Below are 280,955 nucleotides of genomic sequence, written 5' to 3' on the forward strand. Positions count from 1 at the left end.
ATAAAATTAATTGTTTTGGACTCTGTGATAGAGTCTTGCATTGTGAGTGCCCTTAGAGACAAGTATGAGACAACTTATTGTATAACTTAGCTCTAATCACTTAGCTTATAATCAAGCACTTGGCTCTATTATTGACCTTACTCTTAGCGCTTAGCTAGTTGGGTAAATCTTTTTTAATCTGTCTAGGTGACATCTGGTTATTTTGGCCCCTCCTAACAACTGAACTTTGTCCATGTATAGATACTATCTTTATACTATTTTTACACAGTCTTATTATTATATTTATAATAATTTATTCCGTGTAATTTATTAGATAAAGTGATGTAATTTAGGGATAACATAACTTTTATTTTATAGATTGCAAAATTATTTTAAAAAAAATAAATATTTCTATAGATCATAGATATCAGAAAAAATATGTTAATTATTCATAAATATCAAATATCATACACAACCCCCAAAAAAGCCCCTACCTGCCCTGCTCCCCTAGTCGCCCGAATCGTTTGAGCCGGTGCAAGCGCCCACACACCCACTGCCACACTACACTTGTCGCAGAGGATCCTAGGCAAGAAGGGCAACACACAGGCAATGGGGGCAGCGCCAAATCGCCGATGCGAGACATGGGGAGCATCGCCTTTGAGTTAGCCCAGTCTCAATGCATGTTTTATGAGAGTGTCATGCATATTAAATAGGGTGGCATATAAGCAAAATTACTGACTTAGCAGGGTCATTAAATGAAGGAGTTTCATCAGATGAGAGAGAAGTTTTATCTCCATGAAATTCTTGTGGCTCGGTTACCTTTATAGTCTTGATAACTGTACCATAAAACTATGCATTGAGACTGACCCGATCAAACTGCCAGCAAATTAGTTGTTACGCAGATGTTAAAACAATCACATGTCGTAACAATTCATCTTACTATTAAAACAAATAGCTAACAGGCAAAACACCTCCACGTTAACTCTCCCCAAACGTGCTAGAAAAAAAGATAAACCAAAGAAAATCTCACAAATTGGAGCCCCAACAGAGCCTTCACATTAAATTTCCCCAAACGTGGTAGAAAAAGAGATAAATCAAAGAAATTCTCACGATAATTAGAAAGATCTAGCCATCAATTTAATCACCATAAATTTAAATAGCCGTTAGATCTATTTTTCTACACAATTATCCACCTGCCATTATAAAAATCACCTACGTTAGTTTCAATAGCCATTTACATCTATTTGGTTTGTATACAAAACTACCGACCTGCCATTATGGAAATCACGCAAGTTAATTTTAATAGCCATTGGATCCATTTAGTTTTTCTAAATTTTGGTTGCCATTTTTCAACAAAAATGATTCACCTGCCATTATAAAAATCACGCATAATAAATTAATAATAGATCTAATTGGAAAGGAAAACATAAATTATATATTTATATTTTTTCGCAACCGGGGTTTGTGCCCGTTTTTCATTAAGAGGGAGAAAATTTTCATCCTATGTGACGTGGTATTAGCCAAGGCCTGTCGTCGCAGCTGCCCGCCATGACTATACAACTTCAGTCAATAAGAGGGATCAACCTTCCAATCTTACACTATGCTAGGTGTGAGGCTGCTTGGTTGCCAAATCCCTTTTTTTTATTACTTTATTAAAGGCTTGTTTGATTTGCAACCGAAAATTGCCGTGCCAAAGATTTGACAATCAAAACTTGGGCAAAAAAATGTTATCAAAGATTTGGCAAGCAAAATATGAGATGTTGGCAAGTTTTGGTAGTCAACCAAATACTAGATAAAGGCCTTGTTTAGTTCTCACCAAAATTCAAAAAGTTTTTAAGATTTCCCGTCATATCAAATCTTACGGCATATGCATGAAGCACTAAATATAGACGAAAACAAAAACTAATTACACAATTTGTCTGTAAATCGCGAGACGAATCTTTTGACCCTAGTTAGTATCTGATTGGATAATATTTACCACAAACAAACGAAAGTGCTACAGTAGCGAAATTCAAAAAGTTTTCACATCTAAACAAGGCCCATGACTTACCAAATCCTTGGTATAACAATGAAGTAAACCAAGCAGGCCCAAAAAACAGATTTTGTATTACTTTCCAACCAATGAGGAAATCATATTTGAATTCCACTGCCATTATGTTATTTAATGATATCCATGTACAATTCATAAACATGTCCCTAAGTATTATATTAGTATATAGGAACATAATTAAGTAAATCAAGTGAAATTTACAAATATAGTATATAACCATATGAAATATTTACATTGACCAAAAAGTTAATGGAGCCTCCACAATTATTCTCACTAGACGCATTACAAAACGATAAATTTTAGAAATTTTCATAATAATCAGAAATATATAGCCTTTCATTTGGACTCCAATTGTCATCGTCAATAGGATCTAATTATTTTAAAAAATATCCACACCTACCATCATGAGGAATGCATAAACTCTCTAATTTTGCTTCTAAATTACCCAGGTCTACGATTACCAAAAAAATATTAGTTAACTAAATTTTTTATCTAAATTACCCACTCCCTCTATTATGAAAGACAATTCAAAACAACTCTCTAACTTTGCGTCTCAACTATACACCTCTGTCATTAAAAAAAAGGTAATTTAAAATAACTATCTAATACTTTTTATAAACTATCCACATGTTGCATGCAAAGTAAACTATATTTTGCATTCAAACTACCCATATACACAGTTATAAAATAAAATATAAATTATCACACTTTTTTTGACAAAATGAGCTTTATTAATTAAAAATAGTTACATCTCTTAGTACAAACTCATAAATGAAACTAGGAGGCTCATCGTCCCAAATACAATCTTGCTTAGATTGCCTTGCTCTCCTTGCCAGCTCATGCGCTACACAATTAGCATCTCTACTGCAATGTTGTATCGAAATTTCCTGAAAGCCGCTCCATATAGTAATGCATTCATCATAGATGGCAGCCGCCGAGTTTGCCGAAAAACCTCCATCCTTCATTGTTTCCACCACCTCCAAACAGTCCGACTGAATGATAATTCTGTTTTCTCCAACATGTTGTGCTAGTAGAAGACCTTCCTTCAGTGCATATGCTTCAACCATAGTCGCATCAATTACATGTGGAGTAAAGCTATGTGCTGCTGCAATCACTCCTCCTAAGTGGTCTCGAATTACAACTCCTGTGCTTCCACACCCCTCGTCATCATCAAACGATGCATCCACATTAATCATAATCATTCCTTCTGGAGGCTTTTGCCACCCCTTATGCACCTTTGCTTCCTTCTTCATTGCCATTTTATAATTTCTAGTTAGAGCAGCAATGGATAGAGCCGACCTATGTGGTCTCTGAATCCTTTCTCCATGAACATACTGTCTGCGTTCCCACCAGATATACCATCCCCCAGTCAAAATAAGTTCTGCCAGCCCAACATCCATGGCCCTAACCTGGTCGCCCCTTCGTATTATTTCCTCCAAGACTATCGAACCAGACCGGTCCACCATCAGCAACCGAGTGATCGCTTCCCAGATGCCCAAAGCCCTCCACACTTCCTTTGCTCTATCACACTCAAAGATGATGTGTTTAATATCCTCTGCTCCATTCAAACAAACAGGATAGCCTCCAGAATTTCCTATATGGCGGTTTGCAAGAATTGCCTGTCCTAGAATAAAATTGTGGAGAGCTCGCCACCCAAAATTTTTTACCTTTCCAGGGATCTGCAGCTTCCATAGTTTCTTCCATAGCTGATTTTTGCCTACACCACAAGCTTGCAAAACATGCTGTCCTTGCCCATATACAGCTTCCCACTGGCAGTGGTATGCTGATCGAACTGTGAATAATCCATTTCTGTTATAATGTCAGGCCACATAATCTTCCCTTCCGCTAGTGATCGGAATTTGCAATATCCTAGCTGCATCAATTTCCCAAAAGATTGACTTGACCAAAGCCGCATCCCATGTTGCATCAATTGGGTTTATCAGCTCATCAACAGTTGTAATAATATAATTTCCTCTCGACGTTAAAATTTTTAAATTATGACTACCAAGAATCCAATGATCATCCCAAATATTTATTTGTGTACCATCACCCACTCTCCAGATATACCATTTCTTAAAGCATTGAAGTCCCACCATTACGCTCTGCCATGTATAAGAACTTCCACTCTTCAACCGAGCATTGAGCAGCCTGCCATCCAGATAGTATCTTGCTCTCAGTACTCTTGCACACAAAGAATCTGGGGCACTTAATAGTCTCTAGACCTGCTTTGCCAACATTGCTAGATTAAAAGAGTGAAGATCCCTGAAACCCATACCACCTTTGCACTTCGGCATACATAATTTCCACCACTCCTGCCAATGAATCCTCCTATGTTCACTGTCATCACCCCACCAATATTGAGAGATGGCCATCGTAATTCCTTTGCAGATTTTTTCGGAATTTTGAATACCATCACCGCATATACCGGTACAGCTTGAGCAATGGACTTTATCAATATTTCCTTTCCTCCCATGCTTAGCAATTTCTCCTTCCACCCATTGATTCTACATATGACCCTGTCTATCAAGTTCCGAAAGCAATCACTTCTGTCTGTTCCCATTAATGCTGGTAATCCTAAATATTTGTCGCTCAATGTTTCTGTCATAATATTCAGAGTTTGACACACCTCTAGCTTTACATCAACTTCTGTATTACTGGAAAAAATACACTAGACTTTGCTTCACTAATCTTCTGCCCCGAACTAGCAGAATAGCGCATTAATATATCTGCTAAACAGTCTGCATTTTTCTTGTCGGCCTGCATAAGGATTAGTGAATCATCTGCAAACAAAAGATGTGACACCATTGGAGCATCCCTACACACCTTCACTCCCTCCAATTCTCCTCTCGCCTCGGCCCCCCTTATCATACTAGATAGACCCTCAGCAACAAATAGGAAGAGGTATGGAGACAATGGATCTCCCTGCCTTAGTCCCCTTGTAGGTATAAAAGTATCTGTTTCTGTAGAATTGAGTCTAACAGTATATCGGACAGAATTCACACAGGCCATAATTAATTTAATCCATCTCTGATCAAAACCCAGCTTTGCCATAATTTTTTCTAGAAACCCCCACTCCACCCTGTCATAAGCTTTATTCATATCTAGCTACACCGCACAAAAGCCCTTCTTCCCATTTTTCTTTTTTAAAGTATGGATACACTCATAAGCAAGCAGAATGTTATTCGTTATTAATCTACCTGGGACAAAGGCACTTTGGTGATCGCTAATTATCTCTTCAAGAATTCCTTTCATTCTATTTGCCAACATCTTTGAAATCACCTTATAAACCACATTGCATAAGGAAATAGGGCGGAATTGAGCTACCTTGTCAGGATTTTCAACCTTTGGGATCATGACAATCATAGTATCATTCCACCCGCTTGGTATAGTAGCACTATTCACCGCCCCCAGCACCTGCACCACCAGATCATCACCCAACATATTCCAGAACCGCTTGTAGAAAATAGCATGAAGACCATCCTGTCCTGGGGCTTTAAGATCCCCAATACTAAATAACGCTTTCTGGACCTCCTCCCTTGAGAATGGAGCATTAAGGAGCGTATTCATTGCTGGAGTAACCCTTCTACTAACGTCACTTAGCACCCCATCATCAATAATTGGACTCTCCGATGTGAATAGGTTTGAGAAATAATCCTTCACCATATGATTCATTATCTCTTGATCTTCATGTCGTATTCCTTGATCATCGACTAACTGAAAGCCCAAGTTTGGTTTTGGTAATTAATGACACCAAGTTGCTAATGCCTTGTGTTTAAGTGACTTGAGTTAGGCATAGAAACACATGTGATGAAGGTGCATGGTGGCATGGAAAGGTGGCCACATGATCACAAAGGGATGAAGCATGAAGTGAAGATCATGGTGATAGACGAGGAGCAAAGCTATCAAGGCAAAGGTATAAACATAGGGTTTTACTTTTACCGGTCTAAGATGAGTAGAGAAGTGATTGACCGGGTTTAGGATAGATAGCCGACTATCAAGAGGGAAAATCACGGTCATCTCTCGAATCAAGTGCTACTAGGTCTACATCTTGAGCATATGCATTAGGATCTAGTAAAGTGCTAACTTAACTCCTTTGGTGAAAATGTTTGTGAAAAGCTAACACACATGCACCTTGGTGGTGGACACTTGTTGGTGTTAGCACATTTACAAAGGAGGTGGAATTCCTAGGGTTGAGAGGGGTGTGGGTTCAAGCTCGGCGGGATTCAGCGCTTTTGAGAAAATTAAGTGTATATTTTCTATTGCGCCAGTGGGAAACTTTGAGAAGTCGCGGGAGCGTTTTCTCTCTGAGAAACACTCACCGGACGCTGAGTGCAGAGGCACCGGATGCAATCTGAGAGCGTCCGGTGGTTAGCGTCTGGTGTGAGGGGTTTTTGCAACCCTCTCTGCGCACGAGTCCGGTGAGCACCGGACCGTCCGGTGAGGTCGCGAGTTTGACAAACTCTCTGCGCATGAGTCCGGTGTGCACCGGACGCGTCCGGTGAGGACTTGCAGAGCGTCTGGTGTGTTGCAAGTAGCCGTTAGAAACTGACATGCGAATTTTAGGACGGACACGTGGCCAACTCCAGTGCACCGGACGCAGGGGGTCGAGCGTCCGGTGCTCACTTAGTAGCGTCCGGTGCCCCTGTTTTCAGCCCAGTGAAAACAGCCAACGGCTAGTTTCTTTGACGGACTTATAAATAGAAGGTGGCCGGCTTTGGGAGACTCACTCTTGCACATTTGATTACTTGAGACATACATTGAGCTAGAGAATACTCCCTCCACTCATCTCCTTACTTGATTGCTAATCTTAGTGAGATTGAGTGAGATTCAAGTGCATTGCTTTGAGAGTTGCATTTAGTGGCACTTGATTCTTGAGTTTGCTGCGGATTTCTTGTTACTCTTGGGTGTTTCCCGATGCCCTAGACGGCTTGGAGCAGCGGTGGTGTTGAGATCGTGATTGGAGATTGTTTCGAGCCTCACCAAGTGATTTGTGAGGGGTTCTTGAGCCTTTCCCGCGGGAGATCGCAATTGGCTACTCTAGTGGATTGCTCGTGGCTTGGAGGATCCCCATCTTGTGAGTGGATGTGCGGCACCCGCTGAGGGTTTGGCTTTGGATTGCCAATTAGCTCGTGATCCATCAAGTGGGTGTATCGCCACAACGAGGAGTAGCTTGCCGGGAAGCAAGTGAACCTCGGTAAAAATCTTGTGTCATCTCTTGCCGAGGTTTCTCTTGTGTTTGTGCACATGATTGATTGGATATATTTCTACTCTACAATGTCGGTATAACAATCACTCCCCTCTCCTTTACCTTTGTGTATACCTTGCTAGTTGTATAGCTTGTTTAGCTTAGCTTTCTTGTTTAGGAGTGTAGCAAGCTTCTAGTTGTGCTTTCTTGTTGTAACTAGTGTTTAACTTTCTTGCTAGACTTGTGTAGGTGGCTTGCATAGCTTAGTTGTGCTAGTGCTAGATTAGCTTCGCCTTTTGTTTTACTAATCAACTTGTCTAGTTGAAGTTTGTAGAATTTTTAAATAGGCTATTCACCCCCCTCTAGCCATTTGGACCTTACACTAACCCCCTGACCAAATTTTTCTTTCTGCGGCTAGAAGCAAAGTGATGGAAAAAAGATGTGTTCCGATCACCATGCTTAAGCCAATTTGCTCTGGCTCTCTGAACCCAAAAAATCTCCTCCTGCTCTAGCAGAAACTCTAGCCAGAGTAGCACTTCTTTTTGTTGTGCAATAGTCTCATCTGTAATTGGTCCTCTTCTCAAATTTTCAAGCTCCTTCTTTAGCCTTTTAATTCGGTGGACTGGTTGCTTGAGAGTCTCCCGGTCCCACTTATGCAGATCATTGTGTACTTGATTTGCCTTCATCATAAAGGTAGGACCTTGATCGTGCGCCCGAGCTCGTGTCCACGCCGCCTGTACCACCTCCTCTACTGTTTCTTCTTTAAGCCACCTTGCCTCGAATCTCCTTGGTCCTCGATTACCTTGTATGTGGTCACGTAAATATTCAGTGTCCACAACGATCGGCCTATGATCAGATTTTAAAGTTTTAGCATTCACCAGCTGAGCATTTGGAAACATAAATCTCCACTGGACATGCGCTACACCTCGGTCCAGACGTTCTCTTATTTTTCCCCTTTGCCATGTGAACATATCTCCAATGTATCCTATATCCACTAGATCACATTCCTCCAAAATATCATGAAAAGCTTGCATTTGTCGTGGTGCTCTCATTCTACCCCCTTCTTTTTCATGATGGAAGAGAATTTCATTGAAGTCCCTTAATACCAACCAAGGGAGAGTTTCTCCATTATGCAGCGACCGCAAAGCATCCCATGTCCTCTCCTTATGATCCCAGCTCGGCTCACCATAAATCCCCGTCAGTCTCCACTCCTCCCCATCTTGGATCACAACATCAATATAATATTGTGAGATCCCCTTGCACTGGATTACCACCTCCTTCCTCCACATTAGCAACAATCCTCCACTACGACCATCACTCTCATGAATTATGTAATGATCGCATCCCAATCGCCGCTTCAATTTTTCTGCCTTTACTTTGCCAAATGTGTTTCAGACAAAAACAACACATCCAGTTTTTCACGCTTCTGGACTTCCAGGAGCGCATGAACTGCCCGGGGGCTTGACAACCCCCGGCAGTTCCACGCCAAGATCCTCATTGTGTCCGGTCACTCTCCTCAAAGGAGAGTGCCGATCTATTTATTATACTGTTCTTACCATCTTCTCCATCCCCGTTTCTCCTTGCCCTCTTTTTCTCCTGTTCCTTCACTGGACTAACCTCTGTATTTAGCGTTGGCGTGTTTTCTAGGAGGTTAACCTGTTGCGCTACTCGACCCCTTCCATCCACCTCAGTAACATCTCTTTTCTTTGCACCCATATCATCTACCTCATCATCTTCCCCAATAGAGGTTTCCATGTCCTCAGCATCATCCATCCACTCATCATGTTCACTAGATCGCCCTCTTCCTCTCCCTCGGCCACGACCTCTTCCTCCTCTAGAATCGTCTCTTCCCGCCATGGACATGAAGGGAACGCGTAACCAGTCACCCCATTCACAATGGATTTGCTATGGACTCCATCACCACACTCTATGACATCGTGCCCCATCATACCACAAAAAGAACAAAATCCTGGCAATTTCTCATACTGCACTAGGTGCATCACCCTCTCCTTGAGCATAATTGGGACTACTCGCACCAGTGGTTTATCAAAATAAAGCCATACCCTAGCTCTGAGATATGATGTAGCATTAATTTTTCCATCATTGATAGCCACTGTGATCAGTTGCCCCACCTTACTTGCAACCTTCTCAGCTAGTTCCTTTTTCTTCATCAACCCTTCAGGAACCCCTTGAATGCGAGTCCAAACTGGAATTCTATCGAGTTTGTATGTATTAACATTGGAGAATCCATCATACTCCTCCATCACTATCGCAGCACCTCTAACAACCATGGTCTGCCATCCATCACTCGCGTCCAATCGCCAAGGCAATTCAGTTGAACCAAAAACAGATTTGGTTCTAGTACTTTAAAGGTGACCTCCTTTGCTGCCGCCCATGCGTTCCTCATCGCACTGAACAAAGCTGCATGGCTGAACGGCTTTGTTGTATGAACCCTAAATAGGGCTAACAAACGAACATCCTTGATCAACTCCTCAAATTCCCCTGAGAAATCTAGATCTTCATCTTCCTCCCCTTGCAATTTCAACCCTCCTAATCTCTCTTCCAGAGTCGGGTCTGAAGCCCCTTCTGTCCCTCCATCCGCCTTCTCCTTACCCTTCAGAGACGCCATTACTTCACAGCAATGCCGCAGGGAGACACCGCTGGTTTCTGGACTAGAATTGCCTTCAATCTTGCCGATCGAAAGAAACTTAGTTGACTCCGTCGGCGGCGCCGTCGGAGGACAGAGAAACCCTAACTTGCGTCAGGGGACTCCAGCTGGAGCTTGTTTCTTGGCCTTTACGCTTTGGCTCGTGCATAAATTATCATACTTAATTTGTATCTAAGTTACCGACATCAGCCATCCTAAAAATAAATAAAAATACAAAAATATGTCTCAAATCTATATATAAATACTAAAATAAGCTGTTAAGAAAAATGATTTGATATCATAAAGTAATGTGATATAGATTCTAAATTACACACTTCTAAAATTATTAAATAAAAAATAAGCATAATTGTATGTTCCACCATGTCGACCACATAAACATTTACACATTAGGATTAGGAAAATTTTTTATTTTAATAGTTTATCAAGTGTGTAAAAATGGTTTACAAAAAGGTGTGTAGAAATGTTCCCTTAACAAACAATGTAGCAAAGACACTCATAATTAACTTTAAGTTATATTATCATAATATGCTCTATGACATATAATAAATTCCATAGGCTGTTGTTCTAAATAGCTATATAAATTTTGTCTAATATATAATGTCTTATCAATGTTGGTAATTTAGTTTGAAGCACTCTAGATTTTATAAAACCATGCTACTGCAAATAAAATTATGTGATAGTGCCACGGTGCAAGGTGAAACCACTATTTATACAATAATAATCGAGAGAGTAACCTAGGACCTACAATATTTTTTCAATAAAATAAAAGATGAGAATTGTGTACAGAATAAGCAATAGAAATTCAACTTAACATGTGGATAAAAAGAAGTGCAATATATAGATAAAAGTTGAATTTAAGGTATAGATTCATCATGGCACAAAAATGTATGGAATAATAGCACATATAACATAATATTAGGTTTGCACCAAAAAGGTATCATGGTACCTTTAAATTCTAAATAGATGTCTCCAATGGAGTCTCCATGTCAATCATTATGAAGCCGACTAGAAAAAAAACATAATGTGTAGAAAATCTCACAAAAATTAGAAGCATCTGGTCTCCAATTGTGTAGACTATAATCAACATCGTAATAATAACCATAGGGTCTTGCTATTTTCTAAATAATTACTGAATGTAAATCAGTGTATGGTAAACCATGAATGTTTATTTAAATTACCACTTATGCTATTAGATACATAATATATGCAACCACTTAAGTTTACATCTGAATTACCACTTTTGACCTTATTAAATCTACACCAAACTTATCAATACGTAGTATTGCAAAATAAATAAATAAATAACCATAAAGTATATTTATGTTTTTACATATCATTTATAATGGCAATAAATTAAATTTTGATTAAAGTCCTTGCACGTCACATACTTGTGCATACGTTTGTTATGTTTTAGCAATCATGTAAAAAGACTTCCTACACTAATGATACTAACAAATTATTTTAAATTATCAATAACCATGACATATAATTTACAAATTATTGCTTACATAATTCATACACTTTAACTAAAACATTTTACATATCTTAATTAATAGTATAATCATCACTACATAAATAACTCTTGGGCAATAAAAATCAAACATCTTGACAAGTTGGGGAGGATTGTAGATCTAATTGTATCTAAAATATAGTTGTGTGATTGTGTTATGTCTTAATAAAAAGTTTTGTTCTAGACATTTAATTCCTTGACTCGTAGAGAGTCTGTTAATTCCATGAAAATCCATTAATTGTTTTCTCTTTCTAAAAACAATGTCACGTCATATCAAAAACACACATTATTTTTTCTAGTTAAACACACATCATTATTGACAGGTCTAACAAGTTTGCTAAGCATCGAACATGGATTTAATTATATTGTATATACTTGAGAGATATGAAATTTTGTATCATTTGAAGTGTACCAATGGTTCAGTAATAAAGTCAAAACTGATGACATTACATATTGAGTTGAAATGAAAGCCAAAATGATATATTTTTGTGAAGTCAATAATAGTTCAACCAGAAGACAATAATGCACATGGAATTATTGAAATGCCTTATACTTTGTGGGATATATGAGACATAAGGTCTTACATATGGAATGGTCTCAACTAAAGAGCTTGCTCAGGGAAATCATCAATAATGATGAAGATGGTTTTCACTATATGGATTTCAATGTATGCCTAATTGTTGTGTGATTGTGTCATGTCTATCTAGATCGCATTATTTGTATTAAGTCAGTCTCAATGAGAAGTTTCATAACGTTGTTTTTAAGACTACCATGTTACATACAATGAAATAAAACACACATTGTTAATAAAAAGTTTTCTTCTAGACATTTAATTCCTTGACTCATAGAGAGTTTGTTAATTCCATGAAAATCCATTAATTTTTCTCTCTTTATATCACACGTCATATCGAAAATGGCTATGTGACAGCTATTAAATACAACTGAAACTAGCTCTCTGACAATGACAAAACATCGAAACGAGGTCACGGGAGTTAACAGTAACACTACACATGGTTAGATCGCATATTCGTGTTGTTTTAGCAGTATTCAAATTCCTGGTTGGATGCGGTATGTACAACTATCCGGGCAGACGTAGGTACCCCATCCTTGAGCCGCGTCACGAACGCATCGACGCCATCCTTGTCCTCCGGGAACGACGCGGACAGAACGGTGGACGGGGCCGTAACCCTGTCGTTCAACAGCAGCAGCAGCAGCAGCTCCAGGTTCACGGCGCGCTCCAGGACGAGCCTCAAGAACCTCGCGTGGTCGGCGGTGGTACCGCGGATCTTGACCGTGTGAAGATGGTGGTGTTCCAAGCTCTGATCCGACGATACGTCCTCCTCCCATTCCAAGCCTTGAGCGCCGGACCCTATGTCGACGTCGTGGCTCACCTGAAATCAGCATGAAATATATATAAGATCGTCACACATAAACAAACTAGCTATATACATGGGCGGATCTATATACACTGTAGTGGGTGTGTCCGCACCTACAAATATATCAAAAAACAGTGATTATAGTTAAATTTTCACCATATTTACACTCACATAGTAAAATCATACGCACCCACAAGGCAAGTGCACCCCATCGTATTTGCTCTAGCTCCGTCACTGGCTATATATATATATATATATATATATATATATATATATATATATATATATATATATATATATATATATATATATATATATATATATATATATATATATATATATATATATATATATGAGCTCGAGAAGAGGTGCAGCTTTTATAAGGAACATTGTCCATGAGATGCCGGCGTTAGGAGATATGTTAATTAATCACATAAAGCTTCTTCAGCTTGCTGAACGCTGCTCGTAGATTTCTCCGGTTCTCCGGTTGCACCCAAATCTTGTCAGCGTTGAAATCCAAGCAGAGGCATTCCACAGGGTTGGCGTTCTCCAGCTGGAGGTCGCTGAGCTTGAAGCTCATCTGGCCTGGCGCCCACCGGTTCGTGAGGGCAACGCACTTGAGCGCCGGCGCCGACGCCGGACCAAACGTGACCGGACAAGCCTGGGCGTGTAAAAAATAATCAGAGGCGGTGAAAGCACCAGGCCCTATCTTGGGTCCTTGATGAATGCGTGTTTCTCAATAGATAGAAAAACCCCATCCGTGGCACCATACATAAATAGACCTCTTGAAGATCATGCAGTATTGTTTACATGGACAATAATCAATGTGCTCCTATTCATACGTGACCACTCCTATTCATGGGTTAACACATGATCGAGTCTAACGCATCTGGTCGTAACACACATGCATACACACGATCTGGTCTATGTTGCCGAATGTTAAGGTTATCCTTTAACACTCCCCCTCAATCACAACTTTACCAGGTTGAGATTGTATTTGAAGTTCTCTAAGAGTCGAACTGACAGTGGCTTTGTAAAGCCATCAGCTACTTGATCACCAGAAGAGATAAATTCAATATCCAACAATTTCCGTGATACTCTTTCTCTGACGAAGTGATAATCAACTTCTATATGTTTAGTTCTGGCATGAAATACTGGATTAGCTGACAAGTACTTCGCTCCAATATTATCACACCATAACTTAGCTGCCCTTGGGCTGTTGATATGCAATTCTTGAAGAAGAGTTTGAATCCACATCACCTCAGCAGTTGCATCAGCTACAGCTTTGTACTCAGACTCAGTGCTGGATCTTGACACGGTGTGTTGTTTGCGAGCACACCAAGATACAAGATTAGAACCTAGAAAAATTGCGAAGCCTCCTGTAGATCTCCTATCATATGTGCTACCTGTCCAGTCTGCATCTGAAAAAGCACTCACCAGTGTAGAAGAAGACTTGTGAATCTTGAGACCCAGCTTGGTGCATTGTTTTAGGTATCTCAAAATTCTTTTCATTGCTGCCCAATGCACAGTAGTTGGAGCATGAAGAAATTGACACACCTTATTTACTGAATAGGCTATGTCAGGTCTAGTGAGTGTTAGATATTGTAATGCCCCAACAATACTTCTATAATGAGTAGCATGATTTGGGCCTAATAAGGATCCTTCATGCAACGATAATTTTTCACTTGTGCTTAGTGGAGCAGTTATAGGTTTGCATCCAGACATGCTTGCTTTCTTAAGAAGATCAGAGGCATACTTATCTTGCATTAGGACAATTCCATCACGTACCTTACACACCTCAATGCCTAAGAAATAGTGAAGCTGTCCAAGATCCTTTAGTGCAAACTCCTTTTGAAGGTCCTGAAGCAGGGCATCAATAGCCTTTCTTGTGGAACTAGCTACTATGATGTCATCAACGTACACAAGAACAAACATGGTTATGTCTCCTTTGTTGTAAAAGAATAGTGAAGTATCTGCTTTTGATGCATGAAAGCCAAGTGAGAGAAGTTTTCTACTTAGCCGAGAGTACCAAGCTCTAGGTGCCTGCTTTAGTCCATATAATGCTTTATCGAGTTTGCAAACATAGCCAAGTTTAGAGGTGTCTTCAAAACCTGGTGGTTGCTGCATGTAAACTTCTTCTTCAAGGTGACCATGGAGAAATGCATTTTGTACATCAAGTTGGCGAAGGCTCCACCCTCGAGAGACAGCGATGGACCGAACAATATGAATAGTAGCAGGTTTAACAACAGGACTAGAAGTGTCTTCATAATCAATTCCATACCTCTGTTTGAACCCTTTCGCCACTAAGCGAGCTTTATATCTATCTAGACTCCCGTCTGCCTTTCGTTTGATTTTGTAGACCCATTTGCACCCTATAACATTCCTTCCTTTTTTTGGTGGAACAAGATGTCAGGTCTTATTATTCATCAAGGCACTATATTCTGTCTCCATTGCGTGCTTCCAATTTATATCGGCTAGTGCATCATTAACACTGCACGGTTCACCAGTCGACGTTAGAAAATTATATTTAACAGTACCATCGGTGTATACCTTTTCTTTTCGGATGCCATTCTGTAGCCGAGTTCTTGGTCGAGCTAGCATTTGGGGTTCTTGACTTGCAGTACCTACTGCAACTTCTGTGACTGGCGGAGATAGTCTAGGAGACACTGGCGGAGGTGTAGAAGGCGGAGGAGACAATTGCGGTTGTTGCTCCCCACCTGTGGACTCGGTCTCTTCCCCTTGGCTCCTACCACACGGAGTGGATACCCTTGCATGCGAGTCATTGCATGGGAGTTGTTGTTGGTCTGCATGAGTTGGGATGTACGGGGCTTCCTGCTGATCTGCATGGGAGTAACCTCCGGTTCCTATTGACCGGAGCATATCTACCTCATGTCCAGCATCGCTGCATGGCTGCATATTTGTTGTATTCCCTGCGTCAATTGTTTCTAAATTTTCTTCAACAATTAAACCATTAGGATTAGTAGGAATATTAGCAAATTGATCAACTATATGTACGCCCCCAGGATTTATCAAAGTTGGATGAAGGAGATTGATTTCAGAACGAAGGCGTGCGTCTGCATTGGAGTGAAGTTCAGAAAAAGGAAAAACTTCTTCATCAAACACAACATCTCGAGATATATAAACACGCCTAGAAGCTATATCAAGACACTTGAATCCCTTATGGAGGTGACTGTATCCTAGGAAAACACAACGTTTGGATCTATATTCAAGTTTGTGAGAATTATATGGGCGCAAATTAGGCCAACAAGCACACCCGAAAACACGAAGTGTGTCGTAATCCGGTTTTTGTTGGAATAAGCGTTCTAGTGGAGTGGAGTTTTGGATAACAGGACTTGGCACACGGTTTATCAAGTAAGAGGCTGTGAGAAATGCTTCGTCCCAAAATTTTAGTGGAACAGAAGCATGAGATAATAAGGACAAGCCAACTTCTACAATGTGGCGATGGTTTCGCTCTGCCGCTCCATTTTGTTGATGTGCATGGGGACATGACACTAGATGGGTGATCCCTATTTTGGCAAAGAAGGAATTGAGTTTTTGATACTCTCCTCCCCAGTCGGTTTGCATTGCTAGAATTTTTCGATCAAAGAGTCTCTCAACAAGAGCCTAAAATTCTTGAAATTTATGGAAAACTTCAGACTTGTACTTTAAAAGATAGATCCAAGTGAATTTACTGTAATCATCAATAAAACTCACATAGTATTTTTTTTCTACCAACTGACTCTGGTGCAGGCCCCCAAACATCAGAGAACACAAGTTCTAAAGGAAAAGTAGACACACTTGAAGATCTCGAATAAGGCAACTGATGACTCTTAGCTTGCTGACATGCATTACAAACCGACTCACTAGATGATTCATCTAGGCAAGACAAATTATTTCTACTAACAACTTGTTTAAGAGTAGTTGAAGATGGATGACCTAAGCGACAATGCCATCGTGACAAGGGAATCTTGGCGGCACCACAAGCTTGTTTTATTGGAAATGAAGGAAGAGGATAAAGCCCGTTGTAACATTTCCCTCTAAGAATTGTATTCTTCGTTGCCTGATCCTTTATCAAAAAGAAGTTTGGATGAAATTCTAAAAATGCAGAATTATCAGAAGCTAATTTATGAACAGAAGCAAGATTCTTTGTTGCTTGGGGAACATAGAGAACATTTTTAAGATGAATATCACGATTAGGGGTACGAACAGTAGTATGACCAATATGACTAATATTCATACCTGCACCACTTGCTGTGTGGATCTGATCTCCTCCATTGTACTTGTTTCTGAAAGACAGCTTCTCCAGCTCACCTGTGATATGATCGGTGGCGCCGGTGTCGGTGTATCAATTGTTGTCAATGGCGTAGAAGTTCATTCCAGTTGCGACTAGCTTCGGATCTGGCACATAGTTCTCATTATACCTGTGCCAGCATCGATCCGTTGTGTGCCCGGACTTGAAGCACACTTGGCATAGAGGGCGTTCATCGCCATCAGATGGCGGTGCACGGTGGTGGTTGTTGTTGTAGCCACCGCGCCCGCCACCCCTTTGCGACGCGTTGTTGACGTTGCCGCGACCACGTGCCGAAGCACTGTCGCGCCCGCGGCCACGCTGATTGTTCTGGCCGCCATGTCCTCCTTGGTTGCGGCCTCCTCTTGCGAAACCACCACGTCCCCGACTGGCGGCGTTCGCGGATCCAGACCCTGGACTATTGCCTCCATAGGTCAGGCCCATACGAGTCTCAAAGTTAAGAAGTTGTGAGTACAACTCCCCAACTGTGATGGGCTCGACCCTAGCAGTTAGGGTTGTGACTAGAGAAGTGTAGTCTTCTCCTAGTCCGGTGAGTATATACTCTATCAGTTCTTCATCATCAAGCCGTCGTCCGGCTGCAGCCATCTCGTCGCCGAGCGCCTTCATCTTCGCGAAGTACTCGGCAGCGGTGGAATTTTCCTTCTTGGTGTTGGCGAGGGCGATGTGAATGTTCACCGTGCGTGCACGCGTTTGAGACGCATACATCTGCTCAATGGCATTCCAGACAGCCACCACAGTCTCACATGTAGAGACTTGGATTTTCACCTCCTTGGTGAGCGACGATAGAAGAAACCGTAGGACCTGTTGGTCCTTGGCTTCCCACTCCTCAAAAGCCGGGTTCGGCCTCTTTTCTACTTTTCCTTCAATGGTGGCGACGAGCTCTTCTTCGGGAGCCTTGGTGTCGCCGGTGATGTGCCCTTGAAGACGAGCGCCACGTATGGCTGAACGAACTTCGGCTTTCCACAGCGTATGATTCACCTTTTCCAATTTTTCTGAGACATCTATGCCAGAGAAAAACTTGGTTGATGAATTTGAGCTAGACATGGCGCTAGATTTGGTGGATTGGATTTTGTGGAGATTAGGCTCTGATACCATGTAAAGAATAATCAGAGGCGCAGATGGTGGAAGCACCAGGCCCTATCTTGGGTCCTTGGTGAATGCGTGTTTCTCAATGGATAGAAAAGCCCCATCCGTGGCACCATACATAAATAGACCTCTTGGAGATCATGCAGTATTGTTTACATGGACAATAATCAATGTGCTCCTATTCATACGTGACCACTCCTATTCATGGGTTAACACATGATCGAGTCTAACGCATCTGGTCGTAACACACATGCATACACACGATCTGGTCTATGTTGCTGAATGTTAAGGTTATCCTTTAACACGGCGGACCACCAGTCGCAGGCGAGGCGACGGAGTTGCGGGAGCCGGACCACGTGGACCCTCTCGACGCCGCACCGGGTGAGCTTGAGGTGCCGGAGCCGAGAACGCGGCGCGTCGATCCTGAGCGCGGGCGGCCAGGCGGCGAAGAACCAGCAGCCGTCGAGGTGCAGCGTCTTCAGCGCCTCGCACGCGTGCAGGACGAACTCCAGGTCGACAGGCGGTGGAAGCACAGGTCCCGCAGCACCAGCGCAGTGAGCGCGGACCCGACCACGGCGCCGCCGGGCACCGCCGCCGCGCGGAACAGGCTCATGAAGCGGCGCGCGTACCGCAGCCCGAACCCGAGCCTGGCCACGTCGTCGTCGTCGTCGTCATGCTGCTGCTGCTGCCGCCGCGGCCGTCGGTGTCGGCGTCGGCGTGGGCGGAGGCGGAGGCGGAAGCGAGGAGAGATGTCCTTGTCCTCCAGGGTGTGGGTGTCGACGATGATCGCCAAAGACTGGACCTCGCCGCGGCCGACGGCGCTGCTGAGCAACCGGCCGATCTCAAGAAACCGGCGGCGGTGCTTCGTTAGGTACAACTGTAGCGTGAGACGACGACGCTTCGTCAGTTCTCCTTGCTGGCCGTGGCCGGCGGCGGTGGGCGTGGTAGGGAAGAACCGCAGCGCGTCGATGAACTTGGACGTGGCCTCATGTAGGCATCGAATCGTGACCGTGCTGGACGTCGGTGGGAGAAAGGATCGGACGGCCAACTTGAGTCTAGATACCATCAGCGGGATGCTCCGCCACCGCTTTGACAGGACGCAAGTGCGCGCCAGCGGCCGCACGTCGTCGTCGTCGCCGCCGTCGCGGAGCCTCTCCAGCAAGAGCACGAGGATGTCATCAGGCAGATCGCTGAGCCTGTCCTCCAGCTCCAGCCGTGCTTGCGGTCCGCCGCCGTAGTTGTTACAATAATCCTCGTCGAGCGCCGCCATCATCTGATCGACTCAGATCCTTGATTTACACCACGAGAGAACAAGAACAATGATATATGGGCACCGCCGCGCCGCATATCTCCTACAACTAAAAAGAACAAAAGTAAGACTACCAAATGGTGTGACATTTTTTTGAGGTCGCCTCTCTGCTCCTCTCATGCGATTGCCCGCCCTGCAGTACGCACGCCGCACGCGGTCTCCCCCTCTTAGCGCCGAGGATCCTGGCGAAAGAAGGAAATCAATCGCCGAATCCTTTCCTTCCCTCGGTGCAGGAATCAGCTATGCCGACGCGCTGCCGCCTCCACGAAGTGCCCTTTCCCCGGTCCCTATTTTTCTCTCTCTCTCTCACGTGCTCGGCCTCAAATCACATCGCCGCCATGGTTTCATCATCCGCGCCTACACCGGCACCTCGCCAAGTCGGACACCGTCGGAGACCCCGACGCGCCACGACTGCCACATCGACATTGTTGCCCTCCCGTCGATGCGCCGCCCCTTCATCTCCCCCAGCTGATCAACGTTTGGGCGGTCGGATCAACACCGTCGCCTGTCAGATTCACCCGCTGTCGCCGCCTTCCCGTCATCTCGCCGCGCTAGATCTCGCAGCATCGCCACTGTCTCTTGTGACGTATCTGCCATCTCGTGGAGCTAGGGTTGGGAGAGGGAGGACAACGTGAAGTCTGGCCACAACGGGCACCCCCCTTCACGGTCGTGGTTGACCAGCCGCCACCCTCGCACCAGCCACCACCGCCTACAGAGAAGAGATCTCCAACTGCCCACCATCATCGCTAATGCCAGCGACCCCGCAGCCCGCATGAGGTAGGGTGGCGATACCCCGCCGCGCAAGGCAGCGAGAGGCGCGCGCGAATGGGAGTCTGAGATGCGTGCTTTTGTGCCTTGGCGGCTTGGCATTTAGGGTAATTAATAGAGATGGAGCAGAGGTACTGGGCACAAGCGTTGCTCTATCGCTCTCACCTCTTATCAATCCAAGACGGGGAGACGCCCTGGAGGTGCAGCCGTGCGGGTCCGGCGGCTCGCCTCCCGCGCTCTCCTAGCGGCCATGGGGCTGGTGGTGAGTGCTACCATGGGAAGCGGCTGAAGTTGCTGGACAACGGGACCAGGGATGGATGTCCCCCCGACGGCAAGCAAAGGTAGATCATTTGGTTAATTTTAGTTTCAGGGCTCCCAATTTCGTTGTTGTTGAATGATTTTATTCCTTCTCTGAATTCTTATTTCATTGTCTATGTTCTGTCAGTGTGGAAATGAGCAGTGGCGTTCTGATTTTGATATAAGTGTTTTGTGCAGGTTCTCCTCTTCTTTGTCTCATGCACAACATTTGGAATTAGGTGATCAGCAATCACGGAGATCTCTGCTGTGGCTAATGAAGAAAAATTCAGGTTTTCAGTTGAGGAACAGTGGAGGACTGACAAACTAGATTTACAATTTCAGGAAAATAGGTGCTCAAACATGACGCATCTGTACTTTTGTATATCCCATGCTAATCGCTACTATTGGTCTTTTAGCCAAATGTCACTGCTATTTGTTTAGTGCGATCTGTTCCACATGTGGTCTGTAGAGGTTGAGTTGGGCTGCTCAGTCACCGATGACGCCCATACAGAGGTTTCAACCAGCCTCCAACATGAGTGTCAATAGCCGCTGATGGGTGAAGTCACGCCACAACCATGAGTTCCTTATCAACATTTCTGTGCCTTGCCACCAGCAGCGACAAGATCCAGATTGGATTCGACGTCCTGGGGCCGCCGCGCCAACATCACCCCCGGATCTACTCTGATGGGTTTGCCAGTCATGTTCGGAAGCATCAAGGGCCGAGCAGCAAAGGATGGCTGAGCGGCTGGAGGCTCAAGAGCGCCAGCGAGAGGCCGACCAGCTTGCCCATCAGCAACAGATGGCAGATATGATAGCGTTCCTACAGTCGGTTGGGGCCCAAACGGGTGTAGCCCTGCCAGCTACGCTACTGGCTCCACGGCAACCCTCTCATGTATTTACTACTCCTATTAATACTCCTGTGAGGAAACTCAATGACACAAGTAAGTCCTAAACTAGTGTATATATAAACCCAGCGACTGGGAGCCAGGAGGGAACTTCTTGAGTTCGATTGCCTGTCTGCCGCACGCGGGACTCCAACCCGACTACAGCTCCGACTCCGAGCAAACATCTGTTTAGTTCCTTAAAAAACACAGTATATCATCAAATATTTGAACATATATACATAAAATATATTAAATATAAATTTAAAAATAACTAATAATTATATAGACTAGCAAAAGTGTTCGGGTGTTGCAACAAGAGAAGTTAATTAAGTAATCAATTACATCTGTAAATACTGCAGGCAAATAGAAAGGGTCAAGGACATACGTACTTCATCGTTTATTTCTCCTACAACTAAAAAGACTAAAGAGTGGATAACTTTTGGTACGACTTTTGCCTTCGTCCTGCCAACTTCTCCCCGTGCGAACATGACCGGTATTAGAAAACAGAAATTTAATCCTGCAATCCACTAGTAGAAAGAGGCTCAAAGCTGGCGCCCCCTTTTTATACCACAGGTGGTTCCAGTTACGACGCGCCTGTGGTATAAATCGGGTGGTGTCAGAGATTTTCGGCCGCCTGTGGAAAAGATTATCACAGGCGGTTGCAACCGCCTGTGTTATCTCTGTATAAATACACCTTCTTCCTCCCCGATTAGAACACAGTATCTCGCACCCACCTTCCATTGGGGCGATTTTGGAGTTCCAGATTTCTCAAAATACAAGGGGGAGGTTTTGATCTTCATTTCTAGGAAGGAGGTTACTAAAAGAGGTTAGTTTACGTCCCTATTGCCTCAATTTGCTCATTCTAGCTCAATTTGAGCCACTTTTTGGATCTAGGGTTTCACCATGAGTAAGAGAGAAGAATAGCTAGCTTTTTGTCTTGATTTGTTGATATGGTTAGATGGGGTTGTTTAATATGGTTGGATAATGTCTCTCAACATGTTTGCTTCTCAGTTTAGCTAGTTTTTACAAGATTAAACCAATGGTGTGTTCTTGTATATTTATGTAGAGAGATAATTGTTGATTTTTTTTAATTATATGATAGTTAGGTTTTTTATTGTCACCTTCCACATCATCTATCTATTTATAATGAATGTTGTATTTATATAGTTATGCTATACTTAGGTTTTCTAATTTATGTCTCTCTCTCTTTATAAATTTTTCAATTTATTTATCAACATGTATGTATGTTTTATGAGTGAGAGAGAATAATAGATAGCTTCTTGTCTTTATTTGTTGATATGGTTAGATGGGGTTGCTTAATATGGTTGGATAATGCCTCTCAACATGTTTGCTTCTCAATTTAGCTAGTTTTTACAAGATTAAACCAATGGTGTGTTCTTTGTATATTTATGTAGAGAGTGAATTGTGGATTTTTTTTAATTATATGGTTGTTAGATTTTTTATTACCACCTTCCACATCATCTATCTATTTATAATGAATAATGTATTTATATAGTTATGCTATACTTAGATTATTTTTTAATTATGTAACTTAGGTTTTTTCCTTTAATCTCAAGCTTAACCATAAACCCTAGCTAATAAACCCTAGATAAATCCTTTGTAAACCCTTAGATCATATGAATGGTGTTTTACAGGTAGTGATGGAGAGGTCATTTTGGATGTATAATTTATCAAGACTAGATTCATCATACATAACTGAGGTCCAGAGGTTTATTGATGTTGCTCAAAACCATGCTTCAAGAACAAGAAAGACACACATACATTGTCCATGCATGGATTGTAGAAATCTTGTTGTATCTGATGACATTCAACAAATCCTTACTCATCTGGTCCGTCGAGGATTTATGAAAGATTACTTGATTTGGACAAAGCATGAAGAGGGTAGCTCTGCGCCTTATACAACTGGAATTGTTGACGGGTTTGACTTCGTACACGAGACACAACAACCTAATACCGATGGTCTAACCACCGAACATGTTGTGCCAAATGTTCTTGATCATGGTTTTATTGGAGGAAATGAAGATGGCACCGAAACTAACATGGCTGCGGAAGATGGAGAATTTCAAGAGGCAATGTTGCGTCGTCATGCGGAAGATCCATCAGTGTTCTTCATGAAAGGTATGGAGGCCCTAATGAAGGCAGCAGAAGAGCCTTTGTATGATGAGTCCAAGGGTTGCACCAAAGAGTTCACGACGCTGCGGTCTGTGCTAAAATTGTTGGTGTGCAAAGCTAGATATGGTCTTTCTGATGCTGGCTTTGATGCGTTCTTAAGCATTATCGCAGACATGCTTCCTAAGGATAACAAAGTGCCTGCTAACACATATTATGCAAAGAAGCTAATCAGCCCACTCACAATGGGTGTTGAGAAGATCCACGCTTGTAGAAATCATTGTATCCTATATCGAGGCGATGATTATAGAGACTTGGACAGCTGTCCCAAGTGTGGTGCAAGTAGGTACAAGACAAATAAAGACTACATAGAGGAAGAGTGTGTTTCCTCTGTGCCTAAGGGCAAAAAATGAAAGAAGGCCCAACAAAAGACCCAGAAGAGTAGTTCAAAACCCACCGGCAAAGAAAAGGAAGAAGTAGACTATTTTGCGCAGAAAAAGATTCCTGCTTTGGTGATGTGGTACCTTCCTGTGATCGATCGATTGAGGTGCTTGTTTGCTAACCCAGAGGATGCCCAACTTATGAGCTGGCATGCTTCTGATGAGCACAAAGACGATGGGAAGCTTCGGCACCCAGCCGATGGCCAGCAGTGGAAAGATTTCAATGAAAACCACAAGGACTTTGCTAATGAACCAAGGAATGTTAGGTTCGCACTGAGTACTGACGGAATGAATTCATTTGCTGAGAGGAGCAGCAAGCACAGCACATGGCCAGTGATCCTCACCATCTACAACCTCCCTCAATGGTTGATGCAGAAGCAAAAGTACCTTTTACTAACCATCCTTATCTCTAGACCTACACAACCTGGAGTTGATATGGATGTTTTCTTGGAGCCCTTAATGCAGGACATGAAGATACTATGGACCTAAACATGTGTTCAAATATTCGACGAGTACCGCAAAGAATCATTCACACTGAGAGCAATTATCTTTGTTACGATCAATGACTACCCAGCTCTCTTTACATTATCAGGGCAGTTCAAGGGAAAGTTTGGTTGTGTGGTATGCATAGATGACACCACTTACGTGTCCCTAACTGCATCTAAGAAGATAGTGTACATGAGGCACAGACGCTTCTTATCCAAAGGACACAGGTACCGGCTGAAAAAGATGGATAAGTACTTTGACAATAATAGTGAACTACAGACTACTGCTCCATCAGGTAACAGTAAAGGCCAAAGAGTTTTCAGCATAGTCAACAAACTCAAATTTGTTTTTGGGAAGAAGACAAAAGATGGAAAACCAAGAAAGAATGTCAAGCCAGCTCCAGGGGCTACATTCAAGAAGAAGTCAATTTTCTTCGAGTATTTGGAATACTGGCCAGAGTTAGACGTACGCCACGCGATCGATGGTATGCACGTTCAGAAGAACGTGTTTGAAAGCGTAATTGGCACCTTGTTGGACATGAAGGGCAAGACAAAGGAAGGATTAAATTCACGTTTGGACATGGTACAGTTAGGCATAAAAAAAGAACTTCACCCTGTTAGGCTAGAAAATGGGAAGTACGACCTCCCGGCAGCAAGCTACAACCTCAACAATGAAGAGAAACATGAGATGTGTGTGTGGTTGAAGAAATTGAAAGTCCCATCTGGATTCTGCTCTAGCATACGGAGTATTGTGTCAATGAAAGACCTTACACTCACCAACTACAACTCACATGATTGTCATGTCATATTGACTACTTTTCTCCCTATTGCCATTAGGGCTATAAACCCAATGTGGATAAAGGTTGCAATTACACGGTTGTGCTACTTCTTCAACAGAATCTCACAAAAGGTGATTGAACGTGATGAGTTGGTGTCTCTTAAGGAATTCGCAGTGGAGACAGTTTCACAGTTTGAGATGTGTTTCCCCCCAGCATTCTTCGATGTGATGGTTCACCTTGTGGTGCACTTGGTTTCACAAATAGAGGCATTGGGTTCCATGTATTTGCATAAGATGTGGACGTATGAACGCTTCATGTCAATACTAAATGCCTATGTATCAACTCGTGCTCGTCTAGAGGCGTCTATGGTAGAGGGGTACTTAACCGAAGAGGCCATTGAGTCCGGAGGTCCATTCTGCAATAGGGTCCTAAAAGACCAGGTTGCAATAGGTTTGCCTCCATCACGACATGAGGGTAGGCTGAATGGAAGAGGTAGGATGGGAAAGAAATCATACGTCCCAAAAGATTACAATTCAGTCCTCGAAGCACATCACAGTGTCCTGCATCAGCTCTCGATAATGGAGCCTTTGATCAATCTACACATTGAAGAGCTTCAAAAACATAATCATGGGCACACAGATGAATGGATAATGAAGGAACATAAGAATCAGTTCACCTCATGGCTAAGGGAGCAGGACATTCCAGATGGGGAAACACTCGAGGATCGCACCATCAAGGTCTTGGCATCTGGGCCATCACGCCAGGTCACGACTTGGCAAACCTATGATATTAGTGGCTTCACGTTATGTGCCAAGTCCAAAGACCAAAAGAGCATGACACAAAATAGTGGTGTTCGATGCGACGCCTTAGACTCTGAAACTGGTGAGGAAACAACTTACTTTGGCTTCGTTGAGGACATATGGGAACTAGACTATGGTACATTTCAGATCCCTGTATTTCGGTGTTAATGGGTTGAAGACAAACATGTCACAGTGGACAACTATGGGATTAGAGTTCTAGATCTAAGCAAGGTAGGCTACAAAGATGATCCATGGATAATGGCTAACCGTGCTGCACAGGTCTTCTATGCTGAGCAGGTCCTCTCTCCTAACGATAAGAAGAAAATTATGGACCATCCAAAGCACATAGTTTTCTCTAGAAAGCAACAAGCCATCGGAGTTGATGGTGTATCTGACTTGGATGAATTTAACCAGTTCAGTGACATATCTCTCTTTGTAGACGACCATCCAGTAAAGATAAAGAATGTTGAGCGAAGCATTCCACAGAGCTCGTTGCTCTGGGTGCGTCACGATGGACAAGGAAGAACAGTAGCTGCCTAGATTTTATTTGTCATTTGCCACGTAATCTATTTATGATAAAATGTATACCTTATGCTACGTGCCCTTCTCTATTTCTACATGTAAGACCCTATACTTATTTCTACATCTAAGACTTACCATGTCGTAACACTTAGATATTGTATTGGTCTCAAACTTACTAAGGGTTACTAGTGCCATTGATGTTCAATCCACCAAGTTTGGGATTTTTCTGATGTTGTTTGTTACTTTATCCGGTTTAATTGAATTTCCGTGCGACGTCACCCACTAATTAGCGCTTGAACTAAGTCTACCCCTAAAATGACTCCAAATGGTGCCAAACTTCTCCACAGGGTCTTATATACCATAGGAAATAAAACTTCCTTGTGGTTGGTGGAAAAACCTAGTGGGATCTAGGTGTAGTCCACCATTTTTCATCTCATTTAGCACAAAGAAAAATGTAATAATAGCTTGCATGACCAGAAAATCCTAAGATCTTGTGTGGGGTTATCATTTGAGTGTAGAAGCTTGCCAAAAAAATTTCAAGACATTTGGAGATAGGCATAACATACATGCTTCACAAACGTATAAGAGTCATTCCACCGAACTATGCTCAAACATATGGGTTCCTCACATTTATATTGTCAACGATAAATTGCACAAAGGAATATATTTTTCATAGCATTTACACACTACAATAAAGCTAACAAAATTGGATTTACATTTTTCTAGTATTCCAAGAATTATTTATGTATTAAAGAAGATATGAGGCACATATTCAATTTAAATCATTTTAAATAAAGCTGCATATAAAAGTATCTCAAATATAAAATTTCATATTTTTAACATGTAGATCTACTTAATAGAAACACAATAAACTTTTTTCACTATATTTGGACCAATATTTGATAAGATATGAATTTTTGAAGTTTTTAAAATAATTCTGCAAAATAATTTAAAAACTATTTGAAAATCATTTCTACTGGCGGCTCTTCTAGCCAACCGCCTGTAGAAAAGCATTTCTAAAGGCGGTTCACATAGCCACCCGCCTGTAGAAATGCATTTCTACAGGCGGTTGGCATTGACCACCGCCTGTAGAAATGGTTTGTACAGGCGGTGGTCAATACCACCCACCAGTAGAAATGGCTGCGGTATATATTGAGGAGACTGAAATTTTCGTAAGTCACAAGGCGGGCCAGTTTTTCAAACAGAAGATACGCCGTCAGGCTGTCGGACGCTAGCTCTGCCCGCCGTTGCGACGCCTCGGAGCCCTTCGACGTCTTCGCGCGAGGTAAGCTTCTCTGCTCTAGGTGGCCAGCCAAGGAGATAAGTGAACGGGGGATAGAGGCGGCCGGCGGCGGTGCGAGGCGGGTGCGGCTGCGACGGTGCGGCTGCGGCGGCGGCGGCTGGTGCGAGGCGGGTGCGGGTGCGGGTGCGGCTACGGCAGCGGCAGGTGGCGGGTGCGGCTGCGGCACCGGCGAGTGCGGCTGCGGCGGCAAGTGCGGTGGGAGAGAGAGGGCCGGCTGAGGTAGGGGACGACCCGACCGTGGGTCCCACCTTGCAGAGCCGCCGTGGGCCGGCTCAAAGCCGGCCCAGTGAGGGAGAAGAGAGATTTGAGTTTTTATATATATATATTTAATAATTCATATATGTATGATATAATGAAATATGTGTATGTCTATTTAATAATATATGTATTCAATTATTTAATTATTTATATATGTCTTATATCTTTAATTCTTTATATATATATTTAATAATTCATATATGTATGATGTAATGAAATATGTCTTATATCTTTATAATATGTATTATGTCTTTAATCCTTTGTTGTATGGTAAAATTTTTTAAATTTTTGGTTGCAGTATAAATAAGTTATGGATTTAACTTGTATAGGGCTTGATAAATGGTTTATAATTATAAATAAAAATATAAAAATAAAAAATATTATTCCAGTACAATTCTATGATATTGTTGTATCAGTTTTATATATAATATGGTCATGTGTTTGAAAATGTAAAAATGATTTGTGCATTTATCTTGCTCTCACATGATTAATTGCAATGTTAATTTCTCTTTTTCATAGAGATTGCTATGTTTATTCAAATGCAATGAAATTTCTGTAGTAGACTATGGATAGTATGTAAAAGCTACTGTAATTTTTGTAGAATTTACTGTGCACTTTATGTGATTGAAGAATGTATGATTTGCGCATGTGATTGAATCAATAAATATTAGTGTTGACACCGTTTTTGGGCACGTGTCCATGATTGGTAAAGTGTAGGTCGGCAAGATAAGACGGCAGTGCTTGATCTACAGGGTGAGTTGCCGATGAAGATGGTTGCCGATGGAAGGATGGTTGAACGTGACCAAGTCCATAGGTGATGATGTGTTTGTGCCGATGGCTATGACAGAGGAGTCTGCCGATGACACAGAGGGAGAATCTGGAAGTTGCCGATCGGCTTATGGGGATGTCCTAGTTTGTCACGTGAGGATGGTTTTACGTTTTTCTTAGTTATTTAGATCGTTTTGTACACGAACTCTGTTTAAATTTGGAATTCGAATTCTAGTCGTGTCTGGTTGCAGCTCTTTGAGCAGGGTATAAATGTAGACCCTCGGGCCTTGTAACAGCAATCTATCAATCAATCAAACACAAGTTTTTACTCATATTTTAGCATCTACTTTTCGACGACTTCGTCATACTTTTTTTCCTTTTTATTACGAGTTCTTAGGAATTCGTCGACTTAAGCTCGGCGTATTCTCGAGTTCCACGTGAGTACCTCTTGGCCGTGACATCCGGGCGCATCGCTGTTGTCAGGACCAAAGTATTCGAGTTACCACCTTTGCCGATAGTAAGGTCAAATCGGCTGGCACGCCTTAACATTTGAATCGGGTATTAGCCCTTTGTGTTTGCAGATCAGCTTTTGCATCAACACATCTTTTGGCACGCCCAGTGGGACGAGATTTAAGATCAAGATCAACATGTCAATTGATCAAGAAAACGTCATCCCCGTGACGGAGGCCAATCTCAAGGATGAGCAGAAGCAAGCTATTGCCCAAGCTATGGAAGAGTTCAAGCTGCAATGCCTGAGGTCTTTCAGCATAAACAGGAGCGGCGAGGTGATCCAGAAAGATGCACTGCCGACACCACGGCAGGTTACTTTCGAAGCCAATCCGGGCAAGCTTCAAGATATGGTTGACAGTGCTATCAACCGGGCTTTGATCAACCAAGCTGGTGTACTGTCTAATACGGTTTTTAATGCCGTGGCAAGAAATTTTAAGGAAGGACAGATCCCACCAGATTATGTGGGCCCCTCTCATCATCAGCCAACGGCACCAGAGGTCACGGCTCCATCGGCTGCTTTGACGGCTGCAAGTGCACAATCTGTTGTCCCTCCAAATACATCGGGAGCTACCGATGCACCATCTGTGCCGATGACAACTAACCCGCAGACTTCAGGTGGGCAGAATAGGCTGACTACAGATATGTTGGCATCGGCAATGTCAGGGTTGACTCTTCCTCCTAACTGGTGGGGTTATGGTATGCCTCCAGAATTGACGCCAGGTACATCGCAGATAAACGACATGAGGGGCAAGACTCCTATGACATCGGCGCCTCCCAACGCGCCGTTGAATCAGAGTCCACGGTACACGACAACTACTACTGCAAGACCTCACCCTGGGAATCCTCAAGATTCGATGTTCCAGATGCCTAATGCATCGGTAGATGCAATGCTGATGCAACAGAGGTCTATGGCCCAGTCAGGATATGTCAATTCAATGATGGTACCTAATTACCAATCATCGGCAGCTCCTATGCCGATGAACGCTAATAATGGATGGCTTGGACAGCAAGTTTTTCCACAGAGTTACCAGGCTACAGGGTTCCAGCAAGGACAGGTCTATCCCGGATTCCCAAGTCAAGGGATTTCCAGCCAGCCAATGAATATTGGACAGCAACTCGGGGGGCAGCAAGTCGGTGGACAACAGTTTGGTGGTCCGCAAATTGGGGGCCAGAAGATCGACCCAATGTTCCGTGCAGATCATGCCCCAAACAGACACGTGGAGGCTCGCCACCAGGTGCTAGACCCGCAGCTGCCTCATCGGCAGGATGCCGATGCATATTGGGCCGATAAGATCGCTGAAGTAATGAGAGATCAATTTGGGATAAAACCCAAAGTCAATACTTACTCTTATCGGACACCGTATCCTCCCGCGTATGATTTGATCCCACTTCCACATCGGTACAAGGTACCAGACTTTACCAAATTTTCCGGGCAGGATGATACGTCGACTATGGAGCATGTCAACAGGTTCATCATTCAATGCGGAGAAGCCGGTAACAGGGACGAATTGAGGGTTCGGCTATTTTCATCATCATTATCTGGATCGGCCTTTACTTGGTTCATATCATTACCTCCCAACTCAGTGATTACTTGGGCCGATCTGGAGAAGCAATTCCACAAATACTTTTTCTCCGGGGTTCATGAGAAGAAGATCACCGATTTGGTCAGGTTAAGACAGCGCAATGATGAATCGGTTGAAGGTTTCGTGCAGAGGATACGGGAAGTTAAGAATAAATGCTACAGCCTGATTCTAGATGATCGGCAGCTAGCCGATTTGGCTTTCCAAGGTTTATTGCCACATGTCAGGGATAAGTATGCTTCTCAGGAATTTGAAAGCTTAAGTCATTTGGTGCAGAGGATTTCTGATCAAGACGCCAAACCTTTCGAGCCCAAAAGAGCATGGAACAAGAGAGTATCATTTGTTGATGAAGCGACGAGCTCCGATTCTGATGAGGAACCAGTCATCGGCTTGGCAGAGTGGGTGAAAAACAAGAAGCCGATGTCTTGCCCTTTTGGGCAGAAGGAACCAGAAAAGTTCGCTTTTGACACCGCTAAGGCCGATAGGATGTTTGATTTTCTGCTTCAGGAAGGTCAGATCAAGCTATCTCCTAATCACGTAATCCCATCAGCTGAGGAGTTAAAGAGGATGAAATATTGCAAGTGGCATAATGCAACTTCTCATGACACTAATGAATGCAAAGTTTTCAGACAGCAGCTGCAATCGGCAATAGAGTCTGGGAGGATTAAGTTTGACAGTTCCAAGACCCAGAAGCCGATGAAGATAGACCAACATCCTTTCCCAACAAACATGTTGGATGCCAAGGGGAAGGCCAAGGTCTTAACATCGGAAATAGCCGAGAAAAGTGCATCGGTAGATCCTCAACATCAAGTTACTACTGCCGATGCACAAAGTAAGGGCTTAGTCCAGACACGAACTAGTTCGGATAGACCCCCTCGGTCTGGTATCGTTATAACTCATAGAAGACCTCGAGAGAACTGGCAGCAACGGGAAAATCGGTATCGGCGCCAGCAAGAAGATTGTCGATGGGAGGAAGAAAGACGCCGACAGGAGTGGAATCGGCATAGAGATCCTTGGAACTGCCCGTTCTTCATCCATTGTTGGGAGGAAAATATTAAGCTTCCTACTGTCAGAGACTGCCCTGAGTGCAATGGTTATGATCGGTACGACAGGTCTGATCGGCGTTATCCTGATGACAATCGGCGATTTGATGGGCCGATCAGAGGAAGAGCATCGGTTCATGATCGGCTGGGTGGCAGGACTAACGTGCACGATAGGCTTGGTGATCGTGTCCAATATTTTCCTAGGAACCAGGAAGAGCTCGAAGAGATGGCTAATGCGCGAATTCCCGATGAGTTTATATTTTGCAGGGATGCTAACACATATCGTATGGAGTCAAGGGAGAACCGACGCCCGGCAGCAAGGCAAAAGCCACTCCCTCCATGGTGTCCTGCAGGGTTGACCAGGACACAGAAAAGGAGATTGCAGCGTGAAAGGCAAGAGGAGCTAAGCAAGGGCGAAAATTCTGGTCAGTCTGGGGATCAGCAGCAGTCAGATCCTAAGAAAGGAGGTCCATCGGCAGGAGTTAATATGGTCTTTATGTTGCCGATGGAGTTTCTTGCGCCATCCAGTGATGATGAGTTGGAATTTTCCGATCAGATAGCTCAGCTGGCTCTGGATCCGATGACGGCTATCTTTGAGAAACCTGCCGATGACGAGAGACAGCATCTCAAAGCTCTGTTTGTCAAAGGAAGGATTGATGGGCAGCCAATGACCAAGATCCTAGTTGATGGTGGAGCTGCTATTAATATTATGCCATATGCAGTATATCGGAAGCTTGGAAAAGGAGATCAGGACTTGACCAAGACCGATATGATGCTCAAGGATTTTGAAGGAAACGTGTCTCCAGTCAAAGGGGCAATATGTGTGGAGTTGACCATCGGCAGCAAAACCTTGCCGACAACTTTCTTCGTAATCAGTGGAAAGGGTGCTTATAACTTATTGTTGGGAAGAGATTGGATTCATGCCAATTGTTGCATCCCGTCTACCATGCACCAATGCCTGGTTCAGTGGGTAGGTGACAAGATTGAGATTGTCCCGGGGGATTCTTCTTATGTCATTGCATCGGCAGAGGCAGATACCTATGAGAGGACCAAGTGCATTTCAGGAGAAGTTTGGGAGAAAGATTTTCTCAAAGTTGCCGATTACGAAATTCCACCGATCCAAGCAGTCGGTTCTGACGATGGCTTTTAATGGATAGGTTCGCCGATGATGGAAAGTTAGGCCAGGGATTCACATCGGCCGATGGGGATTTGGTATGGAAGTTGATTTTGCCAGTCGGGACTAAAAGTTCGAAGTTTGGGAAGTGGTCTCCTAATTGGGAAGGTCCTTATCGGATAAGACACTCGGCTCCTGGTAACGCCTATATTCTAGAAACTCTCGAAGGACTTGAATTTCCCAGAGCATTAAATGGCAAATATTTAAAGAAGTACTACCCCAGCATATGGGTCGATGCATAAAAGTTTAAGTGCCGATAACACTCCTATCGGCTGGATTTAAATGTTTGGGGGCAGACTTAATGTTTCAAAAGATGCCGATAACAGTCTTATCGGCTAGACTAAAGGCTAAAAGCGGGAAAATAAAGGTGTGTTGCCAATGAAAGCTTCAGATGTTCAGCAGCGCTTGGATTACCGATATGGCGCGCAGCCGGATCTGGTTGGCTGTTTCTATCTCTTTGATATCATCATCGGCAGAACCTTCTATCGGCTTCAGCTTCCTCTTCAACTGCAGCGCTTTGCGACCGTGGACATTTCGTTCTTGTTCAAGGTGCTTGATGGTCTCCGGCAGTTGATTCTCTTCTTGCTGGGCTTGGGACAGAGCATCCTCTACTCGCTTGAGTTCGGCCAGTAGGGCTTCTCTTTTTGCCGATAGATCAGATATTTTCTGCTTCAGTACATCACCTGAGGACTTTAAGGTGCCGATGTTCCTATGTTTCTCATCGGCTAAGAGTTTTTCTTTCATCATCTCCTCAGAAAGCTGGATTTGAGCAGCTCTATCGGCAAGGCGTCGAGTGGCTCTCTGGTACTGTAGCTGGCGGCTTTCTAGGTGTGCAGCCTGGAAGAGGGTTTCTTCAGCATCGGCAGGAATTTGGCTTCTAAGGGTCTTGAACAGGGCCTTGGCTGGGTCAGAATCGTTGACCAGTTGAGCTGTGTCTTGATGAAATATGGCCGATAGCTCTTCCAGTTTAGCCCTGGTTTCTGCCGATACAGTCCCAACTGCCCGAGAGGAGCTTGCTTCCTCACCTTCTTCTTCGAAGATATCAATGGCGAAGGAGAATAAGCTGTCGGGAGAATCTTGTTCCTGAAAACGAGGATGAAATAAGTCATTTTTATGGTCAAAACTTCGGCAGACGATACTGGTGGAAAATTGGATGACTTACTTGCTTCAAGGCAATTTCTTGCCTTTGACTCAAGGATACCGATGGAGCTACAGGTTGATCGGCAAGTGTTGCCGATGGAACAACATCGACTGGAAAGAAGACAGAAAGAGTTATAAGGCTAAATGAGAATAAGTTTATCGGCGGAAGTGTTGTTGAAATATGTTACCTGGAGAAGGAACAACAGTTGTCTGAATTGGGGGAACTGCCGATGATATAATTGGACCTGCCGGGCCAGTTGTTTGTTCACCCACGTCAGCTGATGTACCTTCTGTTTGAGGTTCTTCCTGCTGGGGTTCTTCCATCGGTGGTGCTCCCTGCATTGGTTGGGGAGATGGTGCTTGCTGTGTCTGGACTTCTGGCGAAGAAGGGGAAGATTCCACCGGGATTGGAGACACCGGAGGAGGAGGGGGAGTTGCCACTTTCTGGCGCTTTGTTCCAGCCTTAGCACCTTGGGTGCCCTTCCTCTTTGGCTGGCTAGACTGGGGGGCATCGGTACCTTGGCGTTTGGCTTTTGCCGATGCACCAGTTTGCTGCAACAACAAAAAGGAGTTTATGAGCACAGATAGCCGATACAAAGATAGTCAGCATAAATGAAAAGGGTTTGACAAATTGCCTTGAAAGCTTGTGCCAGAGTGCACTACTACGGATGCGTTTACCAATGACGATCCCCTTTTGTCACTGAAGACCCCACATTCGTCACATGAATTTTTTTGTGACGACGTTGTGACGAAATCGTGTTCGTCATTGAATTGGCGTCACATTATGTGCACCGTGACGAAATGTCGATTTTCGTCACTGATTTGCACCCCTTCTATGACGAAACGACTGCCGTCATAGATATGTTTCTAATATATGACGATTTGTTTTCGTCATTGCTATACCCGTCGTTTTGTCAATACTTGCCGTTTGTCAGCCGTTGGGACACCGTTTGCCATGTTGACAGCTGACGTGGCACGCCCACGTGGCAGTTGACTTGTCGCTGACACGTGGCAAGTGACGTGGATCGTCACGTGGTAGATGACGTGGCACGCCACGTGACTGATGACGTGGCTCGCCACGTGGTTGCTGGCGTGGCTAGTGACATGGCTGCTCCGGTGGGCTGATGTGAGTGGTCCACGTGGCATGATATGATTGGATTTATTTTCGTCACAGTAGTAATTATAAAATCGTCACTGGAACAATTTGAAAATCGTCATATATTTATAAAAATTCTGCGCGGGTGCGCATGCTGCTTCATTACAAAATGCACATAATATTGAAATGACCAAATGCTTGCAGGTGCCATTCAACTTAGTGAACAGTACTAGTCTGGTCACATATAACTAACTTGACATCACATCTACTAGTTTCATCATGTTCACATCACATGAAATAAAAAGAAGTGTGCCACGACCACCAACACAAGTCCTTGCACACAAACAACACCAGCAGTGAGCAATAGGTACTAGGTGCGTTAACGGCACACAAAATCAAGATGCACATATCAGTATCTTAGAGTGATGCTCATGTCGAGGAACCACCGTTGATGGTCAACAGACGCTTGAGAAGTGCATTGTTCTCATCAATGGCCTTGTTGTTGATCTCTGTAATCTTCTTGTACTCCTCCAACTCCTGTTGTGTCCTCGCAAGCTTTTCCTCAGCTTCTTCACTTCTTTTCTTGAGTTCATCAAGTTCGCCTTGTACAGCAGCCGTAGCTTGAGCTGCTAGTTCTTCGCGAAGCGCTCTTTCACTTGTTGGTGAAGATTTGGAGGCAGCCACTGGTTTGATGCCAACACTCTTGAGGAAAATGTTGGAGCTGTTCTGGGACAGCACCTGAGACACAACCTGCACACTTGAAACTGTAGGCTCTCCTTCAGCAGCAGGCTGTGTCCTCAGCGCTTCCATGTTTTCCTGAAAGAACAAGGACGAATTAGTAGGATATAGTTATTGCATTAATTTGACAAGGAGATATCAGAAAAGATGTATTTTGAAATAAGAAACCTAATGTTGCATTGACAGAAGATTTTCCATATTTGATAGTTTAGTTAATACAAAAAGAGGGCAACAACAAACTAGAAATTGCACAGACAACTCCTTTAGTAAAACCAGTGAGTTTATTTGTGAAAATGATATAATTCCATAAGATTGATCTAAGTCTTTCACAAGTACTACTATACAGAATTGATGTATGTAGTCTATGAGTAAGAACTGATCTAAGATTCTAAGTGCTTTGACAAGTAGTAATACACAAAATTAACAGAGGCCACAGAATATATGGAGTATGCATTGTTGTAAGTGGTTTTACACAGGGCATAGAATTGATATATGGAGATCAAGTAGTAATGCAGAATTTACACAGGCACAGAATATATGGAGTGGAGTGCAGTAATTAGGTGTAAACAATTATTTTGTTAAATTATGTACTAATGTACAGAATTGATGTACAGAAACAATTAGTAAGATTTGATGTAAGTGTTTTGACAAAGGTGACAGCTTTTGGGATTGCATTTTCTGACAACCTTTGCTATTATACAAAAAGATCCATAGTACAGATAAAAGTTCTAAAAACAAAAGAAGTGCATACAAGTGTAAATTTTCACTTCTGCAACTGATTGTATCCAACTCTGGATCAAGTTAACACACAACATAGATCAAATCTTTTGAAGTCAACACTTGTGGATATTCTATAGCATAAAATTCCAATAAACACTAAATAGCACTAACAACCAGGTTAAGTGGGGACTTACAATAGCTTCTCTTGCTGGTTCAGTGAGGCCATGTTTGGAGCTGGTATGGCAGGCCTTGAATGCCTCCACCGCATCAAGTTCTTCATTTGCGTCTAAGCTTGGTTCAACATTGTTTGTCCTCTCCTTCTGTTTTGTAGATGGTGAATTACAGCAAATAATTGTGAGATCAAATGCAAAATAACTTGTTTAGTGGAAATATGTACAAGGTACATTTTACTTACATATGCATGTAAGTGTGCCACATAGCTACGAGAACCTGTAGCCTGATGATACTTAACCTTAAGGCGATTCTGCTTGTTCTTTTCACTTGATTCCTACAATTGAATGATCATTTGACACTTGATTCACTTGATTTGAATTGAAACTGAATGAGAAAGTAAAAGTGACAAGGTACCCATACCATGTTCTTTGGATCAGTCCAATTTGCCACTAGTGCCCTCCACTGCTGATCAGTCATGGATGGAACTGGAGAGGTTGTCCTAATCTGATCTGCGGGTACACCAATGAAGTACTTCTTCTTGAGGCGGTAACGCAACTGTCGCACCCCGGAGCGTAGCATATCAGTGCAAGCTTCCTCAGTTGCCTTGTCTTCTTGGTTGATGGCCAATCGGCCCTAGTCATCAGGCAATTGCATAATTAGTTAGTCAAATCATGTTATGCACACATGGAAATGAACCATATAAGCAAGAAAAGCACTTACAGATAGCTTTCCCACAAAGTTTTTGTAATACTGCTCATCTCTCTTGTAATGCTTCCAATGAGTTAGGACTGGAACCTTGTCTCTAATGATGACCCCAGCCTCAGATGCAAACTTTGCTGCTTGAACAGGTTCATGTGGCCTTCTTTTGCCTTCTGCAACAGCTATGGGCATCCTCCTTCCCATAGCTTTGGTCATCTTAGTAAGCTGTGATCCAAAAGTGGGTGGCCTGGGCCTCCTTGGGGCTCGCTCTGTCGGACCTACAAAACAGAAGTTGAATATAAAGAATTATGTTTCATGTAAGTGTGCAAAAGAGATGACATATTTGAGTTACAATGAAACTTTTACTTGCCTTCATTGTGATCTTGTTCTTGTTCATTGTCTTCATCAACACTTGTAGTGTCTTGAGCAGCACCTACACTTTCTTCCTCTGCAGCTGTTGTCTCCTGAGCAGGAGCTGCAATGCCTGATTCAGCAGGTGTACAAGACCTTCGTGTTGTTCCTTCTTCAGTCTGCCCTTGTGTTGCTAACAAATGAAGCCTTTTCGACGTTCTTGTCTGTGATTGAGGAGGTTGCACCTCTGATCCTTCAGCCCTGACTCTCTTGCTAGTCATTGATCCTGGAGCCATCTTGTCACCTGTCTTCTTCCTCTTTGAAGCTCGGCCTCTAGGACTAGGAGTAAACCCTGGAGGATACTGTGGAAAAAAACAAGTGTCATACAGATGAAAAATGAATTCATATTATGCAGATATGTGAAGTAGGAATTATTTGATTTTAAGGAACAAGAATTTGGTCATGCTCATGCCATATCACCTACAGAATAGCTCATTGGAAACACTTTTAATAAATCTAGGGAAAACTAACTTATGTATTTACCTTTGTTGCTAGGGGTTGTGGCTGATCATCAGATTCAGTGTCATCATCATCACTTTCTCCTTGATCATCACTGTCAAGGAGATACTCCGATGAATCCGAATCTTCACTACTTGATTTCTTGTTTGCTGATTTTTTCCCCTTTTTTGATGAAGATTGAGGTAAGGAGTTATTAAAATCATTTGCTAATTTTTTCAGACCCATTTCTTCCATCCTCTTTTCTACCGCCGCCACTTGTGCATCCCTCCTTCTCTCATAATCATTTTTTGGAGGTTCTTACAAGAAGAAGCAAATTGTGTGTATTAGAGAAAAAAAGGAGTGAACTAAGATTTAATACTACATGCTACAAAGATAAGTGGTACGAAGTAGTTCATATAGATTGTAGTTCTTTAGATTAATTACTTTGAACTATTACTACTTGCAGTTAGGATGAGTAGAATAGTAGGGAGAAGAGAGAGGAGAGTAGTAGAAGAGTAGAGAGGATAGTAGTAGAAGAGTACAGAGGGAGATTTGGCTACCATAGAGAGTACTAGCACAAGCAGAGTAGGGAGGAGAAGAGAGAAGAGAGGAGAAAATAGTGTTTCTGTACATTACTTTGAAGTACTACTACTAATAGTAGGGATGAGTATAAAGTAGAGATGATAAGAGAGAGTAGAGTAGTTGAAGAGTAAAGAGGAGAGCAGTACAAGAGTAGAGAGGGAAGAGTTGGTGGCCATAGAGAGTTGCAGCAGAAGTAGACTAGGGAGGAGAAGAGATAAGAGAGGAGGAAATAGTAGTTAAAGTAGTCCTAGTATTAGGAACATCCACTGCATAGTAGTAGTGTGGTAGTAGTAGTAAGTTAGTACCTGTCGTAAAGACAGTTTCACAAGATTATACACTAACAGGGAGCTGAAAACAATCAAAACTCCAAAATTAGACACTAAGTGACCTGGTGCTAAAAACAATCAAAACTCCTAAATTAGAGAAAATAGAACAATGGTGCACACTGCAAGCCATTAGCAGCCATTAGCAATGCAATTACCAGCCATTGTGGAATCTGCATAGACACTAACAGGGCTGTGAACAGCATTCTGGAAAACAAGCACCCACAGATTATTTGGTAACACTTATGCAACAACTAGGTGATGGATAATGAACTCAGAAATGTATATATCTAATGCTGACTTGACTGAGAAAGCAATGACAACAAACAATTTAATTTTAAATGCTTAACTCAAGCCAGAAATATATAAGTCCATACTCTTCTGGTTATGTGCCAGTAAGGTGAATCAGTGCTTCATATTGCTTAAGTACACTGATGTAATCTCATAAGTATTTTCAGATGCTACTTATATATTTTGCCATAGCAAGCAAGAAACAAGCAGCTTTGCAAATGTGTACGTTATGTGATACTAACCCATGTGAAGTGAAAATTAGATACTACCTCTGCTGGAAAGCAAGAAACAAAATTTCCAGAAATGTTATTGAAAGTAACTTTTACATCTTCTCAGAATATTGAAATTTAAAATCACATAAAAAATGGAAAAGCAGAGGTGGTTTGATAAGCAGGTGTTTGTCCTTTCCATCTAATTTTTGTTAACAATTCAATGATTTTATAATCCATTGATAAACATTCAGGCTAACATTCTTGCTACATCTGAAAACCAGCAGGTGGACGGGGATTGCCTTGTCCAAAAAATCAAGGCATTTGTATGAAACCCTAACAAATCTAACTATGACAGAGGCATTTGTATGAAACCCTAACAACTCAAACAAGTACGAATCGAGGCAAAGGATTCGGCTTACCTTGTTCTTGGTCTTGTTCTGCAGGTGTCCGACGAGCTTGCCGCCTTGTTGCCACCATCGCTCGTCGGCAGGTACGAGTTCCTCGGCGGAGAATGGATTGCGGCGGAGGCGGCGATTGATGGCGGGTCAGGGGGCGATTGATGTGAACCGTCCAGTAGCAGCTCGTCGATGGCGGCGGCGGCTAGGGTTGGAGAAATGGGGAGGGGGACAGAGGAGGAGAGTGGAGAGAGACGAGGGGTGCCCGAGGGGTGGAGGAGTTATTGGGTCAACTGGATAAAAATCTGAGTTGTTTTGGCGGTATTATTTTTAGGAGCAAAATGTTTTGGCGCGCTCCTATTCTGATGCGGGATCTTTGTTTAAGTAAGTTTAATGTCGAGACTATAACAAAATCCCTTGAATAGCGCAGTGGAAAGGCCCATCAGGTTTGAGCCTGTAGGCTTGGGTTCGAACCCTATGGTGACCAGTTTTTGTGATTTTTTTTTATTTTGATTTGTGTATGTTCATTATCATGGCCACATTTATGTGTTTGTTGTTTTTTTATTTGGTTTGTTATCTTTTATATGTACTTTTTGACAGATTTTTCATTAGTATAACTGTCCTACTACTATAATTTTTAATTATTTTTTGATGAAAGGTATATGTGAGGATGTGCATGACCATCTTATAATGAATTGAAACTATCTTTTCAGCATTAGACAACATCTTTGTTTTAGCCTCATTTATTTTAAAATTTGTTATTACATCTAGTGATAATCTCTCACTTAGTTACTATACATCTAGTGCAAGCATGAACAAAATTGTAATGATTATGATTAAAAAGGTACTATACTTCTAATGATAATCTCTCACTTAGTTAATATATGTACTATAGATGTATGCCTTTGATAGACGTGCAAAACTATGTAAAACATTTAATAGGATGTAAGATAATGAATGAGGTTATTAACCAATAATATACTATTAAAAATTGTGGTACAAAAAAAATAGACAAATAAAAAAATAGCACATGTTAAAATGTTGGAGAAAATCAAAAAAAATTGCTCTCGCTGGGATCGAACCCGGGAGCTGAGGGATAACTTCCCTGTGCCTTACCACTACACCATTGCACTATGTTCGGCAAAACAGGAGTATTTCATTACTTAAACATATCTTAAGCAGGATGACCATTTGACACGCCTGCCAGCGCCCAGCGACCGTGGCTGTACTGTTCGGCTGGCAACAGTAAAATAGAAATAATAGTTCACCACGTTGACAACAGACCAAACATATTCTTCTACATGAATAGAACAAATGATTCAAAAATATTAATAATAAATTATATGTGCAAGCACAGTTCAATTCCATCATAGGCATTTATATGACACACAGTTAAATACCACCATAGCCATATTCAAATGAAAATTGAGTTACTAAAAAATGTTGGGAAAACAAAAACAATAGTGCAGTCTACGGGAATATTACTAGTCCATACTAGAAATCTTCATCTTCATCGTCTAGGGACATGTCATCAATTTGATCATTGCCACCATCACTACAGTACTGTTCCACTGTCTCATCTTCCTCCTCATCCTCATCCTCACTATCATCATGAGTAATAGGTTGTTTTTTGCTTCTTATAAGTTCTTCTAAATTTCCGTCAATTGTAGTAGCTTCTCCACCTTGATTGTTCTGCCTGCCCTCATCATCAGCACCTTCTTGCACTACATGTTCATTATCAGAACAATAATCATCTTGATGCACCTCATGACTGGCCTCAGCATCTTTTTCAGACACATCATAAATATTCCTATGTTGAAATTTCTGTACAACTCGCCAGTCTTTACCTAAAGCTGTGTCTTGCAGGTAAAATATCTTTTTTGATTGAGTTGCTAATATGAAAGGATCAGTCTGGTACCAAAATGACTTCACATTGATGGATTTGAAATATCCATCATCTCGGAGGCCTACTGTCTTTCCATGTAGCTTGAACCAATCGCATCGAAATAGAACCACCGTCCGACGGACTTGAAAATTTGAGTTATATTCCAACTCAATTACCTCTTTTAGGACTCCATAAAAATCTATGTCATTCCCATCATGTGAACCGTCAGTCATGACGCCGCTATTTTGTGTGAGAAGGAACCGTTCACGATCCACAGTGCTATACCGCACTCCATTAACCTTGCACGCTGCACATGTTCTAACTCGCAGGTCTGGGCCACATGACAGTGCCCATAGTCCTTCGCTAACCGAACCTGGATTCTCCTTGCGTTTGTTCGCGATCTGTTACAACAAAAATATTCAGTTCACTTAATACATAAGGGTACTAATTAAACATAATAATAACCTATAAACACAATGTGTACTGACTTACATGGTGCTGAAACCACTTTGAAAATCCTTCTTCAACCATTCTATCAACTTGATGTTGTCGTGCACCTTGCTGTAGTAGACCATCCTTGTACAAGCTGCAGGTCAAAGTTGAAGTAGTCATTAAAAAATTGCAACTTATTTAAAATTAAAAACAAAAAACTAAAGGATACTTACTCCTTATATTCATCAACTTCGTCACAATTATTTAGCACATACCAAACTAACTTATTTAGGATTGCATCATCAATGTACTGCCTCCTATCTGATCCAACAAGAGTAACACCATGCTTAAAAACAGAGACGTCATCAGGCAATGGCCTATCTCCATCATTATCATCATCATTATTAAATCTAGTGTCTATGTCATCCATATACCTCGAACAAAAAGTCAAGGTGTCACTTGCCATATATGCATTTGCAATTGATCCTTCCGGCCTACCCATGTTGCTCACAAAGTTTTTCAAAGTGCCTAGCCGCCTTTCTATTGGGTACATCCATCCGTACTGAACAGGTCCCCTAAGCAATGCCTCATCAGGAAGATGGACAGCCAAGTGCACCATGACATCAAAGAAGGCAGGTGGAAAGATTCTCTCAAGCTTGCATAGGATCAATGGGATGTCTTGTTTTAGCCGTTTGACAACATCAATCCTTAAATTTCTGCTGCATAGTTCCCTGAAGAAGTTCCCAAGCTCTGCAATTGCTTGGTATACATCCTTCCTCACCAGGCCTCTAAGCCCAGCAGGTATGATTCTTTGCAGCAGTATGTGGCAAGAATGTGTTTTTAGCTTTCCAGTAACCTTTGAACCATCTTCACTTATGTATCTTGCTAGGTTAGCTGCGTATCCATCAGGAAACTTGATACCTCGGAGAAATTTACAGAACTCTTTTTTCTGTTCCTTCCCCAATACATACGGAGCATGTGGAGCAACAACTGAGTTGCCACGCTGCTGTAAGTGCAATTCTGGCCTTATCTTCATATCATACAAATCCAACCTAGCATTTGTTGTATCCTTGCTCTTGCCCGGTACATTGAGTAATGTGCCAAGAATATTTTCACAAATGTTTTTCTCTATGTGCATCACATCGAGATTATGTGGCAGTAACAAATGTTTCCAGTATGGCAACCTCCACAACCCAACTTTGTGGCTGTAGATCTTAGGACCCTCATTGCGCTTCCTTTTATTTCCAGTAATTTCAGGATGCTTCCCTGGTCTGACGTCTTTTACCTTCTCCAGCTCCTCTATGACCTTCTCTGAAGTGAACTTGCCTGGCTGATCTTTTTTTTCATGCTTACCATCGAAAGCTAAGCTTTTCCTCCATTTATGTTCCTTTGGAAGGAAACGACGATGTCCAATGTAACATAGCTTATTCCTAATAGCCCGAGACAACGGATCCTTGTCACAATAAATACATGCATAATACCCCTTTGTTGTTCGCCCTGATAACGTGCTCAACGCTGGAAAATCATGTATACACCACAGAACGGCAGCACGAAGGTCAAACTTCCGGCCAGTACATGCATCAAAGGTACTGACGCCCTTCCATAGCTCAAGCAAGTCCTCAATAAGGGGCTGAAGGAACAAATCAAAATCCTTTCCTGGGGATTTTGGACCTGGGATGAGTAAACACATAAAGCAGTTTGCTGGATTCACACACTCCCATGGTGGGAGATTCAGTGGAGTCAGAAGCACTGGCCACATACTGTACTGCGTACTCATGTTGCCAAATGGATTGAATCCATCGGTAGCTAAGGCAAGTCTGAGGTTCCTCGGATCAGATGCAAATGTGGGATACCTCCTGTCAAAGTGCTTCCATGCTTCCCCATCAGCTGGATGGCTCATTACATTGTCCACTGGCTTCCTCATATTCTTGTGCCATTGTGTTTCTTTAGAAGTTCTCTTTGAAGCAAAAATTCTTTGCAACCTTGGCAAAAGTGGAAAATACCTCAACACCTTGTGTGGAATCCGCTTCGCCCCAGTTCCATCTTTCCATCTAGACGCCTTGCATACTGGGCACACATCCTCCTTTTCATACTCCTTCCGAAACAACACACAATTATTCTCGCACACGTCAATGTTTTGAAATCCAAGGCCCAACTCTTTAAGATATTTCTTCGCCTCATCATATGATTTTGGCAAATCACTCTGAGGGTATCCTTCTGACAACAGCTTCATGATTACGGAAAATGCTCCATTGCCAATTCGATAACGAGACTTGATATACAGCATCCTCACCAGAAAAGAGAATTTAGAATGCCTAGATCCCGGGCTAAGAGACTTCTTCGCATCTTCAAGGACTCTAGCAAACCTTGGTTGTTCTCCCTGAGCCTCTGCAAAAGAATACAACTCTCCTATCATCTCTGGTACTCCGTGATCCTCATCATAGTCATCATCGGCCATATCCACATTTATCCCAAAGTCATAATCCCTTCCTTCGACCTCCTGCTGGTCCAAATTTTCAACTACTTCAACATCTGCCGACTCCCCATGCTCAATCCACCTGGTATATGTAGCTGACATTCCATAAATGTGTAGATGGTCGCTTACATCAGGCTGAGACCACAATTTTTGATTAAGACATCGCGTACATGGGCAAAGTATCTGGCTGTCTTTGGAATATCTTTCGCTCACAAATTTCATGAACTCTTCAACTCCTTTCACATATGTAGGTGTGAATGGTGCTCCAAAAATCCAGCTTCTATCCATCTGTTCTGATAATAGAATAAATGTTGTACGCAGTCCGTAAATTACAGTAATAAATTTAAAAAATATTCAAACGCACATCAAAGACATGCATACATGTAAAAAATGATAAATAAATGAAAGCTTCTACTCGGCATAAATTTAGCCATTTACGAAACAACAAAAAATATAAATGGTTCTTCCTATATACATGCATGTACAAAAGGTAAATGGGGTATGTATACTGTTCTTTTTTCTAACAATTACTATCAGCAAGTTTGAGAAGCTAATAAATTCTAATATCAGCTACAACCACATTCACTTTAAGATGTCATACGAAGAAGGAAAGATTCACTATTTAGTCAATTAATTTTAATGATTACATACATATATGTTCACTATTTACTTTTAGTCAATTAGATAGATATATATTCACTATTTAGTCAAATAATTTTAATGATTATGCAGATTTGAACTGCTTATTTAGAACGGACAAAGTCCAAAAAAAAACAGTACATACATTTGCCAAATAGTACTAAACTCAGGTCAGATCACGCACTCATGAAACTAATGCTGCTAAATCTGAATAATAATAATAACAAAAACGAGGAGAAAAGAAAAAGAAAAAAAAAGAAGGGCAAGAGGATCACCTGGGGACGCACGTCGATCACCTGGAAGACTCGCCGCCGATCAGCTAGCTTGGATGCACGGCGTCGATCCACGAGGACCTGGGGACGCGTCAATCACCGCGGAGGCACGACGTCGATCATCAGGCGATGCAAGGCTGCTACGTAGCCGGCCGCCACGATCGCCCTCGCGCGAGGGTTCTCTACACCTCGCGTCCTCGCGTCTGTCTTCTGCGTCGTCTCGTTGTTGGGCCTGCCTTGACGTCACAGCCCAACTCGTGGGTTCGATAACTAAACAAATAAAACAAAAAAATATACTACAACACAACCGACTGAGTGGTCTAGTGGTAACCTGCCTCTTCCTGCAGCAGCAAGTCGCCGGTTCGAAGCTCCCAGGGAGCAAGTTTTTTTGCCAAATAAAAATTAGAGAGCCCTCGCAGCAGCTTCGGCCCCGCATGGCCACGTCAGCGACGTGGGACCCGCTAGCAGGACCACGCCGGTGGGACGCAGTCGCCATGTCAACGGAGTGGGGCCCATGTCAGGACTGCTGGACCCACCGGTAGGACCATGTGCCACGTCACTACGGTGGGACCTTCTGGTGGGACCATAGTGCCACAGGTGGGACCATGGCACCATGTCATGAACATGGGGCCCACTGGTCGGACCCCAACCCCTCCGGTACACTGGCCAGACCATCTATGACGATTTAGTTTCACTGTTTAGTGACGTTGATTCTATTTTCCGTCACTGTTCTTCGTACCAAAGCTCCGTCCCTTATCAAACATGACGAAGCTACTAATTTCGTCATAGAATAAACTAGTTCTATGACGAAAATAGTTAGCGTCATTAGGTATTCGTCATTGATTAACACATTTCTAGTAGTGGTGGAAGCAGCTACCGTTGGCGATGTCTGAGTTTTCCTGGTGGTAACTTTCTTGAGGCGCACACCCCGATGCACGATGGAAGCCAGAGTGGGAGCATTGTGGCCGATTGAGGAGATCGGGCCTGATGGGAACAAGTCGATCGGCTTGCCACTCCTGCTAACCGATGGGGGGATGTTGTCAACCTGCAAAAGGAATACAGGGGTAAGTTACCGATGGAAATAGTATTGAAAAATGAGACATCGGTTTAAAATACTTACAGTGTCATCAGGGACTTCGTATTCGGGGTCGATCATGCCGCGGTATGAGAGGGCCGATCTGCAGAATAGATTCTCTTTCCATTCTGCCCACCATAGCTTGTATGCCTGAGTGATAAAGGCAGCTGGAACCCATTCTGACAGATCTACATCTGTATCGGCATTTGGTGGTAGCTGGGCTACTCGAGTCCACTCGAGAAGGTTGGTGATGGGTTCTCTGGGCTTTATCACATCGGCATAAGGAAGTGCAGTCGGCAACTGGCCGAAAGCTAGCTGGCGAGCTAATGCCGATGGATTGTAAAATTCATAGGTTTGGGGAGAGGTTTTTGTGCTACCAAAGAAATTCACTGGTATGGCTCTGGGAGTCACAATCGCTATCATCACCTCATTATCCCTGTCAAGAGCTTCATCAAATGGATTGAAGGTTAGAGGGAGCATGCTGTCTGGGTCATCATAAGCCAACCATGGTCGTTCATCTCTGGCCAATCCCTCATACAGAGTCTGGAAGAATCGGCCGATTTGGTCCGGATTACTCCCTAAACCAGGTAGAACTATGGCAGCTTCGCCAAAATTCAGGGGGGCACGTGTTGCCGATTCCTCTTCGCCCAACACATGATTTTCGGCTATATCTCTTGGGAAATGCTGTGTGAACAAGTTGAAGTCAAGGCGCTTATGCAAGTGCAGATTGAGCCACATGTTAATAAACCACCAGGGACCTCCCAAGTTGCCGATAGACTGACCAAGCAGGAGTTTTTGGGCTACCTGATGGAGAAGATGGTAAGCAGCGCCAAGCAAGTATCGGCCGAGAGGAAATTGGCCACCGTTAGCCAGTCTCTCTGCTGCCGATAGATAGACAGAAGTCGGTCCTGCCGATCGACCACAGAATACGAACTTGTCCAGCCACATATTCAGAAAGGTGGTTTGTTCCTTTGTGGTGACAGGCCCCTTCCCACGGTACTTCTGAATGTACCCCGACCAACCGCCGATAGCGCGAGTCTCCACTTTGGCACTAGGGGCGGTATCGAAGAAATGGGTGCTATCGGCAGAAGAAACGTCTAGACCAGTGAGCATAGCTACGTCGGCAAGAGTGGGAGAAACAGGACCGTGGCCAAAGATGAAAGCATTAAGGGTATCTGACCAAAAATAAGATGCAGCTATCAACAGCGACTCGTTCTTGTGCATATCGGCAATAGATAGCCTGATGCATTGGGCTAGCTTCCTTTCACCCCACTGGACTTCATTCGAATTACTGACTCTCAAGAACCAATCTTTCCACCCTACAATAGGGCTGGGCCAAGAGCGAAAGGTGTCTTTCCACAGATCTAAAGAAAAGTTTTCGGCTCTAAAGGGAATCATGTTGGTTTCTGCATTGATAAGGTCAGTTGGATCTGGATTCCCTAGAGGACCGAGACATTGGAGGTGTGGTTGATCGGTGGGGATGACGATTTTGTTGGACAACTCCTAGCGTTTTGGGGAATAAAAATACGAAGAAAAGAAAAAGGAAGATATTCAGTAAAATGAAATGCGGATGAACAGGAATGCGAGAAAAGGTACAGGAGATGAGATGGAGATCTGACCTCAGGAACGACGAAGTTAATGGCCATCTTGCAGCGAGGAGAGCGTTTGGGGGCACCGGAGTTGATGAGGAGGAGTGCTTGTCGGAGGTCTTGAAGATTTTCAATGGTACCGCCGCTGGAAAAGTAAGAGTTGGGATGGTGGAATGATGTGATGGAGAAGGAGTACCCGAGAAGGAACTATTTATAGGACGAAACGGGCAAGGGCAAATCTGACTTATCTCTTTGCCGCATCTGAGAAACCCGAGGGTGCTCAGGAAGATATGGTAACTGTTCGCACGATAATCAAGGGATTGTGCAGGTGATTTGATAGGAAGCGGTCATCATCCATAGATATTTCACTCTGCGAAATCTCCTGGTCGGTCCATCGGCAGCGTCCTGTAACGGTCATATTGCCGATGGGCAGGTAACAATGAGATAGCCGTTTGGGAGGATAAGATATGGACGTTCATCGGCAAGTCCCTGTAACGGTAATATTGCCGATGTGCGACTAAAGTGGAAATGTCCGTTTGGGGAAGTTGAGGATTTCGAGGAATCTGCAGAGGAATAGGATCAGAGTTGTTCAGATTAAGGTTGTCGGTTACCAAATTGGGAGCATTAATTGCGGGAAGGCATCATTACTGCAGAGAATTTCGGAGCATTAATGATTTCATTCTCCGAAATTGGGGGGCATGTGTTGACACCGTTTTTGGGCACGTGTCCATGATTGGTAAAGTGTAGGTCGGCAAGATAAGACGGCAGTGCTTGATCTACAGGGTGAGTTGCCGATGAAGATGGTTGCCGATGGAAGGATGGTTGAACGTGACCAAGTCCATAGGTGATGATGTGTTTGTGCCGATGGCTATGACAGAGGAGTCTGCCGATGACACAGAGGGAGAATCTGGAAGTTGCCGATCGGCTTATGGGGATGTCCTAGTTTGTCACGTGAGGATGGTTTTACGTTTTCCTTAGTTATTTAGATCGTTTTGTACACGAACTCTGTTTAAATTTGGAATTCGAATTCTAGTCGTGTCTGGTTGCAGCTCTTTGAGCAGGGTATAAATGTAGACCCTCGGGCCTTGTAACAGCAATCTATCAATCAATCAAACACAAGTTTTTACTCATATTTTAGCATCTACTTTTCGACGACTTCGTCATACTTTTTTTCCTTTTTATTACGAGTTCTTAGGAATTCGTCGACTTAAGCTCGGCGTATTCTCGAGTTCCGCGTGAGTACCTCTTGGCCGTGACATCCGGGCGCATCACTGTTGTCAGGACCAAAGTATTCGAGTTACCACCTTTGCCGATAGTAAGGTCAAATCGGCTGGCATGCCTTAACATTTGAATCGGGTATTAGCCCTTTGTGTTTGCAGATCAGCTTTTGCATCAACAATTAGTGTATGATATATTAGTGTATATACCCCAGGATACATAAATTTAATTTTATGTATAAATTACATAGATTTCTACGATGAGTTCTCCGCACAAGGACGAAGCACTGCAGTCCCAACCCACGGAGCAAGTAGAAGGGTCATCCGACCCTATGGAACAAGCTCGTGAGGTCACGAAACAAGTAGAAACGGGTGAAGCATCAGGTTCGTCCTATGAACAAGAAGCTAGCGACGACATGGAACCTCTAGAAGTGAGGAAGACTCGTCGTGAATTGGCACGTGACCCCGATTACAATTCAGAAGCCGATGAGGTAAATTAGAGACATTCACGATTTCATGTAATTAAATGATTTCTATTCATAGTTTCTACATATAAACACGCCCATGATTCACATGTCTATACTCAGGAGGCAATGTCTCAGTTTAGAGAGATGATGTCTCAGGAGGAAGTGGCACACGAAGACGCACCGGAACCGACGACCGCAACGACGAGCCCTGAGAGGCCATGTCAGTCTAGGAAAAGGAAGCGACAAGGTTTGAAACGAGGCGAGAGAGGGTTGAACCAATTTCCAGATGACACATATGCCATCACAGATGTGAGCCCTACCGGACAGCCCCTAGCTCCAGAGGAGGCCCTACCCAAATACAGGAACGCAATTGGTTTCTGTGTGAGGGACTTTCTTGATATCACAGTTAAGAACTGGGCCGGTGTGTCGAATAATCACAAGACCAAAATTTGGGATAAGATTAAGACCAGGTTCCAGTTTCCTAGGAATGTGCGAGAAGATTTAGTGAAGGCATATACAATGAAGCAATGTGCGGTTAGTTTCTGAAATTGGAGGTCGGAGATGAATGTCAAGTATGCAAAGACAGGGATGAATCCGACATCCAAATACAATATTACTAAAGGGCAGTGGGCTGTTTTTCTAGAGCAGAGGAATGACCCTAACTTCTTAGCTCGGAGTGAAGCCAACTCCCAGCTCGCAAAGAGGAACAAGTACCACCACCATCTAGGCACAGGTGGTTACCGGCACCAAGTTCCTAAATGGAGGCAAGAAGAGGCTGCGAAGAAGGCCGCAGGGTTGCCAGTGTTGTCCGAGCAAGTCGGTGAAAAGTCCACGAATTGGATCCGTGCTCGGAAACCAAAGGAAACCGAGACGGGTGTGTCCTTTGAAGACCCAATGCTTGATGAAGCAATGAAGAGCATCTTTGATGTGGCAGACATGCAGCAGGAAGGCAAGTTTACGCCACGAAGGGAGAGGGACATCCTTAGTGTTGGCCTCGGTAACCCCGAGCATCCTGGCCGTGTTCGAGGCATCTCATCCAAAGAAGGATGGAAGGATGGATTCGGCCCTCAATGGGCAAATGAGTATAAGAAACGTGATCGGTACAAGGATCAAATGGCAAATTATTTTCAGGAAGAGGCTAAGAAAGACTTCCAAGAGATGATGGGGAAGTTGCTAGAAAATCCTCCTCCTGAGTTGATGCAGAAACTAGCGAGTGCCATGTCAAATGCAGCTACCCAAATGAGCACTCAAGCTCCCCAAATGCAGCTAGTCCCAGTGGTGTCGCAACCGTTGGTGGCATCAAGTGAAACAATCATTCCAAGCAGTGTCGCATCTACGGCAAATAAGGATCACTATCCAGTTAATGACATTGTTACTTCTACACCTTGCTCCCTTGTCATAAGATATGGGATTAACAATCATCGTACAAGGGAAGTAGCCACGGGCAAAGCGATCCCAGGAGGACCTAAATACCATGGTGCTGACATCCCTAAAGACTACTACAGAGTAGAGGTATCAACCGTCGTCCAAGGATATGAGGACGAGATTCTAGACATCCCTGGTCCCGAGGACATTGTGAAACTGGGACAGGCGATAAACAATTTCATCCTATGGCCTCGGAGGGACGTGCAACTAAGGGAGCCACCACCACCCTCTCAAGAGATGCCACTAACCCAAGAGTCGTCAGCTCATGTCGATCCTCTTCCTAACCCACCGCCTTCACCTCCCCAGTCTCTTCCTGACCCACCAGAATCACCTCTCCATGTTTTCCCTATCCATCAACCATCTCCTCTCCATGATCTTTCTACCCCACAGTCAACACAATCTCCACCACCATTCAATTCCACCCCTTCCCCACAACTTAAAGATCCAGAACCAATAAGTGAGCCATCAAAGGTGCCAAAGAAGAAAGTATTTCCGATACCTAAGTTGATTTCACCATTCGAGCCAAAGAAAAAATCACCTGGGCAAGTGAGATTTTTGTCAGGCATTGCTTCGAAACGCACAATACAAGAGCATGAGATTTCTGAGCTAGAAAAGTCAGAGGTGCCGGCGCCTAAGGTCATAACTCCTGTCAATTTCAAGGTGCCAACTGCAGAAGACTACAAGACTATCCCCAAAAAGTACGTGTGGGGAAAGCCTCTACTCAGTCGGACCAAACTTATGAAGAAACCAAGTGGTATAAAAAGGTTTCATGACTGGTACATGAGTTCTGCTGGCATCGACACCATAAGCATGCGCATACCACAAATAGCATTTCTCAGCCAGAGTACTGACAAATGCATGCTTACATTTGATGACATGTGGGCACTGATGAACCACGAGATGCTAGATGTACAGATTGTAACGACATTTGCATTGTAAGTGTTACATAGTTACACACATTGTAGTTGCATCAATTTTTAATATCTGACATGCTTCTGTCTTGCAGAATGTTATATGATCAACAAGATATGTATTTTGGTTCGGACCTAAATTATTGTGCCGAAGAAAGGAATGCCTATCTCTGCCCAATAGATATAGCCGAAGATCGGCACACATTCCGGATCGGGAATGACAACACAGAGGTACAGCGTTTGGAAGGTGCAGAACGGGATGAGAAACTCCGAAAGTTGAAACTTGATTTTGAAGTTAAATACGCCTTCTACATTGGACATTCACTGATAAAGTTTCAAGACAAGAAAGCGGTGGTGGCCCCGTACCACTTTGGGTAAGTGTGAGTTTACAAATATCTATCTAAATTATTCCAATACATAAATGCATCATGGATTTAATTCGAGCAGGAGGCACTGGATATGCTTCATCATTTATCCCAAGGAGGGAAGGGTGTTGGTACTAGACTCCGTAGATTACCCGAAAGAAAGCTATGCTCCATTCATCAAACTGCTAGAGTTGTAAGTCAAGCTATGCATGCATACTTAAGCATAGTGAGAAATTGACAATAACATGGTGATTCTATTTGAGATCATAGGGCATACAGGTTCTATAAGATAAATCATGGAAAGTGCGAGTCCAAGAGACCAGGGCAACCATTGGAGGTTATACATAACTGGCCGGTACGTATAAAAATTTACTATTATGAATACAAATCATACACATACGACCACAGTTGCAACTATAATTAAATAACCACTCTCCTGTTATACAGTGCATGAAGCAACCACCGTTATCTGTCCTCTGTGGCTACTACGTGTGCGAGAACATGAGAGAAAACGGACGATATGCAAGGAACCCTAACAAGGTAATATAAGTAATAGTCTATTAAAGTTGGAAGTCATAAAATATATAATGTTTATAAACTTTCTTTGCAGGTATATAAGCAAGGGACGGCGGAGCGCATGGACGAACGTGTTTTAGACAACATAGTTGAGGACATCTGCTCGTTCATCATGAAGCATGTCATTCCACGTGAAGGCAAATATCATGATGATGAAAGCCAATTATCCAGGCCAGAGTTCCGAGTGCTAACAGAGATTAGTAAGCTCAAACTTACTAAAGAGGGTTATTAGAGGACAGAAACAAACTTTGATGTATATATATATGATGTGTGATGATGGATATACTCTTGTAATTAACTTTATGTCTTTGAGCACCAAACTTTGATGTATACAAATGTATGTATGAGATGAAGTATTTAAATTATATGTTGCTATGTTAGAAGACCAACCAATATCAATATATTTAAATAATAACAATAAAATAATAAATAGATAAATAGATAAATTAAAAAATAAATAAATAATATATATTTTAATAGGTTTACACAGGCGGCTCTTAGGAAACCGTCTGTGTAAATGAACGTTACACAGGCGGTTTTCTAAGAGAGCCGCCTGTGTAAAAGGTTTATACTGGCGGCTCTCAAGAGACCGCCTGTGGAAATGGACGATTTGTACTGGCCTCCAGCACATGCGGATCCGGAAAACGCCTGTAGAAATATGTTATCAACCGCCTGTATAGTATGCCAATATACCAGTGATCCTTGCAATCTCCTCGGTTCGTCGCTCTACCGCATGCTGTGATCCCCTCGTTCTCCCCCATCGCTCCCAGCACGAAGAAGGATAGAAATCATTCGTCCGGTGCTGCTGATCCCCTCGCCATCGCCACTCGCTCTCCCGTACGAAGATCACGGCTCAATCATCGATCCGTCTCCCCCGCGCCTCGCTCCAAGAAGGAAAGATCAATCCCTCTCCCCCGCGGTCCTCACCATGACCCTCACCCACACGGCAGTGCGCGTGCTCGTCGCACCTGCGTCGTCACCATCGTCGTCGTCGCTAGGGCGTGGTATGACATCGTTGAAGCACCACGTCCCTGACGCCAGGTATGTCGTGTCCTCGTGGCCTCCTCTCCTCGGCTCAGGCGAGCGTGCAGGAAGTGGATTATGGATGATGACAGGTCGGAGGAATAGAAGACAACATCAATGGAGGGCTGGTTGTTTGTTCTTACTCTTAGTGCTGGGTTAGAAGGTTACCATGTGAGCGTTGCATGTCACTTCGTTTCCTTACTGCACTTGTTTCTCTCCACTTCAGGCGATAAGAAATGTTGGGAATGCTTGTCAATTGTGACACTTTTTATTGTAGTTAGTTCAAATATTTAGTGATTCAGGACTGTTGAGTTTTACGGTGATTGGTCGACTTGATCAGTTAATTTATGTTTCTTGTGTCCCTTGCAGAGGTTTGTGCTGGAGGATGCTACAGGCCTGTCACTAAATTGGGACCTCGCTCTGCAATCAACCAGACTTCTTCAATATATGTTTGAATTTTCTGGCGGCAGAACGGCAGAAAAATGAAAAATGCTGCTAATACTAAAACTGCTTTTGATGGTTGGTATGTCACACTATACAATATCGCACTCCCAAAGGGCAAACTGTACTCCGAGATCCTATTAAACAGGTTGTCCATCAATTTGGAACCTACCGCCTTGGCTAGGTTAGATTCATATCTAAATCTATAGTTTTTACACTCATTATTTAAACAATTTGGCGATTGAACGCAAGATGAAACTTTGTGTTTCTCCTTCACTTGATTTTAGTTTACCTTCAGTTTTTTAACCTGCGATTTATCTTTGGTCACCTGGAAAATATGTGTGCCACACACCTCATAACGTGTCATGCCATTTTAATTTCTATCCTTGTTAATTGAACTATCAGCTTACCATTTCCACCAAATCATTCTCTGAGTTAAAATGTCATCACTACAGGGCTTAAAGTTTAACTGCTTTACTTTTTAGGTTCATTAAAAAATTTGGCACTCATCCTTTTCTCTTGGCTTTATGTTGTGATAAACCGAGCTTTTGGCTATTTGTATTTAGATCTGATCCAATTACAAGTGTATACAAGTATTACGGCTACTAACTTTGATCCCTTCCGAAAATTATCAATGTGCCACTCATGGTCTTGTCATACAACCAAAATAATTAGTTGTAGAATGATGAATTTGAGGTGGGTTAACCTAGCACATTTATATGTGCACATGTATTTAAACTAAGAATGCACCGGAGACGTTTCTTACTTCGAAATTTTATAAGATTAATATATCTTAGTTCTGAGTTTTTAATGTCCTAAGTTGATTGCTCGTAGCCTGGTACTAGCGACAAATTCACTAATAGCTGAACTGATTAAAAGCAGGCCAGAGCAGACGCTAGAGTTTGTCGATGACATCACCAGAGAGCCCCTGTTGTAGCGTCGCCGGCAAGGACGATCTTGGCTCCTCAACTTCCTGGTTAGAGTTGTTTCTAGGCTTCGTCGACACATCACTGAAGAGCTGGAGTCCCTGCCTCATCGGGACATGCCTAGCGATTAGGCATCGACGCCCATAGTGCTTGCTCGTTGCCCATCCCAAGTGCTACGCCCTACTGTAGTTGCTCATCTTCGAAGACAAAGGAATAAGTGCCCTGGCTGTCCCCTATAGGAGCACATGAGATCCTAACTGCAGTTACTCATCTTTTACATCCTAGCCATGGTGACAGGTGAGTCCCTATCTCCAAATCTTCTCCCTATAATTAATTTTTTTTTTGCTGACATTACATATCTTGCTGTTTTAGGATGTACTAGACAATAGGTCATCGTGGAATCATGTCACTATTCTTGGGATAGTTGGCACTGGTGGAGAAATCGTGAGTTTCGAATACAACAAGCGCTCTGGCCTCACCTGCTGACACTCTCCATATCGTATTTCTTGGAGCACAATTTGCATTCAACAATATGAGTTTGATCTTGTAAGTTTGTATCTCTCTTTTCTGTGAATCTTCAATCTATTTTATTTTATTTTATTTTATTTTTTGCTCATGGGTGGAGTGACCGCTACTAATTTCAGTGAAATGGTATTAAGTCCTATTTGTAATCAAGCCCATGATTTTCAAGGTGAGGTTCTTCTACAGTGATTCATTGATTTATGGTTACAAAGTCTATAAAGTAGAATTTGCGACACTCTCTGTGACTGTTAATTTCATAAACTTCATTTTTAGATTAAATATCACTTTAACATTCTCCATAGTTAATTTCACAAACTTTGTTTTTTAGGATTAAATGTCACTTTAATATTGGTATATTATTATTATTTTATTATGCGATCTGTGTGCTTTTAAGATAAATCATTAATTATCCCGTAGCAACGCACGGGCACGCTACCTAGTTTTATTATAATCGAGACATGGGCCAGCACAGACAAGACGGTCAACCTGCCATAAGATTACGTGTAGCCCACCAATCTGGCGTCCCACACAAGGTAATAAATTTAGCTTGCTGATCAAGGAAGATCTTGGTTTGTTAGAATAGAACGTTTTATCCTTGCTCGATATGGCATTTGTAAGCGACTAACATTAGTTTCTAGATATATAACCTTACCGCCCATGCTATATAAGATGGGCAGGGACAACCCCCCCCCCCCCGAAACATCTCATATCATACATAAATATAAACTAGACGCGGGACGTAGGTATTACGCTCAAACGACGGCAGAACCTGGATAAAACTCTTGTGTTCGTTTTGCGTCACCATTTAGTTCGTGGCCTCGCGCACCTCCACCTAATCTACTACCTTGAGCATACCCTAGGTAGACTGCCGACTATATTTTGTCGATAGTGGCGCGCCAGGTAGGAGGTGTGCGTGCAGCTTCCTAGGAGAGCCAGATGGTCATCATCTCCGACCTCATAGCCACGCCGACCAACCTAATCACCGTTGGTAAGATCACCTAGACTACCAACATCAACGACTTCTTCGCCTCGACCACGGAGGAAGGTTCAGCCTGCATCAACCATGACTTCACCAGCACCGGCATCAGCCTCGGACATGTCGACCTCTCACGTCGCATGCTCCCTCGCAACTAGGGAGACGGATCGACAACACGGACCTATTTGATTCCATCGACTAGATCGGCTCTAACCTCGCCGAAACCCTAGCCTTGGTAGATTCGATCTGAGATCGATCTACTAAGGATGGCTATGGTCCCAGCGTTACCACTAATCTCCCCAACCAGTTCGGGCTAGTTGTCATGCACGTCTAAAAACAAATCTAGTGGTCACTTTGACTTTGGAAGGGCGTGTCGTCCATCTTCGACCTGTTCCCGCAACTGTTCTGAGACTATCCATCTTTGACTTTGGAAGCCCTGACGGAGCAACGCAACGTAGTTCCTTACGGTTTGGCTAACACTGCCATCCGACAACCACTATCAACATGGTTAGGATTCAGGAAGTCTAGGAGGGCTCAATACATATAGTCCAAGAGGACGACAACTCTGACTCTGGTCTAGTACTAGGTCAACCCATCAATACCAAGCTCCAGAAGCCCGACCACGACGGCTCTGGCATCTGACCACCTGTTGTGTTGCTATGATGATCACCGCAAAGATCAACGATACGACAATCATGACCGTTGTCATGATGATAGGTCAGAAAGCTCGAGGGTTGGACAATTTCGTCACCACCGACCAGATTTCAGTTCAAAGATAAGTGCACTTCTAATATTTATACTTAATATATTTTTTGGCATGACGTTCTCCATAATGTCCTCAACATGATTATTCTCCAAACAACTTTTCTCCATGTATCCGTCTTCAAACAACTTTTTGATTAATGGTTAGCCGAACAGTTCTATCTCCTACTTGAGTTTCCTAGAGCTGACACTTTTTTCTGACTTCTCTCCACACATGCACGAGATCCACCCTCTGTGTTCCACGTGGTCAACAATAGCTCTCTAGCGAGGCTGACAATCCTACGCGTGCCTAGGCTCTATGCCTCACGCTCTGGATTATTGGTCAGACAAGATCCGGTGAAACTCTAGGATAAATTAAATGCTCGTGTTAGCTTTAATATAACAAAAAAGCTAAAAATAGAGTTTTTGCTTAAAGTTACGACTGTATATTACTAGTACTGATTTTTTCTCTAGGTGTTTATTTGTACACCATGTACTACCTATTCTCTATATTTATTTTTCAAGAGCTTGGTTCAGTCAATGAGCTATGCTCAGGGACTAGATCATCCAAGAAGGACCAGTTTTTTAAGGATACTACAGGAGGCATATAACCCATACACTTTTGTTGGTATTTGTTACGCACTACAGAAGAATCAAAGAGAAATAATCCACAAGCGCACGGATATATGAAGCACTTCACCCAGGAGAGATATCTCGAGTATCGTATTTGTTTATCCACAAGGAGAAAATGTGCGAAAACTAACCAAGGCTAATCTTAACCCCTGAGTGTTAAACAAGGGAACTAAAAGGATATAGAGAAGACTTCTAAGGGTTCTAGTTCTAACATGTGGTAAGTTATGCTAATAGAGGAATGTGTCCATTGGTATGATCAAGGACAAACCTTGCTTCACTAACGGATAGAGAAAGGAAAGTTCCTCCAAAGGTCATATCTAGGGATTTCACATAATCATTACTAAGATTGTGGCCATAATACATGGGTCATAGTAAGGTTAGGTCTGGATCAAAATTTATAAGGAGATTGAAACATTCCCATGATGTAAACAAAGATTCATTACCCTTCATGAAAGATAGGATCTTGGCTAAAGATTCATTACCTTCTATAAAAGATAGGACCTAGGCTCTACAAAAGGGTTGGTCTTGACCTATTGCAACCAAGCATGGGCGCAACATATAGCTAGGTGTCATGATCATAGGCTCTAGTGGCTCTAGGCTCGCGCTCATGGGTGCATCATATTGATAGATAGGAGTGGAACTTTAGTTATCCATAAGGATAGAAAAGAAAAAGAAAAGGTATAAAGATAAAAGTATATTACAAGTTTAATCTAGTCTTAAGTTATCTCAGCATACCATCTTTTTCTCCTCGGCAATGATGCTAGAAATGCTTATTGGTATTTGTTATGCACTACAGAAGAATCAAAGAGAAATAATCTGCAAGCGCACGAATATACCGATGTAGCACTTCACCCGGGAGAGATATCTCAAGTATCATATTTGTTTATCCGCAAGGAGAAAACGTGCGACAACTAACCAAGGCTAAACTAAACCCCTGAGTGTCAAACAAGGGAACTAAAGAGATATAGAGAAGACTTCTAAGGGTTCTAGTTCTAACCTATGGTAAGTTATGCTAATAGTGTTCTAGAGGGGACGAGCTAGGCCAGAGTACTGACAAAGAATACTCTAATCTAACACCCAAGTCGTACCAGTCCTTACAAGCATGACAGGAAATAGAAATTCATCGGGACAATCGGGTCACTTCCCGCGAACTATCCTTATCCGGCGAGCAGGAGGATATCTACGTGCAATTGAGTCTAGACACCTCGTCTACACATGACATGCAACTCCAATCCAAGAATGACCAAGAATCGAAGTACTCTAGAAGAGTCGCAAACCAAAGAAGATTAATAACAACAGACTTACTAGTATTAGAAGTTGACGCACCAAAGAATCTCAGAAGCAAACCCCATGAAGGAGATTGATCCCGCAGGTACAAGCCAAGGAAGGAGACACCGACAGGCCCAAAGCTTCCTCCACAACTCTTCCCTCCACTCTATCTCTCTCTAATTCTACAAGACTAACCCTAATCTCTCAAGAGAATACATGGCTAATCTACTCTTGAATGGCTTGGCTCTGATCCCAACTCGAGATAATGAATTAGGGTTTCAGGGATGCTTTGTTCCAGGGGCCACAGCCTTGCTTATATAGGCCGGTGGGATGAGCCGTAGCCCTTAGATCAAATCGACCTTAATGGACGATTAAAGTCGGTGGAGCCATAATCCGCGAGACTTGACCTGGTTGGCCACCAGGGGAGAGTGGGCGCCCTGGGTGTGGGCCCACTAGCCTTCTCCTTTGTTCTGGTGCCTTCTCGACCCTTAGTATTCTTTTTCATATGTTGTGTAGATATATCGTTTCTCTCTATGTAATCATGACATGTGGCCTCCTTTGGTTATTTTCTGATCACCCCTGTAGAAATAGATATTCACCGAAATTCGTAGAATTATATCAGTGTATCCCTAGTTCTATGTTGGTGATTGCTTTTACGCCCTTACTTCATTCTCTTGTTTATATAAAAATGATAGTTATCTACCGTCAATAACTTCACACTCACACCATACACACATGTGTGAATGTACGTACAAACCATGCCTCTCTACTCTGGTCACATCTTGTACGTCCAACAGCCCTGCATCTTGCAAGTCTTGCTCCGCTAGGAGCAGGAGCGATATTTAGTCCTCCAAATTAGCATCTCAACGTTTGATGTGAGGGACAAAGCTTTAGTCCTTGAATCCAAACACCTCAAATTACAGCCATGTTGATTTGATATGACCAGGCAGCAGGCATGAGTGAAATGAAATGGACATGAACCGTCAATTTCCTTTTTTTTGGGGGGGGGGGGGGGGGTGATAAAGCAAAGATTCTGCAAACACCAGCCGTCCAGGTGCCAATAATACTACACTCCACTACATTTGCAGTTTTCTTTTCCCCAAAGAATCAAAGATTAGCTAGGATGATCTAGACGTGTTTAGAATGCATGATTTGCTAATCCATGTTTAAACCACAAAAAAATTGCACGTTCAACCAGACGCCGCAGGCGGCAACCTACAGCATGCAATGCATCCTGACAAAACCTCTACTTGTAGTCGTCTGCTTTTACCTGCTAGCATAAAAAGCACAAAGTATGTATGGCGGAAAAGAAGGGATCCAAAGCGCGCAGCAACCACAAAACCTTTGCAACCAGGCGAAACAGACTGCACTCACAGTTCAATGAATTCAAAAGAGTGCGTGCTGCCACATACTGAAGGTCCTGTTTGAGAACATGCACAGATTCCTACAGAAAGCAACTAACCTGTTCTTATTTTATGAAATTCTTGGGCTTCAAACAGGCCACAAACTACAAGCACTACGGCAAACAACATATGAATAGCATCAATCAATTTATCCTCAAATGATTAAAGAGCCAGTAAACAAGCAGAAATCGTTCATGATCTAACCCAACAATAAGCTAGTACCGGTTGCATTAATCTGCTGCCACCGACAGGCCCGCGAGTAGTCAAGCACCGACGAGGGCCCTAGTCGCCACTTCATCATATGATGACCACCTAACCATATAGCATTGTATACATGGTGCCAAACTAGAGCAAGCAAAAGACAACACTCACATTGAACAAGAATCCAATTGAAAACGGGAATAGATAGTCATATAGCAACGTGCTCAGAAACTCTCTTCATCTAAGAGCAAAAGAATTCTCTATAGGAACAATCATATCTCGTAGGACAAACTTAGGAACAAATGATTTTTATTCTATTGTTTGATCAACTACTATCCCTGTGATAGATCAGTTTCAGTAGGTGGGTCTTAAGTCGGATCAAGGTTGAAGAGCCGGACAGTGCCCTATGGAGCATCAACCTAAAAAATATAAAACCCGATGAGTACAAATGAAGAGAACAAAGGAAAGCATTTTTTGAACCCAAATGACTTGTAAATACACAAAGAAGAGTATCATAGGACTTACCGTTAAAGAACCCCTTTTCAATCTTTTTAAGCATCCTAGGGAATCTTTCTCTTTTTCCATGACCATAAGCTTTCCTACCCTTGGCAACTTTCTTCAGTGGGTGATGAACTATAAATCATGAGCAAAAGAAACATTTTCAGTTATCTCATCACATATTATGCGATACCTCATTTAATATGATTAAACTCATACCAGTGATCGGCACTTCTGAATCCTCCTCATCAGAAACCAGCACTTCAGTGGAACACATGTCCAATTTCTTGCCATGGTCTGTTGTGGGCTGTTCTTTGTTTGCAAAAGGCATCCTTGGATGGATCCTATCCAATATTCAAGTTGAGCGTATTCACAACACAATACAGCTGATCAAATTTGTATTAGCATGACATCCAATATACATGTTGGGCATTCACAAATCACAACTACATTAGAAATAAGCGAAATTTGCATATGTGCACATAAATTAGTTACAATATGAAAGTTTCAAAGCTAAGTAAACCATATATTATGCCATGAATATATAGCCTACAAAAGCAGAGGCATTCCCCTAACTCAAATCTCAAATTTGTCGAGTTCTTATGGCTTAGTTTAATTGTTCAAACAGCAAAGCAATAGCATAGGAAACAAGAGCAGCCAGAATGATCCTTGAAGAAAAACTATAAAGTGGATTTTTTTAATCACAGCGCAAACTCCTAATGATTAATTGACGATGATGCAACCCAAGGTGCAACGTATCTGAACAAAATCATTTGCTCTCGTCTATACAGTTAATCTTCACATATATGCATGCACAGGTTCCAAAATCTTTTAATATGCTTTTTTCGTTTATATACTACATGATTGTTCACACAAACACTGATTGTTCACACAAACACTACACATTTTTAACAGTGTACTGAACACTTAACTGCAGGACAATGCTGCTAAACTAATTGTAGAAAATTTCAGCTTTCAGTAGGAACCACACGAATTCACAGGCAGCATGTCAAATATCACTGAATATATCCGGAGTTTGACCAGAATGTTGCAAACATCATACATAAATCACTTTTCTTCTAATCTCCTTGATTTATTCAGCACAATGTTCAATGAGAATTTGCAATGCACAATGACTAAGAATACCAATAGTGTTAAATACTGGACTTATTCATCATCATTCAAAGTTTGATGGAACTGGCAAAGTAATAACATGGAAATGGATCCTGGTTGTTCAATTCCTAGTCCTAGCACTCTGATAATCATGTGGGCTATTACTCTATTAGCAGGACATCCAATATTCAATGTTCATTCACAAATCACAAAACGTACCATACAACCGATGGAATTTGTATGATCAGGACAAGCACAAAACTGGTTCGATCTTACCTGGGGCGGGGTAGCTTTAGTTTCGGGAGGGGTTCTCGACTTGTACGAAGTCATCTGGAAAAGCTTCTTCACAAACTTCTTCGGCTGGCACGGCGACGGCTGAGTGTCCGAGCCCGTGCGTGCTCGGCGGAGGGGAGACCCCTTCCCCCCATCCCGTAGCACGCACACGGGCGCCCAGCCCCTGGGGCAGCTTGAGCATTTCTTCGCGATCATCAGTATGGGCACGCTCTTGGTCTTCGGAGTACTCGAGTGCCGACGCGGCGCGGCAGCCCCGCTGGCCGGCGTCCTTGGCGAGGCGGATCCGCCCCTGGCCGGTGTCCTGGGATCCTTGGCGGCGCCGCGGCTCGTTGGGGTCCTCGGCGAGGCCCCGCCGCTCCCAACTCCTGAGGCCGACTTCCTCCGCTGGCCCGCCTTCGGAGTGCACACGCCGGCGGCGACCGCCATCCCGATCCCCTGGTCAGGTGCGCGGCTAGGGTTAGGAAAGGCTGGCGTGAATTCACGATTCGATTCGAGAAGAGCGAGGTGTTACCTGAAGTCGACTCCTCCGAGGAAAGGGAAGCGGCGTCGAGACGTTGTGAGTGGGAGGAGAGGAGAAGGGTGAGGAGTCCCGAGACGGTGTTTTATAAGCTAAGGCCATCCTCAATGGGAGTTTCATGACACAGTTTCCAACACATCAATATTTTGGAAACAGTGCATAAAAGTTTCATGGGGATGAAACTCTCTCTACTCCCATGAAACTATTATCATCTCTCTCTTCATTAATATAGCGCCACATCAGCATATTTAATGTGTATAAAACTCTAATGAAACTCTCATTGAGACTGGCCTAAGTCTACTTGTCTAATTAATGCTAATAACCAGTTCCGCTTTTAATGGAACTACGTTAACCGATAATGTACACTCTGTGTCCGAAAATACAGGGATACAAATTTTAAAACTTTAGTGACAAATTGTAATATACTCCCTCCCTTCCTATAGGATTTAGAAGTCGTTACACGGTCTCCAAAATACAAATTTGACCTCTTAATTTTATAAAATACTTAGAAAAAATGATATATGTATATTTTTACGAAAGTATTTTTTTCAACACAAATCTATTCATATAATTTTCAGATTTTGATGAATTATATTCCTAATGTTTGACCTAAATTTTGTTCAAAACGACTTCTAAATCCTATAGGAGGGAGTATATTCTAGGTTACTCAGCCCCCATCTATACCTTTTAAACACTATCTTACCCAAAGTGACTCATGTATTCAATAGAATTCTATTAGAGTTTCATGCTGATATGATATTGTATTAATGACACAGAGATTATAAGAGTTTTATGGGAGTGGAGAGAGTTTCATCCCCATAAAACTTTTATGCACTATTTTTAAAATATAAATGTGTTGAAAATTGGGTCATAAAACTTCCACTAAGGATGGCCTTAGTAGCCGAATCAATGACATCCATGTCTCGCTTTTTAAACTATACTCTCTCCGTCCTATAGTGTATTCTAGCATTTAAAATTTGTCCTCAAATATAATACATTCTAGAGGATAAAAACCAATTTTACATTACGTACTTTCCATTTATCAACCAATCATCATCAATCACATTGAAGATATTGCCTAATCAGAAAATAAAATAAGGATACATGTGTCTTTTATATTCTCTCTTAATTTATTTTAAAATTTCTAGAATGTACTATATTATAGGATAGAAGGAGTATGTCTTACTAAAAAAATTAAACAAGTTAACAACCGAACTACTAATTAGTGAAGAGCAGGTTAGTCTTTTGCCAGACTCTTTATTTGATCCTAAAATTGTTCAGATACCCTGTATTTTAGGACGGCTCCCTCTGTCCTAAACTAAATGGAGTTGTCTTAAGTTACACTATTTTCAAAAAAAAGTATCATTAAAAAAGTTAAACTATTTTCAATTTGACTACTCCCTCCAGCTTCCTAAACAATATAGTTTTGAACGGCAACATGGTTACAAAAAAATAACTTTGACCATTCTTTTTTACTATAAAATAGTTATAAATATAGTCAATATATACTTTTATTTCGAGATGCATCTACTTACATCCTTTTTATATTTTCAAACTCAACCCAAAAGAATTTATTTATAGCCAAAATCTAAATTGTTTGACTTAAAACAACCTTAAAAAAAGACATTCTTTAGAAAACTGGAGGGAGTAAATTTATAGGAAAGTGTACCTATATTCATGACACCAAGTTAGTATCACTAGTTATATCATGAAATATATTTTCATAATATACTTATTTGATGTCATAGATATTGTTAACTTTTCCTATATCATTGACCAAACATAAGACAATTTGATTTAGTATGATTCTATGGAATTTATTTATCCCACTACAATGGTAGTACTCCCTTCATTCTAGTATACCCGGCGTACAAATACAAATACCAGATACTAAGGGCATCCCTAATTGTTCTCAAATAGCTAGTCTAGATAGAATTTTTTTAGCTGTTAAGGAGAGAGAATAAATAACTAAGAGCATCTCCAACAGTTATGCAATTGGACTATGCATTCTAGAAATTTGCCAAAAACCTTAAAAATTGCTCTCCAACAGTTATGCATTTGACTTATATATTTTGGCAAACTTGGCATTTGATGGACCAAACTTGGTATTTTTGCATAGGCACAATGGCTTGGCAATTTTGATATCCCGAGTTTCTTGGACTCCTTGTCGTGCGCGACCTCCCCATGTGTTGCGGTAGTTTCCCGCGAGGACTCCTCCTCCTTGCGCGAACACTTCTTTCCCCCGCGCCGCCGCCTCCTTTCTTACCGGTAGGAGCAGATCATACCGGCTTGGAGCAAGCAGCGACGTGGACTGGCCGGTGACCTCGAAGGCTTGGTGCGGAATGATGGGGAGAAGGCTGCGACGGACCTAGAGGCCACGCGCGACGTGAACTCTGCGACCTGTGACTTCGTGGTCTACTGGCGCGCGACGGAACTCTGGCAAACTGCGACTTCGTGGACTGGCGGACCGGGATGCCGCGATTCACAGAAACGGCGGTGACTTGCGACTTCGTGGACTGGCGGCGACGGGCCACGGAAATTCCCGCGCAGAGGAAAAATCTCACGCGAAGCGCACCAAACAAAAAAAGATCCCAAACAAAAATAGTTGGGTCCACTATTTTGGGAAATGTCATGTCAAAAATGCCAAACACTTAGAGATGGACTTATTTTTCCTTTGGCAAAACGTTTAGGGACTTGGCAAATTCCAACAAATGGTAAATTCCAATTGCATAACTGTTGAAGATGCTCTAACGAGTGTCAAATAGCTAGTCTAGCATAATCTCCCAGAAACAACTCTCTCACAACTCACATAACTTCCCATTGCAGTTAAGGATGGCAGCGGGACGGTTTCGGGTCGGATATTCGCGGGTTTCGGTTCTTGTGGGTTCGGGTTGAGGATGATTTTTTACCCAGGGTTTTCGGGTTTGGGGCCCTGAAACCTATCGGGTTCGGTTTTGGATTTGGTTTTCCACCCGTGGATATCCATTGGATATCCAAAATAAGTTATTAGAATTAATTTTTATACTTTATAATATGATAATAATAACTTGTTTACTTAGATTATGAAATTTATTTTAAGCTAACTCATGAAAATATTTATGTTTTATTGCCTCTTGTTTATACATGTAAATATGTGTATATATATTATGTATATATTTATAGAAAGTCATTATTGCTATTATTATGTTGACATAGAAAGCGGGTTTCGGGTATCCATTCGGGTTTTGGGTATTCGCGAGTTTGGTTTTGGGGAGGGAGTACCACTCGAATCGGTTTTCAGTTCGGTTTCGGGTTTTGATTTTGGGTTTCGGGTTCGGGTGTACATAGACTTCACCCGATCCGAACCCGCCCCGTTGCCATTCTCAATTGCAGTGTTCTTTTTTTATCATTTCTAAGACCCATCTGGCTAGCTATTTGTAAATTGCCATTAAGAGCGTCCCTAATGGCTAGCTATTATGACGTGAACGTTGAAAAAGTAGGAGAGAGTAGTCACTAGTGACGAACACATAGCTGATCTATTTCATGCAGTCTAAGAATATATGAGTTTAATAGTACATAAAAAATAAAAATATATAAAATAGTCTTTACTTTTGTCACGCACCTCCCCGTCATCTACCACTATTGCGGATGCCGTGAGAAGGCGCTTAGGTCAGTCTCAATAGAGTTTCATACACATTAAATATGCTGATATGTCATATGACACTGTATTAATAAAGAGAGATGATAAGAGTTTTATGAGGTAGAAAGAGTTTAATCCCTATAAAACTCTTCTATACTGTTTTTAAAATATAAACTTTTACATACTGTTTTTTAAAATATAAATGTATTGAAAACTAGAGGAAATGCCTACTGCAACTGCAAGGCTGTGGCCACCAAAACAATTTTGGCCCGTGTATGGGAGGATTGAAGCTAGAAGCGCTCCTCTGTACTAAACAGGCATAGGAACGCAAGTCAAGCCGATAGGATTCGCACCAATCAAGTTCCTTCTTCCCGGCTCTTTTTGTAACATAAGTTTGAATCTGCTTCCTTTCTCCCACATATTTGAATAATTCGTATCATTTATGTTTTAAATATTATTACACATTTACCTTTTATATAATTTCTCCAATCATTTTCATTTGAAACTCTTTAACCAGAGGATTTTTGGAGTGCGTAGACTTCACATGAGAAACATGGGGTACGCATATCTCAATGTTGCTCGTCCGGTGCACTTTGAGTTGATAACAATAGCAAGAGCAACCGATCGCTGAACCAGACCTTTGGCACTCATGTCCAAACCTAAAATGTCAACTATCTTATTAGGTGAGAGAGTAGCTATTTTGATTGGATTTATATGAACTTACATTGATCCTTTAAATCATCCTTCTACTAACCTCTGTTCACATGATGGCTCAAATAGCTAATATTTCAATGGTCATTCTGGTTTGCTTTTTGGAATGATATATTTTTTAACGGTGCACTATTCTGGATTGCTTTGTGGAATATTTGTTTAATGTAATTTTTTCTAATACCAGAAATTAGACCATCATTGAATATTTATATTTGTATAATAATAAAATAGAAGAGGTAGTTTTGGGCCAGCCCGTAGGAACATAGTAAAAACAATAGAAGTAGTTTTGGGCCAGTTTAGTTTGGGAACGTATCTAGTGGAAACCATAATCTTCATGAAAATCCATACAAACTACGGTAAAAAAGCCATCCAAATTCACAAGAAAATCACACATGTAGATAATATGATAATACATAAATTTGTAAAATATATTGTTCAAACTCGAACTCGTTTGTGAGATATAAAAATAATAAATTTCTAGCAAATCCTGTAGTCAACTTTCTTGCTTGAAATTTGTTATTTTTATATCTCTCAAACGGATTTGAGTTGGACAAGATATTTTATAAGGTTGTGTATCATCATATCATCTACATGTGTGATTTTTGGTGAATTTAAATGACCTTTTTACTATGGTTTGCACGACTTTTCACTAAAATTATGATTAACCGAATACGTGTTAGTTTAGCATTGAGCTTTTACCCTAGTCCACGTAAGAAAGTAAATCGAATTCAACCCTTTGCCATACGTCCACAGATTTTAAGTAAATTAGTTTCAACTCTTGCCATACGTCCACAGCCTTGCCGCACACACCGCCCCTCCTACCTTCTGTCTTCTTACTCCAACCAGCAAACCACCATGTCAAAGCTTCAGGAGAGGAAAAAAACCGTGCGCGCCACCTTCCCACACCAACCTTTGCTTGCGGCCTCCAACGCCGGCCTCCACTTGCGCTGCATGTACTGCTCCCGAGGAAGCAATGGCAAGGGTCCCTTGGCCGACGAGTGCAAAGGCGGCGGCACCGGTGCACCGGCGCGGGCGCTTGCTGTGGATGTCTGTCGACAGACCGATGTTAGTTTTGTGCTCGATATCTTATCTATATATATATATATAGTTGGTGTCTTTTTTTGTTATAAAATTTCATCGATTTGATATGTGACTCCGTTTTGAACTAGATGTAGAATCTGGATTGGTTTGGTTCGTTGCTGGGAATGTGTCGTGCCCGGGCTGGATACCAGATAGCCATGACCTTTAGCTTGTTGTGGCCTCGAATCAATTGGATATGTGGAAGAACTTGGTCTTCATCAGAGGATGCTTTCGGACTACGGACCGGGGATTAGTCAGGAGACCAGATGAAATTACGTCTAGACGAAAATTTTGGCTGAAATTTTGGCTCTTCAGTATTAAAGATAGAGGTATAGGTATATTCCCTCTGTTCCACTAAAAGTGTCGTTTTTGACTTTTCATTCTTCTTATTTGACCATTCGTCTTATTCAAAATTTTATAAATATTATTTATTTTGTCATGATTTGTTTCGTCAATAAAAATACTTTAATAATGATGTATTTATTTTACTATTTGCATAAAAAAATTAAATAAGATGAATGGTCAGACAAAAAACCTAAAATTAAAAAACGACATTTTTAATGGGATGGAGGGAGTACATTTTAATCAAAACCAATAATAACTCAAACGTCCCAACATGTTAGAGCTATTTTCCTAATACCAGTCTTAATAATAAAAGAAATTGTGAGAGTTTCATATATATTAAATAAGATGACATGGCATAATATAAAATGAAGAGAGAGATGATAAAAATTTTAGAGGATGAAATGAGTTTTATAAGAATAAAACTTATTTACACTGTTTTAAACACCTCAGAGTCTTGGAAACAGAAACATAAAACTTTCACTGGGACTGCTCTAATAAAAAGCCTGATAAAAAACTAAAAAAGAGCCTAAGGGTCCGAAACTCTGAACTCATTTTGAGGCGATTCTCCTATTCTATTTTTTTTAGGGAAATTCTTCTATTCTAATAATGAGAAAGAAGAAAGGGAAAAAAAAAGAGCGTCAGCTATTTGGACCAACGCAACTTGGGCCGGCCTTACGAGAGGCAACAAATGGCCTAAACACGTTTCAGAAAAAAAAATGGCCTAAACACCGAGCCCACAGCTTTTCAAAACCCTAGCCCAGCCCATTTGACTCACTAAAACCCTAACCCCCAAGAAGGAACAACCAGCGGCCTCATTCATTTTACCTGCCCGGCGGCGACTCTGCTCTAAGTTGCTGACGGCGAGCGGCGCGGACGACGAGCAGGCAGCCCGCGGCGTGTCACGGGAGCGCTAGGAGAGTCTGTTAGGGCATATAGCCGCAGCGGACCAGCGTGGCAGCGGCGCGCGACCGAGGAGGTTAGAGCGTTCGCCGCTATGGCGCCGCCGCGCGGCGACAGGAAGAAGGGGAAGGGCGCCGGCGGGAAGACCGATCTGCGCCCCGACCGGAAGCAGTTCAAAGGGCATCGCAAGGAGGTTGCAGCCGCTGAGCAGGGGGATGGCGACGGAGAGCGGCAGCAGTTGGCAGCGCCGGGTTCCGCTGCGCTCCTCGCCGCAGCTTCTGACGAAGCTGACTTCCCGAGAGGTAAGCGTCGAGCTGCGCAGTCCCGCAACACCCTCCTCCCTCGTCCCTGTCAATTTTGCTTTGCACTGATGTGGTGTTGTGCGTTTGGGTTGGGTGGTGCGCAGGGGGACGCAGCCTCCTGAGCAAGGATGAGATGGCGGAGGCTCGCGCGGAGGCGGAGCAGGATTTCGAGAGGGAGGGGAAGAAGGGTAAGGGGAAAAGGAAGAGGAGGGGCGGCGAGTCGTCTGGTTTTGGCCCGGACGACGACTTGGGGACACTCTTTGGTGGCGCCACCACTGGGAAGCTCCCACGCTATGCTAATCGCATCACAGTAAAGGTGACCTCCTAAATTCAGTTACTGTGTAGCAATGGGTAGACCTTCCAATTGAACTGCATCATAGGTCCTTAACCTTGAAATCCGCACATTTAGGATCTCTTAACTGCTCAGTTTAAGTCAAGAGTATTGTTTTATCTAGCGATTGGAAATGAGAAAATGCTATAGAGACCCTAAGTGTGATCCCCTGTTGTGCACTTCTCTCTAAACAGTCAGCCTGTTAAAGAGATTGGTTGTCAGGTTGTAATTGTATAACCTTACACGATAGAATTAAATCTTGTCCATCATAATGCTGCAATGCGTGATTCTCGTCGGTCGCTCTAAGCTCCAACCATCCTCGTATGCAGCCCTTCAACAAGTGCCGGATTGTGATTCCATGCACCATGTAAACAGTAGATTAGTTTTTATGAAGTTTTATAAAATCTCGGAAGGACCATTTAGTTGTGATATGCATTCATATTTATCTGGTAGCATGAAATGGGTTCATTAGAGTCAGAGGCAAGCTTTGACTGAAAAAATAACAAGAATCTGGATCACATATTCTTAAGATCATTTATGTGCTGTCCCAATTGGCACACTTGTCTGTTATATGATTTTCATATGTTTTTGTCTTAGCTACTATCCAAATTATTCAAGCATTTTAAATTTGGAGGGTAACTTGACTAAGGTGCACACACCATTTTGTTAGAAGTTGGAACCATGGTTATCGAGGTGGTAAGACAAGGCATGGCGACTGACTACTGCCTTACGCGTAAGCAGCTAAGGTGTGAGATGAGCCGAGGCGATGCCTTACCACTCGAAGTAAAATGCAAAATAGCAGGGTAGAGCCTCGGAGGATGGAGAAAAAGGAAAATAAGGAAAAAAAGTAAGGAGGAGGAGTAAAATGTGGGCTAGACCAACCCATGTGCCCCTCTCCTCGTGGTGTGAACCTGTAGATGAAGTCTCCAATTCCCTCTCTCCCAATCTTCAGTGCCGCAGTTGCACCTCTGCCCCTCTCACTCACTTTCCTCTCTCCAACTTTCTGCTGCTTCCCCTCCTTTACCAAACCACTCTGCGCCCCTCAGATCGAGTGCTGCTGACATCCCCATCCAAATCAAGGGATTGACAGGTGTGAGAAAGTGAAATCAAGATAGCGGCAGCAGAGCCAAGCAGGGCTAGAAGCAAAATTGAACGGGCCAGCAGCAGAATTGGGGGGGATAGGGTGGAATCGATGGGGTGAACGCATACGAGCAAGGCGAAGGTCCTCTGTGGCGATCCTAGACCGGTCTGACGCTTAAGCAACACTTGAACAATTTCTTAATAATAACCATGGTTATGACTAATTGTATATTTCTGTCCTCTTCCAAATAAACACAGAATTATTGGTACGTGGGGCTCTACCTCTCTTCTGCACCAAGCGCAGAGCAGCCGGGGCTTGACCCTGGCGCTCTGTCATCCTCGTTACAGGCTATACTCCCTGCCCATTCCAATTATTCAATGGCTTAAGGAGCTAGTCTTTTATTCTTATGTTGTCAATTTACACTGAACTTCTCTGGCATGTTTGGTCTAACGAGTAGCTGGTGAGAGCAAATATATTTGCCATTGCTATTCCTGGAAGCGTTTCAAATGGTTCAGATGACCATTCAAACCCTGCAGCACATATACGATGCACTTCCCATCCAACCTTTGTAATATTTTTGAACTAAATGCTCTCCATAAAAGGTTAATGGATTAGCCTGTTTTAGACAGTTGCAGTTGCAGGAATATTGTACAAGTTATTTACCTCAATGCTCATTAAGATTAAGGTGATGTAGCGCTACATACGGATCACTCATTGGTCATTGCATAGTTGAGGCTGACAGGGTTGCCATTTGGTCTTTTGAATGAGATGTCTAGGTTATATATCGCTATCTTGTATTGGGTGGTGTTAGTGTGATTATTCTTATTTGTTACCTTGAAATGTTTGGGTTTTGGAACATGTGATGACTGGCCTCAGGTTGGTAGTAAATGTCCTTATTTTAAGTCAGCTATGTGTATTATCTGTATCTATTTATTGAGAGCATGTTAACATGGACATGTAGTGGTCAGTTCTGGGATCTCCTATTGTTGTTGTCTTTAAATCCTTCACAAATTGCTGAACTGGTCATGACATTTCCCTCCCTTTATCAGAATATTTCACCAAATATGAAGCTCTGGGGTGTTGTAATTGAGGTTAACCAGAAAGATATTGTGTTAAGTCTACCTGGTGGAATTAGAGGGTTTGTTCGCTCAGAGGATGTGTGCGACATTGCTTTGCAGGAAAATCGCAAGGTAGATATTTTCTTTTTAAGTAATCCATAATCGATATTTCTTTTTCAGTGATTTGCCATCTGGTGAACCAACTGATACTGTCCTTTTGCAGGATAGTGAGAACAGTTTATGTGCAAAAGTTGTTCATGTTGGTCAGCTTGTTCCTTGTATAGTCCTACGAGTTGACGATGATAAGAAAGAAGGAAAAGTAAACAGACGGGTTTGGCTATCATTGCGATTAAGTCTACTGTACAGGGGACTTTCCTTGGATGGCTTGCAGGAAGGAATGGTAATTTTTAATCACCCTAATCTGGATGTGCTTCATAAGCTGAGCTTTTGGGGCAGAAAAATATCAACTATGGATGGTTGTTTCATTGTGCACCTCTGTCCTTAATATTTTTGTATTATAATTCACAACCATTCGAGTGTTTGGTTCTTGATTAAATGATTTGATTATTCTACTGAAATTGTAAATGGAGCATGTTTTCTGAAGAAAAGTTGGGGCAAAAATTTACATGCAAAATCAGAATAACTGGTTAGCACACACAAGCTTGTTAATATCTGTATGAGCATATACACCCAGAAAAGATCAGATCCAGTTTTATAGTGAAAAAAAAATCCTAACAGGCTATTGGGAACATTCACCATTTTAAAAGAATCTCATTTCCTCCTCATCCTGTCCCATGAGACATGGTAACATGCACTTCCCTTCTCTCTCCCCCCCCTCCTGCCCTATTTGTTGAGCTGGAGTTTACCAGGTTTTTCAATAAACTATTGAGCTTATCTAACTAAATGTTTGTTCATAATAAATCAGTTGTTCCTTTGATAGCTATACTTACTACTGAGTCTCATATGTGGAGGTGTTAACAGTCTTGCAAGTTGCAACCGCATCGAAAACAACGAGCTTGATAGGGCATGCTTGACTATATTAATTTTTTGCTACCTGATTACTACTACTTGATCTGAAGTATGCTAGATTTACTTAACCTTTTCTTTGTATAGGCCTGTTTTATGCTCCCTGCTATTTTTTTGAATTCCTAAAATCCTAGCTGTGGAACTTCCTAAAATTTGACAATTGATACATTTAAAGTTATCGGGATTTGCTGTGTGAAAATTATATTACTAGAAATGCTTTTATTATTATATATTGATGTAAATTTATAGAAGGTAGAGGCCAAAGTCACATCATAGGGACCACGAAACGTCAAAAACATTCAAACAAAAAGAATGGAGGGAGTAGTTCCCATTGGAAACAGTTAGATTCTGAGTCAAATCTTTTATGTAATGGATGCACATGTATGCGTTTCATTAGGTACTTGCTGCCCAAGTCAAAAGCATTGAGGACCATGGTTACATTCTTCATTTTGGAGTATCCTCCTTTAGCGGATTTATGCAAAAGGATGACAAAGGTACACTAATCAATAAATTCATTAGATCGTGAAATACTGGTGTTTCTTCATGACATATTAAAAATAACTGATTTCAGTAGCTGCTGTTCTAATAGCACCTGTTCATATTAGACATCAGATCGTGAAATACTGGTGTTTCTTCATAACATATTTAAAATAACTGATTTCACTAGCTGATGTTCTAATAGCACCTGCTCATATTAGACTGCGCTCACTGATAACATATAAGTTTTGCCTACCAATCTTGAAGTTCTTTCTATCTGTTTTAGTTTGGACTGGACTTCCTGTTCTAGCAAGCTTGGTCGCTTATGAGCTTGTGATTATATTGTTTCGTACAGTTCCAATATTCTAAACATACATTTTGTGCGAAAATACAAATGATCTGGCCCTTCTCTCATATGCTTTCTTTTTGATGTATTTATGCAAAAAAACAGTTTAGTTCTTAGAGTTTCTTTTGTTGTCTTCATGTTTGTAGTTCATGCACTTTTATAAGGCATAGTGTGGAGTATATAAACTGTTGTGGTGTTACTTATGTAAACTTTAAGCTGCTCTCTATAGATTTATATGCTTGCTAGAAGGATAAACATTAGTGTTATTTGTCTTACTTAGTATGGGCCATATACTTGAAATCTGTTTGATCTCTCCCATTGCCAATGCCGATCATGATGTTCTTTCTAGGGAGGTACTCAGGGAGTTGTTTAACTGTTGTTCTCTTGTACAGAAAATGTGAAGATTGAGCGCCGACAACTGATGCATTGTGTTGTGAAGGCGATTGACAAAACTCGGGCTATTGTTCACTTGAGCTCTGATGAAGACTTGCTTTGTAAATCTATTGTATGGCAAATCACTATAAATGCTATTTAATATCTTCTTTATTCTGATTGGGACCTGACACCTCTAATTTGTGGTTTATTGTTGTTTTTGTATAGATTAAGGATCTGAAAGGCCTTTCTATTGATCATTTGATTCCTGGGATGATGGTTAATGCACGCGTCCATTCAGTTCTTGAAAATGGAGTCATGTTATCATTTCTTACTTATTTCAGTGGAACAGTAAGCTATTTTTTCACAGACTAGACTCGTTTTTGGCTTTACAGGAGTGTTTGTATTTCATTTCACAGTCTGTTCCTTCTATTGTCAGGTTGATATTTTTAATTTGTTGAATTCCTTTCCCTCTGGTAATTGGAAAGATGATTACAGTAAGAATAAGAAGGTATTCACTATTTTCTTATTTTTTGTTGATATAATTGTTGTGTCTGGCGCCTACATTTTTGCAGCATCTCCGATAGTCTGATGTTTTTTTTTATGATATTGGATATCCGGAGTGATTTTCTGAGTACTTCCACTATAATTTACAGGTAAATGCTCGCATCCTGTTCGTTGATCCATCAACAAGAGCAGTTGGGCTTACATTGAACAAACATTTACTTCATCTTGAAGTACCCCCTATTGTAAGTTGTCTGTTTTGCCATGATATAATCAGTTTGATATATTCTTATACGTTTCCCTTTATGCCTGTAAAGTTGGCCTCTGTAGAAAATAGAAGTGCTGTTATTTTATTCAGTGTTCTTTTTTGATCGGTAATTCTTCCTCATGCAGAATCTAAAAGCTGGAGATATCTACGATAAATCAAAGGTGCTGAGGGTAGATAAAAAGGCTGGTCTTTTTCTGGAAATACCTTCTCCAACTCCATCACCTGGATTTATTAGTGTATGTGAAACTGTAGTGATTATTTTATTGTATTTCATTGTTGAATGATGTGAAAGCTCTCACAAAGATGCTTCTTAATATGCTGATATTGTAACCTGATCCTCAGATACATGATGTGTCAGACAAGGATGCAAAAAACTTGGAGAAGTTTAAGGAAGGCAGTAGCTTACGTGTCCGTATACTTGGAGTACGGAATCTTGAAGGAGTTGCAATAGGCACTGTAAAAGTAACTACACCATGTCACTTATTTTTTTAAGCAATGGTATTCGTTAAAAGGAATGCTAGTGGCACACTTATACTATTGCGTCCTGATTTATTTCACTTGAATTTTTAATTTTCAACAAAGATACTGAGCAACTTTCTTTTATTTTATCTTCCATAGCTCATGTCACTTCATTTAACTTCTGGCACCGGTTTGGTGACTCATGGCTTTTGAATTTGTTGTGAACATGCATATATATTATATCCATGTTTACATGGTAATCTAGGAGTTGCAATAGTGCAAGCTGTTAATTGGTTTTCATATGGTTTAGAAGACTTGCACTGTTGTGAACATGCATATTTAGTATATGTCCATGTTTACATGATAATATAGGTATTTGATATCTGTTGAGTCAATTTTATTGCCTTAGGATCTCTATGCTCTCTGTGTTTGCAGGACAGTGCTTTTGAAGGGTCTGTTTTCACTCATGATGATGTTAAACCTGGAATGTTAGTGAGAGCTAAGGTTGCTACTGTGGAGCCATTCGGTGCTATTGTACAGTTTTCAAGTGGTGTGAAAGCACTTTGCCCGCTTCCTCACATGTCAGAGTTGGAACATGTTGTGAAACCACCAAAGAAATTTAAGGTTGCTCATTTCCACTTCCAATTGTTTGATGTTTTTTTTTGGGAAACTATGTTAAGAGATGTTGAATATGATGATGAATGAACTTTAACTTTGTTCTTTGTGTAGGTTGGAGCTGAGCTTCTTTTCCGTGTATTGGGCTGCAAATCCAAGAGAGTTACAGTGACATACAAGAAGTCTCTGGTACTTTGCTTTTACCTTAAGAATTTCTATGAATTCTGGTATATTATATACAACAGTACATGATATTGTTTTTAAATCCTTCCTAATTTTTGTCTAGCTTAGAATAATGAAGATAGAGCTCATATCCCTATTTATATGCATTCTTTGTTTTCTCTGAGACTGTCCAGTAGTATAACCATGGATCTATTTCAGGTGAAATCAAAACTTGATGTGCTAGCATCATATGCTGATGCAAAAATTGGTTTAGTGACTCATGGATGGATTACTAAAATTGAAAAGCACGGTTGCTTTGTAAAATTCTACAATGGAGTTCAGGGTTTTGTTAGCAGGTTGGTATCACCATTTCCTACTTCTGAAGCAGATCAGCTTGGTGTTGTAAATCAAATTAGATTTCTCTACAAACTTGTAGATAATCAATAGTGAAAGATGCACTTATTTACTTTTGAATTGTGTATATGTCTGTGAAGGTTGCTGGTCTTGTGCTGTTCTTGGCACCATTATTTTTAGATATTTTATCACGGTTTTATTTATATGATATGATTCTAAATCATCTGCTTTCTTGATTCCTGGTAAATTGATACTAGATCTGACCTTGGATTAGAGGCTGGAACTGAAGCAGAAAATGTTTATCATGTTGGTCAAGTGGTCAAATGTAGAATTATCAATGTGATACCTGCTTCAAGGAAACTAAATGTTAGTTTTGTCATATCCCATAATAGGTGAGTTCTCTACACGCTCTTTTGTTATACTATTTTTATGTTCTATTAATAAACTGCCCTTATTTGACATGACGAGCTGTAATTGTTGCCTTAGTTTTTACATGTTTTTTTTTTAGAATTTCTTTGAAGTTTATTGTTTCATAGAGCATTTTCTGTCATTTTACATGTCATCTTTTAACAAGAAAAAACAAGGATGGTGCTAGTTCTCTGCTATGTTTTTGAACTTGTACTGAATATCCAGAATTGATTTGTAGATTTATAATTTAACTTTTATCCTCTTTGCATTTATTTTTGCCCCATGTAGGGTTATTCCAATAGACACTCCAAAGTTGGGTAGTATTGTCTCTGGTGTTGTGGAACGGCTTACTCCTGCAGCTGTTGTTGTCAGTGTAAATGGCTTCTCCAAGGGGACAATACTGAATGAACATTTGGCAGACCATCATGGTATATCCTCATCTGCTATATGATTTGCATGTTACCTATTGCATCAATAGTTTTCCCTTGTGGGTTCACACTCATACTCTTTATTGCTGTTTATATTTCATATAACATTACTGCTCTACTGACCATGGTCTGTTTTTTCCCATTAGGTCAAGCTGCTCAGTTGAAGAATTTGCTGAAACCTGGGCACGAGTTCAACCAACTTCTAGTTCTCGGTGAAGTCAACGAACTTCATTTTCTATCAATGCACTTTGAAAATAAAAAACAGAACATCCTTTTTTCTGTTAATAATCACTTGACGCTTTGGTCATTTATTACACAGTTACGTTATAAAAATGATAGCAAAAGAAGAATCTAAAGTCATTACACACACTTGTAGCTTATCATGGTCTGCACATGACCACACGATAATCAGTTGTTTGCACTGCTAATGATGATGCACCTTTTGTTGTCATATGGACATTTGATCACATTGCTAATTTTTCCATCTGATTTTCTAATACCCGTCTGCAGATATTGAAGGTCACAATTTAGTTCTTTCGGCAAAGCACTCACTTATCAATTGCGCAAATGACATTCCTTCTGAGATATCGCAGATGCATCCTGGAGTTGTAGTTCATGTAATGTTTCTCTAGGTTTTTGTTTTGTTTTGTTTTGTTTTGTTTTGCGTAGCCTAATTTGAGCAACTCAGCTGACATTTATTTATCTTAGGGTTACATCTGCAACATTATCGAATCTGGATGTTTTGTCCGTTTTCTCGGACATTTGACTGGTTTCTCTCCCAAGGACAAAGTAAGAAATTTTCAGCTCTGTCATTCTTTTTGTTGTTTTGATTTGAAAAGAATGTCTAATTTTCTTGTTTCACAAAGGCAGTTGATAGGCGGATAGAAAGGCTTTCTGATGCGTTCTATGTTGGCCAGTCAGTTCGGAGTCATATACTCAGTGTATGCCATAATTGTTAGTATTTTTTGTTGTCATCCTCTATTACTTGTGTTCTTCTAATTTTTTTTTGTCCCCCTTGCAGGTAACTGCAGAAACTGCTAGAGTAAAACTCTCACTTCAACAGTCAATGTGCTCCTCAACGGATTCTTCGTTTATTCAAGGATACTTTCTTCTGGATCAGAAGGTTATTATAATAAAAACAATTACCTCTTACTCTATGTTGAATACAAGTTTCCAAAACTTTATGGTACTGCCTCCATTCCAAATTAATATGTTTTGGCCTCTCTAGATTCATAGCTTTTGCTATGGACTTAGAAGTGTATGTCTAAATACATAGCAAAAGCAATGTATCTAGAAAAACCAAAATGTCTTCTAATTTGAGTAGCTTGTAATAATAGTGCCTCATGTGTGGGCATGTGAGATTATGTGGAACCTGCTATGTAGTTACAGTTTTCTTGTGGGAATGTGGGTACATGTGTAACTAATGGCTATTTTCTTGTATTATGTTACTGTATGTAGTTGTCCGGATGCTACTTTCCTTTCTTTATGTGTACTGTCAGGGCATCTCGCTCATTTGCTGGCATATGTGATAGATGTGGCCTATTGGTCTCCTACAAGATAATCTAGGACGTGTGAGTTTGCTGTGTGTCATGTAGGGTATTTTATTCAATAACTTTTAGCTTAGATCAAAATACCACTGCCAGTAACTCTGAAGATAAAATCTCATTTTGATATGTTAAGCTTAATGATAATGATGTTTTATCATTTGTGTCTACCTCTGATATAGATTGCAGCATTGAAGTACTCAAGCAATGATTGGGCTCACACTTTTGGCATTGGTAGCTTAGTTGAGGGGGAGGTGGGAGCAATAGAAGAATATGGTATTATCCTTAACTTCAAAGACCATCTGGATGTTGTTGGCTTAATCGAGCACCATCAGCGTAAGTAATTTTGTCCTTTCATGATATTAACTATCCAACCCGCAATCCTGCCAATTTTTATCTTTTTATATTTTTGCAGTTGGTGGCAGTAGTGTGGAAGTGGGGTCTTCTGTGAAGGGCCTTGTTTTGGATTTATCTGATGGAGTTGTTAATTTGTCCCTTAAACCAGAGCTAATTGGCAGTGTTAGAAATGTTGGAAAAAAGAAGGTAATGTTTGTACCCTTGGTGTGAAGTTGTTAGGCCAGTCTCAATGCATAGTTTCATGACACGGTTACCAAGACTATAAACTAGGTAACCGAGCCACAGGAGTTTTATGGGGATGAAACTCCTCCCTCATCTGATGAAACTCCTTCATTTAATGACCCTGCCAAGTCGGCAATTTTCTCCCTCATCTGATGAAACTCCTTCATTTAATGACCCTGCCAAGTCAGCAATTTTGCTTATGTGGCAACCTATTTAATGTGCATGACACTCTCATGAAACATGCATTGAGACTGGCCTTAGTATACCTGGTCAGGCATGCCCTTGGTAATTGGTATAGGTTATAACATTGTATCATATCGTAACAACTTTATCCGGATCTCAATCCCCATTTTTTATTGTTACCTTTAGTAAGCACGATATGCAGTTTTTGAAACTATATATTCAATCTCTATTTCATGTGTTATCATAACTTTACATTTTATCTCCTGTTTCACTTCAGAAACGCCAAAGGGCTGCAGTTGCAGACTTGGAGCTTCATGAGGAAGTGAATGCAGTTGTGGAAATAATCAAAGGGAGCTATTTGGTGTGTAAATTACTCTCTTGATTGACCAATTTGTTTGTTGAATTGTAGGCTGATTGCCATTATTTACTTTTTTGTTGTTGTTTTGTTTAATTCAGGTCCTTTCCATCCCTGAGTACAATTACGCAATTGGTTTTGCACCACTGATGGATTACAACTCACAACTGCTTCCCCACCACCACTATGATAATGGACAACGGTAATATTTGGAAGTTTACCCATTTTGATTCCAGTTCTTGCCTTGTATAGTGTATACTTCTCCCGATGGGAAAATATAAGAACATCAAACTTTGTCATAGTCATAGGTCAAACTCTTTTAACATTGATCATCAATATGTAAATTTTTATATAGATTGACAAGGGAAGATCAGCAATTCAGCATTACTAGATACATTGTAGTCATTGTAATAGTTCATTCATAATATGTTAATACATAAGCTTTTTCATTAAAGATAATATATTTTGTATAAGGCCTTGTTTAGTTCACCCTGAAAACCAAAAACTTTTCAAGATTCCCCGTCACATCAAATCTTGGAGCATATCCATGAAGCATTAGATATAGACGAAAATAAAAACTAATTGCACAGTTTACCTGTAAATCACGAGATGAATCTTTTGAGCCTAGTTAATCTATGATTGGATAATATTTGTCAAATAAAAACGAAAATGCTATAGTGCCGAAATCCGAAATTTTTTCGGAACTAAACAAGGCCTAAATATTACTACTCAAGTTGAAGAAAAGTTTAAACTGTGTCGAACATTTATGGACTTATATTTCCAACTGGACGAAGTACCTGCTACTATTTGAGTACCCCTTACTTGGAAGGCTTTGACAATTGACATAAATGCTGAGGAAACTTGAACCTTTCTCTATTTGTACTAAATAGTGCAGAACAATGTCATAATTAATCTCTTGATATAAATTCATTAGGGTTACAGGCTTATCATTTTATCAGTCTTGACATAAATTGATTTTGAATTGCAGCTTTATCACTACAGAAGAATGTTGTAATTAGTCTATTGATATGGGCATCTCATGTAATGTATAAATGAGCTTTGTTCATGTGATCCCAGCTAATATTTGATCGAGCTTGCAACTATCATAGCCTAAGCAGGAACATGTGAGCGAAACAATAAAGAAGAATGATATTTTGTGTTAGAAAAGATTGTACTTTTCTTTAGTGCAGAACAATAAAGAAGAGTGATTTCTTATCTGGACTTACGTTACCCACTTGTTTTTATATTTTTCTGTGTGTTTCTTTCTTTCTTTTTGAAGCATTACTGTGGTTGTTGGAAATATCCCAAGTTCTGACTCTTCTGGAAGACTTATCCTACTACCAAAGGCTTCAGCTCAGTATTCTGCCCTCTCTGAATCTAAAAGGGCTAAGAAAAAATCAGGCTACAAAATTGGGTCACTTGTTGAAGCAGAGGTGCAATTATTTTCAATTATGATCCTAAAATTGGTAACTGTTTTCATCTTCAATGTCTGCAAACTTTGCTTACACAAATCCTTTTTGGACATCAGATTATTGATATCAAGCCGCTTGAACTTCTACTGCAATTTGGTGGCAATCTTCATGGAAGAATCCATATTACTGAGGTGAACACTAGACATTGCTTGAGATGCCTTTCTTATAACAACATGTATTGGCTAATTACTAATTAGTGATACATTTCTCATAGGTTCCTGAAAAGGATTCTGATGAGCATCCCTTTAGTAAACTCAGAATAGGGCAAAAGCTTACTGCCAGAATTGTTGCAGAGGCTGAACCTTCTGGAAAGAGTGGCAAAAACTTCAAATGGGAATTGTCTATTAGGCCATGTATAGTCAACGGTATGCTTTAATGTCTATTTTTAATTTGTCTATTCCATAATAAACAATCATCTAGAAGGGGAGCCTTGGCGCAGTGGTAAAGCTGCTGCCTTGTGACCATGAGGTCACGGGTTCAAGTCCTGGAAGCAGCCTCTTGCAGAAATGCAGCAAAATGCTGCGTACAAAAGACCCAAGTGGCCGGACCCTTCCCCTGACCCTGCGCAAGTGGGGGCTACGTGCACTGGGGCTGTCCATGATAAACAATCATCTCATATAGATCTTACAGCTTTCATTCAGTTATAGCTAAAATCCTATTTCCTATATGCCGACTGCTTTGCATTTTGTCTACCTTTTTGTGTTTCTTAATCTTTGAGATGGCTAACTTTTCTTATTGTTGGATCTTTTTGTTACTTGAAATTAAACAGGAGAGTTTGACGAATTAACTGCTCAAAAAGAACAAAAGCACACCACAAATGAGATTGTACGTGCTTATGTCGTCAAGGTGGATAAGGAATGGGTCTGGTTAACTGTATCAAGAAATGTTATGGCTCATTTATTTGTACTTGATAGTTCTTCCGAGCCCAGCGAACTGAAAGAATTCCAGCAGCGCTTTAGTGAAGGCCAAGCAGTTAAAGGCCGTGTTATCAATGTGAATCGGGAGAAAAGATTACTTCGGTTGAAGGCACTTGATAACCAATGCACACAGCTGAATATAGATGAAATACAACAATCAAAGTCCTCTGTGTTTGAACAAACAAAACAAGGAGATATCATCGGTGGACGTGTTCAAAAAATTCTACCTGGCGTTGGTGGGCTTGTCGTTCAGATTGGACCTCATCTCCGTGGGAGGGTTCATTATACTGAAATTGTTGACTCATGGGTGACCGAACCCTTGTCTGGATTCCATGAGGGCCAGTTTGTGAAGTGCAAGGTCCTGTCTGTGAGCCGCTCATCAGAAGGATCACTTCGAGTTGATCTATCACTCCGTTCATCAAACCTGATCAGAGACTCTAACAACTCAGGACTAGTTGATGATCTGTAAGTGCTAGAGGTCATGTTTTTTTTTCATCAATTAAGGAACAATGCTCTTTTATGTGTCAAGTGTTCTCTTCCATTAAAAAACATAAATTGTAGTCCAAACTGGCTTTGTGTATGAAGCCTTAGCTCCAGATCTCCCTTTTGGGGGATAAAATCCTGAGTCACTACCACATAGCCAAGCAGGCCCTATGATTGTTGTTACATTGTCCAGAAAGTGTATGTAGCATTCCCATTGTCATTTACATCATGTATCATTGTTGTTTCTTAGGGCAACCTGTACCTCCCGGATCGAAAAGATCAAGGATCTGCTTCCCGGAACTGAGATTAAGGTATTTTTCACAAATTTTTTACTATTATACTTTTATCTGAAGTTCTGTGCAATAAACATAATTTAACATGTGAATAGGACAAGTCTATAATTCAGGCATTATCTAAACATATATTGGATTTATCATTCATGAAAAACACAATCTGCTACTTGCCAACAAAAAAAAGCTGTAAATAGTGTTGGTGTCAACTCGCATAGTATAATTCTGGGTGAATTCCCTATGGTGTACCAGAACATCTGGGTGAATTCCACTGATATTAAACTTTTTGTTTATACCTTCAACTGTCATTGCTGAAGTTGTAGTATGCCATGAATTGAAGTTAGTTTTTTTAGGGCTAATTTGGAAGCAAGGGGAGGCACACCCAGGGATAAACCCCTCCATGAAGAACTAAATAATTATTCAAATTATTTCCCCATTGATTTCCCACCCTGGGAAAAGTCAGGGATCCGAAGGGATTTAAGTTTCCAAATTAGCCCATAGGGGGAATACAGTAGGGGAGTCCCCTACTGTGCATTTTATATTAGAAAAAAGAATGAAGAGAAAAGGAGTTACAGAAAAGGAAGACAAACATGTATATATTTTCTTTTCTCGAACTAAAACCTGTATATATAGGTGAAAGGTGGAAAATAGCGGCATGTAACAGGCAGCCAAGACAGAGAAAAAGAGCGCACAAGCTAGTGAATCAAGTTTAGCCATAAATAAATTGAATTTAGTTTTTCGGTGAATATATTTGATAAATAAAGGCGTGTTTTTTGTACCATTTACTACGAAGTGTATCTTCTGTAATGTGAAGTGACATGATTTGTTCTGCTTAAATTCTAGGGCTATGTGAAGAATGTTAATTCCAAAGGATGTTTTATTATGATTTCTCGAATGGTTGAGGCTAGGATTACTCTATCAAATTTGTCAGATGAGTATGTTGAAAATCCGCAGAAGGATTTCCCTGTTGGAATGCTTGTACACGGAAGGTGAGATCTTACCATTTTCAAATGCTCATATAAATTCAGATATGTTCTCCTGTGAAACTAACAAAAATCCACAGGGTCCTGTCTACGGACCCATCATCAGGGAGAGTGGAGGCATCACTTAGGAAGACCACTGGTTCCAAATTGGAAAAGCTGGATGATATTAGTTATAGTGATTTGCATGTTGGGGATATCATTGATGGCCAAGTTAAGCGGGTTGAATCCTTTGGATTATTCGTTACAATTCGGAGAAGTGAACTGGTACATTGTTATCACTTGACTCAGCCTTTTGAAATCATTGTGTATTCTGTTTTGTAAATACTCTTTTGCAGGTTGGTCTGTGCCATGTATCAGAACTTTCTGATGAACCTGTCGTTGATATTAACTCTTGCTATAAAGCTGGTGATATGGTTAAAGCCAAAATTCTGAAGGTAAGGTTCATCTTTTTTCAGGATTTTCATTTTGCCATTGCACGTTTTCAAATTCGTTATTTTGTTTTAAAATAATAAAGATTGATGAGAAGCGGCATCGAGTATCACTTGGAATGAAGAAGTCGTACTTTGATTCTGATCTGACTGCTGACACAAATGATGATGAAGATGATGAAAGTGCTCTTATGGACATCAGTGTTGCCCCTCAGATGGTTGAATATCATAATAGAAGTTTAGTTAATCGCAAAGCAGAACCAATGGCTTCTGTGCCGCCTCTTCAGGTTTCCTTGGATGAATCTGAATGTTCTGACCTAGAGGATAATAATAATAATAAAGGCCCTGAAATTGCAAATGGAACTGAAGCAAATGCTAAAAAGAATGATAAACAATTAAAGAAGGAAGCAAGAAAACAAAGGTATTCAGACATTTGATTCTACTCTGTGACCTTATTTTGTTGACATATGCATCAAACTTTACATCCTTCTATGGTTTTCAACAGGGAACTAGAAATCAGTGCTATGGAGGAAAGGGCTTTGCAGGGAGATGTACCACAAACTCCAGATGATTTTGAGAAGTTGGTCAGGAGCTCCCCAAATAGTAGTTTTGTCTGGATAAAATATATGGCCACTTTGTTAGATCTTGCAGATGTTGAGAAAGCACGTGCAGTAGCTGAGAGGTCTGTCTGCTGCCCAAAACATTTGTTTTTAATATTGAAAAGATCTTTGGTGATAAGAAGTTGCTTTCTATCATCTCAATAGTGTTGATAAATTTGATTTGGTCTTGTGTTGGTTTCATTTTCAAAGAATGTAGAATTTACTTGTTGAAACGTCCTTTCAAAAATTTCCTTTTGTTTCTGTCAATTCAGATGATATGTGTTTGTCCTTTTTCTGTTAGTTTATTTAAACTTTTTGGATGCATCACTTATCATCATCTTTTACAACTGTCTCTCATGTTTTTAGGGCTTTAAAAACAATAATCCCAAGAGAAGAAGAGGAGAAACTTAATGTTTGGGTAGCATATTTCAATCTGGAAAATGAATATGGTAGTCCACGGGAGGTAAAGCTGAATAATGATGTATTTTGGGTTGCTTTGCTGTACATGGATATACTGAGACACTTGATTGTGTACACCACAGGATGCTGTGAAAAAGGTATTCCAAAGAGCCTTGCAATATTGTGATCCCAAAAAGTTGCACTTGGCTCTTCTTGCGATGTACGAGAGGACCGAACAGTATGAACTTGCAGATGAACTTCTTGACAGAATGACCAAAAGGTTCAAAACATCCTGCAAGGTTAGTTTTTTTTTTAAAAAAAATTAGTAGTTGAAACCATAAGGTTATGCCACATTCAGTATGTCCTATTCGTATCTGGAGATCCTATTTGTGACCCTGTATAATGTAACTGCAGATATGGTTATGCCGCATTCAGTTCGCCCTCAAGCAAGGCAAGGATGTTGCGTGCATCAAATCCATTGTAAACCGTGCGCTTCTAAGTTTGCCACATAGGAAGCGCATAAAGTTCCTCTCGCAGACAGCTATTCTAGAATTCAAATGTGGGGTGCCTGAAGAAGGAAGATCCAGATTTGAACTAATATTGCGGGAGTACCCAAAAAGAACAGACCTTTGGAGTGTTTATCTTGACCAAGTAAGGAGCATTAAGATCGTTCAAAATGGCATCTGTACTTCTTATTCTTTCAAATCATGCAAGTTTGTTGACATATTTTTTTAATGCAAAGTTTGTTGACATAGTTTGACCTTTTGTAGGAAATCCGCCTTGGTGACATAGAAGTTATACGGGCATTGTTTGAGAGGGTGACTTGTCTTACCCTACCTCCAAAAAAGATGCAGGTATGGCTCCTTTCTAATTGTTTGAGTATTTTGCTGCCTTATATGTATTGTGAAATACATGCAAAAACTTCACTGAGTGATTCTGTCATCATGCTGCTTTCAACTTCCTGTGTGTACTTGATTTCATGAGCGAAATATTACCTTTTTTGCTTTATGTTACATTTCTTTGCTAAAACTCTAACCTTGAAATGGGTGTTGGCTTATTTGTTAGTTGTGTTTCTATCTCAAAATCTAGCATCTTTGTTCCTTTTACTGTAACACTGATGTTATTGCTTGAACTAGTATTGGATTGATTGTTACTTGTTCCACTATGGTTTTGTGCTTCTCTATGTTTTTCTGGTATAAAATTATAATGAGATGTCACTTGTTCTTTGGAACTTGATCTTTATGCTAAATGCTGTGAGCTTCACTGTCGCAGTTCTTGTTCAAGAAGTACCTTAATTTTGAGAAGTCACTTGGTGAAGACAACGAAAGAATTCAGTTTGTGCAGCAGAAGGCAATTGAATATGTTCAGAGTTCACTGCCGTCACAAGACAACCCTTGAACTTATGATACTTGATCTTTACCTGAGACGGAGATTGATAATCCCATGGACAATCACGTTTTTGAGGAAGACAAGCTTAGGAAATCGGAGATTGATAAGCCCAAGGACAATCACATTTTTGCTCGTTACAGGAAGACAAGATTAGGAAATGCCAGTCGTACAGTAGATGTGATCTCTTTGATGACCCCTTGAACATTATTGTTAAAAGGTCAATGTAAAATGTGGGCTATTCAAAATTTTGTTTGAAACTGTTATATAAGTTATGAAGCATTAAATCTAGTCTGCCATGTTTCACCCGAATGTTTGAAAGGATCCATCCTAAGATAACCGGATCTGGTCCCCATAAATTGATCTGTTCTAATGTGGTATTCATTGTTGAGGCAGAATGAATGGGTAACCGAATGTCTTTCTGTGCTACTCCAGCTAAGAAAATACTAGAACACCTGCCTAAACTCAATCTATTCGATAAGACAAGCATGTTATTCAACGTACTTAGAGCATTTCCAAGGGACTTTGCAAATGATTTTTGTATTTGGTGTTGTTTGCAAAGTCCCAAACTCATTTGCAAAGTCTAAAAATAGTCCAACTCCAAGGGACTTTGCATTTAGACTTGGCAAACCCAAACTGTGGATCCCACCTCTGAATTTTTTTTCACCGATCGCTCCCGCGCGTTTTTTCTCTTCGCGCCATTTTGACGTACGTTGTGCGTGCCAGTCGCCGTCCAGGCCAGGTCGCCGCCAGTTGCCGCCCAGCCTAGGTCTTCGTGCCAATCGCCGCCTAGCTCAGGCCGCGTTCGTCGGCGTCGTCGTTCGCGTCAGTTCGGCTCCATCCACCTCCGTCCTCCTCCGATGGGGCGGGCGCGCACGGCAGCTGGAGGGACGGCGGGCACGCGCGGTAGGGAGGGCGGGCGCGCGCGGCAGGGAGGGCGGACGGGCGTAGAGAAATCGCGCGGGGTGGGGGGGGGGACGGAGTCCGACGTGGAAGGCCGAAATTGTAGATGCAAAGTGGTAGGAACGTTTGCATATATGCAAAGTCTCAACCTCTATTTGCAAAGTTAACCAAATTGCAAACCTTATTTGCAAAACCATTGGAGGGGTATTTTCTACTCTTTTTTGTAAATAAGACAATGCAAAGTTTGTTTGCAAAGTCCTTGAAGATGCTCTTAGTTTGTTGGACTCAGAATGCTTATGATGGCCGCAGTTTAAAAACACGAATGCACATGGCTTCCGAATGTGCACATGGTCTTTAAAATCTGTACCAACAACGCTGTAAGTGTTGTGAAATATTTTATGTGAGAATCAACGTGCGTGTATATGAAGACCGAGGATTTGAAAGAAGAGAACAGAAGAACTTTTGTACTCTGTACAAGAGTGAATCTATACTAGAGAATAAAAAGTTTCATGTTTCTCCATATTTTCTCTGTTCTCATATTGTGCTTTATGAGTGCATACATGATCGATAGAATGATTACTTAACATAATATGTGGCATTTGGGAAATGGAGATTAGGATGGGGAAATGAGGGGGTGAGAGATTTGATCCCATGTTTGGATAATGAGAAATGAAGAGAAGGATAGGGAAATGACAACTAGTATACCCATCCCATACCCTTTCCATTTATCCCAATCTAATCTATTTTCATTTTCATTTTCATTTCCCTATCCCAATCCCCATACCGACTTGAAAGGCAAATCAACCTTTATTGTTCTATTATCCTTGTATTACTCAGGATGAGAATACTCCTTACATGAGTAACCATAAACACAACACTTGTGGATGCTTGAAGCACCACAGTACCATGACCGATCCTTGAAGTGTCGTCCTCATTGGCCCAAAAGTACAGAAAAACAGCATTGTTGGCATCTAGGCAACGCCAACCAACACAAAAGAAATTATGATGCCTTTGCTATTCAATCTAAATAAGACCTTAGCAAAATTCACACTAAGTATTATCCCTAGAAGCAACAATAAAACCAACACTAAGCACTAATCACTCTAAAGGGAGTGTGACGTCTAAGAGGGGGGAGCGGGAGTGTTCTTGTACCCTAGATTCAAAACCTATCAGCTAACCTAGCAAACTAGACTATAGCAAGGTAAAAGCAAATAACCAAGGAATGCAAGAATGTATTTGTGGAATAACCATAAGACATTAGGTTGGTTTCAACACTATCCTTACGTACTTATTAGGTACTCAAGACCTTGGGTTATGGTTACAGACGAACCAAGACCAAACCATGGTGGGGGTATGTGGATGTTGGCTACATGTGTGACTGTAAGTGCATCTAGCCCTTTAGTGGGGTTTTGGTTGATTTGATTTAATTATATTGTATAGAGTTGAGAGATATGAAATCTTGTATCATTTGAAGTGTATCAATGGTTCAACAATAAAAGCAAAATTTGATGATATTACATATTGAGTTGAAATGAAAGCCAAAATGATGTATTGTTGTGAAGTCAATAATAGTTCAACTAGAAGACAACAATGCACATGGAATTGTTGAAATGTCTTATACTTTGTGGGTTATATGAGACATACCGTCTTACATATGGAATGGTCTCAATTAAAGAGCTTGCTTAGGGAAATCATCAATAATGATGAAGATGGTTTTCACTATATGGATTTCAATGTATGCTTAATGTTGATTCAAATCATTGTGTGACCTGGGATGGCTTGAAAGGGTGGAAGATAGAAAGGAAAGGGCTTTGAAGGACCACGCGAAGGTGAAGGGCAAGCAACAACTTGGCATTGACGGGCCAGGCTATGGTGAAGAAGAGAGTACTTGCATTAAGTCTTGTCACTAATCAAGCTATGAAAAGTTATATTGCGAGGAGAATCAAATCATCGTTGTATCATTTGAAGAGGTAACTTGATACCTTTGATTAAATTCATATGAATGGAGTTGGATCAAGTCACATGGTCAAGGAAGGCTATGCCCAAGCAAAAATGGAGATGAACATGTTGGCAACCTCTAAGGATGAAGATTGCAAGATATGACATTGATCGAAGAAGTAAAGCTCTAGAGGTTTGAATTCGTTTTTTCATTTGAACTTGAGTTAGTAGGTATGTCATACTAATAAGAGGAATGCAACATGATGATATTTGATTATCTTAAGTGCTTAAGACAACCCATGTGAGAATTGAGTGAGAGAGCCTTGAGGAAACTAATTTGATTTGTTGTTGCATGTCATATCGGATTGGTGCAGTATGCATACATGACCGGTATGAGTAGCCTATGCAATCTAGGGTTTGACATTTCTAGGGATTCTGATGGAATTCCAATTGAGGTCTCTCTGGTCAAATTAACTTTCTTTAACCAAAAAATCTGATGGGGGTTCGGAATTTTAGGGGTATGGGTTATGTTTCGACTAATTGCACTGAGCAGGCCATACGGGAACTGTTCGATATGAACTTGCATATGGCTACAAAACGACTAGTTTTGAAAGTTGGGCTATATATATACCCCTAAGCACTCTCCTTTGAGGGCTTTCTGATTTTGGTGCATCCCACATACATTCTAGAGCCTTTGAGACACTCTCCACATCTCCCTTTGTGATATCAGGTGATTAGTGAAATATCAAATTGGTGGGTTGAGTGAGATTCAAAATAGAGAGCAAAAGAGAGCAAAGCCAACACTTGAGCACTTGTGGCATTCGTCGATCTCATCATTCACATTTGCTACTCTTGAAGCTTGGCTCCTAGATAGCTAGGAGTCACTTGTGAGCAACCAAGGATTGTGGTGTGCCACGACAAGTTTGTGAGGGTTTGATTTTGCCTCTGCAAGGGAAGGGATCAATCTTAGTGTATCCAAGGTTGTGGTTGAAAGAGACCCGGCTACAGTGCACCCTAGAGTGGTCACTTGTTGCCTCCTCACCGGAGAGTAGGACTCAAGTGGGAGTTCAACCTTTGGTAAAACGAATACCATATCTAGTTGCATTTTAATTTACTATATTTATGTTTGTCTCGATCTACTCGGGTTGTGTTTGTTTGTGCGTAGGAAAGTATCATAGCACGGCTTCTAGAAGGTCACTGCAACAAAAGGGTTGAAATTCGAGCTGATAACTAGCAGTTTCAGTCTTGGGGTGCATTACCCGTGCATATCAAACCGGTCTAGTGTGCACATCGAACCGGTCTTGTGTGCACACCGAACTACTTTGGTTTCACACCTAGAAACTGAATTCTCTATATATTGTGTTTTATCATTTGTTTTGCTGATGTTTTGGCTCCTAGGCTTGCTTAGCAACCTTCATATACTTAGTATATGGATTCATTACTCTGATTTGGGTTTTCCATGTATTAGAAATCCCCACTCTAACAGCTTCTACATTTTAAGTCATAATTTTTTATAAATACCTATTCAACCCCCTCTAGGCGACATCCTCAGTCCTTTCATTGACCTACATAATGTTGATCCCATACTAACAGAGCATATTGCTCAAAAGTTATTTTATCTCAACGAGCTCCATAAGAGTGGAAAAAAATATCCCTTGTACTAAGTCATGCGAAAATCTTACAGATTTGTTCACAAAGTTTTTGCCATCCTCTAGCTTCTACATATATGTTCACAAAATTGGCGTGAGATGACTTAGTGAGTTGTAGGGTTAAAAGGAGAGAACCCTTGAGATCATAGCCCATGATCTTAATCGTGAAGATCACAAAACTAATCTAGAAAACCAGTATGTTTTGAAGACATGAAGACCGTCTAGAAGACTTTGATGATCGTTATACCTTATCTTGAAGATCAACAATTATACTTCCCACTAAGTTTCCACACACAGGGTTTTTAACAAGGCAACAGACATAACAAAGCTTGCACTTGCAATGTACTCTTTTCCCCTACCCCTTTTCTATTGGTTTTAGGGAGGTTTTATCAAGGCATGCGCTTTTTCCTCTACCTTCTTTTCTATTGGGTTTTTGGGGAGGTTTTAACAAGGCATGCGCTCACGGTGCGAGATACGTCAAGGAATGAGTGTTGTAAAATATTTTATACGTGAAACACTTGCATACGCGTGCACGTGAGAAGAGAGAAACAAATACGCAGGAGAAACATCTGGACAGCTCTTTCTTCTCCGCATACTGTTGCCAGCTCCCCAACCTAAAGCTCTCCACCGGACTCTAAGCATCGTTCTCTTCGGCAACCGGCTCACAGCCAGACCTCACCGCGGCAAGATCATCATCATTGTGGGCTAGTGCAATCACTAAGGCCTTGTTTGGATGTTGTCGAATTCACCTCGATCCACATGTGTTGGAGTGGATTAAGATGGAATTTAGTTCAAGTTCCACTCCAACCCACACCAACACATGTGGATTGATGTGAAACCAACTACATCAAAACAAGACCTAATTGGTAAAAGCATGTGATAGAGAGCAGGACAACCAATGCAATTCATTGTTTTCCTTATTTTTCGTTGAGCATCCGACCAGCTGGCACAAGAGACCTAAAAAACTTACATCATCTACGAAACAAACAAAAAGAATATCATTTCTATGCAGAATGCACCGTTACAACAGTCCACCTAAAGCTGCCGATTGTGTATATACACAAGGGGTTGGACAAATCCGTTGCCTCCACAGGATACTCGCCACCATGAGATTTTCCACCATTAAGCTCCAGTTGCATCGTCAATCAAAAACATTCTGGTAAATATCATGGCAGACTTGGGAAACCACAAAGGTCACTCGAACCTCAGCTCTGACCGTATCTCAACCAGTGAAGGTCAACCCGCTCTGATATCGAAACCTTTTAGTAACTGTGATTGAAGAAACCCTCAGTTAAGAGCATAATGGACACGCTCTAATGTTCTCAAAACCTCGAAAACCGAGAGGGACTTCTGTGGCCCCTTCCCTGGCAAAGTATGAGCAAGGATGGCTTGCTGTTGTTCACCAGTGAGCTCCAAGAATTGCACAAGCATATCACCGTCGAGAATGGGAGGCGCTACTGACTGCAGATCACAAGTTACTAAAAGTTATATATCACAAACTTCTAAATTAGGCAAAAGTTAAAGATATAATAGTGACATCTTACAGGGGTACCACGCTGACGGAATTCTGCATGATCATTTCCCAAGACTGGTGCAGTTAATGGGTGTACTGAGAGTCTTTCTTGGACATCTTGCAAAAGCTGATGCTCCTCACTGCAGTATCAATTTACGCATTTCAGAAACTGCATAATAATCCTTAGAGCTGTAGACAAACATGAGTAGTTCCTTGTCCACAAATGGTGTACACAAAAACTCAGGGCATAAATGCACATTAGAATAATTTACAGATGATTGTTGACATAAGCAGTTCTCTTTCTTGAATGAGTTTTATTTTTATGCCATATAAAAACATTCAAAGATCATGAGCAAAAGATCACAGCGAGATTTGGGAAGAATCATATGCCCGTGATCTGCGTAGATTAAGAGGGGGAATGTAGAGATATAAACTATACTGCTCTAAGAATGATAATCTTCATATTTACATTTACCCTAGCAAAATATACTTATATAAATTTAAGCACTCGAGATCCATATATCTTTACGCCCAGTGTGAGTTACTTCAAAATGGACTGCAGTAAATCACTAGTATTCCTGACAGAAGTACTCCCTCCGTCTCATCGGGACATAAGGCATGCACGTATTTCAAAATTCAAACCTTTGATATCTTTGACCAATAATTAGTCTACTAATATAAAAAAAATTATAGTACAATCGTGGTAACATTAGATTTTCCTTTACAAATACTTTCTAATGATACTTTTGTTGTTGTCATAAATTATATATAATAGTATAAATTAACAGTTAAAGTATGATCTTGAAGACCGCACCAAGTCAAATCGCGCCTTATATCTTGATGAGACGGAGGGAGTATTAACTAGCATGAACTAGTACATCTGCAAAAATAGGCAAAATCTCCTGCCTCAAGCTTAATCTAACATTTCTCATAATTCGGCTTCTTAGCAATCATTAGGTGTTCATATGTTCTACACTTCATTGAATGTGGGGACCTGCAATCTTAGGAGTTAATGGGTACGGCACAATTATCCTAGTCAAAACCTAAGTCCAGGTCCCCAAATTGGCCAGCAGATTGGAGATAACTGGTCACTAACACTGAAAATGTCAGCTATCAGCCAGCATGGGAATGCTTTGTATCATGATATACCTTGTAAGTGGAATCATAACAAAGAGACTCCCCAGCATGGTACTAGCCACAATACAGTCGTAAACTGTCTCAAGCACCGGGTCAGTATCATCGTCAAATGGAAGCCGATACCTGAATGCAGCCTACAATAAATCATAAGCATGAGTTAATGAATGTCTCAGACATGAACCGTGGAAGCAGTGGATTTGGAAATTTTTAGAAGGGACCAATGCAAAAAGGCAAGGTGTAATGAATGGCAAAGCAATAAATTAACAATCTATGAATCAACAAAATACTTACCTTCTGAATGCTCATAGCTGTTTCACCCATATAAAATGAACAATTCACAGCTAAGTTCTTCTGTGGACTTTCTGAAACTGCAAGACAAGTTTAAAAAAGATGAGTAGACTAAAAACATTCTCATGAAAAAGGCAAATTTCTGTAGCACAATTTAAAACTGTAAATAGTCTACAAATGTTGATAGACAATGTAGTATAAAAATAATATAATTTCAGGGAAGAAAAATATAACATAAAAGAATCACAGCAAAACACAGGATATATGGTAGCTGAACATGAATGCTATGATCCTATGAACTAGCTAGGCAGCTAGCGAACATATAATTCTAATACTCCATTGGAAGAAGAAAAGGGTGGCGTTAACATTTACACCGTCTGCCTAGTGCCTACCTTCCAATCTTGTGCATGATAATACAGATATGCTCCCACGTCGATCTGATACCACAGCAGTTTCGCAATTTAAAAGAGCAATATCACCCACCAATCTATGAGCAGGATCAGAATAGATCAATTCCAACTTCCGGTGACTCTGATAATAATCAGGAAATGAAGAGCCAAGATTAGAGCTAATAATAGAAAGAGCACTATTCCATCACAAAACCATAAAGAACGTGTCATTTTAATCAGACCCAAGTATTACCTCATTATAAGAATAGAAGAGAACACCATCACGACAATCACCAACAGCAATTCGTGATGCAAATGTCTTCAGACAAGTTATTGTAAATCGTGTCCTACCAACAGCACACTTTTTCATCCTGTGGGGATTTTCATTTGTGAAACCAAATACATAAATCTGTGAAAATTAAGAAAGTAAAGAACAAATGTTAGCGCATAAGCAATGCAGTCAACTAAACAAGGCCAAAGGATATTATTTCATTAGCATTGCAAAGAAATGAAACAAGAGAAATATATCATCTCAAAGGAACAAAGATAGCCAATCGACATCACAAAAGTAACACTCTTTTTGGTATTCATTCATTGAGAACTTTCTAAGATGGCACAGAGCAACAGAGCCGCCCAACTCCAGATTTTTTTTGGGAAGATGTCTATTTTTGGCCAGCAAACTATTGCCCCAGTCTGATTTTGGCCATCAAACTCCTAAACCTGATATCTTTGGCCATTGAACTATCAAAACAGGACAACTTTGGTCCTCAAGTGGTTCCAAAGGTGGTTTACCCTATATATATGTGTGTATCTTTCTAAAATAATAAAAATATGTTTAAATCTCTAAACTCATAACTGGCATCAAAATATTTAGGATAATACAATTTATTTATTGCTGCTTTTATTTAGAGTTCTTTGGATCTTACATGTTTTTGCTGCTAGCATTTTATTGGTTGTAGTCATGGCCGTTATTTATTTAAATTATTGTTTTCGCTCTACTTTATGTCGATTGCATGATGTGTACCCATGCTTATTTGAAACCTATTACCTACTCGAGTGATAAAAATAAAGCACTAGCTGTATAATGCCTAAATAAGATCTATATGCTGTGCAGCAGGGCATCTGCGAAGTTTGTAAGACATAATCTGCAGCTAAACCTTTCTTGTTCTGTTAGTAATCATAGGCAGGCAATAGGTCAGCTCTTGGTCATATAGGAGTATGGCAATAGGCCACTCTAGTACAGTAGTTGGTAGAACCATACATCAGCCATACTTGGTAGGAGGATGATGTATGCAGTGTACTAGGAGTAGTTGGGGCTGTACCCAGCCATGCCTTGTGTACCTTATAGTTGGTACAAGGCTTGTATATATACACCATGTATGCAATGAAGGAAAGGCAGTTCAAGTGCCACATTTCCTGGGTTCTAGTTTCAGCCAAGACTGAAACTGAGTGAGTGTGTGTGTGCCTGAGCTCGGCTCATCTTCTTCCTTGGGTCAGGGGAGAGGAAGAGGGAAGGTGAGCAGGGTCTGCTCACCTGGTGCTTGTGTGCAGGTGCCAACAATTGGTATCGGAGCTGTACAAGCCGTAGCTAGGTCCACTGACCAGCAATGGCGGAGAGTGCGGGCCGGAACGGTGGCGGGGAGGGTGGTGAGCGACAGCTCCAGCCGGCGCCACCGCAGGTTGAGGTGCGCGTGGTGAAGGAGTTCGGTGGCAGCGGCTCCTGGCCCATGCTCACCCGCACCAACTACGGTGAGTGGGCGACGCAGATGAAGTGGAAGCTGCGCGCGCGGAAGTGGTGGCGGGCAATCGAGGAGGATGACCGCACCGAGGACGCCCAGGTGGGAGTCATGGAGGCGCTCATGGCCTCGACGCCGGCTGAGTACCACGAGGCGCTGGGCGCCAAGGACACCGCGAAGCAGGCCTGGGAGATGCTGGAGTCGCTGCGTGTCGGCTCGGACCGAGCCAAGCGGGCCAGGATCCAGCAGCTCCGCAGGGAGCTCAACGACATCAAGTTCAAGCCCGGAGAGTCGGTGGAGGAGTACACTCTTCGTCTTCAATCCCTGGCCACGCAACTGGCCACCTACGGGAAGAAGGTGGACGACGAGGACCTCGTCACCAAGCTGCTGTGCACCGTGCCGGCCAAGTATTCGCAGCTTGCCATGTCCATTGAGACGATGTTGGACATCTCCACATTGCCTCTGGAGGACGTGGCTGGGCGGCTGCGAGTAGCAGAAAGCCGCATCACGCCGGCACCGGAGAAGGAGAAGGCCAAGCTACTCCTGACGGAAGAGGAGTGGACCGCGCGCATGAAGGACAAGCGCCGGACCGGGGAAGGCTCCACCAGCCGCGGCGGTGATGGCGCCAAGGGGCGCGGGAAGCCGCCGGCGGACAAGAAGAAGAAGAAGAAGAAGAACACCGACCCCAACGCCTGCAGGCGCTGCGGGAAGGTGGGGCACTGGGCACGAGAATGCCCGGAGAAGAAGCCGGAGAAGAAGGAAGAGGCCCACCTAGCTCGGGACGACAGCGACGAGTGCGCTCTGTTGATGGGGGAGTATTGCGCGCTGCAGGAAGGCGAAGCAGGGGAGGCGGAGGCGGAGCAGGGGACTGCGCCGCAGGCCGTCGAACTTGACGAGTCTCACGCGCGTGTCCTCCTTGGAGTGGACGGTGAAGAGCTGGAGCAGAGGTGGTACCTCGACTCAGGTGCGAGCAACCACATGACAGGGAGCCGCACTGCCTTCTCCGACCTCGATGAGTCAGCCACCGGAAGCGTGAAGTTCGGGGATGGCTCAAAGGTGCAGATTCGCGGCCGCGGCACCGTCCTTTTCCGATGCCGAAACGGCGAGCACCGTGCCTTGACGGATGTCTACTTCATCCCTCAGCTGCGCACCAGCATCGTCAGCCTGGGGCAGTTGGACGAACGCGGCAGCGAGGTCCTGATTCGCGACGGAGTGTTGCGGATCAGGGACAGGGAGCGGCGTCTTCTCGCCAAGGTATCGCGCTCCCGTAACCGACTCCATCTTCTGGATTTGAAGGTAGAACAACCTGTGTGTTTGGCGGCGTCGTGCAAGGAGGAGCCTTGGCTGTGGCATGGCCGGTTCGGCCATCTCAGCTTCGACGCGCTGGGCCGTCTTGGGAAGATGGTAACAGGGCTGCCAGCAATCCAGCATGTCAGCGAGCTGTGCGACAGTTGCATGGCAGGGAAGCAGAGGAGGCTGCCGTTCCCGAAGACCGCCAGGTACCGCGCGGTGGATCCGCTCGAGCTGGTCCACGGGGACCTTTGCGGGCCGATCACGCCGGCGACGCACGGTGGGAGGAGATACTTCCTCTTGCTCGTGGATGACTGCAGCCGGTACATGTGGCTGCAGCTCCTGACGAGCAAGAGCGACGCGGCGGAGGCGATCAAGCACTTCAAGGCGCGCGCGGAGATGGAGTCCGGGAAGAAGCTGAAAATGCTTCGGACTGACCGCGGCGGGGAGTTCACGGCGGTTGAATTCACCACGTACTACGCCGAGGAAGGAGTAGGGCGTCACCTCACAGCGCCCTACTCACCGCAGCAGAACGGCGTGGTAGAGCGCCGAAATCAGACCATCATCGGCATGGCACGGTCCATGCTGAAGGCGAAGGACATGCCGGCTGAGTTCTGGGGAGAAGCCGTGAGCACAGCAGTGTTCATCTTGAACCGCTGCCCCACGAAGGCGTTGAAGGGGCAGACTCCATACGAGGCTTGGCACAGACGCAAGCCGAACGTCGCGTTCCTACGCACGTTTGGTTGTGTCGGCCATGTGAAGATCACCAAGCCGGGCCTCGCAAAGCTGGAAGACAGGAGCACCAAGGCGGTGTTCCTCGGCTACGAGGAGGGATCAAAGGCCTATCGGCTCTACGATCCGGTCGGCGGAAAGGTGCTGGTGTCACGGGATGTGGTGTTCGACGAGGCGGCGACGTGGAAATGGGACAAGGCAGAGGAGCAAGAAGGTGGTGGGCTTGGCGACACTTTTGTCGTGGAACACTTGACGATCCACGGCAGGGAAGAAGGGTCAGGAGGGCCAGCAACCGGGGAAGCCGGTGCCACTGTAGCTCCAGAGGTGGAGGAGCCACCAAGTCCAGCGACAGCTGGAATGCCAGTCCACTCCCCGGCGGCTGTGGTGGGATCCCCTGCCACGCCGGGGCTGACAACGCCAGCAGCCGGAGAAGTCGAATTCGCCACACCACCAAGTGACTACACCGAGTTCGTGGATGCCTACCACGACGGCGAGGAGGTTCGTTTTCGCCGGATTGAGGGCATCATCGGGGAAGCAGAGGTGCCTGGGGTCGCAGCACGGCTGCTCGACGACGACCCCGAGCTTCTGCTGATGAGCGCAGAAGAGCCCACATCCTTTGCCGTGGCGGAACGCGACCCAAATTGGCGGCGTGCCATGCTGGAGGAGCTGCGGTCCATCGAAGACAACCACACCCGGGAGCTGGTTGATCCGCCGGCGGGATGCCGGCCGATTGGCCTCAAGTGGGTGTACAAGGTCAAGAAGGACGAGCACGGCGCGATTGTCAAACACAAGGCGCGGCTGGTGGCCCGTGGCTTTGTGCAGCGCGAAGGCATCGACTTCGAGGAGGTGTTTGCGCCGGTGGCGCGCATGGAGTCGGTGAGATTGCTGCTGGCACTCGCAGCGGCCAAGGATTGGGGCGTCCACCACCTCGACGTCAAGTCGGCCTTCCTGAACGGCGAGCTGGCAGAAGAGGTTTACGTCAAGCAGGCGCCAGGCTTTCAGGTGAAGGGGGAAGAGCGCAAGGTGCTCCGGCTGCGGAAGGCTCTGTATGGCCTGCGGCAGGCCCCGCGGGCATAGAATGCCAAGCTCGACGCCACCATGGCGGAGCTCGGCTTCGCACGGTGCGCCACGGAGCACGCCCTGTACACACGACGACGGGGGAAGGAGGAGCTCATCGTCGGTGTGTACGTGGACGATCTGATCGTCACTGGCGCGCGGGAGGAAGACATCGCCAAATTCAAGGCGGAGATGGCGGCCCGATTCAAGATGAGCGACTTGGGCGCGCTCTCGTACTACCTCGGCATCGAGGTGAAGCAGGGGAAGGACGCGGTCATGCTGGGGCAGCGCGCCTACGCGCTGAAGCTGCTGGAGCGGGCCGGAATGGGCGACTGCCGAGCTGCAGCAACACCGATGGAGGAGCGGATCAAGCTCTCCAAACAAAGTGTGGCGAAGAAGGTTGATGCCACACGATACCGAAGCATCGTCGGTGGGCTGCGTTGGCTCACTCATACCCGGCCGGACATCGCGTTCGCGGTCGGGTATGTGAGCAGATAAATGGAGGATCCAAGGGAGGACCACTAGGCGGCGGTCAAGCGACTGCTGCGGTACATCCAGGGGTCTTTGGACCTCGGTGTCGTCTTCCCCAAGCACGGCGATCTTCGGCTGAAGGTGTTCAGCGAAGCGCCGCCCAGGGCTAAGGGCGGCGAGCCAAGGCTCACCGTGTTCAGTGATGCAGACATGGCGGGCGATGTGGATGGGCGGAAAAGCACCTCCGGGGTGTTCGTCTTCCTCAGAGCAGCGCCGGTGGCCTGGCAATCACTGAAGCAGAAGACAGTGGCACTGTCAACCTGCGAGGCAGAGTATGTGGCTGCTGCTACGGCGGCATGTCAGGCGGTTTGGTTGCGGCGGCTGCTGAAGGAGCTCACTGGGAAGGAGTCTCAGCCGCCGGCTTTGCTGGTGGACAATCAGCCGGCCATTGCTCTTGCCAAGAACCCGGTGCTCCATGACCGGAGCAAACACATCGACGTCAAGTTCCATTTCCTCAGGGATTGCGTCGATGGAGGACAGATCATCATCGAGTTTGTCGACACCGGCAGGCAACTCGCTGACATTCTCACCAAGTCCCTCGGACGCCTCAGGTTTGTTGAGCTGAGGAAGATGATTGGCATGGATGAGGTCAAGGCTTAGCAGCAGGATTAGGGGAAGAAATGTAAGACATAATCTGCAGCTAAACCTTTCTTGTTCTGTTAGTGATCATAGGCAGGCAATAGGTCAGCTCTTGGTCATATAGGAGTATGGCAATAGGCCACTCTAGTACAGTAGTTGGTAGAACCATACATCAGCCATACTTGGTAGGAGGATGATGTATGCAGTGTACTAGGAGTAGTTGGGGCTGTACCCAGCCATGCCTTGTGTACCTTATAGTTGGTACAAGGCTTGTATATATACACCATGTATGCAATGAAGGAAAGGCAGTTCAAGTGCCACATTTCCTGGGTTCTAGTTTCAGCCAAGACTGAAACTGAGTGAGTGTGTGTGTGCCTGAGCTCGGCTCATCTTCTTCCTTGGGTCAGGGGAGAGGAAGAGGGAAGGTGAGCAGGGTCTGCTCACCTGGTGCTTGTGTGCAGGTGCCAACAAAGTTGGCATCACCACGGTCATTAAAACACGAGGAACAGGAACAAATAAGATCCAAATAACGCAATAGACACCAATAGAGATACTATATTTTTAGAAAATAATTTGGGACCAGTTTCATATTTTTTTAGATTTACAAAAATGAATTAGCTACGATTTTTTAGAGATTTAACCATATTTTTGTTTCTTTAGAAAAATACATATATTGGCAAAACCATCTTTGACACCAGTCGAGGACCAAAGAGTTCCAAAAATCAGACTTGGGCTACGATGGCCAAAAATAGATCTGTTCCTTCTTTTTAATTGAACAATGAACACAATGAGAGCTGCATCTTATATTATTATTGCATTTTAAGAAGCTATAAGCCACAGATCTCTCCAACACTTGCGCACTCTACTACTGCACATCTCATTTGATTATCTCCAAAGATCACGAGGGCAAAGGACAAACAAGATCCTTATTCTCCAAGATAAATGTTGACTAAGATGTTATCACAAATTTCGTGCGGCAAGGGGCGCTGCTGCGGGGAAACATAGGAAGGGGATGCGCAGCAGCAAAGGCACACGAAGGCAGCAAAAGAAAGAGAATTAGATGGGAAATATACTAGATTGATTGATTGCAATGGATATGGTACACATATATAGGCAAGGTCCCAGGAGGATTTAAAGAAACACATCCATCAGGGAGAAACCTTTGCCTGTCAAGGAAACAATCATCTATGCAGCCTGCACCGAAGATCTGGCGCAGTACAAAACCCTAAGCCCACTAAGGGCCTTAGCAACTATTCTGACATTACTAATTTCCTTTTAGATATTGTCATAGGAGAGTTCAGTTCCCTTTAAGAAAACTTTTCACAAAAAATATAGTTAAAACAGCATATAGATATCATACCGTATTACCAGCAGCTGCCAACACATAACGATCTAGATAGGGACACACAGCAAGAACTGCGCCATTCAATATAGCATGAGTCAATGATCTCAATTGTCCTGCCATTTCAGCTTGGATCTGGTTGCAGCAAAACTCATCAGGACTGCTGCACAGGCTGTTACTAGAAAATTCCTCAGTTGTATATCCAACAATCTCATGGAAAGGAGAACCAGAATGTGATGAAGAGGGATTAAAACTAGAAGCTGGAATAAACGAACTGCTCTCACGAGGACTTTCAACTGCCTCCAAGCTTAGAACAATCAGGCGTCCCTTGATGCTGCTTCATCAATAAAGAATAGCCACTCTTAGCTTTATTGAACTAAAATCACGGACGATCATTGATAACAATCAATCAATAAGAATCGGACAGCTATTTAAACATATCTAGATATCAGACTGACAAAACTATGTATGAGAAAAAAAAACTAATGGCTTATGGTTTCAGACGCTTTATAGAAATCTAAATCCTTAACTTAGGAAACATTTATACAGGCGTCCCTTGATGCTGCTTCATCAATAAAGAATAGCCACTCTTAGCTTCATTGAACCAAAATCAGGGACTTGGTAATTTTTCTGGCCCAGCATAACATCTAAAGCACATATGAAGTTCATGAATGTATTAAAATCTTGACACACCTTTATAATAAAATGCAATAACTCAGTCTAGATGAAAGGATATCGTCAATGGTTACACTCCACACAACCACAAAAAAATATGTAGTTGTGAATCAAAGAAAATATTGCTAATGAATCATGGACATATTGGAAATGAACTGTATTATTATAAACAAAAGATCAGGTGGGAACCTTTCTGCTTCACCATTTGACATCATTGGCCGTCCAGCAGACTTATTGGTCCCAACAATTAAAACTTGATCATTTCCTATTTTTGCAATTTGCATGCATTTTGCTGTTTCACCAGGTTCACATTTATATCTCGAAAGTAGTACCCCATTTTGTGGATCTACTTGGACAATATCTGAAGAAGACGATGCACCACTTAGCCCAGTTCTTAGTACCAACAGTGTTCTGCTTTCATTATGGTATAGCACTTTCCTTGGAGTCCCTCCAATTGAAAACTTCTGCGCATTCAATCGCTTCCCATGAACCAATTCAACCTGACAGCAAATGACAGAAGATAAGCACACAGATACATGGACACACTAATACAAACATACACGTGAGAGAACACCACAGGCACACATTGAAGAAAGAAATAGAACATCACTGGAGTAATATTTCAACTAGTAGTTCTGAACCAAAATCATGCATCAGATATTGTACCAGTAATTGTCTCAAATACCATATGCCAAGACCAATAACAGATGCACTGGAACTCAAGTAGTCTAGTTGAAACATGAAAGAACCAATAACAGATGCACATTTATTGTCCCCTTTTTTTGGGGGGCATTGCACTGCTAGTCTAATACTTCAATTCACTTTGCATTCAATGTGATTGTTGCATCAAAAGCCACTAGTACTAATACGTATTTAGATACTTATTAGCATGGAACTTAATTCTGGTGAGTTCTACTCTCCTATCGTGTCCAGTAACTTAGGGCACTCAATGCATATAATAACTCTTGATCCCTAGGGAAGAAAAGCAGATGCATAGATATTTTTCTTTTGCTGGTTTTATTGGTCACAGTAACTTACCAAATGCAAACAGCTCTCAGCAACAAACAGTAGACCATTGGGGCAATCAACAGATGAAACAGGCGTGACATGAGAAGCAGAAAGAAATGAAATGGATGAATATGCCAGGCTATGTCTTGCTGCATGTAATAGCCAAGGTCTATCACTGAGAACAATGATGTCAGCATTTGCTGAATCATGTATTGGCACTAACAGTACAGGAGTAATTCCAATACGCCGTATCGAAATCAACTGAAGGAATGTATTGATAGAAGGAATAGAAGAGTCCTTGTAGAAAAAACCAGGGAGATAATCACTTGCTTCTGACTCAAATCTGAGTAGCATTCCATTTCTCAAGCCTGCAAGAATGTAGAACCTCTCAGCCGCAACAAACCTGACATTTTCAGGTATACAACCACTCATTGGCGCACCAAACGCATTATTCACTGATATAGTACCAATAGTCAATACCCTTAATGCTTCTCCAGGTTCCAAGGAGATGAGTTCCACTGAAGGTCTATGAGTTCCAATAACAGCAAACTTGCGAACATTAGCTTTAGGAGGGGAATTGTTACAAATATCATCACCCTCTCCACAGCTGAGGGCTACATTATCATGTCTCCAATCCTCTTGGGGGATAGATATGCATGATACTTCATACTGCAATTGCACATGATGTGTCGCATACAACTCGTACCGGTAAGAAGTTGATGATCTAACACCAAGGACATATAAGCAACAAGGATTTGATGTAGCAACAACAACAATATTATGTCCTACAGCACCAACACTGATAGTGATAGCAGGATACCAGTCAGTGCAAATTGGAGAAGTTAAAGGGGCACCTTCAGGGTGAGCGTATACTGTAGGCAAACAGACCTTAACACCTTTACTGTAAATTTGAACAAGCAGACCATCAGCCACCAAACCACATGCTAAAGTGCAAACATCAGGCTGGAATCCCACAGCATCACTGATATCATTAAAACTTAGTCCTACTGACAGTATTCTGGTTTCCTCCACAAATGATAGCACAAGAAAAGAATGGTAGGCATCAGTTGTCTTCATTCTCAAAGTCCACAAACCAGTGACACCTTGATAAATAGCTTCAGTTTTCAGAAGTCTGTCCACATTGACACCATTCCGTAAAACTCGAAGAGAGCCCTCAGGGGACATTCCACAACATGCAAACATCTGATCCTGTTTCTCACCATGGTAATCAGCAATTGCAAGATCCAATATTGGTGCTACATTCTGAATTGTGCTTTTATGAAACAACCTACGATCGCCAAGTTTAAAAATCATGCCATCTCCCATCTCTACAAACCCTATTATCATTCTATTTTTCATCCAAAAAAGAGGTCTGCAAGGCAAACTCCTATCAATATATTCAAATGTATACAGCTTCACCCCTTCAACATCCAAAGTAAATTCCAAAATATGAAATTCTCCATCATCCAAACAAAATAGAAGCCTTGCCCATCCTCGCCTGACAGGTTCAGGTGGCTCCCAGCTCCACGAGCAAATGATCCTTGGTTTCACATTACCTCTGCTGTCAACACCATCAATGTCCATATAACCATCATCCTTCATTATGTTATTAGCAGAATCTCTCAATTCTAGCAAAGCACAAGCAGCCACATCATCATCAACATCTAATCCTGGACAAGAATCTTCAACAGTGATTCTCTCTCCAATGAGGCTAGTCGTCAAGCTGATTCTTCGGATACAGCAGACGTTCCTTGGGTTTCTAAGATCCAACAATAAAGCATCACCAACACGCAACAGAAGTGCAAAGCCAAACATTTCAGGAATTTCTGATATGTCAAGTGCCAACGGTCCAATTTCTGAATAACTAGAGATGTGGTCGACAACACAGCTGCTGGTGTCATATCCAAATAACGACAAGTCATTCACATCAGAGCCTTTCCTGGAATGAATTTAGTGCAACATTTACATAAGAATATCAAAAAATAAGTAGAATGCAATTGCAAGCTACAAACTAAATGAAATGAGTTCAGAGCAAACAAACCTGTTAATTATCATTGCCAGAACTGGATAGTATTCTTCATCTTGGGGGATAGATATGAAGCGCATCGTCCAAATTGTACCACGGATGCTGGTCCTAGACGAACTTATGATCCTTGAATCCTCTTCGTTTTCTGGTGGATAAAAATATTTCTGAAATTATGACATGGAACATCTTCAAAATCTGGAATAATATAGTGTAAATATTAGACTGAGCATACGATAAATGAGTCAAGAAAGTCACTAACAACATCCAACTCTCACCTTCTCAGAAATGATACCCCTGCCAGAACCACTCTGAGAAACAGAAACATGTATAAGGGCAAACTTATCCTCATATGAACTGACAGCAACAAAATTAGATCTGACAAGAGAAGATGAAGTTAAGGTCAAGAAACTTCGTAATAATGGCCCCTTAACTTTAGGTGCTTAATATTTTACTGTGTGTGAAGAGATAACAAAGAAAAACTAATAAAAGCATGAAGCAAAAGCTTCATCATATAGAAATGCTGGTAATTAAGAAATAGTTGCTAGTCATGACCCATAGAACTCAAGCCACATAAAACCATAATCACATTCAAACACCTTTTAATGTGGTTGAAATGCTTGGGTAGGATTTGACAGTATCTAACACAAGTTGCAACTGTAACTATTCAAACCTAACACAAGCACAAAATGTCAACCATAAGCATCAACAGAATGTACAATATCTGACAAGAAGCATGGAAATTTTTTATGCCATTTGCTATATAAACTAGAATACTCCCACTTAGTTAAGGGCAATGGCGATAGAATACTCAAGTTAAAAGGGATGGCTGCAAAATAATGCAATGTTGATGGTGGAAACCGTGGTTAAAATTATAAATTTGCTTAGAACAAGAGATATTTTTTTCCTTTTTTGAGCAAAAGCTCAGAACAAGAGATGGCATAACAAATGTTAATACCCAAGTAAATGTATAGCAGAAATGTACACAAAAACATCAGTGGATAATGGCAAAAAATAGATGTAACTTTTTCTTGCAACAGGAAAAAAAAGTGTAATCAAAAGGCCTGAGAAGAAGAAACTTGCTCTTACTCTCGATCTATAGCTAAAATTCTTCCCAGATGATGCCTCAGATTTCCTGGTTTGGATAACTCGATATTGGCAATTGCAAAGAACCTAAAAAACATACATTAATACCTATCAGTACTTGTTGAACTCCGGACTTGGTTCATTCTCAGATAAAACAGGACTACAACTGCAGAATGAACTGCATGCTAAATAAAAGCTAACTAAACTCTCATCAGGTTTAATGAATAATATGCATACAGCATGCTTCTATAAATAATGAAACTGGCAACAGCTTTTTGGATACTACTGTATTTTTTCCATATTTTGTCTCCATAGTTCTAAGCACGGTGCAATTATATTGGTCACCAACTCATCATTCTCATGCTGGTAGACAGAAAAGGTATTATAAAACCACAATAACATCCCTAAATGTGGGCCCACAATGCAAGGAATTAACTAAATTGTAGGCATACATACATTCACTTCAACTCAAGCATTTATCAGAATTTAGGAATATGGGTATTTACTCCATTCGCCTTCCAAAAGAATCTAATTACAGCGAAAACTACACTACTACAGAACTGTTTTTTAAAAGTGATGTAATGCCATCCGGTTTCTTAGATCTCTGGAAGAGCCGATGGGCTCAATTCTTGAACCATTTTATCCGATGAAGATAAGTTGTAGCCTTGTAGGCTAACTCGCCACCCGTCTCTTACAAAACTATTATCTATGCTTTCTCTGTAGAGAACCGTCTCAACTGGACCTCCACCAGCAGTGTTGGGTTTGCCCATTTGACATGTAGAAAGCAAGGCAGAAACCACATGGATCCCAGATGTTGTGAAAAGAATGGGACTGAGAGAGAAGAGAATGAAATAGAGGGGCTGTATGTCAACTATAGGTGAGCTGGCACCTCACAAGTTCAGCATAATAAGAAAACTATAAACAGTAGGGTTGGATAGTGAAAGTAATTTGCTAGTTTTAGTTCCTAAAACTGGAACCCATGATCTTTTTAACCATCACTAGTGCCTCTTGGATATTTTTTTGCATACAATCATTAGACTAGCAGAGTACAAGATAATGGCTGGCAACATACTGCTAGATGCATAACATACAGTTGACTAAGCATTACCACAGAAACAACATTTAAGAGCCAAAATCTAGTACCAACAAAAAGAGAACAAGGGCATAAAAACAGAGGCAAATAGCACTAACCTATGCATCTCAGAACAAAAGTAAAGAAGGGAAAGCTTTCCAGAATCTGAAAGGACAACCAGAAGATCTTTGTGTTCTATCTGAAAAAGATCAACAATTAATTAATCACTCACTTCCGAACACAGTTAGCGACCGATGTGTTGTGTACAGAAGAACATTGCAAAGTGGACTGTAGTGAGAAGGAACAGCACCTGTGGAATTAAACCAACATGTCTAGAGTGCCATTGCAATACACCGATATCTTTTATAATCCCAAACATGTCTTGTTCACATATTGACTGCAAAACACCATCATCACCAACAGCAACCAACTCCAGTGAAGTTTCCTGAAGCAGAAAGCCAGTTAGATGGAACAGAAAACATGAACCAGCAAATGCATTATGTAAATTGAAAAATTGATCACGTAGAGATTTAAGCCTACATTGGTACATATGCTACTTTTATATATTATAATATAATACAGGTGAGGTGTTCCTTCTTAGATACATGTCTCCATAGATAACATTATTAGTTCACCTTCATATGCAGCAGCAAAACTTGTCACCCAAGCATGCCACGCCAGGATTGAAATTTGACCAAGATGGCAAAGAATTTGAGCAGAAGATGATAAAGAATAACTCTGACAATGTTACAAGTACAGAGTATTCAGCTTCTGAAACTGCAAATCCTCAAAACAACAAGACCTTCTAGAACTGTGACACTAAACGACCTAACGGCCGGCACAGTCATGATCGTTAGGGTGACCCGGAACTCAAAATAATTCCCCTTCCCTATACCAACCCTACAGTCTGAGGCGACATCAAACACTAATGTTCCACTTACACAGAGTACAGCACAACGAAATCGCAAATACACAATCCTCGCCTCCAAACAAATTCTCGCCCACTACTTGATTCGACCGACATCGCCGTGGAAGTGCGGAGAGCAAAGCAGACGAAACCTTGGCGAGGACGACGTCGGCGGAGTCGGGCGAGCGGAAGCAGCCCTCGGCGACGTGGAGCACGGCGCTTCCCCGGAGCACCCGCTTGGCGATGTAGTGGGTGGCGTCCGCGGTGGACGTGGACGCGGAGGTGGAGGGCCCCGACGAGGAGGAGGACGCCGCCGCCGCCGCCTCCGCCGTCGACGCGGAGGCGGCGTCGCCGGCGGTGGAGGAGGGCTTCATCCGCAGCCTTCGCGGCGGGTAGGGTTAGGGTTTGGTAGGTTGGTTGATTCGGACGGACACGTGCTCTCTCTCGCGGGAGAGGGAAGGACGGAGAGAGGACGAAGCCGAGTTAAACTAGTGGATCCAGCAGCGACCCAGGCGATTAGCGACGCCGCTGAGCCTAACCAAACCAACAGCGCGAAGAGAACGGCGCTGGGGTGGGGTGGGGTGGGGAATTTTTTTTATATTTTTAACCTAAATTTGAAACATATTTTAAATTTGACTCGTTTATGAAAATATTTTCAAAACTAGGCCGTTTGGACTTGTCACCATACATGGCGGGGCAAATGCACAGAACCCCACCATGCATGGCGGCGGGGTACTACTGCTGACGTGGCATGGTTCAGGGGATACCTGCTGACGTGGCTAACACGTGGCGAGATACGTGGCAAAGAGTACCCCACCACGCATCATGGTGGGGTGCTCCTTGTCGGACAAAACGGTCCACCCCTTGCTTTCTCTGCGTTCCCTAGCGGCACTTTCGTTCATTTATGGTAATTATTGTCTGTAAATTGCACTAATTATACAGTTTGCCTGTAAATCACGAGACGAATCTTTTAAGTCTAGTTTTTATAATTAGATAATTTTTATTAAATAAAAACGAAATTGCTACAGTGTTAAAATCTAAAAAAAATTGGATCTAAACAAGGTCAGGCCATAGTGTGTATACGTGAAGAGAGAGAGGGGTCACGCTGCGCATCGCATGGGAGTAGTCTAGGGTGTTGGGCCTTGTTTAGTTCCCAAAAAATTTTACAAAATTTTTCAGATTCTCCGTCATATAAAATCTTTAGACGTATATTTCTAACTATAAATAAATTTATTCAAAAAATATATTTAAATATCTATCTAATGATACTAATTTTATATTTTAAATATTAATATTTTTAATAAATATTTAATAAAAAAAATTTATAAGAAGTGAAAACGACAAATATTTAGGAATAAAGAGGTAGCACTGTAGCATACCGGCAAGTGTGTTGTACTGTGCTACCTCTTTATTCCTAAATATTTGTCGTTTTCGCTTCTTATAAAAAAATTTTATTAAAAATATTAATATTTATAATATAAAATTAGTACCATTAGATAGATATTTAAATCTAATTTTTGAATAAATTTATTTGAAGTTAGAAATATACGTCTAAAGATTTTATGTGACAGAGAATCTGAAAAATTTTGCAAAATTTTTTAGGAACTAAACAAGGCCCAACACCCTAGACTAGTGGTCACTTTGTCCATGCCATGCGCAGCCTGACTTCTCTCTCTCCACACATACACACTATGGCCTGACCTTGTTTATATCCAAAAACTTTTTAGATTTTAACACTGTAGCAATTTCGTTTTTATTTAATAAAAATTATCTAATTATAAAGTAACTAGGCTTAAAAGATTCGTCTCGTGATTTACAGGCAAACTGTATAATTAGTGCAATTTACAGACAATAATTACCACAAATGAACGAAAGTGCCACTAGGAAACGCAGAGAAAGCAGGGGGTGGACCGTTCTATGAGACAGGGAGCACCCCGCCATGATGCGCGGCGGGGTTGCCTCCCGCCATGATGCGTGGCGGGGTACTCTTTGCCACGTACCCTGCCACGTGTTAGCCACGTCAGCAGGTGTCCCTGAACCATGCCACGTCAGCAGTAGTACCCTGCCGCCATGCATGGCGGGGTTCTGTGTATTTGCCCCGCCATGCATAGTGGCGGGTCCAAACGGCCTAGTTTTGAAAATATTTTCATAAGCGGGTCAAATTTGAAATATGTTTCAAATTTGGGCTAAAAATAAAAAAATCAGGGTGGGGGCAACTAGTCAATTGGGGTTGGAAGCAGTAATCCTGAAAAAAACAGATACTCATTACCCATAACCGAATTACGCGAACCCGAGATATCCAATCTTAATTTCAGATAGCGATTTTGATTACCAAAAATAAGTTTGGGTAATTCGAGTAATATCCCCTGGTGTTCAAACTATCCGAACTACTCAAATATTTATCAATGTCTTTGTATTTATCATGTATTGTTAGTTAAACGTTAGAACTTATCAATTTATTAGAATATAATTCTCTTTGTTTGAACAAGTGATCACAATATATTATTCTCTCTAAAATACTATTGAAATTCTATACAAACTACTGCTAAAATTATATATAAATTGTTATTGAAAAATTGTGTAGTTTGTTGTTTTCTAAAAATTCAGGTAAAACCCGAACCTCAACCCGAATTATCGGGTACCTGAAATTACGGGTAGTGTTTTTTAAGACTAATATCGGGTAGCAATTTTGATTATCCAACCCGAAAAAAACAGGTAACCCAAACGCCCAGGCTTAGGAAGCAGACTTAGGCCCGTTTGGTTGCTAGTGTTTTTTAACACTTATGACATCAAATATTTAGACATATGCATGAAGTACTAAATATAGACTATTTATAAAATTAAAAAACGCGACTAGAGAATAATTTGCGAGACGAATCTTTTAAGCCTAATTAATCCATGATTGGACACTAATTGTTAAAAAACAAAATACTACAACATCTGTTAAACTTTAACACTACCGACCAAACACCCCCTTACGTCATCACATTGATTTGGTGTATTTTTATAAACCCGCTTTCTATAAGACCAGATCAGTCTTAGTGAAGGTTTTATGTTCCGATTTTTAACACACCCAAATCTATATAAATATATCTCTTATAAAGACTAGCTATTTCTCTTGTCATGCAAAGTGTTCACATCAGCATCCACTAGAACATCCTATTAGCACATAACACAATCAACTATTTCGTCATACAAAGTGTCCACATCAGCATAATACATCCAACTAACACATATCATTATATCTTCATTCAAGCTATTTACATTAGCAAACCACATTACGTATTAACATATATTGCTACATTATCAACACCATACATATACATCTCTTTATTTTTAGTGATTAGCACTCTAACCTATTTATATTCCTTCTTCGTACTCGCGACAACGCGCGAGGAATTCTCCTAGTTGTATAGAAAAATGCAATCTCTATAAAATTCTCTCTACTCTCATAAAACTTTTATTATCTCTCTTTTCATCAGTACAGTGTCATGTCAGTATTTTTAATGCCTATGAAACCACATAAACCCTTCATTTAGATTGGGGCCTAAGGAGAAAGCGGCACCCAACTTTTAGAAGTTGTTTAGTTTGAGCATTTAACAACACAACCTAAACTAATAACGATACTTTCTATTTGCTTCACCATCAATGGGATCCAGCGGCAAGGTAATCGATCTATCACTAGATCGATTATGCTTGATTTGAGCACCAACAGATGACACTCATGTCCCCACTATTATCACAGGTGAAAACAAAAAATATAATCATTGATTCCCTTCCCATTCTAGTGAAGGAGATGTTGCCTTTGTGTTCACGATTCCTTTACCAAATAACACCTTATTTATCCAATATATAAATTATTAATCTCTTGTCATTTTTTTGGATTTCTTGTTGCCACTTGAGAACATTGATAGACTTCAATAATTTGAGAACATGGTGTATTCTTTATTTTTTGCCGCTATTAGTAATACACGTGGATCCATGTCGCACTTAGGGGCAATTTAATAGGAGAATCATTTTAAGATTCGTGGGTAGAATCTAATTTTTTGTGCCAAATGTTGAAACATCAATTCAGCTACACGATGATTGCACAACGGTTCTAGTACCTTTTCCTTTTGCCTCCCTTCTCTTCTATTAATTGTATTTTATTTGTTTATAATTCTCTTTTGTTGCAACAAGTTAAAATAGGTTGCATTTGAGTTGTTCTCCACCCACAAAATTTTGAGATTGTTTTGAAGCATATTTCTATTTATATGATTTTCTATTGTGTATCCTAATCCACCAGTCTAGTAGCCAAAATATTTGATAAAATGATTCGGATCCATCATATGAAATGTTTATTGACAAAATCTGAATTCAAAATATTTCTAAAAAAATATTTTTCCATACTAAATGCACCCTTAGTTCCTTAAGCTTTGTTTCCTCATGAGCCTTGAGCCTTGTGAATTGTGGCAGAAGACGGTGATGGACTGATGGCAATGGCCACGTGTGTATTGAAAGGCAGCGCGAAAAGTTGTGATATATGCTAGTTGTGGTTGATGATATGGTGAGGATAGTTGTAGCATTGTCAGTTTGACAGTGGCTAGAATTATGATGTTTGTTGCATGCACTAATGTTGGCCTCTCAAATGAAGGTGGTATTCCTTTCCAAGAAAAAAAATGAAGGTGGTTTTGTTGTAGCGTATGGTTCCTTATGCCAATAAAAAGTGTGAGTGTCGTTCATTAGCTATTGGATTGATGCACATAGGTTGTCTTTATTTATTTTCATGATTATATAGCCTCCTTGGTCTCCTGCATTTTTCTTACCTACTGTATATCAATGGAAACGACCTACTATATCAACACTATTTTCCAATGCTATGTATGCCACTCCATAACAAAATGGTGGTCAAGGATAGTACTCCCTCTGTTTCACATTATAGCAAAATCTATGTACCAAACAAGTAAAAAGTAACTTATAATTTGGAATGAAGGGAGTATCATTCTTAGATAAAACATATCTATATGACAATATCTCTTATATAGATAAACCCCACTAGCTAATTCTCTTGACATGCAAAGCATCCACATCATCATCCACTAGAGCATCTCACTAACTATTTATCTTGCCACGCAAAGCGTCCACATCAACATCCACCAAATCATCCCACTAATATATTACCCCACCATGCAAAGTGTTCACATCATTATCCACTAATAAATCGAACTAACACATATCATTTATCTTGTGTCTATGTTATTCACATTAGCAAACCACATCATTTTCTAACATATATTTAGTTGTCCATGCTAAAATACTAAAAATCATCCACTAACATATATTATGATAGTATAATTTTACCAATAATTCCTGCAGCAACGCGCGGAGCATTCTCTTAGTTCTTATATAAGCTCAAATTGTTAGACGCTATAGTGCACATTCTATTTGTTTCAAGAGGAAACCATTATGTGACATTCATGAGTTTCTCAATGAATTTATTCGAAAAAAGTTTCACAATGATACTATAGCATGAATCCTCACGACACATTCCAAATATGGTACACTCTTGTCATCTAGGATCTAGGTTTACAATCTAAACATTCCTCTTGCTCTATGTATCAACCGGCTCTTGCTAATTAGACACCTTTATTTTTGTATCTTATACATGTTCTAAATTTATAGTTCATTAAATTAATTTTGAATCAAATTTCTCAACTTTAACCATTTTTTTTAGAAAAACACATTGACATCTACAAGTTTAAATAAATATATCTATCAAAACATATTCCTAGTAGAATTTAACTAAACTAATTCAATGTTTATAGACATTGGTGTAGTTTTCTAACTTAATCAAAGATGAACAAGTTTGACACGATTTAACTACCCAACGATCCAAATCTCTAATTCCGAACAATTTTAGAAACAAGAGAAGTTACAAAGATGCCAAACAGAAATAGTCACAGCAATGTTTATGCTTGATACACAAGAGTTTTTCCTAAATTATATATTTTTTCTGTGAATGAAATTGAACTAGTTCCTATAAGATTTTGATGAAATTTCTGTAAACAGACAATCTTTTTAAGAGAGGAAAAATATTGGATTGATGTATTGAGACCGTCGGGTGTTGTTGCCCATGCTACGACGCTGCAATGCGATTGACATAACAAGGCACAAGAAGTACACACGTGTCACTCCTACAGTTGCTCAAAAAAAGTCACTCCTACTATGCTTTGCCAAAACAAATAAATAAAAAACAAGGCCGGCCACAGCGCAGGATTTAATTGGCCAACAGCTTCAGCACTAGGTTATGCATTAATTGATTAATTAATTAATTCATATTTATATACTATTACTACTCTTTTTACCTGAAAAAATCAACAGCGTTATTCATTAGGTTTCTTTTGAGCAGAGGAACTCTGTGTCCCAATCGCCTAGGATTATTTCTAAAATCTGTTTAAAGCCTTGTTTGATTGTTATCAGATTCATCTTAATCCACACATATTAAAATAAATTGAGATAAAATTTAGTTTAATATAACTTTAATCTACCTCAACATATATAGATTGAAAAATCTAGAGGAAATTTTCTCCTGATAAGTCCGGGAGAAAGTATCTTGGCCGGCCGCACAGGGCGCCACGTTACCAACTAGTAGTTGACTACTGAGAAACAGAGAAGACGGAGAGTATAAATTGGAGTAATAATTTATATACTTCCTCATGAGACGTTCTGGAAACTTTTAGAGATTAAGAAAATCGATAATATCGATATATACTGTGGTTGTTTCAGCAGGCCTTTCACACGAAACCTTGTTGGCTCTAGAAACTCTCTGGCCGGCACTACATTAACAAGGATGTTGTTCGTTTCCATTATTATACAAATGGAGATGATGGAGTCCACTAACTTTGACCTCCACATTATTTCTCGACATTGATTAACCAGCCACGCTCAAACTTCACCATACAAACTTTGTTTTTGAAGTCACCAGCAGTTTGACTATCATACATGCCATATTTTCCATTAACTAGCAAACTGTCATCGCGAACACACAAATATATGTTCTACATTCAAATGCTATAGTTTATGTTTAGGAGTCAAACCTGAAAACTATAAACATTATATAGTTTAGAAATGTATGAGTTAGAAGTGTCAATTTATATTCAAAATATTTGCAGAACTTCTTATACCTGAAAGATTTTATATTTAGAAGAGATTAGTGATCAAAAGATACGAATTGAATACCAAACAAAGTCAAATCTATCAAGTATTTATGACTGGAGAGAGAGAGAGAGTACCTCCTGTGACTCTATTTCACAAATTGCAGTTTGCAGCCAGAATCTGGCCTTGTTTAGTTTGCAAAAAATTTCAAGATTCCTCGTCACATCGAATCTTTGGTTGCATGCATAGAGCATTAAATATAGATGAAAATAAAAACTAATTGTACAGTTTATCTGTAATTTGTGAGATGAATCTTTTGAGCCTAGTTACTCTTTGTTTGGACAATATTTGTCAAATAAAAACGAAAGTAATACAGTAGTCAAAAACGAAAATTTTTACGAACTAAACAAGGCTTCAGAAACCAATGTAAAGACAGGGTAAACAACTCAAATTACTTGAAACCTTACACGACTACCACTTTACAATCAAAGTTCTTCGCAGTATCTTCAACCAAACAGCACTTAACAAAGTTTACAGCAACCCGGGTCAAACATTCTAAAAACCACTACAGCTGCACGAAGCACCCACCATGAAAATTTCTTCAGACATGGGAGCCATGTCTCCGGCGTCTCCTTAGCTTGGTGCACCTGACCCAAAAATAAATCCATCATGCCTCGGTCGCATTGCAGAGTACCTTGTGGCTAACCACATTTGCATTCTTTAATTAATTCTTTAATTACACGGCGATGCTATCTTCTTGTTTAATCTCTGACAGGCACCCATGTCGTCAAGCAGTAACATGAACCATCCCATGGCTCCCGCCAAATGGCAAATGGTCGTGCCACCATGACCTGCCTCAGTATCTCTAGGGGAAGAAGATGGCGTGGCGTTTAAAATATCTGCAAGCAGGAAGTTAGCGACAAAGCAGATAGACTAATAAGATACTAAGCATTTGAAACAGGCTCAGAGTAATGCAGTGCCGGCGGGAGAGATTTCATTACAACCTAGCTGCAAAAACATTAGTTAGTTGGGCACATTTCACATATATAAAAAAAAGGAAGTGACCAGTAACCAGCACAATTTTTTTTCGTAGCTGTGGATATCGTACAAAATTCATGGAACCAGCAGGTGCCAAAGGCCTGCAGAAACACTATTTAGTATAATAGATGATTCCTTGAGAATCATTAGATGAATATTCTTGACCTGAAAAACGAACAAAGCATTTTAATCTAGAAGGAATTCAACAGCATTGTTATCACATAGTAGTAGTAGATTTGCCCATTTATCAAAAAGGGTTTCAACTCAAGAGCTCAGCAAACAAAAGAATTTGGCCGACAATAAAATTCCATGCGTAGTGACCAACTATGCTTCAGGAATTCTTTGTGACTCCAAGCCCACAGTTACCAAGGGCTGGTGGGGTTAATTTGGAGCCCATGGTTAAGCACAGCACACCACATCGATTGAAGCATCAAACATATCACCCAAGCTAGTTTCACAGCCGGAAACAAAGGTTGTTTTTGTCAACCAGTGTAAACACCAAACATGTCAGCCACTACGACCACATCAAACATTGAAATACGCTACGGGATACAGCATCATGCTCCCAATGCAATGCCCCCCCTCTTAGAAAACTCAGACACCTTTCTTGGCACTAGGAAGATTTGGACATCAGAGACAAGGAGAACATGACAAGGCCCCCACTACACCCACCCAGCATCTCAGCACCACGCCCCTCCCCCTTAAATTCAGACACCATCTCCTGCCCCAAAGTTCAGACCACATCGAGTTCTCACAGCACATGCAAAGATCACCCTCCTGATCCTAATGGAGCTCCATTTCCAGCAGCCACCACAAAGCCATCCCCAGCAGCAGTACAGCAGCTACCAACAACCGCCAGCCACCACAAAGGAAACCAAGCCAAGAACGAGAACCAAGTGCGGCAGCGGCGGCGGCGGTGGCGGTGGCAGCGGCAGCAAGTTTGTGGGCGTCCGGCAGAGGCCATCGGGGAGGTGGGTGGCCGAGATCAAGGACACCACCCAGAAGATCCGGATGTGGCTCGGCACGTTCGAGACCGCCGAGGAGGCTGCCCGGGCCTACGACGAGGCCGCCTGTCTCCTCCGAGGTGCCAACACGCGCACCAACTTCGCTGCCGCCGGCGCGCACGCCTCGCCGCCGGACTCACCGCTCGCGGCGAGGATCCGTGGCATCCTCAACCACAAGAGGATGAAGAAGAACGCGTCCCAGCAGCACACCGTCAACTTCTTCCCCGCTGGGGCGTACCATCGTGCTGCAGGAGCCGCCGCCACCGCAGCCAGCACCACTAGCACCAGCACCATCACCACGACCACCAGTAGCGTCAGTCCAAGTAGCAGCCCTAGCTCCAGCATCGTCAGCTTCGCCATGAGCAGCCATGGCGTCCGCACTCCCATCCTCCCAGCTGCTCAAAGCATAGCTGAGGAAGCTTACAGGCCGTACTTGGTCAGTGGAGGAGGCGAGGAGTTCCAGCTAGCCACACGACAGTATGAACAACAATGGGCCCTCAACAACACCAGCATACCACCTTCGGATGGATGCGACATGGCTAATGAGAATGCTTGCTTGGTGGTCGCAGAGGCGGACAAGGTTAAGCTGGAGAAGAAGAGCTCTGCGTCACACCATGGCGGCATGGACAGAGTTCAGGACAAGGATGTGTTTGAGGCGGGAAACGATGCATCTGACTCCTTGTGGGATCTGCCACCTATCTGCCCACTTTCTTGCAGGTCTTTGATGTATTAGACTAGTTATAAAAGGTTTTGCACCTGTTGTCTCGGTGCTCCTTTTTTTTGGATCCATTTTCTGCTCCTAGGAGCCAATTCCGTACAAAAGAGTGTATGAGGAATGATGGCCAGCAAGCAGAGTAATGTGACGGATATGTCTTTCGTCTAGATAACTGGCTTTTAAAGAGTTGCACTTGTTTTTCTTCTTTTCATTTTGTTTTTTTTCTTAAAAAAATTGGTACAGAACTAGCTCCCTTTGAGCTGCATCGAGACAACATACCTGTTGCCGGAGAGGATTATCTAATTCTGTGAACAACAATAATTTAATTTTTTTGTGGTGGATTTTTGCAGTGATTTTAAGATTAGGCACGAGAAACTTTCATGGCACGACTAGACTCAGAAGCAGTTTATAACAAAACGGCACTGATTCTGAAGAAGTGTATAAGAAATAACTATGATTTGAAAGGTAACATTTGTACTGAATTGCATAAGCAAATATTTAGCAAGCAAGCAAACAATGTTTCTTTGATGATAAGTTCAGTGAAATGGCTATGAAAATACTGAACTATGATTATTTGACGTTCTTCACCAAGAACCAAAATCTAGCATTCATAAATACACAAAAAAAAGTTAATGCATGATACAATGAATTATGTAAGTACAAGACACTATTTTGGCAAACATTCCCCGTACACATGAAGTTAGCCAATACACAGCACACTATACCCGGACTGAATCAAGGATGGGCAAGCAGATAGACATGCCATGGTTAATCCCAGTTGGCGGAGCTCGGCTGGAAATTTAGGTGGGGCGAACAACGACACAAATTTGTAATCTCATCATATGAACACACATGAATGGCGATACCTCTCCTTAGAAGATAGCAGTCCATATGAACTTAATATAATCTATTGATTCGACAAACACCAGCTGAACAAGAGTCCAAAATCCATTTATCCAAGAGCTAAAAGAAACTTGTAAATATGAATAACAAAGCAGTTAGCAAATAATTATAACTATATGTGATAATACATCTAAAAACACAACTACAAGTCTACAACAAGGAGACATACCATTAGCCTACTAGTAAAATCTCACCTGCTCACCGTCACCATCTCCCACCCCGCCTTCCGTAACATGCTGGCTGCTGCCCTTCCCCTGCATTACAGCACTGAGCCGCTGAGAGAGAGAGGCATGGGCGAGCGGCAACCTGCAACCTTGAAGGCTGTCGCGGCAAGGGGCGGCAGCAGCACTGCTACTGAAAATGGCTTCTCTCTGATTCTGAAAATGGCGCAATTCTCTATCACTCTGATTTTTGAATCTCACACTAGTAGAATCAGACTCATAGCTGACGCCCTCTTTTTATACCACAGGCGGTTCTAGTTACGATGCGTCTGTGGTATAAATAGGGCGATGCCTGTGGAAACCATTTATCACAGACGGTTGACTTAAGCCAACCGCCAGCTCCATTTACACTGGCGGTTGGCTTAAGTCAACCGCCCGTGGAAAATGTTTACACAGACGGTTGGCTTAAGGTTAGTTTATGTCCCTATTGCCTCAATTTGCTCATTCTAGCTCAATTTGAGCCACTTTTTGGATCTAGGGTTTCACCATGAGTGAGAGAGAAGAATAGCTAGCTTCTTGTCTTCATTTGTTGATATGGTTAGATGGGGTTGTTTAATATGGTTAGATAATGCCTCTCAACATGTTTGCTTCTCAATTTAGCTAGTTTTTACAAAATTAAACCAATGGTGTGTTCTTGTATATTTATATAGAGAGATATAATTATTGATTTTTTTAATTATATGGTAGTTAGGTTTTTTATTATCATGTCTCTCTCTCTTTATAAATTTCTCAATTTATTTATCCACATGTATGTATGTTCCATGAGTGGGAGAGAAGAATAGCTAGCTTCATTTGTTGATATGGTTAGATGTGGTTGCTTAATATGGTTGGATAATGCCTCTCAACATGTTTGCTTCTCAATTTAGCTAGTTTTTACAAGATTAAACCAATGGTGTGTTCTTGTATATTTATGTAGAGAGATAATTGTTGATTTTTTATTTTTTAATTATATGGTAGTTAGGTTTTTTATTATCACCTTCCACATCATCTATCTATTTATAATGAATGATGCATTTATATAGTTATGCTATACTTAGATTATTTTTTAATTATGTAACTTAGGTTTTTTCCTTTAATCTCAAGCTTAACCATAAACCCTAGCTAATAAACCCTAGATAAATCCTTTGTAAACCCTTAGATCATATGAATGGTGTTTTACAGGTAGTGATGGAGAGGTCATTTTGGATGTATAATTTATCAAGACCAGATCCATCATACATAACTGAGGTCCAGAGGTTTATTGATGCTGCTCAAAACCATGCTTCAAGAACAAGAAAGACGCACATACATTGTCCATGCATGGATTGTAGAAATCTTGTTGTATCTGATGACATTCAACAAATCCTTACTCATCTGGTCCGTCGAGGATTTATGAAAGATTACTTGATTTGGACAAAGCATGGAGAGGGTAGCTCTACGCCTTATACAACTGGAATTGTTGACGGTTTTGAGTTCGTACACGAGACACAACAACCTAATACATGGTCTAGCCACTGAACATGTTGTGCCAAATGTTCGTGATCATGGTTTTACTGGAGGAAATGAAGATGGCACCGAAACTAACATGGCTGCGGAAGATGCAGATTTTCTAGAGGCAATGTTGCGTCGTCATGCAGAAGATCCATCAGTGTTCTTCATGAAAGGTATAGAGGCCCTAATGAAGGTAGCAGAAGAGCCTTTGTATGATGAGTCCAAGGGTTGCACCAAAGAGTTCACGACGCTGCGGTCTGTGCTAAAGTTGTTGGTGTGCAAAGCTAGATATGGTCTTTCTGATGCTGGCTTTGATGCGTTCTTGAGCATTATCGTAGACATGCTTCCTAAGGATAACAAAGTGCCTGCTAACACATATTATGCAAAGAAGCTAATCAGCCCACTCACAATGGGTGTTGAGAAAATCCATGCTTGTAGAAATCGTTGTATCCTATATCGAGGCGATGATTATAGGGACTTGGACAGCTATCCCAAGTGTGGTGCAAGTAGGTACAAGACAAATAAAGACTACATAGAGGAAGAGTGTGTTGCCTCTGTGCCTAAGGGAAAAAACAAAAGAAGTCCCAACAAAAGACCCAGAAGAGTAGTTCAAAACCCACCAGCAAAGAAAAGGAAGAAGTAGACTATTATGCGCAGAAAAAGATTCCTGCTTTGGTGATGTGGTACCTTCCTGTGATCGATCGATTGAAGTGTTTGTTTGCTAACCCAGAGGATGCCCAACTTATGAGCTGACATGCTTCTGATGAGCACAAAGACGATGGGAAGCTTCGGCACCCAGCCGATGGCCAACAGTGAAAGATTTCAATGAAAACCACAAGGACTTTCCTAATGAACCAAGGAGTGTTAGGTTTGCACTGAGTACTGACGGAATGAATCCATTTGCTGAGAGGAGCAGCAAGCACAGCACATGGCCAGTGATCCTCACCATCTACAACCTCCCTCCATGGTTGATGCAGAAGCGAAAGTACCTTTTACTAACCATCCTTATCTCAGGACCTACACAACCTGGAGTTGATATGGATGTTTTCTTGGAGCCCTTAATGCAGGACATGAAGATACTGTGGGAAACAGGTGTTCAAATGTTGGACGAGTACCACAAAGAATCATTCACACTGAGAGCAATTATCTTTGTTACGATCAATGACTACCTAGCTCTCTTTACATTATCAGGGCAGTTCAAGGGAAAGCTTGGTTGTGTGGTATGCATAGATGACACCGCTTACGTGTCCCTAACTGCATCTAAGAAGATAGTGTACATGAGGCACAGACGCTTCTTATCAAAAGGATACAGGTACCGGCTGAAAAAGATGGATAAGTACTTTGACAATAATAGTGAACTACAGACTACTGCTCCATCAGGTAACAGTAAAGGCCAAAGAGTTTTTAGCATAGTCAGCAAACTCAAATTTGTTTTTGGGAAGAAGACAAAAGATGGAAAACCAAGAAAGAATGTCAAACCAGCTCCAGGGGCTACATTCAAGAAGAAGTCGATTTTCTTCGAGTATTTGGAATACTGGCTAGAGTTAGACGTACGCCACGCGATCGATGGTATGCACGTTCAGAAGAACGTGTTTGAAAGCGTAATTGGCACCTTGTTAGAAATGAAGGGCAAGACAGGAAGGATTAAATTCACGCTTGGATATGATATAGTTAGGCATAAAAAAGAACTTCACCTTGTTAGGCTAGAAAATGGAAAGTACCACCTCCCGGCAGCAAGCTACAACCTCAACAATAAAGAGAAACATGTGATGTGTGTGTGGTTGAAGAAATGGAAAGTCCCATCTGGATTCTGTTCTAGCATATGGAGTATTGTGTCAATGAAAGACCTTACACTCACCAACTATAACTCACATGATTGTCATGTCATACTGACTACTTTCCTCCCTATTGCCATTAGGGCTATAAACCCGGTGTGGATAAAGGTTGCAGTTACACGGTTGTGCTACTTCTTCAATAGGATCTCACAGAAGGTGATTGAACGTGATGAGTTGGCATCTCTTAAGGAATTCGCAGTGGAGACAATGTCACAGTTTGAGATGTGTTTCCCCCCAGCATTCTTTGATGTGATGGTTCACCTTGTGGTGTACTTGGTTTCACAAATAGAGGCATTAGGTCCCACGTATTTGCATGAGATGTGGACGTATGAACGTTTCATGTCAATACTAAATGGCTATGTATCAACTCGTGCTCGTCCAGAGGCGTCTATGGTAGAGGGGTACTTAACTGAAGAGGCCATTGAGTCCGGAGGTCTATTCTGCAATAGGGTCCTAAAAGACGAGGTTGCAATAGGTTTGCCTCCGTCACGACACGAGGGTAGGCTGAATGGAAGAGGTAGGTGTTGGCAATCACTATGGAGGATTTTATACTGCCAACTTAGACTAAAAAGAAGAGGAATAAACATATTTAAATCACATATGCTTTTGCTATTGACATAGTTCCACTTGTACCATGGTATTTTGTTTTGCAAGATTTATAATGTGACAAGTGGAAGAAAACAATAAAATAAAGAAAGCGCAATTTACAAAAGACAAATTCACAAGTGCACAATCAAAAATAAACAAGAAGCCCACCTTCAACATCGAACTGGACTCAATCGTAACCGAAGCAGCAAATGAGGTTCAGCAGGGAGCAAGCCACGCGAAGGCGGTGGCCAGGTGGGGCCCACCAGGTTGCGGGCGCACCTGGTTGCGGGCGCAACCTTGGTGGCGGCAAACCGGCCCCACCTTTCTCTGGTGGTTGCATGCCGCCATGCATAGGACGGTTTCACGTACTACCATATTTAGATCCCCCGAACCGTCCTAGTTAGGCTATAAATAGATGGCTCCCCCTCATTTGTAAAACACACATCATTTGGAGTCTACATTTCCTCACACCTCTCACTTGTATCTTTAGTATTAGACTAGTAGTAGAGCAAGGCAAGAGCTACCAAGGAGAGCTTGTCTCCTAGGAAGAAAGGATCCTCTTGGTATGAATCATAATCAATCTTCTTCCATGAGCAAGTTCTTGTTATCTTTATATAATTGTGCTTATGAACTAGAGTATAGTTATGTCTATATCATGTTCATAGTATATGAACTAGTTCTTAGTTCTTGTGCTATGTTCTTGATATATTCATCCCTATTCTTCATCGTTCATCTAACTTATATGAATAGAAGTAGAATTAGGGATGAGATGATGGTTCATTGGGCCGTTCCGGTTGCTCTTAACCTAGCCTGTCAATCCGAAGGGTTGGGGCCCGCGGGGGTTAAGAGTTGTTTCCAAATACGTGAACATGGTGTTCAGGTATGGGAGATCAGTGGATATGCGGGTATCCCATGGGCAGAGGGGTAGGTGGCAGGGTGGTGACAGCCCTATCATCCTTAGTATTCCCCCACGTTCAGATATTCGGTAGGAGTCATGTAAAGTCTCTATTTGCTGGCAGACCAGCTATGTGGATCTCCCTATCATCTCAAACCTGATCCTATCTCTACACATGCTAGTTAGATGACTTACTAACAGTTCTTAGCACAGTTATATACGAACCGTGCCTGCTCAGTAGTTATATTCTTCTATTCTTTATTTTATCTTTTATCCTTGAGGATGACCCAGATGTGTGTCCACTATCTCTAAATATCATATCGTACCCCTGTTTACTCTATGCCTACCATGCATTTTAATAAGTAATCATGTTATAACCATGTTAGATATAAATGCCTTCCTACAGGAATTATAAATACGACACCCATTTACGGGTTGAAATGCTACAATGATAGTTCTGTGCGCTTGCAGAGTTATTCTTATTTCATACTGAGCTATCGATTGGTGTACCTAAGTACCTTTACTTAAGATTGTAATCCTTGTGCACTCACCCAACGCCGGGCCACAGCTTTGCATATCGTAAGTAAGGATGGTTAGGAAGGCCCATCTGGCATTACTAATCATCAATACCAGACTGCACTGCCTAGGCCCGCGCCGTAAAGAGCCTTGGGTTATCATTCTAAAGTGATGGTGGTTAGAATATACCAAGAATGTTTCTAGTGTTAGCATTAGGGATGGACTCAAACTCTATCTTTAGTGGTTTCGCTAAGAAACACCAACAGTAGGATGGGAAAGAAATCATACATCCCAAAAGATTACAATTCAGTCCTCGAAGCACATCACAGCGTCCTGCATCAGCTCTCGATAATGGAGCCTTTGATTAATCTACACATTGAAGAGCTTCAAAAATATAATCATGGGCACACAGATGAATGGATAATGAAGGAACGTAAGAATCAGTTCACCTCATGGCTAAGAGAGTAGGACATTCTAGATGGGGAAACAATCGAGGATCGCACCATCAAGGTCTTGGCATCTGGGCCATCACACCAGGTCACGACTTGGCAAACCTATGACATTAGTGGCTTCACATTCTGTACCAAGTCCAAGGACCAAAAGAGCATGGCACAAAACAGTGATGTTTGATGCGACGCCTTAGACTCTAAAACTGGTGAGGAAACAACTTATTTTTGCTTTGTTGAGGACATATGAGAACTAGACTATGGTACATTTCAGATCCCTGTATTTTGGTGTCAATGGGTTGAAGACAAACATGTCATAGTGGACAACTATAGGGTTAGAGTTCTAGATCTAAGCAAGGCAGGCTACAAAGATGATCCATGGATAATGGCTAACCGTGCTGCACATTGTTGGGTATTCTTAACATCATTACCAAAAGTAGACTAAGTTCTCTAAATCTAGTAACGGTGCCAAAAATGCCAAACCTATCCCTCACACCACTTAAGCCAAGTTGTCATCCCCAGCATGATATAAGAGACGCGGTATTGAAATATGCAATTGCTCTTCTAAATAAATAATGAATGGGATCTGCAAGCGCACAGATTAATACCGATGCAGCATTTTAACCGGGAAGTATTCCAGGTATCGTTATTTATATTTTTACCACTGGGAAGGGATTAGCAATCATCACTATTGATTACAGAATAGAATATGAGATTGAGCATCTATCATTGCATGTATAATTGAGAACATTATATCTAACTCTTCATACAGGGATAAGTGTCACATAAAAGATATATGAATTAATAATAGTGACAAGGATAACTAATCTGATCTAGCCACATAATAAATATGATAAGCACCTCAATTAGATACTCTAGAAAGTCATTAGCATGGTATTAGAACGAACTACAAGAATATTCTCTAAGTTATTCTCAACTATATAGTCTAGCATATCATAGTTAGAGCAAGCATACTTAGCAATCATTGCGAGACAAGACTACGCCCATGCATAGTGATATTAGCAAGGAATATGAGAAACATAGCAATCACTCCCCTGTAATAATGTTGCTCTGCCAGCCCAATACACGAGAGGGGGACTATATAAGAATCAATGAAGCTGTCACTATCACGAACCACCCCACGATCTGGCATATTGGGTACAATCGCAGATAAATACGGTATAAGCACCACGCCTACACAATATCTACCATTTACCCATGGATCCGATGGATAAACGCTATACGATCCTAAGCATGTATATAGATCCAATCTAACTAAGCCAAGTACATAACTATGATAAACTAAGAACAATATAATCTTGAATATAAGTAAGTAGAGCAAACTCATAAGCAATATATTGAAGTAGAACAAAGTCATATTCATAATATTGAAGAACAAAGATAATTAGAAAGCAATTAGAAGCACAATTAGAGAATTACCAAGAATCCTCTTGACAGATCCGGAAACCAATCGAAGATTGACTCCTTCTAGTTCTAATCCTATGTAGCTATGCTAATCTCGATATCTAATTGATGTGGTGGCTCTAATCTTGATCAGAGGCTTCTTCTCCCTTGAAGAACAATGAATTAGGGTTGAGAGGCTCTCTCCTCCAGGGGCCAGGGGGTCTGGTTTTATAGTCCCTTCAAGTGAATATGGGCCATTGGATCAAACCGACATAGATTGTATGGTTTAGATTCATCCTTTAGGTCGGTGGAGATCTCCCGCGAACCAGAGTCCTGATTGGACTCAGGGAGGGGGCGGGCGCCCAGGGCACGAGGGCGGGCGCCCTGCCTCTAGCCCCGTTTCGCCTCCGCTTCGGTCTCGTGGCTTCTGGAGTCTTCTAGATGTAAGATAATTGCGCGGCACGTTAATATCTCTATATAATCCCGACGTGTGGGCCTTTCTTCCGTATTTCCTGATAACCCCCTGCAGAAATAGACAAACACCAAAACTCGTGGAATTCTATCAGATAAAACCCTAAGTCTAGATGTTGATTTCATTTGGATCCTTTTCTTTATTTATTTGATAATTAAATTTGATACTTAAGGACCGTCAACACACATGTCTTCTATGCTGAGCAGGTCCTCTCTCCTAATGATAAGAAGAAAATTACGGACCATCCAAAGCACGTAATTTTCCCTGGAAAGCAACAAGCCATCGGAGTTGATGGTGTATGTGACTTGGATAAATTTAACCAGTTTAGTGACATGTCTCTCTTTGTAGACAACCATCCAATAAAGATAAGGAATGTTGAGCGAAGCATTCCACAAAGCTCGTTGCCCTAGGTGCGTCATGATGGACAAGGAAGAACAATAGCTGCCTAGATTTTATTTGTCATTTGCCATGTAATTCATTTATGATAAAATGTGTACCTTATGCTATGTGCCCTTCTCTATTTCTACATGTAAGACCCTATGCTTATTTCTACATCTAAGACTTACCATGTCATAACACTTTGGTATCGTATTGGTCTCAAACTTTTACCAAGGCTTACTAGTGCTATTGATGTTCAATCCACCAAGTTTGGGATTTTTCTGATGTGGTTTGTTACTTTATCCGGTTTAATTAAATTTCCGCACAACGTCACCCGCTAATTAGCGCTTGAACTAAGTGTACCCCTGAAATGACTCCAAATGGTGCCAAACTTCTCCACAGGGTCTTATATACCATAGGAAATAAAACTTTCTTGTGGTTGGTGGAAAAACCTAGTGGGATCTAGGTGTAGTCCACCATTTTTCATCTCATTTAGCACAAAGAAAAATGTAATAATAGCTTGCATGACTAGAAAATCCTAAGATCTTGTGTGGGGTCATCATTTGAGTGTAGAAGATTGCCAAAAAAATTTCAAGACATTTGGAGATAGGCATAAGATACATGCTTCACAAACATAGAAGAGTCATTCCACCGAACTATGCTCAAACATATGGGTTCCTCACATTTATATTGTCAAAGATAAATTACACAAAGGAATATATTTATCATAGCATTTACACACTACAATAAGGCTAACAAAATTAGATTTACATTTTTTCTGGTATTCCTATTTATGTATTAAACAAGATATGAGGCACATATTCAATTTAAATCATTTTAAATAAAGTTGCATACAAAAGTACATCAAACATGAAATTTCATATTTTTAACATGTGTATCTGGTCAAGAGGAACACAACAAAAAATTTTTTCACTAATTTAGAACAAATATTTTTGAAGATATGATTTTTTGAATCATTTAAATAATTTCTAAAAATATATATACGAAAAACTTTAAATAAACTGAAAATACATTTATACAGGCGGCCCACGGAGTGAACCGCGAGTACTAATGCATTAGTATTGGCGGCTGTCTTAGCCAACCGCCAGTACTAATGCATTAGTATTGGCGGTTGTCTTAGTCAACCGCCTGTAGAAATGGTTTGTACTAATGCCAATGTATATAATCCTCGGTCTCCTCCGCCCAAAATTTTCCTAAATGTGGCGCTCTGTTCATTCAAACTAAGGCGACAGGCTGCCGAAATTTTCCACTGCCGCCGTAGCCGCCATCGACGTCGTTGCTGCTGTTCTTGACGCCGTGCGTCCCGCGGTGAGCCTCTCCTCCGCCCTCAACGCCGACGCCGCCCCGCGGTGAGCCTCTCCTCCTCCTCCTCCTCTCTCTCTCTCTCTCCCTGCGCATCGTCGACGTGGCGGCGGCTGTGGTGGGGGCGCGGTGGTGCGCTGCACCGGACGGGGAAGGGGGCGACCGCGGTGGTGGTGATGGAAGGGGAAGGGACGGCCGCGGTGGCGGTGGTGAAAGAGGAAGGGGCTGGTGCGGTGTGCGGTGGTGGTGGTGGAAGAGGCGGTGCGACGGTGGCGACGGCGGGAGATAGGGGACGACCCCGACAGGTGGGGCCCAGCTACCAGAGAGAGGGAGAGAAGGGACTGTTGGGCCTGTTGGGCTAGAATTTTTTTTACTTTAATAATTTATTTTTTTATGAAAAATTGAATAAAACCATAAAAAATAGTAAAAAATTATAAAAAATAGAAAAAAAATAAAATTAGAGAATATTATTATGTCTTTTACATGTGATTTTATTCATAGTTATTATTTTATAAATAATTGTTATTCTTTTTATAAATACTTGTTATTATTTCTCTTTGTATATTTATTAGTGTATATGTAACTTTAATTTTATCTTTTTGTTATAATCTCTTTGTAAATCATTTAATATATGTTAGTGTATGATATATTAGTGTATATACCCCAGGATACATAAATTTAATTTTATGTTTTATAATATATGTTAGTGTAGTGTATGTAAATTTAATCTCCTTATATATGTAGTAGTGTATATGTTAGTGTATGATATATTAGTGTATATACCCCACGATGCATAAATTTAATTTTATGCTTTATAATATGTTAGTGTATTAGTGTATGTAAATTTAATCTCTTAGTGTATGTATTAGTGTATATATTAGTGTATATACCCCAAGATACATAAATTTAACTTTATACATAAATTTAATTTTATGCATAGATTTCTACGATGAGTTCTCCGCACAAGTACGAAGCACTGCAGTCTCAACCCACGGAGCAAGTAGAAGGGTCATCCCACCCTATGGAACAAGATGGTGAGGTCACGAAGCAAGTAGAAATGGGCGAAGCATCAGGATCGTCCTACAAACAAGAAGCTAGCGATGACATGGAGCCTCTAGAAGTGAGGAAGACTCGCCGTGAATTGGCACGTGACCCCGATTACAATCCAGAAGCCGATGAGGTAAATTAGAGACATTCACAATTCCATGTAATTAAATGATTTCTATTCATAGTTTCTACATATAAACATACCCATGATTCACATGTCTATACTTAGGAGGCAATGTCTCAGTTTAGAGAGATGATGTCTCAGGAGAAAGTGGCACACGAAGACGCACCGAAACCGACGACTGCAACGACGAGCCCTGAGAGGTCATGTCAGTCCAGGAAAAGGAAGCGGCTAGGTTTGAAACGAGGCGAGAGAGGGTTGAACCAATTTCCAGATGACACATATGCCATCACAGATGTGAGCCCTACCGGACAGCCCCTAGCTCCAGAGGAGGCCCTACCCAAATACAGGAACGCAATTGGTTTCTGTGTGAGGGACTTTCTTGATATCACAATTAGGAACTGGTCCGGTATGTCAAATAATCACAAGATCAAAATTTGGGATAAGATTAAGACAAGGTTCTAGTTTCCTAGGAATGTGCCAGAAGATTTATTGAAGGCATATACAATGAAGCAGTGTGCGGTAAGTTTCCAAAATTGGAGGTCGAAGATGAATGTCAAGTATGCAAAGACATGGATGGATCCAACAACCAAATACAAGATTACTAAAGGGGAGTGGGCTGTTTTTCTAGAGTAGAGGAATGACCCTAACTTCTTAGCTCGGAGCGAAGCCAACTCCCAGCTCACAAAGAGGAACAAGTACCACCACCATCTAGGCACAGGTGGTTACCAGCACCAAGTTCCTAAATGGAGGCAAGAAGAGGCTACGAAGAAGGCAGTAGGTTTGTCAGTGCTGTCCGAGCAAGTCGGTGAAAGGTCCGCGAATTGGATCCGTGCTCGGAAACCAAAGGAAACCGAGACAGGTGTGTCCTTTGAAGACCCAATGCTTGATGAAGCAATGAAGAGCATCTTTGCAGTGGCAGGCATGCAGCAGGAAGGCAAGTTCACGCCACGAAGGGAGAGGGACATCCTGAGTGTTGGCCTCGGTAACCCCGAGCATCCTGGCCGTGTTCGAGGCATCTCATCCAAAGAAGGATCGACGGATGGATTCGGCCCTCAATGGAAAAATGAGTATAAGAAACGTGATCGGTACAAGGAACAAATGACAAATTATTTTCAGGAAGAGGCTAAGAAAGACTTCCAAGAGATGATGGGGAAGTTGCTAGAAAACCCTCCTCCTAAGTTGATGCAGAAACTAGCGAGTGCCATGTCAAATCAACAGATAAGCACTCAAGCTCCCCAAATGTAGCTAGTCCCAGTGGTGTCGCAACCGTTGGTGGCATCGAGTGAAACAATCATTCCAAGCAGTGTCGCATCTACGGCAAACAAGGATCACTATCCAGTTGACGACATTGTTACTTCTACACCTTGCTCCCTTGTCATAAGATATGTGATTAACAATCATCGTACAAGGGAAGTAGCCATGGGCAAAGCGATCCTAGGAGGACCTAAATACCATGGTGCTGACATTCCTAAAGACTACTGCAGAGTAGAGGTATCAACCATGGTCCAAGGATTTGAGGACAAGATTCTAGACATCCCTGGTCCCGAGGACATTATGAAACTAGGACAGGCGATAAACAATTTCATCCTTTGGCCTCAGACGGACGTGCAACTAAGGGAGCCACCACCACCCTCTCAAGAGATGCCACTCACCCAGGAGTTATCAGCTCATGTCGATCCTCTTCCTAACCCACCACCTTCACCTCCCCAGTCTCTTCTTGACCCACCAGAATCACCTCTCCATGTTTTCCTTGTCCATCAACCATCTCCTCCCATGATCTTTCTACCCAACAGTCAACACAATCTCCACCACCAATCAATTTCACCCCATCCCCACAACTCAAAGATCAAGAACCAAGAAGTGAGCCACCAAAGGTGCCAATTAAGAAGAAAGTATTTCCAATACCCAAGTTGATTTCACCATACGAGCCAAAGAAAAAAATCAGCTGGGCAAGTGAGATTTTTGTCAGGCATTGCTTCTAAACGCACAGTACAAGAGCATGAGATTTCTGAGCTAGCAAAGTCAGAGGTGCCGAATGGTCATAACTCCTGTCAAATTCAAGGTGCCAACTATAGAAGACTACAAGCATATCCCCAAAAAGTACGTGCGGGGAAAGCCTCTACTCAGTCGGACCAAACTTATGAAGAAACCAAGTGGTATAAAAAGGTTTCATGACTGGTACATGAGAGCCTCTTCTGCTGGCATCGACACCATAAGTATACGCATACCACAAATAGCATTTCTCAGCCAGAGTACTAACAAATGCATGCTTACATTTGATGACATGTGGGCACTGATGAACCACGAGATGCTAGATGTATAGATCGTAACAACATTTGCATTGTAAGTGTTACATAGTTACACACATTGTAGTTGCATCAATTTTCAATATCTGACATGCTTCTGTCTTGCAGAATGTTATATGATCAACAAGATTTATATTTTGGTTTGGACTTTAATTATTGTGTCGAAGAAAGGAATGCCTATCTCTGCCCAATAGATATAGCCAAAAATCAGCACACATTTCGGATCGGGAATGACAACACAGAGGTATAGGGTTTGGAAGGTGCAGAACGGGATGAGAAACTCCAAAAGTTGAAACTTGATTTTGAAGCCAAATACGCCTTCTACATTGGACATTCACTAATAAAGTTTCAAGACAGGGAAGCGGTGGTGGCCTCGTACCACTTTGGGTAAGTGTGAGTTTACAAATATCTATCTAAACTATTCCAATGCATAAATGCATCATGGATTTAATTTGAGTAGGAACCACTGGACATGCTTCATCATTTATCCCAAGGAGGGAAGGGTGTTGGTACTAGACTCCGCAGATTACCTGAAAGAAAGCTATGCTCCATTCATCAAACTGCTAGAGCTGTAAGTCAAGCTATGCATGCATACTTAAGCATACAGGTTCTATAAGATAAATCATAGAAAGTGCGGGTCCAAGAGACCAGGGCAACCATTGGAGGTTATACATAACTGGCCGGTACGTATAAAAATTTACTATTATGAATACAAATCGTACACATAGGACCACAGTTGCAACTATAATTAAATAACCACTCTCCTGTTATATAGTGCATGAAGCAACCACCCTTGTCTGTCCTCTGTGGCTACTACGTGTGCGAGAACATGAGAGAGAACAAACGATATGCAAGGAACCCTGACAAGATAATATAAGTAATAGTCTATTAAAGTTGGAAGTCATAAAATATATAATGTTTATAAACTTTCTTTGCAGGTATATAAGCAAGGGACGACAGAGCGCATGGACGAACGTACTTTAGATAACATAGTTGAGGACATCTGCTCGTTCATCATGAAGCATGTCATTCCACGTGAAGGCAAATATCATGATGATGAAAGCCAATTATCCAAGCCATAGTTCCGAGTGCTAATAGAGATCAGTAAGCTCAAACTTACTAAAGAGGGTTATTAGAGGATAGAAACAAACTTTGATGTATATATATATGATGTGTGATGATGAATATACTCTTGTAATTAACTTTATGTCTTTGAGCACCAAACTTTGATAAATACAAATATATGTATGAGATGAAGTATTTAAATTCATGTTGCTATGATTGAAGACCAACCAATATCAATATATTTAAATAATAACAATAAAATAATAAATAAATAAATTAAAAAATTAATAAATAAATAAATAATACATATTTTAATAGGTTTCCACAGGCAGCTCTCTTAGGGAACCGTCTGTGTAAATGTGCATTTACACAGACGGTTCCCTAAGAGAGCCGCCTGTGTAAACAGTTTCTACTGGCGGCTCTCAAGCAGCCGTCTATGGAAATGGACGATTTCTACTGGCCCCCAGCGCAGGCGGTGCTGGAAAACGCCTGTAGAAATATGTTACCAACCGCCTGTATAGTGTGCCCATGTACTAGTGTCAATTCTGCACTTTTTTCCTCTTATCTCCTACAACTAAAAAGAACAAAGTGTGGACAATTTTTTGTGCAACAAAATTTGGTTCGTCCGTCTACCAGGTCGTGCGATACAGATCTTCACGCGATTGCTCTCCCTCAGAATCCGTGTGACCTCCACCAATCACGTGGCTCACCCTTCCCTGCCTCACCCTTCCCCAAGCACAACTCTTCTCCCCCACCCACGATTCCTCCGCTCCCGTCCTATCCCCAGCCATGGTCGGGATTCGTGAGGACGATCTGGCCATGACCCTTCTCCGCTCCCGTCGATGCCGCCTGTGCCGAGGGGCTCGAGGCCATGGCCACATCGCGCAAGGGGCCGCTGTTGGGCATTCTTAACGTCATTACCAAAAGTAGACTTAGTTTTCTATTTTTTGATAACAGCGCCAAAAATGCCAAACCTATCCCTCATACCACTTAAGCCAAATTGTCATCCCCAGCATGACATGAGAGACGCGGTATTGAAATATGCAATTGCTCTTCTGAATAAATAATAAATGAGATCTGCAAGCGCACAGATTAATACCGATGTAGCATTTTAACCGGGAAGTATTCCACGTATCGTTATTTATATTTTTACCACTGGAAAGGGATTACTAACATCAGTGTTGATTATGGAATGAAATATGGAACTGAGTATCTATCATTGCTTGTGTAATAGAGGGCATTTATCTATCTCTTGCATACAAGGATAAATGTCACATAAAATATAGATAAGTATGAATGGTGACAAAGATAACTAATCTGATCAGCATAACTAGCCACATATAATAATGATAAGCACCTCAACAGATATTTGAGCAAGTCATTAGCATGGAATTAGGATGAACTACAAGAATATTTCCTAAGTTATTCTTAACTATAAAGTCTACCACATCATAGTTAGTACAATTATACTTGGCAATCATTGTGAGAAAGGACTACGCCCATGCATAGTAATATTATCAAGGAAGATGAGAAACATAGCAATCACTCCCCTGTAATAATGTTGCTCTGCCTGCCCTATACACGGGAGGGGGACTATATAAGAATCAATGGAGCTGTCACTACCATGAACTACCCCGCGATCCGACATATAGGGTACAATCGCAGATAAGTACGGTATAGGCACCACGCCTACACAATATCTATCATTTACCCATGGATCCAATAGATAAACGCTATATGATCCTAAACATGTATATAATTCCAATCTAACTAAGCCAAGCATATAACTATGATAAACTAAGATGATATAATTGCAAATATAAACAAGTAGAGCAAAGTCATAATCAATATATTGAAATAGAACAAAGTTGTATTCTTAATATTGAAGAACAATGATGAACAAATGAAGAACAGTAGAGGAATTACCAAGAATCCTCTTGATAGATCTGGAAACCAATCGAAGATTGACTCCTTCTAATTCTAATCCTATGTAGCTATGCTAAACTAGAGATCTAGTTGATGTGGTGGCTCTAGGGCTTGATCAGAGACTCTTCTCCCTTGAAGAACAATGAATTAGGATTGAGAGGCTCTCTCCTCCAGGGGCCAGGGGGTCTGGTTTTATAGTCCCTTCAAGTGAATATGGGCCATTGGATCAAACCGACATAGATTGTATGGTTTAGATTCATCCTTTAGGTCGGTGGAGATCTCCCGCGAAGCAGAGTCCTGATTGGACTTAGGGAGGGGGCGGGCGCCCAGGGCAGGAGGGCGGGCGCCCTGCCTCTAGCCCCGTTTCGTCTCCGCGAAGCATAATCATATATATATATATATATATATATATATATATATATATATATAAGCACAAAATCTTTATTTGGGTTTTTATGATTATGCGTCTTTTTATTATTTGAGTAAAGTATAAACGTGAGTAGAAACACTTAGCTGGATAAATGGGGGTGCTCTTCCCCAAGCTGGATTTTGACGTAATTTCTTCTAATGTAGCTAGCAGGTGGCGGAGGTGTATTTGAATGTCGGCAGCACCCTGACAGCGATTAGGATGTCCTCCATCTGCTAGTCTTCTTTGATTCTTGAATTATGTGGAGCTCAAATAGACAACAAAGCTTTGTGGAACTGGTTAAGTGTTAGCATAAATATCTAGCCTTTATCATGTTGAGCCTCCTCAATAAATGTTACACTTTTTGGTAGGATCATAAATTTATTTTTATATTTTCATTTTTATAGGACAGGAATATATTTATTTTATTTTTATAGCACCACAGTGAATGTACTTATGGGTTTTATGCCATGAGCATACTCACATGGGGCTTACTATTTTTAACATTTTTATTTTCTTTTCAAGATGATATGAACCTGATTAACTAAGCAAACTATTTTAAATAATTGAAAGGAAAAGGATAACTACCAAGTTTACCTCTTGGTAAGGCGTTCGGTGTTTTTAAGTCCTCCGAACGGGACTCTCCGTTTTCTCAGTCGTCCTGGGATTCGCTGGATGGCGTAGTCGGTGGTTCTGGCGGCGCCTCCTCTTCGTGTATAACTATCTTCTCTCTCCACACCTGACTCGGTGCTATGGTCTCCTCAGGACAGTTCTGTTCAAGCTGTATGTCTTCAGACCTTACCACTTCTCCTTCGTAGTCTACCCATCCGTCCTTGATGATTTGCCTACTCTGATTACGGTTGCATCGTCTTCTTCTTGTCCTGACCTGCTTAGAGTCTTCAACTATATAGTTAGGGTTAGTAAAATAGCGATGTACCTTCTCAGAGGGGATGTGCATGTGGACTTCTCCGGTTCCAATGTAGATGATTGCTTTAACGGTGCTGAGGAACGGTCTCCCAAGGATGATGGGTGGATCGTACTCGTCTTCTCCCATGTCAATAACCTGGGTCGTCCTTTTTGGTCAGGAACGGTGACTTAAGTCGACGATCTTGACCTCCTTGAACTGCAGTGACCATCTTAGCTGACTCGGTCCACATTTGCTTGTTCCTGTTCCTCCTGTTGGTCCTCTTCCTTGGTTCATGTCGGGATTGCTTTGAGATTTATGTAGTCTTGTTCTTGAAGGAAACGTCTCCTTCCTCCCCTTGATGTAGAAACTGATCTTGGCAGCACTAGCGTAGATGACAGCTCCCGAGGTGTTCAGGAATGGCCTCCCTAGGATGATGGGTGCCCTCTCATCAGTACCAGTCTCTATCACCATGAAGTCTGCTGGGGCGTATAAGGTATCAACTCGGACGCAGAGGTTCTTCAATATTCCTTTTGGGAATCTTAGTGTCCGATCTGCAAGTCGGGCATAATGTTGACGCTGGAGCCAAAGTCGCAGAGTGCTTCTAGGAAGTCCACCATGCCGATGGAGATCAGGGATGACGGGGCATCCTAGATCGCCTCTCTTGACCGGCAGAAGGTCAATAATTACTTTCACAACGGGGTTACTCCAGTAGTTACCTGCATCAAACATGTCTACAAGATTTGCAGATTCTAATCCTTCCGGTTGTGATGGTGTTGACGGTCCTTAAGTATCAAATTTAATTATCAAATAAATAAAGAAAAGTATCCAAATGAAATCAACATCTAGACTTAGGGTTTTATCTGATAGAATTCCACGAGTTTTGGTGTTTGTCTATTTCTGCAGGGGTTATCAGGAAATATGGAAGAAAGGCCCACACGTCGGGATAACATAGAGATATTAACGTGATGCGCAATTATCTTACATCTAGAAGAATACAGAAGCCACGAGACCGAAGCGGAGGCGAAACGGGGCCAGAGGCAGGGCGCCCGCCCTCCTGCCCTGGGCGCCCGCCCCCTCCCTGAGTCCAATCAGGACTCTGCTTCGCGGGAGATCTCCACCGACCTAAAGGATGAATCTAAACCATACAATCTATGTCGGTTTGATCCAATGGCCCATATTCACTTGAAGGGACTATAAAACCAGACCCCCTGGCCCCTGGAGGAGAGAGCCTCTCAACCCTAATTCATTGTTCTTCAAGAGAGAAGAAGCCTCTGATGAAGATTAGAGCCACCACATCAATTAGATATCTAGATTAGCATAGCTACATAGGATTAGAACTAGAAGGAGTCAATCTTCGATTGGTTTCCGGATCTGTCAAGAGGATTCTTGGTAATTCTCTAATTGTGCTTCTAATTGCTTTCTAATTATCTTTGTTCTTCAATATTATGAATATGACTTTGTTCTACTTCAATATATTGCTTATGACTTTGCTCTACTTGCTTATATTCAAGATTATATTGTTCTTAGTTTATCATAGTTATGTACTTGGCTTAGTTAGATTGGATCTATATACATGCTTAGGATCGTATAGCGTTTATCCATCGGATCCATGGGTAAATGATAGATATTGTGTAGGTGTGGTGCTTATACCGTATTTATCTGCGATTGTACCCAATATGCCAGATTGTGGGGTAGTTCGTGATAGTGACAGCTTCATTGATTCTTATATAGTCCCCCTCTCGTGTATTGGGCTGGCAGAGCAACATTATTATAGGGGAGTGATTGCTATGTTTCTCATATTCCTTGCTAATATCACTATGCATGGGCGTAGTCTTGTCTCGCAATGATTGCTAAGTATGCTTGCACTAACTATGATTTGCTAGACTATATAGTTGAGAATAACTTAGGGAATATTCTTGTAGTTCGTTCTAATACCATGCTAATGACTTTCTAGAGTATCTAATTGTGGTGCTTATCATATTTATTATGTGGCTAGATCAGATTAGTTATCCTTGTCACTATTATTAATTCATATACCTTTTATGTGACACTTATCCCTGTATGAAGAGTTAGATATAATGTTCTCAATTATACATGCAATGATAGATGCTCAATCTCATATTCTATTCTGTAATCAATAGTGATGATTGCTAATCCCTTCCCAGTGGTAAAAATATAAATAACGATACCTGGAATACTTCCCGGTTAAAATGCTGCATCGGTATTAATCTGTGCGCTTGCAGATCCCATTCATTATTTATTTAGAAGAGCAATTGCATATTTCAATACCGCGTCTCTTATATCATGCTGGGGATGACAACTTGGCATAAGTGGTGTGAGGGATAGGTTTGGCATTTTTGGCACCGTTACTAGATTTAGAGAACTTACCCCACAAGCATTTTTGGCGCCGTTGCCGGGGAAGGTTGATTACTAATCAGGAATGGAATAAAAGATTTTGAGTTATCATTCGCATCACTAATATGATTGAGCTTATCTATTCTCTCATACAGTTTTACCCCGATATTTTTCTATTTTATCTTATGCAGGGGAATGTATGAATAGAAGACATCTTCCAGGAAATTTTGTTGACAATCCCGAAGCATTATTCAAGAATACGAGAGCCAAGCTCAAGAAGAGATCATCAACACTTCAGCAAGAAGCTTCATCGAATCAAGAAGATCACCAGAACTTGTCTTCAGAGTTCGAAGCCATGGCGAACAAATCAATCCGCGAGTTCTCAGCTCCCACTACGGACAACTTCCGCACTGGACCTGCTGCAGAGATCGATGGCAACTTTGAGCTCAAGCCTGGACTTATCAACATGGTGCAATCCAACCAGTTCTGTGGGAAGGCTCACGAAGATGCTAGTGCTCATTTACAACACTTCATGGAGATTTGCAACACATTCACCACATCAGGAGTTTCCAAAGATGCTATACTACTTCGCCTCTTCCCATTCTCACTGTTAGGAAGAGCAAAGCAGTGGTTCTACGCTACAAAGGAGAAGAATACTACGTGGGCACTCTGCTCAACAAGCTTCCTGGCAAAATTCTTTCCCATGGGCAAGACCAATGCTCTCCGTGGGAAGATTACAAGTTTTCAGCAACAAAATGATGAATCTGTTCCAGAAGCATGGGAGCGCTTCTAAGACTACATCCTAGAATGTCCCCATCATGGAATGGAGAGTTGGCTATTGATGCAGACGTTTTATCATGGGCTCAGCAACAGTGCTCGAGAAACCTTGGATGCTGCAGCTGGAGGAGCATTCTTAACACTTACTATACCACAAGCCACAGCTCTTGTGGAGAAGATGGCGTCCAATCAAAGCTGGAATGAAGAGAGGACCCAGACACGCAAGAGAGGTGGAGGTATGCATCAGCTGAAGGAGGTAGACATGCTGTCTGCAAAGCTAGACCTACTCATGAAGAAGCTCGACGATAGAGCTGGAGACAAGAAAGAAGTTATGCACATCTACGACTCTCACATGACTTGTGAGGAGTGTGGAGATACTGGACACTCAGGCAACCACTGCCCTGAGATGCTTGAGGATGTGAACTACATCAACAATAACAACAACAACTACTACAACCGTCCTCAACAAAATCAAGGTTGGAATCAACAGAGGCCTAACTACTCAGGTAATTATCAAGGTAACAATTCTTACAACAATAATAATAATTTTCCACCTCTGAGAGAGTTAGTGTCTAATCAAGGAAAGCTAATGGATAATCTATCTAAGAAATTGGCATCTAATGATAAAATGCTAGAAAATATAAATAATAGAATGAATAATTTTTCTACTACCATCAAGAATCAAATTAGCTTTAATAAAATGATTGAATCTCAGTTAAATCAAATAGCTGCTGCTGTTCCTACTACTAACCCCAGTATACCATCACAACCGGAAGGATTAGAATCTGCAAATCTTGTAGACATGTTTGATGCAGGTAATAATTGGAGTAACCCCGTCACTGAATTCTCTACTGACCTTCTGCCGGTCAAGAGAGGCGATCCAGGACACCCCGTCATCCCGATCTTCATCGACATGGTGGATGTCCCAGAAGCACTCTGCGACTTTGGCTCTAGTGTCAACATTATACCCAGGGTACTCTATGAAAAATTCTTTACATATCCTTTATTAGAAACAACCATGTGTTTGCAGTTTGCAGATCAGACGATAACTTTTCCAAAAGGAATATTGAAGAACCTTTGCGTCCGAGTTGGTACCTTGTATGCTCTAGCAGACTTCGTAGTAGTAGAGACCAGAAATGATGAGAGAGCACCTATCATCTTAGGGAGGCCATTCTTGAATACCACGGGAGCTATCATCTACGCTAGTGCTACCAAAATCAGTTTCTACGTCAAAGGGAAGAAGGAGACATTTTTCTTCAAGAACAAGACTACACAAATTCCAGATCAATCCAGACGTCAATCAAGGAAGAGGACCAATAGAAGGAACAGGAACAAGCAAGTGTGGACCGAGTCAGCTAAGATGGTCACTGTAGTTCATGGAGGCCAAGATCATCAACTTAAGTCACCGCTTTTGACCAAGAAGGACGACCCAGGAATGCCAAGCATCTACTACTCTATAAATGGATACAACTTCTACAAGGCAACTTGTGACACCGGATCGGGCGTCAACATAATGGCCGCAGTCACCTATCGGCTCTTGTTCGGAACCATGCCACTAAGATCAATATACATTCAGCTCTAGATGGCAGATCAGACATTTCGAGAAGTTAAAGGAATAGTAACTGATGTCCCAGTCAAAATAGACGATCACTTTGTCTACACAGACTTTCAAGTTATTGACATGGGAGAAGACGAGTATGATCCACCCATCATCCTTGGAAGACCGTTCCTCAGTACCGTTAAAGCAATTATCTACATTTGAACCGGAGAAGTCCATATGCACTTCCCCTCAGAGAAGGTACGCCGTTATTTTACTGACCCTAACTATATCGTTGAAGAATCTAAGCAGGTAAGAAAAAGACGCAACCGCAACCTGAGGAGGCAGATCATCAAGGACGGATGGGCAGACTACGAAGGAGAAGTTGTAAGGTCAGAGGACGTAGAGTTTAAACAGAATTATCCAGAGGAGACTGAAGCACCAAGTTAGGTGTGGAAAATGAAGATAACTATACACGAAGAGGAGGCGCTGCCGGAAGTACCGACTACGCCACTCAACGAACCTCAGGACGATTGAAAAAATGGAGAGTTCTGTTCGGAGGACTTGAAAACACCGAACGCCTAGCCAAGAGGTAAACTTGGTAGTTATCCTTTCCCTTTCAATTATTTTAAATAGTTCACTTAGTTAATCATATTCATACTACCTTAAAAATAAAAGAAAATAAAAATGTGAAAAACATTAAGCCCCATGTGAGTATACGAGTGACATAAAACCCATAAGTACATTTACTGTGGTGGCGTAAAAATAGAATAAATATTTTTCTGCTTTATAAAATAAAAATATAAAAACAGGGAGTAACAATTATTAAGGAGTCTCAACATGATAAAGGCTAGATATTTATGCTAACACTTAATCAGTTCCACAAGCTTTGTTGTCTATTTGAACTCCACATAATTTAAGAATCAAGAAGACTAGCAGACGGAGGACATTCTAATCACTGTCAGAATGCTGCTGACTTTCAAATACACCTCTGCCACCTGCTAGCTACATCAAGAGAAATTACGTCAAAATTCAGCTTGGGGGAGAGCACCCCCATTTATCTCGATAAGTATTTCTATCTATCTTTATACTTATATTATATTAGAATATTAAAATACATAAACTATAAAAAACCAAATAAAGATTTTAAGATTATATATATATATATCTTTTGCTTAGTGTGTTTAATAAATAAATAAAGTGGCTATGCTAATCTGTATCTAAATAAAACTTAAGCATGGATATGATGAATAGTTGCTCTGCATAATTTGAACATTTTAAGTTCTCTCTCAAGTTTAGATATAACTGTTATAATTTAAAGCTTGCTCTAGACCTAAACTTGTGGGATGAAAACTTGATCTGAAGTCTAAGTTGTTAACGGATACGATATGGGAAGGTTGAGCTGCTATTTATCTGTTCCTAGAGATGCTAGAATTCTGGAGAATTTTATCTTTGAAAATCTTTAAAATATTGCATGATGAGTTCCTGTATGATGAGAGTTTAAATTCCTACCACAGCCATATATACATGCTTGCTGGACTTTGAGCCAGACATTTACTATTTACTGCTTATGAGCATTGAGTGTGGTCAAGCTGTGTAGACCCCCAGGAGCTTGTCATGTGTTTAAATCAAGATTTCACTTGCACGTTCACTCATATATGCTACTTCTACTCCGGAAGTACCATCCACATATATCCATCCATTTCCATCTCCAGAACCACCTAAAAATATTATACTCCTAATCCAGGAGAGAATAACCAAAAATATTTCTATTTTTCCCTTGTGAAATAAATGCTCAAGTTATCTTGTTACTACCACTTGCTATATTATCTTAAGAGATGAGTGCTCTGAAAAAAAAACGAGGAAATAAAAAGGAGCAAGTGCTCGGAACCTCGAAAGAAAAGAAAAAGTAAGACGAGAGGTAAAAATGGACAAGTGTCCGATAGTAGAATTAGGGGTACAAGATACCCACCTGAGAGGAAAGAAAAAGAAGAGCATCTCATTCTCATCATAAAATTTTAAAAAGCAAGGAAGGTATGTATCCCCTCAAAGAGCAAAAGTAGACTTTCACCATTGTTATCACCATCATCACCATACATCATTCATTCGCCACACATGCACATCTTGATTTGACTTATTGATTTGTTTCTTTGGATCCATGGTTTGACTATACAATAAATGTCTTGTAAGTATGTATACTTTATTTCCCACCTATGAGCTCCAGATATTAAAGCCTTATTAGAGTAAAGTGAGAGATAAGATAATGTCACTATGCTTTATACCACAAATACTACATATCTTGAGAGAAGGCATATACCATCACTGCCTTGGTAAGGATCCAGAAATACCACGAAAGAGAGATCTGAGAGAGTCATACAAGGAATCTCTGAGTTTTATTTGAAAATCTGCAAAACCCCCAGAGCTATAGCTGATCAAGAATAAGAGACATGGCACTTGACTAGACTGTTCTATCTTTTAACTACTCAAGACAGAAGTGACGGTTACAAGTCCCATGGTGGAAGGTAAAGTAAGTTTTAAGTCTTGACAGTTTACTCTAACTCAGAGATGAGATCTTATTTAAAAAGCATGTGTACCGTCAATTTTTTTTTAAAAGATATTGCAACAACTTATGATCCATAGCTGAGTCTATCCTTGCTCAGGGACGAGCAAGAGGTAAGCTTGGGGGAGTTTGTTGACGGTCCTTAAGTATCAAATTTAATTATCAAATAAATAAAGAAAAGGATCCAAATGAAATCAACATCTAGACTTAGGGTTTTATCTGATAGAATTCCACGAGTTTTGGTGTTTGTCTATTTCTGCAGGGGGAAGAAAGGCCCACACGTCGGGATTACATAGAGATATTAACGTGCCGCGCAATTATCTTACATCTAGAAGACTCCAGAAGCCACGAGACCGAAGCGGAGGCGAAACGGGGCCAGAGGCAGGGCGCCCGCCCTCCTGCCCTGGGCGCCCGCCCCCTCCCTGAGTCCAATCAGGACTCTGGTTCGCGGGAGATCTCCACCGACCTAAAGGATGAATCTAAACCATACAATCTATGTCGGTTTGATCCAATGGCCCATATTCACTTGAAGGGACTATAAAACCAGACCCCCTGGCCCCTGGAGGAGAGAGCCTCTCAACCCTAATTCATTGTTCTTCAAGGGAGAAGAAGCCTCTGATCAAGATTAGAGCCACCACATCAATTAGATATCTAGATTAGCATAGCTACATAGGATTAGAACTAGAAGGAGTCAATCTTCGATTGGTTTCCGGATCTGTCAAGAGGATTCTTGGTAATTCTCTAATTGTGCTTCTAATTGCTTTCTAATTATCTTTGTTCTTCAATATTATGAATATGACTTTGTTCTACTTCAATATATTGCTTATGAGTTTGCTCTACTTGCTTATATTCAAGATTATATTGTTCTTAGTTTATCATAGTTATGTACTTGGCTTAGTTAGATTGGATCTATATACATGCTTAGGATCGTATAGCGTTTATCCATCGGATCCATGGGTAAATGATAGATATTGTGTAGGCGTGGTGCTTATACCGTATTTATCTGCGATTGTACCCAATATGCCAGATCGTGGGGTGGTTCGTGATAGTGACAGCTTCATTGATTCTTATATAGTCCCCCTCTCGTGTATTGGGCTGGCAGAGCAACATTATTACAGAGGAGTGATTGCTATGTTTCTCATATTCCTTGCTAATATCACTATGCATGGGCGTAGTCCTGTCTCGCAATGATTGCTAAGTATGCTTGCTCTAACTATGATATGCTAGACTATATAGTTGAGAATAACTTAGGGAATATTCTTGTAGTTCGTTCTAATACCATGCTAATGACTTTCTAGAGTATCTAATTGAGGTGCTTATCATATTTATTATGTGGCTAGATCAGATTAGTTATCCTTGTCACTATTATTAATTCATATATCTTTTATGTGACACTTATCCCTGTATGAAGAGTTAGATATAATGTTCTCAATTATACATGCAATGATAGATGCTCAATCTCATATTCTATTCTGTAATCAATAGTGATGATTGCTAATCCCTTCCCAGTGGTAAAAATATAAATAACGATACCTGGAATACTTCCCGGTTAAAATGCTGCATCGGTATTAATCTGTGCGCTTGCAGATCCCATTCATTATTTATTTAGAAGAGCAATTGCATATTTCAATACCGCGTCTCTTATATCATGCTGGGGATGACAACTTGGCTTAAGTGGTGTGAGGGATAGGTTTGGCATTTTTGGCACCGTTACTAGATTTAGAGAACTTAGTCTACTTTTGGTAATGATGTTAAGAATACCCCACAGATGGTATACCGGGGTTAGTAGCAGGAACAGCAGCAACTATTTGATTTAACTAAGATTCAATCATTTTATGAAAGCTAATTTGATTCTTGATGGTAGTAGAGAAATTATCCATTCTATTATTTATATTTTTTAACATTTTATCATTAGATGCTAATTTCTTAGATAGGTTATCCATTAGCTTTTCTTGATTAGACACTAACTCTCTCAGAGGTAGAAAATTATTATTGTAAGAATTATTACCTTGATAATTACCTAAGTAGTTAGGCCTCTGTTGATTCCAACCTTGATTTTATTGAGGACGATTGTAGTAGTAGTAGTAGTAGTTGTTGATGTAGTTTACGTCCTCAAGCATCTCAGGGCAGTGATTGCCTGAGTGTCCAGTATCTCTAGTGTGTTTGTGCTCGTAGATCCAGGTTCTTCACTTAGTGGAGTCTGGGAGTTGTAAAACTCCTTCATATTTTGCTCGAAGTGTACCTGCTCATAGAGACAAGGCAGAGATCAAGTGCATGGGCCCTGTTGGTGGAAAACACCAACAGAACCAAAAGTGTATTTGTTCTTCTCTAACCTTAAGCATAGTGAGCAAGACAAAGTTGATGGATAATAAGATCATGAGTGTAGCATTTAAAGCATTTGTCAGATCCGATCGCTCAACCTAATGGAAAGATAATCTATCTATACTTATGTTTTTATATATATATCTTCCAAAGATTGCACGTGCAACATTTTAGTTCATGTGATTAGGAGTGTGGGATCACAAAGGTGGAAGGACTAAACACATTGAATCGATTGGGTTGGTTAATCTAGAGTTGTAAATCATACATGTTTGTCTCTTTTATTCATGTGAACGCCAGAACCAAGGAGAAGCTTATAAAAGTGATAGTCAAGTACCTTAAGATGTTACCGTACTTGAAGAGTGATGGTACAGTATCACCTTGTGGAATCTTTCCTTTCTTAGCGGTTGTGCTTCGTGTTTGTGGCACCCTCCATGGATCATCTCTTGTGAGCTATGCCTTCCTTGTGTAAATTGTTAACCTTCATGTGTCTCTCTCTTTGTCTCCAATGTGAGTTTATCTAAGGACTTCCCAGGTCGATATTGAAAGTTTTCCTCCAGGGGTTAGTCCAACAAAATATCCAATATCTACTATAACATACTATCGGCTCAAAAATCAACCTAGACACCATGTCTAATTTGATTTAGGAGGGCATTTTAACCTAAGCACCATGCTTAATTTAAAATCCCTTAGAAATAAGATCATCATTCCTAAACTAAGCACCATGCTTAATTAAGAGATAAATGAAACTACTCCAAACCTAGACATATACTAAAGCAAATAAAGGTAGCATGAGAGCATTTATAGAGATCTACTCAAGTGGAGATGAAGTAGTGTGATTAGTATTTAACAAATTGAGCATGTCTCAAAGGTAGGGACAACCAGCATAGCAACATGGCAAAGGATGCTTTTATGTAAAGTACTCCCCCAAGCTTGAATTTTACAAAATTCAAGTTTGGATGAATTTAATTCAATGTTGTATGATGATTGGTTGGACATACCTTGTGCTTGTCATTCATCTGATCTTCTTGCTCCAATCCTGAAAAGGTTAGTGACAAGAATACCCGAAGGAATATTTTTACAATTATCCTTATATGCTCAATACACAAGGTAATGTTGCAAATAATTAAAAGCTTATGTTACGATCTGATCAGTGCTTATTTTTAGGACACTAAGCTTGTCCTTGGGAAACCATCAATTTATGTCGGCGAAGTGGTTTCCCCTCCAACGCTGACCTATATCAACTCAACGAGATCTGCAATATTTATTATAGACATATGCATCGACAACCGCCCTTTTAAATTTTTTATAAATAGAAAGGAAGAGGGGGTTGGAGATCTCGAATGTGGTGATGTTGGAGGGACCAATAGATTGGGAAGATGTTGCATATGAGCATGGAGTAAACAAAGTGGCTATGAAATAAATTCCATGCTCATTAATGTTTGGAGTGAAATCCATGTGGTATGGTGAAAATGGTAAGGTGAGTGTGGTAAAAAAGGAAAAGAAAAAGGATACACAGACAACTTGGTTCGAAACTAGCACAGCTACCGTTCCCCGAAAACGGCGTGAGAAAGCTTGTTGGGTATTTTAAATGCAAACAGAAAAATCCGCAAGCGCACGGATACCGATGTAGCTTTCACCCGAGAGTATTCCAGAGTATCGATTTTCCACAGGGAACGTGAGTGTACTAATTAAGATTCAAGATCGCCCAAAGATAACTATATAATTATTTTTGGTAGGAAGAGAGAAAGTTTCATGATAGTTCTCTAATTGATCTAAGAATAAAGAATTACTTCAAAGATTATTTATTTCGGGACATCAGAACACTAACCACAGAAAGAGATGAGAAGGGGGCTAGGAAGCTCTGACTACGGTCCTACAAACACCGATCCGAACGAGGTGGAATACGTCGACCGTTAGGGCTGTCACTACCCTAGGGCTACCACAACAATCCGCATGATTAGGTGCAATTCTAGGCAATTGTAAGACTAAACACCACGTCTAATCTATTAATTACTACTCTAGTGTTTCAAAGACTAGAGCACTTGATGCAAGCGGGAATCCAATAAATAACTTGAATGTAAATAAAAGTAATTAAAGAACTCAGGAATTATGAATTGAAGAACTTGGAGAACGATGAAGAACGAACCAGTTGCTGCAAAGGTACAATGTTGAGGAAGATCCGACAGATCCGGCTCCTCCTCCGCTCTCCTCTTCTCTCTCTCCCTATTTTCTAGATTACAACTAGAACTAACTAGGACTAGAACTAGATGAACTAGAACTAGAACTAGATGAACTAGAGGGATCCTCTCTACTTGGATGAATAATTGAAACCCTAGCTTTGATTCTATAGAAGAGGTATGCCTCCAGGGGCTGGTGGAGGGCGCCTTATATAGCCTAGGAAGAGTAGCCCCCAAGAAATCTAGGAAGAGTAGCCCCCAAGGAATTTCCACGTCATCGATCCGCGTCACGTTATTCTCCACCATCCGATCAAACCGACCTTAATTGCGTGATTTTCCTTGATCCTTAGAGTCGGTGGGACATAATCCCCGAAGTGGACCCTGATTGGGCACCACAGGAGGGCGGGCGCCCTGGTCCCTAGGGCGGGCGCCCTAGGCCAGGCCCCGTTCTGGCTCCGCTTCGTTCCCGTGGCTTCTGGACTCTTCTAGATGTTAAATAATTGCGGTGCACGTTAATATCTCTATGTAAACCCGACGTGTGGGCCTTTCCTCCGTATTTCCTGATAACCCCCTGCAGAAATAGACAAATACCAAAACTCGTGGAATTCTATCAGATAAAACCCTAAGTCTGGGTGTTGGTTGCATTTGGATCCTTTTCCATGATTAGTTGACGGTTAAATGTGAGCATTAAGGACCGTCAACAGTAGTTTATCAGCAGACGGGTGCGCAAGCTACGAACTTGATGGTGACGCCAGACACAGACAAGGATTTTATCCAGGTTTGACCGCCGTGTGGGCATAATACCTATGTCCTGTGTCTGATTGTATTGCTTTGTGTTGAATTGAATTGTGTGGAGTTGTTGTTGTGTTCCTCTAGGGGACCTCTGCCCCTCTTATATATATATATATATATATATATATATATATATATATATATATATATATATATATATATATATATATCCTGAAGGGACAGTTACAAGCATAGTATCCTATTTGGTACAATATCTTGTAGCTTGCGGTGCACGCCGACCAGCATTGTGCGCCGCATATCTTTATCTTGTGGGCCGAGCCACCTCTGATGGTGCGGCCCATGTCAACCCATGAGGGTATAGGGGTTTATACCCCCACAGCTCGTTCCCGAGCACCGTGTATTGTGATGTAACATACTATCTTGAGCTTCTTCGACAAGTGAGACTTGACGTCTTCGATAAGCAAGAAAGTCGTCTGAACAGTTGCAATGGTATTTTAACCAACTCAAAAGATAGTTGATCAACATTGACATCGAAGAAGAAGGTTGTTCGAAGAATGCATGGTGCTCTTAATCAAAAAATATTTCTTTCCTGATAAAGTGTGCCCACTTTACTTTTCTTGAAAAGTATAGACTTTCAAAAAACAAGCATATTCACCGTAAGGTGAAGTGTGCCCACTTAGTCTCCGAGCCTGGTAGTAGGTGACGTAGGCACGTGGTGCCAGGGTCTAAAGAGAAAAAACCACATAGAAATTCTGATACTGAGATGCATCGCCAGATGCATCATACCGATGTAGTCCCCGAGCATGTTGGAAGGCGAAGTAAGAGCCTTGTAGCAAGGTCTAAAAAATTAAAATTATCCGGTCCACTTATATGTAACTGAGAAAAGCAATCCCCAAACTGTAGTTGGAGAGTAATCGAAGTAAGTCCCGAGTACAGCACAGGGAGTGATTGATGAGTTCCCGAGCACGGTTGGGAATGTAATCGTGCTCGGTGGTTAGCATAGTCCCCGAGCATGGCATAGAGACTGGTCGACCAGTCTCCGAGCATAGTTGGGAACGACCACGTGCTCGGTGGTCGGCACAGTCCTGAGCACGGCGTAGGGACTGGTGGACAAGTCCCCGAGCGTGGTTGGGAACGTAAACGTGCTCGGTGGTCAGTACAGTCTTCGAGCACAGTGTAGAGACTAGTCGACAAGTCCCCGAGCGTGGTTGTGAACGTAAACATGCTCGGTGGTCGGAGCAGTCCCCGAGCACAGCGTAGGAAATAGTCGACGAGTCCCCGAGCGTAGCTTGTTGACTGGGCAAAACTCCTAAAAAATAAATATAGAGAATAGGTAGTACATAATGTATAAATAAACTCTAGATAAAAAATCAGCACTGAGATAAGTTTTAGATTTTTTGTTATAAAATTAGCATGAGTAGTTAATTCATCCTAGAGCTTGTACCAGCTCTGGTCTAGCCAACAATCAGCATGAGGTGCGGAACTTAGGCACGCGTAGGATTGTCAGCCACGTTAGAGAGCTACTGCCGACCACCCGGAACGCAGAGAGCGGATCTCGTGCACATGTAGGGAGGAGTCGGAGACAGTACCGGCTCTGGAAAGCTCGTGTAGGAGAAAAAACTAGTCTGGCTAAACTTGTTTCTAAGGATAATAATGTTAAAAATATTATGCCAAAAATAAATAAAATATTAGAAGTATATTTATCTTTGGACGAAAGTCTGTTTGGTGGCGACAAAATTGTCCGGTCCTTAAGCTTTGTAATATGTTGTCATGAAGGTTGTTGCGGTTGTCGTAGGGCCGTTCTTCGCGGCGATCATTATTGCAACATGACAGGTGATCAGAGCAAATAGGTCAAACAACTTTGTCGATAGCCCGAGTAGATCGATGTCGTCGATCTGCCTCCCTTTGTAGCAGGGAAGTAGGTAACGCGTTGTCGGCGTGGTCGTAGACGTTGCTGGAGTGGTCGGAGGCAGCGTGGTTGGAGGCGTGACCGACGTCAATGAAGAAGCGATCGGTGCAGATCGGATCTGCGCCTCCTCCATGGCCGTGGCGGTGAAGCTGTTGAAGCCAGTGGTATGGTCGACGATGAACGTGATGCCGCCCGTCATGGCCACAGAGTTGGGGATGATGGCCATCTTGTTCGTCTATAGAGCTGTACGCACACCCCCTACCTGGCACGCCACTGTCGACGAAAGCTAGTCGGCAGTCTACCTTGGGGTATACCCACGGTTGTAGTTTATCGGCAGACGGGTGCGCAAGCTACGAACTTGATGGTGACGCAAAACACAGACAAGGATTTTATCCAGGTTCGGCCGCCGTGTGGGCGTAATACCTACGTCCTATGTCTAATTGTATTCCTATGTGTTGAATTGAATTGTGTTGAGTTGTTGTTGTGTTTCTCTAGGGGACCTCTGCCCCTCCTTATATATATACTGAAGGGACAGAGTTACAAGCAAAGTATCTTATTTGGTACAATATCTTGTAGCCTTGCGGTGCACGCCGACCAGCATCGTGCGCCGCACGTCTTCATCTTGTGGGCCGAGTCATCTGTGATAGTGCGGCCCATGTCAACCCATGAGGGTATAGGGGTTTATACCCCCACACCCTGTTCTTCTAGAGATGCAAACTATATAACAGTGAGTTTATCCTTCTTATAACCCTTCTCTAATGTTTCTAATATTCAGATATCCAATGTATCTTTTTAACTGAAACATTAATCTTGAGCTCCTTCATCAACGAATTTCCATGATCTGACCCATTTATCTTCTTTGCCATGCAGGATGAATTTTCTCATGCGAGATACACAACAAGGTATGAAAGCAATATTTGATGATGAGCCAGTTCTTAACACTATTGACATAATGATGGAGAGGTAACTTCCTTTACGGTTCTTTATATTTTTGGTTCAGCTATGGGGTGATATGGTTTTCTTTACTATCAGTTTTTCAAGGCTGTTGTGAGAGGATTGATCAGCTTGCCTGTGGGTTAGTTATCTTAATTTTGATTGCATTTTTTTACTTTGAGAGTGACTGAACTCTTATGATAGTATGTTACTTTTAGTTAAGAGTTACCTAGGATATGTTTGTTTTTCTCTTTTCATTCCTTTGATCAATACACATCTTTCCCACCAAGTTCTTGCTGCACCTGTTGGAAGCAAGCAAGTGTAGATACAGAAAGGATTTAACTTATCCTTAACTTGATGATTAGGTTTAAGATAAGTCTTATCTTACATAAACACATTGGAAAATGGAATTTGTAGGTTGCTTTGCCATCCTACCACTTCATATTGATGCGAGAGAATCTGGCACACGTACTGACCCAAATCAAGATAGCTAATAGAAACAAGCTGACAGTTGTAGGTTGCTTTGCCATCCTACCACTTCATACATAGCAGTCTAAACCTCTACGGTTGCTGCCAAAAAAGAATGAATATGTGAAAGAGGTTTGCAAGTACTGGGATATGGAGATGGCATTAGAATTGATGAAGCAATTGTCCTGGAACTTGCAAAATTTGTGTTGGATGATCCTATTTTTGTTAGAGCTCACATGAGTTTTATTTAATTGAGTTTTGAGATTGAAGTTGTTAGCTTTTTATTTTATTTTACCTGTGCTTGTTTGTTTTGTTGCCACTTGCCAGTTCCATCGGCTACTGCTTCATTCTGGTTTCAGCAGCTGATGTGAGAACTTAGAACCTGGAAGATGGTCGTTGTGATCTTTTGTCATTTGGCGGCCGTTCGTGAGTATATCTAACTATTAGTTCATACACTGTTGGATATGGATCATCATTTTATTTGATTTATTAGTCGTTACTAGGATCATTGTAGAGAAAAGAAAAGAGAAGAAAGTAGGCGTACATGAAAGTTGTATTGTACCTCTATATTTCATCATGGTGAGGAGAGTAATAAAAATTATACTTTTTTTATTAGGATCAAGTGTCTCCTGGAGTAGATTAGCATTCAGTATTTTGTTTAAGATCATTTAATGGATGTGTCGGATCGATATATGAGAAAGATGTTAGTCAGCAGCAACACTTTGATATGTTCTTCAGTGTAAGCACAGAGTGGCACCAAGATGTTTTCCATTTACTATTGTCTTTCTACGGGCTGCAAGGATAACTGCTGGTTGGCTCCCAGATCCAAGTGAAAAAGACATTTTCAAAATAAGAGAGGTTGGATTTAATCTTGTTCTTGGTTCAGATCGCAAGCGGTTCTAAACTCGCATGATTGAGGTTATTCGATTGGTAGAGCTACATGATGAGGCTAAATTTTCCGAGCACATCAAAACTACTACAGTGGCTTACTGAAAATTGTAAACTAGACTATTTTGGAACCTTATTTTTATCAAAATTGTGTTAGTGTTTGTAATTTGTGTTAGTGCTTTTCTTAGTAAATTAGCACATGTGAAGTAAGTCGGGTAGTCGCTTGTGTGTTAGTATTGTTAGTGATTAGCTTGTTTATTTAAGCATGTATCTCACTAGCTTGATGGTTGTTGACATGATTATGCGTTGTAGGACTACATGTATTCGATCTGCAACTTGTGTTTGGTTTTAGCTATTGTTGGTGGTTGTTGACATGATCATGCGTTGTAGGACTACATGTATTCGATCTGCAGCTTGTGTTTAGTTTTAGCTATTGTTCTTATTTGCCACCGTTGCTGACCTCTCTGACTCAGACGTGGCAGTGGTCGGTGATGACACCGAGTGGGCAGCCCTTGCTGTCACCACCACCCCAAATTAAGATAACAACATATTTATGCTCGGCTGCAAAAGATCTATACAGTAGAGTTAGTGAGCTTGCGACGTTGTGCTCTACGTAACTATGTTAATTTCATAAACTTTACATTTGGATTAAATGTCACTTTTAGTATTTTAATTTTATAGTATTATTATTTTATCGTGCGATCCGTGTGTTTTCGGTAAAAGTTTAGCTGTCCCGTAGCAACGCACGGACACGCTACTTAGTATAATTTAAAAAAGGAGTCTGAGAATTTTTGCAATGCTACTGTCCGCTTCTCTGGCCAGCCCGTCGCCGCCTTGTCGGAATTGGTTAATGGCAAACCACTGAATCTGAATGTGCATGACTCATCGGAGAGTGGTAACATCTGAAGTTCCAACAACGGAGACGGGAGACCTTGTGTAGATGAATGATGTGATTTCACGGAATAAATCCAGAAAAATACGAACACCTCTGTTAAGTCGGAGATTTAAATCTGGATGGGTAGATTCTACCATAAAGAACTCAACCAGCTGATCTATCATCAGTTCGCTGTCTCTCGATAAAATTACTAAATGAACTAAACATGCCTCTCTCTTTACATACATGCATGTGGCGGTAGTAGTGCTGCAGAGTAAGCATGCCAGTTATTCTGATCCACATACATAAAACACAAATAAAATTAATACAACTTTGGTACCATCAGATCAAACACACAGGACCGTACGAGTTTGAATTTAACACACATAAATGGAAACATTGTTTCAGGTCGAAGGAAGAAGGAAAATTAAAAGGGAGTAAAAGCACAGGACCCGCAGACTGACTACATCCGGAGCTCAGCTAAAAAAAATTCAGAACAGGTCTTGTTTGGATTGCTGCTGAGCTGGGGCTGCACGTCACCAACCAAATCTGCATCCTTATGAACCATAACTTCCTTGAGGCTCCGGGGACTCTTGTCTCTTCTTTATTATTATTATTCTGTAAAATTACTGTAGGGGCGACAAGCCCCTCGTTTTGGGGCCCCTGCCGAGCAACAGGTCGAGCTTAGTAGGCTCGCGATGTGCCTTCTTCAAACACCATGGATGCATGCATTGTAGGAGCTGCTCCTCAAACTCCTGTCGCTGCTCCTCGAACGGATCAACAGAGCTCACTTAATAAACTTCAAAACTGGCTTCTTTGGATGGTTGTCAAGCTGGGCCCTCAAGTCTTCCTCCCACTCGGCAACACTTTTGGTTTGCGCACCGTATCTAGGAAACCAACGTATAAACACAACTTCCTTGAGGTCTGGGAGAGATGACAGCCCTGAAAATGTGATCCTGCCTCTGTAAAGCAGCAGCTCAAGCTTAGGCGCTGCTCCTTCTTCAAACTGCACCGATTTGATGCCGTTACCCCACCCATCTATCTCCAGTGCTGTCAAACTCGGGAATGCCTCCCTACGGAAAGATAAATGGCGAGCATCGGAAGAGTGGTCCAGTAGACGAAGGATGGCCAGATTTGGTAGCTTGCCAAGGACTTGTATGGTGGCATCCATCTTTGTTAGTCTGGTCCATTTCAGCCTCAGCTTCACAAGATTCTGGAGACCCGCAACCCATTTTGGCAGTTTGACCAGAGGGCCAAACAGCTTAAGGCTCTGGAGGTTTTCTGGAGGAGTAGGCAGGCTATCCAAGCAGTCACCTAGACCTTCCTTCTGATCCACGGATTGCACTGACAGTGATTCCAGGGAGCTCAGGCTGGCAAGGACGGAACAAAACTCTTTGCAATTTTTCTTGTTGATGCCTGTCACTGCTAGCTTGCGTAGCCGGGTGAGACTTCTAATGTCCTGTAGGATCGCCTTCCCTCGGGCGATATTCACAATACCCAGTGTGTGCAGGGCTTTCAACTTCCTGAGCCCTCTAGGCACTGTAACTCCAATTGGATCTGCAAGCCTTGCTACAAAGGGGAGCACTGCACAGCAATAGTATGTGCACACATCATGCCTATTTATCGATTCCTCATCCCCCCTATCTATATCAATATCATCCTTCGCGTACTTAAGGCTGCAACTTGAAAAACAAAAGTCACGCAATAAATACCTCGTCCACCCGCATAGACCCATAACTTGCGTCAACATGCCATATGAATGAGCATCAAGAATTGTACTATACTCGTTCCCTGCACCAATACGTTGTAGCTTCATGAGCTTGGTGATGGCCCGCGGCAGCTTGATTATTCGTGTATTAGTAACATCTAGTGTTTCCAGTTGCTTCAGGTTACCAAGCGACTCTGGCAGGTGAAAAATACCACGACAATCCCTTAAAGAAAGGTATTTTAGATGAAGGAGCTTCCAAATTGGTGCAAGGTGATGATCCACAAGACCGGAGGTGCTTTCCAGGTCCAGCACACGTAGCAGCTTCATCATATCAGAAATATAAAATGGCTTCCACTTTCCAAACACCGTTAATGACCTTACACGAGATAAGTCCACTGTGCTCTCAAACTCACTCTGATCACCCTCCCAATTGCTGCTTATAGCAAGGTGACGTATTGTGCCTTGGGTGTTTAAGCTGCATCCTTCTTCCATTCTGAACACAAGATTCTCTTCCATTGCCTTTGAGATGCTGATCTCACGCATGAGATCATGAAGTTTGCAAGAAGAAATACCTTTTCTACTACCAATTATGGATGATATTGATTCTCTGGACGGTAGGACCATGCTCCTCTCAATAAGCTCCTTGAAGTAGCTATCAGTTATTTCCCTCATAGACTTGCCACGTACCTCAATTGAGTAACCCTCTGCTTCCCACCGACGCACCAAGCGCCTTCGGCTAATACTGTAGTCTTCAGGAAAGATTGACATATACAAGAAACAAGACTTGAGATGATATGGTAAACCATCATAGCTTTTCATAAGGATAGCTCTTATCATCCCAAGCTCTGGATTCATCTCCAACTCAGCGCTAATACACTCGTTCATTTTTCTCCACACAATATAAGTCTTTGGTTGCTTTGCCAAGAATCCACCTATTGTGACTATGGCAAGGGGAAGTCCATTGCACTTCTTCAAGATCATTTTTGCCTCTTCAATCAATGTGGGATAGTCATCCAAATTTTCAGACTCCTTAAATACCTGCGATAGATAGAATTAAATTGTTAAAGATTGTAGTTTCAAATTTATGTATAAATAAATATTACTAAAAACGGTTTGCAAAGACACCATCTTTCACGCCCAAAGATGGGGGTTTTATGCTGGGGGGAGGGGCGACATTGTCATGACCCATCTTTGGAATTTAGTTTCCAAAGGCATTTAGCTTCAGAGGATCACCTTTCGAAATAGGATTATTTTCAGAGTTTATTTTAGAGGCACATAGGTGTTGGAATCATTTTTTTTGGAATTGACTTCTGGTGGTGACCAACTTAAGCAATAGCCTATAAAAATCTTTTCAGACCTCTAGAAATTCATTTGCATAGCACCTCTAATATATATTTCTAGAGGCAGTTGGTTGTTTTCACATGCCACTATCAAAGACACGCAAAACAACCGCCTCTAAAAATCAATTTTGGTCTTTTTAAAAAAATCTTACATATACTACTAGATTTAGAGCATGGAATGAACTGTCTATATTTGTGAGCCATGCTCTAATAACGGCATGTTGCAGAAAAATTTGCCATTCATTTTTCACTCAATAACTAAATCTATCCCTCTGATTCTTTAGGGTTTTAAATTTTTTCTTTAAATACTACCGTAGCATTTTTAGTTTTTTTCTGACGCACAAATTTGAAGCAAAGCCCAAAAATTCAGGTGTCACCCTCAAAACACTAGGTGAGATTTGGGAACTCCTCAACTATATACAACATTGACAAAATGCCAACAATTTTAAATCAAAATGATATAAACACATGATAATCAATTTCACTTCCATATAATTCATAAATTATATCTTGCACCCTTTTCATAATGTTTTTCTATATTGCGTAACAAAAATCATTGCAAATTAAGTCAATAAATAAATCAACAAAAAGGTTTCCAACCCTTTAATCATGCAAATCTATAATAAGGTACGTGCCTTGTTTTTCACCCTCGAAAAGCCAAACTTTTAATTAAATACTACAAAGAACAATAAAGCACAAATCATATTGGATAAATTGTTAAACGGATACTCCTGATGTTACGAACCAATATTGTGAAACCACATTTGTGCGTCTTATACACAAACACTACAGGTGAGCAATGCTAGCTAGTAATTAACATCCTATTCTATTTCACTGCCCCCAATATTAGGCATTGGTCGGACCCCCAATTTTGTAATTGGACGTTTTAATCGATAAGTAGTGTTGTTTCCAAAACCTAAAAGTAATTGAACAAATGCAGCAAGATTGTTTTGTATCATGAATACCTTTCTGGTGAAGAGGTCAAGAGCATCACTATCTTTGAGAACCTCAAGTTTGTATATGTTCTCTTGTTTTCGTGAGCAATGCCTTGCAATATTCTCGTCCCTTGTGGTGATTATGATCCGGGATGCACTCTCCATTATTTTAGGGAGAATTTTTATTATCATGTCCCATTCTCCAACAGAAGACAAATCATCAAGGACAATCAGAAACCTCTTCGTTGCTAAAATATTACCCAACGCTTCTACATTAGAGGAATCTGCATCTAGTTGCATAGCTATGCTCTTAAGTACCTCTTGGAGAACAAATGGACGCATGATTGTAACACATGCACGCTTCTCAAATAAGCCACCTAGCTCTTGACTTTGGTAGATCTCTTTGACTAGAGTAGTTTTTCCAAGACCTCCCATTCCACACACTGAGATCACTACAGGTTGCTGGTCATCTTTCTTTAAAATTAGATTGATAAGATAAACCTTCTCTTTCTCTCGACCCACAAGTTGAGATTCCCGCAAAGCACCTGTAATTGTCCCCTTACGAGTAAGGCTCTTTTTGAGCATCTTCTCATTGTCGCCTCCATATTGATTCTCATGGATCTCATCTGTTAGCACCAATGAGTTGTTACCGCCAATTATGGCTTCACTTGAGCTAGGCCCAGGCTTTGTTAACATGGCTTGACTTTGAGAGACCTGTCACAAGTAAAAAATATTTTTCCACACTTTTAGTCTTGTAAATGCTTAAATGATATTTCTTATAACTCTTAATAAATATTGAGAATATCCAGCAAACTTTAAGATCTACATGTAATCTGCAGGGAGCATCGACTAACCAAGTAGGAAAAAAATTATAGCAAGCATGCACTGGACTGAATGGCTCATACATTATTTCTTGATTTATAATGCAAATAATCATATTTTAGTGAAACTGTCATATCTAATGGATGAAATAAAGGCTATTTGTTTGGTTACTTTTCTAGCAATAAATCTAGTTTAACATTTATCTCTATTGTATGTTTTGTTCTAAGACATTACATCTTGATCCTACCAAAATAAAGAGCTTCGGTTCTTTCTTTATTTTCATTACTACACAAATGATTTTATAAGGCACCACCTTAACCGATGCGTTTGTAAAATCCAACCACCTCAGTTAATGCTTGGAATTCCAACACGGTCATTTTTATTAATTGGGAGTCGCAATTAACCGTCTTGCAAAATTGATTTATGGAGACGGTTAAAGAATAGTCGCCTCCTAAAATATATTAATGGAGGTGGGGTCCACCTCCAAGAAATTTGCCATTTTTAGGTCTGCCTCGGTTAATGAGGCCGAATCCATTACAAGCCTATCTCAGCCCGGTAACTAGTCATGCTATATAAACAAGAAATCTGAGGTCACCCGTCTTAAGGCCTGTTTAGTTTCCCACCGAAATTTTTTTCATCCATCCCATCGAATCTTTGGACACATGCATGAAACATTAAATGTACATAAAAAAATAAACTAATTACACAGTTTGGTTGAAAATCGCGAGACGAACCTTTTAAGCCTAATTATTCTATGATTAGCCTTAAGTGCTACAGTAACCCATATGTGCTAATGTCAGATTAATTATGCTTAATAGATTTGTCTTGCAGTTTCCTGATGAATATAATTTTTTTTATTAGTTTCTAAAAATCCCTCCCGACATCCTTCCGACACATTCGATGTGACATCCAAAAAATTTTCATCTCAAATCTAAACAGGGCCTTAGCCCTCATCCTACCGTCACTCGTGCCTCCCTTCGTCCTGAGCCTACTTCTCCCTCTCCCAACAACCGTTGCCTGTCTCTCCCTCTCCCTCCCCCATGACACCTCTCTCCATGAGCCGCGCGCCTCTCCCGACGCCTATCCCTCTCCTCGGTAATGGCGGCGCCTCTCTCCCTCTCCCCAGCAAAGGCTGCACCTCTCCCTCTCGCCGAATCTAGTGGCGGGCGGAGAGCAGCGGGCTGCCCTAGATCGGGAGCAGCAGCAGGCGAAGCAGTGGACGCGGCCTCTCCAAATGACGACGGCACCTCTCACTCCCCCCAGATCTGGTGGTGGGCAAAGTAGCTGTAGCAGGCTGAGATCCAGAGCAGTAACAGGTGGAGCAGCAGTGGCGGCCTCTCCCCAGTAACGACAGCACCTCTTTCTCTCCCTGGTGACAGCGAAGGGCGAGATCTAGATCCGCGCCTATCGGATCTGGCGAGCATGGGGCGGATCCTATGAGTGGTCAACCTCCTCCAACAAGTGGATGCGACGTCGGCGCGGATCCTCATCCAGTGAGTGGCGGTGCAGCACGTGTATGGGCTCGGCGGGCACGTGGGTGGGCTCGCTGGGCTTATCCATGGGGTTTTCCTTTTTTGTCTTTTATGTTTGATTTACCAGGCATTTCAACCACCTCAGTAAAGATTGATTTACCGTGACCTTTTGGCCGAGGTGGTTGTGATGTTCGTCTCGGTAAATCTAAAACGCGCGCCTCAATTAAGTTTTGTGTAGTAGTGTTTTCTTTTCTTTTTTGTGATCAGGTTTTTTTTCTTTAATCAGTGACTGACCTTGAGTATTGTGTCCCGTAAAATTTATTATTACAGTTCATCCTTGTTAACGTTGGAAAATTTCCAAAAAATTAACTAGAACTTTCAATTTTACCAACTTGAATACCTATACACACACTAAATAGTTTTATGAACTCGTGGCTTGCTAGCTCGTTTGGCTCACTAAGTTAAATTTTACTTTTCTTAACGAGTAAATTTTAGCTCACTAAGTTAATGAGGTAGCAAGCCAGCTCGTGAGCTAAACAAGACAAATACTTTGTAGGTTGAGAACCTAAATTAGTAACATCTAAGCTTAGTTCTATGTTATATATATGAGACTGGAGTCTAGAATGCTAGGCATTACCCTTATTTATTTACTTCTCATGATGTGTGTATAGAATAAATTAGTATTATTGATTTATGCATTGGTTGCAACAGTTAAGGAGCCAACTCATGAGCCAGACGAGCCGAGTCAAGCCAAGCTAGAGTTTTAGCTCGTTTACTTAATAATGAGCCAAGCTGAGCCAACTTGTTATCCTAATGAGCTATAATAAGTCGAGCCATAATGAGCCGAGCTGGCTCATTATCCGCCCTAATCTAGTGGCACTAGTGACTTGTTGAGGCGGTGGATTTCTTGTTGCTCTTGTTGGCGGCTTAGATGACTTGGAAGTAGCAGACTCCAGTGAGCACCGCAAGGAGATTGTGTAGGGGCTCCAAAGGGTAATTTGTAAGGGGGCTCTTGTGCTCATCCTCACGAGAGATCACACACAACAACTATAGTGGATTTGTGGCTATTGGGGTACTTCGGGTCGAGCAGCTCATAGGCAAGCGCTCACATCAAGCCAAACTTGAGGGCTTGTTGAGCTTGCAGAGGAGCGGCAATCCTCTGACTCGCTAGATGGTGATGTAGGTTGTCGGCAAACAACCCAATCTCAGGAAAAAGCTTGTGTCAACTTGTCTCTCTTGCTTATTACTTTGTGCAATCTTATGTTTGTCTAATTGCTAGAGTAATTGAGTAGTTCTTGTGCTTAATTTGAATAGTTTCTTGTTCTAGTGTTAGCTGGTTTATTTACTCACTATAATTGTGTAGGTGTGCTTGAGATTAGCCCTTGATAGTTGTTCTACTAGTTGCTTGCTAGTTTTATTGTTGCTACTAGAATTGTGTAGGGCTTGCTCTTGCTTTGGCTTGCTAGTTTAGTTACAAGTAGTGCTTGTTAGGGCTCACTTTTGTTACTAATACTTGTGCCAAGTTTTATTTGTGCATTGTAGAAATTTAAATAGAGATGGATTTTTCTATTTGACTTGGCTGCTTTCATGGATTTTTGAAACCAAAACATTTGTAAATTGATTGAAATAGCCAAAAAAGAGGTAAACTGCTGAACTGTGTACTTTGTAATCTAGCCGTGAAAAAATATTCTTAAATCATATAAAATCCAACGTGAGTGGAGCATTGTTGTTCTCGAGAAGTTTTGGATCCTAAATGAGGTTAGTACTTAAATGTTAATTCTTTGAGGCCTTGTTCTTAATTGTTAGTTTTTTAGATGAGAATCAAGTTAGCACGCGATCCTTATCGTGACATATAACACGTCTTCCTAATTCCTCTTCTAAATGAAAAGTTAAAGACATATGCATTTCATTTCACAAGACTGCAGAAACACGCCTTAAAGAATACATTTTTTAGATAATGGAACGAGGTTCCAGCCTCTACAAGGGCTCAAAGAATACTAGTTGTAGCAGATCTGTGGTTTTATTTAGCAGAGTTATGATCTAGAAGAATAGGAACAACTAAAGTATTATCTGAATAGAGATTGCAATATATAATTACCTTTTTGTAGGAAGCAAAGATGCTCTTGTCAACAGATAGTTGGTTGAGCTCCGCACTATACTTTCTTGCCCTGAACATAAGCTTGCAACTTCACCATGCTCTGTGGACACAATGATTCGGCTTCCTTTCTTTTTGTCCGGAAAATATTCCTTAATTGCTTCCCACTCTTCAATGGTGAACATTTCATTAAGGACAATCAGATAGCTTTTCTCATTTACATGCTTACTGAATGCATCAACCAAATCATCTTGTTTCATCATCCCCATATTCTTAAGAACTTGAGCCCCAATATTTGTTTTTTCTTGGCTCTTCCCTATTTCTTGAAAAGAAAATCCATAGAATTGCCTCATAATGCACTGAAGGAGCTCTAGTGGATTGAAAGGATGGACAATCCTGATCCAAGCAAATAGTTCAAACTTCTTGCTTCTCTTCAAATCATCATACACTCCTTTGATGACGACGGCCTGGCCAAGAACACCACTTGTTCCCCACACGGCAACCACTCTAAGATCCTCATTCCCCTCGTTGATCAGTTGAGAAAGTTCCACTTTTGCTTTGTCCTTCTGCCTCCTTGCTTCCTCAATGCCAAACATTGTTGCACTAGGAATAATGCTTGATGGCCCAGCTCCAGTATCAGACTTGGGGCAAGTAGTGCCTTTGATGAGGCGATACCGCACGTTCCTGGCTGACATCCTCAACCTTGGCTCGGAGTAGTTCCTTCATCCAAGTGGCCACACGGCGTCGATCAACCAGTGTCCGAAGGAAGCACCACCGCGATGGCTTCCCAAGTCGAACGGCCTGATCTTGGAGGCAGTCTTCGACGTCGTAGGCCACGTCGCGGACCTGCTTCACCCAGGTCTTGACCACCTTGTGGTCATCTCGCTCCTCATGTGCAGCCATGAGGAAAGAGAGCATCATCTCGAGCTCATCCCTGATGAATGCCTGGTCACGCTGGACACCAAGCTGCAGAGCTACCTCCTGTGCGATGGCCGACGTAGCATAGGTGAGCGCTCCATTCAGCACAGACTTGCCCACACTCAATCCTGTAGCTTCCATTTTCTGTACATGTAACGGGAAATGGTCAGAATGATTATGTTTGTGGGGAAGGGCCAAGGTTACAAAGATATGTTTTCTAGCATAGTTTGCAAGCGAAAGATGAATTTATCGGCTTGTGCTTAGATATATGACGAGGAGAACAAAGATATTAGGTATGCGTGGTCATACTAGCTAGCTTACCTAGGTACTTCCTCCATCCCAAATTGTAAGTCATTCCAAAAATCTTGGAGAGTCAAACTTTTATAAATTTGACCAAATTTATATTATAAAATAATTATTATTATGGTACTAACTAAGTATTATTAGATTCTTTCTTAATTATATTTTCATAGTATACTCACTTTACGTTATCAATCTTATTATTTTTCTCTATAATTTTGGTCAAACGTGAAAATGCTTTGACTCTACAAGATTCTTGGAATGACTTACAATTTGGGATAGAGGGAGTAGTAAACTAAGGTCTGGTTTACAACAAAAAAGTTTTTAAATTTTGACATTGTAGCATTTTTGTTTGTATTTGATAATTATTATCTAACAAATTCGTCTCACAAATTATAGGTAAACTGTACAATTAGTTATTGTTTGTATCTATATTTAATGTTCTATGCATGTGCCGCAAGTTTCGATGTGACAGAGAATCTTGAAAAGTTTTAGAGTTCTAGCTCTAGAAAATTTTGAATCTAAAACTACAAGCATGTTAAGCACATTTACTTGACTCATTTTGCTTACAGTATTTTAGAGTAAGTAAAAATATTTAAATAAACCAATTTAATTTACAAACTAAAATGTAATATATAGATCTTGGAGCAAGCTAGAGCTGTGCTAAACCAACAGATCATGTCCAGAGATTGTTGGTGCGTGCACATCTAGTGCGGCATGCCAACATATATATGGTACTTGTGCAGCTCGTAATCCATAACATCAAGTGCTTCTGGAGCCTTTGAATATAACATCTGGCAGCAGTAGCACAGTGCAGAGTAATGCACACCAGCTATTCTGATCCACGTACATAAACACAGGAAATTAATACAACATTGAGATGGACTGGTTTGCCCAACGGCAGACTCCTCCAATCAGTACCGTCAGATCAAACACAGGCCACTAGTGGTAAAACTATACAATTTGAATTTAACACGCATACATGAAAATTGTATAAAATGGTGCTGAAAGGGAGCAGAAAGCAGAGGACCGGCAGACTAACTACATGCTGAGTTGGGGCTGCATGTCACCCACCAACTCTGCATTCATATATATGAAACAAAACTTGCTTGAGGCTCAGGGAGACATGATAGCCCAGATAAAAGAGATTTGGCCCCTGGCAAGCAACAGCTCAAGCTTAGGCAATGTTCCTTCTTCAAACTCCATGGATGCATTGTAGTAGCTGCTCCACAAACTCATCACACGAGGGCATCGCTGCTCCTTAAATGGATGACGGAGCTTGAGCTCAGTTAATAAACTTCACAACTGGTTTGTTTGGATTCCTGCTAAGCTGGGCTCTCATGTCTTCCACCCACTCTACTCGAGGATCATACCAACGATCAAGCACAACTTCCTTGAGGCTCAGGAGAGATGACAGCCCAGAAAATGCGATCGCGTCTTGGCAAAGCAGTATCTCAAGCTTAGTTGCTGTTCCTTCTTCAAATAGCACCGGCCCTATGGGGTAGCACAGCTCTAGAGCTGTCAAACATGGGAATGCCTCCCTACGCGAAGTGAAATGACGGTCCTCTTCTTCCTTGAAAGAGTACATCAGTAGACGAAGGATGGCCAGATTTGGTAGCTTGCCAAGGACTTGCATGGTGCCATCCAGCTCTGTTAGCTCAGTGTGTTCCAGCTTCAGCTTCACAAGATTCTGGAGACCCGCGACCCATTCAGGCAATTTGCCCAGAGTGCCATACAGCTTGAGGCTCTGGAGGTTTTTGGGAGGAGTACGCAGGCTATCCAAGCAGTCACGCAGATCTTCCACCAACTCTGAGTGCACTGACAGTGATTCCAGGGAGCTGAGACAGGCAATGGTGGAACAAAACTCTTGGCAATTTTTCTTGTTGATTCCTGTCACTGCTAGCTTTCGTAGCCGGGTGAGCATTTTAATTTCCTTTAGGATGGCCTTCCCCGGTGCGATGTTCACCATACCCAGTGTGTGCAGGGCTATCAGCTTCCTGAGCCCTCTTGGCACTGCAACACCAAGTGGATCTGCAAGCCTTGCAAAAAAGGGAAACACTGCACAGCAAAAGAACGTGCACACGTCACGCCTATTTGGTGGGTCCTCATGCTCCCTGTCCATTACAGATTTCGCAAACTCAAGGCTGCAACTTGAAATACAAAATACAATCAAAATTGAAGTCCATATGCATAGCTTGTTCCGCTTTCTCTTTGGCTTACTTTTCACCCATTCGTCATGAGGAAGAATCAAGAATTCGATTACACACATTCCCTGCATGTATATGCTGTAGTTTCCTGAGCTTGGTGATGGTCTGCGGCAACTTCATTATTCGTGTATTAGTAACATCTAGGGTTTCCAGTTGCTCCAGATTACCAAGTGACTCTGGCAAGTGAAATATACCATCACATTCCCTTAAAGAAAGGTATTTAAGGTGAAGGAGCTTCCCAATTGGTTCAATGTGATGATCCACAAGACCGGAGGTGCTTTCCAAGTCCAGCACACGTAGCAATTTCATCTTATCAGAAATATAAAACGGCTTCCACTTTCCAAACACCGTTAATGACCTTATACGAGATAAGTCCACTGTGCACTCAAACTCATTCTGATTACCCTCCCAGTTGTTGCTTATAGCAAGATGACGCATGGTGCCTTGGGTATATAAGGAGCATCCTTCTTCCATTCTGAACACAAGATTCTCTTCCATTGCCTTTGAGATGCTGATTTCACGCATGAGATCATGGAGTTTGCAAGAGGAAATACCTTTTCTACTACCAATTGATTCTTTGGATGGTAGAACCATGCTCCGCTCAATAAGTTCCATGAAATAGGCATCAACTATTTCCCCCATAGACTTGCCACGTACTTCATCACTTGAGTAACCCTCTGCTTTCCATCGATGCACCAAGCGTCTTCGGCTAATAGTGTAGTCTTCAGGAAAGATGGACATATACAAGAAACAATACTTGAGATGATATGGTAAACCATCATAGGTTTTCATAAGGATAGCTCTTATTATCCCAAGCTCTGGATTCATCTCCAACTCAGCGCTAATATGCTCATTCATTTTTCTCCACACAATAGGAGTCTTTGGTTGGTTTGCCAAGAAGCCACCTATGTTGACTATTGCAAGGGGAAGTCCACTGCACCTTTTTAGGATCGTTTTGGCCTCTTGAATCAGTGCGGGATACTCATCTAGATCTATGACCTCCTTAAATACCTGCAATTTGTAGAATCAAATCTCATGATTAACACATTGAGATGTAGTTTTGAGGGGCATTTTAGTTTACTTCTAATAGGAGGATGTGGGTAACTTTTAAGGGGTTAATTTGTACCATCTTTTATAATGACATATGTGGGCAACTAAAAAGCAAAATTAGATGATTACTTTTAATTATCTTATATAACGGTAGAGGTTGGTAATTGTTGACGGTCCTTAAGTATCAAATTTAATTATCAAATAAATAAAGAAAAGGATCCAAATGAAATAAAGATCTAGACTTAGGGTTTTATCTGACAGAATTCCACGAGTTTTGGTGTTTGTCTATTTCTGCAGGGGGTTATCAGGAAATATGGAAGAAAGACCCACATGTCAGGATTACGTAAAGATATTAACGTGCTGCGCAATTATCTTACATCTAGAAGACTCCAGAAGCCACGAGACCGAAGCGGAGGCGAAACGGGGCCAGAGGCAGGGCGCCCGCCCTGTCCTACTGGGCGCCCGCCCCCTGTCCAAGTCCAATCAGGACTCTGCTTTGCGGGAAGTCTCCACCGACCTAAAGGATGAATCTAAACCATACAATCTATGTCGGTTTGATCCAAGGGCCCATATTCACTTGAAGGGACTATAAAACCAGACCCCCTGGCCCCTGGAGGAGAGAGCCTCTCAACCCTAATTCATTGTTCCTTCAAGGGAGAAGAAGCCTCTGATCAAGATTAGAGCCACCACATCAATTACATATCTAGATTAGCATAGCTACATAGGATTAGAACTAGAAGGAGTCAATCTTCGATTGGTTTCCGGATCTGTCAGGAGGATTCTTGGTAATTCTCTAATTGTGCTTCTAATTGCTTTCTAATTATCTTTGTTCTTCAATATTATGAATATGACTTTGTTCTACTTCAATATATTGCTTATGACTTTGCTCTACTTGCTTATATTCAAGATTATATTGTTCTTAGTTTATCATAGTTATGTACTTGGCTTAGTTAGATACGATCTATATACATGCTTAGGATCGTATAGCGTTTATCCATCGGATCCATGGGTAAATGATAGATATTGTGTAGGCGTGGTGCTTATACCGTATTTATCTGCGATTGTACCCAATATGCCAGATCGTGGGGTAGTTCGTGATAGTGACAGCTTCATTGATTTTTATATAGTCCCCCTCTCGTGTATTGGGCTGGCAGAGCAACATTATTACAGGGGAGTGATTGCTATGTTTCTCATATTCCTTGCTAATATCACTATGCATGGGCGTAGTCTTGTCTCGCAATGATTGCTAAGTATGCTTGCACTAACTATGATATGCTAGACTATATAGTTAAGAATAACTTAGGGAATATTCTTGCAGTTCGTTCTAATACCATGCTAATGACTTTCTAGAGTATCTAATTGAGGTGCTTATCATATTTATTATGTGGCTAGATCAGATTAGTTATCCTTGTCACTATTATTATTTCATATATCTTTTATGTGACACTTATCCCTGTATGAAGAGTTAGATATAATGTTCTCAATTATACATGCAATGATAGATGCTCAATCTCATATTCTATTCTGTAATCATTAGTGATGATTTCTAATCCCTTCCCAGTGGTAAAAATATAAATAACGATACCTGGAATACTTCCCGGTTAAAATGCTACATCGGTATTAATCTGTGCGCTTGCAGATCCCATTCATTATTTATTTAGAAGAGCAATTGCATATTTCAATACCGCGTCTCTTATATCATGCTGGGGATGACAACTTGGCTTAAGTGGTGTGAGGGATAGGTTTGGCATTTTTGGCACCGTTGCTAGATTTAGAGAACTTAGTCTACTTTTAGTAATGATGTTAAGAATACCCAACAAGCATTTTTGGCGCCGTTGCCGGGGAAGGTTGATTACCAATCAGGAATGGAATAAAAGATTTTGAGTTATCATTCGCATCACTAATATGATTGAGCTTATCTATTCTCTTATACAGTTTTACCCTGATATTTTTCTATTTTATCTTATGCAGGGGAATGTATGAATAGAAGACATCTTCCTGGAAATTTTGTTGACGATCCTGAAGCATTATTCAAGAAGACGAGAGCCAAGCTCAAGAAATCATCAACACTTCACGAAGAAGCTTCATCCAATCAAGAAGATCACCGGAACTTGTCTTCAGAGTTCGAAGCCATGGCGAACAAATCAATCCGCGAGTTCTCAGCTCCCACTACGGACAACATCCGCACTGGACCTGCTGCAGAGATCGATGGCAACTTTGAGCTCAAGCCTGGACTTATCAACATGGTGCAATCCAACCAGTTCTGTGGGAAGGCACATGAAGATGCTAGTGCTCATTTACAACACTTCCTGGAGATTTGCAACACATTCACCATAGCAGGAGTTTCCAAAGACGCTATACTACTTCGCCTCTTTCCTTTCTCACTGTTAGGAAGAGCGAAGCAGTGGTTCTACGCTACAAAGGAGAAGAATACTACGTGGGCACTCTGCTCAACAAACTTCCTGGCAAAGTTCTTTCCCATGGGCAAGACCAATGCTCTCCGTGGGAAGATTACAAGTTTTCAGCAACAAAATGATGAATCTGTTCCAGAAGCATGGGAGCGCTTTCAAGACTACATCCTAGAATGTCCCCATCATGGAATGGAGAGTTGGCTATTGATGCAGACATTCTATCATGGGCTCAGCAACAGTGCCCGAGAGACTATGGATGCTGCAGCTGGAGGAGCATTCTTATCACTTACTATATCACAAGCCACAGCTCTTGTGGAGAAGATGGCGTCCAATCAAAGCTGGAATGAAGAGAGGACCCAGACACGCAAGAGAGGTGGAGGTATGCATCAGCTGAAGGAGGTAGACATGCTATCTGCAAAGCTAGACCTGCTCATGAAGAAGCTCGATGATAGAGCTGGAGACAAGAAAGAAGTTATGCACATCTACGATTCTCACATGACTTGTGAGGAGTGTGGAGACACTGGACACTCAGGCAACCACTGCCCTGAGATACTTGAGGATGTAAACTACATCAACAATAACAACAACAATTACTACAACCGTCCTCAACAAAATCAAGGCTGGAATCAACAGAGACCTAACTACTCAGGTAGTTATCAAGGTAACAATTCTTACAACAACAATAATAATTTTCCACCTTTGAGAGAGTTAGTGTCTAATCAAGGAAAGCTAATGGATAACCTATCTAAGAAATTGGCATCTAATGATAAAATGCTAGAAAATATAAATAATAGAATGGATAATTTTTCTACTGCCATCAAGAATCAAATTAGCTTTAATAAGATGATTGAATCTCAGTTAAATCAAATAGCTGCTGCTGTTCCTACTACTAACCCCGGTATACCATCACAACCGGAAGGATTAGAATCTGCAAATCTTGTAGACATGTTTGATGCAGGTAATTGGAGTAACCCCGTCACTGAATTCTCTACTGACCGTCTGCCGGTCAAGAGAGGCGATCCAGGACGCCCCGTCATCCCGATCTCCATCGGCATGGTGGACGTTCCAGAAGCACTCTGCGACTTTGGCTCTAGCGTCAACATTATACCCAGGGTACTCTATGAAAAATTCTTTACATATCCTTTATTAGAGACAACCATGTGTTTGCAGTTTGCAGATCAGACGATAACCTTTCCAAAAGGAATCGTGAGGAATCTTTGTGTCCGAGTTGGTACCTTGTATGCACCAGCAGACTTCGTAGTGGTAGAGACCGGAAATGATGAGAGAGCACCTATCATCTTAGGGAGGCCATTCTTGAACACCACGGGAGCTATCATCTACGCCAGTGCTGCCAAGATCAGTTTCTACGTCAAAGGGAAGAAGGAGACATTTTTCTTCAAGAACAAGACTACACAAATTCCAAATCAATCCAGACGTAAATCAAGGAAGAGGACCAACAGGAGAAACAGGAACAAGCAAGTGTGGACCGAGTCAGTGAAGATGGTCACTGTAGTTCATGGAGATCAAGATCATCAACTTAAGTCACCGTTTTTGACCAAGAAGGATGGCCCAGGAATGCCAAGCATCTATTGCTCAATAAATGGATACAACTTCTACAAGACAATTTGCGACACCGGATCAGGCGTCAACATAATGGCCGCAGTCACCTATCGGCTCTTGTTCGGACCATGCCACTAAGAACAACATACATTCAGCTCCAGATGGCAGATCAGACATTTCGAGAAGTTAAAGGAATAGTATCTGATGTCCCAGTCAAAATAGACGATGACTTTGTCTACACAGACTTTCAAGTTGTTGACATGGGAGAAGACGAGTATGATCCACCCATCATCCTTGGAAGACCGTTCCTCAGCACCGTTAAAGCAATTATCTACATTGGAACCGGAGAAGTCCATATGCACTTCCCCTCAGAGAAGGTACGCCGTTATTTTACTGACCCTAACTATATCGTTGAAGAATCTAAGCAGGTCAGAAAGAGACGCAACCGCAACCAGAGAAGGCAGATCATCAAGGACGGATGGGCAGATTATGAAGGGGAAGTTGTAAGGTCAGAAGACGTAGAGTTTAAACAGAATTATCCAGAGGAGATTGAAGCACCGAGTCAGGTATGGAAAATGAAGATAACTATACAAGAAGAGGAGGCGCTGCCGGAAGTACCGACTACGCCACCCAACGAACCTCAGGACGATTGAGAAAATGGAGAGTCCCGTTCGGAGGACTTAAAAACACCGAACGCCTTGCCAAGAGGTAAACTTGGTAGTTATCCTTTCCCTTTCAATTATTTTAAATAGTTTACTTAGTTAATCATATTCATACTATCTTAAAAAAATAAAAGAAAATAAAAATGTGAAAAGCAGTAAGCCCCATGTGAGTAGACGAGTGGCATAAAAACCATAAGTACATTCACTGTGGTGGCATAAAAATAAAATAAATATTTTTCTGCTTTATAAAAATAAAAATAAAAATAAAAATATAAAAACAGGGAGTAAAATTTATTAAGGAGTCTCAAGATGATGAAGGCTATATATTTATGCTAACACTTAACCAGTTCCACAAGCTTTGTTGTCTATTTGAGCTCCACAGAATTTAAGAATCAAGAAGACTAGCAGACGGAGGACATTCTAATCGCTGTCAGAATGCTGCTGACTTTCAAATACACCTCTGCCACCTGCTAGCTACATCAAGAGAAATTACGTCAAAATTCAGCTTGAGGGAGAGCACCCCCATTTATCCCGATAAGTATTTCTATCTATCTTTATACTTATACTATTTTAGAATATTAATACACATAAACTATGGGAAAACCAAATAAAGATTTTAAGCTTATATATATATATATATCTTTTGCTTAGTGTGTTTAATAAATAAATAAAGTGGCTATGCTAATCTGTATCTAAATAAAACTTAAGCATGGATATGATGAATAGTTGCTCTGCCTAATTTATACATTTTAAGTTCTCTCTCAAGTTTAGATATAACTGTTATAATTTAAAGCTTGCTCTAGACCTAAACTTGTGGGATGAAAACTTGATCTGAAGTCTAAGTTGTTAACGGATACGATATGGGAAGGTTGAGCTGCTGTTATCTGTTCCTAGAGATGCTAGAATTCTGGAGAATTTTATCTTTGAAAATCTTTAAAATGTTGCATGATGAGTTCCTATATGATGAGAGTTTAAATTCCTACCACAGCCATATATACATGCTTGCTAGACTTTGAGCCACACATTTATTATTTACTGCTTATGAGCATTGAGTGTGGTCAAGCTGTGTAGACCCTTAGGAGCTTGTCATGTGGTTAAATCAAGATTTCACTTGCACGTTCACTCATATATGCTACTTCTACTCCGGAAGTACCATCCACATATATCCATCCATTCCATCTCCAGAACCACCTGAAAATATTCTACTCCTAATCCGGGAGAGAATAACCAAAAATATTTCTGTTTTTCCTTGTGAAGTAAATGCTCAAGTTATCTTGTTACTACCACTTGCTATATTATCTCAAGAGATGAATGCTCTAAAAAAAAGAGAGAAGGAAAAAAAAGAGGGAGAAATAATACGAGGAAATAAAAAGGAGCAAGTGCTCGGAACCTCGAAAGGAAAGAAAAAGAGTGAGACGAGAGGTAAAAATGGACAAGTGTCCGACAGTAGAATTAGGGGTGCAAGATACCCACCTGAGAGAAAAGAAAAAGAAGAGCATCTCATTCTCCTCATAAAATTTCAAAAGCAAGGAAGGTATGTATCCCCTTAAAGAGCAAAGTAGAATTAGACTTCCACCATTGTTATCACTATCACCACCATACATCATTCATTCGCCACACATGCACATCTTGATTTGACTTATTGATTTGTTTCTTTGGATCCATGGTTTGACTATGCAATAAATGTCTTGTAAGTATGTATATTTTATCTCCCACCTATGAGCTCCAGATATTAAAGCCTTATTAGAGTAGGGTGAGAGAGAAGACAATGTCATTATGCTTTATACCACAAATACCACATATCTTGAGAAAAGGCATATACCATCAATGCCTTGGTAAGGATCCAAAAATACCACAAAAGAGAGACCTGAGAGAATCATACAAGGAATCTCTGAGTTTTATTTGAAAATCTGCAAAAACCCCAGAGCTATAGCTGATCAAGAATAAGAGACATCGCACTTGGCTAGACTGTTCTATCTTTTAACCACTCAAGACAGAAGTGACGGTTACAAGTCCCATGGTGAAGGTAAAGTAAGTAAGTTTTAAGTCTTGACAGTTTACTCTTACTCAGAGATGAGATCTTATTTAAAAGCATGTGTACCGTCAAATTTTTAAATATATTGCAACAACTTATGATCCATAGCTGAGTCTATCCTTGCTCAGGGACGAGCAAGAGGTAAGCTTGGGGGAGTTTGTTGACGGTCCTTAAGTATCAAATTTAATTATCAAATAAATAAAGAAAAGGATCCAAATGAAATAAAGATCTAGACTTAGGGTTTTATCTGACAGAATTCCACGAGTTTTGGTGTTTGTCTATTTCTGCAGGGGGTTATCAGGAAATATGGAAGAAAGACCCACATGTCAGGATTACGTAAAGATATTAACGTGCTGCGCAATTATCTTACATCTAGAAGACTCCAGAAGCCACGAGACCGAAGCGGAGGCGAAACGGGGCCAGAGGCAGGGCGCCCGCCCTGTCCTACTGGGCGCCCGCCCCCTGTCCAAGTCCAATCAGGACTCTGCTTTGCGGGAAGTCTCCACCGACCTAAAGGATGAATCTAAACCATACAATCTATGTCGGTTTGATCCAAGGGCCCATATTCACTTGAAGGGACTATAAAACCAGACCCCCTGGCCCCTGGAGGAGAGAGCCTCTCAACCCTAATTCATTGTTCCTTCAAGGGAGAAGAAGCCTCTGATCAAGATTAGAGCCACCACATCAATTACATATCTAGATTAGCATAGCTACATAGGATTAGAACTAGAAGGAGTCAATCTTCGATTGGTTTCCGGATCTGTCAGGAGGATTCTTGGTAATTCTCTAATTGTGCTTCTAATTGCTTTCTAATTATCTTTGTTCTTCAATATTATGAATATGACTTTGTTCTACTTCAATATATTGCTTATGACTTTGCTCTACTTGCTTATATTCAAGATTATATTGTTCTTAGTTTATCATAGTTATGTACTTGGCTTAGTTAGATACGATCTATATACATGCTTAGGATCGTATAGCGTTTATCCATCGGATCCATGGGTAAATGATAGATATTGTGTAGGCGTGGTGCTTATACCGTATTTATCTGCGATTGTACCCAATATGCCAGATCGTGGGGTAGTTCGTGATAGTGACAGCTTCATTGATTCTTATATAGTCCCCCTCTCGTGTATTGGGCTGGCAGAGCAACATTATTACAGGGGAGTGATTGCTATGTTCTCATATTCCTTGCTAATATCACTATGCATGGGCGTAGTCTTGTCTCGCAATGATTGCTAAGTATGCTTGCACTAACTATGATATGCTAGACTATATAGTTAAGAATAACTTAGGGAATATTCTTGCAGTTCGTTCTAATACCATGCTAATGACTTTCTAGAGTATCTAATTGAGGTGCTTATCATATTTATTATGTGGCTAGATCAGATTAGTTATCCTTGTCACTATTATTATTTCATATATCTTTTATGTGACACTTATCCCTGTATGAAGAGTTAGATATAATGTTCTCAATTATACATGCAATGATAGATGCTCAATCTCATATTCTATTCTGTAATCATTAGTGATGATTTCTAATCCCTTCCCAGTGGTAAAAATATAAATAACGATACCTGGAATACTTCCCGGTTAAAATGCTACATCGGTATTAATCTGTGCGCTTGCAGATCCCATTCATTATTTATTTAGAAGAGCAATTGCATATTTCAATACCGCGTCTCTTATATCATGCTGGGGATGACAACTTGGCTTAAGTGGTGTGAGGGATAGGTTTGGCATTTTTGGCACCGTTGCTAGATTTAGAGAACTTAGTCTACTTTTAGTAATGATGTTAAGAATACCCAACAGTAATTTAGATAAAAATTTAGTAGGTTATTACTAGCAGAGGTGGTAATTTAGATGTAACTTTTTAGTGGCTTATTTTAAATTATCTTTGAAAATATCAGCATTGGATAATTTAGATACAAATTCAGGAGGTTATTTTAAATTATCTTTCGTAATGGAAACCTTGGGCAATTTAAATGCACCTTTAGGGTTTATTTTAAAGTATTTTTTATAATGACAGATGTGGGTGTAATTTAGACATAAACTTTAGGGTGTTTTGTAATTTTATAATGGCAAATGTGAGTATCTATATCTCCTATAAAGATAAACCCCACCAGCCTAATTCTCTAGCACCTCCTTGCACCACGTCATCCAGGGCTCCCACCACCACAAGTCCTAAGCAGCCAAAGAATCAAGGATCGAAGCATTCATTCAAATCCAAGACATTTGAGGCAAACTGATGACACGAAGAGGCAGCGGTGACACGAAGAGGCAACGGTGCTATGTGAAACTGATCCCTCCACCAATTAAATTTATTCTCCATGCAATTAAATAAAGTTCTACTACATACCCACAACAACGCCCGTATATTATTAGTGATGGTGATTAGTGTCTACCAAATTGGTAACAGTAAGTTGAGGAATCAACAAAGCATATGTGTGGTAGGGGTTCAACAAATTCTAGAGTGGGCTTTTGAAACAAAGCTACCCCACGGGGAGAACTATCAAAATCAATATGACAAATGAAGTGAATTTTACCATTTCCCTGAAATGAGGCCAATGTCAAACAACCCGTAATAAGGTATAATCAGACACACTATTTAAAATTACTTTTATAGACTAAAATAAGTAGTATTCTGCCCATAGTAAGTTTGTAACCTAATAAAACTTGGAGCAAGACTACTGATGTACAATACCTTTCTAGTGAAGAGGTCAAGTGAGTCCCAAGGATTGAGAACTTGGAGGTTGTATATACTTTCTTCATTTCTTGAACAATGCTTTGCAATATTTCTTTCTCTTGTAGTGATCAAAATTCGGCTGGCATTCTCCATTTTGGGGAGACTTTGTATTATCATGCCCCATTCCACAACAGAAAATAAATCATCAAGGACAATCAAACACCTCTTTCTCTTTGTTAGATGGCCCAACTCTTCAGTTAATAGCTTGGTTTCTGTTAATTTTCTTATGCCTATTCCAAAATCAATATTGTCCTTCCTGTTAAAGGATTCCCCACGTAATTGCATAGCTAAGCTCTTAAGGACCTCATCAAGAACAAACGGACGAATGATTGTGACACAAGCACGCTTCTCAAATAAGTCACTTAGCTCTTGGCTTTGGTAGACCTCTTTAACTAGAGTAGTTTTCCCAAGACCTCCCATTCCCCACACTGAGATCACCATGGTTTGCTCATCATCTTCCTTTGAAATTAAACTGATGAGTTCAGATTTCTCTTTTTCTCGACCCACCACGAGCTGATCATCCAAAGCACATGTCATAGTCCCCAGGCGTCTGAGGCTTTTTCTAGCAATATTGTCGTTATCGTCTACAAATTGATTTTCAACAATATCATCCGTTGGCACCACAGAATTGTTGGTACCAAGTGTTGTATGACTTGGCTCCATTAATGCAGTTTGAAATTGAGAATCCTGCCACAAAGTAAACAACATTTTCTTTTCTTTGATTAATATGGGATCTTTTCCAGAAGAATGTAATAGCATGGAGTTGGGATACAAGCACAAGCTCAGTTGAGCAGATAAATTTCAAAATACTGGTATATTATTACCTTATAAAAATTCTCCACCAGCCAAGAGATCAGATAAGGGGAAAAACAGTGTGTGGTGGAGCCAAGAGATCAGATAAGCGAAAGGTACTCATCGTAGACAAGATGGCAGCGAGCTTAGAAAGGCTCCCGACCTATTATGGTGTGTCGGCCCTTAAATATATTATATGTTCATTTAGTTTCCAATTGTTTCAGACTTCCAATTTTTCTCAAAAACATACACAAACAAATAAATTGAGTTTAGTATATGGATTAATTATTATTATTTTCATACTGGAAACAAGGCCCAGTTATGAACTGGATGAGAATCATAACTGGGCAAACAATTATTTGTAAATGGAAATTAAAAGATTAGTACCATTTAATTTCACATAACAAAGGGAATGCTCCTAAAAGAAACTAGTTCAAGCAGCTCCAGTGCTTTTATTTGGCAGAGATAATGTTCTAGAAAGAACAGGAAGAGCAAAACCATTTTTTAATCTTATACAGCCTCCAAAGCAATAGATATTACCTTATCGTGTGAAGCAAAAATACTCTGATCAACATATGGTTGGTTGAGCTCTGCCACTATACTTTCTTGCCCGGTACATAGGCTTGCAACTTCACCATGCTCTGTGGATACAATTATTCGGCTTCCTTTCCTGTTGTCTGGAAAATATTCCTTAATTGCATGCCAATCTTCAATGGTGGACATGTCATTAAGCACAATCAGATAGCTTTTCTCACTCACATGCTCACAAAATTGATCAACCAAATCATGTTGCTCCATCATACTCATTTTCTTAAGAACCTGCGACCCAATGTTTGCCTTCTCTTGTGTCTTCCTTGCTTGTTCAAAAGAAGTTGAATAGAATTGCCTCATAACACAGTGAAGGAACTCCAATGGGTTGAAAGGATGCACAATCCTGATCCAAGCATAGAGTTCAAACTTCTTGCTTCTTTTCAGATCATTGTATGCTCCATTGATGAGAACGGATTGACCAAGAACACCTTTTGTTCCCCACACAGCAATCACTCTAAGGTCCTCATTCCCCTCATTAATCAGCCAGGAAAGATCCACTTTTGCTTTGTCCTTTTGCCTTCTAGCTTCCGCAATGCCAAACATTGTTGCACTAGGAATAATGCTTGACGATGAAGCTTGTTGCCCAAGACAGCCACTTGTTCCCCATACTGCAGGCTTGGAGCCAGCGTTGTGCATGAGCTGGTGATGCAAGTTCCTCTGGTTCATGTCCTCCACCCTGGCTCTCAGCCCCTTCATCTCCGCAGCGATACGGTGCCGCTCTAGCACCGTCCGTGCGAGGCGCCACCCAGATGGTTTCTCCAGATGAACAGAGTACTCTTGGAGGCAATCTTCCACATCGTGAGCAAGACTGCGGAGTTGCTTAACCCTGCTCCTAGGTACCTTGTGATAGTCCCGCTGCTGAACCACGTCCCTCAGAATAGAATGCATCTCTTCCAGCTCGTCTGCAAGGAAAACCATATCACGCTGCACGGCCTGCGTCAATGAAGACTCCTCGGCGATGGTGGACTTGGCCCCGCTTAGTAGGCCATTCAAGGCTGCTTTGCCAACACTCACCACCGCCGCCTCCATTACTCCCTCTTTCTTTGGGGTGGTTTTGCAATGCTGCAATCGTGGTGGAAAGTGGAGGTGTGGAACTGTCCTAATGCTCCATGGAGTGCAGACGCAGAAGCTGGCCCTTAGCTTAAAAACGAGGGGCTCGAGTGCTCGACCTCAGGATACCCTGCGTCTCAAGGAAAGCAAGAGAAGTTAGTTAGGTTTCAAAGTAATTATGAATCTGTTCCTATCTTGTGCTTCAAGGTGACAGGAGGAACAAAGCAACACGTCCTCTATCTTACCTTCGTACTTGGTAGCGCACTCAAAGGACAGATGCTTAAGTCTCAACACAGGACAGTGCTTGCAAAAGATGAACTTTTCGGCTTGTGCTTAGATATGACGAGAAGAACAAAGATATGCAAGGTCATACTAGCTAGTTACCCAGGTAGTAAACTCAAAGGAATGGAATGATGCTATATTAGGCTTTGTTTGGTGGAGCTCTAGCTCTAGAAAAAATCTGAATCTAAAACTAGAGCATGTTAAGCACATTTACTTGACTCATTTGGCTTATAGTATTTTAGATTAAGTGAAAATATTTAAACCACTTTAACTTAATTACAAACAAAAATCTTGTATAGATCTTGGAGCTAGAGCTGAACGGTCCTCATTATTGTTCCGTGTTGAGTGTTATAATAATACTTGACGCAAGGCCATTTTTAAATAACAACACGAAAAGCAGATTGGAGGAACTGAGAACGCAGGAAGCAGAGGTAGGAGGAGATTACCAGTGGAATAGTGGATCTGGAAGCAGGGGCAGATCTAGGAGCACTGGTGGAGGAAATATAAGGCGCCGGCGGCAATGCGCGCCGAGCACGGAGACGGCCGGAGGGCGTGGTGGATCCTCGGCGTTCGCACAGAGGTCATGGCCGGAGCTCAGAGCGGAGGGAGGCTGGCGCAGAACGCGGATCCGACTAGTGCTCGCGGTTGCTTAGTGGAGCACAACGGCACTGCAGGCCGACTGTGGTTCCCCAAAAATTTAGGAAAATTTTTAAGATTCTTGCCGGAACCTTAGGCCTGGTCCCAAAAAATTTTGCAAAATTTTTCATATTTCCCGTCACATCGAATCTTTAGACATATACATGGAGTATTAAATATAAACGAAAATAAAAACTAATTGCACAGTTTGGTCGAAATTAACGAGACGAATCTTTTGACCCTAGTTAGTCCATGATTGGACAATATTTGTCAAATACAAACGAAAGTGCTACAATGTCGATTTCCCAAAATTTTTTGGAACTAAACAAGCTGTAAATACATGTATAGAGCATTAAATATACGATTCGTCTTTAATTTGCGTAAAAGCATCTCCAAGAGTGGCAAAATAACTTGGCATCCATATAATTTTGGCAAAACAAGAAAAAAAATATCTTTAAGCAAATCAACTTGATAAAAATAACAACTTAGTATATCATGACTCCTAGCGCTCAAAAATAGCAACTTGGCATATCAACTTGCCATCATGATTTCTAGCGTCACGTTTCCTTCCCCACGCACATGAAGCCTTCGCGCATTTCCTTCCCCGTGCGTGCGAAGAAAAGGACGTGCCTCCTTCATCCGTGTGAAGAAAAGGTCGCGCCGACACCGTTCTTTGTTTCTCCTCAACCCGAAGCCAGGCCGTCCAGCGTTCAGGTACGTGGTTCCCTCTTTTTCCCATCGTCAATCTTTATGCACAACTAGGATAGTCGGCGTATGCTAGGGCAAGGCCAGCGCTGTGGCTAATCATCATCCTTCTAGGGTTCACGCTAGGTCTGACGTTAGGAAACTGATCGATGAAGTTACGATGCGGCGGCGAAATCGTTTGCACGAAAGGGAGGAGGGAAAGCACGCGGAATCAATACGCCCAAGAAAAAACTATCTTGTGGGCCTTTTTTTTATTTTACCAAGTCCAAAATAGCAAACTCTTGGAGAGAGGCTATTTTTTACTCCCCATATTATTGTGGGAGTTGGCAAATCACAAGATTTATCAAGTAAAAAATAGCAAACTCTTGGAAATGCTCTCCATAATTGGATATATAATTGTCAAATACAAACGAAAGTGCTATAGTAGTCAAACCAAAAAAAAATCACCAACTAAATAAACCCTATGCGAGCAATTTGTGTTAGGCCTTGTTTAGTTGCGCTTAAAATCTAAAAACTTTTCAAGATTCCCCATCGAATCTTACGGCACATGTAAATAACTAATTACATAGTTTGTTTATAATTTACGAGAAGAATCTTTTGAGCCTAATTAGTCCATAGTTAGACAATAATTGTCAAGTACAAATGAAAATGCTATCGTTCCCAAAAACTTTTCACTCCGGGAATAAGGCTTTGTTTAGTTTCGAAAAGTTTTTAGATTTGGCTACTGTACCACTTTCGTTTGTATTTAGTAATTAGTGTCTAAGCACGAACTAATTAGGCTCAAAAGAATCATCTCGCAAATTATATGCAAACTATGCATTAAATATAGATAAAATAAATAACTAATTGCATAGTTTGCCTGTAATTTGCGAGATCAATCTTTTGAGCCTAGTTAGTCTATGGTTAGACCATAATTACCAAATACAAACAAAAGTGCTACAATAGTCAAAACCAAAAAATTCAGCAACTAAACAAGGCCTATACAAGGGCTAAATAAAGACCTTAGTTTTTTCAACTGGAACCATGCGCCTGCCGTCATGTTGAATTTTGTGGCACATGTATGATATAGATAAAAAATAACTAATTATACAGATTGTCTGTAATTTTAGAGCTAAATCTTTTGAGTCTAGTTAGTCTACAATAATTACTAAATACAACGGTTCATGTTTTTTACTGTAGACCGGAAAAGGCGAAAGAGCCGTTGGGAGCTGGGAGGAGGACGAATAACGGATCCGCAGGAGTCTGACGAGGACTAGACACGATTGAGATTCCGTGGAGCGTGTCGACTGTCGAGAATGTATTCTTCGTTCCAAAAAAAAAGTATTGTATTCGTGCAACGAGCGTGTCGAGGATGTATTGCAATGCGCGGAGAGCCAGGCTTGCCATCAGCCGCGCGGCCGGCCAGGCAACACGCGATGCAATGCAACCGGACTTAGCTGCTATGTATGCTCTTGCTCTGCGCTCCTTGACCGGGTTCATATGACAATTATTGTAGCATTTTTTTTTTGCTTTTGGCTATTGTAGCACTATTTAGTTCACGAAAGTTTTTTATTTTGGCTAACGTAGCACTTTCGTTGTATTTAATAATTATTGTCCAATCATAAACTAACTAGATTTAAAAAAATTCGTCTCGTAAATTACAGTACGTAATTCGTTTTTCTTTTCGTCTATATTTAATACTTCGTGCATGCGTCTAAAGATTTGATATAATAGAGAATCTAAAATTTTTTTTGCAACTAAACCACGACAATGGTACTGATTCTTTGCAGCACAATCACTCGAGGAACATGTTTCACTGTTACATCTGGCAGTAGGGCAGAGGAAACAACAAAACCGCTAGGTACTCTGATTCACACGCATACTGATAAACACAAAGGAAAGGTTGGGGTCTTGGAGATGGTCGTCAAGCGGCCACAGCATTATTTCTACGTTAACATCATGTCCAGCGATTGCGGATGCGCAACACAAAGAAAATATCGTAGCTTAGCACTGTATATATGCAACGCCATCAGATAAAATGGCAACACATCATGTGTAGGTGCATGCACATCTAGTGCAGCATGCCACAGCCTCTGGAGTTTCTGAATAAAATTACTGAATGAACTAAGCATGTTTCTATAACACATCTGGCTGTAGTGAGTAAAGCAAGCCAGTTATTCTGATCCACATACATAAACCACAAAGGAAATTAATACAACTTTGGTAACCATCAGATGAAACACACAGGCCACTAGCGGTACAACGACCACACGAGTTGAATTTAACACGCATACATGGAAACACACATAAAATGGAGGGGGACAGGGAAACAGGAAGCAGAAAAGGTAATATAAATAAAAACGAATAAAGCACGGGCTTGTTTGGATCCATTCTAAGCTGGGGCTGCACGGCATCCACCAACTTTGCATCCTTATGAACCATAACTTCCTTGAGACTCCGGAGACATTGATACAGCCCCGATAAAAGAGATTTGGCCCCTTGCAATTATTGCAAGCAACAGCTCAAGCTTAGGCGGTGTGCCTTCTTTAGAATCCAAACCCCATGGATGCATTGTAGGAGCTGCTCCTCAAACTCCTGTCGGAAAGGTACCGATCGCTGCTCCTCAAATGGATCGATGGAGCATGACGTCAGTTAATAAACTTCACAACTGGTTTGTTTATATTCCTGGCAAGCTGGGCCCTCAGGTCGTCCACCCACTTTACACTGTGACTATACTTATTATCAATCATAACTTCCTTGAGTTTCGGGAGAGATGACAGCCCAGAAAATGTGATCCCATGTTGGCAAAGCAGCAGCTCAAGCTTAGGCGCTGTTCCTGCTTCAAACAGCACTGATTTGATGCCAGCGTATTGCAGCTCCAGTGCTGTCAAACTAGGGAATGCCTCCCTACAGCAAGTTAAATGATAGGGCTCTGATGCCCTGAAAGAGTAGTTCAGTAGACGAAGGATGGCCAGGTTTGGTAGCTTGCCAAGGACTTGCATGGTTACATCCAGCTCTGTTAGCTTAGTGCGTTCCAGCTTCAGCTTCACAAGATTCTGGAGACCCGTGACCCATTCTGGCAGTTTGCCCAGAGTGCCAAACAGCTTCAGGCTCTGGAGGTCTTTCGGAGGCATAGACAGACTATCCAAGCAGCCACGGAGACCTTCCTTCTCCCATGAGCGCACTGAGAGTGATTCCAAAGAGCTGAGATGGGCAAGGCACAAACAAAACTCTTGGCAATTTTTCTTGTTGATGCCTGTCACTGCAAGCTTGTGTAACCGGGTGAGCCTTCTAATGTCTTGTAGGACGGTTTTCTCTTGTGCGATGTTCACCATACCCAGTGTGTGCAGGGCTTTCAACTTCCTGAGGCCTCTTGGCACTGCAACTCCAGTTGGATCTGCAAGCCTTGCTAAAAGAGGGAACATGGCATAGCAGTAGAACATGCACACATCATGCCTATTTATTGGGTCATCATCCTTCATCTGAAATGCAGATTTCATAACCTTAATCCTGCAACATGACATACAAAAGATAGTCAAAGCGAGAGTCCACACGCATAGCTTGTTTCGGATTAGCTTTGGCATATCTTCCATGTATTCTTCATCTGATGAAGCACCAAAAGATGGATTGTACAACATCCCTGCATGAATATACTGTAGCTTTCTAAGCTTGGTGATGGCCTGCGGTAGCTTGACTATTCGTGTATTAGTAACATCTAGTGTTTCTAGTTGTTTCAGGTTACCAAGTGACTCTGGCAGGTGAAAAATACCACCACATTCCCTTAAAGAAAGGTATTTTAGGAGAAGGAGCTTCCCAATTGGTTCAAGGTGATGATCCACAAGACCGGAGGTGCTTTCCAGGTCCAGCACGCGTAGCAACTTCATCTTCTCAGAAATATAAAATGGCTTCCACTTTCCAAACACCGTTAATGACCTTATGCGACATAAGTCCACTGTGCACTCAAACTCATTCTGATCACCCTCCCAATTGCTACTTATAGCAAGGTGGCGTATGGTGCCTTGGGTGTTAAAGCTGCATCCTTCTTCCATTCTAAAAATAAGATTTTCTTCCATTGCTTTTGAGATGCTGATTTCACGCATGAGATCGTGAAGTTTGCAAGAGGAAATACCCTTTCTACTACCAATTGATTCTTTGGATGGTAGGACCATGCTTCGCTCAATAAGTTCCATGAAGTAGGCATCAGCTATTTCCCCCTTAGACTTGCCTCGTACCTCACTTGAGTAACCCTCTGCTTTCCATCGATGCACCAAGCGTCTTCGGCTAATACTGTAATCTTCTGGAAAGATGGACATATACAAGAAACAAGACTTCAGATGATATGGTAAACCATCATAGCTTTTCATGAGGATAGCTCTTATTATCCCAAGCTCTGGGTTCATCTCCAGCTCAGCACTAATATGCTCATTCATTTTTCTCCATACAATAGGAGTCTTCGGCTGCTTTGCCAAGAAGCCACCTATGGTTACTATTGCAAGGGGAAGTCCCTTGCACTTCTTTAGGATCATTTTGGCCTCTTCAATCAATGTGGGATACTCATCGAGATTTATGGCCTCTTTAAATACCTGCGATTGGTAGAATCAAATTTCATAAATATTATAATGTTAAATTATGTATAAATAAGCAAACTAAGCATAGCTCAACCGGCTAGGTTCCTTATCATGGAAAATCCTCGACTTGATGCGGGTGCTCATATTTTATGGATCTATTACATGATTTAATAGTGTTCGAATTTTTGCATCTTATTTGGATTCGCCAAAAGATGTATAGATAAATAGTTTCTAATATGTGACAGGATCAGATAATGTGATACTGTAACACACACACCAACAAGAACCAAGTCCATATCTCATGTTTACACATGCACTGAAGAGCAAGTTAGGTAGGCACCTTATTAACAATAAATAATTAAGCAAATCAATTTCCACACATGCACTAAAACTAGCCCTCCAATTCTATAGCGTATTCTCAACTTTTCTTTAGACAAGGCATAGACCGGCACAAGGCAATCCCGAGAGACATGTCGCACAAGCATGGGCGTCAAGCGCTCGGAGGCCCTCGCTAGCCTCAAAATCTTTACGCGTTGAACATCTACTATAACTAATAGGCAAAAATTCCACAGGGCACCCACTTCGGTTATCATAGCATTCTGAGCATTTCTTTGAACGAAGAAATTTGGAGTAGGCATTGGATCCCTTAAATTACATTCGTTTATGTACAAATTAAAGGGTTTACTTTATATTTTATCTTTCATAATGGTAGGCGTGAATAATTCAGAAACAAATTTATGGATTACTTTACATTATCCATAATGGTAGAGGTGGATAATCTAGATGCAAAATTTAGGTTGTTATTTTGAAAAAAACTCGACCTGCTGGGCTAAGACAACCTATGGGTGGGCATTAGATCTGCGCTTTGATGGAGCCAGACGAGGGGATTTTTTTACTCCGGCTTGATAAAATTCACACTCAGGCCACCTAACCAACTCAGCTAGAGGCCCTTTCGCAGGCTGTTATTTTTCAATTATCTTTCCATGGCAAGTAATTTAGTTGGTTACTTCATATGTCCTCTATAATGGCAGAGGTGGATAGTTTTTTTGAAAACCAAAAAAAAATCAGTGGTTATTATTGATGATAATGATTATAGTCTACTGAAAATTAAAGGCCGAGCATTTCTATTTTTTTGTAAGATTTGGTAAGATTGATCTTCGTATAACACATTTCATCATGAGGATTAATTTGGAGGCTCAGTTGAGACATCCAAATTACTAAGATGAAGATACTAACATTTGGTCAAAAGTGAGGAATTGATAACCGCGGTGTTATGCACATCAGCACATGCATCACACGGCAGGCTACAGGCTAGATGAGCCATGCTAGTCACATCCTGTCATGTGGGGCAGACGGGGACCAGCTGCATGCAGCCAGGACGGTATTCCAGGGGGTGCCGGCTGTAATCAATGGCAATTAGAATCTGGGGAAGAGATTAGAGTTAATGAGAAATTAGAGTCATAATGGGGAGAGAAACGAGGAGCTAGAGGCTGGGTGCCTAGGGGCTGGGCACCTCTATTTATACTCTGTAACCAGTTTGTGATGAAGCAAGCAATGAAAAACAATCCAGTTACCCCCAAATATTCTAGTCTTCCTATTGGCAATGGTTATCCTCTCTATCCCCGATATGAACTAAGGTTCATAGCACATCCTATTTGAAATCATTGTCTCCACTCTACAGTATTTGGGCAGTGGTGGCACTATTTTTCGATCTGTTTTCATAAATTTGTAAGTGTTCTGCTCATAACCTATAAAAATACAAATGCAGAATGACTGTAATGTATTAATACCTTTTTGGTGAAGAGGTCAAGAGCAGCACTGTCTTCAAGAACCTGGAGCTTGTATATGTGTTCTTGTTTTTCTGAGCAATGTCTAGCAATATTCTCTTCCCTTGTGGTGATTACAATCCGACATGTACTGTTCATTTTAGGAAGACTTTGAATTATCACATCCCATTCCCCAAGAGAAGATAGATCATCGAGAACAATCAGAAACCTCTTTCCTTTTAGAAGATTGTCCAATTTTTCAAATAATACTTCTTCATCTGTTACTTTTCTTCCCAGCTTACCCGACTCTTCAATTGGTGCTTCATTGTCTGCTATTTTTCTTCTGAGTAGCCCAAAATCATTGCCCTTCCTGTTATAGGATTCTGGATCTAGCTGCATACATAGGCTGTCGAGGACATCCTTGAGAATAAATGGACGCATGATTGTGACACAAGCACGTTTCTCAAATAAGCCACTTAGCTCTTGACTTCCATAGATCTCTTTGACTAGAGTAGTTTTTCCAAGACCTCCCATTCCCCACACTGAGATCACCATAGGTTCACCTTGCTTTGAAATTAGATCAATAAGGTCTGACTTCTCTTTCTCTCGACCCACGAGCTGAGATTCCATCAAAGCACCTGTGATTGTCCCAATGCGAGTAAGGCTCTTTGTAACTATCTTATTATTGTCACCTGGAAATTGACTCTCATGGATCTCTTTGTCAGTGCCAATTGTGGCTTCGCTTGAGCAAGACCCTAGCTTTGTTAATGTGGCTAGTTTTTGAGAAACCTGGCACAAGTAAACCACGTTTTGTTACATTTTCAGTCTCATCGTTAAATGTTCAAATGATATGTTTCTGACTCTTATTAAAATGAGAATCTCCGACAAACTATAGGATCTACATGTAATCTGCAGTGAGCATACTATTGTGAAATTGAATAACCAAAGTAGGAGCAAAGTTATATATAACATGCACTTGAATTAATGAGTATTTATAATGCAAATAATCAAACAGTTCTGAAAATATAATATTTCACTTTAATCTATAAGGATGCTAAGGGATGAACCAATTTAAGTTTATTTGATTGATTACTTTTCGGGAATTAAACCTAGTTTAGCATATGTGTCTCTATTGAATGTTAGTTTGTTGTGATCTAAGCAATTACAACTTGACTCTATCAAATAAAGGGCTTAGATTATTTATATTCTTGAATCTTTTTTCATATAAAATATTTTGTAGTTCATCCTTGTTCACCTTTGAAAAGAAAGCCAAAAATTTAACTATGGCTTTATCAACTCGAAATGCGTGTTCATGTAATAAACAGTTTCATATAACCTTAACAAGGGAGCTATTGCCTTTCTGAACTTTGATGTTTGAATTCGTACACAAAATTTCGTACTATAATTTGTGTTATTATAATGGTATTATCTTCATTTAGAAATTTTGTGACAACTAAGAATTCGAGCGTCAAATTTCATTAATTTTGCTACAAATATATCAAAACATTAGAACCATGACATCAAATAGTGCCACTAAAGGTGCCAATAGAAATATGTGCTAATGTGCCACCAAAAATGCTATGCAAAGTTATAACATGGTTAAAACATCACTATTGTATCGGTGGCATATGATACCATGTATTTTGGCAATCACACTGGCAACATGTGGGACCAGGTAAAAGTCATTCTTCTAAGCATGTGGTCAATATGTAAACCTTTTTATTTCCAAATATAAGTTTCAGAATATAAACATATTCATTTTAAAATACTACCTTCATCCCACGAAGACTAATATTTTAGCTTTGTCATACATCAAATTATTTTATGTTTGATTAAATTTATATAAAATATTATTAGCATCCGTGGCACTAAATAGATGCACTATGATAATATATTCATGCTGAATCTCGTTGTACTTATTTGGTATCATATAATACTTTTTACATAAACTCAATCAAACTTAATATTGTTTGACATGGAACAAAGCTAGAATGACAGTCTTTATGGGACGAAGGTAGTATATAATATGGACCATTTACACGGTGCATATAAATTCAACTTTTTGTATGTATTCTAGTCGCAATGTAAAACTAATGTGATAGAAATTTCTTAACATTGAATATTTTTCTAAGATTTTAAATTTTGATAATTTAAATATATGGACTTTTCAATTCTAGAATTTTTAAAATATACATATGTATTCACATATAAACATTATTTAATTATATTTGACATAGAGTCCTTTTCACCATTTATTAGATCCTAATAATTTAATAGCTACAAAGACAACAAATTGGTTTTGCAGTACTACAGGTCTGGAACATCAAGTCCTTTGATAAACTAAAAAATATAGATTCCAAATATATTGCGTCATCTAGTCGCAAGTGCTTGATGCTTTAGACATGGTTTCAATGAAAGTTGTGACAAGTGTACAACCAATAACTTTAAAGTATTTAGTTTGAGAACGTGAAATTATAGGTGATGATTTTTAGACATTGATAATGGAGGTTAGTATACATTCTTTTTTTTCAAACTTGCACCAGACCTGCACGTTATTATATTAAGAAGGAAGAAAAAGAGTCTAAGAAGACTCATACAAGCCTAAAAGAGTAAGTTCTACAGAAGGGTCACCAAGGAAGAATAAAAACTACAACCAACTGTTAGAAATTGTGTTCGTTTGTTGGCACACAAGCACAAGAGAAACACTAGAACATAGAGATATGGGAGGATGGAATTCTTTTGTATTCACTTTTTGCTCATTTTACAATGGTGAAAGTGACCTCCTATTTATAGTAAAGGAGGTTGAGATGAATACAAAGTTACAGTGTTTGAACTCTTAGATTTTCTCCTCCTCTTTGTTGGAGGTAACACAGACTTGATTAGCCTGAGAGCAACTAACCCCAGGCTGTCTCCTTGATTATATATAGAGATAGACATTGCATTGATTACAAACAGCTCCCTAGAGCATAGCTAATCAGATAGGTGCCTTGGCAGCCGTACACACCTCTTGGGCTGCCCAAGGTCTTTAATGACTGTAATTAACTAGCATAGTTATCTAGGAAGTGCTTAGTAAGCAGGGCTTATTAACTACACTCTTCATTTAATTGGACACCATTCAAAGTCTGTTGTTCACATTGTCTTGGACTTTGATTCACAACACCAACAACCCATGTAGCCATGTATGTCCTAATTGTTACTCTCTCTCCATTCTAAATTGTTGTTCTAACTTTTTTTATACATAACTTTTACTATTTATTACCTAGACATAGTGTACATTTATGTACATAATAACAAAAGTTATGTATCTAGAAAAAACAAAAAGACTTACAATTTGGAATGGAGGGAGTAATTTTTATATAGAAGAAACATTGCTTAGATGAGAATCGTAACCAGCTCTAGAGCACTATCCTATACATGTGCAAAGACCCTTGCAATAAAATCTAACACTTCTTCATAATGCTTCTTCCAAATGAGAAGGAAAAGATTACTAATACATTTTATTTCAAATGACTTCAAAAGGGGGATTAAGGAACACAATTTATAGAGATACAATTATTTTGGAGAGATAATTATCTAGAAGACAGGAAGAACTAAACTAATTGGGGAATGCTACGGTATTTCCTTTACTTACTAGGAGATAATATCTCAAATAAATCCGAGACATTGATTTTTATCAAATTAATTAATTGATTGATTCAACAAGGAAAAGAAAAAGAAAATAATATCTAATCCCCTTATAACAGGAGGCAGAGCGAGCAAGCATCCCCTTGCTTCATTTCCTTCATCTCTCACTCCTTTTATAGATTTCAATTTATTTTGAAAAACATCATATACAATGAAATATTTATGTATAGTTTTATTTATGTTTAATATCAATATCCATATCCAAATTCAAATTATAACAAAAAAACACGTTACATGCATTAGAAATATCAATAGCTAACTTGTCAATCAAACCATAAATTTTGACGATCTAAAAATAAAACATGTTACACACTAATACATTATATAATCGAGTGTGTACATTATACTAACTCAATTAAAACTATGCTACATAATTGAAAGGCCCTTCTAATAAAACACGTAAAGTGGCCATATAATGTTTTATGTACTTTGGACACGTACATAAGTTGGGCATCAATATGTGCGGCACAAGTTTTATAAATATATTTTTTATGCTAAATAAATTATGTCATACATGCTTTATTAGAGAGAGGTAGTTTATGCTAATTAATGGGAGATAGGTAGTTTATGCTAATTAAATTATGTCATATGTAAAGCTGTAAAATAAAAGGATTTTATCCCATCCACTAAATCATGCATCAATTAGATCTAAAAAATATTTATATCTAAAATTTTCGCTGTTTATCATATTTTGCAAAATTAAAATTAAATAAATAATATATATTTCACCTATTAGCTCCTAGGAAGCAATAGATTCTAACCATTTGATTTAACTAAATGAAGGGCTCAGAATTATTTAGGAGTACTACAGCAAAGCTCAAACTAATTAAATGATTACAACTTCCAATAGATAATTACCTTATTGTAGGAAGCAAAAATACTCTGATCAACAGATGATTGGTTGAGCTCCGACACTGTACTTTCTTGCCCAGCACAGAGGCTTGCAACTTCACCATGCTCTGTGGATACAATTATTCGGCTTCCTTTCTTGTTATCTTGCAAATATTCCTTGATCGCATCCCACTCTTCAATGGTGGACAGGTCATTAAGCACAATCAGATAGCTTTTCTCATTCACATACTCACTGAATGCATCAACCAAATCATCTTGTTTCATCATCCCCATCTTCTTAAGAACATGAGCCCCAATGTTTGTTTTTTCTTGGGTCTTCCCTACTTGTTCAAAAGAAGTTCGATAGAATTGCCTCATAATGCACTGGAGGAACTCCAGTGGATTGAAAGGATGCACAATCCTGATCCAAGCAAATAATTCAAACTTGTTACTTCTCTTCAGATCATCATACACTCCTTTGATGACAATGGTCTGGCCAAGAACACCACTTGTTCCCCACACAGCAATCACTCTAAGATCCACATTTCCCTCATTGATCAGTTGGGAAAGATCCACTTTTTCTTTGTCCTTCTGCCTCCTTGCTTCCTCAAACATTGTTGCACCGGAAATGTTTGAGGGCCCAGCTCCAGTTGCAGACTTGGGGCCAGTGCCCTTGATGAGGCGATACCGCAAGTTCCTCTGGCTGACATCCTCAACCTTGGCTCTGAGTTCCTTCATCCGTGTGGCGACACGGTGCCTATCAACCAGCTTCCGAAGGAAGCACCACCAAGATGTCTTCCCATGACGAGCAGCAAGATCTTGGAGGCAGTCTTCCACATCATAGGCCACGTTGCGGACCTGCTTCACCCAGGTCTTGACCACCTTGTGCTCGTCTCTCTCCTCATGTGCAGCCATAAGGAAAGACAGCATCATCTCGAGCTCATCCCTGATGAAAGCCTGGTCGCCAGTGATGCCCAGCTGCAAGGCCACCTCCTCCGCGATGGCGGAGTTGGCGTAGCTGAGGACTCCATCCAGCACAGACTTTCCCAAACTCAACCCTGTCGCCTCCATTGCCACCCTCTCCTCCCTCAAACACTGTGGCTTGTGAAGAGTATGTGTGGATAAGCAGGTTGAGGTTCAGGAAGACGTAGGAGCACAATGTATATGGCAGAGCTTATAATCATAACTATTGTATATGCTGAAGAGTGAAGACAGAGGTCTGCAAAGCAGATACCAAGCTTGTTGTTTCCATGCGCTGCACATCATGGTACGCAAGAGGATAGTTGGGTTTGCAGGCAAGAGCTGAATGAGTCCCTGCCTTCAGCTTGGAGATGACAGAGAAGGAGAAAAAGATGCATTGCCATCCTAGCTTGCTCTGCTAGTTAGCACACCCAAAGCATATATGCCAAAGCGAAGATGCATCTCGATCTTTATGGTGCTTTATTTGCCACTTCAATTTCAGCCACATTGATCTGAGAATAAATTAATAGTTGGGATCAATGTTCCGGCCGTTACAGATTGTGGTGGAAGCAAAGGAGCAAGTCTGTAGGAAGGAGAAGGTCACAACTCAGAAGGGTGACTCTGGAAGATGAATAAGAAAACAGTCGGATCACACCGTACCTTTGCTTGTGGCCGCGGAGAAGAATTTGTCGGCTTTTGTCGCTGGCTGGATGCCTCATGCCTGGAATCCTGGATCCCGGAGACGATGAGAGTTTCATATCTTCAGTATGAGACAATGCCTAAATTGGGGGGAAAAAACATTAGCGAGGACCTTGGAAGCGAGGTGCGCAGGGAGCGAGAGGGATTGAGCTGCCTCCACCTTACCGTGATTCAGAACAGAACGCGGTACGAATGCGAGACGTTGGGGAATGAATGGATTACTCTTATTATCAGTGCACATGGCCGAAAATCACCCAATCAAATCAATCCGTCCCAAAATTAGTGAGTCACGGATTATCCAATGAGTAAAGCAGGAAATGACGTACAAGAGCAGAGCAGGACTCAGGAGATGCGCGGCGCCCCGACGCGGACGCCCCCCGACCAACGTGAAGGCCTGCCGCCGCCGCCGCCGCCGCCGGTAAACCCGCGACGGCGGCGACGCTCCATGCCGCGTGGTCGAAGCCGGACACTGGCGGGCGCCCATCCCCCATCGCGACGGCCGTCGGCGTCGTCTGTCAGCGCGAAGCGGCCCTCTCCGCCGCCGTACCGGGACGGAACGCGACCCGCTCGTTGTGAGCTCCACCACGGGCACGAGACGACGCCGGCGGTGGGCGGTGGCGTCCGTGGCGGACACGGCGGAGGAGCACGGGGGCGGGTGGCTGCGGCCTGCGTGTCGAGCAACGGCGCGCGCGGGCGGAACGGAAGTAGAGGTTGGGGAGGCAGGCGGCGGCGAGCGCCAGGCACCCGTCGTCACCCGTGACGAGGCAGCACGCGCCGCGGCCGCGGCCTCCGAAGGCGGCTTGAGCGGGAGCACCAGCGGCGGCGGCGCGGGCGGCGGCTCGAGAGTGGGAGAAGCTGGAAAGCGGATATTCTCTCGTATTCCCAAGTTTGACTCGTGTCTGCCATCACATGACATGGCGACCGTGCCTTGCTGGCGCTGGCACATTCTTTTTCCATGTTTGCGAGGATCGTCAAAACTCATGCCTTTTTAGAGCAAGTATTATCTTAAATGGTTTTGAGAGGTATTATCTCCCTGCTCTACTTTGAAGTTATTATCTTCAAGGTGGTTTATCTTGTTGGATTAAAAAGTATTCAAGTAAACACTTAATGATTTTTTTAGAGAGTGAAAAATATCTTTAAGCTTCTAGAAATTCCGAGAAAGATCCTAGGGATGATTGGGACATAGAAATCTGAATAAAGTACTTTAAAAACTTAAAAATATATCTAGAAACTTCTACAAATTATATCTAGCACTAGAAAAAATGAGAAAAATACCCCCAAAAAATTATGAAAACATTCTACTCAATGAATAAGTGTGTTTAAAAACTTTCGACTACAAAAAAATGAGATGCAACCAGGCTTTATTGCGTGCTCATGTTCCTGCTTTGAAAATACTTTAGAACATGTTTAGACTTTGATTAGAATGTTTTACAAACTTTCTAAGCATTTTTCCTTGTTTTCTAGAGGTAAACCTTTTTTTGAAGCTTTTTTATATAATTTCACAAAATGATAATATTTCATAAATATTTTTAATTTTTCTAAGATTACAAAGTCTCTTCATGATTTGCAAATCTTATCAAGTGTTACCAAAAAATTGTAATTGAAAATGACAAACCCACCCTAAAAACCACTTGTGGCCAAGACACCGAGATAATGTAATTGGTTTTAGAAGCAGTTGAGAGAGAGAGAGAGAGATTTCATCAAATTTTGGAGTTTGAAAAGAAAACCTAGACTATGATGAAAATTTAGAGAGGTATAAAATGACTTCTTTTCTAAGATTTTTTTTTAAAAAAAAAGGGTTATCCAAATGTGAGACCCCGAGGGTCGCTTTGCTTCCAGGCTGAGCCCAAGAAACGAGTGCTAGTGGGCCGTGGCCCATCTTGCGTTGCCCATTTTAGCCCGCTGCGCACCGGAACGTGCAAGCCACTCGCACCCCGCCGGCGCCGACCAGCCAGGGACCCGGCGGCCGCCCTGCACGATCGCCGGCCGGGCTCGCCGTTTCCTGATCAATTACAACGACGCGCCCGGAACACCATCCTTGCAAGCATATGTATAAGGCACCGCATCTGCGCACGCAAACCACCCGCCGTCCCCACGACGGCCTCCAGGCTACCGGTCAGCCAGAGGCGGGCCACCGGCCAGGTCCTCCTCCATTCTCCGTCCGCGCTGCGCCGCGCCTTCCACGCCGTCGTGAATCCCCGCGATCCCGACGTCAAGGTGCGCACCCCCCTCCCCGCCGCCGGAGCCCGCACTGGCCTGGGGGGCACATCTCGTTTTGTTTTTGTTTTTTTTTTCCTCAAAATACGCAGCGTACTAGTAGTAGTATTTAAATTACAAACGAAAAATGAATCAAAGATTCAAAGTACAACCCCAAATCCACCCGCACAGCAGTAGCTCCAGCTCTCGTGATGAAATCGCACTCTCCGGTTTCAGATTGTTCAGGTTGTGATTTCGACTCCAGCATGATTGTTGTCCGTCTCTGTCCGGGGTCACATCTCAACTTTTTTGAGGTGGTTTTTCTACAGAAGCTTCGTCTAACCGCGCCTCTTGTTGTCAGGAGCTCTCGTCCTGGTTTGTATATACTCTGGTTTTCACTTGTTTTCTTTATACACATCCCAAATTATCATATAATTTATTTCCTTTCACAGCTCCTTTACGGATGATGTGCTGTGCTGTGCCGTAACGTCGTATCTGTCTACCATCTACTCGTAGTAACATACAAATCACACTTTAGTTTATATCAAATTGGTGTGTGTTCAATTTATCGTGTAAAATATAAGCACCTACTTGCGATTAACATTCCGGGAATGTTCTTGGGTTTTATATTACACCTTAGAGAATGATAGTTGATAGACACTGAAGCTTTATGAGGGAAAAAAAGGGAAACAACCTGAAAAGCAGTAATGATTCTTTTGCGCTACTGATCTGATAACATGAATGTAACTCTGATGTGGAATTAGATGCTAAGATATGCTGGTGGAGAACAACGGCCTACTTATGAGAATCAGTGAGCAATTATTTTTGGTGATACAACTTGGGTTCATTTCATCTCTGCTTTTTTATTCCTTTTATTAGTTAAAATTTAGCAGGTTGAGTGAGTAGCAAGCCTAGATAGATATTCTTCGCCCATTGTTTTCATCCCTTGCTGGATTTACCTTTTCCTGTCATGGTTGATCTAAAGTCTACAGAATTGCAATACAGCTTTGCTAGAACAGTCTCTTCCAGCGTCTGTTTGAGTGGCAAAGGAAGGAAGAAGAAGTCCCTCAGTGGTGGGCCCCAGAGTCCATTACTTTCACCCTTGTCACCTAGCAGGAAGGACAAGCCCACACACAAGCTCCTCTGTCTGCCGTCTCTCCTTTGCTGCAAAGAGCTCCAAGCCGTGTGAAGCCGATGCGTGGCTGCACCAGCACTCGTATATAGCTTTCTAGATCCCACTGGCCGGCAGGCACCTTGTTTCCCTGCAGTGAAGGAAGAGAAAGCCGAAAGACAGCAATATAATCAAGTTGATGCTTGTAAAGCAACTGGTATATATATAGGCCATTGATACTTGTAGGCTTTGCTGCCTGGCTGACTGTTGCGTAGCTACTAGATCCTGCAGCTTTCATTGTTGCATCAGCTAGCTTACGAGGAGGAGCAGAGCAGGTGCCTCCATGGATGCAAGCCAGGATGTGTGGGACTGGGAGGTCCTGCCGGACCACAGGAGCCTCTCCATGATGAGCCATGGCAGCAAGAATCTTGATGGTAAGGATCACCCCTTCTTGTGTCGTCGTAAACAGCATCTGAATCTCTTTTGATTCATTGGTTGCAAAAACCAGATCAAGAAACGGAGGAACATGGTCTGCTGCCTCCATCAGGAGATGTTGATGTGCATGAGCCTGCCGACGAGTGCAAGGACATCGGCGTCGTGCCGGATGAGACCAAACAAGTGGCCGGTGTTGCTGATCGGATGGCCTCTGAGGGAGAAGAGGAAGAGAAGAAGGCGTTCCAGAGCGCTGATGCCAAGGAGTCCACCACCGCCGACGACGGCAAGTTTGCTCAAGAGGAGGAAGAAGAAGATATCAAGAAGGAAGACAAGTTTGCTCAAGAGGAGGAAGAAGAAGATATCAAGAAGGAGGACAACGAGTCGCGGCCGCCGCAGTGCGTGGTGTTCAGCGTGGGGAAGCTGAAGGTGAACGGGATCAGCGCACTGTGCTCGTTTGGGGTCGCGGCCGCCACCGTCTGCATCTTCCTCGTCGGCGGCAGGCTGCAGCATCACCACCACAGGCAGCAGGAGCAGCAGAAGATCCAGCTGCAGTTCTACGGCGATGATAAGGTTCGATGACTCATTCACCGCTGTCTACCAAATCCATCCATAATCTCTCTTTTTCTAGGAGGAGTCTTTGGACCTATTACTAGTAATTAATTTGATAGGAATGCGAAGTTTGAGCTTGACAGACAACTAGACTGCTGCTTGTGGTTTTGTGCACTTAGATTAATTATCACGGTCTACCTTGGGCAATAATCCTATCTTGTCAAATGGGTTAGCCGTCCATCTCACTTTGTCTGATACAAACTGAAACAAAAATAGAAAAACCACTAGCAGATTCTTGGATCAGCTTGTGCTACTTGTTCTTTGATTGACAAATGAATCATGGAAAGTAACTGATTCGTCGTATAGTATCGTATCCATATCCATGACAACTTTGTCTGAAGATGCCTGCCTGCCTTGTTGTGTTGATCTGCATGCAGAGGATCCAGCAAGTGGTGCAGCAGACATCGAGGCTGAACCAGGCCATGTCGTCTGTGATGGGGGCAGGAGGAGCTTCCACGAGGGCCAACATATCCTTCGGTGGCTTCTACGATGGATTCTGATGGATCAGAACAGAGTATCATCGTCATTCATCAAGCACAAAGTTGCCGTGGTAGCAGACTAGCAGGTAGCAACTTTAGTTGTGCTACGGCCAAGTGATGTGAAACTCTGGGTGTATACTAATACTGCCACGCACGTACCTGCACATACCGTGTGGTGGATGTAAATAATTGGGTTGTTATTAGACTTTGGTTTAATTAATACAGATAAGGATGGATTATAGGTTTATTTATTCACGTTGATATAGGTTATGCTTAATGGAGAAGTTACTAACTAAACGTTGAACCATGCCATGCTCCTCTTCGATTACCTGTTTCTGCTTGCTTGTGTATATTCCCTCCGTATAGGATTTAGAAATCGTTTAGAACAATGGCATGATCTCCAAAACATAACTTTGATCTCTTATTTTTATAAAAATATTTAGAAAAAAAGATATGTGTATACTTTTATGAAAGTATTTTTAAGACAAATATATTCATACAATTTTCACATTTACAAACTCGATAATTTTAAAGTCATTGATGATTTATATTCCTAATGTTTGACTCAAACCTTATCCAAAACCACTTCTAAATTTTATACAGATGGAATATATATATATATTAATAAATAATAAATATATAGGTGTCATTCACATATATAAGCAAGCAGGGAGTTCCTTGTGAATGACACCTATATATATATATATATATATATATATATATATAAAAGCAAGCAGGGAGTTCCTTGTGAATGACACCTATATATTTATTATTTATTAATTAATAAATGATTTGTGAGCATGCAGAAAAATAGTTATTGTTCTCAGGTCGTAAATTACTATTTTATTAGTTGGGTGTACTTTAATTTCGATGAAAGAGGCCCGAAGCACGCACAAAATCACAAATATATTTTAATAGCGTAATTAGTCTAAGCCTTGTTCAGCAAGGGGATTGCCCTAGCCACTATCATTTCTGTCAAAGAAAGTTTTAGCCAGCGGACGTGCGCCCTCAATTGTGCGTTGTGGTGTTCATAGTGACACTGACAACCCCACCAATAATCTGCTGGGCCTTTTTCTTTGTGCACGGCGACGCGACGGTACAAGTGTCCGTCCGTCCGCCCATCGCGCCAACGACTCCGCGCAATTATGAGGTCCTCTTAACTAATACTACTATCGATTCTAAATTATAAGTTGTTTTAATTTTTTTAAGATATGTAGTTTTTACTATTATATATTATATTCAGATACATAGTAAAATTAATGTATTTTTAAAAAAAGGATTACAAAAACTTTGCCACTCCTTTTAATGCAAGAAAAAAATTAAAAGACAAGTGCTAAATGGTTGAGTGAAAACCATGTCAAAAACCATACAGTTGGAGAGTGCATCACTCATCCCAAATAACTTCAATGTCTTCGATACAAAGACTGAAAACTTCAAAAAACAATGTATTTGAAAAAGCCAAAACATTTGTAATTTGAAATAAAGGATGCATGAGATATAAACGTTCTTCCTGGCTTCTCCTTAGGTAGACGTACCTATGGTCGCATTTAAGCCTAGTTCTTCGAGAGTTCTCTGAATATGGAAGGAGAAGCATTTCCTTGTCAAGTATTTTTGTCGTCTTGTCATTTCACCATCAAATACCTTCACCACCACTAAGATGCAAGGACTTCTTAGGTAAGATTTTTTGTTGGGATTTCTCAATCAGTTTAACTAAAAAGTCTACCAAACCTACATATGTAGGAACGGCTTGTAAACTTAAAGCCAAACATAAGAGCTTCACCAAAAAAAATTCTTTAAATCTTTCTTAATTTACATAAATAGATATTTTGGTGAAAAAATATCCTTCAATAACCTCTTTCATTCGATCTCCAAATATAAACATCATATGTTCCGTATTTCTTTCTAGCCAAAGATAGAGAGCAAGGATGACTCTCTGAAGTGTGTACAAAATATAAAAAAGTTGTTGGAAGGTAAAAAATAAAAAAAAAGGAATTTTACTCAAGCAACTCTCTAAATAATGATTTCGGGATAAAATTTTAGAAAGGCTCTTGAAGATGCTCCGCTGAAACTAAAAGTCATTTTCACCCAAAGCTGAAGCCAAAAAAAAAAAACATAACTTTCCCCAGTTTCTCCTTTTTAAAGAAGCCGGGACTATACCAAACGGCATCTAAATCTACAAGTTAACGCCTATTGATATATGGTATAAAAGGAGAAACACACAACATTGGAGAACAAAATAAAAATTGCTCAAATTTACAGTAGCATATAACAAAGTACCATGTCCGCTAAACTAGCTAGTGATGATCCGGCCGGTTTTGGGATCCTTGCGAAACAAAGGCACACGGTTGAAATTATTACGGGAGAAAAGGAGGAGGAAGAAATATCTCACCTGAAAGCTGAAGTGCAATGTACTGTATGTCGATCAACACGGGGTAAAAAATCTGGCGCAAGTCCTTATCAGGTGGTCAAAACGAAGGCCACTTCGTCAAGTCTCTGAACGGGCTGGAGCGTGCCAGGGAGACCTTGTTCAGTTCGTGAATTTTTTTTTTTTGACTTTGGCTACTGAAGCACTTTCGTTTGCATGTGACAATTATTATCTAATTACAAAGTAACTAGGCTTAAAAAATTCGTCTCGCAAATTACAGATAAACTTTACAATTAATTTTTATTTTTATCTATATTTAATACTCCATACATGTGTACAAAGATTCAATGTGACGTAGAATCTTGAAAATTTTTAGAACTAAACAAGGCCCAGTTAGCTTGGCAAGTGGCAACGTTGCTCCGGCGATGCCGACACGACACAGGGGTGAGAAGTGAAAGCGTCGTCGTCGTGTAATTTGTTGCGTGTGTTTGTCCACGGAATTGTTCTTTTGTGCACCATATACGTGCATACAGTCGCGTGTACGGCGCATTTGCAGGAGTAGCTAGTCGTTATCGAGATATGCTGTCGTGTTTTATTAATTACAGTTGTTATCGAGTAGTAGTTACTACTAATGTAACTGATTGTTCCTAGTCTTCAAAGCTATGTAAAATACTTTGTTAATTAACCACTCCTGAACAGAGTGGCCATGCTTTTGTATTCCTATTTACAGTAAATAAAATATTACAAAAACAAAACATAACCGAACAAGGGTTTAGTGATTTTGGTAGTTGAGTGGCAACATAACATAGTCAATGGGACAAAGAATGTTTCCTAGTATACAAAGTACAGAGTCTTAAGGATATAAGAGATGGACTTGAGATAGGCTACGATGAAGATCAAAGAATCACCCACCTCAAATATATAACTTATGGCCATCGGTGGATCTGAATATGCCAACTTTTGCAGGAGAAAGTCCAAATAAGGGTAAGCCCAATTGATTGGGCCAGTTGCAAGACATTGAATGGATCAGATCCAGTAGCTTGGTCTTCTAGAAGATGATGCTTCTGTCATGTGTCCCTTTGGCACACCATTTCACTGCTTTGTGGTTTCTTGGTTCTTTTTCTTTCTAGTACATCATGCTATTTAGTTGACAAATGGCAATAGAGTTTTAAAAGCTATTCAGACTGCTGCCCTAATTTGCCTCTGGCCATATTATTTCTATGGAGCAGATAAGGTGTTGCCTCTGTATAACCAAAGATAAACACTATTCTGACTTTCCCTTCCTGATAAGGTGTTGTACTATCCTTTTTTTTTTGTATCTATTATGCTTTTTTCCCTAGTTGCATATGCTTTGCACGGTTGATGCATCTCAAATGAAACATTCCAAAGAAAAATATTTGGCTGTATATAAGCACTAGTTAGTTGATCAAGTCACCGGGTGACAAAACAGATGAAAAGATTCAACATCTTTGTATGCGTATTAACTGCATTATAGGCTGAATAAAAAAGAAAGAAAGAAACTGCATTATAGGCTACTGTTCTTTGGGTCTCAGCTCTTCACAGGCATACCAAAATTGAGCCTCTTGCTTAATCAAATTGGCTACTGGTGCTTAAACTTCATTTTTTACCTGTATTTTATATTCCATATCTGCTTGGTTATAGTATCTACCTTGTTTGAAAGAATTGAGCCTCTTGCTTCATCAAATGGACTACTGGAGTCACGGAATTAATGTTGAAGTTGTTTGATTGAATCGTATCCTACATACTCTTGGTTTAATTCATATACTAGAGTCATAGTTACCACTGCTAATATTGCCAGAGCAAAGTCCTGTCACATAATCAGCTGTCTTAGGATGGATTTGATTAAAATCTAACTGTTCGCTTCTTTCAAACAAATAATTGTTTGAATTTGATTAAATATAATTAGTCTGTTTTGATGTGTCTCACCAGCTTTTTATTAATTTAACTAGGCATCCTAGAATTCAGTTGGATGATTTTATTTAAAAGTTATGACCAAGTTCATGTTCAGGTCAATGAAGAAACTCTGTTACTTTCTTGGATCCTGACATTTGAAATAGACATGTCAACTGATTGCAGTGATTGTCCAATGGTTGCCCTGGAACAGGATGCAATGTAAACATTGTTTTCATGTTTTGTCAGAGTTAGTCTGAATGACAGAATTCTGTGTAGATCTTACTGTCGCAGTAATTGTTTCTAGACATCATCTTCCAGATAAGTGACTAGCATTTCTGCATATGAGAAAGATTGCTTCCATGCAGTTGCCATTCAGAATCGTGTTACTACATACTAGCAAGTGGGTGAGATGACCATGAATCATTTTTATGATGTTTGCACGTGAACAGAGGACTTGTTTTAAGATAAAAAGCAGTGAGCAGTGAAACGAAACATACCTTCTAATAGAGCTCAATTCTGATCGTTTTTCTTTCAGAATTTGCACTTCTTCACATGGGATGATTTTACATCTGTTGATCTCATATCTCTTCAGTTATTGACTTACTATTGATGCAATTTTTGTAGGCCATCTTGCTCTTGCACGGGTCTTGGACTGTGTTGTAATTTTGGCAACAGGCAAAGCTGAGGTTAAAAAGTCTATTGGTTTAACCACACATATATATGAGCCAAAGTGCCAAATTTCATCTCTCTTATTATGATTCTGCATACTTAGTATCATATCTTTTTTTTTTGGGGATCAACGGGGGGGAGGCGTTCCCCACCTGATAAAAATTCTATTTTAGCCCAAAAACGGCTCGCAAAGAGTCAGCATATTACAAGATTACAAAGTACAAAATACAATAGCTGCAGCTATGAGTTGCTTTGATAGAGGTTTACAAGACTTAGACAGCGGATGTCTAGGTTCGTGCAGGCCTAGCCATTTCAAGGACTGAACACCAATGGGTAGCTACTGCCCTTTTTCTCCTAGGCAGTCTGAACTTCCAGAGCTCGGTTGCCGACTTGCAATCACAGTGTCAGCTGAATGAACTTCGTTGTTGAAGATCCTCGCATTTCTGGCTTTCCAGATGTGCCAACAGATTAGCGCAATGAAGGAGGGGAATTCCTGGATGGGGGCAGCAGTAGAGTTGGAGACAGTGTGGAGTTGTGACATGTCCATGGAGGTTATGGACTAAAGGCCTAGACATTGCCATGTCTCCCGGCCGATGGTGTAGCCATGGATGATGTGCTCAGGAGACTCATCACTGGCGTTGCAGATTTCGCAAGTTGCAGAATCTACAATGTGTTTCTTTAGCAGCACCGACCGACACTTGATTCTCCTCTGAGTTAGAAGCCACATAAACAGCTGAACCCTTGGTGGAGCAAAGGTTTTCCAAATGAATTTTGCTCTCGGGTCCTCTCCTTGACCCCTAGCCTTGATCATCCTGTAAAGCTACCCACTGTCAAGGGAGTTGTCTGCTCGAAAGAAAGTCGAGCACCTCTTGTCCGGCTCACCAGTGAGTTGAGTGGAGTCTAGAATGTCCTGAACCATGTTCAGTTCTTGTGCTGCTATTGTTGAAAGCCTAGGCACCAACGAGATGCCAGAGGCTTTGATTAAACTCAGAGGGGAAGTCTTCGCTGTACAGTGAGATAGCAGGGAGGGGAAACGATCGGCCAAAGGTTCATCGCCGACCCAAATATCATACCAAAACGAGCAGGTCCTTCCATCCCCGACCGAGACAGTCGTGATTGCTTGATAGAGTGGTAAGATGGATCTCAGCGTCTGCCAATGTTGCCCATGGAGATCACCTTCAAGAGAGCAAACAGAGGCACGACCCTGAACCCATTGTGCCCATGCCGAAGACTGAGGGCAGTGAAGCCGATGGATAAGTTTCAACAGAAGGCAAATGTTCTGGATCCCTAAATCGCGTACTCCAAGCCCGCCAAACTCTCGAGGGCAGCATAAATTCTCTCAGGCAATGAGGCAGGCTCCAGGTGAGCAGTGGCCATTCTTGTCTGCAGACCAGAAGAATGCCCTTCTCTTGGCGTCCATGGCCTGGATCGTGGTCTGGGGAAGTTGCAGTGAGCTCATTAGATAGACCAGAATGGAGTCCAGGACTGCATTCACCATTATTCCTCTGCCCATGTGAAAGGTCCTTGTTTGGTTTTGGTAATTGAGTGACAACTTAGGTGGACTAATAGTGTTTATGTGAGATACATAGGAGATTAGTCCACAGGTGATGATATGATGATGGAGGAGCTCATTGCACATGAGACATGACATGGAGTCATGTGACCAAGGTGGAGAAGATTGTGGGGGTATAAACCCCTATACCCTTACGGCTAGACTTGGGCCAGGAGGCTTGGCCCATTACGAGACGAGTTCAAGGCTTGATCCGACAGCTTGGAGTTTTGTGCAAGGAAACAAGATGTGGAGATCAAGCAGGATTCTAGTCGGTTAGAATAGGAATTGATATCGAATTATCCATGGCAATTGTAACCGACTAGGATTAGTTTCCAGATCTGTAACCCTGCCCTCCAGACTATATAAGGAGGGGCAAGGGACCCCCTAGGACGAGTCACACATCATATTCTCTCAACACAATCCAATACAACCAGACGCAGGACGTAGGTATTACGCCAACTCGGCGGCCGAACCTGGATAAAAAGCTTGTCCGTGTCTTGCGTCACCATCGAGTTCGTAGTTTGCGCACCGTCTACCGATAAACTACTACCGTGGGTATACCCCAAGGTAGACTGCCGACCAGCTTTCGTCGACAGTGGCGCGCCAGGTAGGGGGTGTGCGTGCAACTTCTCCGACGAATGAGATGGCCATCATCCCCGACTTCGCGACCATGGCAGGCGGCTTCACGTTCACCGTCAGCTTCAACAGCTTCACCACCACGACCGCGAAGGAGGCGTAGATCCAATCTATGCCGATCACTTCTTCACCGACGTCGGCTGCAGCTCCAACCACGCTGGCTACGGCTTCGACCACACCAGCAACGTTTCCGACCACGCCGACAACGCGTCGCACGCTTCCCTGCTACAAAGGGAGGCAGATCGACAACACCGACCTGCTCGGGCCATCGACCAAATTGTTTAGCCTACTTGCTCTGACCACCAGTCGCAATAATAATCGTCGCGGAGAACGACGCTATGACAACAGCGACCACCGTCATGACAAGTCGAAAAGCTCGAGGGCCGGACAATTTTGTCGTCACCGACTAGACTTTCTTTCAAAGATAAGTACACTTCTAATATTTTATTTATTTTTGGCATAATATTTTTAATATTATTATTCTTTAAAACAACTTTTTTAGCCGACTAGTTTTTTCTCCTACACGAGCTTTCCAGAGCCGGCACTGTCTCCGACTCCTCCCTACACGTGCACGAGATCCGCCCTCTGCGTTCCGGGTGGTCGGCAGTAGCTCTCTGGCGAGGCTGGCAATCCTACGCGTGCCTAGGTTCCGCACCTCATGCTGATTGTTGGCTAGACCAGAGCTGGTACAAGCTCTAGGATGAATTAACTACTTGTGCTAATTTTATAACAAAAAATCTAAAACTTATCTCAGTACTAATTTTTGTCTAAAGTTTATTTATACATCATGTACTACCTATTCTTTATATTTATTTTTCAGGGGTTTGGCCCAGTCGACAAGCTACGCTCGGGGACTCGTCGACTATTCCCTACGCTGTGCCCGGGGACTGCTCCGACCACCGAGCACGTTTACGTTCCCAACCACGCTCGGTGACTTGTCGACTACTCTCTATGCTGTGCTCGAAGACTGTGCCGACCACCGAGCACGTTTACGTTCCCAACCACGCTCGGGGACTTGTCCACCGGTCCCTACGTCGTGCTCGGGGACTGCACCGACCACCGAGCACTATATGCTCGGGGACTGGTCGACCAGCCCACCAATTTAAAAACTTGGGGACTGCACCGACCACCGAGCACTATACGCTCGGGGACTGGTCGACCAGCCCACCAATTTGAGAATTCGGGGACTGTACCGACCACCGAGCGTTATATGCTCGGAGACTGGTCGATTAGTCTATTCAATTGCAGACGGACTGGTAAATTCAATTTTTTAGACCTTGCTACAAGGCTCATACTTCGCCTTCCAGCAAGCTCGGGGACTACATCGGTACGATGCATCTGGCGATGCATCTCAGTTTCAGAATTTCTTTGAGGACTTTTCTTTTGACCCTGGCACCACGTGCCTACGTCACCTACTACCAGGCTCGGGGACTAAGTGGGCACACTTCACCTTGCGGTGAATATGCTTGCTTTTTGAAAGACTATACTTTTCAGAAAAGTAAAGTGGGCACACTTCACCAGGAAAGAAATCTTTTTTGATTAAGAGCACCATGCATTCTTCGAACAACCTGCTTCTTCGATGTCAATGTTGATCAACTGTCTTTTGAGTCGGTCAAAATACCGTTGCAACTGTTTGGACGAATTTCCTGCTTATTGAAGACGTCAAGCCTCACTGATCGAAGAAGCTCAAGACAGCGTGTTACATCACAATACATGGTGCTCGGGGACTAGCTGTGGGGGTATAAACCCCTATACCCTTACGGCTAGACTTGGGCCAGGAGGCTTGGCCCATTACGAGACGAGTTCAAGGCTTGATCCGACAGCTTGGAGTTTTGTGCAAGGAAACAAGATGTGGAGATCAAGCAGGATTCTAGTCGGTTAGAATAGGAATTGATATCGAATTATCCATGGCAATTGTAACCGACTAGGATTAGTTTCCAGATCTGTAACCCTGCCCTCCAGACTATATAAGGAGGGGCAAGGGACCCCCCTAGGACGAGTCACACATCATATTCTCTCAACACAATCCAATACAACCAGACGCAGGACGTAGGTATTACGCCAACTCGGCGGCCGAACCTGGATAAAAAGCTTGTCCGTGTCTTGCGTCACCATCGAGTTCGTAGTTTGCGCACCGTCTACCGATAAACTACTACCGTGGGTATACCCCAAGGTAGACTGCCGACCAGCTTTCGTCGACAAAGATCAAGATGAGGCTTGGCTTGATGGACCGGTTGCAAGAGTGAAGGGCAAGTCGGAGGCTTTGAAGCGAGGGACCGCGTGTGACGATGAAGCTTGAGCAAGACTTGGCGCCGATGGACCGAGGCAACGGTGAAGAGCAAGTGAGGTCAAGATCGATGAACCAATACGGTCACGTGATGATATAAAGTGGATCATATCATTTGGTGATTGGTTGGTGCATGTGTTGCATCAACATTGGAGGAGATGGAATGGAATGCGCAAGGCAAAGGTATAACCTAGGGCATTTTCATTTCACCGGTCATAGGTGTGTAGAGAAGTTTATGACCGGATTTAGGATAGATGGCCGTACTATCAAGAGGGGCAAACTTGTTTGCATATCGGTCATCTAGTGCCATTTGAGCGATCTAACTTTGCATACGTGTTAGGATCGAGTGGCGTGGAAAGTTTGAGAGGCTAACTTCTTTGGGAAAATGTTTGAGAAAATGCTAACACACTTGCACATGGTGGAGTACACTTGGTGGTGTTGGCACATTTGCAAAGGAGGTGGAGTTCCTAGGATTGAGAGAGGTGTGGGTTTCTCTCTCCCTCCCGCCGAGTTTGCGAGGCGGGATTCGGCGCTTTTGAGAAAATGAAGTGCATATTTTCTACTGCACCGGTGGGAATTTTTGAGAAGTCGCGGGAGTGTTTCTCACTGAGAAACACTCACCGGACGCTCTGCGCAGAGGCACCGGACGATGGCCTTTAGCGTCCGGTGTGCTGATGGGTGCAGCAGAGTGCACCGGACGCACCGGAGTGAGTCCGGTGCTCTGCGTCCGGTGTGCGGACGGTTTGGCAACCCTCTCTGCGCATGAGTCCGGTGAAGCACCGGACGCTCAGGGTGCGTCCGGTGGCTTGCGTCCGGTGACCCTGCAAGTTTACGGAGCTCTCTGCGCACGGGTCTGGTGTGCACCGGACGCGTCCGGTGTGGACTAGTTGAGCGTCCGGTGGTGCTGTGTCAGGCGCGGGCGCGTGGTAGCCGTTGGCGGCAACGGTCGAGTTCAAACGGCTAGTGACACGTGGCTGACGCCTGAGCACCGGACGCTGGGAGTTGAGCGTCCGGTGGCTCCCTGTGAGCGTCCGGTGCCCACGTGTTTTGCCCAGTGAAGGGGCAACGGCTAGTTTAGCCCTTGGGGCTATAAATAGAAGTGGTGGCCGGCCTTGGCTGGTGCTGAGCACCCTTGGGACTTAGTGTCCATGCTTGGGGAGTGCTAGTAAAGCCTCTAACTCACATATGCTTGATAGTGTTCATCCGATTGTGTGAGTGAGCGATTCTAGTGCGTTGCATTGAGAGATTGCATCGAGTGGCACTAGGTGTTCGTGTTGCAAGCCGGTGGTGCTTGTTTCTCTTGGAGGTTGCCACCTCCTAGACGGCTTGGTGGCTTGTGACTCCGTCGAAGCACGCAAGGAGATTGTGCGGTGCTCCGGAGAAGAGATTGTGAGGGGTACGGTGCTCACCCCGCGGGGATCGTGAAGAGCAACTCTAGTTGAGCGAGACGTAAAGAGCAACAAGTGGTCCGGTCGGGTCAAGTGCTAGAGCTTGTGGTAAGCACTCCACGTGGGAGAGTGTGACTTGCGGGTCACCACTAGCAAGAGGACCGGCGGCAACCTTGGAGCTTGTCTCAACGGGGACGTAGCTTGGTGGCAACCAAGTGAACCTCGGGAGAAAATCATCGTGTCAACATTGTTCTTCCCGTTGGTTTGCAAGTCCCTAACACAAGCTTGTTCTTACATTCATATACTTGTGCTTGTGTAGCTGCTCTTGTAATTAGTTAGCTTGTGTAGCTTGCTAGTTACCTTCTTGCTTGTGTAGCTAAGAAGTAGTTCCCTTGCGTAACTAATTTGGTTTGTGTAACCTTGTTAGTCACATTGCTTAGTTTGTGTAGCTAAGTAAGTTGCGCTCTCTAATTTGGCATTAGTTGCCTTGTTATTGAGCTTGCTAGTGAGCTTAGGCTTTGTGCGCTTTGCCTCACTAGTTTGAGTAGGAGCTCCTCCGGTTTGCAAAGTACTAGTTGCATAGGTTTGTGTGACCTTGCTCCTAGAATTAGTTAGGTGAGCTCTCGCTAAGGTAGCACCTTGCTTGCTTGTTTAGGATCTTTTCAAGGTGCTAGAGAACTTAGATAGAGGGGTGTAGTCTTGGCTAGACCGATAGTTTTAATTCCGCATTTGTTTCGGTTAGCCGGCGTAATTTTTTTAGAAAGGACTATTCACCCCCCTCTAGTCCGCCATCTCGACCCTTCACCATGGGATTCAGCAGATCGGCCTGCCAGGAGCTGAGAAACTTGTCTGCTTTTTGGATGTAGGTGTTGAAATTGGATATCGATAGCTTGGTTGCAGAAAGGGGAAGTCCCAGATATTGCTGAGGAAAGGATTCTCTGCTGCAGCCGATGGCTTGAACACACATACTCACAATCTGCTCAGGAACATGGATAGGCACCAGAGTACTTTTGTCAAAGTTTATGTGCAGCCCAGACAATGCTGCGAACTGATCCAAGATTTCTTTTAACTTCACAGCCGTTTCAGTTTCAGCTTTGAAGACCACCAGTGTGTCATAGGCGTATTGCAGTACAGCGCATGGTGACTCAGTATTAGTCGGGTGCTTAAGCTGAGGGGCTGCCCTGATCATGCGTTGAAGTGTTTCTGCGACTAGGATGAATAAGTAAGGAGAAAGAGGGTCGCCTTGCCTCAGACCCCGCTTACAGTTTATCCATGGTCCCGGAGTACCATTAACCAGAACAGCTGACTTTGAAGTACACAGAAGGCTCATCATCCATCGAATCCATTTAGGCTGGAACCGTCTTGCGTGTAAGATGCTCTGAAGTCCATCCCAGTTAACCGTGTCGAAGGCCTTGGCAAAGTCAAGCTTCAAGACAATTGCTGCCATCTTTCTTTTATGACACGTTTGAACCAGTTCAAGAGCATAAACAAAGGTCTCAGAGATTGATCTTCCCTTGACAAACCTAGTTTGGTGCAGGTCGATTAGTTTAGGAATCTCCAACTCCAGTCGTGAGGTCAAGGCTTTGGAGATGATTTTTAGTGCACAGTTTTGGAGACAAATCGGCCTGAAGGCGTGAACATCCATAGCATTAGGTTTTTTGGGCAACAGAACCATGTGGGACCTGTTTAACCTTTCCAGCTCGGCGTTCTCCGCATGGAACGCATCAGCGAATTGCATTACAATGTCTTTAACTGATGGCCAGGCAATTCTGAAGGAGGGGCCGAACCCGTCAGGCCCCGGCGCGCTGATGGGGTTCATAGCCATAACAGCTTGCTTCAGCTTAGATTCAGAGAACGCCCTGGTGAGATCACTGGCAGGGGTTTGAGTGTCTGCATAGTATTCATCGAAGTCGAACACTGCTGCCTGCCCTGGGACGCCGATGATGGAGCTGAAAAAGGCAGTTAGCGCTTCGGTCTTTCCTGAGTGGCTGACGATCTCGTGGTCACCCACTTTCACCATCCTGATGTATTTCTTCCTCATCCTGTGAGTTGCCTGAGCGTGGTGATAGGTCGTGTTGCAGTCCATTTCCTTTATCCTCCTTTCTTTGCTACGCTGCCTCCAGTATGCAGCCTTGATCTTGATTTCTTCATGCAGTTTTTCCCTAGCCTTGTTTTTGACCTGAAACTCGGATGCAGAAAGGGTGTGATATTCTTCGAAGTAGTCAAATAACTGAATAATGAATTGGCAGTTTTGGATGATTTGTGGGGGCACCCTGAAACGCCGTTTCCAAACCTTTGCTGCAACTCTTGCTGCCTTGATGCACGCCACCAGTTTCCCCGCAGCGTCGCTGCAAGCAGGCACCTGCTGCCATCCAAGAACGACCGAGGCAAGGAAGCCGTTGTTTTTGAGGAGGTAGTTATCAAGTTTGAAGGAGTTCGATTTGGGGATGTTCGAAGAAAGAGACAACATAATAGGTGTATGGTCGGAAGTTGGCCTTGGCAGGGAGGATAGGGAGGTCATCGTGAAGGCTAGATCGAGTGCCACATTGGTGAAGGCACGGTCGAGTCTAGCCAGGATTGGGAATGCCTGTTTATTTGACCAAGTGAACCTTCGATCGGAGAGAGGAATTTCGGTGACCAGGATTTGAAGAATGGTGTTGTTGAAAGCGTCAGCCAGAGCAGCGTTGAACTGGCCGTTGCTCTTGTCTGCGGTGCTGCGGACAAGGTTGAAGTCCCCTATTAGGATCCAGGGCCCGGTAATATGTTGGTGGACATCACAGAGGGACTGGAGGAAGAGGTTGGAGAAGTGGTGATCTGCCGGGCCATAGACATTTGTAATGGATAGATCATAATCGGAGGCATTACAAGCGAAAGTTGTAGTGAGGCTGTAGGGGTTCGAGTGGTGCGAGGTTAGGGAGAAGAGGGTCGGGTCCCAGGTGGTGATCAGGCCCCCTCTTGAACCATCAGCTGGAGAAAAAACATAGGAGGAGGAGAAGGGTTATGGTAAGAAGGTTTGAGATTTGAAGTTGTTTAGCTGGGCCAACTTGGACTCCTGAATGCAAATGAAGGAAGGTTTAACATCAGAGAACAACGTTCGCACGACCTTGCATTTGTCTGAGTCGCCTAAACCTCTTACGTTCCAAGACACAACGTGAAAGCAGTGGTTAAGCGAGCTCAAGTTCGACAGGGAGTTCATGGATTACAACCGTTACAGACAACAACAGACAAAGGATCCGGTCTAGCAGCGATCCCAAAACCACAAAATAAAGCGTGAAAAGAAAGCAAAAGATACAAGCACCACCGCAACCAAGATCCCAGCGGGCGTTGGGGCTGTGGTGCAAACCACCATGGAACGGGGGAAGGTTATTTGTTGTATTAATTTACAAAAGTTGAGACTTGTAGTGAGAAATGATAACCTATGTGTATGCATTCTATGTCCATTTAACCACCAACAATTACTCATCCTCCAAGTGAGACATGAAACAGAAGTGTGTGCTCTGAAGATAATGAAGAAAAACATTAGGAGCTACAGATTGTTTGTCATAGTCGTCCCCTTCATCCTATTGTAAATTGTTTTGTAAATAGTTTGCTCCTAGCACAAGGACTTCTTCAACAGTATAAAACATCCTAAAATTTCTAACATTTTTTTTAACGAAAAGCTTATCCTGTTCACTGTTTGTTGCATGTTCCACCCGTTTGCTATGTAGAATGCCTGATTCAGTCTGCAAGTGTTTCTAGTTTCTTCTTATAAGCTCTGAAACTATGTTCTCACCTATCAGGAGCAATATATCTCTTCAAGTTACGCTCCAAATTCACTTGTTTGTTTGGATAAATAATTTTCTTTGCATCTGAGCCAAGAATCAACTACTAAATTGTCAGCAATACGCAAGGAATGGTAGGACTGATGTCTGTCCTATACTCCTATAACTATATGTATTGTTCATCCTTCAAACACAGTTTGCCAGTGCCAAATCAGCAATTCTGTCAATATTTTTTAAAAGAAAGCACATGTGCAGAAAAAATAACTAACATTCAAATTAATAAATGGAATATCTTGATTTTGCTCCGTGCCTCAACTTGTTTTCTTCTATTCAGAACAATGTTGAAAGAAAGAAACAATTACAGTGGCTTTTTCTTCTTCTTCTTCTTTTCTTTTTTTTCTTTTGCTGTTACTAGTTGTGATGTCGCATCACTTTATTTTTGCAAGTCACACAAACTGCTGTTGGTGAAGTTGTTTCGTGTGCTTGGATGGTGATGGAACACAAAACCTTTGAAATTTCTTACACTAGTCTGGACCAGACAGATGTGAGCTGATGGTTCTGCTGGGGGCCTGTCAATATTAAGCATCAACAGCATCAAGTGGCCAGTAAACTTTGCTCAAGAAGACCAGTGGCCAAGAACTTCAATTGGTAAGGCTCGGGCTTACCTGATTATAATGAGTGATTCATATGTGAATTGCATTTTGCTTACATGCTAAGTGGAGTAGCTTATGTTTCCTTGCTGTAACACGACATTCTAGAATAACAAGGAAACAAAGAATAAAGACCCCGGCTGGTCCACATATAGACCTTTTCCTTTTTTGATTGATGGATGAATCAATTTGAACCTTTTTACTGTTCTCCTCTGTTTTTGTTTTGTCCCTACCCTATTGAAAGAACATAAAAATCACACAACCTTACATGTAAATGGTAACTTGTTCGGTAAAAGTAAACTATATATTCTCTCTATTCCTCCATAAATCAACTCCTACAGTTGTCTAAAGTCAAGCTTTTTTATATTTGACCGAATTTATAGAAAAGAGCATAAGTATTCATGAAATAAAAAATAAGCACATTATGAAAATATGTTTTATTGTGTCTAATAATACTAATTTGGTGTCATAAATATTTGCACCCTTTTCTACAAATTTGCTCAAATTTTAAAAAAATTACTTAAAGTAACTCTAGGAATTAACTTATGGGACAAATGTAGTATTTACTCTGTCCCAAAATATCTATCGTTTTCTCTTCCCAGGAAATAACTTTGACAAAATATATATTAAAAAATATTAATATTTATGGTATATAATTGACATCATTGGAAAGGAATTTGAATCTAGTTTTTCAATAAATTTATTTGGAGATACGAATATTGCACGTATTTTCTACAAATTGAGTTAAACTTGTGGCACGAAAACCAAAAGCGATGGATAATTTGTGACAGAGAGAGTATGTGTAATTAGGGATGGTCATTCACTCTACATCTCATCAACGGGACAACATTATGTTTCCTTTGCTATTACACAATATTCTTCTTTTTTGAACAATTTATTACATGATATTCTAGAAGAACAATCCAACAAAGGACAGGGACCTTTGCTGGTCAAATCAACCTGTTTGAACCCTTTCTTTTTATTGTTCCCTCGGTTTGTGCTCGGTATCCTATGATATTAGAACTTAGAAGCAAATTAAAAACCAGTCCAAAACCTTGTGTGCTCTTGTCTAATCCTACATGTATCTACTAATAACTCACCTTATCGACATATTATACATATAAAACTTGGGACGGCCATTCAGTTGTTTTGTTTGTACCTCTTCAGCAAGCGTTAAGAGCACCACTTCATGCATTCTTTTTTGCCTCTTGAAGAAGCTAATGCGTCTTGGTCAAGGGCTGTACACGCATGTACATGTACACACTGACAAGAGCAGCATACCGACAACACAATAGACAGCATCTAAAAGGTATGTGCTACTTACTAGTCTGAGACTCTGAATGAGTGCAATATCTATTCAAAAGGTTAATGATTACTTAAAGCAAATTAGCGACTACTGATACGTTGTCAGTACTTAATTTCGTTATTATGCCTTCTTTTTGTGCACTAGCTGTTTAAATGCATAATATAAGTCCAAATCGGCAAAATCAACCGGACCCAGCAAATCAGTGTCCTGTGCTGCCTTATGCAAATACTAAAATCAAAAGCTATGACGACCATTAGTGTTTGTTCAGAGACATTTTCTTTCCTTTAACAAAGGGGAGACCCAAGATATGGCATAAAACACAAGGATGGCGGCAAAGGCTGACCAAACAGGAGCACTCGGCTTCTTCAAAGTACAGGATTATAAAACCTGATATAAAGCCTGCAGAAGGTACATCAAACAGTGAAAATGAAATCCACATACATACATATATAACCACATTCTGGTGTGGCACTACTACTACCTTACTTGCATTACTAGTATACATATATTCTTTTTTTGGGGGTGGGGGGTTAGGTTAAAGGGTGCGAAATCGCGGTAGCTAGGAAGAAGAGTGAGGAGGGGAAAGGGACAAGATACCAGAATAAATTGCTGAGGACACCATGATTGGTCTGCAAGGAACGAACGATCGAACGAACCACATTGTGTGGTGTGTGGCCTGAGGGGGGATGGAACAGTGCAATAGACTTCACCCCCTGCCCCGTGCCAAAAGCAACGCCCTTTCTGATGGCTACCCGCTTTCTACTACCCGGCATCCTCCTGCTGCTGCTGCTGCCTATTTCCTTTGCTCCGGGTGTTTTGCATAGCATAGGAGCCCTGCAGCCACATTTGTTTGTTCCTGGTTCCCGGCCCTCTCCATGGGGTGGCTCCACTCCCTCTTCTCCCCTCTCAGGAGGATGTGGGTGAGGGCGCATTCCGAGCGCCGCAACCGTAAGTAGTTCTAGCAAGCTCATCTCTCTATCTGTCTGTCAATCTACCTCTGATCATGATCATCATATCATATCCTGAGCACATCAAGTATTTGCTCTTTGTTATGATCTTGCTGCATTGCAATTTGAAACATCATGTTCTTGGCTTCTCGCTGGCCTGCTTTCCTGCCTTGTTGTTTCTGAACATGCATATGCTTGCACAATTTGACATGATGCATTGCTTGCAAGGTGTGCTAAACTTACTTAACTGGGGTTGGCTTTGCCTTTTAATTTGCTTGGCAGGGAGGGGAATGCACATCCTGTACAAGGACGTGCAGTCGTGCCAGGACGAGGACGTGCACGTCCTCTGGTCCATCCTCATCGACTCGCACCGCCACCCGGCTGTCCTCAAGCTTAAGCTCTGAACCAAGCTCAGCAATGGCGCCGTCTACGTGTACCTATTTATATATGCCGGGTGCAGTCTGAGAGAGAGCAGCCCTCCTAGCTGGCCTCCCATCCCATCATTTAGTACTATCTATGGTTTGTCTTTGATGAGGATTACTACTCATTGGCCATTGCTGCCTTTGCATTCCAAAACCAAAGAAAAAAAAAGGAGCTCAGAGGTTGAAGAAGAAGAGAGAGAGAGAGGTTTTCTATGCTTGTTGTGTGATGTTTTCCCTTTGTTCTTTTGCTTGTTTCTTTGAGGTTGAGATGTCACCTTTGTTTGTGTTGGGCTTGAAAAAAGAGTGTGAGGTTGAGCTCCCTGTACATAGACACATACACTTGCTCAAGTGATGCCTTACCTTAAATTCTATCGTACTGTACAGTTGTGTGTATTTGCTTGCATTGTGTGTATGTGTATGGGATGGAGGCTGCTGGTTGTTAGACTGTATCTGTCCCTGCTTTTTTGTTACAATTTTTTTAAAAAAATTGCCCTGTCAATTTGTTGGTGCCCTGACGTGTGTTGTTTTCTCACGCACGAATGGCTGCCAAGTGGTCGTGCTCATGTATTTTGGACTAGAATATATGCAGGTTTGAAGTCCATAAAATCCAGAAAGAGTAGTCCAAGACGTACACAGTTTGGGTTGTATTTTATTTATTTTATTGTCACGAATTGCCAGGGCAGAAATAAATATCTTCCGGTGGATGCTGCCGGCTTGCCGACACTCGTATAGTCGTATGTATAGTCGTATGTATAGCCGTATGTATTTATCGTGGAGCCAAAGGTATTTTGTACATTGGTTATGGAGCTGTGGAGGAGTTGTTGAGCGATGTTCTTTATGTATCTTTTTGAAGCAAACATTTATGTATGTATTATTCTTTTTTACATGCTTACTTTAATAGATGGTTCGTTCACTTTGCATCAGTAATAATTCGTGAAAAGGTTGGGACCCACCGGTGGGCCCACTTGCACCATTCGTGTTACTTGCTTGACGAGTATCCCCATCTCAAAACGAATGCTTTTCCAAAAAGGTACACTATAAAAATATATTTTATGATTAACAATATAATAATATGTATTTGAAATTATAAATATTAGCATATATTTTTTATAAAAATTGAGTCCAACTAAAGATGATTCTTTATTTGAATTAACACAATTATATATTTTTTTCTAGGACAGAGAGCATGTTGCACAACAGTCCTATAAAACGTCTTACGCTTTGGGCGGAACGTTTAAATTCATCTTTCGGAGAGGGATTTTTTTGGTCCTGTAAGAACTATAGAAATGCAATAATATTAAAATGGTCACAAATAAATATCGTAGGTACAGAACAGAATCTAGTGTCTTCCTCTTTCAATTCTAGACCTCACACTTCTTCTCGCAACATCTTCCTGATGCACATCTCCCATAATGCCCTTCTTAGAGCTAATCTATAACTCTTATAATCCTAAACCCCACTAACTATTTCTCTAAGCATACAAGCTATCCACCTAAGCAATGCACTACCATATTTCATTAAAATCCACTAAGTAAAACCTCAATAACTATTTATCTCAACATGCAATGCACTACCACATATACAATTAAAATCCAATAGCACATATGACAACTGTAATGTCCACGTCAGCAAGACAAATAAATATAATCCACATCATCATATTACACAATCTACTAATCCGCAATTCCCGCAGCAACGCGCAGGATATGCTCCTAGTTTCTACTCTTTAAATTATAATTCACCTCTGTTACTTGTGCTTGAGACAACCTTCGGGGTTATTTTGGTCATATTTTTTTCTCCAAAAAATATATGATTGCCTGATTGGTTAAATCTTATATTTATATTACTATCAAATGGGCTATAATGACGAGCTAACAGCTAAGTATAACGAAGCCATGAAATTACAAAAACTTTGAATTATTGATGAAGCATAATTACCATAAACTGAATTATTTCATGAATGCATGCCACAAATAATATGAATTATCGTTACTATATAGTGTGGCGGTAATTCAAATAATATGCTTGATATTTATGTAGATTATTCGCTACTCTGTGGCCAAGCGATGACATCAGGAGGTCCTGTCTGGCCTGTCTGGTAAGCATCCTGCCATCCTGGTCACTGGGAAGCATCACAGAGAAGAAGAGTCAGATGCATGGTGATGAAGCAGGGCATCTCTTTGTGAATGCATAATTCTGACATAAGCTATGAAGCAGAATATGTACTGATTGTTAATAATAACATTCTGGCAACAAGAATGGCAATATTGCCCATGTATGGTGACAAGGTGGATGGATTAGGAAAAGCAACATGAAACTTGATCGTGGCGATAAATAAACTCATCCTACTCTTCTTCTAGAAAAAGAAGGCCAGGAGAAGAGAAATTATCAACCAGACGTGATACGCAAGCTTTGAAATAGGGTATGGCATCTGGTTCTGAGTGGGAAAGAGCACCCAAAGGAGTAACAGTGATCTGGAATAAACAAGATACATGTCTTAGAAGATATGTTGTATAAGAAAATGGAAGTCGTATGGTAGCTAGGTCATTCTTACGTATCCATCAACTAGGGACTTGTAGTCCATTTCGTCTCCTTCCACTCCATCGGCACTTCTCCCTACAATCTGTATGGAATTCCAGCAACAAAAACTATCACCATGTATCAACTCACCATGTTTTAGCAAGCTAGCATAAAAGAGGAACAACAAAATGTCCAGAGATCCACCATGACAGAGACAAACAGCTATCATTTATGAACATAGGTATTCCCCATTTATAAAAGTGTGTAATATCAATATCAATATCAATATCAATAATGCAACACCCATCTAAAGTTAATAGATTAAAATCAGGCTACATCAGACCATTATGTTGAACATCAGAAAAGTGAATAGAATGATCAATTCAATTCTAATGTTCTGGGGTATCTATCAGATGTAGTTCAAATGTGATTGGCAGATTGGCATGAAGTTTGGAAATGCTAACTTACCACTCTCTTAAACAGTAGGTCATTTTCTGAAGTAACTAGTTCGCTATCCTTTTCGCCATCAACATCCATGTTTGCTGTCTGGTAACTTTCTACCGCAGGCTTCTTGTAAACCGTTTGCTCCCAACTAATTCTGGCCATATATGTTCCTTGTTTTGTAATTTTGTAGCCCTATTGACGACAAATTGAAAAAACATTTAGATATTCAATTGTTCATAAACAAAAAACAGGCATAAGTATTCTAAAGATTTTGTAGAGGCAAAATGCATTAACATTGAACAATAAGTGGAACTCAGCAGAATATCAAAATCTTTGACTCTGACAGGTCCTGGACCATGCTCCATAGTTCCTCAATGTATTTAGATTTGCTTCCACTATATACAAGTTTTAAATTTTAATCCAAAAGTATAATTCAGATCACTGTTGAAGATTTACCTTGTGGTGTGCAGCATCTGTTGGTACGTCTACATTCAAGAATGATCCTTGAGGATAAGTCCCATTCTTGATCTCAGTCACGATAGCATTTATCAGAGGCATGCAGACCTCTGCAGACACCTTGAGCTCATTAACACTGCTCCGACCCGCAACCCTGTACAATTGGGAGATCAAACACAGTTCACTTTTTGCCTGACTGCATAGATTCAGCAAATGGAAGGACATGGTTGAGTGTTGGTGTATCCAAATATTGAGCATATGTCTACACCGAAATCGACTTTTAGGGTTTTCTTAAATGAACACTAGTAGGGTTATATGATATCTGCGGTTCTGATATCTACTGAAATTGCAAAAAAGCCTGTGGTATTCGTATAATCATAACATGTTATTATTAAATTTGATATGAAACTGGAATTAGTTCAATTTCCTGAGAAGAATAAACATAATTATTCCACATAAGCACGCATACAAAAGTTAACAATCATTGGTCCATCCATTTTCTAGATCAACCATTGGCCAAACAACTGGCTTCCCAAAAGGAAAAAGATAACTAGGCATCTGGTATCACCAAATATCAAAAGTTACAGTCATTGGTCAATCCATTTTATAGGTCAACCATTGGCCAAACAACTGGCTTCCCAAAAGGAAAAAAAGATAATTAAGCCGCTGGTATCACCAGATATCAGTCAACTACTTCTATGGTAGAAGTAGCTGTATGTTTTATATTTTAGATTATATTGTATCACAGCATTTGCCAACACTTCAGAGGATTCAACAGAAATTGAAAGCACACTACAGAGTATGTAATGATTGTTAACCATCTTCTTAAACTTTATGGTCCATTTTGCTTAAGAGGACTTTAGTCCCAACATGATATACAACATTAAATAGCATATACTCAAGGATGAATGTAACAATCATTGAAGCCAGCATTCTTATGGTTTAATCAGCATTAAAACTGAAGAGCCTATATTCATATAGATCATTCTTCATTCACATGAGATGCACAGCTCTATAATAAAGAACAAAATTTTATATAAACATATAGATATTTTTGTCACCAAATAACAAGCAGCTGCAGAGTGTGAAGAAAGTGGTTTTAACACTCCAGATGAAAACACTGAAGAAAAACATTGCATACCAATCATATGACATAGATATCGCAGGAATCCCATATAAGAATGCCTCCCTAGCACCAGCAACTGTTCCAGAATAAATGCTGCAGATTAAAAGCACAAAAACACTCATAGTCATTGCTATATACATATATTTCTTTCTGAACCTAAAACCAAAGGTGTATAATTAGTTGTTACAATTTCCAACATATAATTTAGAGGACTTCTCAACTCTAGCAATATGTTTAAGATCATGTCTATAGCGACAGAGATACTTACACATGGTACCCACAATTGTTTCCAATGTTGATTCCACTAAGTACCTGCATTAAGGATCATACAGAATAGAATAGGGCTGAAGTATTAGCCATGACAGACTAGAGTTAAACAAAGAAACTATTAGTAAACAGAGTTTAAATAAAAGTACAGAGTGAATTTCTGGTGCATCTATGAAGAAACCTCAAAACTCACCAGATCAGGAACCAAACCATCAAAGAGTTTTCCAGAGATGCCTAAAGAGGCACAGTCAGCAGGACTTCCTAACATTGTCAGGAGAAAGCATCGGCATCAAGTAATGCATTTGAAATTAGTATGATTCCAAATGACTTATATGGGAAAGGCGGAAAGCTCATACGAAGCATCGGCGCATCAAGTAATGTCTTTGAAATTAGTATGATTCCAAATGATTTGTATGGGAAAGCTCATATGCAATAGGTTGATGGAATCAATGACAAACAAACCTGAAACTCCAAATGCTGTAGCACCCGTTATATCAACACGTTTACAGCGGAGTGCAGCACGCCATGTGATGCTGTGGCTCACACCCGATTTGTCTCTGCATTTTTATGAGAAGTAGGACAAAAATAAAAATAGTTAGGAAGAGGATTGCTGCCATAGGATGAGCATGACTCTTGGCCAACTACAACTAATTAAAGACCAAAGACAGTTTTAAATTTTCACGTGAATAAATAATAACGCTCAATTTTCATTTCAGTTTCCTTCTGAGCAACCATGTTTATAATAAGGTTAAATGACAAATCCATTTCTGTGAAGAAAAATATTAACTACATGGATTGTAATTGCATCTCTTTTCTCCCTTTGGTTTAGGTACACCCATATCATTGCTTTTGCATCAAACTAGTCCCACAAAGGCACTTTTCGTTGGAAACAAACAGGCAACTTGAATAGTGCATTTGCAGCCAATGGGTTTAAAAAAGAAACTTCAGCTATGCCCAAAACGCCTCTAAACATCGCAGGAAAACAGGATTAATTGATAAGTTTGCTTCTCAAGGACAAGCTCGTCTTTCCTGTTCCTTAATTTGTTTACAGCAAAATTAGCCCTCACGAATTCACATCCAGAAATGTACCAAAACAAAATAATTTATTTTATTTCATTATTCAATTTAGAGACTAGGTGCCACTTACTGTATTTCCAAATAGAAATTTGCTATCCCAAATTCCTCTTCTTCGCAGAATGCCAGAAGGGGTAAAAAAAATTCCCCACAATTCTAGTTCTTTTCCAAGCCTACTACATCCTCTCGAGAGAAATCCCGTGATCATTCCACAGAATCTACGCAAGGCACCGATCGAACAACCAAGCAAGCAGGAAATCGCAAGGAAGCGAGAGGGATCGCGAGGCGAGTGAGGGAGGGAGGGCAGTTACGTGTCGGGCGCGCAGACGAGTACGCGGTACCGCCCCGCGGCGACGAGCTGGTCGACGAGGAAGCGGAGCCCCGGCGCGTCGATCCCGTCGTCGTTCGTCACCAGCAGCACCGGCGCGGCCGCGGTAGCAGCAGCAGCAGCAGCCGCGGTGGAGTCCATGCGAGATGGGACTGCGAGCACGGCACGGGATGGGGATGCTTCCGTTTCCGTTTTTCAGGGAGATGCTTCCGTTTCCGTTGGCGGCCACGCACGGCTCCCGTTCCCGTTCATGGGCCTGTGCCGTACCGGCGCCGGTTGGGGTTTTTGGCTGGGGAGATGCTTGCGTTTCGGTGGTTTAGTTCAAAAAAAATTTGCAAATATTCTTCGTCACATCGAAATTTATAGCATATGTATAAAATATTAAATATAAATAAAAAATAACTAATTATACTGTTTATCTATAATTTATGAGACAAATTTTTTAAGTCTAATTAGTCTATGATTAGATTATATTTGTCAAATAAAAATAAAAATGCTACAGTATTCATTTTATAAAATTTTAGAACTAAATAAGGCCTGAGAGTTGCTAGCAATCGGTTAAACTCAAACTTCAGTTTTGGTTTTAATAAATTTTGGTTTTCACGAAACAGGTACTGGGTTGATTACGGAATTTAAAATCAACGCATTCGGTTTCAATTTTTATTTTGGTTTTTCGGTTTAAACCGAAGAACCAACCTGCTCTATGTTGTGTTGCATGAGAAGTTCAAAAGCTTCTCATCCTGTGTTGGTCGCCCTGCTCTAGGAGCCACGATTGTGCCACATTCGCCTTGCGCTTCAATTGCAGCCACTGCGCCCGCTACCTTGCCTTGCACACGCACTGCCGCTGCTGTGAATGCAGCCCTCGCTCACGTCGTCACCACTCTCTAGGATAGCTATATAGGGTCACGTCGCCACCACTCTCTAGGATAGCTAGATAGGGTTAGGGTATGGAGACGTGGCCGTGTGGACTAGGATGGATGTGGATGCGTGTTGGGCGTATCTACGTAGGGCCAAGGATTAGGGGAATTGGACTTCGGTTGGACGCGCCACCGGCTCTTAGAGTTTGGTTTACATGGTTTCCTTAGTTTATTGTGCTTCCAGAATTGATATTTCAAGAAACAAGAACCGAATCCGAAACCAAAAAACCAAAAACCAAAAAAGTGACATTTCTGTTCGGTCGGTTCGTGATTTTCAGTGGAAAAGTGCATAGCCTAAGCTCCATCCTAGGGATGTACGTTCTTGGAAAGCGAACAATATAGACAAGAATCAAATCAAGATTTCTAATTAATTAGCAAATTGAACAAATGGTACAAAAGCCATGATGAAAAATATTAAGCTCGTGCTTGGCGCTACCTGAATAAAAAAAAAAGCCAAACAATAAGCTACTCCTTACACAACGAAGAATTGAAAAGATTAAATAAACTATTAATAAGAAATCCACCTACCTGATCATGCTCCGTGCTCGGCGCTCAGCTACGGCCTTGTTTACTTCTAAATTTTTTTGCAAAATAGAAATAGTATCACTTTCGTTTGTATTTGACAAATATTGTCCCGGACTAACTAGGTTCAAAAGATTCGTCTTGTCAATTCCGACCAAACTGTGTAAATAGTTTTTATTTTCATCTATATTTAGTACTTCATGCATATGTCTAAAGATTCAATGTGATGGGAAATCTGAAAAAAAAATTTGCAAAATTTTTTGGGAAGGCCACTACAAGCTGCTGCTCGTGATTAGAGTAGAGTTGAACCACAGCATAACGATACGCCTGATGATGACGTCTGGGCGGCTCTTTTGCAGCTGTGCACGGAGGACGGCGGCCTCGACCTCGAGTGGCAGGGATCGCGTCTCTGCAGCACCATCGAGGTTTTGGGCCCGTGCCCAGCGCCCGGCCCAGCGAGGTTTGGTTGGGCCCGCATGCACGGTCAGGCTGGGCACCGTTGCGCCTGGGCCGTCCGTTCCGTTGCAGTACATATTGGCAACGGCGTTTTGGTTTTTTAATTAGTCCCACATCGCTTGCTTAAGCGGATTACAACAGCGAGTCCTGCCTATTTGTGAGAGCCCGTGGCGGGGCTTTGGAAGATCACGCAGCTGCGCAGTGGATACAGAGCGAACTAATCTTTCGCCTTTTACTAAAGATTACCGTGTGTCCGCTGCAATAAGCAGCATACGCTAATTTTTTTGCAGGGTTCCTTCTCCTTGGAAGGATCCAAACAAATCCAAATAAATTTTGGGATCCCAACAAAATCCAAATAAAATTTGGAAAGTTCTGTGGTTGGGCTGCCAAACCGTTAGTTTGGACCAAAAGGCCTAGTAGACGCAAAGAGCCCTACGACACCACCTCGGCCTCTCTTCAAATGTTGTTTGCCTAGGATTCTTTCGTTTGCAATGATAACTTTTGTAAAGAAACTCCATATTATTTCTTTTTTTCAAAATAAATAAGAGACTAGTATGTTCGTTTGAGTTTATCTGCCGAATTTACCAGCCATTCAGCAGTGGCTTTTCAGCCAAGCGAACAGGCCCACGCGTTTGATAGGGCTTCTTGTCAATTTCACAACCAAATGCGAGTCAGTACATCCGAGAAGAGGGGAGGGAGTAGAAGCTAAAACATATAGCTTGCTCTAGCTTGGCCTTATGTAGGTGGGTTCCAATAGGGCTATGGGCAGATTTTCCCCTACTGACGCTGAATCTAGCGTGGGGGTGGAGTGGCCGGATTGCAAGGCTAGTGCTAGGGCGAGAGGTGGTGACATGAGAGATTGCTAGCATAGGAGTGGGCCTCTAAGGATGAGGTGAGGGCGGGGCCAAGGATCATCAATTCGCCATCACATCGATGCCAAGGGCTAGGAGTCACCGTCACATCGAGGCTGGGGCGGGTTGTTGTCACGCTGAGGCTAGGATGGTCACCGTCGCACCGAGGCAGACCGCTGAGGATGGGGCAGAAACGCGTCGTCGGGGTGGAGTTTGTTTTATTTACATTGTGGAGGTTCATTTGGGCAACAGCGCCAGCGGCTGCGTGAGCAAATAAGGGAAGGGAAGACGAGGAAAAGAAAAAAAAGAAAGAGGGTAATATGGGTATTCACTCTTTCTATCAGTTCAGAGAAGTTGTTTTACTAAGGCCTTGTTTAGTCGTGAAAAGTTTTTGGATTTTGACACTATAGCACTTTCGTTTGTATTTGACAATTATTGTCCAACTATAGACTAATTAGGCTCAAAAGATTTGTCTCGTAAATTACAGATAAACTATGTAATTAGTTTTTGTTTTCGTCTATATTTAGTGCTTCATACATGTACTATAAAATTTGATGTGACGAGAAATCTTCAAAAGTTTTTGAATTTGGGGTGAACTAAACAAGGCCTAAATGGTTCACCCACAACAAATTCAACTTCACCTGTAGAGCTGCTTTTACAAACCAAACTAACAAAACCTAATTTATCAGTGAAGCTAAGCTAAACGAACCCTCTATTATGTATCATATGACGTGGCATTATCTGATATCTCTGTATTTTGTAAGGGCCTAGCTAAAACGTAATGGTCTACCGTCCGTGGGCCTCTTTGTTAGCACAGCCTAGTGACGTTTTAGATTCTCCAATTTATCTTCCGAACCAAAATCCCTCTTTTAGTCGTGGCCATTTTTTATTAAAAAAATATTGTGTAGTGATGTTGATATACGTACTTTTGTTAACATGCCTCTATTAGCTAGATCATGACCCTATACTATATAAACAAGGCACTAGTTATTGCTTGCCAATATTTCATATTCGTATGCTCCAAATATAAACCTATATGCAAATATAAAACTCGATTGCCACGCCCACGCAAGTCAAATAGCCAGGGGTACTTAGACATTTGTTCTCTCTTAGCCATTCATGACAAGACGAGAAATTATTTAGCAAACTTTTTTTTTTCAAAATAGCTTCAGCTCTATCACGGAAGCTACAATTAATTCAAACTGCTTTGGTTATAGCTAGAGCTCTACTAAACACGCCGTATATGTTACACTATTGCATTCTTTCTAGTGGAAATCACTTTTCACTGTGATGCCTATATATATATAGAGATCATAAACACCCGCATTCTTTCTAGTGGAAACCACTTTTCACTGTGATGCCTATATATAGAGAGATCATAAACACCCTTTTTTTTAATAATACGGGAAGGTTGTGATACTACAGAGTATAATGATGATTATTCTTTTTTCGTATGAAAATTGTGATTGTTGGGTTTCCTAGTGGAAGGGATGTTGGGCGTGGAAAAGCTAAAGATGCCGACCATGGTGCTTCACCCACAACCGCGGAGGTAGACGATAAGGAGCACTACCGCCCAAAACTCTATGAACTGCCAGGTCGTTTCTTTATTCATCTTCAATCTTCTACGGCCACACGGAGGGGTTTCCCCAATAAGTAAAGGTCCCCCGTTTTGCAGCTCTAAAACATTATAACAGATTAACAGGTGCTAGTGAAATATATTTTGATTTATTCACCGTACGACTATACATTTCAGTTACATATATGCACGCTCACTTATATCGAAGCAAGCACTATCTCATTATTTATTATAGGATCGGATAAGCTAGCATAATTTAAGATTGATGAAGTTATCACAAAAAAATGTTATCAATTTGTCATATTGCTACAGTAAAAACAATCTAAGCTGGGGTGAACAAACATGCGGTTAGTTTACGGGCCATTTGTGAGTTTTGATTTGTGGTGTAAGCAAAAGATTTTGTGTGTGTTATTTTAGAGATTAATTTAATATCACACGTTATCTAACATAAAACATACTTTTAGAAAATGCTAAAGTTGCGTGCTTTGAATATATTCTACATGTATAATGCATGATCTCTTGAGACAACACATTTTCTAGTGCAAACTCATCATCTATTGCTTGCTTAGGATATGAGTACATATGCACTGCCCTTGCATCTATTGGTATGAATTCTCTTTTGAATATTTATCTTATACACTTTCGACTCCAAATTTAAGTTCTTCTAAACTTTTTAAAATACATAGCTTTTACTATGTTTGTAGACATAACACATACTCCCTCCATACCCGTATTACATGTAGTTTAGGTGACCCTTCTGATTTCATAAAGGTTGACGTTGAGCGTGTAAACACCTGCACATGGACGCGTTTGCCCCTGACCAACTTTTTGTTGGTGCATGCACAGGGCTAGCTCCGCTCGACATGCAATTAATCTCGGCCGCCCGGCCGCCCGTCGTGCTAGCGTCAAGGCACACTAATTGCTTACAACACTCGCCTCCAGCAAAACCAAGCCCCACTCAAAACAAATAGAGGCACACTAACTGCTTACAACACTCGCCTCCAGCAAAACCAAGCCCCACTCAAAACAAATAAGTGGCTATCGGGAATCGAACGTAGCTTGCGAGAGTCAAGCTTCGATACACTAACCATCCGAGTGAAGAAATTTCTTGTATAAAGTGCACCCGCACCTCTATTTAATAAGGGCAAGGATGGAAAGATAACCCTTAATTAATCACTCCTTGGTAAGCACAATCCTGTCCAAAATGTCAACTAATATAGGTATAGAGGGAGTATCTAATAGTAGCACTAGCACATAAAAAAAGATATATAAAAAAGATAGAACAACTTACAATTTGAAACCGATAGAGTACATAACAGCTTGATAACTATCCTAATGACCTATAATAACATTTGCGATGAAACTCTTTTGACCTCTCTGGTACAACTTACATGTTGTTTATGACAAAAAAAAAAGAAAAAGCTAAAACAAGAAGCCAAACTACATTTTTTTTGCCATGGTTTTCCTAAAATGCATAAACCAAGTCCGGCTTATCTTAACTACACTATTCCTTTATCCGTGCAGTTTTTCAAAACAAAAAGAACTTCTCTCCGTAGTCGCTGCTGTGCCAAAGAGACCCAATATTGGTAGGCACAAAAGAAAGTGCCGTTGTAGGAGTACAAAATAATGGGCATGCCGTTGTGCACGTAGCAGAAATGGTCTACGGCCGGGAGTGCCGTTTGCCTGCTTGCAACGATGTGTATTGTATTGTATTGTATTCACCCATTGGTGCGGCCTGGTGTTGCCACGACGCCAGCGACAAATCCCTGCGCGACGGCATCTTCGTCCCCCATCCCCTTCCAGCTTCCCTCCTCCCAACTCCGCCACTCCGGCCCTCACACAAATTTGTCCCGTCCCGACCACCGCTGCTGCCGCCACCCATTCCCACCACCACCGCCCCACCGCTGCCGAGTGCTAGCCATTCGGAGCAGCTTCGCCATGGCCTCCGTGGCCGCCGCCGCCGCCGCCGCCACGCTGGCCCCGGCACTCGCGTGCCGGCGCCGGGCGCGGCCGGGGACGGGCCTGCTGCCGCCGCGCCGCGCCGCGCCCGCGCCCGTCCGCTGCTCGCTCGACAGCAACGTCTCCGACATGGGCGTCAACGGTGAGGCAACGGGATCCTTCCTACTCTTGATTTGGTCCGTCGTAATCTTCCCTCCTCTGCTCTCCTGGGACGAGGAACTGTCAATCCTTGTGCAATCCCCAACACTGTAGTTCCAGTGCCCCCCCTTCGGCTGTAAAAAGTTCGTCTTTTTGGGTGCCACAAGTCAAACTCTATGCTTAATTGACTTTGCCTATCGATATAATTAGATTTTTTTTCCTTCTGAAAAGTTGTTTCATGATATTACAATTATGCAGTGACTTTTATAAATATGTTATACTAGCAGAAAACAGTTATCAAAGTTCTGTCAGAAATGTTTTCTTTTGTGACCAAGGGTTTAGAGTCTGGGTAGATTGCTCCAAATTTCTATGTTTGTCCTGTCAGTTCTGTTTCATTTAGAGAACTTTTGGTTGAAATGCCATACTGGCTGCAAACGAAAATGCTGAAACAAGAACTGTTTCCATGTGTGGCAGCTCCCAAAGGGTTATTCCCACCCGAGCCGGAGCACTACAGGGGGCCGAAGCTCAAGGTGGCCATTATAGGGGCGGGCCTCGCCGGCATGTCCACCGCTGTTGAGCTCTTGGACCAGGGCCATGAGGTTAGCAGATTTGTTGTCTTCAGCAGAGCTAAATGTTTTCTTATGCAGGAAAATCATTGCTTTCTAATAATCTTACTTCTTTCTAATCACCCTGGTTGGGCTGGGTATGGTTTGTCCGGCTTACAGGTTGATTTGTACGAGTCCCGCCCGTTTATTGGTGGTAAGGTTGGCTCCTTCGTTGATAAACAAGGAAACCATATCGAGATGGGGCTGCATGTGTTCTTCGGGTGTTACAGCAATCTCTTCCGCCTCATGAAGAAGGTACAAGCCCTTGTACATTAAGCTCACTGGAAGTATACTGAAATTCTTCCTTACTTAGATATCAACATGGTTAGTATAAATTATGTCATGACAACTCTGAATTAGTTTTAATCCAAGAAATTTTTGAATTGGATGTCTTTGGACCTCCTGGAGTGAAGTAAACTTACAGTGAGAAACATGTTAGCCAATTTGTCCATATGAACCAAAATACCAAACAATTTGGTGCCTTGTTGAGCATGGTATTACTGATTTAACAGCGATAAATTAAACCTTGTTGATTTTCAGGTTGGCGCTGATAATAATCTGCTGGTGAAGGAACACACCCATACTTTTGTAAATAAAGGGGGCGTGATTGGTGGTAGGTTCAACTACCCTATACACATCCATTTTTTGTGTAGCAATTCTCTTATGCTGGAATATTTAAGTTATTTATTTGTTATTACTTCTGGAGTTCTGTACCCATCATAGAGTAGAAAAGTGCAGAACTTCCAATGTGTTGAATATTAATTACTAGTATTCAAGTTGACTATGTGCAAGTACTATATTGTTGTTGCATATCGTTTTAAGGGATTCATTTGTATTTTCTGAGAAACAAGAATGCTTATGCTGCCTGCAGTGGTGAACTATTTACTTAGTCCTGCATAATATTCATCTTCAATTAAGACAGCAGTTACATGACGTTGTGTGCCACATTGCTTACTTTGGAAGTTGGCTGAAATAGCTGTATCATACTTCTTTGTATATTTTTGTAACGTATTTATGTAAATTTTCATATTGTTTGTGCTGCTATACAGAACTTGATTTTCGGTTCCCGGTGGGAGCTCCATTACATGGCATTCAAGCATTCCTAAGAACTAATCAGCTCAAGGTAAACTCATAATTTAGTACTACTATAATTCTAAAGGAGAATCTCAACTCATGACATTATTTTAGCCTTCAGTTTGTTTATGAGCTTTGTTCAATTCCACACTTCCCAATATGACAATACTTCAAGAAATATGGTTTAGTGTGTACCTTATATTTAGGTATACGTCTTTTCTTAAAATCTAAATTGCAAACCTTTGCTTCTAAGTTCTTTCCTTTAGACATTACTGCAATTCCCTTTCCCTTTAATATGTGTGACCGAATGGATAATCTTTTGTGGGAAAACTAATCAGTGTAAAAAATTCTGGGCTCGAAATAAAGGTTGAAGTCTTGTCATTCGTCAATATCTTTAATTAACCACGTGTTACTTGAGAACATAATTACATGTGTTAATCTTTAATATTTAAATTATTTTGCAGGTTTATGATAAAGCAAGAAATGCAGTTGCTCTTGCCCTTAGCCCAGTTGTTCGGGCTCTGGTTGATCCGGATGGTGCATTGCAGCAAGTGCGGGACTTGGATGATGTAAGTATCCCTTGCTTTTATTTCAGATTCATTAGGAGTGTGCATCTAGGGCATTCTTTTGCAGTAGTCAGTATCTTTTCCAAGTGCTTTCATTCTAACTCACTGATAACTAAACTTTTTGTCATTTTTTTTCTCAAACACTTGTCAATTTAAATCTAACCTATTTCAGGTAAGTTTCAGTGATTGGTTCATGTCCAAAGGTGGTACTCGGGAGAGCATCACAAGAATGTGGGATCCTGTTGCTTACGCTTTGGGTTTCATTGACTGTGATAATATCAGTGCACGTTGCATGCTTACTATTTTCACCTTGTTTGCCACAAAGACAGAGGCATCCCTGTTACGCATGCTAAAGGGTTCACCTGATGTTTACTTAAGTGGCCCAATAAAGAAGTATATAACAGACAGGGGTGGTAGGTATGGTTTCACAGACAAAGTTTTTCTTGTGAAATTTCTATGTACTGCTGCAGACTTGAAGACTTACATCATATGACAAATCCTTCAGGTTTCACCTAAGGTGGGGATGCAGAGAGGTTCTCTATGAGAAATCACCTGATGGACTGACCTATGTTAAAGGCCTTCTCCTCACCAAGGCAAGCTTTCTTATCAGTGTATCACTGCTCTCTTTTGCACGATTATGTAGCCTTTATTACTAAAATTACACTCGTTTGGACATTTTTAGGCTACAAGTAGAGAGATAATCAAAGCCGATGCATATGTTGCAGGTTCTTTTTCTTGTTTGTCTTCTGTTTCTTCTTTTACTAGCATGTCCAACCATACAAACCTAACTTGGTGCTTCTAACTTCACAGCCTGTGATGTTCCGGGTATCAAAAGACTACTTCCATCAGAATGGAGGGAATGGGAAATGTTTGACAATATCTACAAGTTAGATGGTGTCCCTGTTGTCACTGTTCAGCTTCGCTACAATGGATGGGTCACTGAACTTCAAGATTTGGAGAAATCAAGGTAGCTGAAGTATCCAGTATTTTTTTTTTACAACTTTGGTACTTATTTGGTTAGATCTGACAAATTTAAATGCACGGCACCCATAATTTAAGCTTAAATGAAGATTACTTATGTTTGTGCAAAAAGATTTTTGTTCAAATGCAAATTACATTCTGCCATGCATGCTCATTGATATTTATTCTTATATTTGATGAAGACAACTGCAAAGGGCGGTTGGGTTGGACAACCTTTTGTACACGGCGGATGCAGACTTTTCCTGTTTTTCAGACCTTGCTCTCTCATCTCCTGCTGATTACTACATTGAAGGACAAGGTTCCCTGATCCAGTAAGTTACTTTTTTTTAATTATCAAATTGATTTCTCGCTCTGCAAATGTATTCACCTTCCGCGCTTAATTCATCTGCAGAGCTGTGCTGACTCCTGGCGATCCATACATGCCATTGCCAAATGAGGAGATCATTAGTAAAGTTCAAAAGCAGGTAGGTTTGTAAATAGCTTCTGTTTTGGTCAAATTTCTGCTATTCCCTTTACACATAACTAAGCAAAGACCTCATTTAAAAAGCACTTAAAAAAAGAGAGATTTCTTCTGCTCATATTATTTTATATTCTTCGAAAACTCAGCTCAGTAACAAAATGTATGTAATTTTCCCACAGGTTGTAGAATTGTTCCCATCTTCCCGGGGCTTGGAAGTTACATGGTCCAGTGTGGTAAAGATTGGACAATCGTTGTACCGCGAGGCTCCTGGAAGTGATCCATTCAGACCTGATCAGAAGACGCCTGTTAAAAACTTCTTCCTCTCCGGATCTTACACAAAACAGGTATTGTACATCCAAACATTGAGCTAGTTTCAGCCATCAACAGAAATCAGTGGCTCAGAAAACCATCAGATAATGTTTGAAGTTGAACACCTTGGATTTATTTTAATCGATGGCTCAGAAATAACCATTTCAATATTATGTTGTCTGAACACCTTAGATCTTTTTTTCTACTACTACAGAGTAGGTTGCAACATGTAAACATCTCTAGGACATGGTAAATGAAGCATAAATTGATGATCTTAATTGTGCTGCACAGGACTACATTGACAGCATGGAAGGAGCAACTCTCTCTGGCAGGCGAACAGCTGCCTACATCTGCGGCGCCGGAGAGGAGCTGCTGGCCCTCCGAAAAAAGCTAGTCATCGACGACAGCGAGAAGGCGCTGGGGAACGTCCAAGTCCTGCAGACTAGCTGAACAACCACCCCCTGCAGACAAGTTTAACCTTTCCAACCACACATGCTGGAATGGCCAAATCATGTCTTTTCTCGCTTCAGGGTGCTGGCGATTCCCGCAGCGACCTCCTGTATATCCAATTTGAGCATTAGATCTGTCCCCCTGCAGGCGTTTCCTATCCCTGAATTCGAAAAGCAGGGTGTCTAGGTGGCATACGGGATTACATCAGGCAGTGTGTAAGTTGTTGAGCTGGAACTCGATTGGTCATTGGGACGATTGATTGGTGATATGATACATACATAGCGCACACTGTTCTTGCGTCTTGCAAAGAAATATAGCAAGCGATGATCCGGGGTCAATTGCCGGAACATTTTACCAGTGATCTTAATTCAGTTTGTTTATGTGGTTTTTTACAGTATACAAACATCATATTATCAGCTCGAGCTATCCTCCCCTAAAAAAAAAAAAGCTTGAGCTATCCTGCTAAGGCCTTGTTAGTTCCAAAATTTTCTGCAAAATGAACACTATAACACTTTCGTTTGCATTTGATAAATATTATCTAATCACGGATTAACTAGGCTTAAATATTCGTCTCATAAATTACGTGTAAACTGTACAATCAGTTTTTTTTATTTATATTTAATGCTTTATGCATGTGCCGTAAGATCCGATGTAACGGAAAATTTGAAAAATTTAGCAAAATTCTTTGAGAACTAAACAAGGCCTAACTTTGTTTCGTATATGAATATATATTTCGGTTCTCGTTAGGCCATGCGCATTTGAAATATGGTTTATGGAAAGCCGGCCGGCCGGTCGCTGCGCTGGAAACCGAAAGTCCGAAACCGGTCAGTTTCCGGCGTTGGCCTCCGCCGTCGACGAGTGGAGGCAGTGAGTGACAGTGGGCAGTCGGAGCGTGTCCCTCTGGAGGCCTCACGACCTGCTGGCTTCTGACGGCCGCAAGCTCCTGCGGTCCGTGTGGTTTCCCTGAGCAAGAGCGAACAGCAGTTGCCGGCTGATGGCGCCAGCGGCAGCCGTCGGACCGTCCCTGGCCCGGCCATCGAGCAGCCACCCGCGGCGCGCCGGCAGCGTCCTCCTCCGGCCCGTCTCCGTGCAGCATGTCTTGCTTCAGGGGCGGAGGCGTCGCCACCGGCGCCTGACGGGCGTCGTCCCCGTCCGTGCCGCGCCGGACGCGCCGCCGGTGGTCAGGGCGGCCGTCAGCGCCGTCACCGAGCTCCTCAGAGCCCTTTCCCCAAACAAGAACCTCAGGTAGCCTCTCACTCATCAAAGATTCAAGCCCATCATCCGCTCTGGAATTTGGATTCTGTGAGGCGCTCGCTCTTGGCTTGGCTGTGCAGGGATGCTGCCGCCCAGCAGCAGGGGGAGGAGCCGGATTCGAGTCCGCCGCGTTGCGGCAGCGTCGAGGACGTGCTCGCCGTGCTCCAAGACGATTACCGGCGCGCCTACTTCCTCACCGGTACGGCCTTCTTGCACCTTCGTTCTTCCATCAGGGATTGTTTGGATCATGGGCATGGCGGCTGCTAGATTGCGGAGCTGCTGAACTTGACACTGACAGAACTGTGACATTGATGCATGCGTGCGCCACTCAGCATGACACGGATTGTTCAAAGAAAATGGTAACCAACTCCTCTAGGATTAATTGCAGGGGATTTCACTCCGGGCATATACACTGCAGACTGCTTGTTTGAGGATCCGACGATAAAGTTCCGCGGTGTGTAATATAACGTTTCTCTTTGCTGATGAACATAGTTGGGTTACTTGTACTATCTGAAAAAGAAGAGGTGAGAAATCTGTGACAAGGAGTGTGTTCTTGCTCCTCGTGTAGGACTTTCTAGGTACTCTCAGAATCTGTACCTGCTAGTGCCGTTCTTCGACAGCCCTTCGCTTGAACTGGAGAGCATTGAGAAGGTAGCCACTCCATTTGTTGACTGGAACTGGAATCAGTGATTGTTTGCAGTAATCTCCTAGCTGAATCGAACATATTTAGTCAATACTGTTATCCGAGAAAAAAAAAGAGGAGAGTATGAGCATATGATACATACTGAAATGGCCCTTTCATATCTCGCAGGGTTTGAGGGTTGAAACAAAGTTCGTCAAAGCAACATGGAAACTAAGGTGCTTCAAAAGATATAATACTGTTTCTAAATAGTGTACCTAAATAGAGTAGAGTTGTCTTTTCAGGACATATTTGAGGCTTCCATGGAGGCCCCTGATTGCGATCAGAGGGAACACAACCTATGATCTGAATGAAGATTTCAAGGTAGCAGCCGGGGAAATCAAAATTGTGTAAAATTATATACCTCTGTTTACGTTTGATGGGATTTTGAAATACTCCTGTATTTGGACCGTATTTGTTCAGGTGATTCGGCACTCTGAGAGCTGGGACGTCTCTGCGGTTGAGGCCATCGCTCAGATCTTCGTTTCGGCCCCGGAGCAGCTGGAAGGCAGCTGAGGCTGAAGCACCACGCATGCATGATCAGAATTCAGAAATACAGTAGTATGCAGCGTCAGAGATGAGCAAATGTCCAAAGCCGCTGTCAAAGCTCTGCTTTTCAGAAATCAACCAGCAATGTTGAATTTGTCTTTTCTGTGCAAATAAATCGTATAGTTATTTGATTCGACCGGTGAGAGCAAGGGTTGTACAGGAAGGGAGTTGGTGACCAACACATGGGCGCCATTTGATTTCAGTATCCATTTGAACAGTCTGGGCAAAATGTTTGAAATTTACGCGAAATCATAGATCAGATCAGCTAGTTGGATATATATATATATGGAACCTGTTCTTAGTCCCTGACTTAACACAGGTGCTCGTATTTTTCTAGATTTATTTGAGGATTTAACGGTGCTATGCTTTCAGTGATAGGAGACATGCCCGTCGACAGCGAGACACTTGTAGTGACTTTGTCCATCAAGAAATTTGTCAGTTTAACTTAGTTCTTCAGAGATGCTCATAGAATGCGTATGTTCAAAGAGGTAAGTATGCGCTTGTGTATATGAGAGTCTACGTCTATAATTGGCTCTCGCAAAAAAAAAAGTTTGAAATTTACAGGATTTAATTATTTGGTCTGGGTTATGACATGAACTCCTATGTTCTGGGTACAAAAAATTTAAATCTAACCATCTATGAAATTTATTTATAAATAAAAAAACTGAATCTTCTATTACAAGCAAAAATCATCTTATTTGCTTAAACTTATCAGTCAAGAGTCACACTTTTCTGTGCTTACCAAAATGGGCCGGACGGCCTGGCCCAGTGGCCCTGGCCCGTCTTGTGCCCATGCCCATCCTCCTGAAGCTTCTCCGGCCTTCTCCGTCCCCGGAATCCCCATCCCCACTCCCCGCCGAGCACCAAAACAGTTTGGCAGGACGCCCGCCGAGCGGCGAGCCGCCGAACATCACAAGCACACACGAGTGACGAGGCCGCCAACCTTCCAGAAGCTTCGCCAAAGATGCTCTCCAAGCTGTCGGCGTGGTTCTTGAACCCGCGCCGGAACCCGCTCGCGCGACTCCACCGGAACGCCATCGCTTCCCGCCTCCGCAAATACGGTCCGTTCCCTCAATCCCGGCCTCCTCTTCCCCGCGCCCACTAGGTGCCTAGGGTTCCGTGCCAATCCAGCCAGTCGGCCGCGGCTCCCCCAGCTAGAGAGGTTCGCCGGCGGTCCTGATCGGTTTCCTTGCTGTCGTCGTCGGTGCACAGGGCTCCGGTACGACGACCTGTACGACCCGTACCATGACCTGGACATCAAGGAGGCGCTGGCGCGGCTGCCGCGGGAGGTGGTGGACGCACGCAACCAGCGACTCAAGCGCGCCATGGACCTCTCCATGAAGCACAAGTACCTACCCGACGACGTCCAGGTCAGGACAGGAGTCGTGCTTGTTCCTCCCTCTGTAATATGTGTCATGCAATTGGGGAAGAAAGCGATTTTAGTTTTAGATAATTTCATTTGGGTTGGGTGGTGGTTCGTCTCAGTTGCCATTTTGAGTTTAGGTGGATTCCTAGGAATTGGATGCACGATAATTGAGTTGTATGATCGACTTAGGTGCTTCTGAAGTTGAGAAAAATGGAAGAGAATAAACTGCCTAGTCGAACCTAGTTATCAGCTGACTAACCGCGATTACTCATCGATCAGGTCCGATTAGTAGGTGGCTAGTCGGCGATCTAGTAGTATATTCGTCCTCTCTACTTTCCCTGCTACCTATGATGTATAAAGTTTAACTGTATAAGTTTTAAATAGTTAAAGCTCTAGTAAGCAGTGAAGTACTAGTACTAAACTATAGAACCAGTGCACAAGTGTGCACTGCATAATGACATTATTATGATAAATTAGTAAAAAAAGTAAGCATCAAGCATGGTTGCTTACTTGTTGGCCACAAACAGAAAGCCCAATGCCCGAGTACCCCCAAGCTAGCAGACCAGCTCACAATTTTATCTCCAGTCTAATTGTTTGTCCCGGACAACTAATTGTGATTAGTCGTCCAATCAAATTTCTGAACACACTAGTTGCTTTGGAGCGCCTAATTGAGGTCCATGGATCAAATAAGCTCAATTAATCTCAATTAGTCAGATGAGTAGATGACTTAATAACACCTGAAGGACAGAGCCTGTTTGGTTGGGTGGCTAACTCCTAACAAGGCTTCACAGAGCCACCTTCCAATTGTTGGTGATGTGTCACCTCTGTTTTGCCACCCCCCTGTTGGCTTTTTAGTCCTTTTTCAGTATGTCTTTTTGCAGTTTATGGTGGTGATTTTATTTTGGTGGATTGTCACGTTGATTAGATGTACTTTCAAGCGAGGGGTTTGAGTCATGAATGGTATAACAGCTGATTATCATTGGTAAACAAGGTGGTTCCTAAACATCGCTTTAGATGCTTGTGAAATGGAAAAGGTGGCAAATTTATCTATAGGTGATGTGGGTGTGGTTTTCTGCTTGTGACGTGTGTTGTTATATTTATTTCAATGTCTGTTTTGCTGTGACAAGTATACAAGGACTGTGTTTTTCTCTGTTATTTTTTATGAGATAGTGATGATTTATTCGAAGCAGTTAGATATATATTATATAACTCGTTTAAGTGGCCAAATTCATCTGAAATCCACCTATGCCTATTGTTTAGATACTGCTATTTGGTTCTATTTTGATTATCTGACAAGCATAAATTTAAAATGGGCACTGATTTGTCAGCCCCCACGAGAATTGCTATGACACTTCTAGAATCCATTGAGACATAAATGTATGCATCAAATTTATTGGCACCTTGATTGCTTTTGACAGGCTATACAGACGCCATTCAGGAGCTACCTTTCTGACATGCTTGCTCTTGTGAGTGCATTTCTTTCTCCTTATCATTCCGTTTCTTCCTAGATTCAGTTAATAACTTGACTATCTGTTAAAGCTTTACATAACTTACTTTACAAGCGTAGTTCTACAAAAGTAGAACTTGGGTGAAGTATTATTACAAACCATCGTTATAGGAGCAAACTTAACAATATTACAAAGTTTACAACTTAAAGACCCAGCCACGGGTCACTCTCATTCCTCATCGTCGTCAACCTCAACGACGGTCATGCAACAGGGTCCGAAGCAAGTCGGCTCCTGTGCCTCACCTGCAACAGGGGTTAAAGAACCCTGAGTACGGGAGTACTCAACAAGTCTTACCCGACATAAAAGAGAAGAACCTTAGGAATGCAGGTTTAGGATAGATAAAGGGTGGCTAAGCAAGGAACCAAGTTGTTTTACATAAAAGCTTACTAATAGTGGATCCTTACTTTCAAAGTTTTAGCCTCCAACATACCACCTCGAGAGGCGGACGAATTCGAGGATAGTCTATCTAAGTTGTTTTTCACGGACGAGTCCGTGAATCACTAATCCCTAACAAGAATAATATTTTTTCGACGGACATAGTTTCTTGTCGCCATGAGTCCGGGAATTGGGATCCAAACTCCATGAGACATTTCCATCCTTTCCATTTCTTAATTTAGTTGCATTATTAACTACGATGAGGGTCGAAGGATTGAGTCTCCCAATCGGGGAGCAACGACGATTCGAACCGCTTAACAATTCAGCTAGAGTTCCTTACCACCTGACATATGTAGGACCGAATCTTGCATATGTCAACCCAAATCCCACTTTCCCAAGATCTGACCGGGTTCGCGGCATCCGAGAGCATAGTACTCCACCGTCCAGCCCATTTGCTAGAAGGGTACATGCTACTCTTGTCATCGCTCCATGCCCAGTGCGTGAGTAGCCACTCTCGTCGAGGAATCACCAAGACAGGGCTTACCAGGGTAGGTGGCCAGTACTATAAGGCCTTGTTTAGTTCAAAAAATTTTCAGATTCTCCATCACATCGAATCTTTTGGCACATGTATGGAGCACTAAATATAGATTAAAAAATAATTAATTGCATAGTTTATCTGTAATTTGCGAGACGAATCTTTTGAGCTAGTTAGTCCATGATTGGACAATAATTACCAAATACAAACAAAATCCAAAACCAAAAATTTTCATGAATTGAACAAGGCCTAAGTCTCAACCCAGCAGGCCATCAACGGACCAGTCCTTAACCGACACAGTTGGAGACACTACTTTAGGACTCCATTCCTAAAGCAAGTCCACCGAGTGGTCTCGAGTTGAGACATCATTAACCATAAAAATATTCCACAACAACCCTTTAAACTTTCTTATTTGAAAACCTATCTAATAAGCAGGGCTAAGCATCAGTACGCTGTTTTAAATAAAACAGGTACCAAAGATAAGATAACAAATAGCAAGGTTGTAGTGCAACAATTAGGTTAAACCCAATTCCTGAATACGTAATGGAACATTTTTAACTCATAAGTGATAAAAGGTTTAAAATATTCAAGGAGGAGTTAATGCATCCGGGGCTTGCCTTGGTTGCAGAGGTGAGTGGTTCCCTCGGAGACTTCCCAAGTCTTGGTTTTAACTTCCTCGGACGGAGCACCAACCTCGGGGTTCGATCCAACGGTCACACTTTCGGACATGTGCACTATACGCAAAAATGATGTATGCTCATGATATGCTTATGACAAACATATGAGAAGGATTTAGTTGAGTACAATTTTCCTTCTCAGTACAAATGCAAGTTAAAACAGTAATTAAAGATTGTTTACCTCTTTAGTATTTTTACCTAAGAGGTTGCAACAATAATCTAAGAGTTTTCTTAATTTACAATTATTCTTAAATAAATTACTCATTAATTTATTTTATTTTAATTAATTCTTAATTAAGCATAAATAATAGTAATTAAGCACTAATATCAAACAATAATTAAATGCCCAACATCATTAAGGTTAATGACCCTAGGTCATCACACAACCCCAAAATCACTCAAATCCTAATCTGGAATTTAAGCTAATTATTATCTAATTATTCTAGGATTATTATTTAATTACTAATTAAGAGTATATTAATATTTAATCAAATTCTATCAAAAGCCACCAAACTTTTTGTGAAGACACGGAATAACATACTTCACAAATTTTGGTGATTTTTCGATACTTCCTAAAAAATATGGAAGTTCTATTTATTAAATAAAAGACATAATTTTAAAACATGCTTAACATATCAGAAAGTGATATCTAGTATTTTTCCAATGCTCTACTCACTGCAAAAATTTTCATCATTTTTGATCTGCACATATTTTTTTACGCAAAATCAATCATAAATCAATTTTTTTAAAAAAGAAAAAAAAATCAGCACTGTTGCCAAGGCCGGCCCAGCAACTCGGCCCGCTTACCGAGCACTGTAGCCCGTGACGTGTTCCCCCCCTTGCCGAGCACTGTAGCCAAGCTTATCTCCCTCTCTGTCTTTTAAAATTACTTCAAAATTTTGAATAAAAGTCAAATTTCTGTCAAAAAAAGAAAGGCTCAAAATTTTGAACTCTACAAAACATATTTAAGGACCCCAAGCCATTTTGAGTGGAAGAAGATGAATTTGATCAAAACAGTTTAAAATTCAAATTCCAATTTGGTGGCAAATCCAATTTGAATTGGGGCAAAACAAAGAATCTAAAATTATTTTTGATTTTTCTCAACAACTTGAAAAATTTACAAAATAAAAGTTGTTCACTTTGAAGAGCTCTACAGCTTTCATTTTGGTCACCTTTCAAGATTTCAAATAGATTTTGAAATAGGGATTCAAATTGAAAAGGGGACAATTGTTGGAAATCTGTATTTTTAAAATTACTTTGAATTTTGCATTGAAACTTCAAAAACTCAAAACACCAAAGTTGTACATCTTGACAAGATCTACAACTTTGCTTTTGAACTCATCCCAAAATTTTGCTTAATTTTTAAGTTGCAGAAAAAGGGGTAGAATCTAGGGTTGAAACTAGGGTTTTTCTTACATATTTCCTTACAACCCTCGGATTACACAACCATCACAGGCATCACTTTACAAGATAAACACACTTTATTTCTCTAAGCACAGTCAACCAAATTAAACTTATTTTTAGTTGATGCATCATGATGTGCTTAATAAATATGCTTTGCAATGCTTATGATGACATGATCAAGTTTTAGTATCCGTAATATCAGGATGTTACACTATACTGCATTTCTCATGATTCTTTTTCTTTCCATACTTGTCTTCTGCTTTCTTCTACCAATATATCTTAAATACTTATATATTGTATATATATCTTCATTGCATGGGATCTTGCTAGTTTCTCTTTTCCCTCTTCCTTAGCTTGTTATATTGTGTATTACTGAATTCATTTTCTGTTATCAAATCACCGTAAAACATTGGTGCATATGATTAGTGAGAAAATAGGCTTTGTGAATTATTATTAGATTCTACAGCGATCAATATCCTCATCTGATGGCATTGATGCAGATATCTGATCTCATGTTAACGTCCATAAATTTAATAAAGAAAAAAAACTGCACTCTAGGCAATGGAAATTTTCCTTTTCCATAATCTATTCACAAACTGTCCATTATATGTGTATTAGTCTACACTATTGAAATGGTGATCAGATGATCATTTAAAGCAGATCAGTCTGACAATGTGGTGGATGTGATTTGTGACTTCCTATTATGAGCTTCTTTTGATTTTACTAATTCTCACTTGATTATGCTAGAATTTGTTGCCAAACATATCCTTGGGAGTGTAACTTGATGCATATGCATCTGCAGTACTTTTCTGAATAATATCTGTTCAGATTCATGCCTAGTTGAAGATATTACTATGGTAAAATTTATCAGAGAACCATCCCTAGATGGTTGGTGTCTAATGCATCTGTATTGCAGGTGAAAAAGGAGAGCGCAGAGCGTGAAGCATTGGGAGCGCTTCCACTCTACCAGAGAACCATCCCATAAAGCGCCTTTGCATGATCCAACAGTGCACGCCATGGTCAGCAGCGTCTTGTAGTATAATGTGTATTGTTTCTTTTCCCAGGAAATACTATGTACTATTATGTTTGGCAGCAAAAAATAAAAAAGACATATGTTTTACTGACATTTTGGTATAGAAGTCTACATGGTTATGCACAACTGTTTTCGCTTCAGTTGAACAACTTGCCGTTGTCCTCTCGTAGTCCTACAACAATATATGGTCGATGAGATGTATATTTGTGTATTTACAAAATTCTGGAACTGTTCGGTTCACTTCGCGAACAGATATACTGTACTGAGGTCCCTCATGTCAGATGCACTGTGCAATGTTTTGTGTCAGCTATTGCCATTGCTCATTTACATTTCAATTTGCCGGGCTGCGAATTCAGAATCCTATATGATCTACCGGCCTGACTAATGGGCGTCGTACAACGGCTCAAATTTGTCACCACAAGAGGTCGGCCCAGTACATGGAAAGGTCGATGCTGCTAGGAAAAAAGTCTAATTTTCCTCTTTCATGAAAGCCCGCCTTTTCTTCCTCAATTCCAAAACCGGACAAATCACCTCCTTCAACTTTTCAAACCGTATATTTTACCTCTTTGGAGCGGTTTCGAAGGCGGTTTTACTACAGTAAATAATGGTTATGCTACAGTAATAGTGGTTTTGTCTTTTTTTAAATTATTTCGGCTGAATCTTTGAAAAATCATAGTAAATCATAGAAAAAAATCATAAAATGAAAAATCTATTTTTTTGACTCCACACAAGTAGAATAAATATATAATATGATATGCTTTAGTATAAAGTTTTTGCTATAAAGGTTTTGTACTTTTCTTTTATTTATTTATTTGGCTGAATCTTTAAAAAATCATAGTAAAACATAAAAAAATCATAAAATAAAAAATATATTTTTCTTAGACTCCACATGAGTATATATGCATAATGAACATACTATATTATATGTTCACTGTGTAGTTACTTATGTAGAGTCCAACAAAATTGGATTTTCTATTTTATGATTTTTCAGTGATTTACTATGAATTTTCAAATATTCAACCGAAATATTTTTTTTAAAAAAGACAAAACCACTGTTACTGTAGCAAAACCGCCTTCGAAACCGCTCTAGGGAGGTAAAATGCACGGTTTGAAAAGTTTAGGGGGGTGATTTGTTCGGTTTTGGAGCTGAGAGAGGAAAAACGAACTTTCGTGAAAGTTGAGGGAGGAAAAGTAAACTTTCGTGTAAGTGTGTGTGTCCGCGTGAAATTTCTAGTTTTGGCATGATGCATAGTATGTCTTAGAGGCACTTCTCCCATGAAATTTGTGTTATGATTTCACAGAAAATCTTCGCTAGATGGCTGTTGTTTAATTATAATAATGCATCTGAGGCCTTGTTTAGTTGGCAAAATGAAAAGTTTTCGGACACTGTAACACTTTCGTTTGTTTGTGGCAAATATTGTTCATTATGGACTAACTAGGCTCAAAAGATTTATCTCACGATTTACATACAAACTGTATAGTTAGTTTTTGTTTTTGATTATATTTAATGTTTCATGCATATGCCGCAAGATTCGATGTGACAGTGAATCTTGAGAAGAGAGAGAGAGAGAGAGAGCGCATCTGTAACACGTACTTCCCCAGTATGCAGTACTGTACTATAGATAAATTGAACCTCTCTAACAACGCACGCTATAAAATGCGTCGAGGGTGATACTGTACTAGTCAGTATGCGTCTGAGTACACTGTAACGAGGTCTCCATGGTTCTGCTATGTTTTGGAGTATAGTTTGCAGATCCATTCGATGACCGGATCGATGTGTAGATCGATCGAAACACATGACATCTTGTGCTACACAACTACAATACTACGTACAGTACAACGGTGGCGTGCCTGATGCGCAACTGAGCATTTGCCGGTCGAAGCTACTGCTTCGTACTAACAAGTGTACAACGATCCACAGTAACAGAACGGGAGTACCGACACTGTAGACAGTATGTGCAAGTGCACTCCTGTCAAGTACTCACTCCCCTCTCTTTCATGTACATGCACCCTTTTTTTTGAATCTCAAGTACATGCACTTTACCTTCGTCAGCAAAAAGCTCAACGTCAAGTTTAATTAGGAAATCACGCTATAAAGTTTGATCAAAGTTATAGTAAATAATATTAGGATTTATGTTTTCAAATAAATTTATTGTATATTCAATAACTAATTTAATTGTATTTATTTTGTCTCATAGATGTTAGTACTTTTTCATATAATTGTCTTGTCCCAAATTAAACGTCAAGTTTTATTTATTTACTGGTAGTAAAAAAACCCCAATGCTTTCTTTTATCTTGCCTGAACCAGTTGCAATTCTTTCGCTCTAGAAAAACTGAAAGTTGAGCATGAGCTCTTGTTGCATGCATTCGCTGAATGAAGAAGGTAATTATACACCCAACATGAACAGGCCAACAACCTCGAACCTGAAGTCTGGTTTCCAATGGTCCCAACGATAGATTTTTCAACTTTTGAAACCTTACCAACTTCCCCCTTTGTTCATGCATGTTACCTTTAACCCAGGGTACTGAGATGTGTTTTGTTTGGCCTCTACTACCCAAGAAAACTGCAGACACTCCAAACCCCCTTAAAAGGCAAGTTTGTACACATCTGCTGTTGCAAATCTTGTGAGCAGGTAAATACGTACCAACCATGCATTTTGGGTTTCGGTTTTTGGATCCCTTGCTACTAGCTGTCTCTGTCTGGGTGTGCACACAGAGCAGTGTCCACCATGCATACATGCATGTGACTACCTCTGCATGACTGGTTTTTGTCTTGCACTTGCAGAACCTCTAGAATACTCGGCATGGATTTGAATGCCGCAGCAATCTTACTCCAAGACTGAGACTGCTATAAGTCATTATGATTAATTTCATGCAAATGCAAGTATACATTGGTCATCAATCTCTCCCTGATCCACACACACACCTTGCTAAATGCTAATGCTAGCTACCTAGCTATCTACATACACAATCCTTTGATGACAGTTAGCTGATGGCATGATTGGGTGCTCATACTTTTCCTTGTGTCCATCTCCAAATGATTGAGTTTTTCCCAGTGGATGACATGTAGCTTTCACACCCCTGGATAAGCCTCCATAAGTGGAGAGCAAGCAGGGTCCTCAGTCCTCACACCAACCTCCATCGTCTATCCCAGCACTCCAGCAGCTGTGACTGTGACCACCACACACATTGCCATGGCATGCACATGGATGGCGAGATGATCCCAGCAGCCCCTCATCAGCTGCATGCCGTGGCTGTGACATGTGAAGATGAGACTGAAGAAGGACCATGCAAGGGACCTCTGCTCACCATATGCATCATGCTGTATGGTACAGTACTAGCCACTAGGAGCAGCCTTTTTGGAGGACAAACATTGCTGCATTATTGTTTGTGTCTCCTCTCCTAGGCCCTCTTGTACGTAGTTGTAGCCACTGCCCATCGACAAACGCCATAAAATGCCTGCTCCCGGGCTCGGCCACATATGCCTGACTTTCAGCTGCCAATGTGTGTTTTTGTTTCGTAGCATTTGCATGCCACTGTAAATTTGACTGCACGCTTTACACAAGATTCCAAATTAAACATCATCAAACTTTTGAATATGATATGCTGAAGCGTCAAGATGCGGACACTGACTGAAGTGACTTTTTTCAGAAATTCTGTGAGAAATCCTTGGCCTGAACCCTGAAGGGGAGAAATAAACGATTGCATGATGACCTTCCTTAAAACAAGAGCCCCAGTTATGTGACTTATTATTACTTGGCCAGCAACCAAATGGGAGATAAACCGAGTTGCTTGTCATGTCATTTCACAGTAATTTTGATCCAAATCATGCACGGTCCACCCATGGTAGTAGTGGTAGGGCATGGGCTATGATTTTGTGGACACAAGTGATTTGGCGACGTTTTATCACAATTTGTGCACTTGAGATAGATCATGCATGGTGCCTACGTAATTAGGTTATGATTCCCCTTTAATTTGAACCCATAGGAAACTTAAAGATGCCCCCTTTCCCCTTGTTGTGGTTGATGAGCAACGCATTTGCATGATGGGAGATACTGTTTTTTCTTAACAGGACCAACACTGCTGCAGAAATGATTGATTGTTATTTACTCCGTATAGCACTTGCAAGGAGCAGGCATCATTAAGTTCGTTCTCATTTAAAATGAAAAGCGGTAAGTGCGTGCTTAATTTATTAGAAGAAATGGAAATCTCACCTGCAGTGGATTAGTACATGATGACACTGCAGCCGTCTACAATCGATGCAGCCTGCATTAGTACTTGCTGTATCTTTTTCCAAGCTTAATAAAAATAATTCCTGCCAGTAATTCGTACCATATAATACTTATTATATTCTTGTTCCTTTTCCTGACAACCTATATAGAGATCCCTAGCATATATGGTGCCCTGTATTTCTTTCATTTTTATTCCCAGTGTGTTGCAGCCTTGCCATCAGAAGTTGGCGGCAGGAAAGATCAAAGGGTACACTTTTTGGGCTTGGCATGGGGTGGACAAATCTACCAGCTAGGCTACTGTGAGCAAACAAAGCAACCGGGCAGCAGCCCATGTGAGGCTGATGGGGGTGTGCAATGCCATTGCCAATGCAGAGGGATCCTTGATCTCCCTCCTTTCTTGCGTGTCAAAGTGACGTGGGCTCATGTGACGGTGCATGGGAGAAACACATATACTACTACTTTCTGGGCAAAGTGCGTGGCCTGGCTGAAAATGCATGCATGACAAAAGCGTCTTTTGTGGAAAGGCGTATGTTTGGGGCTTTATGGTTTATCACAGGCCTCCCTCCCCCTCCCCCCCCCCCACCCCCCCCACCCACCACGACCACTACACACACACACAAACAAACAAAGATGAACTTAGTGATTTGGAATACTAACAGTGAATTTTTCATGAGTGCCAACATCATGAATCATACAAGATGGCTTCACTCAGGTATGTTGATGGAGCATCCTTAAATAATTCTGATGGTTGTGGTATTATTGGTGGCCTCTAAAAGTTGCATCAATTGGTGAAATGTTGGTGATGGTACAATCATTTATGTTGTTGAGGAAGTGCAATAATACGGTTATGTTAGTTGAGGGGTGTGTGGCCAGTGACCAGCTAGCACAAACCTATTCGTTGGTCCGAAAAGTCATGATTGAAAATATTGTTCACTGATTTATTATGAAAGAAAAATACTGTTAGCTGGCAGAAAAGGTACGGCTTATAAGACAAGCGAACAGGCTTGCGTGAATAATTACAATTACTTATTATGAAAGAAAAATATTGTTGGCTGGCAGTAAAAGTACGGCTTATAAGACAAGCGAGTAGGCTCGTGTGAATAATTACAATTACGTAGAGAAAGGTGATTCAATTTAAACAAGGGAGGTGAGCAAGAGATGCCATGCATTCAAGTTTTTAAACGCAGGTTGCATGAAAAGTTGGGATATTGCAATTGCAATCTCCTTTATGTGAGAGAATGAATTCCACCTGGTCCATTTGTTATGCATAAGGGACGGCTGCTGCTGCTTTTTCTTTTGATGGAACGCATGCAGTGCAGCTTCTGGAACAAGCAAAACATAAGACAAAGCATCTGAAGAGTTTCAGGCGCAAGTTCGTGGCATCTTGACTAAACGCTACTTTGTGATGCATGATCGGATGACTAATTGTGTACTATCTATATTAATATTTACTTTTATATATGTAGTTAAAGTTTAAAATATATACTTATTAGAGAGTGAGAATGACACACCTTTTATTGGACAAAAGAATAGAAGACATTAATAGGTATATATGACAATTTGTTATTATATTCTTCTACTAAATATAAATAAAAATTATAAGATTGTACTTATATATAAAAAATAAAAATTATTTTCTTAGCCCTAAATAAAGTGTTGCCTAGAGTCTTGGCGGCCCTTTTTTCTTGAACTTGCTTATTTGACCCTAATAAAACTTTAGTTTCTTGGGCCTTCCATTAGTTTGGTAGGCTAACGGTGCTAATTAAGTTGTACGTACACGAATCGACTCTTTTTTTAGTTGCTTTAGTTTGCACCTTAATCTCTTTCGCCGTATGAACTCCCAAAATCGACCAAAATTGACGAATTTTGCATCTCCTCTCCCCCCTTTTCCATTGTCATCCGTATCATCTTTAGATTGCAACTTGATCAAATTCGTTGAAATTTTTAGCTGATTCTCTATCCTGTCAACCATTTCCGGCCGCTTCCATCTCAAACGAAAGCCTTGTTTAGTTTTAAAAATATTTTAGATTTCGGTACTATAGCATTTTTGTTTTTATTTGACAAATATTATCCAATTAATTATGAACTAACTAGACTCAAAAGATTCATCTCATGATTTATAGTCAAACTGTATAATTAGTTTTTGTTTTTGTCTATATTTAATGTTCAATGCATATGCCGCAATATTCAATATAACAGAGAATTTTGAAAAGTTTTTGGGTTTTGGGGTGAACCAAACAAGGCTGAATTCAGATATGATTCTATCTCAAATGCTGCGCCACGATGTGCTCAGAGCTTTGTTGATGAGCGGTGGCTGGCTGTGCAGTCTCGATGCTCGCCTTCGTGGCTTGGCACTTGCGTCCTCGCTCGCCGCCACTGCTGCCCTCTGCTAATTCTATGGGTGACCGCAGCTAATCGCTAACCCGTGGAAGCCGTGTAACCCGCGGGTTCCAAACCGTAGAAACAGAGACATTATGGGTTAGGTTGGTTTTTTTACCCACAAACCACATAAACTGGACCATGCACAGGCTTACATCAAAGTACACCCACTTGAAAACCCAACCATCAGCAGACTTGCCCGCACATGAGAATTATTTGAGGCCATTTGTACAAAATTCAAACTATGGGAAGTCGAATCTAGCTCTACGGATGCTAACCAGGTGCTATAACCACTACGCTAGACACCCTCGGCAGCACACACATATTTGAAGATATATATAAGTCTTATTTTTCCTTCTTATTAAATAGAGTAGTAAGATTACATAAGGTATATACTAAGAGTTACCTAATTTGTATCAATACAATTAAGTCTATATATACACTTAAGTAAACTTTGGTGCCTCAAAAATTTTCGAGGCATGTAGTTGTAGTGTCATGACACTTGCGCTACGCAGTAAACTGGCCGCCATAGTAGATGGATGTTCCTAATGTCTTGAGACCTAGGATTTTATAAACATAGGAATAGAAAAAAACGTGAGAATAGTGAAAGGTCCTTGTTTGGTTTTGGTAATTGAGTGACAACTTAGGTGGACTAATAGTATTTATGTGAGATACACAGGAGATTAGTCCACAGGTGATTATGTGAAGATGAAGGAGCTCATTGCATATGAGACATGACATGGAGTCATGTGACCAAGGTGGAGAAGATCAAGATGAGGCTTGGCTTGATGGACCGGTTGCAAGAGTGAAGGGCAAGTCGGAGGCTTTGAAGCGAGGGACCGCGTGTGACGGTGAAGCTTGAGCAAGACTTGGCGCCGATGGACCGAGGCAACGGTGAAAAGCAAGTAAGGTCAAGATCGATGAACCAATACGGTCACGTGATGATATGAAGTGGATCATATCATTTGGTGATTGGTTGGTGCATGTGTTGCATCAACATTGGAGGAGATGAAATGAAATGCGCAAGGCAAAGGTATAACCTAGGGCATTTCCATTTCACCGGTCATAGGTGTGTAGAGAAGTTTATGACCGGATTTAGGATAGATGGCCGTACTATCAAGAGGGGCAAACTTGTTTGCATATCGGTCATCTAGTGCCACTTGAGCGATCTAACTTTACATATGTGTTAGGATCGAGTGGCGTGGCAAGTTGAGAGGCTAACTCCTTTGGGAAAATGTTTGTGAAAATGCTAACACACATGCACGTGGTGGTTTACACTTGGTGGTGTTGGCACATTTTCAAAGGAGGTGGAGTTCCTAGGGTTGAGAGGGGTGTGGGTTCCTCTCTCCCTTCCGCCGAGCTTGCGAGGCGGGATTAGGCGCTTTTGAGAAAATTAGGTGTATATTTTCTATTGCGCCGATGGGAAATTTGGAGAAGTCGCGGGAGTGTTTCTCTGTTGGAAACACTCACCGGACGCTGAGCAAAGGCACCGGACGCTGGCCTTTAGCGTCCGGTGTGCTGTCGGGTGTAGCAGAGTGCACCGGACGCACCGGAGAGAGTCCGGTGCCCAGCGTCCGGTGTTAGGGCGTTTTGCTACCCTCTCTGCGCATGAGTCCGGTGAGCACCGGACGCTCAGGGTGCGTCCGGTGGCTTGCGTCCGGTGACCGTGCGAGTTTGCGGATCTCTCTGCGCACGAGTCCGGTGAGCACCGAACGCGTCCAGTGTAACGCAGTAGAGCGTCCGGTGGTGCTGAGCTGGCACGCGTGCGCAGTAGCCGTTGGCGGCAACGGTCGAGTTCAAACGGCTAGTGACACGTGGCTGACGCCTGAGCACCGGACGCTGGGGGTTGAGCGTCCGGTGGCTCCCTGTGAGCGTCCGGTGCCCACGTGTTTTGCCCAGTGAAGGGGCAACGGCTAGTTTAGCCCTTGGGGCTATAAATATAAGTGGTGGCCGGCCTTGGCTGGTGCTGAGCACCCTTGGGACTTAGTGTCCATGCTTGGGGAGTGCTAGCAAAGCCTCTAACTCACATATGCTTGATAGTGATCATCCGATTGTGTGAGTGAGCGATTCTAGTGCGTTGCATTGAGAGATTGCATCGAGTGGCACTAGGTGTTCGTGTTGCAAGCCGGTGGTGCTTGTTACTCTTGGAGGTTGCCACCTCCTAGACGGCTTGGTGGCTTGTGACTCCGTCGAAGCACGCAAGGAGATTGTGCGGTGCTCCGGAGAAGAGATTGTGAGGGGTACGGTGCTCACCCCGCGGGGATCGCGAAGAGCAACTCTAGTTGAGCGAGACGTGAAGAGCGACAAGTGGTCCGGCCGGGTTAAGTGCTAGAGCTTGTGGTAAGCACTCCACGTGGGAGAGTGTGACTTGCGGGTCACCACTAGCAAGAGGACCGGCGGCAACCTTGGAGCTTGTCTCAACGGGGACGTAGCTTGGTGGCAACCAAGTGAACCTCGGGAGAAAATCATCGTGTCAACTTTGTTCTTTCCGTTGGTTTGCAAGTCCCTAACACAAGCTTGTATTTACATTCATATATTTATGCTTGTGTAGTTGCTCTTGTAATTAGTTAGCTTGTGTAGCTTGCTAGTTACCTTCTTGCTTGTGTAGCTAGAAGTAGTTCCCTTGCGTGACTAATTTGGTTTGTGTAACCTTGTTAGTCACATTGCTTAGTTTGTGTAGCTAAGTAAGTTGCGCTCTCTAATTTGGCATTAGTTGCCTTGTTATTGAGCTTGCTAGTGAGCTTAGGCTTTGTGCGCTTTGCGTCACTAGTTTGAGTAGGAGCTCCCTCGGTTTGCAAAGTACTAGTTGCATAGGTTTGTGTGACCTTGCTTCTAGATTTGGTTAGGTGAGCTCTTGCTAAGGTAGCACCTTGCTTGCTTGTTTAGGATCTTTTCAAGGTGCTAGAGAACTTAGATAGAGGGGTGTAGTCTTGGCTAGACCGATAGTTTTAATTTCGCATTTGTTTTCGGTTAGCCGGCATAATAAATTTTAGAAAGAACTATTCACCCCCCTCTAGTCCGCCATCTCGACCCTTCAAATAGAATACTCTAACACCATAAATCTTGTGAATTTTGAGAATACAAAAAAAAACTACTATACTGAATGTTCAGATAGAGCACAGAGAAAAAAAATTACATGAATAGTGACGCAAAAAAAAACTTTCATGTTAAAAATTCCTATAAAACAAGCCATTCCATGAGAATTTTATAGGATTTGTAGTGAGGAACAAATCATTTGTTCCAGTGCAAAGAGTTTTATATATATAAAGAAATAGTTGTTGTACAGGATTTCAATCCTCTAGTTGTTCCAAAGTGAAAGCTGAAATTCTATATAGCTCTGCCTGCTTCCGGAGAAATGAAAGACTTGTCAGATTAAGGCCTTATTTAGTTTCCAACCTAAAACTTTACATCCTATCCTATCCATTATTTAGACACATGTATAAAACATTAAATATAAATAAAAAATAACTAATTTGATGGATTGTAAGTACTTTTTTAGATAAATATTTTAAGCCTAATTAGTTTATGATTAAACACTAATTGCTACAATAACACATCACATGTGCTAGTGACATATTAATTAGGTTTATTAAATTTGTCTAGCGGTTTACTGTTATATTCTGTAATTTGCTTTTTTATTAGTGTCTAAATACCCATGCTCCATGTAACATCCTATATAACTTTAAAAACTCTACAATCCGAAACTAAACAAACCCTAAATTAAAAGTTACTGTACATTAAAACATGGCATGTCAGATGGCCCCATCGCCAGCCACGCATGCCGGCTGATGCAGCGGGATGGGATGGCATGGTGCTCTGCAGACTGCAGCGTGTCCCACTCTCCCACCTTGGGCCTTGTTTACTTCTCAAAAAATTTTACAAAAATTTTCAGATTTCTCGTCACATCAAATCTTTAGACGTATGCATAAAGTATTAAATATAGACAAAAATAAAAACTAATTACACAGTTTGGTCAGAATTGACGAGACGAATCTTTTGAGCCTAATTAGTCTATAATTAAACAATATTTGTTAAATACAAACAAAATTGATACTATTCACATTTTGCAAAATATTTTGAAACTAAACAAGGCCTTGGTATGCATGACCACGCTGAGTTAGCTACAGTATATATAGCGCGCGAGCACCGTATGGCTGTTTTTAACTGCTAGAAATTTTACAAACTTTTAAAAATTTCTAGTTACATAAAATCTTACGATACATATATGAAACATTAATATACATAAAAAAATAATTACATACTTGTCTATAATTCGCAAGATTTTTAAACTTAATTAATTTATAATTGAACAATAATTATTAGATATAAACGAAAATACTACCAACTAAACAGCCCAATATTATCTTTGGATTCCTAACGGTAGTAGTACTCTTTGAATTTTATCCTAGGACTAGAGATCACTTGCGAGATTGGCCTTGTTAAGTTCTAAAAATTTTTGCAAAATTTTTCAGAGTTTTTGTCACACCATATCTTGCGGCACATACATAAAGCATTAAATATAGATAAAATAATATTTAATTACTCAATTTATCTGTAATTTACGAGACAAATATTTTGAGTCTAGTTAGTTTATGATTGAACAATATTTGTTAAATACAAACGAAAGTGCTACACTGCTTATTTTTACAAAATTTTTGGAACTAAACAAGGCCTTGAAACAGCACTCATTCTATTATGTATGATAAAGTTTTAAGATATCCTGATACTAGTGTTATATGATTAGTACTATTTATAAATTTATACAACTGATTTTTTAAAATGGTTTTTATTTATGATAAAACACTATTTAAAGTTAAGGGGCATTAGAAATACAAAAGGTTTCACTTAAATGTGTGAAAAGTCAATTAAGTTAATGAACCCAAACAGGCAAAACACGATCCTGGATACTATTCCAAACAGCCTCAGTAATTAGTTATTTCTGGGCGGGTCCCACCTGAAGGCAACGTCCAATGATGGTGTGGTAGAGTTGGCAGCTGCACCTGCACTGCACTGTTTTGTGCAGCCGTGCATTTGACCATATGTTTTTTAACAAAAGTGCAGTGCACTCGTGATCGCTCTAGCTTAAGTACTACATTTGACTACCTCCGATGGTTTCTATTTGTGGATATACATTATATAAACTGCAAAATAAAAAGATGGATAAATAAAAGCTCTAGTTCCAACAATATTGCTTGTGAGTCCATGGTCCATCTTCTGTTATCTATATCCTTATCATCCTCTGTCTTTGGTACTAAGAGCCTGTTCACTACTAAGCCATAGCTGAAAATATTATTTTCTGATTTATTATAGAAGAAAAAAATATTGGTTGATAGAAAAAACACGGCCTATGAGACAAGCGAATGGACTCTAATTTTGTTTTCATTCTCCTATTTTTGTTAGGCCTTGTTTAGTTTCCAAAAAAGAATTGTAAATTTTTTCAGATTCTCTGTCACATCGAATCTTGCGGCACATGCATGGAGCATTAAACACAAATAAAAACAATAACTAATTACACATTTGCCTATAATTTGCAAGACGAATCTTTTGAGCCTAGTTAGTCCATGATTACATAATATTTGTCAAATACAAATAAAAGTGTTATAGTACTCATTTTGCCAAAAATTTTGGAACTAACAAGGCCAATCTGGTTGAATTGTGAAAACAAACCTCACTCGCCTTGTTTAGTTTCAATTTTTTTTTCTTTCGTTTGTATTTAATAAATATTATCCAATTATGGACTAAATAGATTTAAAAGATTCGTCTCACAAATTACAGGTAAACTATGCAATTAATTTTTTTTATCTATATTTAATGCTCCATGCATGTGCCACAAGATTCGATGTGATGGGGAATCTGAAAAAATTTTGTAAAATTTTTTGGAACTAAACAAGACCTAATTATTACTAGTAGAGTTGTAGACCGAACGGACTGCAATCTACTCCTTCCATCTTTCTTTTTTTATAAGTCATTCTAAAAATCTTAAAAAATCAAAGTATTTCAAATTTAATCAAAATTATAGAAATAATTATAAAAATTTATGATATTAAATAGATATAATATAAAAATATAATTAATAATACTTAGTTATTATCATAAAATATCATTATCTTATGATATAAATCTAGTCAATTTAAAATAGTATAATTCTCCAAATTATGGAAATGACTTGTAGGCTTTGTTTAGTTCACCCCAAAAACCAAAAAGTTTTTAAGATTTCCTGTCACATCGAATCTTTCGGCATATGTATGAAGCATTAAATATAGACGAAAATAAAAACTAATCGCATAGTTTAACTGTAAATTGCGAGACGAATCTTTTGATCTTAGTTAATTTATGATTGGATAATATTTGTTATAAACAAACAAAAATACTACAATAACAAAATTCAAAAATCTTTTCACATCTAAACAAGACCGTAATTTGGAATCGGAGGGAGTACATGCCTTCGGCGTTACCCCGTGCTAGGCAACACATGGGACACGCTGCAGACGAGCGCTTGTGTCGTGCGTGTCCCGTGCGCGTTTGACCGGGTCTCCTATCCCTCCTGCGTGCGGGCCCGGTCAAGTCAAAACCAGAGGACCCACATGTCATTCTCCGGCGTGCCCGCCGGCCGGTGAATGCGAATCCAATGCGCTCTCTCTCTCACACGTGGGCCTTCGCCGCTGACAGCAGCAGTATAGGTGTAGGAGTAGGACAAAAAAGGTACTGTAGATTAGTTTCTGTTAGGCCTGATAGTTCCACTGACCTATTGGTCCCACATACACCGGGTCCCATGCGTCAGTTGGTCTTGCGAGGAGGGGGCCGGAGTCGGGAGCAGGGGTCGGAGCGGGACGTGTGGGTGGGCACGCACGAGGAGGCGCCACAGTGGACTGACTCACCGGGCCCGCGCACCACCAACACAACCTGAATTGCTAAGCGCACCCAACTGTTGCCCAAACCACGTACACACTTATAACACACCAAATTTATAAGATGTTCAGTTTTTTTAATACGTATCTTTGTTATGTACTTTTTCTATAATTTAAAACAGAGAGAATACTATTTATTCAAAATAAAAAGAAGAGAGGATACTACTACCCAGGCCAGAAGGGTTTCACTTGAATTTACCTTTCCTCTCGATGGAACTTCCAACTTGACAATTTATCTTTTAGGGAGCTACGTATATAAGGAGGTCACACGTCTCAGAAAACGTGTACATTTCCACATCGTATGATTATCCAGTATTAGAACGAGGCCTGGTTTAGTTTCACCTAAAAACCAAAAAAAATTTTAAGATTTCTCATCACATCAAATCTTGTGGCATATGCATGGAGCATTAAATATAGATAAAAAATTAACTAATTGCACAATTTGTCTGTAATTTACGAGATAAATCTTTTAAGCCTACTACATTGTCCAAATTCCAAAAAGTTTTTTTTGATCTAAACAAGGCCTGAGGAAATTGATATGTTTTTTTGATAAGAGAGTAAAATTGTTATGGTTGGTTGGTGTTTGTCGCTGTCTTATAAGTATTTTGAATATCCATTTGCTTGCACTATTTCCATTCATTAATGTAAGTACTTTTGCGCGTGTAGGATGAGAGCACAACTACAACACTCGCCAATTACTCATCGAACTTAAAAAGAATATAGATGCATGATCTTGTCATCTAATTAAGAATAATCTCTAGAAGATTAGCTCTGAGGAAGCTATGGTTTTCAACGCTATTAATGGAAAAAAATGTTTTGATTAGAAATATATAGCACTGGCATGATCCTATTTGCGAGAACCATAACATCTGTCTCATTCTAAGTAACTTAAGTATCTCATTTTTGTTGATTTAATTTTAAAATTTACTTTCTTGACATTGTCATAAAATATAAAAAAACACACCTTTTAGCAGACACAATAGCATCCATCTTTAATTTGTCCTTCATTTCAAATTATAATCGGTTCCGGCTTTTCTCGCTAGATAATTTCTATTATGAACGTACACTAGGTCTATATACATTATTTTTACCATATATAGAAAATGTTAGAATTAATGACTTATAATTTGGAAACGATTAAGCAATAAGAAACACCATTCAATTTAGCTTTGAAATATACCATCAATAGATGCATTTTTTTAAAAAATAAATCTCTGGGCTCTTCGATACTGTTTCGAAGAATAGAATAGAATACAAGTGATAGATATACCTGGGCATGCAGCCCGAGCCCGTGAGCACGGCCCGAAGCCCGTCATTTTGGCCCGGCCCTAGCCCGGCCCGGCCCGAAAGTCATTGGGCTCGGGCTGGCACGGCACGGGGCTGCAGGCCGTGCTTGGGCCGCACTTCAGGCCCGCGGGCCGGCACGGCCCGGTCCGTCAAATAACAACATTGTATAAAATAACTCATTTTAATATCTAAATCTATTCTCTACATCTGTCATATGTATTTGAATGTGTTCTTTATACTGATGAAGTGATGAATTGATGAATGTGTTTGAAATATGCTTTTAAATCTGTGTTTATTGATATGTTATTGTTCAACGGGCTATGGGCTGGCCCGGCCTGACGGGCCCGCCCGGTACGCAAAATGGCCCACGGGCCCGTGCCTGGGCCGGAGGTCAGGCCCGCAGGCCGGTAAGGCACGGCCCGCAGGGCACGACGGGCCCCCTCGGCCCGTTAGGCAACGTGCCGGGCCGGCCCGTTGCCCAGGTATAGTGATAGATCACATTGCCACTTGATGACACATTAATGCAAAGTTCCACGTCAACCTTTTCCATCCACCCTGTCACACTAGCTGCAGTGTCTTGTCAACACGCCGTAGCAATGTTGGTTGTTTCAGTGCCATTCCATAAGGCAGTGTCTTGTACCACTTTAGTTTTTATTTGATAAACATTGTCCAATCACAGAGTAACTAGGCTCAAAAGATCCATCTCACAAATTACAAGTAAACTGTGCAATTAGTTTTTATTTTCGTCTATATTTAATGCTCCGTGCATGCGACCAAAAATTCAATATGACGGGAAATCTTAAAAATTTTTGCGAACTAAGGCCATAGTGTTTACACTTCACATTTTCACAAAAAAGAAGTGTTTACACTTCACAGTAAAAAGAAAATTCAAAACGCTGCATAAAAAATGTCATGAGAGTACTTTTTCCAAGCACCCGTGTTCTACTTCGAGCTGGTCCTTACCTCACACCCGGTCCCACAAGTCAGCGTCACGCCCCCGCACCCGTCCCGCGTCCACGCTGTGCGCCTAATAATTCGCGAATCATGGAGCACGGGAGGGGCAGTTTCGTCAATGGAACAAAACAAAAGCTCGGAAACGGCAAAAGCCATGGCGAGAAGCGCAGAGTGAGTGCTGCTGCAGGCCGACCAGTCTCCTCCCCGCCCGCTTCCCACCGAGCTCACACTGCACACTCCCACTCCCACTCCCACTCCCCGCTGCAGGTTCACGGGAGGCGAGGTCCCTGCGCCCCTGCATTCTTCCCGTATTCGCGGACCGGTCCTCGCCGCGGGAGGGCGAGCCGCCAGAAGTGCGTTCCTGCGATTTCGGAGAGAGTGGAGGGGGCGAGTAGAAAAGAAGAGGCGTTGCTATCTCCTTGCTGACTGCTGAGCTAGTGAGCTGAACTGAGCTGAGCTGTGGAAGCACAGCGGCGCCGCGGCGGTGTGGCGACTGGGGAAGAGCATGGCGAGGGCGCGCGGTGGCGCCGCGTGGGTGCTGCTGGCGGCGGCGTGGGTGCTGTGGGCGGCGGCGGCGGCGGAGGCCAGGTCGCCGTCCGGGAGGAGGGTGCACCGGCACCTCAAGCGCCTCAACAAGCCGGCCGTCAAGAGCATCGAGGTGGGTGGCTGCTCTTGCTCCGTCGTCCGTGGGATTCGAAACGATTGGTATTTCCTTCTGAGTGTTCTGCCGAGCTTTGTGAGGATGAGTTTGGAAGAAACTGTTCCGAAGTGTGGGATTGTTCAAATTCAGGTTCCTTTGTACCTGGATGCTCTGGTTGGGAGGACCTGTTCTCCTTCTTGGGGTTACTAGTTTTTTTTTTCTGGTATGATACTTCAGGTTCATTTTGTAGTATTGGAGCCAGTTTCAGTGAGAAGTTGCGTTCTCATTATTCAACAATAAAAAAAGCTACATTTGTCTGATTCTTTTGGGCTTTCCTCGCCGGTAAATTTTCGCTGTCACTTTGGAGAATTATTTCAAAAAGTGTCACCTTTTGGAGGTGGACTATGCAAATTGGAGCAAACCAGTGTAAGAAAACAAAGATGAATGGGTCTTTCTTGGATACAGGCTGGCACTTGCAAAGTCATGCTCTCTAAGGCCCTGTTTAGTTCCCCAACCAAAAATTTTTCATCCATCCCATCGAATCTTTAAACATATACATAGAACATTAAATGTAGATAAAAAATAAACTAATTACACAGTTTAGTTGAGAATCGCGAGACGAATCTTTTAAGCCTAGTTACTCTATGATTAAGATCTATGATTAGCCTTAAGTGCTACAGTAACCCACATATGCTAATGACAGATTAATTATGCTTAATAAATTTGTCTTGCAGTTTCCTGACGAGCTATGTAATTTGTTTTTTTATTAGTTTGTAAAAACACCTCCCGACATCCTTCCGAGACACCCAAAAATTTTTCATCCCCAATCTAAACAGCCCTAAGTGAAAAGGGGCACAGCCTTGCCTTTTCTGAACATTTTGTTCCCGGCTCTGATTTCAGTAAATTTATGAGCTTAATGAATGTGCTGAGTTCCACAATGTCAGCTTAATGCTGCATATTTGATATTTTTTCCTATATTTCTTTTCATGATTTGCAATCTTAAAGCTTCCTTTTCAATGAAGTAGACTGAAGCTTTCTTTTGAGTGAAGTAGACATTGTGAAAAATCAAAAGTAGTTCACACGAGCATTGCTTTGGCGAAAACAGTGCCTTCTTTACATTTGACACTGATAAAAGTCTTTTACTCTTCAGAGTCCAGATGGAGACATCATCGACTGCGTGCATATCTCCCACCAGCCAGCCTTTGATCATCCTCTCCTCAAGAACCACACAATACAGGTGAGCCAATCAACTCTGAATTTTTTTCAGGAACCGAAACAAGTGCCTATTAATGGTTTATTTTGAGCAACCATCATTGTAACTCTCCTCACAATCTCTATCCTTTCAGTTTAGGCCGGCGTACCACCCTGAAGGTCTATACGAAGATGCCAAGAGCAGCATAGGCTCAAACAATGCCGGTGAGAAGCCGATGCTCCAGATGTGGCATCGAAATGGCAGGTGTCCGGAGGGCACGGTCCCAATCAGGAGAACCAAGAAGGATGACCTGCTCCGAGCTAGCTCCATGAGGCGGTATGGCAGGAAGCGGCATACTGCTCCAAACCCGCTGTCTGTTGATCCTAACATGCTCAGTGAGGGTGGTCACCAAGTACGTCCACATGGTTTGTTTTGCTGAAAGTGAATGGCTTGGTAGCTACACTGATATGTTGTGTTGTGATTGCTCAACTGTTGCTGTTGTGGAATGCAGCACGCCATAGCGTACGTTGAGGGTGATAAGTACTATGGTGCAAAGGCCACCATTAATGTGTGGGAGCCCAAGATTCAGCAGGCTAACGAATTTAGCCTGTCCCAGCTCTGGATCTTGGGGGGTTCATTTGGGGAGGATCTCAACAGCATAGAGGCTGGTTGGCAGGTATTGTAAAGCTGAGTTTATGAGTCCAGCTTGTTCATAGATACTTGTGTCAAGTAGATGCTGGCCATTTTTTGCGGTATGCAACTTTATGTGTCTGTCATTTATGTGATGTTTGGTTTATCAGGTTAGCCCTGACCTCTATGGTGACAACAACACCAGGTTGTTCACATACTGGACTGTAAGTCTCACAAATTCAGTTTCCTGCTGATATTATTAATGCGATTCAGTACTTGATTAACAGACATTCTAGCATTGACACATCAACTCATTAACTGCCGCATTGCTTTACTATTGTCTATTTTGCAGAGTGATGCATACCAGGCCACAGGGTGCTACAACATGTTGTGCTCCGGTTTCATTCAGATAAACAGCGAGATCGCCATGGGGGCTAGCATTTTCCCCATCTCGAACTACGCAGGCTCCCAATATGATATCAGCATCCTGATCTGGAAGGTTAGCATTTAACATTTAAAGCACTCATTATGCCTCACTACATTAGTGCCTTCAGAATCAGCACGCTGACCCCATGGCCAGAGAATCTATGCCCACTTGGTACAAAATTCTCCTGCCCATGCTCAGTTTTTTTTCAAAGTGGTGTCCTCCAAACCACATGCACTGCATTGCGCCCTTTTTTATCGTTATCCAAGGATTCTGATTTGTGTACCCTATGAGCAGGACCCCAAGGAAGGCAACTGGTGGATGCAGTTTGGCAAGGAATACGTCCTGGGCTACTGGCCATCCTTCCTCTTCTCCTACCTCGCCGACAGCGCATCAATGATCGAATGGGGCGGGGAGGTGGTGAACTCGGAGCCCGACGGCACGCACACGTCGACGCAGATGGGCAGTGGGCACTTCCCCGAGGAAGGGTTCGGCAAGGCGAGCTACTTCAAGAACATTCAGGTGGTGGACAGCAGCAACCAGCTCAGCGCCCCCAAGGGCGTGGGCACCTTCACCGAGCAATCCAACTGCTACGACGTGCAGAACGGCAACAATGGCGATTGGGGCACCTATTTCTACTATGGCGGCCCCGGCAAGAACTCGAATTGCCCATGACTGATGCTTCTAGTGTGCAGTGTGAAGTGCTTTCACCATGAACAGAAATGTAACCAAGCATTCAGGTTCGCTATACAGCGTCAGCCTGCATCTCCTTGTTCAGTCAGTCCTAGGTAGTTGTAACATGTGCATGTGATTTCTAGATCTTGGTGTTTTTTTCTTCTTTTTTGCTGTTGTATTTTCTTCTTCATTTGCCATGTAAAGTTTCTGAAGAGAAGAAGCATGGCTTGAGGCTGCAGTGGTGGTTTGGCTGGTCAGTGGTGACCTTTACGGATTTTTTGCAAGTCTGCTAATTGGTCACCTTCGCCAGTTATTTTGAAAGTGTGCTATAGCAGCTTATTGGTTGATGGGTGATGATAATGATATTGAGTTTATTGGTTATTGCATCCAGTACTCTACTGCTCTGCATCAGCATCATTCTCTTCATATCTCAATCCACCCTGGAAGCGCATGAGCGTCATCCAAAGCAGGATTCTGGCTGATCTCAAATTTATATATATATTTTTGAGGATCAGATCTCAGTTTAGATTTTCGTTTTTTGAGAAAGAGATCTCAATTTAGATTTTTTTGAGAATCAATTTAGATAGAAAGTAGAAAAAGAACTCTGGATATACTGTAGGCAGCTGGCTAGGGTATCGTAGCCCAGCCCAGGACGCAATGGCGACGTGGCCCATCAGGTGCAGCCCATGTTGACACAATCGTCTCGCAGGCCCAGGGAGACCATCTTGTAGCCGAGCAGCAGCAAAAGTAGCCCGCACGTGAGAACGGCCCAAGAACCTGGCGACGTGGCCCATCTGGTGCAGCCCATGTTGACACAATTGTCCTGCGGGCCCAGGCCCGGGCCCGGGGTTACCATTTTGTAGCGGAGCGAGCAGCAGCAGAAGTAGTTCACACGTGAGAACGGCCCAAGAACCTTTATGTTTTTTTTTTTTTATAATCAAACTGCATTAAGAACGTCTTACAGATTGGAGCACAAAATCCACTAAGAAAAAAGAGATTGGAGCACAAACGGTCATGTATCTGCGTGCTTTCATATCATAGGGTAAATATGCGATCGTGTATATGAGCATCTCCATGTGTACATACTGGGTCTCGCAAAAAATATTGAGCAAGAAAATATTCTTTGACTCTATGAGTTCTTCGGGTTTTCACCAATCTTGGCTGCCTGACTGATACTAAACTCCATCCTTGAGATCAAACAATAATTTAAATATTAGAAACCTTTCTTACAGTGCGTGAGATTTGAACCCAGGACCTTTAGTCCATCTTCATAAACTCAATAGCACAACACATGTGACAAAGTTTTAGACGCTCTTTTTTTGAATTAACCCGAGGGATCTTTAGTCCCAGGTGAGACCTTAGTTCGGGTTGGTAACACCAACCGGGACTAAAGGTCTTCTATCTAATTCTAATGGGGACTAATGTGTTGAACCAAAAGTCCCCTTTCTACTAGTCATAATGAAAATACACAAATGAATCATGTTTTCAATGTATAGTTTCTTCAAAATATATTTTTATCCAATTATATGCCTTGTATGATATCACTCACCTATCACATCTCTTATCTTGGTTCCTGCGCAAACATTAGTTTCTTGTACAAGAAACCATTTCTCTCTCTTTATAGTGCCAAATAACCATTTTGCCTGGTTTGCACCCTAATTATTAATTCATCCTGCAATTTCTGGGTTGGGAGTGTCCTAAGTAACAAGCTACGTTATAGCCAATCCAGCGCTGAAACCAATCCTTGCTCTTCATCTTAATTTCCCAATGCATCCCATTCTCATGAGAAACATAGCCAGTGACAATTTGTATTATATTCATCGTCGCTCTAGCTAGACCCCCTGGTCACTTTCTAATCAATCATAGTATTAGGGAAAAATACCACAACAGACTGATGCTGTTATCAATCAATAAGATAGTAAGTAGTTAGCAATATAATGGGAGAGTTCAAGATTAAAAGACAAAGCTCAAACACAATGTTGGGAGAAGAGACGAGAGTTTGTGGAGAGGGAGCGGGGACCCTGCTCTTTGTTGCAAAATCAGCCCCTTCTTGTGCCCTGTCTAAATGCTCAGTATAAAGGAGATGGGGTAGAGAAAATTACTTCCTTGCCCACCGAGCGTCTTGATACGATGGGTAAGTATTTTAGACTTTTGGGCTTTTATTAATACATACACTAGTACTATGATTGCTCTATAGTATATAAATGTATAATGGCAGCTGCTCGAAAGCAGCAACCCGAACCCTTGTAAATTTGTAACTTGGGGTGAAGGTGAAAGAGAAGCCATAAAAAAGTTTTGCTGCCAGGAACTGAGCCTCAATTGTAGGCCTAGCTAGTGCTCAAGGTGAGGGATAGTGGATCTCTCAAAAAAAGGTGAGGGATAGTGGGGACATCAAACTTTGGTGAACTGATCAGGAGACACACGACAAAGGAAGGATCGAAGAGTCATGGAATCAAACTAATCATTTTTGTTACTTAAAGCAAATTGTTAATAAAGAAAATTTCAAGGAATAATATTAATTACATAGTGTCATTTTGGTGAAGCTAATGCCCAAAGTGGCAAACTGTAGAAGCTATCTGTTAGGAGGATGAAAATATCAATTTTCTGCAAATTCATATGTACCTAAATGCTCCATGGAAGTTTATGTAACGGACCTGGACAATACACTTCTGCCGGTGCTGCTATCAATGCTAGTAAGTTGCATTGTAACAGATCGTTGATCGACCAATTGAAGGCTCGCTAGCTCAGCACATCCGGAGCCGATGGAGGAGAACAGCATGATGTGATCTTTTCGATTCCACACCTTTTTTATATGGCATTTAGTTTATACATCCTACAAAAACCAAAATGATTGTTTCTTCTTTGTAGTTTACCATCTGGAAAAACTTTTTTTCCCCTCTCGATCTGGTGATGAATTTACTGAAGTGGCATTTTTTCAGGTAGAACTTTCAGGGTGCAGCTACATTTTCTGCAGTCCCAGAGTCCATATAGCAAGATACCTGTCTGAATCACTGAAATAGACAAAGATCTAGCTAGAGCATGCACTGGCAGCGAGGGAGGTTCGCTGGTTACCTGCGAGGTAGTCATCCAAATCTGACTAGAAGCTAATAAGCGCTCAAACCAAATGCCTGCGAATGGGATTCCTTCCTACGCTATCAAGTTGTTAGTTTCAGATAGGCTTGTGGTGTGTACGAGTAAGCATATGACAAGGCTCAAGTCCCTGCTCCTCTCCGTTGCATGCATGCTCAACAGAACCCAAGCATTCCAGGAGACAACAGATCGAACCCAAGTACTCCTCGAGACAACCCCTGATGCATCCTATCCTCATTAGAATCTCTCTCTAAGGGTCGCCACTGAACTACTAGAATGCAACTCAGCGCACTCATTTGAGGTAACTGGTGCACACAAAGGCCTGACGACTTTGGGTATGTGAACAGATTTGTGGAGGAGCCCTATGAGATCTGGCAGGAGTGAAACATAATTTGAGGTTCATAGCTCGGACTAGAAGCTGTAGTGTCTCTTATAGCTAGGATAAAAACGGTACATATATTTTCCGACCGTATTCGAGACTGAATTCGTTTAGAGGAGTTCAGTCTGTCTGCATCCGAGTTCGAATATTCAATATCCGATACTGTATTCGTATCCAAATATTTAAATTGTATATTTATGATGTCGATATCTAATCGTATCTTATCGGTTGACATTATTCATATTCGAATTCGAATCCGACCAGAAATATGAAAACAAATATGATATTGGTTCGTCCGTATCCAATCCGTTTTTATCCCTACTTATAGCCCAAAAAGGAGAAAGGTGCAACACTACATGAGTTCAGTGGTAGTCATCTTGGAAGGGACATTGATTACAGAGAGAGAACGACTGGAGTACTCTTCTTCATGAGGCATCAATGCAAAAAGGTGGTGGCGTTATCAGTTTGTGACTTTTTGAGAACGAGTACATTGCTGTTGCTACCTATGGTGAATTTTTTTATTTCTAACCCTTTTTTAAAATTAATTTTGTTTTTGACACTAAATAATTTTAAATTTTAAAATTAACCCTTTTGCCGCGCCACCATAGATGACACAATATTTTAATACTACCGCGCCATGTATGGTGGCGCGGTAGAGTGCTGACATGGCTAGAGAGACGTAGCTGAGCTGCTGACGTGGCTAGCGCTGCCGCGCCGCAGATCATGTTGCCGTAGTGCCACGTCTCAGCCTATGGCGTGTCGACGATGGAGGCAGCCTTTCCTTTCCCCCTCTCTCCATCCGACTATAGTAGGGCTTTACTTTTTTTAATTTGCAAAAAGAAAAGGTTTTAGATACTCTACTGTATTTATAACTATAGTAATTAATATCCTATCGTAAAATAATTAGGTTTAAAAAATTCATCCTGTAAAATATATAAAAACTATATCATTAATTATTTTTTATTTATATTGAATGTTTTATAAATATATTAAAACATTCAATAAAATAGGATAAACAAATTTTGGACGGAAACTAAACATCGCCGGGCTGCAGGACGTTCACAGTGCTGCTGGTGGAACCAGATCGTCTGCAGTTGACGAATACAACTTGTCTCTACAGTTGCTCATCCAAGCCGTTGATACTAGATCCAAGGGTGAGCTTCTGGAAACTAATTGAATAGGCCTCCAACCGGTCCATGTGATCCCGTCCTAAGGCCTTGTGTAGCTTCTAAATTTTTTTGTTTTGGGTTACTGTAGCACTTTGTTTTTATTTAGCAATTGTTGTCTAATTATAGACTAGCAATTGTTGTCTAATTATAGACTAACTAGGTTTAAAGATTTATCTTGCGATTTACAGATAGACTGTGCAATTAGTGTTTATTTTTGTCTATATTTAATACTCTATATATTTGCCGCAAGATTCGATGTGACGGAGAATCTTGAAATTTTTTTGTTTTTGGAGTGAACTGAACAAGGCCTGAATGATTCTCCTTGCTACTCGTCCGCCTCCGTCGTCGCTCGTTCTCCAGGCCACGCGGCTCCTACGACGGGCATATCTGTTTGGTCCTTGTTGTATCGAATGTTTGATATATGCATTGAGTACTAAATATAGATTATTTATGAAAATAAAAACACAGCTAGAAAGTAATTTATGAGAAAAATCTTTTAAGCCTAATTAGTCTATGTTTGAACAATAATTTTCAAATAAGACAAAAATACTATAGTACCTGCTAACTTTACCAACCTTAATCAAACACCCCCTTCAAACTATTGTACAATCATAGATTAACTAGACTAAAAGAATTCGTGTCGTAAATTATAGACAAATTATGCAATTAATTTCTATTTTCTTTTATATTTAATACTCTACGTATATGTTTAAAAATTTGATGTGATAGAAAATCTTAAAAAGTTTTTGGTTTTTGATCCGATATCAGCGTCCACCATTTCCACTCTGACCCAAAAACATAGTGAAGTCCTTTCCGAGTAGTCGTGCCAAAACCAAAATACCGCTGCTCTATTTTTTATTTTTTTTAGGAAAATACCGCTGCTCTATTGTACGTGAAGGTATGTGCTCGCATTGGGCCCAACCCCAGCTAGCTGAGGGTGGCAGCGCAAATGCTGTAGTCATCGTTAGATACGAATGGACGGTCAGATGTTCAACGACTGTAGAGAGAAGTCGTGTGGCAAACTGCAGAGGATCTCATTCCGCTGCTGGTGAAGTCAGGGTGCAACACAACAGTGACAAGGCGAGCTGCTGTAGCCTGACGCGATGTGATCTCAGGGCGCTGTGCTAGTAGCTAGCGGCCTTGTTTGCTTTCCAAAAAATTTTAAAAAAAAAATTAAATTTTTCATCATATTAAATCTTACGACATATCTAAATAACATTAAATATATGTAAAAGTAATAACTATTATACAGTTTGCTTATATTTTACGAAATAAAATCTTTTAAACCTAATTAATATATAATGAAACAATATTTGTCAAATATAAATAAATTTTTTTAAAAACGTCTATTTTTCTTAAAAAATAGGCTCTACTCTATATTTTTTTCAACGTCCTGCAGCTTGGCGATGTTTAGTTTCCATTCAATTTTTTTATCTTATCTCATTGAATGTTTTGACATATTTATAAAATATTAGATATAGATAAAAGATAATTAATTATATAGTTTTTATATATTTTACAGGATGAATTTTTTAAACCTAGTTAGTCTATGATTAAATACTAATTGTTATAGTTATAAATATGATAGAGTATTCAAAATCTTTTCTTTTAGCGAACTCAACAAGATCTGATAAAAAAAATAACACGCTACTATAGTACGATGAAGAGAGAGAGAGAGGGGGGGGAAGGACAAGCTGCGTCCATCGTTGACGCTTCATGGGCTGAGAGGCGACACTGCCGCGCCATGATCTGCGGCGCGACAGCGCTAACCACGTCAGCAGGTCAGCTAGGTCTCTCTAGCCACGTCAGCACTCTGCCGCGCCACCATGCACGACACGGTAATATTGAAATGCCGCGCTATGTATGGTGGCACGGGCAAAAGAGTTAGTTTTAAAAATTAAAATTTTTCAGTGTAAAAAACGAAAATAGTTTTAAAAAGGGTTAGAAATAAAAAAAATGGTTGCTGGCTGACATTTTCCAGAACGGAGCTGAGCCAGTGCTACGGGTGGACAATGACAAGTCCGCTACTTCATTGATAAAAAATCCAGTACATCATGACTATAGTAAACACATAGACACAAGGTCATCCGGGATTACGCCCATATGATGGCAAAACCGAAGTGAAGTTGATTCGGACTTACTAGCAGTTGAGAGATATCTTTACAAAACCTCTCTGCAAGGTCATGTTCCAGGAGCTTTTCAACAAGATCAGCCTTCAACAAGACCATACAGAAAATATTAACAACAATAAAATTGGAGCTTAAATAAATAAATAAAGAAAAAAGAGACGTTTCTGTTTGTCACGATTGAAGAATCCAACTTCCAATCATCAAAAACATATCTACTACCCCTTGTATCCTGACTCTCTCTATTCTTTCTGTTCGTCACGTTTCTCAACAATATTTGACGATGTTCTAGTAGATAAATGTTTTATAGATGTTAAAAAATGATCTTCACAGCCGGTTAGCAAAGCTGTTACTATACCATGGATCATATAAATAAGTTATTTTATAAGACAGTTATGTCCATATATACATTGAAGGACAACTTTTTTAGACGACTGTCCTTAAAAATTGAATTTTAAGGCCAGCTGACTTAAGTCAACCAACTTTAAAATAATTTTTAGACTTTTTAAAAAGTCACTTAGAAGTTGTAAAAATAAGAATTTTTTAATGTGGCCGGAAGCCCAAAGAACGACACGGCTCATAAGATTTAGTTTTGGCTAGTTCTAAACATGTGAAAGGACGAAGAATCAAACTCACAAGTTCTTCCTCGGGCATTAATTTTATCCCCTACCACTGCACAACTCTCGCCAGTTCACTTAAGCTTATCTGTTAAATCTGCCAACCATTCAGTAGTGTTTTTCTCTCACAATAAATCAGCAAACAGTACTTTCAGCCATAACTTTTCTACCATGCGAGCAGGAAAATTCAAAAAATTGAAAATATAAGAACTTAATATATATGCCAACAAGTGTTCATCTAGTGTGTTCGGGCTTGCGCTAACCTGTGTTTTAGCTTTTCCGATGATTCCTTGGCTCTTTTCATGGGGTGCTTCGAACGGAGTATTTTTTATCCTAGGCGGTCATTTTTGGTTAACACAGGTGGGCAAAGCGCCTGCCTCTGCCAAAAGGCTTGCATTATGTGGCTTTATGGAGGCAGACATAATGTCCTTCTGTGAAACTCAAAGTTTATGTAGGCGGATATAACGGATGCCTACGAAAATCAATCAGAAAAGAACGAACAAAAAAGAATCCGGATGGTGAGCCGAGCATACCAGCTTGAGCCTACCGACGCGGGGTCACCCCATGAGTGCCCCATCGCCGGATAGGCCTGCGCTGGAGCCAGGTGCCACTAAGGAAGAGTGGGTGCTGCTCCTGTCAGGTTGCCAGGATCTGCCTCGCCGCGACCTAGAGGACCTTGAGCTCGCCGGATCTGAAGGAGAAGAGCGTGGCCACCGCTCAGAGGGCGTGCGCTGCTGCTACCTGGAGGGTGGGGGAGGGGTGCTGCTGCTAGAGGCTCATGGAGCGGTGCCACCGCCGTTGCTCGGGTGGGAGAGGAGAGCCACTGCCACTGCTCGGGTCTGCCGCTGCAGGTGGGGAGGTGCGAGGGAGACAGAGTGGAGGGAGGGAGGCAGACAAGGCCGCATGGCTTTCCAGCCGACTGCACAATGGGGAGAGAGAAGTGAGAGATGAAAACCCTAAGTGCTGGGTTTATACGTGACTATGGTAATGTGCTGGCCGGGCTCTAGGTCTTTTAACTAGACGGGCCTCTTAAGAGGTCTGGCTCTAAAAATGGATCTATTTTTGGAGGCGGATCTTTTCTGTAAATTGATTTTATGAGACAGACAATTTTGACTGCCCCCATAAATAAAATATCTGCCTTCGTAAATGCATTTTGCAATACAGTTAATTATGATCGCCTCTGTAAATGAAAGTGCCCACCTCCGAAAATCCTCAAGCATTTTACGATACGGTTGGATTTTATGTCCACCTCTGTTAATCTTTAGGCAGTGTGTCGCAAAATTATTTTTGTAGTAGTGGAGCTTCCAGGAGGCATAGTGGCGCTAAAGCTAGTGTTAAGGAAGCCATGGTGCTTGTGTTTGGTGTGATTTTTATATAGCAGTTTTTACATGTTGCACTAGTATATATATTTTTTTGAGATTACACAGAACAATGCAGACATGCCACCACATCTGTTATATGCTTTAAGATTTGCACTGACAAGTTTTATTCCCCCTTGATTGCTAGTGACTACGCCAATCTACAAAGAACTCGACTGATGGAGATTCAAGTGTTAGCACAACCTGGGAGAAGAGTTGCAGTCTTACTCTCACTGGCCTAGAAAATTCAGTCCATTATGATTGCAGACTCGACAAGGTACTGTGAGTGGTTGTAGACTATGCCCTGCCCGAGGAGCTTGGTTAAGTGAAAACACTAAGGCCTTGTTTGGATGTTGTCGGATTCATCTCAATCCACATGTGTCGGAGTGGATTGGGGTGGAATTTAGTTCAAGTTCCACTCCAATCCACACCAATACATGTGGATTGATGTGAATCCGACTACATCCAAACAAGACCTAAATGTGTGATCATCGGCTAGTTAGCTGGGTGCTTTCGGTTGATACACGTGTGCATTGGAGGCTGCTTTCGGTTGAGTTGTCACCGCGATACAGTACGTGCTCGAGCTGCTAAAACTCCTGATGCATCTCATCCCCGTTAGAATCATCTCTAAGCTAAGGGCTGCCACTAATCTCCGAGAACCGTACTAGTCAGCAAATCAGCATGCTCAGCAGTGATCTCACCTACCCTATTTCAGTCGGGCCCATTCCATATTCGAGGAGGCGTGGATTTTCTTCTTTTTTGAGATCTATGAATTTATTTTCTCTTTTCTAATGGATAATAAGACCCACCAGGGCTACATTGGCAGCACATATATGTAAGTAACTCTGAGTCAGCCACTGTGGTTGACGAAGTTTATATAACGGCAGTCCAAATGCATGCAGTGATGGACATTGTCTTCATGATAATAACTGAACAACGGCCTTCCAAGTGGGGCGAGGTACTCCTCAAGCAGTGCCACCGGCTGCTCTGGTTTCACCTGCATCTAGGGTAACATTCGACGACATTCACAGTGGAAACTTGACGATGAGCGAGGTCAATGCCCTTGACGCGCTGTTCCCAACGTTCAACGGGCGTCGCTAGGAGCTCTTTGCGGAAGGCTCGTAGGATGTTGCCGTGTTCGCATATTTGGTTATTCCATTTATATATGTAATATCGAACCAGAATGCAGTCTGCTAGATCGGTTCACGTGTTGGACCGCCTAACATGCTTGATGCGCGTCATTTGTACGGAAAACTCTTCTTCTCAATGCAATGAAATGCAAATCTTTTGCGTATTCGAGATAATAATTAGTATGTGTATGCAAAATACTAATGTGGCAAGAGAGTAAGGCCTCCTTTGAAATGGAGGATTTTTATAGGAAAATTATAGAGTTGAACAATCCAAAGGTTTTGTACTTTGGATATCTTTTTAAACACCAGATCGCTCACACACTAAATATAGTCTAACACTCTAGTTAGAACAAGAACAAACATCAGAAGAAAAAAGATCGATGCTGCGGATTTCTGGTCCATGTATAAGTGTTGTTCCTCTTTTTAATAATAAATAAATAGATATACTGTTATGCTTTTTTTTTCATTGAGAACATAATAACACATTGTCCCGCTATTACAGAGCATCTCCAAGAGTTTCCAAAATCCACTCAAGTTTAACAATGTGTTTTGAACCAAGCAGTACACCACAACACCAGAATTGACACCAGATGATCTGACGCCAAAAGCGGCTATAGCATCAGACGATTTGACGCTAAAAATATATAGTGTCAGTTGACGCTAAAAACATATAGCGTCAGACTAGACTTTTAGTGTCAGACAGTTTAATGCTGTGAAAATGTTTAGCGTCGGATAGTCCATTGGTAATGTTTAGCGTCAGACACTCTTAGGCAGAACATATAGTGTCAGATCATCCAATGATCAATGTATTTATAGTGTCAGATTGTTCAACAGGACAATTTAAATATAAAAAAATTCTATTAGAAAACATTTAGCACAGATCAAACCCACATTCAAGCTTAATGTCTATCACATAAATATATAGAAGCACATACATCACATGAAGGTCAATAGAATTACGATACAATCGTGTCTTGCACACTACATCATCCAACAAAGTCTAGGCATACAACCTTGTCTTACACATTACATTATCCAACATAGTCACGCCTACCAAAAGCTTACATGAATGCACACTAGCAAGCAATATAATAGTTTGTGTTTGCTATACTAAGGTTTGTGCACATAATCATTTTTAGGAACTATAAAAAGGCAAAAGCACATCCACCAGGTCCATATAGGAACTGAAAAGAGCCAAAAGCACATCCACTAGGTTATGTGATTCATTTTCCATACACTCAACTGACAGACTTGTGGCCAGCACTTCCTGAAAAATGTAACTTGTAATTAGCCAAGTGGACAAAAAAATATAAAGCTGCTATACAATACAAGTTTGTAATCTATATCAATCATAGTAAAAGGAGAAAAAAATCCATCTTTAGAGGATTTGCTGGTGATCAAAACACCAGGAGCAGCAAGCATAAATAGCAATCAGGATGTATAGCAAACAAGAATATAGACCAATAAGTGGCTAACAAGTTGTTGCCCATAACGAAGCTATCTACAGACTTAGCAACTTAGTTGTAACCAACCAGCAGCCAAACATCAATCTTGCATCAACAAGTGAAGGCAACATTTCTAGTAACCTACTGCTCTTCTAGTGCCAAATCAAGAGTGTAAATTGGGCAAAAAACGAGAGCATGGATTTTACTACATTTGCAAGCAGGATGGAAAAATTATCTCACCGAGCGCGGGAGGGAGCAGGGGCGGCCGAGGCTTCCTCCGTCCAAATCCCCGACGAGCATCCAACGTCGTGTGGGGCCGCCGCGTCCAAGTGCTCCAGGCAGCAGGGTGTAGTGTGCCTCTTCTTCGGCGTTGGGGGCAGCAGCAGGGCGCAGCAGGGGTGGACGTCGTGTGCCCCTTCTCAGGTGTTGAGGCGCACGGCAGCGGGGCAGCAGGGGTGGGCGGCGTGGGGTAGGAGGGAGCTGGGGGCGGCAGCAGGCCGACAGGAGTGGGCCATGCGGGATAGGAGGGAGCTGGGGGCGGCAATAGGGAGGCAGGGGAGGGCGGCAGGGGAAGCTGAGGTTGGCCGGCAGAGATCTGAGCGAGGGCGGCGCACAGGTGCACAGAGAAGGGTGTGATTTATAAATTGGGAGGGACGACAGCGATAGGGAGAAATGAGAGGAAGAGGGGTGGGCAGGGCAAGAATGGTGCTAGGGTTTCTAAGGTGGGCCAGGCCAAAATTGCATAGCATGCCAAAATATGCGCGGGAGCCCAATGTAAGTTGGGTGCGGGTTCCCAATTTGGCGCGACTTGAGTTTTTTGCGGGCCCCACATAATTTTAGCATCAAAAAGGGTGGTGCCATATAAACATTTAGCGTCAGACAATTGAACGCTAAATCTAGATATGTATAGCGTCAGACAACGAAATGGTAAATGAGGATTTAGCGTCAGATGGTCCGTGAGTTATGTATAGCGTCAAACCGCCCATCGGTTAAAAAAAGATTTAGCGTCAGATGTCTGGCTCTGAAAATGTGTTGTGGTGTAGTGAAGAGCTTGATGAAATAAACTCCTTTTATCTAAAATCATGCATCTCCTTGTTTAACAATGTGTTTTGAACCAGTTTTTGACATAGACATGTTCACTTCTATGATTCCACTAGTGGTGGATAGGCCTGTGGTACATATGTGATAATGCTCAAGTTATGCTCCTTCCAATTGCATGATCAGGGGGTCTCTCCATGAAGCAACAGAACCCAAGCTTGCTCCCAGTCTCAAAATCCCATAGTCTTCCAAGATAGGAAAACGGGCTTGCTAGCTTTTAGTACTCTGTGTTGCCCGTGTGTTTTAGCTCCATCTTTCCATCAAGTTGATTCTCGCGCTAAAAGTCCTGATGCATCCCATCCTCATTAGAATCTCTCTCTAAGGCTCCCCACTGAACTACTAGAACGGCACTAGTCAGCAACTCAGCACACTCATTTGAGGTACCGCACACAAGGCCTGACTTGGGTATGTGAACAGATTTATGAAGGAGCCCCATGAGGAGCATCTGGCAGCAGTGAAACATAATTTGAGGTTCATCATAGCTGGGACTAGAAGCTGGGGTCTCTTATAGCCCAGGATGGAGGAAGGTGCAGCACTACATGGGTTGAGTGATAGTCATCTTGGAGGGGACATTGATTACAGAAAGAGCACGACTGCAGTACTCTTCTTCCTGAGACATCAATGCAAACGGTGGTGCCGTTATCAAATTGTGACTGTTTGAGGACGAGTACATTGCTGCTGCTGCTACATTTGCTTGCCAAGGAGTGTGGTTAGCATGGTTGCTGGCTGGCATTTTACAAACGGAGCCTAGCTACCCAGTCAGAACTAAGGGTGGACAACAAGTCCGCTATTTCTTTGATAAAAAAGCCAGTGCATCATGACTAGAGTAAACACATAGACACAAGGTACCTCATCTGGGATTACACTCATGATGGTCAAACCGAAGTGAAGTTGTTCATTCCGACTGACTAGGAGTTGTGAGATGTGCTGACAAAACCTCTATGCAAGGTCATGTTCCAGGAGCTTTTCAACAAGATCAGTCTCATCAGGATGACAGAAAATATTAAGAACAATAAAATTGGAGCTTAAATGAAGAAAAGGGTGGATGCGGTTTTGTTCATGATCTGCGAAAGGTTTTCACCTAGCTGGGTTCCCAAACCGGCTAAGCTGATTTTACTATGCATCGCTTGGTTAGTTTCAGGACTCAGGACAGGACCCAGCAAGTTCGGTTCAGTTTCGGTCATAACCGAGTTAATGGGACTCGACTAACAACCACAAAATAACAGAATTTGGAGCAAATTCCAACAACATTTTATTCTTATCTATTTGATTGAAGGCAAAAATGTCAAGGACAACGTGTATAGATAAAACAAAGGGATAAGAGTGATAGTTGATACAAACCCATCAGAATGAATAGTACATTTACATCACTAGTCGATAGAATAACAGTCCAAAATATAGCTTATTATAGTTATTGTTGGGTAAAAAAACAAACAAAGGCCCAAGCTAGTGGACGGGAGGAACCGTGGAACATGCGCGCGATTGAGTCATTTAAGTTTCAATCACCAAAAAACACATCTACTACCTCTTATGTCCTCACTGTCTCTATCTTTGTTGTTTGTCACGTCTCTCGATAGCATTTGGCGATCATTCTAGGTGGCCTTGCTAACCCTAGAGCAACCTCGCTATGGTCCTCCTGAAAGCACAAGTACAAAAATAATTTCATAAACGGTCAAAAATGATATTCACAGCAGGTTAGCAAAACCGTTACTACACCATTGATTGTATAGATAAGTTATTTTCACGGACAATTTTAAAACTGTCTCTACTTTCAGATCTTGTCAAGCTCTAGAATTTTGATATAAATATTGTCCTCATCCTACTTAATTTGGAAAAGTTATGAATATGTTTATGCTGCAGTCATTTGAAGGGTGCCTTTAAAAATCTACTTTAAGGGGTGGTTGACTTAAATTAACCGTCCATGGAAATAACCTATTTTCAGAGGTAGTTGACATAATCAACCCTCCATAAATTAAGCCGACCGTCCTTCAAAATAAAAGAAATTTTACTGTGCTTGAGAATAATGAGAGCCTTTCGTTCATCTAGATCTAACGGTTAGAAATGTAAAAGAACCTAATGTGAGTAACTTAAGCTGTGGACCGGAACTTAAATTTTGTGGGCCCAGAACTGATTTCTATATTTATCCAAATGGTAGGATGGTATTTTTGATCGGTAGAACCCTTACCCACAGATTATCCATCCCCGTGGATAATGTTGAATGGGTACACATGTTCTCGTGCCACCCGTCAATGGTGCCATGGAGCGGCAGGGCCATCCTCACCAGCGAAGACGTCTAGAGATGCATGGACGACGACGTCGGCTGCGACAATTTCAGTCTGCCGCACCACCTGCATGTTGCTCCTCGAGGCGCACCGTGCACCACGCCGCCGGCCGCCAGGGTAGCTGCCTCCATCGCCATCACGCCTAGGGACAGCAGTGCCGCGCCACGTCTCGCTACCGGCGGCCAGTGCGATGCTGATGTTGTCGTCTCGTCGATCCCTGCTTGTAGCCGGCAAAGACGCAGACATGCTCGTTTCGTTTGGAGCCGGCAAAGATGCAGAGATGCAGGCAGGCAAGCGATGATCTGATGCCTGAACAAGGATAGACGCTGGCACCAGCGCGCCTCGTGCAGGCTAGCAGCGGCGGCGGCGGCGAGCCGGCGAACTATCTCGGGTGCCAATATATGAAATAACTAAACTATTCTTAATTATATTTAATTAATGACTTTTACTTAGACGGCTGGAAAAAAATTGTAAGAGGAACTACCGGTTCCTCCCAAGCACAGTAAAACATCTCTCAAAATAAATATATTGTCGGTGATAGTTTACTTAAAAGAACCGTCCTTAAAATATTTCCAGGGGTGGTTTATAAGCTCCAAAGCTCGGGTAGCTAGTTACAATCCGTTTGCTAAGTAAACCATCCTTGAACCAAATAGAAGACATCTGCAAAAATCATTTTTATACTAGTGGGGTAATCTTGGGAGGTGTTGGGAAGACTATCTAGCAAAGAACAGATCCCGCGAGTTGGGCTTTTTGACTTGCTAGTTGGTTTTGCTGGTTTACCACATTCTTATGAAAGCTTGCGCTAATAAAACTCCTGATGCGCATCTCATCCCCATTAGAATGCTCTCTAAGGGCCACCACTAAACTCTGAGAACTGTACGTACTTGTCAGCAAATCAGCATGCTCATCAGTGATCACCTACCCTTTTTCAGTCGGGCGATTCCATACTAAAGGAGGCGTGGATTTTCTTCTTTTCTGGAGATCTGTGAATTTATTCTCTTTTCTGATGGCAAGTAAGACCTATCAGCGCTACATTGGGCATTGACAACATATATATACAAGTTTTTATCTAAAAAGGCACATATATAAAGGTAACACTGACTCAGCCACTGAGATTGATGAAGTTTATATAACGGCAGTCCCAATGCAGTGATGGACATTATTGTCATCATGATAATAAGTTAATAACTGAACAACCTACCATGTCTGCAAAATACTAATGTGGCAAAAGAGATTAAGGTCTCCTTTGGAATGGAGGATTTTTATAGGAAAATTACATAGTTAAACAATCCTAATGAATTTGTAATTTCTATATCTTTGGTTCATCATAGGAAAACACCTCAGGAAACCCAAAGGAATACTGTTGCCACCCTACGATTCCAAATGAATTTTCTGGGAGAAAACATCTACTCGAACCTCTTCCTTTCGCAGGCTCGTGCGTGGGATTGATGGACAAGGACTGCCAAGTTCGTAATCAGTGACCAGGTAAAAAGCACGAACGAAGAATAGAGAGCATCCTGATCTAATTAGAACAAGAACATCGGAAGAAAAAAGATCGATGCTGCATGCGTTGGAAAAGTACCATGGGTGTTTCCAGATACTTTTATTTCTTTTATTTACTGGCAATTTAATTAAGCAGAAATATTTATAAAATTTAAAAATTTTATTCTTGAGGGTGTGTCGTGGTAATTGGCTATTTACTCAACCTCTCTCTCTTCCTCTCATTGAAGCAAGAGCTTTGTGTGCAACAACCGACCTCATCAAAGCCTGTTCTGGATTGGGAGCAGAGAGATTAATTTCAGATAATCAAGGGAGTTGTCTGGCCTGCTGTACCTCCAAGAGGAATGGGAGAAGATTGTCATCCACTGGGAAATCCAGAATTGGGCTGTATGGGAAAGACAACCCGAGTAACGGACGTGTTCGCCTTGGATGTGTCCGTATTGGAGAGATGATCACCTGTGGCCGCCGTTCGCTCTGGTGCATCGCATCTGACGACGAGAACATCCTGATCCACTAGGTGCAGGAACATGATGAACCGCAGGATGAAGAGGAAAATGCACGCCGACGGTGCCGACCTTGGCACGCGCGCCACCGCCCTCGCTGTTGTCACTAGCGCTGTCTGCAACTGCTAATTGTCGCTACTGTGCCAAACACGAAGGTGGTGCTGGCTAGCGACCTAGAGGCACTCGCAGCACGATCTATAGCCCATGCGCAGGCGCCGCAGCCAGCTTGCATGCTACCTGACACCTCTAGTTGCTGGGAAATTTACATTTTTACCATTATAATGATCGCCACTCATTCGAATATTATCTTTAGAATGGCAATTACAAATCTACCGGATGAGAGAAGTTTTAACATCAAATTTACCATCTTTTCACATGTGGCACGCCACACCAGCTTGACACGTTGGTGCCGAGTCAATCAGAGCATGTCAAAAGTCCATCCTGTCCTTGCTTGCTCCTCTCTCTCCCTCTACGACAACCGGGTCCCACAGCTCCTCTCACTGCAAGGTGGGCTCCACTTGTCAGCTTCATCTTCAACCTCCAGCACAAGCAGCTCTGCCGCGCCCTGCAGCCCCTCCCTGCCCAGCAGCAGGCCCAACCCTGTGGTAGCGCTCCCTCCTGTTCGTGAGTGGGGG

General features: G+C 41.6%; 11 protein-coding genes, 1 long non-coding RNA gene and 2 pseudogenes across 25 annotated transcripts; 7 read left to right on the plus strand and 7 right to left on the minus strand.

Annotated features, from left to right (window-relative positions):
* On the plus strand, positions 20,259-20,930 carry LOC110432400. Its single transcript, XM_021452734.1, has 2 exons — positions 20,259-20,581; positions 20,736-20,930. The coding sequence occupies exons 1-2, from the start codon at positions 20,361-20,363 to the stop codon at positions 20,863-20,865; spliced, it is 351 nt and encodes a 116-aa protein (XP_021308409.1). The 5' UTR covers positions 20,259-20,360; the 3' UTR covers positions 20,866-20,930.
* On the minus strand, positions 62,054-64,376 carry LOC110432448. 2 transcript variants are annotated; one of them, XR_002449897.1, is made up of 5 exons: positions 64,313-64,376; positions 63,784-64,236; positions 62,614-62,738; positions 62,422-62,529; positions 62,054-62,315 (listed from the first exon to the last, which is right to left on the minus strand). It is a non-coding gene; the product is annotated as an uncharacterized LOC110432448 (long non-coding RNA). The 2 variants fall into 2 exon arrangements; XR_002449898.1 differs by having other exon boundaries at positions 62,614-62,780.
* Positions 70,879-89,166, plus strand: LOC8063685 (rRNA biogenesis protein RRP5). The gene is made up of 40 exons (XM_021453232.1): positions 70,879-71,275; positions 71,380-71,591; positions 73,737-73,877; positions 73,969-74,145; positions 75,169-75,265; positions 75,987-76,099; positions 76,195-76,317; positions 76,406-76,477; positions 76,623-76,715; positions 76,864-76,974; positions 77,081-77,200; positions 77,633-77,821; positions 77,927-78,001; positions 78,194-78,330; positions 78,586-78,720; positions 79,025-79,164; positions 79,311-79,376; positions 79,675-79,781; positions 79,873-79,953; positions 80,031-80,105; positions 80,186-80,287; positions 80,891-81,044; positions 81,124-81,251; positions 81,748-81,831; positions 81,927-82,027; positions 83,105-83,258; positions 83,354-83,428; positions 83,512-83,662; positions 84,067-84,679; positions 84,948-85,008; positions 85,831-85,976; positions 86,051-86,234; positions 86,306-86,404; positions 86,485-86,819; positions 86,904-87,080; positions 87,364-87,460; positions 87,540-87,695; positions 87,811-88,047; positions 88,167-88,250; positions 88,669-89,166. Exons 1-40 carry the CDS (start codon positions 71,068-71,070, stop codon positions 88,792-88,794), a joined length of 5,736 nt encoding a protein of 1,911 aa, XP_021308907.1. The 5' UTR covers positions 70,879-71,067; the 3' UTR covers positions 88,795-89,166.
* LOC8063686 (splicing factor 3B subunit 3) lies at positions 94,153-111,147 on the minus strand. Of its 4 annotated transcripts, none has more exons than XM_002461611.2 (15): positions 110,789-111,147; positions 110,040-110,174; positions 109,849-109,928; positions 108,661-108,744; positions 107,850-107,949; positions 107,590-107,738; positions 105,579-107,487; positions 104,730-105,040; positions 103,884-104,202; positions 96,853-97,008; positions 96,603-96,741; positions 96,214-96,290; positions 95,935-96,056; positions 94,817-94,925; positions 94,153-94,733 (listed from the first exon to the last, which is right to left on the minus strand). In XM_002461611.2, exons 1-15 carry the CDS (start codon positions 111,008-111,010, stop codon positions 94,560-94,562), a joined length of 4,086 nt encoding a protein of 1,361 aa, XP_002461656.2. In that variant the 5' UTR covers positions 111,011-111,147; the 3' UTR covers positions 94,153-94,559. The 4 variants fall into 4 exon arrangements, with proteins under 4 accessions (XP_002461656.2, XP_021308205.1, XP_021308207.1 ...); XM_021452530.1 differs by having other exon boundaries at positions 94,162-94,733; positions 103,884-104,199; XM_021452532.1 differs by lacking the exons at positions 108,661-108,744; positions 109,849-109,928; positions 110,040-110,174; positions 110,789-111,147 and having other exon boundaries at positions 94,162-94,733; positions 107,590-107,719.
* Positions 119,546-120,733, plus strand: LOC8078410 (ethylene-responsive transcription factor RAP2-11). Of its 2 annotated transcripts, XM_021454608.1 has the most exons (2): positions 119,546-120,289; positions 120,382-120,546. In XM_021454608.1, the coding sequence occupies exons 1-2, from the start codon at positions 119,595-119,597 to the stop codon at positions 120,395-120,397; spliced, it is 711 nt and encodes a 236-aa protein (XP_021310283.1). In that variant the 5' UTR covers positions 119,546-119,594; the 3' UTR covers positions 120,398-120,546. The 2 variants fall into 2 exon arrangements, with proteins under 2 accessions (XP_021310283.1, XP_002459520.2); XM_002459475.2 differs by having other exon boundaries at positions 119,546-120,733.
* On the minus strand, positions 130,892-153,375 carry LOC110432589 (lysine-rich arabinogalactan protein 19-like). The gene is made up of 2 exons (XM_021453345.1): positions 153,191-153,375; positions 130,892-131,294 (listed from the first exon to the last, which is right to left on the minus strand). Exons 1-2 carry the CDS (start codon positions 153,373-153,375, stop codon positions 130,892-130,894), a joined length of 588 nt encoding a protein of 195 aa, XP_021309020.1.
* LOC8063688 lies at positions 156,888-165,743 on the minus strand (annotated as a pseudogene).
* Positions 166,673-181,983, minus strand: LOC8078412 (disease resistance protein RPP13). Of its 4 annotated transcripts, XM_021454924.1 has the most exons (5): positions 181,735-181,982; positions 179,906-181,136; positions 178,532-179,260; positions 168,168-169,120; positions 166,673-168,109 (listed from the first exon to the last, which is right to left on the minus strand). In XM_021454924.1, the coding sequence occupies exons 2-5, from the start codon at positions 180,983-180,985 to the stop codon at positions 167,188-167,190; spliced, it is 3,684 nt and encodes a 1,227-aa protein (XP_021310599.1). In that variant the 5' UTR covers positions 180,986-181,136; positions 181,735-181,982; the 3' UTR covers positions 166,673-167,187. The 4 variants fall into 4 exon arrangements, with proteins under 4 accessions (XP_021310599.1, XP_021310596.1, XP_021310597.1 ...); XM_021454921.1 differs by lacking the exon at positions 166,673-168,109 and having other exon boundaries at positions 168,113-169,120; positions 179,906-181,142; positions 181,735-181,980; XM_021454923.1 differs by lacking the exons at positions 166,673-168,109; positions 168,168-169,120 and adding an exon at positions 174,205-174,266 and having other exon boundaries at positions 181,735-181,977.
* LOC8078413 (disease resistance protein RPM1) lies at positions 184,708-195,672 on the minus strand. Of its 5 annotated transcripts, XM_021453932.1 has the most exons (6): positions 195,443-195,672; positions 195,282-195,339; positions 195,078-195,196; positions 193,485-195,000; positions 188,967-189,731; positions 184,708-187,191 (listed from the first exon to the last, which is right to left on the minus strand). In XM_021453932.1, the coding sequence occupies exons 4-6, from the start codon at positions 194,526-194,528 to the stop codon at positions 185,257-185,259; spliced, it is 3,744 nt and encodes a 1,247-aa protein (XP_021309607.1). In that variant the 5' UTR covers positions 194,529-195,000; positions 195,078-195,196; positions 195,282-195,339; positions 195,443-195,672; the 3' UTR covers positions 184,708-185,256. The 5 variants fall into 5 exon arrangements, with proteins under 5 accessions (XP_021309607.1, XP_021309609.1, XP_021309608.1 ...); XM_021453934.1 differs by lacking the exon at positions 195,282-195,339 and having other exon boundaries at positions 195,078-195,177; XM_021453933.1 differs by lacking the exon at positions 195,282-195,339.
* Positions 219,729-224,324, minus strand: LOC8063690 (5'-nucleotidase SurE). Its single transcript, XM_002461616.2, has 10 exons — positions 224,042-224,324; positions 223,119-223,213; positions 222,850-222,917; positions 222,658-222,701; positions 222,405-222,482; positions 221,264-221,417; positions 220,832-220,999; positions 220,398-220,466; positions 220,237-220,317; positions 219,729-219,965 (listed from the first exon to the last, which is right to left on the minus strand). Exons 1-10 carry the CDS (start codon positions 224,197-224,199, stop codon positions 219,963-219,965), a joined length of 918 nt encoding a protein of 305 aa, XP_002461661.1. The 5' UTR covers positions 224,200-224,324; the 3' UTR covers positions 219,729-219,962.
* LOC8078415 (zeta-carotene desaturase, chloroplastic/chromoplastic) lies at positions 230,108-235,289 on the plus strand. Its single transcript, XM_002459479.2, has 14 exons — positions 230,108-230,481; positions 230,952-231,076; positions 231,203-231,337; positions 231,623-231,695; positions 232,132-232,205; positions 232,621-232,725; positions 232,895-233,139; positions 233,228-233,315; positions 233,405-233,447; positions 233,533-233,689; positions 233,886-234,014; positions 234,095-234,167; positions 234,343-234,507; positions 234,764-235,289. The coding sequence occupies exons 1-14, from the start codon at positions 230,319-230,321 to the stop codon at positions 234,920-234,922; spliced, it is 1,734 nt and encodes a 577-aa protein (XP_002459524.1). The 5' UTR covers positions 230,108-230,318; the 3' UTR covers positions 234,923-235,289.
* On the plus strand, positions 235,706-237,705 carry LOC8063691. Its single transcript, XM_002459480.2, has 7 exons — positions 235,706-236,167; positions 236,257-236,375; positions 236,565-236,630; positions 236,745-236,827; positions 236,988-237,034; positions 237,101-237,179; positions 237,279-237,705. The coding sequence occupies exons 1-7, from the start codon at positions 235,917-235,919 to the stop codon at positions 237,369-237,371; spliced, it is 738 nt and encodes a 245-aa protein (XP_002459525.1). The 5' UTR covers positions 235,706-235,916; the 3' UTR covers positions 237,372-237,705.
* LOC8063692 (cytochrome b-c1 complex subunit 7) lies at positions 238,209-244,608 on the plus strand. 2 transcript variants are annotated; one of them, XM_002459481.2, is made up of 4 exons: positions 238,209-238,465; positions 238,617-238,774; positions 240,189-240,236; positions 244,186-244,608. In XM_002459481.2, exons 1-4 carry the CDS (start codon positions 238,369-238,371, stop codon positions 244,252-244,254), a joined length of 372 nt encoding a protein of 123 aa, XP_002459526.1. In that variant the 5' UTR covers positions 238,209-238,368; the 3' UTR covers positions 244,255-244,608. The 2 variants fall into 2 exon arrangements, with proteins under 2 accessions (XP_002459526.1, XP_021309610.1); XM_021453935.1 differs by lacking the exon at positions 240,189-240,236 and having other exon boundaries at positions 238,227-238,465.
* On the plus strand, positions 260,208-264,009 carry LOC8063693 (annotated as a pseudogene).

Source organism: Sorghum bicolor, chromosome 2 (assembly GCF_000003195.3).
Source record: "Sorghum bicolor cultivar BTx623 chromosome 2, Sorghum_bicolor_NCBIv3, whole genome shotgun sequence".
In the NCBI taxonomy this organism is placed as follows: Eukaryota; Viridiplantae; Streptophyta; class Magnoliopsida; order Poales; family Poaceae; genus Sorghum; species Sorghum bicolor.

Coding starts and splice junctions, on each gene's coding strand:
- LOC110432400 (XM_021452734.1), top strand. CDS start 20,361: ATGGAGCAGAGGTACTGGGCACAAGCGTTGCTCTATCGCTCTCACCTC. Junction 20,582..20,735: donor CCCCCCGACGGCAAGCAAAG/GTAGATCATTTG, acceptor TGTTTTGTGCAG/GTTCTCCTCTTCTTTGTCTC.
- LOC8063685 (XM_021453232.1), top strand. CDS start 71,068: ATGGCGCCGCCGCGCGGCGACAGGAAGAAGGGGAAGGGCGCCGGCGGG. Junction 73,878..73,968: donor CTTTGCAGGAAAATCGCAAG/GTAGATATTTTC, acceptor GTCCTTTTGCAG/GATAGTGAGAACAGTTTATG. Junction 88,251..88,668: donor TACCTCCAAAAAAGATGCAG/GTATGGCTCCTT, acceptor TCACTGTCGCAG/TTCTTGTTCAAGAAGTACCT.
- LOC8063686 (XM_002461611.2), bottom strand. CDS start 111,010: ATGAAGCCCTCCTCCACCGCCGGCGACGCCGCCTCCGCGTCGACGGCG. Junction 107,739..107,849: donor GGGGTATCATTTCTGAGAAG/GTGAGAGTTGGA, acceptor TCATAATTTCAG/AAATATTTTTATCCACCAGA. Junction 96,057..96,213: donor CAGCTATGAGCATTCAGAAG/GTAAGTATTTTG, acceptor GATTTATTGTAG/GCTGCATTCAGGTATCGGCT.
- LOC8078410 (XM_002459475.2), top strand. CDS start 119,595: ATGGAGCTCCATTTCCAGCAGCCACCACAAAGCCATCCCCAGCAGCAG.
- LOC110432589 (XM_021453345.1), bottom strand. CDS start 153,375: ATGGCCATCATCCCCAACTCTGTGGCCATGACGGGCGGCATCACGTTC. Junction 131,295..153,190: donor CCTCCGACCACTCCAGCAAC/GTCTACGACCAC, acceptor TCTCTCTGGTAG/CTGGGCCCCACCTGTCGGGG.
- LOC8078412 (XM_021454924.1), bottom strand. CDS start 180,985: ATGGAGGCGGCGGTGGTGAGTGTTGGCAAAGCAGCCTTGAATGGCCTA. Junction 179,261..179,905: donor TTTTTGCTTCACACGATAAG/GTAATATCTATT, acceptor ACTTTGTGGCAG/GATTCTCAATTTCAAACTGC. Junction 168,110..168,167: donor CATATACATGCAGGGAATGT/GTGTAATCGAAT, acceptor TAAGCCAAAGAG/AAAGCGGAACAAGCTATGCA.
- LOC8078413 (XM_021453934.1), bottom strand. CDS start 194,528: ATGGAGGCGACAGGGTTGAGTTTGGGAAAGTCTGTGCTGGATGGAGTC. Junction 189,732..193,484: donor TTTTTGCTTCCTACAATAAG/GTAATTATCTAT, acceptor TACTTGTGCCAG/GTTTCTCAAAAACTAGCCAC. Junction 187,192..188,966: donor TTGACCTCTTCACCAAAAAG/GTATTAATACAT, acceptor TACCAATCGCAG/GTATTTAAAGAGGCCATAAA.
- LOC8063690 (XM_002461616.2), bottom strand. CDS start 224,199: ATGGACTCCACCGCGGCTGCTGCTGCTGCTGCTACCGCGGCCGCGCCG. Junction 222,702..222,849: donor ATGGTTTGGTTCCTGATCTG/GTGAGTTTTGAG, acceptor TCCTTAATGCAG/GTACTTAGTGGAATCAACAT. Junction 220,467..220,831: donor ACCTACTGTTTAAGAGAGTG/GTAAGTTAGCAT, acceptor AATTCCATACAG/ATTGTAGGGAGAAGTGCCGA.
- LOC8078415 (XM_002459479.2), top strand. CDS start 230,319: ATGGCCTCCGTGGCCGCCGCCGCCGCCGCCGCCACGCTGGCCCCGGCA. Junction 232,206..232,620: donor TAAGAACTAATCAGCTCAAG/GTAAACTCATAA, acceptor ATTATTTTGCAG/GTTTATGATAAAGCAAGAAA. Junction 232,726..232,894: donor AAGTGCGGGACTTGGATGAT/GTAAGTATCCCT, acceptor AACCTATTTCAG/GTAAGTTTCAGTGATTGGTT.
- LOC8063691 (XM_002459480.2), top strand. CDS start 235,917: ATGGCGCCAGCGGCAGCCGTCGGACCGTCCCTGGCCCGGCCATCGAGC. Junction 237,035..237,100: donor AAAGCAACATGGAAACTAAG/GTGCTTCAAAAG, acceptor TTGTCTTTTCAG/GACATATTTGAGGCTTCCAT. Junction 237,180..237,278: donor ATCTGAATGAAGATTTCAAG/GTAGCAGCCGGG, acceptor GTATTTGTTCAG/GTGATTCGGCACTCTGAGAG.
- LOC8063692 (XM_002459481.2), top strand. CDS start 238,369: ATGCTCTCCAAGCTGTCGGCGTGGTTCTTGAACCCGCGCCGGAACCCG. Junction 238,775..240,188: donor ACCTACCCGACGACGTCCAG/GTCAGGACAGGA, acceptor TGCTTTTGACAG/GCTATACAGACGCCATTCAG. Junction 240,237..244,185: donor TTTCTGACATGCTTGCTCTT/GTGAGTGCATTT, acceptor TCTGTATTGCAG/GTGAAAAAGGAGAGCGCAGA.